This window comes from Pongo abelii, chromosome 2 (assembly GCF_028885655.2).
Source record: "Pongo abelii isolate AG06213 chromosome 2, NHGRI_mPonAbe1-v2.0_pri, whole genome shotgun sequence".
NCBI classification, from domain to species: domain Eukaryota; kingdom Metazoa; phylum Chordata; class Mammalia; order Primates; family Hominidae; genus Pongo; species Pongo abelii.
This window is the reverse complement of record NC_085928.1, coordinates 147,907,484-148,140,848: the sequence shown is the minus strand read 5'-3', so window position 1 is coordinate 148,140,848 and position 233,365 is coordinate 147,907,484. Positions and strand designations below refer to the sequence as shown.

The 233,365-nt window shown below is 42.4% G+C and overlaps 3 protein-coding genes across 28 annotated transcripts; 1 reads left to right on the top strand and 2 right to left on the bottom strand.

Annotated features, from left to right (window-relative positions):
- Positions 1 to 7,117: 7,117 nt before the first annotated feature.
- Positions 7,118 to 31,396, bottom strand: FAIM (Fas apoptotic inhibitory molecule). Of its 5 annotated transcripts, none has more exons than XM_054552694.2 (6): positions 31,263 to 31,354; positions 20,897 to 20,956; positions 19,124 to 19,256; positions 18,247 to 18,475; positions 11,381 to 11,430; positions 7,118 to 7,570 (listed from the first exon to the last, which is right to left on the bottom strand). In XM_054552694.2, the coding sequence occupies exons 2-6, from the start codon at positions 20,938 to 20,940 to the stop codon at positions 7,421 to 7,423; spliced, it is 606 nt and encodes a 201-aa protein (XP_054408669.1). In that variant the 5' UTR covers positions 20,941 to 20,956; positions 31,263 to 31,354; the 3' UTR covers positions 7,118 to 7,420. The 5 variants fall into 5 exon arrangements, with proteins under 5 accessions (XP_054408669.1, XP_054408670.1, XP_003776370.1 ...); XM_054552695.2 differs by lacking the exon at positions 31,263 to 31,354 and adding an exon at positions 31,042 to 31,130; XM_003776322.4 differs by lacking the exon at positions 20,897 to 20,956 and having other exon boundaries at positions 31,263 to 31,396.
- A 14,474-nt stretch (positions 31,397 to 45,870) lies between these two features.
- Positions 45,871 to 150,057, top strand: CEP70 (centrosomal protein 70). 17 transcript variants are annotated; one of them, XM_063721519.1, is made up of 19 exons: positions 45,871 to 46,007; positions 48,234 to 48,336; positions 67,316 to 67,371; positions 68,878 to 68,968; positions 69,077 to 69,200; positions 69,735 to 69,915; positions 78,996 to 79,154; positions 110,332 to 110,501; positions 115,104 to 115,160; positions 118,220 to 118,307; positions 118,390 to 118,478; positions 122,102 to 122,176; positions 135,835 to 135,940; positions 138,934 to 139,104; positions 143,514 to 143,660; positions 143,832 to 144,000; positions 144,175 to 144,289; positions 146,296 to 146,375; positions 149,327 to 150,057. In XM_063721519.1, the coding sequence occupies exons 3-19, from the start codon at positions 67,357 to 67,359 to the stop codon at positions 149,386 to 149,388; spliced, it is 1,899 nt and encodes a 632-aa protein (XP_063577589.1). In that variant the 5' UTR covers positions 45,871 to 46,007; positions 48,234 to 48,336; positions 67,316 to 67,356; the 3' UTR covers positions 149,389 to 150,057.
- A 14,549-nt stretch (positions 150,058 to 164,606) lies between these two features.
- On the bottom strand, positions 164,607 to 209,857 carry ESYT3 (extended synaptotagmin 3). Of its 6 annotated transcripts, NM_001133476.2 has the most exon segments (23): positions 164,607 to 167,717; positions 168,043 to 168,092; positions 168,207 to 168,312; positions 170,179 to 170,310; positions 170,894 to 170,992; positions 171,669 to 172,165; positions 173,510 to 173,659; positions 174,391 to 174,477; positions 175,038 to 175,106; positions 175,654 to 175,716; positions 175,819 to 175,881; positions 176,341 to 176,430; positions 176,936 to 176,984; positions 179,115 to 179,197; positions 180,040 to 180,210; positions 182,356 to 182,476; positions 183,882 to 183,937; positions 184,506 to 184,595; positions 185,287 to 185,353; positions 186,881 to 186,957; positions 189,207 to 189,341; positions 192,443 to 192,484; positions 209,334 to 209,834. In NM_001133476.2, coding segments are annotated over 23 exon segments (2,661 nt in total). In that variant the 5' UTR covers positions 209,661 to 209,834; the 3' UTR covers positions 164,607 to 167,680.
- Positions 209,858 to 233,365: the final 23,508 nt, after the last annotated feature.

Sequence of the window (233,365 nt, the reverse complement as noted above, 5' to 3'; positions counted from 1 at the left end):
TGCTCTGGATGAATTTCCTCAACTTTATTTTGCCTGGTAATAAACAGTAGTTTTGCTGGGTATAGATATTTAGTTAGTTGTTTTTCAGCACTTTAAAGGTATTTTTCCATTGTCTTCTTCCTTCTGTCATTTCTATGGAAAAGTTAGCCTTATGTTTTGGTGTGTGTTTTTTCCACTAGCCCCTTTTTTTTTTTTTTTTTTTTTTTTTTTTTTTTTTTTTTTTTTTGAGGCAGAATCTCCCTCTGTCGCCCAGGCTGGAGTGCAGTGGCGCCATCTTGGCTTACTGCAAGCTCTGCCTCCCGGGTTCATGCCATCTCCTGCCTCAGCCTCCCGAGTAGCTGGGACTACAGGCGCCCGCCACCACACCCGGCTAATTTTTTGTATTTTTAGTAGAGATGGGGTTTCACCATGTTAGCCAGGATGGTCTCGATCTCCTGACCTCGTGATCCACCCACCTCGGCCTCCCAAAGTGCTGGGATTACGGGCGTGAGCCACCATGCCCGGCCTCCCACTGGCCACTTTTAATGATTTTCTTGTTGTCTTTGGTTTTTAGCAGTTTTACTATGATAGGCCTAGAGATGGTTTTCTGTGTCTTCTTCCTGGTTGGTGTTTGCAGGGCTCAAATCTGTAGCTTGATGCTTTTCATCATTTGGGAAATTCCAAGGCATTATCTCTTTAAACCTTTTTCTGCATCATTCTTTCTTCTTTGGAACTATAATTACACATGCTTTTAACTATATAGTCTATATTTACTGCTGTCTTCTCTATAATCTCTTGTATTTTTCTTATATATATTTGTCTCACCTATATTCCAGTTTACTATTTCTCTGATTTTGAGTTCTTAGTTTCACTATTGTACTTTTTGACTCTATAGTTTCTGTTTCTTTTCAGTTCTGCTATGCGCTTTTTCAAATTTTCCTATTTCATGCTGATATTCTCAGACTTTTTTTTTTTTTGAATCATCTTGAACATTTTAAACATAGAAACAGGCCGGGCGCGGTGGCTCACGCCTGTAATCCCAGCACTTTGGGAGGCCGAGGCGGGCGGATCACGAGGTCAGGAGATCGAGACCATCCTGGCTAACATGGTGAAACCCCGTCTCTACTAAAAAATACAAAAAAAATTAGCCAGGCGTGGTGGTGGGCGCCGGTAGTCCCAGCTACTCGGAAGGCTGAGACAGGAGAATGGCGTGAACCCGGGAGGCGGAGCTTGCAGTGAGCCGAGATCGCGCGACTGCACTCCAGCCTGGGCGACAGAGCGAGACTCCGTCGCAAAAAAAAAAAAAAAAAAAAAAAAAAGAAAGAAAGAAAAAAAGAACCAAACAAACATAGTTACATTAAGCTGTACATCTAATTAACTATTAATTTACAACCTATGTGTCTGTTTCTATTATTTCTGCTGACCCTATTTGTGTTGTCCTGTCTCATTTGCTTGCACGTTTATTTATTTATGTTGGATAATTACATCCGTGATAACTCTAATTTCAAGGACAGATAAACTATTTATTCTTATTCCTTAAGTACTGTTCTTTGGGGGTTCCTGCCCAAAATGTGGAAGTTTTGCTAGAGTATCCCAACCTTGGCATTCCCTTACCCTAATTTTTGTCTCCCCATCCCTTCAAGGCTGTTATAAGTACTGCTTAGACTCTTGACCTCCTGTTCTGGAATAAATAAACATTTCCAGGGTTAAGTGGTTCCAAATGCTTGGCTCATCTCTCTGGTTTTCCATCCTCTGCTACATCTTGGCTTAGATTGTCTTTTTAGCTTTATGATACCTTCAAGACTTTTTATATTTTGGCTTTTTTTTTTTTTTAATGGAGTTTTGCTCTTGTCGCCCAGGCTGGAGTGCAATGGCGCCATCTCAGCTTATTGCAACCTCTGCTTCCTGGGTTCAAGAGATTCTCTTGCCTCAGCCTCCCAAGTAGCTGGATTACAGGTGCCCGCCACCACGCCCAGCTAATTTTTGTATTTTTAGTAGAGACGGGGTTTCGCCATGTTGACCAGGCTGGTCTCGAACTCCTGCTCTCAGGTGATCCGCCCGCCTCAGCCTCCCGAAGTGCTGAGATTACAGGCGTGAGCCACCACATCCAGCCTATTTTGGCCTTTTTTTTTTTTTTTTTTTTTTTTTTGCAGGAGTTGTCAGCATTACCTTTTCCATCTTTTCTCTTACTCCCACTAACTATTCACCCACTTTAATATGACTTCTGTCTCATTTCATTGAGCCTGATTTTGTTCATTTTCTCACCAACATCCTCCATGATGCCAAATCTAATAGATACATTTCGGTTCTCATGCTTGTCTCCTCTCAGCAGCAATTTGACACAGTTAACTATTCCTGTTTTATGCTTTCTTGCCTTGCCTTCTATTCTTAGGGTTTTCTACCATCTCAAAACACTTTTCTTTTTTCTTTCTCTTTTTTTTGAGACGGAGTTTCACTCTTGTTGCCCAGGCTGGAGTGCAATGGCGCGATCTCGGCTCACTGCAATCTCCACCTCCCGGTCAAAAACTCATTTCCTTTTCAATGTTTCACTAAGTCTTTCTCCTTTATCCAATTTTAATTTTTTTTTTTTTTTTGCTTCTTATAAACAATTTTATGTAAATGCATAAATGTGATAACTGCTTATTTTTTAAGTGAAACCTTTTTTTTCTTGAATTTTGGATACTCCCCACCTCTCTCAATCAATCCCACTCCCATTCCTACTAGGCGACTCACGTCATTATACTTGTTTGCAACCTCTATTTCTCTCCATGCTTGTATAATCATATACAGAAAGAAAATCTGTAAAGACACACATACATACACTAGATAGGATGCTCTGCCATTGTTTTATAAAATTGTACTATATTATTTCTTGACTCAAAAATACTTCCTGGAAACCTCTCCAATTCATTCTTCTGAATGGCTGAGTTGTAACTCATGATGTATAATAATTTATTCAATCATTTATCTGTAGATGGGCATTTACAATTTCCAGTTTCTTTTCTCTCCCACTATGAACAATGCTGCAATAAACGTCCTTGTATATATCCTTATATACCAACACTAACACCTTTATTCTCATGGAATAGATTCCCAAGAGAAGAAGATATGTGGGGCATATTTTTTAAAACTTTATTGTAAGTACATTTTAAAATCTTTATTGTAAGTACATTTTAAAATCTTTATGAAGTTTAACATTCTTTTAGAACATAACATAAAGATAAAAATCATATAGGAATATAGCTTATTTTTCACGAACTGAATTGTCTTTGTGACCAGCACCCACATCAAAAATAGAAAATTACCAGTCTCAGAAGTTCCTTTCACACCACCTTCTAGTTACTAACTCCCCTGTAAAGTGCGCATTTTGTGAACTTCAAAGACTATATATATATTAGGTTTTGCCTGTTTTTATAAAATGGAATTTTATAAAATTCCTACTTTATAAAATGGAATGTTTAATACTGTCAGATTGGTTTCCTAAGAACTTTTAATACCTATTTTCACCATCAAAGTGTGAGGTGGGTACTCTTTCTACCACATCTTAGACAAAAATATATCATTGCTTCTTTTTTTTCTTTTTCTGCTGGTTTCATTGTTAAAATAATTTCCCTAACTACTAATTAACTTATTTTAAAAATTTGTTGGCTCTTTGGATTTCCTCTTCTATTTCTATGATTTGTCCATTTTGTGATTAGCCTGGCTTATCAATTTGTAAGAGCCCTTTATATGTATGTTGGCTCTTTTTATCTACATTGCAAACATTTTCCCCAAATCTATTGTTTGTATACTGGCTTTTTTAATGGTATATTTTGCCATACAAAATTCCTAGTCAAATATGTTTGTCTTTTGTTTTATAACTTCCAAATTTCCTGACTTAATTAAGGCTTCTGTTGGCCTTAGCCAGTCAGAAATGTTGTAGCTCTTTGGGGTTTAATTTTAAGTTCCCTTTCTACTTTCTTTACAAGCTCTCTAGTTGATCTTACCCGTTTCCATAGCTTTAAATCTCCCGCATGTGCTCATGATGTCCACATGTATATCTCCAGCCCAGCCCTCTCCTTTGAGCTGCAGTAATATGAATCTCACTGCCTACCATCTATGAGGGGTATGCTAGGTCCTGGAGGAGACAGTGGTATGTGGTCCCTACCCTCATAACTCACTAAAGGAAGTAGGTACTATGTGTTAAATTGAAGGGATGCCTGGGAGACTTGATATATTGCATATTTCATATTGCTGTAAGGGAAAGGCAACAAAGGATTAGTTCTGTGATATATGTAGAACTACTAAAAATCTATTAGAAATTGTCAAACAACTCAACAGAAAAATAAGCAAAAGAAATAAAAAGACAATTCTCAGAAAAGGAAACCTGAATCGACAATAAACATGTAAGATACTAAAAAATAAAATGAGAGAACAAAATGAGAAAAAATAAGATTAAAATGCAATACTGTTTAAACCCTCAGATTGGCAAAACTTTAAAAGCCTGACCGTATATCAAGTGTGGTGAAAATATTAGGAAAAGAAAACTCTACTGCTGGCCAAAGTATACAACAGCACAACTGCCCTGGAGGGCAGTCTGGCAAATATATAATAGTATTGAAGATGCACCCTTTGATTTAGCAATTCTGCTCCTCAATAGACCTGGAACAGTGCTTCTAAATCTTTGATGTACAAATCACCACGGGGGTCTTGTTAAAACACAGATTCTCCTTCAATAGGCCTGGGGAAGAACCCGCGATTCTTAATTTCTATCAAGCTCCCAGGTGATGTCATTGCTGTTGGTACAGGGGCACACTTAAAATACCAAGGCCCAAGAGAAACTCTTGAACATAAACTCAAGGGACATACACCAAAGATGTTCATTAGAGCCACTGATGTATTGATGATCATCTGAAAACTAGGGATATGTGCAGCTAAATTTGTGTGGTTGAATGCAAAAGTTAAAGAAACTGGAGATACACATACCAACCTAGATCAAAAAACATTGTTGAGTGGGGGAAAACCATGATGTAGGAAGGATACACAGAATGTGATAACATTTAAATTTTAAAATAATACTGTACTTTTTTGATATATATCAAAAGTAAAATAATACAAACTTGCACATGGGAATGATAAATATCAAATACACATTAGTGATTAGTTGCACAAGGGAGGGGAAGGGAACAGGGAGGGTATATGGGTATTCAGTTGCATTGGTAATGCTTTAGTTATTAAACTGGGTAATAGGTACACCTAGTTTAATAATACAGCTGGTATATTTTCTATTTTTTGTACATCTGAAATATCTAATTAAATAACTAAGACAAGTAATAGCCTCAAGTTTTAAGGTGAGGAAACTGAGGCTGAAGAACTTAACTTGCTGTGCCAAACTTCAGCTCTAGGCTATACTCTTTCCACATTATTGTGCCACTTTGAATTAATAAAATGAAACAAACGTGGATTTGCCATGTCAAAGGCAAGACTATATTCCTGGGGTTGGTCTCCCTAAAGACGGAATCAAACTGTACTCGCAAGTGTTTGCTTAGGTACACGACAACCACTGCAAATCACGGATTTTGACCTCTAATAACTACAGTTCAAAGACCAATGCCTAAAAATAATTGCTTTGCTTTTGGACATGACACAAAATATTTTTCTAGCAGATAAAATATGGCCATTAAAAGAAGACTTTTACTCAAGAAAAATGAAAACAAACCACAACTCCCAAATCCATGAAAGCAAACCCAAATGTGAGTTTAACAAACCTCAGAGTCCCTGTTAGATTGTTTCCTGGTCTTCCAATGGCATTGAAGCAAAACTAGGGGGTGGAATGGGAAGACCAGGGAGGTTTTTTGGTAAAAATCTTTTATAAACTTAAATTTTTGTTTTGTTTTGTAGAGACAGGGTCTCACTATGTTGCTCAGGCTGGTCTTGAACTCTTGGACTCAAGCAATCCTACTGTCTCAGCCTTCCAAAATGTTGGGATTAGAGGCATAAGCCACCAGCCCAGCCTTGTAAACGTTTTTGTAAAGGTAGTACGCTGAGCTGCCAGTGGTAAAGACCTCAAAATAAAATAAAAGGTGTTAGAAGAAGGAAGGAGTCAAGGCTTTTCAATACACCCACCCTGCTGCCCTGCAACCCTGCATATTGTCTGCCAGGTCCTGGCCTCTCCAAAACGTCTTCTCTCACTGCTCTCTTGCCCCTCAATTTCTCCTTCCTGCTGTTAGAACCTGGTTCTGCCTCTGTTCTGCCCCTGTTCTGCCCAAAATCTCTTCGAAATATGTTAATGACAGGGAGATAGTAGTAAAGGGCCTAAGTCTTAGTATCAGAAAAACCTGAATTTAAAATCCTATGCCACAAATGAGCAACTCACTCAGCCTGAGACAGTCTATCTAGACCAGTGCTGTCCAACAGAACTTGGTGTGGTGACAGAAATGTTCTATATACTGTCTGGTATGATAGCCACTAGCCACACGTGACTGTTGAGCACTTGAAGTGTAGCTAGCGTGACTGAGAAACTGAATTTTTTATTGTACTTAATTTTAATTAACTTAAGTAGCCATGTGACTAATGGCAACCATATTGGACAGAGCAAGTGAAAAAAATGAAGACTACCCCTTCACACAGAAGATCAGCAGTGATAACAGATGTGAAATGCCCCAACGTGGTCTACTATTAAACTATATCCTGCCTTGAAAGACTTTCAGAGTATTGAAATGACCAACCCTCAGGCACTCAATGTACTGACTTTGCTGGTCTTTGTAAGTATGCCTGCACAGGCCGATTCAGTCACAGAAGCACTAACACTGGCGCCACATCCAGGCACAGATACGCAACTCTGACTTTTTAAATACTGCCTGAGGAAGCACTTGATACAATCTGGTATAAAGGAGTTTGCTTCTTTTCCTTTTGGTTTATGTCTTCACCATGTTAATTAAACAAAACAACTACATTTTCAGAAACCCACATTTTAAATTAAATTCTTGCGACACCATCTGAAGTTTCCTTATGTTTCCAAATAAAAAAATGTTTCTCATTTTCTTCAGTTAAACTAATTGTATCATTATGTACCAACTGCTTTAAACTAGAGAGAAAACCTATCTGCACAGGTTAAAAACACATAAAGACTTACCCATACATATAAACACAAATCAAGCAGATTTTTTTAAAAGTATTTATTATAGTAAAGGTTACTGTTGTAAAACATTAGTGACTTTGGTCCATATCTTATTTGCCATTTGTCTTTAAAACATTTTACATTATTTGCATCATAAATTGTAATTTTTATGACTATACATAATTGGTTTTTTTCCTGACCCTTGGAATGTTACAGTTTCATGTAACTTTTTAAAAAATTAAAACACTGCAGACTAAATGTACTGATAAGTACATACTGAACACATTTAATTACCACAGTAATTAAAAAGTCCTGATCTTTACTTCTTAAGATTAAAATTCATTAACTTGCAATCTCTGGGATTTCTCTATTATCCACAATGAGAGTATGAATAATCCCTTCTTTCCGCTTCCCACTACTGACAGCCTTTATGTAACAGTCATGGTTCCCGATACTGAAGTGAGTTTCAGTCCCATCATCTACAAACTCACCCTGGAGCAACAAAAGAAGAAGGGATTAGTGGTGCAGAAACATTTATCTCTGTCTAGAGCATTCACACCATCTAAAAGTACTAGTAGTACAATAAAATAATGTATTAGTTAAACAATAAGCTTTGAAAAACAAAGTCTAAAGCTTGTACTTAGATGCTTTTACATTTCTGTTATGAATTGAAAGTTTCCTTTTTATAACCCCTACAATCCTTAAGAATCTTAAATTCTTGGGGGAGGAATATAAACCTCACGGCTATGTGTCTATAACATGTTTTCAAAAATAAAAATGATAAATATGACATTTATTAGTTATTTATAATATACCTCAAGTGATCTACCCACCTCAGCCTCCCACAGTGCTGGGATTACAGGTGTGAGCCACTGCATCCAGCCAGGGATGGAGTGTTCTTAGCCACTCTGAAAATTTGATTCCTCCAGGTATAAGGTGGCTTACAATAAAATATACATGTAACAAAACCAAACACCACTAAATCTATACCTGTTCTGTTCAATACAGTAGCCACTGGCCACATGTGGCTATTGGGCACTTGAAATTGACTAGTCTGAAAATAGATATGCTGTTTAAACATAAAATAGACACTGGATTTAGAAGACCTAGTATGAAACAAAAAAAATGTATAAAATAACTTTTTATACTGATTACATGTTAAATAATATTTTTGGTATATTGATTTAAATCAAATATAATATTTAATTTCACCTAAATTTTTTTCAAATATGGATACTAGATAAATTAAAATTACACATGAAGGTCCTATCTGTGCCTCATATTATACTTTGATTGAGTAGCAGTGATCTAGAGTAAAAAGATTAGCACCAGGTAGCACAGAGAAGGAAGGAAGGAAGAAGAGGCTTAGAGGATAAAAAAAAGATTTATGCCAGAAAGCAAAGAAACTGAAAATCAGACTTAAATCCCCTGGCTATTAGCTTCCTGGCAGCCGAAGTAGATAGAACAAGGCCCCCCAGTTGACAATACCAAGCCAAAGGCGGCACAGGATGCCTCAGGGAGAGAAGCCTTTTCCTAGCTCTGGGAAGGATGTGGCCCGTGGCTCCTTATGGGAGGTGTGCTGAATACCACAAGCATGTCTTTGGGTGCAGTGTGTTCTTGTCCCCATTTTTAATATTGAGCCTTGAAAAAAGACTTCGGAACAAAGGGCAAGGGTTAGGTAATATAATCTATATAAGTAGCTTCTTGGCAATTGGACAAATATATAATTTTGGCACGATGCTTTGAGATAAAAAGGAGAAAATAAGCTGTAACTCACAGGCAACAAGATGAGTTTGTTGTGGGTACGTACAGTACTGGGGAAGGCTGCCTAGATATGGAGCTGCCCAAACTGCCCTGCAAACTAGGTTGTAGTTACAATGAGAAGGCAATTGTGTTATAAAGAGCTATTTTCCAAACATATGTAGTTTCCTGTTAATTACTACAAAACAAAGACATGTGGATGAATATTATTTTCACCTTTTTACAACCACAACAACATTCCTTGTGTATGTGTGTGACAGGGTCTTGCTCTTGCCACCCAGGCTGGAGTACAGGGGTACAACTGTAGTTCATTGCAGCCTTGAACTCCTGGGCTCAAGCAGTCCTCCTGCCTCAGCCTCCTGAGCAGCAGGGACCAGGCACACACCACCATACACAGCTAACTTAAAAAAAAATTTATAGAGATAGGGTCTCATCATGTTGCCCAGGGTGGTCATGAGCTCCTGGCCTCAAGTGATCCTCCCATCTCGGCCTCCCAAAGTTATAACTGCATTTTTTTTTTTTTTTTTTTTGAGACAGGGTCTCACATTCTGTTACCGAGGCTGGAGTGCTGTGGTGCAACCTTGGCTCACTGCAGCCTCAATCTCCCTGGGCTCAGGTAATTCTTCCACCTCAGCCTCCCGAGTAGCTGGGACTACAGGCATGTGCCACCATGCTCTACTAATTTTTGTATTTTTAGTAGAGAGGGGTTTCACCATGTCGCCCAGACTAGTCTCTAACTCCTAGGTTCAAGCAATCTGCCCGCCTCAGCCTCCCAAAGTGCTGGGATTACATGCATGAGTCACCTCGCCCAGTACAACCATATTCTTAATACCATAAAACAGCATTCTCTTTCCATGTGCACTGGAGAATTTCTTCAGTGTGGGAGGAAATGAGATTCAAAGGTGCTGATTCCCTTATCTAGAGAATTCCAGGGTAGGAAAAAAAGAACGGGAAGAACCACCAGGTATGGCACTGGGCACACAGTAGGTATCTGATCCATGTTAGTGGTAACTGGAGTTTTTCCAAACGGGGCCATAAAACACTGAAGCACTCTCCAAGTCTCTCTGCATAAAAGAAGTCTCTATCAGTAGATTTAACCCAGAGAGCAGCTCAAGCACTCAATTTTGAGTGACCCCAAATTAAATTCTTCAGGACTCAGAAACAGAAAAGCATTCATCTTTGTAACTTTTAAATTTCAATTTATTGATTAATTTTTTTAGAGATGGGTCTCACTATGTTGCTCAGGCTGGCCTAAAACTCCTAGGCTCAAGGGTTCCTCTCACGTCAGCCTCCCAAGTAGGAAGCCACTACAGACCTGTGCTACCACATGTGGCTTCATCTTTGTAATTTTTGATTTCTGGCTTTGTCACCTCCTCAGAAACAACTATCAGACCAAGTAGGTTCTAGGTGGTCTTCTGAATGAATTAATCCCAGACCTCCTTTCCTCCAACTACCAAAAGCACCTTTTCTCACTGTCTTAAACCTATACTATACAAATGAGATAAAAGCAACTACAACATGCAAAATGTGACCAGAGAAGAGGGCTTCCGATGATCTCTAGCCCTGATGTTCACATCTGGAGCCAGCAGGAAAGGTGGGTCCCAGGGATAGCACTCCCTGCTTGGCCCGCAGACCCCATAAGACATGGGGATTACCACCCAGTGATTTCGGCTCCTAGTCCCACACTTTCTGTTTCCCACTCTCTCCCCTGTGTACACTACTACTGTTTCATTTCTGCTTGAAATTCACTCCTACATTCATCCCATCCACAGCCATAGTAATCCAAGCACCTGACAGCAAAAGCCAAACACACTGGAGTCTATCTAGATGGGGATTTCAGTGTGCCTGGCCACAGTGACTGGGGTAGCCTCTTTCTCCTCGCATTGGCACTGCTGGTCTAAAATTCCACTTGTCCTCTGGGGTTCGTGAGAGTGCCCTTTCCTGTTCGTCTACCTTCACGTCATCTGATATTGTATCACTCATTTTACAAAAATCTCGCTTTCAGAAAAGAACCATCTGCTTTGAGTGTATGGTATAAAGCATTCCTAAAGTGTGATCTGTGGACCAGTAGCATTAGCAGCACCTAGGGAAATGTTAGAATTAGCATTTTAACAAGATCCCAGGCAATTTCTGTGCATGCAAGTTTGAGAAGCAGTGATAACGCACCACTTCAAATGGATCAACACAAGAGGACACCAACCTTTGGGGATATAATTTTTTAACTAGGGGCTCTTTTTAGGTATTTTACTTGCTAGGTATTTTACTGGTATTTTACTTGCTATGCTAGAGCCTGGTCCAGGACAGGAAAGGGAGAGTATGAAGCTGGTGCCAGCTAAGAACATAAGTTGTTTCCAAACTCATGGTACCAGGCACCATCTGGCAAAGGTTTTCAGAATCTGGAGTCAGGAGTACTTAATCCCTTTTTTGTTTTTATCAAGAGGGCTTTGGTTCATTATAAAATCTCTATAATTAGGAAATGCAGCAACAATTCAATGGTAACTTAGACACATGGCACTTAGAGTCATCAAATAGTCAACTTACCGCTGTCTCCAATTTTTTACCATTGCACCATACGTCCATAGTATCTTTTTCTGTAAAAGTAACATAAAAACTTTAAGTTATAATTCTGTGATTTAAAGATAAAGTTAACTTTTCCTATTTATTACTTTAGGAAAGGATTGATATACCAGATCTCTAAAACTCCATTAATATTCCAAAACCCAACACTTTTTCATGGCTTTCATGGCTTGGAGACTCTCCTAAAATTTGAAGAAGCTGTGTTTCTGTTTTGTTCATAAAACTATAATGAAACAAAACAATCTTTTAAGAGAAAGTTAAGGTCCTAATACAAATTGATGAAGCCTTATGAAACAAAATGAATCCAAAGGACAATCTTTAAAGAAGGATGCATACAGGCCGGGCGCGGTGGCTCACACCTGTAACCTCAGCACTTTGGGAGACTGAGGCAGACGGATCACGAGGTCAGGAGATCGAGACCATCCTGGCTAACACGGTGAAACCCCATCTCTACTAAAAATACAAAAATTAGCCGGGCATGGTGGTGGGTGCCTGTAGTCCCAGCTACTTGGGAGGCTGAGGCAGGAGAATGGTGTGAACCTGGGAGGTGGAGCTTGCAGTGAGCCGAGATCGCACCATTGCACTCCAGCCTCGGCAACAGAGCAAGACCCCATCTCAAAAAGATAAATAAAATAAATTAATAAATAAAAAAGAAGGATGCATACAGATGAATGTGAGGAGGGACCTTTCCATACAAAATGCCCTTCAATATTGACCAGATGACTCCCCTGCCTCCCACACTCACCCAACTGGATGATGGCACAGAGATCACTGAAAGCAGCTGCCATGGGGTTTATATAGAACAGACAGCATGTCCGCTTTAGAAATCTAGTCCAGCTTCTTACTAGGTAGTACAATAATGTCTATTCCTTTTCATAATGGTTTCAGTTTAGAGAAAAATTACTGGATTACAAGTAAAAAATAGGTATAGCTGGTGGACTGCACACTAAGGAACAATATGGAACAAAATGCTGCCCCGACACACTTAAATGGATCAATTAACTTGCCCTAGCTCATCTCAGGGTGGAGGAGTCCCCAGAGCCCCTTGCAAATGTTAGTGTCCTGAGGAGTAGCAGGAGAGAAGACTACACTAATCAAGAAGCCGGAAGTTGAGCTTCGGGTATTATAGTGAAGAAGAGAAGGAAGTATGGCCTGTATGTACACAAGGAGTCCGGGGGTCAGGTTTGAGGCGCCAGTCCAGGGTCTGACTGCCTGGCCATCTGCTCCAGGAGCACAGTCTAAAGGGGGTTCTTTCCCTCCCCATACCTTGAGATGGGAGCCTCACTTAGAGATGGGAGAAAAGCCTTTGAGGTGTGCTAGATGGAAAAAGAGAAAGCCAGAGGGGTCCAGGAGATATGCACAGGGGTCACCTCACTGGCAGCCTTCGTAGAAAGCTGCTACATCACAGGTGCAGGTAAACTCAACTTGTCCCAAGACATGATCAGTGCACACAGTGCTATGATAAACCACGATGATGGTGGAAACTGGTATTTTACTTGCTATGCTTACTGAACATGTACGTGTACTCAGAGTTTCTACAATAGCGTATTAGCATGCCTCTGAAGAACACTACTAATCCAGAAGCCCTAAAAGAAAATGTATTAAATTTGACTACATAAAAGTAAAAAAAAAGGCCGGGCACGGTGGCTCATGCCTGTAATCCCAGCACTTTGGGAGGCCGAGGCAGGCAAATCACAAGGTCAGGAGTTCAAGACCAGTCTGGCCAACATGGTGAAACCCCATCTCTACTAAAAATACAAAAAATTAGCTGGACGTAGTGGCGGGCACCTGTAATCCCAGCTACTTGTGAGGCTGAGGCAGGAGAATTGCTTGAACCTGGGAGGCAGAGGTTGCAGTGAGCCAAAATTGCACCACTGCACTCCAGCCTGGGCGACAGAGTGAGATCCTGTCTTGGAAAAAAAAAAAAAGTAAAAAAGCCACAGCACAATTGAAGAAAAATGTACACACATTAGCAAAGTCATGTAATAAATGACAAACTCGGAAAAAAATATGTCAAACTCACAGCATGAACAAAGGACTAAACTTACTAATGTGAAGACTATGAGAAATCAAGGAGAAAAAAACCAACAACCAAAAGAAAATGGGGCAAAGGGCATGAACAGGCATCATGAGAAAGGAAATACAAAAGAAACTTAAAACTAAGATGCTCAACCTCACTTTTGAAAAAGACAAAAACAATCCTGAAATACCATTGCTTCACCTAGCAGAATGCCAAAACATCCAAAAGTTTGGCTACATGTTCTGCTGGAGAACCTGGGGAAAACAGCTAACGGGGGTACAAAATGGTAAAAGTACCATGGAAGGCAAATAGGCAAAATCTATTAAGATGACAAATACAATTAGTCTTTGACCCAGAAGAAAAGAAGTCCTACTTTCCGACTTCCAGAAATGTATACTAATATAATATGTGTCCTGTTCCAAGAGGCATGCAAACAAAGCTATTCATGCAGCATTGCTTCTAACAGCAAAAGATTAGAAACAGCTCAAGTGTTCATCAGTTGGGAATGAGCTAAATACACCATTTACTATTGAAATTTACTCTGCAGCTATAAAAAATATGAAAAAGTTCTTTAGGTTCTGATATAAAAGGATCTTCGGAATATAATAAGTGAATAAAGCAAGATGCTTTTATGTGATAAGACAGAATATGTGTATTCGCTTGAATCTGAATAAAGAAACACTAGAGCAACACTAAATGGTTATCTTGATGGGGGAACATGGCAGATGGGAACAGGGATGGAAGCCAAGACTTTTCAATGTGTCTTTTAATAGCATTTTGGTTTCTGAATCTTGAGTATGTAACCTATTCAAAACGGTATGTTAATAAAAGGACATATCTAGCTGATAAAATTTCAAATCTATTATGACTCAGCAATGGATTTAGTGACTCATGGGAGGTGCTGCTGCATGTTCATCTTGGAGCATCTCCTCTTTACCTGCCTGCAGATTCCCTCAGCCACATGAACAATAGCTAGGGACTTCCCAGGTGAGTCCTGAGCAGGTTATGTTCTGTAAATGCTATCAGAGAAGAGAAACTTTTCAGAACAGAAAGAGAATTTCCTTCCAACGTGAAGTTTCATATGTACTTTCCTCCTGCCAGCTTTATTTTCCTCCCATGGTATTCAGTGGTGTGGAGACTACAAGAGCTAAGAATGCTAACCAACCCTGTTTTCATTGCCCTTATATGCCTCACATTTTTGCGGTGGTGAAAAAAAATGCACATGATCTTTGAGGTCAGGTCTCAGCATCACTCTTTACTAGCAGTACCCTTTGGCAAGTCACCACCACTCTGAGCTTCCATTTCCTCAGGAGCAAATGAAGATGATACCACTTTTCCCATAGGCTGTTATAAGGGTTAGGAATAATTATATAAAGTGCCTAGTATAGTATCTGGCACATAATATGACCTCAGTAAATCATAATGTTTTGTTATTCAAAGCTTTTTTGTGGCCTTGCTCTAATTTCTCAATATAAAATTTAGCAAGTCATATAATATTGTTATTTGAAACTTGCCACATAACATATAAAAGTGAATTTTACCAGGAGACTCTAGATAAGCCCATTCTTTGCCCATGAGTAGTAATAATCGCCACAAATAATATTTTTAAATTATTATCAATTTTTTTTTGAGACAGAGTCTTGCTTGGTTGCCCAGGCTGGAGTGCAGTGGCGCAATCTCAGCTCACTGCAACCTCCGCCTCCCAGGCTCAAGCAATTCTCCTGCCTCAGCCTCCCAAGTAGCTGGGATTACAGGTGCCCGCCACCACGCCCAGCTAATTTTTGTATTTTTAGTAGAGATGGGGTTTCACCATGTTGGTCAGGCTGGTCTCGAACTCCTGACCTCAAGTGATCCTTGGCCTCCCACAGTGCTGGGATTACAGGTGTGAGCTACCACGCCCAGCCAAATTATTATAATTTTGAGGCAGAGTCTCACTCTGTCATCCATGATGGAATGCAGTGGTGCAATTTAGCTCACTGCAACCTTGAACCCCTAGGCTCAAGTGATCCTCTCGCCTCAGCCTCCCAAGTAGTTGGGACTACAGGCATGTGCCACTACACTCAGCTAATTTTTAAATATTTTGAAGAGACGAGGTCTCCCTATGTTGCCCAGGCTGGTCTTGAACTCCTGGGCTTAAGCGATCCTCCCACTTTGGCCTCCCAAAGTGCTGGGATTACGGGTGTGAGCCACTGCATCTGGCTGACAAATAATATTTTGAAAGAATTCACAATGTGAGAAACAGTGTTAAGTACTTTACATGTACTAAATCAATTCAACTTCACTCATATCACAACTCTGTGAGGGAGTTACATTATCCCCATCTTACAGATGAGGAAACCAAGGTTCGGAGGTTAAGTCATTTGCCCATCACACAGCTCTGATCCTGGAGCCTGCACTCTTCATAACTAATCTGTAAAATGTAGGCTGTAGTCCGCATAGTCCAAAGTTTGATGGATCTTGGAAGCAGAAGTGCAAGCAATATCAATAACGTATGCAATTTTGCCTTTACCTCAGTAAACAACTCTGGTCCCTTGTCCCTTTCAAACAGCAAAAGGGACAAGTTTGGGCTGAACTCTGTCTCATTTCCAGGCTCATGAGGGATTGCAAATGGATAGAGAAGAGTATAAAAGCAGACAAGGAGTAAAAGGAGAAAAATAGATTTTTTAAAGACCCGAAATAATTCACAAGTAGATAAGCAGGCCCCTGGACATTTAAAAAAGAACTAACTGTATGCTAGGCATAGCTCAGGTAGTCTCTTCCATTTCTCCTAGGAAAAGTTAATATCAATTGTATTACAAGTTGGCAAAGCAGCTGACTGAGTACCTAAAATTAATTTAAAGGCCTGGTTTCATCATCTGTTAAAGTCTCATATGTTCAAGTGTGTTGACACTAATCATCATCCTTTTAAAAACTAAAATTTCCATTATTAATGAGATCCAGTGGTTCTAAAACTTTATCGCAGGTTGAGTAACTACGTTCCTAAACATATCACTATGAAATTTGGAAATATAAGGGATAAGATGAGCTCCCAAAACCTTCTGGAAAGAAAAAAATGAGATTCAGATTGGCACAAAACTTTTCATTTAAAACAATGGAGAACAGAAGCTACTGGAATAAGGGTTTCAAAAATTCTGAGAGAAAGTGAGTTTGAAATTAAAACTCTGTACTGAACAAAACGATCCACCTAGCATGAGGATCAAAGTAATGTTTATTTCTTAGACACTCTTTATCAGGAGATTACCTAAGGATATATTCCAGTAAACAAAGATGAAAGCAGGAGTTGTGGGGTTCAATAACTGGAAGAACAAAAGAGTTCCATGAAAGAAAGCCTAGGGTGGCCACAAAGCAGCAGACTTGGATACTTAGAACAGGAGGGCAACAGACTCCCAAGAATATTGTTGTTAAAAATGAAAAGAAGGGTGGGCACAGCTGCTCACACCTGTAATCCCAGCACTTTTGGAGGCTGAGGCAGGAGGATCACTTGAGCCCAGGAGCTCGAGATTAGCCTGGGCAACATGGCGAGACCCTGTCTCTACAAAAAATTTTTTTAAAGTTAGCCTGGCATGGTGACATGGACCTGTGGTTCCAGCTACTCGGGAGGCTGAGGCTGGAGGATCACTTGAGCCCAGGAGGACAAGGCTGCAGTGAGCCATGTTCATGCACACCACTGCATTCCAGCCTGGGCGACAAAGTGAGACTCTGTCTCAAAAACATTAAAAAATGAAAAGAATTCCAAGCAATAGAGAACATGAGTAAAACTGCTAACAGACGTAGGAATATGGGCAAAGAAAAGATATATACCTGCTTCCCATAAGAAAAGAGAAACCCAAACAGGAAAGCCTGGAAAAACAAACAAAAAAACTCTTCAAAAAGTCCTAGACTTTGATAATTTTGATCTGATGCAGTCCTAAGCCTATTGTTATCTAGGAAAATATTGTTATCTAGGAAAATATTGCTTTCTTACTGATAAATCCTAAATTTCCTGATAAATACCTAAATTGGTATTACTGATAATACCTAAATTTCCTGATAAATACCTAAATTGGAAATTTAGGTATATCTTAAATATACCTTTAAGATATATTTATAAAGAGAAATACCAAATAATACCAAAATCTACATCAATATTACTTTTTTTTTTTTTTGAGATGGAGTCTTGCTTTTTTTGAGACTGGAATGCAGTGGTGCGATCTCGGCTCATTGCAATCTCCGCCTCCTGGATTCGAGTGATTCCCCTGCCTCAGCCTCCCGAGTAGCTGGGATTACAGGCATGTGCCACTATGTCCTGCTAATTTTTGTATTTTTAGTAGAGACGGGGTTTCACCATGTTGGCCAGGCTGGTCTCAAACTCCTGACCTCAGGTGATCCACCCGCCTCAGCCTACCAAAGTGCTGGGATTACAAGCATGAGTCACTGTGCCTGGCAATATTACATTTTTTTAAAACCTAAATTTATAATCCTCAAATCCATCACTATAAAACCTGGCTTAAGATATCTTATATATAAAATGGTGGATTAAATGAATGCTTCATTTACTCAGGACACATTAGAAATACACCTGCTGGACAATATACACACCTGCTAGACAATCCCAAGCAGATGGGAAACAAAAAGTTTTTTTAATGTTTTTAAACAAATGAAAACACCTGCACTTACACTGCACTTACACTTACACTGCACTTACACTTACACCTGCACTTACACTCCCTCTTGTTTTCAAACCTTCATAGAAGGTCTGAATAGTTACAGGAATTAAACAGACATTATTAAAAAAAAAAAAAAAAGTTCTGCGGAAACAGGACTAACTTACCCAAAACAATTCTAAAGTTCTCACCATCCATGTGTAATACCCAAGTATTGGTGGTTTTTGATCTGTTCTCCATATACTTCTTGAGACTTTTCCCATTAATTTCCAGAGTATATTCATACGCAAAACCACTGATAGCGTCTATATTTATGGTCGCTTTTGTCTTTGCAGCTCCAACATAGAATGTTTCTTTGCCCACTAATTTGAACATCCACTCTTTTCTTATCTCTTCCTACATAATAAAATAGAAAAATATAAAACAAATGGAAGAAAAATTGATATCTAATTTTAGAAATAACATAAAGTGAACAAAGGCAATGCCATTTAGGTATAATTTTATTGCCGGGAGTGGTGGCTCATGCCTGAAATCTCAGCGCTTTGGGAGGCTGAGGCGGGTGGATCACGAGGTCAGGAGTTTGAGACCAGCCTGGCCAACAGTGAAACCCCGTCTCTACTAAAAATACAAAAAATTAGCAGGGCGTAATGGCAGGTGCCTGTAATCCCAGCTACTTGGGAGGCTGAGGCAGGAGAATCGCTTAAACACAGGAGGCGGAGGTTGTGGTGAGCTGAGACTGCGCCACTGCGCTCCAGCCTGGGTGACAGAGTGAGACTCCATCTCAAAAAAAAGAAAAAAAGAAGATGTAATTTTATTAATTTATGATGCCAAGGTTTTAGAAAATAAAAGCATTTTAAGTTTAAATATTACATGCTATATTCCATGAATTCTATAACTATGTTTGCTTTACACAGCAAAATGATACAGATCAAAAACATGACTACAAGAAAAAAAAGCCCTGAATTCACATATGAAGATGCTACTTTAACAAAATCAAGTTTCTCTATATATCATATTTTACAAAGTAACATATTTTCTTCCTACCTTTCCATCTACATATACTACTCGTTTGCCTGATGTAGTCCCATGTTCAAATTCAATCTTGTGGACTCCGTCACTTAAAGCAACATCCCAAACAGCTACGAGATCTGTCATTTTTTCTAGGCTGTAAGGAGGGCTAAAGGAATAAAATAAAGCAATTATAGTAGGCCAAAATACTAATTAAATAACCAATTAATCCTTCCAAGATGAAAATATTAGATTAAAACCTCTAAAATGTCAAAATATTAAAGTGACAGTACCTAAGAAATTCTACTTACAGTACATGTAACTATTTTCTCCCTCTTATTCACTCTTCCTTTAAGATACAACTACTATATATGGGTACATAGTCCGATTACTTCTAAAAAAAAGCCACCTTAATATTAATAGGATTAAGAATGCATCAGTTTATCCTGGTCAGTACTCTAGGTTAGGCTACAGTATAGTGCATGGAAAGGTCAGTAAAAAGTCTTTATTCTTCTCCCACCACCTCCCATGTAAAAACCATGGTATTTAATTTTATTTCTCTTTTTCAGGTCTAATCACTCTAAAACAAGAACTCTCCAAACCTCCCATACTTAAACTCATACTAGGGATTTGTTTTAACAAAAAGGTTCTAATTTATTATACTAAGACAGAAAAAAGTCATGGAAGAAATGCCCTATAATAAAGATAAAAATAATTTTTAAATGTTATGAAAAATATTCTTGGCATTATTACAGGAAATCTTATTTTAAAAAAATAAAGGACTTTGGGCTGGGTGCAGGGGCTCATGCCTGTAATCCCAGCACTTTGGGAGACCGAGGTGGACAGATTACTTGAGCCCAGGAGTTCCAGACCAGCCTGGACAACATGGTGAAACCCTGTCTCTATAAACATATTAGTCACACATGATGGCGCATGCCTGGAGTCCCAGCTACTTGGGATGCTGAGGTGAGAGAGCCACCTTAGCCCAGGAGGTTGAGGCTGCAGTGAGCCATGATTGCACCACCACGTTCCAGCCCAGGTGAAAGAGTGAGACTGTCTCAAAAATAAGAAATAAATAAAGGATTTTGGTTTGTCAGAGATTTCTGGCATATACTTCAACATATAGTTTTGATGTTAATATATCCTATGTGAATGACATAATACATATATAATATCTAATTAATATTTTGATATTGGTGTATCTTTTTAGCTTTGACAGAAGTATCATTTATTACAGTAATAATAATCATAGCTAACAGCTATTAAGTGATAACTATGTGCCAGTCATTGTTCTAAGAGCTTTAAATATATTAACTCACAGAATCACCATGAGATGGCTACTATTAGTATCCTTATTTTACAGATGAGGCTCAGAGAGGCTAAGGGTTTACCTAAGGTCACAATGACATTAAGTGGCAGAGGTAGGATTTAAACCTAGGATTCTGGCTCCAAAGCCTGTTCTCTTAACTACATCTTCCTCTTTGTTCACCCTAATCTCCTCTGTATGCTCTAAACTGAAGATGGTAAATGGATTTTATATCATTTTGAAGTGGTTGCCAAGAATTCTGTGCTGACAGAAATGAGGAGACCTCACATCGAGGCTCTACTGAAATGGATGCCATGTTACTGGTGGCTACCTCCACGCCAGGTATTTACTACTCCTGCTCTAAATCATACAAAAGCAAAACCATGTATTCTGCAATTTTACAAAATGTATTCTTAACAGAGTATCTTGGATAAATCACTCTTTTGAATGATAACAATCTTGAAAATGTCAAAGGCTAGTTTACTGAAATATAAGACATTTACCTTTCATCATCTTCAAAGATAGGACTGTCATCTCCAGATGCCATGGTTGGCAAAAACAGTCTTTAATCCAATTAGCAGCCAGGAAAGAAAAAAGCAGAATTGCAGCAAAGAAAGATTGAAAGCAACAATGATGACATCTACAAAGGGTTTTTCTAATTTTGCAATCCATTTATTAAATTACATGGAGTTTCGGATGAAACAGCTTCTACATAAAATAGAACTGCAATCTTTAATTTTCAGAGAAAGATGTTACATCATGCAAATCAGTCAGTCATATTTTTCCCTGTTATGGATTTATAATTTCTTAAAGGTATACTTTATCAAAACTAAAGAACAAACTCTCCTTTGTTGCAAGTGTTATAGCATATCAGAGCTGCAAGAGACCTAAGAGATCCTCTGGGTCCTATGCTTCTCAAATTGAAGCGCAAGAAGCCCCAAGGCTATGAGTCAGGCAATACATCAAACTCCAGGACAAACACAATGTATCTTCTGGGAGCATCAATGTTAAAGTGGCAACTAATTTAAAATGTAATCTTTACTTTAGAAGGCTACACGATGGTGGAACATAACTTTCAAAATCTTTGTTTAGATAACTTCAAAGAACTGATGAGTTTGCAAGAAGCAGACAGGGATATGCTGGTCTGCCCTCAAAGAGCGAACTTAATTCATCCCCTCACTTAAGCCCATTTAATTTACTAGTGCCAATGATGAATCCACAAAAGTTATGTGGCTTGCTCATGTAACTGGCAGGATTCAACCCAGAACTAGAGCCCAGTACTATGCAATGAACTAAACAGTAACTGGGCTGCAGTGTTAATTAAGCTGTACTAAAATCAGAAGTGCACACAAATTCACATGCATAGGAAACCCTCACATTTGAAGATTTGGGATTAACAGTTTCACTCCTGCCAAAGTATCCTAAATTCAACTATTTTTTGCTTCCAAGATCTATCCTAGTTTAGCCCTTTCCTTAATTAGTGCCTGTTTCCTACAGATGCTCAAGAATGCTCTCTCCTGGTTAAAAATGGGAGACTGCTAATCCTTTCTGTCTGGAAACAGCCAGAAGTCACAAATTATTAAAAAGTTTTTTGTTTGTTTTTGAGACAAAGCCTCACTCTGTCCCCCAAGCTGGAGTGCAGTGGCATGATCTCGGCTCACTGCAACTTCTGCCTCCTGGGTTCAGGCAGTTCATATGTCTCAGCCTCTTGAGTAGCTGGACTACAAGTGCATGCCACCACATCCGGCTAATTTTTTGTATTTTTAGTAGAGATGGGGTTTTGCCATGTTGGTCAGACTGGTCTCAAACTCCTGGTCTCAAGTGATCCACCTGCCTCGGCCTCCCAAAGTGCTGGGATTACAGGCATGAGCCACCACATACCCAGCCAAAAAGATATTAAAGAAGAAATTAGCACTCATAAAAGCAATCCAACGGGCCAGAAAAGCCAAGGATTTTAGAATAAAAACTAGATAAATATTTGTACCTTAAATAAATCTCTCTTTTATAAAATTAGCACCACACAAATTTGTGAACTTTTCTACTCTTAAGGATTATCCCCTATGAAACCAGAGGGTATCCTACAACAATAAAAACAAAAAGAATACATAGCAATATAATAAGCCAGCCAGGCATGGTGGCATGCACCTGTAGTCCCAGCTACTGGGGAGGCTGAGGTAGGAGGATCGCTTGAGCCTAGGAGTTAGAAGCTGCAGTGAGTGGCTGCAGTGATCACGCCACTGCACTCCAGCCTGGACGACAGAGTGAGACCCTGTCTCAAAACAGGTATCTATATATATATTATATATAATATATAGTTACTATATACACTATATATACTAAATATACTATATATAATATAGTATATATAGTATCTATATTTATTATCTAATTAGATATCTAATTAGATCTATATAGATATAGATAATATATAGATATATACTACATATAAATAGTATGTATGTCCAAAATAATAATATATATTATACATAGTATATATAATAGACAGATACTATATACATACATATATACACACACACACATACATGTATATACACAATGTAATTATATGTACTCCAGCCTGGGCGACAGAGTGAGACCCTGTCTCAAAACATATATATATATAATATAGATAGGTATGATATATAGATCTATTATAGATAGATAGATAGTATAAGATAGTATAATTATATGTACTCCAGCCTGGGTGACAGATATAGATAGACAGATAGGTAGATAGGTAGATAGATAGAGATATATATAGATATACATATCTGTTTTGAGACAGGGTCTCACTCTGTTGCCCAGTCTGGAGTATATATAAATACTATATATATATTTATATACATATTATATTTATTATATATACATATTATATATAATATATATATTATACATACATATAATATAAAAAATAAGCCAAACAGCATAATATAAACTTTGATAAGGCATCCTTTGTAAATCAGAATGTATTTAAGGGTGCTACTCAAGTTTTGCTCTTCAATTTTCAGAGACTCTAGAAGGTTCAGTAATGTAGGCATTCAAACCTAAAACAATTGCTCTGTTTTCTATTATAAGGCATTCCAAATACTACTAAATCACACTAAGATACAACATCTTAATTATAATACCTTTTCATGGAGAAGTATAAAAGGCAATACCACCAATTATAAGAAAGATTGGAAATCATGATCACATTAAAACATTTTTTCTTCTCTAAACTATGAACAATCATTCAGGCATTCAACAATTATTTAAGGACTACCTAAAAAATAGCAATTTTTAATTCTCCAATAATTAAAAGTATACATGACAGGAGAGAATTATAAACAAAGATAAGAGTAAGTACTGAAGCAATTATCTGGCAAATTTGAAGCACTCTAATTCTACTTATATAACTATATATCAAAATTGATGTTTCTTCTTAAACAAAGTTACAAATCAATATAAAATTTGTTACTCTGCCTGTTTGTCTCTGATTAAATAAAATGCTGTTTTAATACAAAGTTAGTAATATTTCAATTTTCTTGTTCATGCTATCTATTATTTTAAGCAAAACACTAAAAAAACTTTTTATAAATGGTTAATAATTAAAAAATATTTTTATAATTACTCCTTGGAGTGTGCATGGTGGCTCATCCCTGTAATCCCCGCACTTCAGGAGGCTGAGACAGGAGAATCATTTGAAGCCAGGAACTCGAGACCAGCCGGGTCAACATAGTGACACCAAAAAGAATTAGCTGGGTGTGGTGGCATGTGCCTATAGTCCCAGCTACTCGGGAGGCGGGAGGATCGCTCGATTCCAGGGGTTTGAGACTGCAGTGAGCCATGACCATGCCACTGCACTCTAACCTGGCCAACAGAGCAAGACCCTGTTCCAGAAGCAAAAAACAACAACAAAACAAACAAAAGAAATTATTCTTTGGAACATTAAAAGTATATTCAGCTTATAAAAGGCTGAAATACTTCAAATTTTGTACCATTTTAAAAGGTAGAGATTAACTTTAAAAACTGCTTTCTATGCAAGGATTAAAGTGACCACTATCTTATAACAACAGCCTTAACCAAAATATGAGAGAGTCCTACAATTTTCAGCACCGGAAAACAAAAAACAATAAAATCACCTGGTCTAGCCTCTCTCCTTCATTATGGGGAAATCGATAACACATATCCCTCCAAGTGCCATCTCCACTGCCAGTCCTGGGTTCTTATTACCTATCCAACTTTCTAACAAAGCTGTAGAGGGTGCCAATAATGCACACAGAGCAAAGAAGACTTTTCAAATGATCTTACCACAAACAATAATTCCCATCAACAAATCCTATCTAATGTTTAAGAAAAATGTCGAAAATCAACTCTGCCTCCTGCTTTTGGGCTTCTTTCCTATCTCCTATCCCAGCAGTTTCACTAGTCTTATGACCTCTGTCACTTTACACATTCCATTCCAATCTCACCACTTTAAAATTTAATTGAAATTGCTCTTCTAGCTCAAAAGCAGGAGAGCACACATAGAAAACACTCTTAATAGCCACAAATGCAACAGGTTAAAAGACTGACATCTGTTTTTTGGCCATTCATATCAGGGAAAATCATTAAAAACCACTAGTCAACTCATCAAATGCACGTAAAAATATGCCCACTAGTGAGTCTTTAGGGAAACATGAAATAAAATAGAGATTTAGGTTAGAGGTCTGAAAGGAAGTAAACATGAATAATTATTCTTAAAGGCACTAAAGCACAGAGATCAATGTTTACTTAAACAGACTTTAAGATACTTTGGACCATCAGCTGATTTTTCATTTTGAGAATATCCTCACACAAAAGTCAACTTACTTCCTCTGTAACTGGTGATTCTCTGGATGGTCTATACAAAGTAATATCAGAATGAGCAAATGGAATCCATTAACTAAACAAATAGTTAAATGCCCACCAAATGTTCTGAAAGCACTCCAAAGTCAAATACAGATGGTCCCCGGCTTACAATGGTTTGACTTAATGATTTTCCGACTTTAAGATGGTGCAAAAGAGATACGTGTTTGGTAGGAACCATACTTTGAGTACCCATACAACCATTCACTTTCACTACAGTACAAAAAATTACATGAGACAGCCAACACTTCATTGTAATGTAGGCTTTGTGTTAGATGATTTTGCCCAACTGTGGGCTAAGGTAAGTATTCTGAGGACACTTAAGGTAGGCATGATGTTTGATAGGTTAGGTGTACTAAACGCATTTTCGACTTATAATATTTTCAACTTGTAATGGGTTTATTGGGATATAACCCCATCACAAGTCAAGAAGCATCTGTACATGTTTTTGTTTTTGTTTTGAGACAGGGTCTTGTTCTGCTGCCCAGGCTGGAGTGCAGTGGTATACTCAATGCTCACTGCAGCCTCAACCTCCTGGGCCCAAAGGATCCTCCCACCTTAGCCTCCAAAGTAGCTGGGACCATAGGCATGTGCCACAACACCCAGCTAATTTTGTAATTTTTTGTGAAGATGAGGTTTCACCATGTTGCCCCAGCTGGTCTCAAACTCCTGAGCTCAAGTGATCCTCCCACCTCAGCCACCCAAAGTGCTGGGATTACAGGCATAAGCCACCATGCTCAGCCTGAAGAAAATGTTTCTGTCCTTGAAGAATTTGAGAGTTCAGAAATAAATCCACATATCTGTGGCCAAATGATTTTTGACAAGGGTGCCAACTCTAACTGGTGGGGAAAGAATAGTCTCTTCAACAGATGTTATGGGGAAAACTAGATTTTCATACACAAGAGAATTAAGTTGAACCTCACCTATCTCACACCATATACAAAAGTTATCTCAATGATCTAAATATAAGAGCTAAAGCCACAAAACTCTTAGAAGAAAACATAGAGGTAAATCCTCATGACCTTGGATTTGGCAATGGATTCTTAGACAAGACACCAAAAGGATAGCAGCAAAAGAAAAAGATAGATAAATTGAACTTCATCAAAAGTTAAAACTGACTGGGTGTGGTGGCTCACACCCACATTCCCAGCAATTTGGGAGGCCAGGGTGGGAGGATTGCTTGAGCCCAGGAGTTCAAGACCAGCCTGGGCAACATAGGGAGACCCCATCTCTACAAAAAAATTTAAAAACTAGCCAGGCATGGTGGTGCATGCCTGTAGTCCCAGCTACATGGGAGGCTGAAGTGGGAGGATCACTTAAGCCTGAGAGGTCAAGGCTGCAGGCGAGCTGTGATTGCACCACTGCACTCCACCCTTGGCAACAGAATAGACCCTGTCTCAAAAAAACAAAAACAAACTAAAATTTTTGTGCATCAAAGGACATTATCTAGAAAGTGAAACGACAAGGATGAGAGAAAATATTTGGAAATCATACATCTGATAGAGGTTTCATATTCTGAATATATAAAGAACTCTACTGCTCAAAAACACAAAAGACAACCCAATTTAAAAATGGGCAAAGGGGCCGGGTGCAGTGGCTCACACCTGTAATCCCAGCAATTTGGGAGGCCGAGGCGGGTGGATCACCTGAGGTCAGGAGTCCGAGACCAGCCTGGCCAACGTGGAGAAACCCCGTTTCTACTAAAAATACAAAAAATTAGCCGGGTGTGGTGGCAGGCACCTGTAATCCCAGCTAGCTACTCGGGAGGCTGAGGCAGGAGAATCGCTTGAACCCAGGAGGCGGAGGCTGCAGTAAACCAAGATCGCGCCAATGCACTCCAGCCTGGGCAACAAGAGCAAAAGTCTGTTTCCAGAAAAAAAAAAAAGGCAAAGGACTTCAACAGACATTATTCTAAAGAAGACATACAAATGGTCAATAAGCATATGAAAAGATGCTAAACAACATTAATCACGAGAGAAACGCAAATCAAAACAACAATGAAATACAACTTCACATCTACTAGGATGGCTATACTAAAAATAAACAGAAAATAATCAGTGTTGGCAAGGATGTGGAAAAACTGGAATCCTTCTATTCTACATTGCTAGTGGGACTGTAAAATGGTGAAGTTGTCATACAAAATGATATGACAGTTCCTCAAAACCTAAACAGAGAATTACTATATGACCTAGCAATTCTGCTGCTAGGAATACACTCAAAAAGTTTTGAAATCAGCCACTCAGACACCTGTATACTATTGTTCACTGTAGCATTTTCCAATAGCCAAAAGATGAAAACAACCCAAGTTGTCCATCAACATAAGAATAAACAAAATGCGGTAAATACACTCGATCTTAGCCAAAAGCCTGAGAAGTGATAAAATGCATATATATACAAAGGATATTCCTTTTTATTCTGCCGAAATAAGGAGTGATATTTTGACATATGCTATAACATGGATGAACTATGAAAACTTTACGCTAACTGAAATAGCCAGACAAGGCCGGGCACGGTGGCTCACGCCTGTAATCCCAGCACTTTGGGAGGCCGAGGCGGGCGGATCACAAGGTCAGGAGTTCGAGACCATCCTGGCTAACACGGTGAAACCCCGTCTCTATTAAAAATACAAAAAAATTAGCCGGGCGTGGTGGCGGGCGCCTGTAGTCTCAGCTACTCAAGAGGCTGAAGCAGGAGAATAGCATGAACCCGGGAGGCAGAGCTTGCAGTGAGCTGAGATCACACAACTGCACTCCAGCCTGGGTGACAGAGTGAGACTCCATCTCAGAAAAAAAAAAAAAAAAAAAAAAAGAAATAGCCAGACAAAAAATGACAAATATGATTCCACTTATATAAAATACCCAGAATAGGGACATTCATAGAGGCAGAAAGCAGATTAGATGTTCCCTGGGAATGGGGGAAGAGAACAAGGAGAAGTCTCAGTCTCTTTCGTGCTGCTACAAAGGAATACCCGAGGTTGCGTAATTTATAAAGAAAAAAGGTTTATTTAGCTCATGATTCTGATGTCTGGAGAAGCTCAAGATTGGGCATCTGCATTTGGTGAGGGCCTCAAGTTGCTTCTACTCATGGCAGAAGGCAAAGGAGAGCTGGCTGTGTAGAGAGCACGTGACCAGAGAGAAAGCAGGAGAGAGAGCGGGGAGGTACAGGCTCTTTTTATCAAACAGCTCTAGTGAGAACTGATAGAGCAAGAACCCGTTCACCTCCAAGGGAGGGCATTAATGTATTCACTGGAGATCAGCCCCCATGACCCAAACACCTCCCATTAGGCCCCACTTCCCAATACTGCCACACTGGGGATCAAATTTCAACATGAGATTTGGTAAGGACAAATATCCAAACCATAGCAGAGAGTTATTGCTTAATGGTTACTGTGTTTCTGTTTAAGGTATTGAAAAGTTTGGCAAATAGACAGTGACAATGATCGCACACTATTGTGAATGTACTTAATGCCCCTGAATTGTACACTAAAAAATTGTTAAAATGGCAAATCTATGTTGTATATATTTTACCACTTCAAAAAGTTAATTATATAAGAAAGAATTTGTATACTTTAAATGGGTGAATTATATGGTATGTGAGTTATATTTCAGTAACGTTGTTAAAAAAAAAAACAAAAAAAGAAAAAAAATGCAGGTGTCCTGGCTGTAGTGTTTCTTGGGATGCAACTGCACCTGTAACCAAAAGATGATAACATCTGTCCTTGTCCCCAATTTCCACTTCACTCAGAAATATCTGTCACATAGATCTCTAAGTTACAAATTCAATTTAATAAACACATGTCATATTCTAAGTTCATCCAGCATACCAATAGTTATTGGGTACTTATGTACCAGGCTCTGGGCAGGGCACTAACCTCAGAGTGGGAGAGTCTGGAGAGACCAAGAGATGATTATACCACAACAATGGGAGTGTCCTTATAAAGGGAAGTAGCATAGGATAGAATGGGCCATAGAGGAAGGGTCCTAGCTCTGCCAAAGAAGGCTTTGGTTTAAAACTTTGGAGAAAGTGGCCAGGCGCGATGGCTCACACCCCGTAATCCCAGCACTTTGGGAGGTCAAGGAGGTTGGATCACCTGAGGTCAATAGTTCAAGCCAGCCTGGACAAAACGGTGAAATCCTGTCTTTGCAAAAATAGAAAAATTTGCCGGACATGGTAGCGCACGTCTGTAAATCCCAGCTACTCTGGAGGCTGAGGCACAAGAATCGCTTGAACCCGGGAGGCAGAGGTTGCAGTGAGCTGAGATCATGCCACTGCACTCCAGCCTGGGCGACAGAGGGAGATTCTGTCTGAAAAATTCTGAAAAATAAAAAAATGAACCTTGGGAGCAAGAAATTAATCCACTGTTGTTTTTAAACTCTTATGCATGTACTTAATTTTCAAGATTCTATGACCAAACTGGAAAATGATAAATACAAAAAAACTCTCCATTTTTGGAAATATTTTATTAAAATGTAAATTTAAAAACATGAAAAACCATATTCCACTTACTTTCACTGATGGAGATGATGCCAAGCACTTGAAATTTTTTACATGTCTTCAAAGAAAGCTTTTTGAATATCTCATACTTACCCATCAATCTTTTAAAATCCCTTCCCTAGCAACCCAACACCTAAGTTTCAGAGCATGACTTAAACACCAACATGTTGCCACTGTTCATCTAATCCACCTGAATTTTGCCTTAACTTAGGTTTATTCTTATTGGGGACTGAAATAGTTCGTTCAAGATAAACCGAAGTCAGTTTAAAAATTACTAGATGATAGTAGTTACTAAGATGCTCATAGTTCCCTTTTCAGCAAAAGTTCCCAAGTAGGGCCAGCCAATAATGCAAGTCACACTCAAGTGTTGACATCTTCATCTCTGGGCCGGCCCCTTATGAAGTGAAGGGGGTCTCCAGTAAAATCACTGACGAAGCTCCTCGAGCCAAGTATTCCCAAATGCTACTTACTGGAGGTACAAAAATGAGAATAACTTTTTTGAGGGCCATTTCACAATGTATACCAGAAGCCTTGTGGTATAGACCGTGGATTCTATCTTGTTTTAGAACGAATCTTGTGGGATTCATTCTACACAAATGATCATACTCAAAAACCCAGATGCAACGGTGCTCAATGAATTACTTTTTGCAATAACTAAAAACTGAAAACCACTTGTATGGTCACCATGAGGGAGAAACCACATTTAGTAAATCACAGTCCAAAGCCATGCCAGGAGTCAGGGATGGATGAGGTAGTCAACCTGACACACAGGAATGTACAGTCGAGAGAGAGAGAGAGAGAGAGAGAGAGAGAGAGAGAGAGAGAGAGAGAGAGAGAGAGAGAGAGACGAGAGAGAGGAGAGAGAGAGGGAGAGAAAGAGAGAGAGAGAGCGCGTTTCAGCACTTCATGATGCAGGTTCTGTAAAAACAAGCCCCGCTCATATTACAAGGAAAAACCGTCTGGAAGAAAATACATCCTCATGTTAACCCAGCTTGTCTCTGGGGAGCAGCGGCACGGCTGTTTTGCTTGCTTCCTTGCTTTCTGTTCCACGTTTTCGACAGTGACAAGTATTATCTTTAGAGGTCGCGAACAGGCCAGAGGAGGGTGCGGCAGGTCGCGGGGCACGGCTTCGCTAGGCAGGGACGCCCCCGCACCGCCCCGGGCTGGCCCCGCGCCCCGCGCCCCGCGCCCCGCCGCACCTCCACTTTTGCCGGCGGTGAGCGGGAGCCGGGTCCCGCCCCGAGGTCTGGGATCACCGGCGGGCCGGCTGGAAGCGTCCGGAACTCACCCAGCGCCTCACCCGTCTGGGTCTCACCGACCTCGCAGACACCGCCCGCCGCCGCCGCCGCCGCCGCCGCCCAGAGATGGCCGCCGCCGGCGCAGCAGGGCCGAGAGCGTGGGGACGCCGGGGGGCTGCGTGCAGGGGTTTCCAGGGTGCGGAGCGGGCGGGCCCGAGGCGTCCAGGCGGGCGCAGGCGCGACCCGGACCCCACCCGGTCTGCTGCCTCACCTGTGCTCTGTGGGCCGCCGGAGGCTTTGGGGGAGGTTTCACCAAACAACGGGTTGGTTCCGACTCGGCTACGTAGGCCGCGTGGCCTTGCTCCCCTGGCCGAGAAACAGGCGCAGACGGCGCGGAGGTTGAAAGCTCTGCAGGCGCGAGTACCAAACGCGCCGACTGTTTGTCGCGCCTCTCAGGTCCCCTGGGGCGCCCAGCGCAGGAGGCCACCCCTCCCGCCGCCACGGACCCAACCCCGGTCCTCTGCCTTAGCCGAAGGCCGCACCCGCCGCGCACAGGCCTTCCTCTGCCCCAACCCAGGACATCACCAGGTTCCGCAGTGCGTCCAGTCTTCCCGCCAGCAAGCGTGGGTAGGAGCCGGCCGCTGGCTCCGCGCTGGGCTAGACGGTGGGGACAACCTGGCGGGCAAAAACAGCCCTGTGCCTGCTCTGCAGCTGTGGGGAAGGGAAACCTGTTCATGGCAGCAGTGGCATTCGCTCCTTAAAACCTCTTTATGGAGTCTCATTCCTTTTTTAAAGACCGAAACTACTTAAGGTGGGCATGAAGCCCCCACGTGTGATCTAGCCCCTGCCTGCTTGGCTTCATTTAGGTCCTTAAAGGATGCAGGTTTCTTCTCACCCAAGGCCTCTGCAAATGCTCTTCTCTCTGCCTGGACACTCCTCACCTCTTCCCTGTTGTGAGTGTTCTTTATATATCATTCTTAGATTACACTATCCTGGCCCGTAAGACTTGCAGCATTGCTGGGTGTGGTGGCTCATACCTGTTATCACGGCATTTTGGGAGGCAGAGTGGCGGATCTCTTGAGTCCAGGAGTTCAAAACCAGCTTGGGCAACATGGTAAAAAATAAAAATAAAAATAAATAAAAAATAAAGAGAGAGAGAGAGAATGAGAAAGAAGGAAACAAAATAATTAGCGGCTCAGGCCTGTAATCCCAGCTACTTGGGATGCTGAGGTGGGAGAATTGCTTGGGCCCTGAAGGGAGGTAGAAGCTGCAGTGAGCTGTGATTGCACCACTACACTCCAGCCTGGGCAACAGAGCGAGACCCTGTTTCATTAAAAAAAAACACACACAAAAAAAAACAGCCGGGCTCAGTGGCTCACGCCTGTAATCCCAACACTTTGAGAGGCTGAGGCAGTCATGGCAAAACCCCGTCTCTACTAAAAATACAAAACTTAGAGGGGCGTGGTGGTGCATGCCTGTAGTCCCAACTACTTGGGAGGCTGAAGCAGGAGAATCGCTTCAACCTGGGAGGTGGAGGTTGGAGTGAGCTGAGATTGAGCTACTGCACTCCAGCCTGGGCGAAGAGCAAGACTCTGTCTCAAAAAAAAAAAAAAAAAAAAAAACAGCCAGGCACGGTGGCTCATACCTGTAATCCCAGCACTCTGGGAGGCCAGGGTGTGCGGATTGCCTGCGGTCAGGAGTTTGAGACCAGCCTGGCCAACGTGGTGAAACCCTATCTCTACTAAAAATACAAAAATTAGCCGGGCGTGGTGGCATGCGTCTGTAATCCCAGCTACTCAGGAGGCTGAGGCAGGAGAATCACTTGACCTCGGGAGGTGGTGGTTGCAGTGAACTGAGATCGCCTCACTGTACTGCAGCCTGAGCCACAGAGTGATACTTCATCTCGAAAACAAAAACAAAAAAACACAAAGATTGGAGCACCAGGGATTCTTCTTCCTAGCCCCTTTCAGGGTGTGCAATAATTTGTATAATTTTTGCTTAATGTGTAACTGAACAGTAGACTGAGATCCATGAAGGCAGAGACCGTGGCCGCTTGGCTCTCATTCTTGTATGTCTCACATCTGCACCGTGCTGGCCCATGTTAGCTCTGGCAAATATTTATTAAATGAATGAATGAATGAAGAGCAGGCCTGGGTAGTGTCTTAGGTGGCCTTGATTTTCAATTTAAGGAGGAGACAGTGTTGCCTACAGAGAGCGAGAAAAGTTGTTGAGTGGGCCATGTGAGGAGCAGTGAGTGGTCCCTGTGGAGAGTAGGCCCAGTCATAGAATAGAGACAAGTGAAGGGATTTTGGAGGGTTTTGAGGGCCCAGCATATTTGGGGGCTGCTATGGTTTGAATGCTGATATCTCCCCAAAATTCGTATGTTGAAACCTAAGCCCCAACACATTCATATTAACAGGATGGGTCCTTTGTGGGGGAAATTAGTGCCCTTGTGAAAGAGGCTTGAGGGACCCTGTTTGATCCTTCTGCCATGTGTGGATGCTCTGAGAAGGCACCATGTTTGAAGCAGAGAACAAGCCCTCAGCAGACTGTGACTCTGCTGGAGCCTTGATCTTGGATGTCCCAGCCTCCAGAACTGTGAGCAATACAATTCTACTGTTTATAAATTACCCAGTCTAAGTTGTTGTATTTTTGTTGTTGTTTTTTTTTTGAGACAGGGTTTTACTCCAGGCTGGAGCGCAGCGCAGCGGCATGATCACAGCTCACTACAGCCATGGTCCATGTCCTGGGCTCAAGCGATCCTGCTACCTCAGCCTCTAAAGGAGCTGGGACTATAGCTACATGCCACCACACCCGGCTAATATTTTAAAATTTTTTTATAGAGACAGGTTCCCACTATGTTGCCCAGGCTGGTCTCAAATTCCTGGGCTCAAGCAGTTCTCCAACCTTGGCCTCCCAAAGTGCTGGGATTACAGGCATGAGCAACTGCACCTAGCCTTTCTGCTCCTCCTCCTCCTTCTTCCTTCTTCCTTCTTCTTCCTCTTCCTCTTTTTCTTCTTCTTCTTCTTTTTTGAGTATTTTTATCGTTGTTGTTGTTTGAGATGGAGTCTCACTCTGTCACCCAGGCTGGAGTGCACTGGCATGATCTTGGCTCACTGCAACCTCCACCTCCCGGGTTCAAGCAATTCTTCTGCCTCAGCCTCCTGAGTAGCTGGGACTACAGGCGCACGCCACCACACCCAGCTAATTTTTATATTTTTAGTAGAGATGGGGTTTTGCCATGTTGGCCAGGCTGGTCTCGAACTCCTGACCTCAGGTGATGCACCCACCTCGGCCTCTCAAAGTGCTGGAATTACAGGTGTGAGCCACCACACCTGGCCTTTTCAAGTATTTTGTTACAGCATTTTGTTACAACAGCCAAAATGGACTTAAGATAGGGACATCTAGGCCCTATTGTGTAATTTCTTTCTGCATCTTTATGTTAATGTAAAGAAGGACTGTTTCATCTTTGGGGTTTGTAGGATAGATGCAGTTTTTAGGTGCTAAGCAAATATGTGAGAGAAAGTAGTTAAGAGACAGTGGGGAACAACCTACTGATGAGGTTAACCAGTCTGCAAAGTGATAAACGCTGATTACTAAGCGAATTATGATACAAGGATTCTACTTAGTGAGCACTGCTTTCTTGTTTGCTACCCTTTACTGAAAGCTGCTGAAGACAAAGACTTCATATTTATATTTTCTTTTACAGCAGTGTTGTTTGTTTGTTTTTTGTCTTTTTTTTTTTTTTTTTTAAGACAAAAGTTTCATTCTGTCACCCAGGCTGGAGTGCAGTGGCATGATCATAACTCACTGCAGCCTCAAACTTCTGGTCTCAAGCAATCCTCCTGCTTCAGCCTCCTAAGTTGCTGGGATTATAGACATGAACCACCAACCTGAGCTGCTGCAGCAGTGTTTTGAACAGAGAGTTTGCAATAAATGATTGTTGAAATAATGAATTGGGGGGAAAGGTAAAAGGCTCCAGAGTGGAAATTCCCAGAGACGAGAAACAGCTAGCTGATTTCTCCTAGTCTTTATTTCTTCTGAGAAACAATCCTGAGTTGCTGGGCTAGAACCAGGAAACCCTGGTTGGGGAGCAGCTCAAAGACATTATTGAATGAAGGATATTTTCTTAAAAACTTGAAGAATCTGGATATCTTTTACAAGACCAATAAGGTGTAATTTATTAAATGCTTGTTATGTGACTTATATGCCATTGCCTCTAGTTCTCACAATAGCCCAATGATTCTATTTACCTCCTTTTACAAAAAGACCCAAAGCCCTTCAGAAGTTGCAGGGCCAAGATGGGGAGCCAGGCCTGTGGGATTGGAAAAGTTTATGTTAACAGAGCCTGTTATTAGAAAAGTATTGATTGTGCTTGAAGAAAAATCTGGACCTACTCTTAGAGGCCTTGGGAACCCCTCTGCCCAGGGGTTTCAGAGTACAGCAGAGTCTGGCCTGCCCATGAGGTACACCTGACTCTGCCCAGAATAGGGAAGGCAGTCCACGATTCCTCTATTGGCTTGTTCTGTGCCACTGTTTCCTCTCTAGGCATAGTTTCTGGGGTACCTGGAATTGAGGAACATACCAGTTTGGGCTGCACTTTCCACCTACCTATCCTACAAGCCCAGGACATCTGAGGTAGTATATCAGTTCATTTTCACGCTGCTGATAAAGACATACTCGAAACTGGGAACAAAAAGAGGTTTAATTACACTTACAGTTCCATATGGCTGGGGAGGCCTCAGAATGATGGCAAGAGGTGAAAGGGCACTTACATGGTGGTGGCAAGAGAAAATGAGGAAGAAGCAAAAGCAGAAACCCCTGATAAACCCATCAGATCTCATGAGACTTACTCACTATCATGAGAATAGCATGGGAAAGACCAGCCTCCATGATTCAATTACCTCCCCCTAGGTCCTTCCCACAACACATCAAAATTCTGGGAGACATGATTCAGTTGAGATGTGAACGGGGACACAGACAAACCATATCATTCCACCCCTGGCACCTCCAAATCTTATGTCCTCACATTTCAAAGTCAATTATGCCTTCCCAACAGTTCCCCAAAGTCTTAATTAATTTCAGCATTAACCCAAAAGTCCAGTCCAAAGTCTCATCTGAGACAAGGCAGTCCCGTCCGCCTATGAGCCTGTAAAATCAAAAGCAAGCAGCCAAGCATGGTGGCTTACGCCTGTAATCCCAGCAGTTTGGGAGGCCGAGGTGGGTGGATCACCTGAGGTCAGGAGTTCGAGACCAGCCTGGCCAACATGGTGAAACCCTGTCTCTACTAAAAATACAAAAATCAGCCAGGCAGGGTGGTGGGCACCTGTAGTCCCAGCTACTCTGGAAGCTGAGGCAGGAAAATCACTTGAACCTGGGAGGCGGAGGTTGCAGTGAGCCGAGATCACATCACTGCACTCCAGCCTGGGCAACAGAGCGAGACTCCATCTCAAAAAAAAAAAAAATTGACTGCCCTACTAGATTTCAGACTTGCACAGGCCCTGTAACGCCTTTGTTTTGGCCAATTTCTCTCATTTGGAACGGCTGTACTTACCCAATACCTGTACCGCCATCACTGTATCTAGGAAGTAACTAGCTTGCTTTTGATTTTTTTTTTTTTTTTTTTTTGAGATGGAGTCTCGCCCTGTCACCCAGGCTGGAGTGCAATGGCATGATCTTGGCTTACTGTAACTTCCACCTCCTGGGTTCAAGCAATTCTCCCGCTCCAGCCTCCTGAGTAGCTGGGACTACAGGCACCCACCACCATGCCCAGCTAATTTTTGTATTTTTAGTAGAGACAGGGTTTTGCCATGTTGGCCAGGCTGGTCTCGAACTCCTGAGCTCAGGTGATCTGCCCACCTCGGCCTCCCAAAGTGCTGGGATTACTGGTGTGAGCCACCGCGCCCAGCCTGGGCTGTCAAATTTTAAAGCTCCAAAATGATCTCCTTTGACTCCAGGTCTCATATCCAGGTCAGGCTGATGCAAAAGGTGGGTTCCCATGGTCTTGGGTAGCTCCACCCCTGTGGCTTTGCAGGTACAGTCTACCTCCCAGCTGCTTTCGTGGCTGGCATTGAGTGTGGCTTTCCAGGCTCACGGTGCAAGCTGTCAATGGATCTACCATTCTGGGGTCTGGAGGACAGTGGCCCTTTTCTCACAGCTCCACTAGGCAGTGCCCCAGTAGGGACCCTGTGTGGGGGCTTCCACCCCACATTTCCCTTCTGCACTGCCCTAGCAGAGGTTCTCCATGAGGGCCCCGTCCCTGCAGCAAACTTTTGCCTGGACATCCAGGTGTTTCCACACATCTTCTGAAATCTAGGTGGGGTTCCCAAACCTCACTTCTCGACTTCTGTGCACCCACAGGTGCAACACCACGTGGAAGCTGCTAAGGTTTGGGGCTTCCACCCTCTGAAGCCACACCCCGAGGTCTATGTTGGCCTCTTTCAGCCATGGCTGGAGCAGCTGGGACACAGTGTACCAAGTCCCTAGACTGCAAACAGCATAGGGACCTTGGGCCCAGCCCATGAAACCACTTTTTCCTCCTGGGCCTCTGGGCCTGTGATGGGAGGGACTGTTGTGAAGGTCTCTGACATGGCCTGGAGACATTTTCCCCATGGTCTTGGGGATTAACATTAGGCTCCTTGCTACTTACGCAAATTTCTGCAGCTGGCTTGAATTTCTCCTCAGCAAATGGGCTTTTCTTTTCTGCTGCATCAGCAGGCTGCAAATTTTCTGAACTTTTATGCTCTGTTTCCCTTTTGAAATGGAATGCTTTTAACAGCACCCAAGTGACATTTTGAATGCTTTGCTGCTTAGAAATTTCTCCCACCAGATACCCTAAATCATCTCTTTCAAGTTCAAAGTTCCACAAATTTCTAGGGCAGGGGCAAAATGCCACCAATCTCTTTGCTAAAACATAACAAGAGTCACCTTTGCTGCAGTTCCCAACAAGTTCCTCATCTCCATCTGAGACCACCTCAGCGTGGACCCTATTGTTCATATCACTATCAGCATTTTTGTTGAAGCCATTCAACAAATTTCCAGGAGGTTCCAAACTTTCCCACATCCAAAGTGTTCCAACCTCTGCCTGTTACCCAGTTCCAAAGTCGCTTCCACATTTTCGGGTATCTTTTCAGCAACATCCCACTCTACTGGTACCAGTTTACTGTATTAGTTCATTTTCATGCTGCTGATAAAGACATACCCGAAACTGGGAACAAAAAGAGGTTTAATTGGACTTACAGTTCCACATGGCAGGGGAGGCCTCAGAATCATGGGGGGAGGCAAAAGGTACTTCTTACATGGCAACAGCAAGAGAAAATGAGGAAGAAGCAAAAGCAGAAACCCCTGATAAACCCGTCAGATCTCGTGAGACTTATTCACTATCATGAGAATAGCACAGCAAAGACTGGTCTCCATGATTCAATTACCTCCCACTAGGTCCCTCCCACAACATGTGGAAATTCTGGAAGATATACTTCAGTTGAGATTTGAATGGAGACACAGCCAAACCATATCAGGTAGGAATAGTAACTTATTACCTGACAGGCAGGACTGTTAATGGAGAGAAACAAAGTCTGAACAGAACATTGTCGAAGGTATTGAACTTGAATATAAAATATACCTGTTCAGGCTGATCCTGTTTTTGAAGGTGATCTCACTCTCACATTGTTACCTTGTTTCCCAGGAAGTACCTAGATGCTGTTCTGACTTCATAAACTGCCTGTCAGCAACATCCCCATAGACACCACTGATTTATTTTAAGAGAGCAGCTAAGGCCGGGTGCGGTGGCTCATGCCTGTAATCCTAGCACTTTGGGAGGCCGAGGTGGGTAGATCACCTGAGGTCAGGAGTTCGAGAACAGCCTGGCCAACATGGAGAAACCCCATCTCTACTAAAAATACAAAATTAGCCAGGCGTGGTGGCACATGCCTGTAATCCCAGCTACTCAGGAGGCTGAGGCAGGAGAATCGCTTGAACCCAGGAGGCGGAGGTTGCGGTGAGCCGAGATCGCACCATTGCACTCTAGCCTGGGCAACAAGAGCAACTCCGTCTCAAAAAATAAAAATAAAAAAAGAGAGCAGCTAAAAGCACTTTCATTCACAATAGTCCATGTTTTCATTGGTCCTCCTTTTGAAAAGGGAATTGTTAATGGATTGACTGATTTTCTTTCTTTCTCTCTCTCTCCCTTTCTCCCAACCTCCTCCTTCTCTTCTTCTTTTTCTTTCTTCTTTCTACTTCCTTTCTTCTTCCCCTCTCCTTCTTTTTCTTTTCCTCCTCCCCCTCCTCCCTCCTTCTCCTCCTCCTCCTCCTTCTTTTTCCTTTCTTCTTCTTCTTTTCTTCCTCTTCTTCACAGGCTGTACTGCTTAGGCTAGTCTTGAATTCCTGGACTCAAGCAATCCTCCTGCCTCTGCCTCCCGAGTAGTGGGACTGTAGGCATGCACCACCTCCCTTAGCGTGGTTGATTTTCTGAGCTTACTTTTTAAACAGCATGGAGACCAAAATAAAAAGGAAAAGTTAATCTGATATCTACAAATTTAACATTTTCCATGTGCCCTTCTAGCATTGGTCTAGCATGACTGTTGGCTATGTGTTCAAGGAAGAGGCATTAGCACTTCAGAAACAAGCCCCAGGGCCCAGGATTCTGGCTGCTGCGCCCGCCTTAGAGGGTTGTGTGACAGAACCAGTGCCAGTAACCACAGTCTCCCAGTGCTGGCCAGGCTGCCGCTGCTTAGGCACTTCTCTCTCAGCACAAAGAGGCTGTGGCTCTCTCTACAAAAATACGGAAAGGGAACAAGCAGCCAAGTAAGGTGATTGTGTAGAACTTCAGACCAGAAAAGCTTGGACAATTTCAGGAGAAAATAGGTACTGGTCTGAGTTATCTGGAGACTGGAATTTATAGTACAGCCTTAATTAGAGCAAGAGGCAAAGGAAGGCAGTACAGACACGTGTTCCAACTGGTCAAGACCTTTTTTTTTTTTTTTTTGAGACAGTCTCATTCTATCACCCAGGCTGGAGTGCAGTGGTGTGATCTCGGCTCATTGCAACCTCAGCCTCCCAGGTTCAAGTGATTCTTCTATCTCAGCCTCCCGAGTAGCTGGGATTACAGGCACGCACCACCACGCCAGGCTAATTTTTTTTTTTTTTTTGAGACGGAGTCTCGCTGTCACCCAGGCTGGAGTGCTATGGCGCGATCTCGGCTCACTGCAGGCTCCACCCCCCGGGTTCACACCATTCTCCTGCCTCAGCCTCCCGAGTAGCTGGGGCTACAGGTGCCCGCCACCTCGCCTGGCTAATTTTTTGTATTTTTAGTAGAGACGGGGTTTCACCATGTTAGCCAGGATGATCTCGATCTCCTGACCTCGTGATCCGCCCGCCTCGGCCTCCCAAAGTGCTGGGATTACAGGCATGAGCCATTGTGCCCAGCCATAATCTTTGTATTTTTAGTAGAAACGAGGTTTCACCATGTTGGCCAGGCTAGTCTTGAACTCCTGACCTCAAGTGATCTGCCTGCCTTGGCCTCCCAAGTGCTGGGATTACAGGTGTGAGCCACTGCACTCGGTCTGGTCAAGACTTTTAACATTTTCTATCTTGTTTGAGAAATTTTAAAGCTATAGAAAAATACAGCAAATAATACACATATTCCTGCCTCCCAGAATTGACCATCATTAAATATTGACTTAGTATTAAAATTTTAATAGAAGAAAATCTCAATACTATTACTCTTTTCTCCTTCCAAAAGGCCAATATTCCCTTGAGTTTGGTGTGTAGACTGTGTTAGACTTCCTAGTATAAATTATAGCCTTCATTAGCTGTTAAAACAGATCTTTTAATCTGTGTGTTTCTTCCAAGTCCACAGTCTATAATTTTATATACATGAATAAATGTTCATGATATTCTCCTGCTTTTAAAAATTATTTAAGTGGGTTGGACACAGGGGCTCATGCCTGTAATCCCAGTGCTTTGGGAGGCTGAGGTGGGAGGACTACTTGAGGCCAGGAGTTTGAGACCAGTCTGGGCAACACAGTGAGACCATGTCTCTGAAAGAAATATATAGCTTTAAATGGTACCATTAATGGCAACTGGGAATTTGTTTGGCAGTAAGAGAGGATTATAGGGAGCTCATCCTTTGGAATTCATATCACTTTCATCATTATATTTACTCAGTACTTATTGGTCATCTGTTATATGGCAGGTGCTGTGGCAGGGAATACAACAGTGAACAACACTGATCATTTCTCCCACTCATGACACTTACATTCTAGTGGAGGAGGTAGTCACAAAAATATGTACAAATAAACTGTGGTAGCCATTCTTCAAGATGGGCCCCAGGGATCCCCACTTCATGGTATTCATCTCCTTGTGTAGTCCTCTCACATTTTACCAGGGTTGGTCTATGTGACCAGTAGCATATGGCAGAAGTAGTGATATGTAACTTCTGAGATTAGGTTATAAAAAAGACTGCAGTTTCTGTTTTAGTTGCTCACATGCTGTCTTGGGCTGTGTACTCTGTGGGAAGCTGCCATGTTATGAGGACACTAAGGCAGCCTGGGGAAAGGCCCACTTGAGGAGGAATGAACTGAGGCTTGCCAATAACCTCATGAGTGAGTTTGAATGTGAATCCTTTAGCCCCACCTGAACCTTGAGATGACAGTAGCCCAGACCAAAAGGTTGACTGAAACCCCATGAAAGATCTTGTCCAGACCATCCAGCTAAGCCCTACTGTATTCCTGACCCACAGAAACATTGTGATGATAAATGTTTATTTTAAGCTGCTATGTTTTAGGGTAATTTTTATGTACCAATAGATAACTAATACACAGACATTAGCAATAATGACATTAGCAATAACTAATACACAGTAAATAATTGCAAATTGCAATAAATGCATATACCAATCTGATGGTAAAGCAGATGTCTATCACAAGAAGTGATATGGTCAAGTGATTAATGACATAGGCTTTGGAGCCTGAATGCCTAGGTTCAGATCCTGGCTTTGCCATATACTAGTGTATGACCTTGGCAAATCATTTCAAAATTTTTTGGCTTCTATTTCCTAACTTGCTCGTTTGTAAAACAGATAATAACAGTACTTATATTAAGGTTGTTGTGAAGATTCAACAAGTTAGAAAATGAAAGTGATTAGCGCAGAGCCTAGCACATTTTAAGTGCCCAATTAACATAACTATTGTTATTCTGTATAGATTATTGAGCATTTGTCATTAATATATTTGCCTGAGCTGTTTGCCTATTGTCCTTCACATTGGAAAATGACTACTGAAGGTGAATGCTCTGAATAAATTTGACTCAAATTTAACAATGTAGTTCTGAAGGAAGAGAAAGACCCTCTCATATTATTTTATATTGTTTTATACTGAGTACCTGTTTTAAGAAAAAACAACAAGGAAGTAAAACCAAAGACAGGCAGCCCGGTGCCAGGCCCGAAACCAGGCCTGGGCCTGCCTGGCCTAAACCCAGTAGTTAAAAATCAACTCATAACTTAGAAACTGATGTTATTCATAGATTCCAGACATTGTATAGAAGAACATTGTGAAATTCCCTGCCCTGTTCTATTTCTCTCTGACCACCAGTGCATGCAGTCCCTGTCACGTACTCCCTGCTTGCTCAAATCAATCATGACCCTTTCATGTGAAATCTTTAGTGTTGTGAGCCCTTAAAAGGGACAGAAATTGTGCACTCAGGAGCTAGGATTTTAAGGCAGTAGCTTGCCGATGCTCCCAGCTGAATAAAGCCCTTCCTTATACAACTCGGTATCTGAGAGGTTTTGTCTGTGGTTCGTCCTGCTACAGTTTAAAGCTGTGTTTAGCACCTACTGTGCACCAAGGAAGTATGCTAGCTGCAGGATGAAGTTTAGTAAGACGTGGTTCATGTTCCCAGGAGTTCAAATTCTCGTGGAAAAGGCAGAAACAAATGTATTCATGTAATAAAGGAATCTAAGTCTAAAAAACTTATGAGTTGAAGAATCTTTGAGAATTCATCATGAATTACCATTTACATATGATATACTCATGTTTTTCTAGGGAGAAATATGACAGTTCTATACCCAGAAGAAAATTTGAGAATCAGTTTAGAAGTTGAGAAATTAGGCCGGGCGCGGTGGCTCACGCCTGTAATCCCAGCACTTTGGGAGGCCGAAGCAGGTGGATCACGAGGTCAGGAGATTGATACCATCCTGGCTAACACGGTGAAACCCCCAAAAATAACCCCCCCAAAAAAATTAGCCAGGCGTGGTGGCAGGCGCCTGTAGTCACAGCTACTCCGGAGGCTGAGGCAGGAGAATGGCGTGAACTGGGGGGCGGAGCTTGCAGTGAGCCATGATCACGCCACTGCACTCCAGCCTGGGCAAGAGCGAGACTCCTGTCTCAAAAAAAAAAAAAAAAAAAAAAAGAAGTTGAGAAATAAAACATGTGTTTTAACTGCTAATGAAGGTTATAATTTATACTAGGAAGTCAAAGTACAGGGGAAAGCAGAAAGCTGAAATGATGACATGCTTGGCTTTCAGCTTAAGTGTCACTTCGTCAGAGAGGCCTTCTCCATAGCCCCTCTTCTCTTCTTTAATATCACTTATTATATTAATAATATATACTTAATTGCATTTGTTTCATATTTTCTCCCCAGTCAGACTATAAGATCCACGAAGGCAGGAATCACAACTGGGCCTACTTACTATTGTAAACTCCCCCACTTATAAATCTGACTCAGCATCTAGTTGAATCCCTGGTACACAACAGGTGCTTAACAAAATTTTTTTTGTTTTGCTCTTGTTGCCCAGGCTAGAGTGCAATGGTGCGATCTCGGCTCACCGCAACCTCTGCCTCCCAGGTGCAAGTGATTCTCCTGCCTCAGCCTCCTAAGTAGCTGGGATTACAGGCATATGCCACCACGCCTGGCTAATTTTGTATTTTTAGTAGAGATGGCGTTTCTCCATGTTGGCCAGGCTGTTCTTGAACTCCTGACCTCAGGTGATCCACCCACCTCGGCCTCCCAAAGTGCTGGGATTACAGGCGTGAGCCACTGTGCCCGGCCAACACATTTTTATAAATGAATGAATGTTAAATGAATGTTTAGAATTATTAGAATTCTATTGGGTCGATGAGGCCCATAGAAAACTCTTGAGACCAATGTAGCAGGATTCTCAGTGAAAGACTAAATTTGTGTGCAGGGATGTTTTCCTTCTCTAGCAAAGAGAGGTGCTGGAAAGGCTTTCATGGTCCATAAGAAGGGAATTGTTTTGGAGGGCAGTGCTATAGCACCTCTTCCCCTCCATTCACCACATAAAAAATTCAGTTAGAAAATAGAGAGGAATCAGCCTTCTTGTGCTTCGAAGACTGTGAAAGATACTGGTGATCATCCATCTAGCATCCATTTTCCTCTTCTCCTTTACAGGTCTCCAGTTTTATTCAAATAGCCATGTCTCCACCTTGCAACTCATGTGACTCAAAGAGCACTGACACCATTGCCAATTCCAATTGTCGTAGCTCCTTTTCACTTCTGGAACCCAGGCTTAAGCTGTCTGTACATTTCCCAGGCAGTTACTGGTAAAGAGGAAGAGTGTGTGCCTGTGTGACCTTATTGGCTCAAAAAACCAGAAGGAAAGGTTTTAGATGAAAAAGAAAGTAAGTGGTCCTGATTTCTCCAAGTAGACATCTGGAAAATCACGTTAGTATGAATTTGAAGTCTACCCTTTTTTCACAACAAAGCAGAGACTAATAGCAACTGGGTCCTTGTTGACTTGCTTAGCCACTGAATTAATCAAAGTCTCCCTTGCCTCTCTGAGCTTTCTGTTATGCGAGATAAGCAACTTCCTTATTTTTTAGGAAGACAAGTTAGCTCGGATTTTATATCACGTGCATGCAAAATAATCATAACTGACTCAAAGATGTTTGGCCTCTACAATTAGGGCAGCCATGCTCAGAAGAGTATGCAAGCGCACCCTATTATCTTGGAAAAGGGAAGCACTGAGACTATTAGCATTTTGAGAACTGAAAACGCAATCTGCTAACCATCGTTAGAGTGAATATCCAGGTATGGAAAGCACAGTGGGTAGGCGTAGGTTGGGGTAGGGACATGTTTGCATGGGGCAAACACAGAGATCTAACTTAACTGTAGTCCCAGCTGCCTGGAAGAAGGCTAAGAAGGGTCTGAAAGTATTGAGCTCCAAGAGCCCTTGGATCTCCTGATGAGAGACCCTTGGCTGATGCCCTAGATGGGACATCCCTGTTGGCTACTGTGGGACCTGCATCATTTGACTGCAACACAGTCTGTTGCAACATTTGACTGTAACACAGACCTACATCATTTGACTGATTTGAAAAGACAAGTTGTCAACAGCGACACCATGTGGCTATAAGATACAATGACAATGGTGGACGGTTACAGCCTCAGGTAGGGCCTGACGCTTCGTCGAGATGTGGAAAAATGCTGAATGGGAAGATGAAATGTCATCAACAAATATTTATTGGGGTCCTCCAAATGTCAGCTGCTACAGTGGTCATTCAGGTCTGGAACATCGAGAACACGCTGACCCGTACCCCAGCAAGAGCTCGTAGTCGCGGCGGGGTAGGGGGCGAGAGAGAGAGAGGGCAGTCTCTGGTGGCCAGGTAACCCAGGCTTCACTTTCACCCACGGCCACAAGTATTTCTGACGTCTTCCGGGCAAATAAGGCTCCATGTAAGTGACAGGGCACCTAAAGAGTGCGTTGGAAGCGCCAGCGTGCCCGCGACCAGCACATCTCACCGACGCCTTCGTTTGCGGTAAGCCCCGCCCCCCGTAGTGAGCCAACCGGAGGAGGCGGGGCGGACCCAGCTTCCCGGTGAGGCTGGAGAGAATCGTTTGGGGACATTCGCAGGCCAAAGAGGGGCTGGCCCTCGATGCGCTCGGGCTCGATTGGCCGCCCTCCCCCGGCGGGGGTAACGGTCGCGGAGGCGGGGCCTGACGTAGCTGATCCCAGCCTAGCCTGGCCGGGCTGGCTGCTGGTGGGAGGCGGCGACTGAGTAAGGTGAGTGGCGCTCGGGGCTCTCAGAGGCGTCGGCGTGAGCCCCTTCCCGGCGTACCCCGGACTTGACCTCACCTGGGCCTAAAAGTGGTCAGACTGACCCTTGTCAGGGAGGAGCCGTCTGGGACAGGGTCGCGCCAATTAAAAATTCCTGCGTAAGGCTTTGGGGATCGGACAAACCTGCGTCTAGTCCCAGCTCCCCAGGCTTTGTGTTCTTTGGCTTCTCCTTTAATGTCTCAGCGCCTCCGATTCTTTATTTGTATACTAAAGCTGGTAATTCTTGCCTTACAAGGTGGTTGTGAGGGTTAAATGAGGCAGTAAGAATAAAGCTTAGAATCACATCGGGCACAGACTCGATTTAAGCTGTAGGTAATTACTCCATCCCCCAGAATCGACCCGGGCTGAAGCGCTAGTTTTGTGTCAAACAACCGCGAAGGTTGTTTGGGGAGTGAGGACTCGGAGCAGAAGGGGGCGATTAGGCGAATAGCACAGGTGAGTATCGCTTTCTCCGGTGTATTAACCTCATTCCGGATTCAGGGGACCTCTAACTTTATACAGGGCCTAATAGGAGTCTTTCAAGGTGAAAAATGCCAGAAGGCTAAGTCACCTGTAACAGAGAGACCAATCAGAGTTTCCTTTTTTACTGCCACTTTGTTTTTCAATCAATGATATTAAACAGGCCGGGCGCAGTGGCTCACGCCTGTAATCTCAGCACTTTGGGAGGCCGAGGTGGGCGGATCACCTGAGGTCAGGAGTTCGAGACCACCCTGGCCAACATGATGAAACCACGTCTCTACTAAAAATACAAAAAATAGCTGGGCATGGTGGTGTGCGCCTGTAATCCCAGCTACTCGGGCGGCTGAGGCAAGAGAATCGCTTGAACTCGGGAGGCGGAGGTTGCTGTGAGCCGAGATCGCGCCACTGCACTCCAGCCTGGGTGACGGAGCGAGACTCTGTCTCAAAAATATATGTATAATATATTAAACTCTGTGCAGGCATTACCCATATTGGTTTCAAGCCTCGGCATGAGTTTTGTACTTTAAATATTGCCAAGTAGACTCTGGCCTCCCCGGCCCCGCTTTTTGGGGAAGAGGTGGCTGACTTGGAGTTTTCCCTACAGCTTTTGCTTCAAAGCAGGGTTCTGCCCCTTCATGTCACCTCTCCTGAGACAGAATGATTTGGTTGAGATGACATTCCATTTTAACTCTTTTCTATTTGGGGTAGGTTCAGCTCTTTCTTAGGAACATTAAACAGCAAGTTGGGATATTTTTAGAATGGAGCTTTTGCGTTTAATAAGGAATAGAGACTTCGAAAGGGTTACATGTTCATTTATTGCAGTAATTTGAAGTATATACTTTTGAAGATGCTTACAGATTTTGGTGTGATTCAGTTGAGAAGGAACACTTATTGACCATGGTTTATTGTCAGCTCCCCTCCCCCATCCCAAATGGTGAAAAAATAATTAAATTTTAAGATATGGAGCATGTTACAAGGGGCTTCAGACCTATAAAGGGCAATTTGGCTGAAAGACTCGGGAAACCTAGAAAGTGCCAGAAGATACAATTATGTTTTTGCTTTTCTATGCTTGGCTTACTATGCCATGTACAAATCAACTTCTACCCTCCGACTCCTACCCCCACAATCTTATTTTAAGTGTGTTATGACACTAATTAAAGCTGTAGCTTCTGTTTTGGCCCTAGAAAGCATTTGGTCTCTTCCTGTGACTTTAAAAGTTCCAGACCTTTGTCCTGTCACAGCCTGTAGTGGGGAAAAGGCTGCTGCAAACTATTGGCCCGTTTATTTCACAGAATGGACCTCTGAAAAGGCGGGCTTGGTCACAGGTGCAAATGAGGAGTAGTTTTGTTCCTGTGTTTGCTTTTGTGATCAGTGGTAGTTTGTCTGAGGATGCTTCAGTTTAGTATCCTTGCAAATGAGAATATCCTACCTGTGGAGCCAGAAGTCAGAATTGATGATAGATGATGATAGATTTGGATACCCAGCTAAATGTTTTAACAAGGTAGGGAGAGGAAAGATAAGAAGGAGAGAGAAGAGAAGGGAAGAGGCATACGATGGTGAGCTGGGAAGGCCATTAGCAGTTACTTCAGTTGTGCCTGCTTTATCTATGATTACCAGTAGCTTGGATGCCTGCTCTGGGAGTAACACAAGACCATTCTTATCAGGAGGTTGAACATTTCAAGATTTTGTTCTTTTTATCTTTTTGAAACCTAGATGAAGATCCAGTTTCAGACATGAGACTCGTTGGGTGATCATTTCATTGAGATCAACCTGAATGACCAGGTGTAAAGTGCAAGAGTAATATGCTATGACTGAGGTATGTCTAATGTAACGGATGACTCCAGATGTTGGGAGGTCGTGGAAAAAAATCTGATATTTATTGAGTACTATACTAGGTTCATTACATATATTTCCTTTTGACTTCCTGATAATCCTATCAGGTAGATATTTTACAACTCAGCAAAGAAGCTGAAGCTCAGAGAGGTTAAGTACCTACTTAAGATAACACAGAAAGCTGATCACCAACTCTAATCACAGTCTCCATCCTCCTGTGTGCCAGGCAATGCTTTATGTTCTTTCTATATTAACTCTCCTAATCTTTAACTCGTGAGCTGAGTACTTTTATTATCCTCATTTTATGATGAGGAAATTGAAGCACACAGAGATTAGTACTGTACTCTCCTGGCTGTGTGGCAGAATCCATGATTTGAACCCAGACAGTCTGGCTACAGAGCTCTGCAGGTTGAGTATCCCTTATCTGCAATGCTTGAAACTATGTTTTGGACTTTTAGATTAAAAAAAAAATTGCAATATTTGTATATACATGAGGTATCTTGTTTAGAGTTGGGTAACTCTAAACACAAAATTCATTTATTGTTTCATATACAGCTTATACACACAGCCTAAAGCTAATTTTATACGTTTTTAATAGTTTTATGCATGAAATGAAGTTTTGACTGTGACCTGTCACATAAGGTCAGGTGTGGAATTTTCTACTTGTGGTGTCAAGTTGGTGCTCAAAAAGTTTTGGATTTTGGAGCATTTTGGATTTCAAATATTCATATTAGGAACGTTCAACCTGTACCAGCTTTCTTTTGGTTAGGTTAGCATTTCCTTTACTTTTCTATTTTTGTTATTTAACAAAATCTTTTTATCGTAAAATGAAATTTTTGTTATAAATCACATACCAAATGTATAGCTTAATAAATTATTGCAGGACCATACCATTCAGGTATGCCAGATCCCTTCCATTACCCTATCCCAGTCAAAACTCCTGTGTTCACATTTAGTCGCCATTCTTCTGGGTTTTATAGTTTTGTAGTAATCACTTCCCTGTTTTTTTTTTTTTATTTATTTATGAGATGGGAGTCTCACTTTGTTGTCCAGGCTGGAGTGCAGTGGTGCGATCTCAGCTCTCTGCAACCTCTGTCTCCTGGGTTCAAGTGATTCTCCTGCCTCAGCCTCCTAAGTAGCTGGGATTACAGGCACACACCACCAGGATCGGCTATTTTTTTTTTTAGTATTTTTAGTAGAAACGGGGTATCACCATGTTGGCCAAGCTGCACTGTGAGCCTGGCCTCCTAGTTTTTGATAGCTTCCTTGTTATATAATATATTGAACAATTCCTATCACAGATACGAAATCAGCCATTTCTTTAAAATGCCCTGGTTTCATTTAGAGGGAAATAATATTTCAGTTACAGTCGGAATGCTAAAGATCCTGAGTTAGTCACTGTTTCAGGCATTTCAGTAGACAGAGCTAGGATACCTATATCTATCTATAGACACACATGTTAAAAGATACCTAATGTATTCTACTTCCAGTCTTCAGATTGAGACTACAGAGCTTTTACTTAACAACTTCTCTATCACAAGTGTAATTCCTTTTTTCCATACTGAGAATCATGATTCTCAAGAATATAGGAGAAAATGGAATATTCCATATTTACTCATTATTCTGTATTATACATATGACAGTATCAGAACTATATTTCTAAAATCACCATCAGTATGATTACTGAAAAATATTAAACCTTTTTTTTGCTTATGTTCTTCCTATTTTTTCTTCTCTCTCTGTTTTAACAGTTGTGCTTTATCTGCATTGTCAGAGTATATAGCCATTTCATGTTCTACTTTTTCCCTCTTAGCCTATTAGTTTTATTAATATATTTAATGTTTACCACCAGTGTTTATGCTGAGGTCTCTCTAGGCATTTTGGCTACCTGAAGCTAATACATTGTTAGACTCCTCAGGAAGTAATATTGTCTGACTTCTTATATATTGATCAAAGTTTATTCTTTTTATACTTCAAAGTCAATTTTGCAGATATAAAGTCTTTGGCTCACAGTTCTTTTCCTTGAATTTCTTAAATACATTACTCCTTTTTCTTCTGGAATAAAGTATTGGTATCAAAGTCAGATTATTATCTAATTTTTCTTCTTATAAGTCATGTGGGTTTTTTTCTTGTGGATAACCAAATAATTTGTTTTCTTTTTTTCTTTTTGAGATACAGTCTTACTCTGTCACCCTGGCTGTAGTGCAGTGGTATGATCTTGGCTCACTGCAGCCTCCACCTCCTGGGTTCAAGCAGTCCTCCCACCTCAGCCTCCTGAGTAGCTAGGACTACAGGTGTATGCTGCCACACCCAGCTATTTTTTTTTTTTTTTTTTTTTGAGAGACAGGGTTTTGCCAAGTTGCCCAGGCTGGTCATGAACCCAGGCTCAAGTGATCCACCTGCCTCAGCCTCCCAAGGTGCTGGGATTACAGGCATGAGCCATTACGCCCAGCCAAATTTTTTCTTTTTCATTAAAGTCTGGTAATAATATTAGAATATATCACTGTGTTGGTTGTTTTGGGTCAGTATTCTCAGGTACTTCATGTTTTCTTTCCATTTGTAGTTTCAAATCTTTTTTTAAATTTCAGGAAAACTTTATTTTTAAAACAGCTTTATTGTGATATATTTAATATACAATAAGCTGCACGTATATAGTATAAAATATAAGTTTTGACTTACATATACACCTATGAAACCACCCCAATCAGGATTGTCAATATATCCATCATCCCCCCAAATTCCCTTGTTCTCGTTAATAGTCTTTGTGTCTAGCCTCCAATTCTCTCAGCAACCACTGATCTGCTTTCTATCACCACAGTTGGTTTTCATTTTCCAGAGTTTTATATAAATGGAATGTTATAGTATGTACTATTTTATGGCTGGCTTTCAGCGTAATTATTTTGACATTTATCCATGTTGCACATATTCTTTTTTATTGCTGAGGGGTATTCTATCCAATGGGTATACCACAGTTTGTGTGTCTGTTCACCTGCTACTGGACATTGGAGTTGTTTCCAGTTTCTGGCTATTATAGATAAAGCTCTTATGAACATTTGTGTACAGTCTTTGTGTGGGCATAATGCTTTCATTTCTCTTGGGTAAATTCTAGGAATGGCATGACTGGGTCTTATGGTAAGTGCTTATTAACCTTTTAAGAAATAGCCAAAGTGATTTACAAAGTGGTTGTACTAGTTTAAATTCCCATCAGCAGTATATGAGAGTTCTAGTTCCCTCACATCCTCGAAAACACTTGGTATAGTCATTCTTAGCCATTCTAATATGTGTAGTGGTGTCACATCGTGTGTTTGAATTTGCATTTCCCTCCTGACTAACAATGTTTAGCATCTTTTTATGTGCCTAGCTGCCATCTGTATGTCTTCTTTTGTGAAATGTCTGTTGAAATTTTTTGACCATTTTTAAGTTCGGTTGTTTACTTTTTGTTGATGTTAACTTCCTTACTGAGTTTTGAGAGTTCCCTATATATTCTGGATATGAAACTTTTCTGATGCCTGACTATTTTCTCTGAGTATGTGGTTTCTCTTTTCATTCTCAGAATGGTATATTTTAAAGAGCAGACATTATTTTTATGAAGCCCCATTTGTTCTTGAATTGTATCATGCTTTTGGTGTCATATCATAGACATGTTTGCCTAACTCAAGGCCATACAGTTTTTCTGTTTTTCTAGACATGTTGTGATTTTAAGTTTTAGATTTATGTCATTCGTTTTAATTTTTTTCTATATGGTGTGAGATATGGCTGAAAGTCCTTTTTCTTTCTTTCTTTCTTTTTTTTGTATATGGCCATCCCATTGTTCTAGCATCATTTATTGAAAAAAAACTATCATTTTTCCTGCTAAATTACCTTCATATCTTTGGTGAAAATTAGTTGTCCATATATGTATGAGTCTGTTTCTGGAATCTATTTTGTTTCATTAATCTGTTTGTCTATCTTGAGATCAATGCTATATTGTCTTGATTACTATAGCTTTATAAACCTTGAAATGATATAGTATTAGTCCTTCAACTTTGTTCTTCTTTTTCATTCATTCATTTATTAATTTAGAGATAGGGTCTTGCTTTGTCACCCAGCCTAGAGTGCAGTGGCACAATCATAGCTCACTGATTAAACTCCTGGGTTCAAGTTGTCTTCCCACCTCAGCCGCCTAAGTAGTGAGGACTACAGGTTCATGCCACAATGCCTGGCTAATCTTTTTTTTTTTTTTTTTTGTAGAGATGGGGTGTTGCTATGTTGCCCAGTCTGGTCTTGAACTCCTGGGCCTCAAACCATCCTCCTGCCTCAGCCTCCTAAAGTGCTGGGATTACAGGTGTGAGCCACCATGGCCAGCCTGTTCTTTTTCAAAGTTGTTTTGTCTATTATAGGTCTTTTGCAGCTCTGTATGAATTTTAAAATCAGGAAAGTTTCCTGAATTATAGTTTTTTAAATTGGTTCTGTTGTTTTAGTTTTCTTTTTCAATTACCACTACTATTATGTGTATGTTTGAGCTTCTTTGCCTGTCTTTGTCATTTTCATATTTCTTCTTCATTTCTTTTTAATTTTTAAAATTGTTTTCCTTTTAATCTCTATTTCTCTTAAGGCATTGTCTGTAGTCTTTACTTATTCATTTTCCTTCTTTAATCTTCATTTCAGAAATAATTAGTTTTTAAAAGTTACTAATTTCTAGATTCTGTCAGCTCATTTCCAAGTTTTTCTTATTTCTAATTATGTTGTTCATGTCTTACAGAGTTTTACATGTATTTTAGTTTGTTTTAATATAGAGGTTATAGTTCCTATCTGTTTTGTGAGCATGTCTTTCTAGTATATTTTTCTTGTCTGTAGAGATATTCTCTTTTTTAATATGAACTTTTACAATTTAAAAATTTTTAAATTTCATGGGTGCACAGATGTGTATGTTTATGGGTTACATGGGATATTTTGATACAGGCATATAATATATAATAATCATATCAGGGTAAATGAGGTATCCACCATCTTAAGCATTTATCCTTTGTGTTAGAAACAATCCAATTATTCTCTTTTAGTTACTTAAAAGTGTGCAATTATATTATTATTGAATATAGTCAACCCATTGTGCTGGCAAATACTAGATCTTATTCTTTTTTTCTATTTTTTTGTACCCATTGACCATCCCCTCTTCCTCTCAGCCCACCTGTTACTCTTCCCAGCCTTTGGTAACCATCCTTCTACTCTGTCTCCATGAGTTCAATTGTTTTGATTTTTGGATCCCACAAATAAATGAGAACATGTGATGTTTGTCTTTCTGTGCCTGGCTTATTTCACTTAAAATAATGACTTCCAGTTCCATCCGTGTTGTTGCAAATGACAGGATCTCATTCTTTTTTTATGGCTGAGTAGTACTCCATTTACGTATATGTACCAGATCTTCTTTATCCATTTGTCTGTCAATGGACACTTGGGTTGCTTCCAAATCTTGGCTTTTGTGAATAATGCTGCAGTAAACATGAGAGTGCAGATATCTCTTTAATATGCTGATTCCCTACCAAAAATATAAAAAATTGGCTGGTGTGGTGGCATGTGCCTATAATCCCAGCTACTCAGGAGGCTGAGGCAGGAGAATCGCTTGAACCTGGGAGGCGGAGGTTGCAGTGAGCTGAGACTGTGCCACTGCACTCCAGCCTGGGCAACAGAGTAAGACTCAAAAAAAAAAAAAAAGTTATTTGAGATCCTTATACATCCTGGCTACTAACCCTCGTCAGATTTGTAGTTTACAAATATTTTCTCCCATTCTGTAGGTCGTCTCTTCACTTTGTTGTTTCCTTTGCTGTGCAGAAGCTTTTTAACTCAATGTGATCCCACCTGTCAATTTTTGCTTTGGTTGCCTGTGCTTGTGGTATATTACTCAAGAAATCTTTGCCCAATCCAATGTCCTGGAGAGTTTCCCCAAGTTTTTTGTAGTACTTTCATAGTTTGAGGGCTTAGATTTAAGTCTTGATTTATTTTTATTTGATTTTTGTATATGGTGAGAGATAGGGGTCTAGTTCCATTCTTCTGCATATGGATATCCATTTTCCCAGCACCATTCATTGAAGAAACTTTTCTTTCCCCAATGTTTGTTCTTGGCACCTTTGTCAATAATGAGTTCACTGTCAGTATATGGATTTGTTTCTGGGTTTTCTGTTCTGTTCCATTGGTCTATGTGTCTGTTTTGGTGGCAGTAGTATGCTGTTTTAGTTAATATAGCCCTGTAATATAATTTGAAGTCAGTTAATGTGATTCCTCCAGTTTTATTCTTTTTGCTCAGGATAGCTTTGGCTATTCTGGGTCTTTTGTGGTTTAAATTTTAGGATTATTTTGTCTATTTCTGTGAAGAATGTCATTGGTATTTTGCTAGGCATTTGCATTGAATCTGTAGATTGCTTTGAGTAGTATAGATATTTTAACAATATTGATTGTTTCAATCTATGAACATGGAATATCTTCATTTTTTGTGGCCTCTTCAATTTCTGTCATCAGTATTTTATAATTTTCATTGTAGAGATGTTTTACTTCATTGGTTCAGTTAATTCCTAGGTGTTTAATTTTCTTTGTGGCTATTGTAAATGGGATTACTGTTTTGATTTCTTTTTCAGATTGTCATTGTTGGTTTATAGAAATGCTACTGATTTTTCTAAGCTGATTTTGTGTCTTGCAGCTTTACTGAATTTGTTTACCAGTTCAAATAGCTTTTTGGTGGAGTCTTCAGGTTTTTCCAAATATAAGATCATATCACCTGCAAACAAGGATAATTTGATTTCAAATTTTGATGCCCTTTTTTTCCTTTCTCTTGTCTAACTGCTAGCTAGAGCAATTCCAGTCCTTTTTCATCTCTAGCTAGAGCAATTCTAGTCCTAACTAGAGCAATTCCAGTCCTTTTTCATCTCTGATTTTATTTGAATCTTTTTTCCTTCATTAGTCTGGCTAAAGGTTTGTCAATTTTTTATCCTTGTTCCGTTCTAGATCTTAGAGGAAAGGCTTTCAGTTTTTCCTGATTCAGTGTGATACTGCCTGTGGGTCTGTCATACACGGCTTTTATTATGTGGAGGTATGTTCCTTTTATACCTAGTTTTTTTAGGGTTTTTTTTAAAATCATGAAGGAATGTTGAATTTTATCAAGTGCTTTTTCAGTATCAATTGAAATGATCATATGGTTTTTGTCTTTCAGTCTGTTAATAATGGTGTATCACATTGATTGATTTATATATGTTGAATCATCCTTGCATCCCTGGGATAAATCCCACTTGTTCATGATGAATGATCTTTTTAATGTGTTGTTGAATTTGGTTTGCTAGTATTTTGTTGAGGATTTTTGCATCAATATTAATCAGGGATATTGGCCTGTAGGTTTTTCTCTCTCTCTCTCTTTTTTTTTTTTGATATGTGTTTGTCTGGTTTTGGTATCAGGGTAATACTGGCCTCATAGAATGAGTTTGGAGGTATTCCCTCCTCTTCCATTCTTCAGAATAGTTTGGGTAGGGTTGGTGTTAGTTCTTTAAATGTTTGGTAGAATTCAGCAGTGAAGCCATGGAGTCCGAGGCTTTTCTTTGCTGGAGGACTTTTTATTATAGCTTCAATGTTGTTATTGGTCTGTTCAGGTTTTGGATTTCTTTATCGTTCAATCTTAGGTTGTATGTGTCTAGGAATTTATCCATTTCTTGTAGATTTTCTAGTTTATTGGTATATAGTTGCTCCTAGTAGGCTCTTATGATCCTTTGTATTTCTGCAGTATTGGTTGTAATGTCTCGTTTTTCATCTCTGATTTTGAGTCGTTTCTTTTTTCTTCATTAGTCTGGCTAAGGGTTTATACGTTTTCTACATCTTTTCAAAAAACCAACTTTTTGTTTCATTGTTCTTATGTCTTATTTGTTTCAATTTCATATTTCTGCTGTAATCTTTATTATTTCTTCTACTTTCAGTTTGGTTTGCACTTGCTTTTCTAGTTCTAGTTCATTAGGTTGTTTATTTGAAGTTTTTCTTTTTAATATAGGCACTTAAAGCTATAAATTTCTCTCAGTACTGTTTTCACTGTATCCCATAGGTTTTGGTATGTTCTGTTTCCATTATCGTTTGTTTCAAGACATTTTTCAGTTTCCTTCTTAATCTCTTCATTGACCCACTGATGATTCAGGAGCCTATTGATTGATTTCCATATGTTTGAATAGTTTCCAAAATTCCTCTTGTTATTGATTTCTAGTTTTATTCCATTGTGGTCAGAGAAGATACTTTATATTATTCCAGTTTGTTTTTAATGTTTTAACATTTGTTTTGTGGCCTAACCTATGGTCCATCCTTGGGAATGAGGAGAAGAATGTGTATTCTTCAGCCATTGGATGAAACGTCTGTAAATATCTGTTAGGTCCATTTGTTCTATAGTGCAGATTAAGTCAGATGATTCTTTGTTGATTTTATGTCTGGATGATCTGTCTGATGAAAGTGTGGTGTTGAAGTCTTCAACTATTATTGTATTGAGATTTATCTCTCTCTTGAGCTCTAATAATATTTGCTTTATATATCAGGGTACTCCAGTGTTGGGTGTATAATATTTACAATTGTTACGTACTCTTGCTGAATTGACCTGTTTATCATTATATAATGACCTTGTTTGTCTCTTCTTGCAGTTTTTGTCTTAAAATCTCTTTTGTCTGATATAAGTATAGCTACTCGTGCTATACTGGATTCATTGGCCTGTAATATCCTTTTCCATTTCGTAATTTTCAGTCTATATGTGTCTTTATAGGTGAAGTGTATTTCAGTTCGGTCACTCTAGTGTTTTGATTGTAGAGTTTAGTCCATTTATGTTCAATGTTATTGACAAATAGGGACTTACTACTGTCATTTTGTTGTTCTGGTTGTTTTGTGGTCTTCTCTTCTTTTTTCCTTCTTTCCTATCTTCTTTTAGTGAAGGTGATTTTTCTCAGGTGGTATGTTTTAATTTCTTGCTTCTTATTTTTTGTGTATCCATTGTATGTTTTTGGATGTAAGGTCACCTTGAGGCTTGAAAATACTATCTTATAATCCATTATCTTATTTATTTATTTATTTTTATTTTTATTTTTTTGAGATGGAGTCTAGTTCTGTCACCCAGGCTGGAGTGCAGTGGCGTGATTATGGCTCACTGAAACCTCCGGCTTCTGGGTTCAAGTGATTCTCCTGCCTCAGCCTCCCGAGTAGCTGGGACTACAGGCACACACCACCATGCCCAGAGAATTTTTATATTTTTAGTAGAGATGGGGTTTCACTATATTGGCCAGGCTGGTCTTGAACACGACCTTGTGATCTGCCTGCCTCAGCCTCCCAAAGTGCTGGGATTAAAGGCCACCATGCCCGGCTCATTGTTTTATTTTTTATTTTTAAATTTTTTGAGATGGAGTCTCGCTCTGTCACCTAGGCTGGAGTTCAGTGGCGCTATCCTGGCTCACTGCAACCTCCACCTCCCAGATTCAAGCGATTCTCCTGCCTCAGCCTCCCGAGTAGCTGGGACTATGGGCATGTGCCACCACGCCTGGCTAATTTTTGTATTTTTAGTAGATACAGGGTTTCACCATCTTGGCCAGGCTGGTCTTGAACTCCTGACCTCGTGATCCACCCACCTCGGCCTCCCGAAGTGCTGAGATTACAGGCATGAGCCACCGTGCCCGGCCTCTGTGTACTTTTTATTACCCGTGAGTTTTGTACCTTCAAATAATTTCTGCTCATTAACGTCCTTTTCTTTCAGATTAAAAAAACTCCCTTTAGCGTTTCTGGTAGGCCAGGTCTGGTGTTGATGAAATTCCTCAGCTTTTGTTTGTCTGGGAACAAACTTATTGCTCATTCATGTTTGAAGGATTCTAGGATAAAAGTTTTTTTTGCTTCAGCATTTTAAATATGTCATGCCACTCTTGGCCTATACAGTTTACACTGAGATGTCTTCTGCCAGATGTATTGGAGCTCCATTGTATATTATTTGTTTCTTTTCTCTTTCTGCTTACAGAATTTTTTTTTTCTTGACCTTGGGAGCTTATTAAATGCCTTGAGGTAGTCTCCTTGGGTTAAATTGGCTTGGTTTTCTACATCTGTCTTGTACTTGAATATTGATATCTTTCTCTGGGTTTAGGAAGTTCTCTGTTATCCCTTTGAATACACTTTCTTTCTTTCCCTTTTCTTTTTTTTTTTTTTTTTTGGGACAAGTTTCACTCTTGTCACCCTGACTCAGGTGCGATCTCGGGTCACTGCAACATTCACCTCCCGGGTTCAGGTGATTCTCGTGCCTCAGTCTCCCGCATACCTGGGATTACATGTGTGTGCCACTGCACCTGGCTAATTTTGTATTTTTAGTAGAGACAGGGTTTCACCACGTTGGCCAGGCTGGTCTTGAACTCCTGACTACAGGTGATCCACCCATCTTCGCCTCTCAAAGTGCTGGGATTACAGGCGTGAGCCACTGCGCCCTGCCTGAATAACCTTTCTACCCCTGTCTCTCTCTACTTCCTCTTTAAGGCCAATAACTCTTAGATTTGCCCTTTTGAAGCTTATTGTCTAGATCTTATAGGCATGATTCATTCTTTTTTCTTTTCTTTTGTTTTTTTTTTTTTTTTTTGAGATGGAGTCTCACTGTGTCGCCCAGTCTGGAGTGCAGTGGTGGGATCTTGGCTCACTGCAACCTCCACCTCCTGGGTTCAAGCGATTCTGCCTCAGCCTCCCGAGTAGCTGGGATTACTGGCACACGCCACCACGCCCAGCTAATTTTAATTTTTGTATTTTTAGTAGAGATGGGGTTTTACCATATTGGTCAGCCTGGTCTCGAACTCCTGACCTTAGGTGATCCACCTGCCTTGGCCTCCCAAAGTGTTGGGATTACAGGCATGAGCCACCGTGCCCGGCCTGTTTTTTATTCTTTTTTCTCTTGTCTCCTCTGACCATGTATTTTCAGATAGCCTGTGTTCAGGCTTACTGATTCTTCTGCTTAATCAATTATGCTATGAAGAGGTCTGATGCATTCTTCATTATGTCAGTTGCATTTCTCACACTCAGAATTTCTGCTTGACTTTAAAAATTATTTCAGTTTCTTTGTTAAATTTGTCTAATAGGATCATGAATTCCTTCTCTGTGTCATCTTGAATTTCTTTGAGTTTCCTCAAAACAGCTATTTTGAATTCTGTCTGAAAGGTTACATATCTCTGTCTGTCTGGGATTGGTCCCTGGTGTCTTATTTAGTTTGTTTGGTGAGGTCATGTTCTCCTGGATGGTCTTGATACTTGTAGATGTTTGTTGGTGTCTGGGCATTGAAGAATTAGGTATTTATTGTAGTCTTTGTAGTCTGGGCTTGTTTGTACCCATCCTCCTTGGGAAGACTTTCCAGAGACTTGAGTGTTGTGATCTGAGTTTTTGGTCACTGCAGCTATATATCTGAGTTACGGGATACCCCAAGCTCAGTAATGCTGTGGTTTTTGCAGACTTGTAGAGTTACCACCTTGCTGGTCTTGGACAAGATCTGGAATAATTCTGTGGATTACCAGGCAGAGACTCTTGTCTTCCATTGCTTTCTCTGAAACAAATGGAGTCTCTCTGTGCTGAGCTGCCTGGAACTGGGGGAGGGGTGACACAGGCATCCCTGTGGCCAGCCCCACTGGGACTGTACTCGGTCTGGCCAGGGCCTGGAATCAGAATCCTTGGAAACCTACCTGGTGCTCTATTCTACTGAGGCTGAGCTGGTGCCACAACCATGAGAAAAGGTTCTTCCCATTTTTCCCTCCCCTTTCCCCAGGCAGAGAAGTCTCCACTTGTCTACCGCCACCACAGACCCATAGGGAGTACTGCCAGGGTACCACCTAGGTTCACTTAAGGCCCAAGGCTCTTTAGTCAGCTGGTGAACGCTACCAGGCCTGGGACTCACCTTTCAGGGCAGTGGCTTCTCCTCTGGCCCAGAGTAGGTCCAGAGAAGCTAAGAGCCAAAGCCTGGAATTGGGAACCCCAAGAGCTTTCTTAGTGCTCTTCCCCAGTTTGGTCAAGTTGGTATCTAAGCTCAAGAAAGTCTTCTTTACTCTTCCATCTACTTTTCTCAAGCAGAAGGGGTCTGTCCTCATAGCCACCACAGCTGTGAATGTGCTGGATCACACCTGAAGCCAGCATGTCTGAGTCTCACCCAATGCCCATGGCATATACTACCTGGTTCCTGCTGCTGATTATTCAGTGCCCAAGGGCTCTTTAATCAGCAGATGATGAATCCTGCCAGGACTGGGTCCTTCCCTCCAAGGCAGTGGGCTCCTTTCTGGCCAAGGATGTGTCTAGAAATGTTGTTTGGGAGCTAGCGTCTGGAATGGGGGCCTCATAACTCTGCTCAATGCCCTATCCTACTGTGGCTGAGCTGGTATCCGAGTTGCAAGACAAAGTCCTCTTTACTCTTCCCTCTTGTCTTCTCAAGCAGAAGGAAAGGTTTACTTTTGGAACTGCAAGCTGCTCTGCCTGGGGTTGGGGGAGGGGTGATGCAAGCGCTCCTTTAGTTGCCCTGGCTGTTGTCTCACTAGGTCACATGCCCCTCAAGAGCACTGGCTCTGAGCCTAGCATAGCACTAGGATTTGCCTTGGAGTTGCAGTCCTTGTGGCCTATTCGAGTTTATTTAGGACCCCAGAGCACTTTAACTCACGTTGGCAAGGCTTGCTGAAACTCAAGTTCTGACTACTAGGATGGGTGATTCCCCTCTGGCTAAGACTGGTCTAAATGATCCCTCCAGTGGGTTGAGTTCTTCCTGGTGTTGTTGGTACTGCCTTTCAATGCAAAGTTCCACAATCATTGCACTTTACTTCCCCCAAGTGCACAGATTCTCTCTCTGCGCCACATGGCTGGCCGTTACCTGGGGATTGGGGGGGGATGGTATTGGCAATTTATACATGTCTTTCCTACCCTCTTTGGTGCCTCTTTCAGCCATATGAAGTTAAAACCAGTTACTGTGATTGCTCACCTGATTTTTGGCTCTTATGAAGGTGCTTTTTTGTAAAGATAGTTCTTAAATTTGGTGTTCCTGTTGGGAGGACAATCGGTGGAGGCTTCTGTTCAGTCATCTTGCTCCGCCTCCAATATTAACTTTTGATGGGGTTAGACCTCAGTGCTTTTCTTTGCTCACTTTTATATACAATTAGTTTTTCTGAACTTTTATAATGGTTGAGAGTTCAGGAAAGCTTTTCTAACATCTTGGACTTCTAATATTTTTGTGTAGTGTTTGAAAATATGGCAGTTTGTTTTCTGAGACTTCCTCCTTCTATTTTCTTCCCTATTTTGGTGTGGATCTTCCCTTCTCTCTTATCCCTATCTTGCTCAATTTTGATTCTATTCCCAAAAGTGTCTTCTCATCATGGGCTCTGTCATGGAACTGTAACACGTCCATTTTGAGTGTTCACAGGGTTCCAGCATCTTCTGTTTTTCTTCTAGGAAAGGGTAAAACCCCTTCTGGTTTCACTTCCTGTTTCATGTTAGTGCCATAGTGAATATTAGCAATACCAATGAATTAGGGAGTTCTCTCATTCTCATAACCATCAGATACTGCCTGTAGCTTTTTTTTTCTTCCGGCACAGATGCTGGTACTATGCAGCTTTTATGGCCGTTAGTGGTTTGCCCTTCCCCACTTATATTTTAGTGTTCATGAGAATAACTTTTCTTTCACCAGCTTTTGATATAAATAGTTAGCTCTCTATATCTGCGAGTTTTGTATCCACAGATTCAACCGACTGCAGATTGAAACCTGCAGATAAGGAGGGCCAATGGTACTACACCATTTTATTGAAGGAACTTGCGCATCCATGGATTTTGGTACTTGCAGGTGGTTCTGAAACCAATCCCCTACGTATAGAGAAGACCTGCTATTGCTTTTGGGTTTTTAGCTTTGCTCTCTAGTTGCTTCTGTTTTAATGTGGGATGCAGAGATGAAAAAACTAGGCTGTGGCCATGCCATCTTCCCAGAATTGTTTCTTTATTCTCTTACTTTTAACTGCTTTAATGTTTTTATTTTAAATGGCTTTTTAGTGTTTTAGAAGTCTTTTTTCGCTTCAACAGCATATAGCTTGATTTTTAAAAATCTAGTTTGACAGTCTTTCTCTTTTAACTGGAGCCATTCATGATTAATGTAATTACTGATATGGATTTAAATCTACCATATTGTCAAGTACCATGTGCTTTTCTCTTTGTTTTACCTCTTGTCTGCTTATGTTTCTGTTCTTTTGGGTTTTAAAAATTTTTTTTATTTTTTCTGAGGCAGAGTCTCACTCTGTCACCCAGGCTGGAGTGCAGTGGCACCATCTCGTCTCACTGCAACTTCCATCTCCTGGCTTCAAGTGATTCTCCTGTCTCAGCCTCCCAAGTAGCTGGGATTACAGGCGTGAGCCACCACACCTGGCTAATTTTTTATATTTTTAGTAAAGACAGGGTTTTGCCATGTTGGCCAGGCTAGTCTTGATCTCCTGACCTCGTGATCTGCCCACCTTGGCCTCCCAAAGTGCTGGGATTACAGGCATGAGCCACGGTGCCCGGCCCTTGGGTTTATTTATTTATGTATTTATTATACTTTAAGTTCTAGAGTATATGAGCACAGCGTGCAGGTTTGTTACATATGTATACATGTGCCATGTTGGTGGGCTGCACCCATTAACTTGTTGTTTACGTTAGGTATTTCTCCTAATGCTATCCCTCCGCCAGCCCCCCACCCCATGACAGGCCCTGGTGTGTGATGTTCCCCTTCCTGTGTCCAAGTGTTCTCATTGTTCAATTCCCACCTATGAGTGAGAACACGCAGTGTTTGGTTTTCTATCCTTGCGATAGTTTGCTCAGAATGATGGTTTCCAGCTTTATCCATGTCCCTACAAAGGACATGAACTCATTCTTTATGGCTGCATAGTATTCCATGGTGTATATGTGCCACATTTTCTTAATCCAGTCTATCATTGATAGACATTTGGGTTGGTTCCAAGATTCTGGTACGTTGTGTCTTTGTTCTCATTGGTTTCAAAGAACATCTTTATTTCTGCCTTCATTTTGTTATTTACACAGTAGTCATTCAGGAGCAGGTTGTTCAGTTTCCATGTAGTTGTGCGGTTTTGAGTGAGTTTCTTAATCCTGAGTTCTAATTTGATTGCACTGTGGTCTGAGAGACAGTTTGTTGTGATTTCTGTTCTTTTACATTTGCTGAGGAGTGCTTTACTTCCAACTATGTGGTCAATTTTTGAATAAGTGCGATGTGCTGCTCAGAAGAATGTATATTCTATTGATTTGGGGTGGAGAGTTCTATAGATGTCTATTAGGTCTGCTTGGTGCAGAGCTGAGTTCAAGTCCTGGATATCGTTGTTAACTTTCTGTCTTGTTGATCTGTCTAATACTGACAGTAGGGTGTTAAAGTCTCCTATTATTATTGTGTGAGAGTCTAAGTCTCTTTGTAGGTCTCTAAGGACTTGCTTTATGAATCTGGGTGCTCCTGTATTGGGTGCATATATATTTAGGATAGTTAGCTCTTGTTGAATTGATCCCTTTACCATTATGTAATGGCCTTCTTTGTCTCTTTTGATCTCTGTTGGTTTAAAATCTGTTTTATCAGAGACTAGGATTGCAACCCCTGCTTTTTTTTGCTTTCCATTTGCTTGGTAGATCTTCCTCCATCCCTTTATTTTGAGCCTATGTGTGTCTCTGCACGTGAGATGGGTCTCCCAAATACAGCACACTGATGGGTCTTGACTCTTTATCCAATTTGCCAGTCTGTGTCTTTTAATTGGAGCATTTAGCCCATTTACATTTAAGGTTAATATTGTTATGTGTGAATTTGATCCTGTCATTATGATGTTAGTTGGTTATTTTGACCATTAGTTGATGCAATTTCTTCCTAGCATTGATGGTCTTTACAATTTGGTATGTTTTTGCAGTGGCTGGTACTGGTTGTTCCTTTCCAGGTTTAGTGCTTCCTTCAGGAGCTCTTGTAAGGCAGGCCTGGTGGTGACACAATCTCTCAGCATTTGCTTGTCTGTAAAGGATTTTATTTCTCCTTCACTTATGAAGCTTAGTTTGGCTGGATATGAAATTCTGGACTGAAAATGATTTTCTTTAAGAATGTTGAATATTGGCCCCCACTCTCTTCTGGCTTGTAGGGTTTCAGCCAAGAGATCAGCTGTTAGTCTGATGGGCTTCCCTTTGTGGGTAACTCGACCTTTCTCTCTGGCTGCCCTTAACATTTTTTCCTTTGTTTCAACCTTGGTGAATCCGACAATTATGTGTCCTGGGGTTGCTCTTCTCGAGGAGTATCTTTGTGGTGTTCTCTGTATTTCCTGAATTTGAATGTTGGCCTGTCTTGCTAGGTTGGAGAAGTTCTCCTGGATAATATCCTGAGGAGTGTTTTCCAACTTGGTTCCATTCTCCCCCTCACTTTTGGGTACACCAATCAAACATAGATTTGGTCTTTTCACATAGTCCCATATTTCTTGGAGGCTTTGTTCGTTCCTTTTTACTCTTTTTTCTCTAAACTTCTCTTCTCGCTTCATTTCATTCATTTGATCTTCAATCACTGATACCCTTTCTGCCACTTGATCGAATCAGCTACTGAAGCTTGTGCATGTGTCATGTAGTTCTCGTGCCATGGTTTTCAGCTCCATCAGGTCATTTAAGGTCTTCTTTAAACTGTTTATTCTGGTAAGCTATTCATCTAATCTTTTTTCAAGGTTTTTAGCTTCCTTGTGATGGGTTTGAACATCCTCCTTTAGTTTGGAGAAGTTTGTTATTACCAACCTTCTGAAGCCTACTTTTGTCAACTAGTCAAAGTCATTCTCCATCCAGCTTTGTTCTGTTGCTGGTGAGGAGCTGCGATCCTTTGGAGGAGAAGAGGTGCTCTGATTTTTGGAATTTTCAGCTTTTCTGCTCTGGTTTCTCCCCATCTTTGTAGTTTTATCTTCCTTTGGTCTTTGATGATGGTGACCTACAGATGGGGTTTTGGTGTGGATGTCCTTTTTGTTAATGTTGATGCTATTCCTTTCTGTTTGTTAGTTTTCCTTCTAACAGTTAGGTCCCTCAGCTGCAGGTCTGTGGGAGTTTGCTGGAGGTCCACTCCAGACCCTGTTTGCCTGGGTATCGCCAGCAGAGGCTGCAGAACAGCAAATATTGCAGAACAGCAAATATTGCTGCCTGATCCTTCCTCTGAAATCTTCATCTCAGAGGGGCACCCGGCTGTATGAGGTGTCAGTCGGGCCCTACTGGGAGGCGTCTCCCAGTTAGGCTACACGGAGGTCAGGGACCCACTTGAGTAGGCAGTCTCAGAGCTCAAACACCATGCTGGGAGAACCACTGCTGTCTTCAGAGCTGTCAGACAGGGACGTTTAAGTCTGCAGAAGTTTCTGCTGCCTTTTGTTCAGCTATGCCCTGCCCCCAGAGGTGGAGTCTACAGAGGCAGGCAGGCCTCTTTGAGCTGCGGTGGGCTCCACCCAGTTCAAGCTTTCCTGCCGCTTTGTTTACCTACTCAAGCCTCAGCAATGGCAGATGCCCCTCCCTCAGCCAGGCTGCCAAGTTGCAGTTCAATCTTGGACTGCTGCGCTAGCAGTGAGCAAGGCTCCATGGGTGTGGGACCCACTGAGCCAGGCATGGGATATAATCTCCTGGTGTGCCATTTGCTGAGACCATTGGAAAAGCGCAGTATTTGGGTAGCAGTGTCTGGATTTTCCTGGTACAGTCTGTCACTGCTTCCTTTGGCTAGGAATGGGTAATCTCCCTACTCCTTGCACTTCCTGGGTGAGGCAATGCCCCACCCTGCTTCGGCTCGCCCTTTTTGGGCTGCACCCACTGTCCAACCAGTCCCAATGAGATGAACCAGGTGGAAATGCAGAAATCACCCGTCTTCTGCATCAATCACACTGGGAGCTGCAGACTGGAGCCTTTCATATTCGGCCATCTTGGACGCCCTTGAGTTTATTTTTAAAAATGCATCATTATAGTCTTGTTTTTCCCCTTTACTAGTTAGAAAATTATATACTTCTGTTCAATTCTTCAGTGGATGTCCTAGAAATTCTCAAGCATCCTTAACTTATACAAAAGCCCAGTGTTAACAGATACCTTTACCAGTGACCACCTCCATTGTAACAAACTTAGAACAGTGTTACTCCATTTACCCTACTCTCAGCTAACATATTTCTGTTACTGTGCATTTTAATTGTACATTTTATACTTCACAAGATCTCATTATGTAGTCTGTGTTTAGACTCGCCCATTTTTTTGCTCTATTTTTTCTACATCTCTGCTTTTCCATCAGGGAGTCTTCTGCATGAAGCAGCTTCTTTAGAATTTTTTTTACAGAGCAGATGCGATGAACTCTCTCAGATTTATTTTGTGTCATGTGTTTGAAAATATATTACTTTTGCCTTTGTTATTAATGTTTTCACTGGCTTTGGAATTTTAGATAAGCAATTATTTTCTTTCAGCACATTGAAGATATTAGTGTCTAGGTATGACTGACTTTTTTTTTCTTTTTTCTTTTTTTTTTTTTTACTCTATCCCAGTTGCAATATGTTGGGTTTCTAGAATGTGTGGATTTACGTCTTTCATTGATTCTCAAATTTTTCTTAGCCATTAGCTCTTCAAATGCTCCTTCTACTCCATTCTTTCCTCTGTTCTTGGGTACCAGTTATGCATTCTGTGGTGGGGGGTTGGACAGGACAGAGTGTATGTGTGTGTGTGCGGTATATGTGTAAAATCCCAGAATGCTTTATTTCCAGAGGAGAACATTATAAGATAGGGTTTATTCAAATGAGTCTTACAATCAGCTATCTAAGAAGTCACAAAGTTTTGATGCAGGAATGACCTCAATTGCCCTGCAAGAGTAGTGGATTCTTTTAAATATACTTTTCTTTAACTCCTTTTGCACTTTTTGTCTTTTTTCATTTAGGCAACTCAAATTTTTTAATTGCCAATTTCTGTTTCTTTTGATTCTACAAAAGTAACTATGTTTCCGGTAGCCCCTAAACCCCAGGATTCCAGTCAAGCATCAGACAGACTCATGACTGAAAAACAGGTAAACTTAAAATATTTTAAGACATTGCTTCTCAAAATATGTGCCAAAGAATGCTACATCTACAAACAGGAAAATTTGACTTTGAAAGGATTTTTTTCTCAAATAATTTTGGGAAATGCTGGGTTAAAGACTATGAAATGGTTTAATTACTCTAAGACTTCACAATCTTAGTCTCCAAAGGGAGGATTAGGATACAGCATTTCATACATACTTAACACTAGTTTGATGAACATTTCATTAGACTAGTGTTCTGTAGCATGTACTTTGGAAAATGCCATTCCCAGCTATTTTCAGAATTTACAATTACTTTATCTTAAAATGTAAGAGGTATCAGGGAACAATATATATAAGTTAATCATTCAAAATATGTGACTTTATTATGTATAGAGCATTTTGCTTTTATGAGTTACAGTAGAAGTTCTGAGACACTAACTCAGCTTTTGGCTCCTAAAACAACATCAATGATAATTTTAGTTGTGTCTACCACGTAGTTAAACTCTGTGATCAGAAAGACTAAAGCATAAATGAGGGAAAAGTTATGAGTGGGAGGAGATGTAAAAAAAAGGAGGAAAAAGTCAACAGTCAAAAAGAAAGACTTGTTTGACTTTGAGAGTGTCTTTCAGGGTGATTCTGTTAGAGTCAGTTATCCAGATGGATGGGCTCCTTTTTATAGTTAGACCTTGTCCATTTGACAAGGAGCTGTCTGAAATATTGGCTCCAACTAGTCAGGTATGTTTTGATTTTTCTGTGACCCTAGTCATTATGAAAGTGATACTTAGGGGCCGGGCGCGGAGGCTCACGCCTGTAATTTCAGCACTTTGGGAGGCCAAGGCGGGTGGATCACGAGGTCAGGAGATCCAGACCAACCTGGCTAATACAGTGAAACCCCATCTCTACTAAAAATACAAAAAATTAGCTGGGTGTGGTGGTGGGCGCCTGTAGTCCCAGCTATTTGGGAGGCTGAGGCAGGAGAATGGCGTGAACCTGGGAGGCGGAGCTTGCAGTGAGCCAAGATCGCACCACTGCACTCCAGCCTAGGTGACAGAGCAAGACTCTGTCTCAAAAAGAAAAAAAAAAAAAAAAAAAAGAAAGTGATACTTAGAAGTGACTCACCTTTTCTTTAGTATCCAGTTATTGTAGCCTAGTTTACAACTGTTTATTCTGAGCAGGGCTTGGTTTGGCTTAGTTAAATCTAAAACCTTAGATTTATTTGATTCACTGAAATTACAAGATGTTTTTGTTGTTGTTGTTGGTTTTGTCCATTGAGGCCTACATATGAGTATTCTGTATAATGCAACAATTTGTGCTTATTTACATACTTCTAGTCTATTACTAATTTTGCTAGAAACAATAAATGTGTTTTTTGGATATTATATATGCATAAACATTTATACTTAAAACTGTTGAAGAAAAAGTTCTATTCTGAAAATGCAGGAAATTATATATGAGAGAATTTCTTCACTTTATATCTAAAGTTAACCCTTTCTTCTCTTTCTGTAATTGTAGCAGGAAGAAGCAGAATGGGAAAGCATAAATGTGCTATTGATGATGCATGGCTTAAAACCTTTGTCTCTAGTCAAAAGAACAGATCTCAAAGGTAATTAGATCCTATTCTTGCTGCTTAAGGTAAAAAGTTTATTTTTCCTTAAAAAATTTTTTTTGCCTTTTATTTTTACTATCTGTATTATATACTTTTTAAATGTAGATCTCATCATTTTTGACAAACAGTCATCACAAAGGATGAGACAGAATTTGAAATTGTTGGTGGAAGAAACATCACGTCAACAGAACATGATACAGGAGCTTATAGAAACTAATCAACAGCTTAGGTAAGAAAACGGAAAGATTTCTTTTGAATTGTTTGTATGCATTCTAAAAATAACTGCCTTGAAAACAATCTCGAAATTTAATTTCCCATTTTGATTAAATATTAAACTAAAAAATATTTTTGTAGGTAAAATTTTAATAGGTAAATCTTTTGGTAATAGCTTAGCATAGATGTTTAATGGTACCCTATATTTCTTCTATTAGTTTCTGTTGCAGGATGAGCATCTCAAATCTGAAAATCTGAAAGGCTCCAAAATTTGAAACTTTTTGAGCACCAACATGATGCTTAAAGGAAATGCTTATTGGAGCATTTTGGATTTTGGATTTTCAGATTTGAGATGCTTAACTAGTAAGTATGATGCAAATATTCCAAAATCTGAAAAAATCTGAAATATGAATCACTTCTGGTTCCAAGAATTTTGGATAAAGAGAATGCAAAGAAACTTTAGAAAGTCAATACATTCTTATATGGATATGTTTGGTAATTCTATTTATTTTTAATACTAAGGGAAGAAATTGTATGTCTATTAACTTAGAAATGAACTGCAGCTAGAGCAAAGCCGAGCAGCCAATCAAGAACAACGAGCTAATGACTTGGAACAAATTATGGAGAGTGTGAAATCCAAAATTGGTGAATTGGAGGATGAATCACTAAATAGGGCTTGCCAGCAACAGAATAAAATAAAAGATCTTCAAAAGGAGCAGAAAACTTTACAGGTACTGAGTTATGAATTCTTAGATGATGGTTAGTTAGTATTAAAACAGCTCATTATGGTCCCAGGTGACTTCCGTGTTGTTTGATTCAGTGGTTTTTACCTTTTTTGGCTTATCACTGCTACCTTGAAATTCTCTTCACTTGGTTTCTAGAATGTCCTCTTTGTTTCCCTCTGACCTCACTGATCATTCTCTAATTTCTTTTGCTGTTTTTTTTTTCTCATCTCCCTAACCTCTTAGTGTTGGAATTCCCCAGTGCTCAGTCCTTAGATCTTTTCTCTTTCTTATATACTCTGATGACCTTGGTGATGTCAATCTAATATAGGATCCAAAATTTGTATCCGTAGCCCAGTCCTCTCCCCGAATTCCAGACTCATATCCAGCTGCTTACTTGATATCTCTACTGGATATCTAATAGGCATCTACAACTTTGTTTGTTTATTTATTTACTTTTTTGAGACAGCATCTGGCTCTGTCACCCAGGTTGGAGTGCAGTGGCGCAATCACGGCCCAGTGCAACCTCTGTGTCCTGTGCTCAAGTGATCCTTCCACCTCAGCCTCTGGAGTAGCTGGGACTACAGGTGCATGCCACCACGCCTGGCTAATTTTTATATTTTTTATAGAGACAGGCTTTTGCCATGTTACCTAGACTGGTCTCAAACTCCTGAGCTCAAGTGATCCGCCTGCCTCGGCCTCCCAAAGTGCTGGGATTACAGGTGTGGGGCACTGCACCTGGCTGGCATCTACAACTTTTTATGTCTAAAACTGAGTTCTTCTTATAGAAATGACAATTTTATAACATTAAATAATTAACTCCCTAATTTTAAAAAACTATTAAAATTTGGGTGTTTATTGTGATTAAAAGAAATGAATCTTATGCTGGTAACCGATGTTTAGTTGTGTGAGTTGTTTCTGATCTTTACTAACATTATATCATTATAAACACTGAGTCCTTATTTTAGTGGTTTTGCTGACACAACGCTATATATACCTTTGCATATGTGAGTTCAGGCTATCCAAAAGGGAGCGGTATTCATCAGGCAGGGTCTGGAAGTCCCCTCAGTGTATGCTGGCAGTATTGGAAGGATGAGATGAGTTAGTATAAATTCCATGGAGTCCGAGAGAATTAACCAGAGATACTAGGGGGCTCTAGTATGAGGATAGAGGCAGTTGGTTCTGACCTTGTTTATGTGCCAGCTTGGGGCAGGCAGTACTAGAGCTGCTGGTATTGACCATAGTTTCAGAGAAGACATTGTCTGACAAACTCCTCTACCATTAGAATGCCATATTTTTAGGTTGGCTTTGTTTTTTGTTTTTTGTTTGTTTGTTTGTTTGTTTTAAGACAGAGTCTCACTCTGTTGCCCAGGCTGGTGTGCAGTGGTGTGATCTAGGCTCACGGCAACCTCCGCCTCCCGGGTTGAAGCGATTCTCCTGCCTCAGCCTCCCAAGTAGCTGGGACTACAGGCATGCACCACCACACCTGGCTAATTTTCTGTATTTTAGTAGAGATGGGGTTTCACTATCTTGGCCAGGCTGGTCTCGAACTCCTGACTTCGTGATCCACCCGCCTCAGCCTTCCAAAGTGCTGAGATTATAGGTGTGAGCCACTGCGCCCAGCCTAGGTTGGCTTTGTTAACAAGGTTGCTTTCCTCATCAATAGTATATTTATAAAATCTCTCTAAATGAAGGGGTATTTTGGAGATACTTTCTATATGCATTGGTTTTGACCTTGCTTTTAGATATAGGGCATGTGGAAATCTGAAGCTCTTTAAATCATTGACTTATTGGTGTGAAAAAGCAGCCATTAGAAGCTGTAAAGGTGCTGTGCCGGGTCTTTGGCTGAGTGAACAAGTTGAGAGCAGGAAGACCAGTGGTCTTTGTTGGGGGAAGATATTTATTTATCTTTCAAAGAGGTTGAGATGTAATTAATAACAACATTAAATTATTAGAAATACAAGGCTTACAAATTTACCAGGGTTTTAAGCACTTCAAAGAACAGATACATGAGAGTTCATTGATAAGGGGTGACTTGAATGTAATGCCATGTATTTTCTATCAAATAGTTTCATCTGTCATAAATGATTTATCATGCCTTTAGCTCTTTGTTCCAGGTCCCAAAGATTTGTCGTGTAGCTTATAAGTTGATACAGAGAAGGTTTCATGCTTCAGTCACCCATAGAAGGGGAAAGGCAAATAGGATTGAGGAGTGGATACCTGGGGTTGGGGAAGGCTATCTGTGCTAATATGATCAACTGAAATTAGTTGTTTGTTTTTTTAAGTCTCTGATGGGTACTTTATAGAGTGTCAACAGAAATCAGCAAACCCAAGGAATTGCTGCCCCTGAATGTTGCTAAGTTGCCTCATTTCTATTACATACTAGTCACACATCTCATTCTATTATAGAGAAGGAAAAAACATTTTTACTTCTACACTTTCAGATTCTCAGTCAGGACTCTGTAACAAAAAACTAACAAGTGAAAAACAAGTTTATGAATATGTTTATATCATATATACATGGGAGAAACCTGTGGATGTTGGGCTTAAAGAGATTGCTAGAAGTTGGACTTCTATAGCATCTTAACAACAGCCACCACCAATAAATTTTCAGAGAAGTGGCAAGACAAAGGAAAAGGACTTTGAGTCTCTAGGGAAGCAGATTGTGGGAAGGTAAATATATCAGGGACTAATGGAAGATAAGGGCTAGTCAGTAAACTTGGTTATGTAGAGTCCTCTAGTGCCACCTCTGGGCTACTAAGGATCCAGGGTTGTCACTGGATTAATTTCTGTACAGATTTATGTCCTCCTTTAGGCTAATAAAGGAAGGGCAGAGAGCTTTTCTTGTGTTATCATCTTAGTTGCCTTCAACTCAGAATAATCCTTATGTGAAAGTGGCATGTTTTGAGGTGTCAACTTCTTCTATTCTTCACCATACTAATCAATCTTTGCTTTCTTGAGAAGATCAAAGTGCCTGTGGAGAATAATTATTTCATAGTTTAAGACACATTCTTCTATTTTTGGTATACAGTTGTTTCCAATTTTAGAATGGTTTAGTGCTGCATGTTTTGTAGTTGGGAGAAAGGAAACATTGGTTTTGTATGTATATGTAAAGAGCTCAAGGAAATTTGCAAATGTTTGAGGTATATTGAAAGACTTTTGGGAAAAGACAATTCAGTTGGCATGGGCTATTACTATAATTGATATTCAGTTTTTTTCATTCAGCATTATTTCAAGATTACCCATGTAGTTGCACATATCCATAGTTTATTCCTTTTTATTGCTGAGAAGTACTCCATTGTATGGATATATCACAGTTTGTTTATCCATTCATCTGTTGATGGACATTTTAGTTTCTAGTTTTTGGCTATTACAAAGAAAGCTCTTGTAAACTGTATGTTCAAATATTTGTGTGGACATATGCTTTCAGTTTTCTTGGGTAGATACCTAGAATTAGAATTCCTGAGTCATATGGTAAGTATACATTTAAGTTTTTTTTTTTTTATATATATACTTTAAGTTCTGGGGTACATGTGCAGAACATGCAGGTTTGTTGCATAGGTAAACATGTGCCATGGTGGTTTGCTGCACTCATCAACCCGTCATTTACATTAGGTATTTCTCCTAATGTTATCCCTCCCCTAGCCCCCAACCCCCCGACAGGCCCCAGTGTGTGATGTTCCCCTTGCTGTGTCCATGTGTTCTCATTGTTCAGCTCCCACATATAAGTGAGAACGTGCAGTGTTTGATTTTCCATTCTTGTGTTAGTTTGCTCAGAATGATGGTTTCCAGCTTCAAAGTACATGCACTCCTCCTTTTTCATGGCTGCATAGTATTCCATGATGTCTATGTGCTACATTTTCTTTATCCAGTCTATCATTGATGGGCATTTGAGTTAGTTGCAAGTTTTTGCTGTCATGAATAGTGCTGCAATAAATGTGTGCATGTGTCTTTATAGTAGAATTATTTATAATCCTTTGGGTATATACCAGTAATGGGATTACTGGGTCAAAGGGTATTTCTTCTGGTTCTAGATCCTTGAGGAATCGCCACACTGTCTTCCACAATGGTTGAACTACTTTACACCCCCACCAACAGTGTAAAAGTGTTCCTATTTCTCCACATCCTCTCCGGCATCTGTTATTTTCTGACTTTTTAATGGTCGCCATTCTAAATGGCGTGAGATGGTATCTCATTGTGATTTTGATTTGCATTTCTCTGATGACCAGTGATGATGAGCTTTCTTTCGTATGTGTGTTGGCCACATAAATGTCTTCTTTTGACAAGTGTCTGTTCATATCCTTCACCCACTTTTTGATGGGGTTGTTTGTTTTTTTCTTGTAAATTTGTTTAAATTCTTTGTAGATTCTGGATATTAGCCCTTTGTCAGATGAGTAGATTGCAAACATTTTCTCCCATTCTGTAGGTTGCCTGTTCACTCTGATGGTAGTTTCTTTTGCTGTGCAGAAGCTCTTTAGTTTAATTAGATCCCGCTTGTCCATTTGGCTTTTGTTGCCATTGCTTTTGGTGTTTTAGTCATGAAGTCTTAGCCCATTCCTGTGTCCTCAGTGGTATTGCCTAGGTTTTCTTCTAGGGATTTTATGGTTTTAGGTCCTACGTTTAAGTATTTATTCCATCTTGAGTTAATTTTTGTATAAGGTGTAAGAAAGGGGTCCAGTTTCAGTTTTCTGCATGTGGCTAGCCAGTTTTCCCAACACTATTTATTAAATAGGGAATCCTTTCCCCATTGCTTGTTTTTGTCAGGTTTATCAAAGATCAGATGGTTATAGATGTGTGGTGTTATTTCTGTGGCCTCTGTTCTGTCCCATTGATCTATATATCTGTTTTGGTACCCGTACCATGCTGTTTTGGTTACTATAGCCTTGTACTATAGTTTGAAGTCAGGTAGTGTGTTGCCTCCAGCTTTTTGCTTAGAATTATCTTGGCTATGCAGGCTCTTTTTTGGTTCCATGTGAACTTTAAAGTAGTTTTTTTCCAGTTCTCTGAAGAAAGTCAATGGTAGCTTGATGGGGATAGCATTGAATCTATAAATTACTTTGTGGAGTATGGCCATTTTCACGATATTGATTCTTCCTATCCATGAGCATGGAATGTTTTTCCATTTGTTTGTGTCCTCTCTTATTTCCTTGAGCAGTAGTTTGTAGTTCTCCTTGAAGAGGTCCTTCACATCTCTTGTAAATTGTATTCTTAGGTATTTAATTCTCCTTGTAGCAATTGTGAATGGGAGTTCACTCATGATTTGGCCCTGTTTGTCTATTATTGGTATATAGGAATGCTTGTGATTTTTGCACATTGATTTTGTATCCTGAGACTTTGCTGAAGTTGCTTATCAGCTTAAGGAGATTTTGGGCTGAGACAATGGGGTTTTCTAAATATACAATCATGTCATCTGCAAACAGAGACAATTTGACTTCCTCTTTTCCTATTTGAATACCCTTTATTTCTTTCTCTTGCCTGATTGCTCTGGCCAGAACTTCCAATACTATGTTGAATAGGAGTGGCTCTGGCCAGAACTTCCAATACTATGTTGAATAGGAGTGGTGAGAGAGGGCATCCTTGTTTTGTGCCGCTTTTCAAAGGGAGTGCTTCCAGTTTTTGCCCATTCAGTATGATATTGGGTGTGGGTTGTCATAAATAGCTCTTATTATTTTGAGATATGTTCGATCAATCCTCAGTTTATTGAGAGTTTTTAGCATGAAGGGCTGTTGAATTTTGTCAAAGGCCTTTTCTGCATCTATTGAGATAATCATGTGGTTTTTGTCTTTGGTTCTGTTTACATGATGGATTACGTTTATTGATTTGCATGTGTTGAACCAGCCTTGCATCCCAGGGATGAAGCCAACTTGCTCATGGTGGATAAGGTTTTTGATGTGCTGCTGGATTTGGTTTGCCAGTATTTTATTGAGGATTTTCACATCGATGTTCATCAGGGATATTGGCCTGCAATTTTCTTTTTTTATTGTGTCTCTGACAGGTTTTGGTATCAGGATGATGCTGGCCTCAGAAAATGAGTTAGGAAGGATTCCCTCATCTTCTATTGATTGGAATAGTTTCAGAAGGAAAGGTACCAGCTCCTCTTTGTACATCTAGTAGAATTCGCTGTGAATCCATTGGTCCTGGACTTTTTTTGGTTGGTAGGCTATTAATTACTGTCTCAATTTCAGAACTTGTTATTGGTCTATTTAGGGATTCGACTTCTTCCTGGTTTAGACTTGGGAGGGTGTATGTGTCCAGGAATTTATACATTTCTTCTAGATTTTCTAGTTTATTTGCATAGACATGTTTATAGTATTCTCTGATGGTAGTTTGTATTTCTGTGGGATCAGTGGGGATATCCCCTTTATCATTTTTTATTGCGTCTATTTGATTCCTCTCTCTTTTCTTCTTTATTAGTCTGGCTAGCGGTCTATCTATTTTGCTGATCTTTTCAAAAAACCAGCTCCTGGATTCATTGATTTTTTTGAAGAGTTTTTTGTGTCTCTAGCTCCTTCAGTTCTGCTGTAATCTTAGTTATTCCTTGACTTCTGCTAGTTTTTGAGTTTGTTTGCTCTTGCTTCTCTAGTTCTTTTAAATGTGATTTTAGGATGTCGATTTTAGATCTTTCCTGCTTTCTCTTGTGGGCACTTAGTGTTATAAATTTCCCTCTACACACTGCTTTAAATGTGTCCCAGAGATTCTGGTATGTTGTGTCTTTGTTCTTGTTGGTTTCAAAGAACATCTTTATTTCTGCGTTCATTTCGTTGTTTACCCAGTAGTCATTCAGGAGCAGGTTGTTCAGTTTCCATGTAGTTGAGCGGTTTTGAGTGAGTTTCTTAATCCTTAGTTCTAATTTGATTGCACCGTGGTCTGAGAGACTGTTATGATTTCTGTTCTTTTGCATTTGCTGAGGAGTGTTTTACTTCCAATTATGTAGTCAATTTTAGAATAAGTGTGATGTGGTGCTGAGAATGTATATTCTGTTGATTTGGGGTGGAGAGTTCTATAGATGTCTATTAGGTCTGCATGGTCCAGAGCTGAGTTCAAGTCCTAAATATCCTTGTTAATTTTCTGTCTCATTAATCTGTCTAATATTGACAGTGGGGTGTTAAAGTCTCCCACTATTATTTTGTGGGAGTCTGAGTCTCTTTGTAGGTCTCTGAGAACTTTACTTTATGAATCTGGGTGCTCCTGTATTGGGTGCATATATATTTAGGATAGTTAGCTCTTGTTGTTGCACTGATCCCTTTACCATTATGCAATGCCCTTGTCTCTTTTGATCTTTGTTGGTTTAAAGTCTTTTTTATCAGAGACTAGGATTGCAACCCCTGCTTTTTTTTTGCTTTCCATTTACTTGGTAAATATTCCTCCATCCCTTTATTTTGAGCCCATGTGAGTCTTTGCAAGTGAGATGGGTCTCCTGAATACAGCACACTGATGGATCTTGACTCTATCTAATTTGCCAGTCTGTGTCTTTTAAGTGGGGTATTTATCCGTTTACATTTAAGGTTAATATTGTTACGTGTGAATTTGATTGTGTCATTATGATGGTAGCTGGTTATTTTGCCTGTTAGTTGCTGCAGTTTCTTCATAGTGTCGATGGTCTTTACAGTTCGGTATGATTTTGCAGTGGCTGGTACTGGTTGTTCCTTTCCATGTTTAGTGCTTCCTTCAGGAGCTCGTGTAAGGCAGGCCTGGTGGTGACAAAATTGCTCAGCATTTGTTTGTCTGTAAAGGATTTTATTTCTCCTTCACTTATGAAGCTTAGTTTGGCTAGATACGAAATTCTGGGTTGAAAATTTTTTAAGAATGTTGAATATTGGCCCCCACTCTCCTCTGGCTTGTAGGGTTTTTGGAGAGAGATCTGGTGTTAGTCTGATGGGCTTCCCTTTGTGGGTAACCCCGACCTTTTTCTCTGGCTGCCCTTAACATTTTTTCCTTCATTTCAACCTTGGTGAATCTGACGATCACGTGTCTTGGTGTTGCTCTTCTCAAGGACTATCTTTGTGGTCTCTGTTTTTTCTGAACTTGAATGTTGGCCTGTATTGCTAGGTTAGGGAAGTTCTACTGGATAGTATCCTAAAGAGTGTTTTCCAACTTGGTTCCATTCTCCTCGTCACTTTCAGGTACAACAATCAAATGTAGATTTGGTCTTTTCACATAGCCGCATATTTCTTGGAGGCTTTGTTCATTCCTTTTCATTCTTTTTTTTTTCTTTTAAAATTGAATTTTCTCTAATCTTGTTTTCTTGCTTTATTTCATTAAGTTGATCTTCAATCTCTGATATCCTTTCTTCTGCTTGATCAGTTCGGCTATTGATACTTGTGTATGCTTCACGAAGTTCTTTTTTTTTTTGAGACGGCGTCTTGCATTGTCGCCCAGGCCGGAGTGCAGTGGCACAATCTCGGCTCACTGCAAGCTCCATCTCCCAGGTTCACGCCATTCTCCTGCCTCAGCCTCCCAATAGCTGGGACTACAGGTGCCCGCTACCATGCCTGGCTAATTTTTTGTATTTTTAGTACAGACGGGGTTTCACTGTGTTAGCCAGGATGTCTTGATCTCCTGACCTCGTGATCCACCTGCCTTGGCCTCCCAAAGTGCTGGGATTACAGGGGTGAGCCACCGCACCCGGCCAGCTTCACGAAGTTCTTATGCTGTGTTTTTCAGCTCCATCAGGTTTTTTATGTTCTTCTCTAAACTGGTTATTCTAGTTAGCAATTTGTCTAACCTTTTTTCAAGGTTCTTAGCTTCCTTGCATTGGGTTAGAACATGCTCCTTTAGCTCAGAGGAATTTGTTATTACCCACCTTCTGAAGCCTACTTCTGTCAGTTCGTCAAACTCATTCTCCATCCAGTTTTGTTTCCTTGGTGGTGAGGAGTTGTGATCCTTTGGAGAAGAGGCGTTCTGGTTTTTGGAATTTTCAACATTTTTGTGCTGGTTTCTCCCCATCTTTGTAGATTTATCTACCTTTTGTCTTTGATATTGATGACCTTATGATGGGGTCTCTGAGTGGACATCCTTTTTGCTGATGTTGATGCTACTCCTTTATGTTTGTTAGTTTTCCTTCTAACAGTCAGGCCCCTCTGCTGCAGGTCTGCTGGAGTTTGCTGGAGGCCCACTCCAGACCCTGTTTGCCTGGGTATCACCAGCAGAGGTTGCAGAACAGCAAAGATTGCTGTCTGTTCCTTCCTCTGGAAGATTCGTCCCAGAGGAGCACCTGCCAGATGCCAGCTGGAGCTCTCCTATATGAGGTATCTGTTGGCTCCTACTGGGAGGTGTCTCCCAATCAGGAGACACGGGGTTCAGTGATCCACTTGAGGAGGTAGTTTGACCTTTAGCAGAGCTTGAATGCTGTGGTGGGAGATCTGCTGCTCTCTTCAGAGCCGTCAGGCTAGGATGTTTAAGTATGCGATGCTGTGCCCACATCCGCCCCTTCCCCCAGGTGCTCTGTCCAGGGAGATGGGGGTTTTATCTCTAAGCCCCTGACTGGGGCTGCTGCCTTTTTTTCAGAGGTGCCCTGCCCAGAGAGGAGGAATCTAGAGAGGCAGTCTGGCCACAGCGGCCTTGCTGAGCTGTGGTAGGCTCCATCTAGTTCGAACTTCGGGCGGCTTTGTTTATACTGTGAGAGTAAAACTGCCTGCTCAAGCTTCAGCAGTGGTGGATGCCCCTCACCCCACCAAGCTCAAGTGTCCCAGGTTGACCTCAGACTGCTGTGCTGGCAGCGAGAATTTCAAGCCAGCATGTCTTAGCTTGCTGGGCTTCATGGGGGTGGGTCCCGCCTACCCAGACCTCTTGGCTCCCTGGCTTCAGTCCCCTTTCCAGGGGAGCTAACGGTTCTGTCTCACTGGTGTTCCAGGTGCCACTGGGGTATGAAAAAAAAAAAAAAAACTCCTGCAGCTAGCTCAGTGTCTGTCCAAATGGCCGCCCAGTTTTGTGATTGAAACCCAGGGCCCTGGTGGCATAGGCACTGGAGGGAATCTTCTGGTCTGCAGGTTGTGAAGACCGTGGGAAAAGCGCAGTATCTGGGCCAGAGTGCACTGTTCCTCACGGCACAGTCCCTCCCAGCTTCCCTTGGCTAGTAGAGCAAGTTCTCTGACCCCTTGTGTTTCCCGGGTGAGGCAACACTCCACCCTGCTTCGGTTCGCCCTCTGTGGGCTGCACCCACTGTCCAATCAATCCCAATTAGATGAACCTGGTACCTCAGTTGGAAAAGTAGAAATCACCTGCCTTCTGCGTCGATCTCACTGGGAGCTGCAGACTGGAGCTGTTCCTATTCAGCCATCTTGGCAGCAATCCTCACATTTAAGGTTTTAAGAAACTGTCAGACTTTTTCAAAGTAGCTCTATCATTTCACATTCTGACCAGTGTATGAGAATTCTAGTTTCTTTATGTCCTCATCAACACTTGGTATTTGTCACCTTAATTTTGATGAATATTTTCACTGGGTATAGAATTATAAGTTGGTAGTTACTTTCTTTCAGCATTTGAAAATATTCCATTGTCTCTTGGATTCATTGTTTCTGCTGAGAATTCAATTGTCAATCTATTTGCTGCTCCTTTGAAGGCAATTTATAATATCTCTGACTACCTTTAATATTTTTATCCTTTTTTTTTTGTTTGTTTTTTGTTTTTGGTATAGAGTCTTGCTCTGTTGCCCAGGCTAGAGTGCAGTGCAAGTGATCCTCCCACCTCAGTCACCTGAGTAGCTGGGATTACAGGTGTGCACCCAGCTAATTTTTGTATGTTTAGTAGAGATGGGGTTTCACCAGGTTGGCCAGGCTGGTCTTGAACTCCTGGCCTCAAGTGATCTGCCAGCTCTGGCTGCCCAAAGTGCAGGGATTACAGGCGTGAGCCACCACGGCCAGCTTGTTTTTGTTTTAAAGCATTTTTACTTTGTGCCTAGGCAAATTTTCTTTTGATTTATCTTCCTTTGATTTTGCAGCATTTCTTGAATGTGTAGCTTGATGTCTTTCATCAGTTTGGGTACATTCTTAGCTATTATGTCTTCAAATATTGTTTCTGCCTCATTTTCTCTTTTCAATTTGCCCAGGAGTCCAATTCCATTAGTATTTATCATTGACTACCCTATGTCTTTCATGTTTATTCTTTATGTTTCTTCCTTTTGTCTTTTTTTTTTTTCTTTTATTATTATTATTATTATTATTATTATTATTATTATACTTTAGGTTTTATGGTACATGTGCGCAATGTGCAGGTAAGTTACATATGTATACATGTGCCATGCTGGTGCGCTGCACCCACCAACTCGTCATCTAGCATTAGGTATATCTCCCAATGCTATCCCTCCCCCCTCCCCCCACCCCACAACAGTCCCCAGAGTGTGATGTTCCCCTTCCTGTGTCCATGTGTTCTCATTGTTCAATTCCCACCTATGAGTGAGAATATGCAGTGTTTGGTTTTTTGTTCTTGCAATAGTTTACTGAGAATGATGATTTCCAATTTCATCCATGTCCCTACAAAGGACGTGAACTCATCATTTTTTATGGCTGCATAGTATACCATGGTGTATATGTGCCACATTTTCTTAATCCAGTCTATCATTGTTGGACATTTGGGTTGGTTCCAAGTCTTTGCTATTGTGAATAATGCCGCAATAAACATACGTGTGCATGTGTCTTTATAGCAGCATGATTTATAGTCCTTTGGGTATATACCCAGTAATGGGATGGCTGGGTCGAATGGAATTTGTAGTTCTAGATCCCTGAGGAATCGCCACACTGACTTCCACAAGGGTTGAACTAGTTTACAGTCCCACCAACAGTGTAAAAGTGTTCCTATTTCTCCACATCCTCTCCAGCACCTGTTGTTTCCTGACTTTTTAATGATTGCCATTCTAACTGGTGTGAGATGGTATCTCATTGTGGTTTTGATTTGCATTTCTCTGATGGCCAGTGATGGTGAGCATTTTTTCATGTGTTTTTTGGCTGCATAAATGTCTTCTTTTGAGAAGTGTCTGTTCATGTCCTTCGCCCACTTTTTGATGGGGTTGTTTGTTTTTTTCTTGTAAATTTGTTGGAGTTCATTGTAGATTCTGGATATTAGCCCTTTGTCAGATGAATAGGTTGCGAAAATTTTCTCCCATTTTGTAGGTTGCCTGTTCACTCTGATGGTAGTTTCTTTTGCTGTGCAGAAGCTCTTGAGTTTAATTAGATCCCATTTGTCAATTTTGGCTTTTGTTGCCATTGCTTTTGGTGTTTTAGACATGAAGTCCTTGCCCATGCCTATGTCCTGAATGGTAATGCCTAGGTTTTCTTCTAGGGTTTTTATGGTTTTAGGTCTAACATTTAAGTCTTTAATCCATCTTGAATTGATTTTTGTATAAGGTGTAAGGAAGGGATCCAGTTTCAGCTTTCTACATATGGCTAGCCAGTTTTCCCAGCACCATTTATTAAATAGGGAATCCTTTCCCCATTTCTTGTTTTTGTCAGGTTTGTCAAAGATCAGATACTTGTAGATATGTGGCATTATTTCTGACGGCTCTGTTCTGTTCCATTGATCTATATCTCTGTTTTGGTACCAGTACCATGCTGTTTTGGTTACTGTAGCCTTGTAGTATAGTTTGAAGTCAGGTAGTGTGATGCCTCCAGCTTTGTTCTTTTGGCTTAGGATTGACTTGGCGATGCGGGCTCTTTTTTGGTTCCATATGAACTTTAAAGTAGTTTTTTCCAATTCTGTGAAGAAAGTCATTGGTAGCTTGATGGGGATGGCATTGAATCTGTAAATTACCTTGGGAAGGATGGCCATTTTCATGATATTGATTCTTCCTACCCATGAGCATGGAATGTTCTTCCATTTGTTTGTATCCTCTTTTATTTCCTTGAGCAGTGGTTTGTAGTTCTCCTTGAAGAGGTCTTTCACATCCCTTGTAAGTTGGATTCCTAGGTATTTTATTCTCTTTGAAGCAATTGTGAATGGGAGTTCACTCATGATTTGGCTCTCTGTTTGTCTGTTATTGATGTATAAGAATGCTTGTGATTTTTGTACATTGATTTTGTATCCTGAGACTTTGCTGAAGTTGCTTATCAGCTTAAGGAGATTTTGGGCTGAGACAATGGGGTTTTCTAGATATACTATCATGTCATCTGCAAACAGGGACAATTTGACTTCCTCTTTTCCTAATTGAATACCCTTTATTTCCTTCTCCTGCCTAATTGCCCTGGCCAGAACTTCCAACACTATGTTGAATAGAAGTGGTGAGAGAGGGCATCCCTGTCTTGTGCCAGTTTTCAAAGGGAATGCTTCCAGTTTTTGCCCATTCAGTATGATATTGGCTGTGGGTTTGTCATAAATAGCTCTTATTATTTTGAGATACGTCCCATCAATTCCTAATTTATTGAGAGTTTTTAGCATGAAGGGTTGTTGAATTTTGTCAAAGGCCTTTTCTGCATCTATTGAGATAATCATGTGGTTTTTGTCTTTGGTTCTGTTTATATGCTGGATTACATTTATTGATTTGCGTATATTGAACCAGCCTTGCATCCCAGGGATGAAGCCCACTTGATCATGGTGGATAAGCTTTTTGATGTGCTGCTGGATTCTGTTTGCCAGTATTTTATTGAGGATTTTTGCATCAATGTTCATCAAGGATATTGGTCTAAAAATTCTCTTTTTTTGTTGTGTCTCTGCCAGGCTTTGGTATCAGGATGATGCTGGCCTCATAAAATGAATTAGGGAGGATTCCCTCTTTTTCTATTGATTGGAATAGTTTCAGAAGGAATGGTACCAGCTCCTCCTTGTACCTCTGGTAGAATTCGGCTGTGAATCCATCTGGACCTGGACTTTTTTTGGTTGGTAAGCTATTGATTATTGCCACAATTTCAGCTCCTGTTATTGGTCTATTCAGAGATTCAACTTCTTCCTGGTTTAGTCTTGGGAGGGTGTATGTGTCGAGGAATTTATCCATTTCTTCTAGATTTTCTAGTTTATTTGCATAGAGGTGTTTGTAATATTCTCTGATGGTAGTTTGTATTTCTGTGGGATCGGTGGTGATATCCCCTTTATCATTTTTTATTGCATCTATTTGATTCTTCTCTCTTTTTTTCTTTATTAATCTTGCTAGCGGTCTATCAATTTTGTTGATCCTTTCAAAAAACCAGCTCCTGGATTCATTTATTTTTTGAAGGGTTTTTTGTGTCTCTATTTCCTTCAGTTCTGCTCTGATTTTAGTTATTTCTTGCCTTCTGCTAGCTTTTGAATGTGTTTGCTCTTGCTTTTCTAGTTCTTTTAATTGTGATGTTAGGGTGTCAATTTTGGATCTTTCCTGCTTTCTCTTGTGGGCATTTAGTGCTATAAATTTCCCTCTACACACTGCTTTGAATGCATCCCAGAGATTCTGGTATGTTGTGTCTTGGTTCTCGTTGGTTTCAAAGAACATCTTTATTTCTGCCTTCATTTCGTTATGTACCCAGTAGTCATTCAGGAGCAGGTTGTTCAGTTTCCACGTAGTTGAGCGGTTTTGAGTGAGATTCTTAATCCTGAGTTCTAGCTTGATTGCACTGTGATCTGAGAGACAGTTTGTTACAATTTCTGTTCTTTTACATTTATTGAGGAGAGCTTTACTTCCAAGTATATGGTCAATTTTGGAATAGGTGTGGTGTGGTGCTGAAAAAAATGTATATTCTGTTGATTTGGGGTGGAGAGTTCTGTAGATGTCTATTAGGTCTGCTTGGTGCAGAGCTGAGTTCAATTCCTGGGTATCCTTGTTGACTTTCTGTCTCGTTGATCTGTCTAATGTTGACAGTGGGGTGTTAAAGTCTCCCATTATTAATGTGTGGGAGTCTAAGTCTCTTTGTAGGTCACTCAGGACTTGCTTTATGAATCTGGGTGCTCCTGTATTGGGTGCATATATATTTAGGATAGTTAGCTCTTCTTGTTGAATTAATCCCTTTACCATTATGTAATGGCCTTCTTTGTCTCTTTTGATCTTTGTTGGTTTAAAGTCTGTTTTATCAGAGACTAGGATTGCAACCCCTGCCTTTTTTTGTTTTCCATTTGCTTGGTAGATCTTCCTCCATCCTTTGATTTTGAGCCTATGTGTGTCTCTGCACGTGAGATGGGTTTCCTGAATACAGCACACTGATGGGTCTTGAGTCTTTATCCAGTTTGCCAGTCTGTGTCTTTTAATTGGAGCATTTAGTCCATTTACATTTAAAGTTAATATTGTTATGTGTGAATTTGATCCTGTCATTATGATGTTAGCTGGATATTTTTCTCATTAGTTGATGCAGTCTCTTCCTAGTCTCGATGTTCTTTACATTTCGGTATGATTTTGCAGTGGCTGGTACCGGTTGTGCCTTTCCATGTTTAGCGCTTCCTTCAGGAGCTCTTTTAGGGCAGGCCTGGTGGTGACAAAATCTCTCAGCATTTGCTTGTCTGTAAAGTATTTTATTTCTTCTTCACTTATGAAGCTTAGTTTGGCAGGATATGAAATTCTGGGTTGAAAATTCTTTTCTTTAAGAATGTTTTTTTTTTTTTTTTTTTTTTTTTTTAAAATCTAGTTATAATTCTTTTACTCCAATAGCCATGATCATCAATTAAATACAAATTATCTATATTCCACTTTTCAGAGAGAAATACGTCAAAAGCAAATGTTGATATTGCAGATTCATTTATAAAATAACTATGAGAATGTGTCCTTTGATCAATCTAAATGCTGCCTACTTTAGTACAGTTCTGCACAGTGAGAGCTAATTATCACAAAAATGACTTAAGGACCCTGCAAGATCCAAGATCATCGAAAAAGAATGAATTTAGAAATTAAGAAAGTAGACTCACATTTTAGAAAGTTCTTTAACAGGATCTAATATGAAAAGGTTAACTTTAAATTACATTCACATTAGTTAAGGTTTTCTATAAATTTTAACCATATAGTCTATTATATATTTTCTTATAACTGTATAAATGGGACTTCCTTTAATTTGTTCCTGGTCTTTTTCATTTTATTCTTTTTTTTTTTTTTTATTTTTTTTTATTTTTATTTATTTATTTATTTTTTATTTTTATTTTTATTTTTTTTTCTTCTTTTATTATTATTTATTATTATTAAACTTTAGGTTTTATGGTACATGTGCGCAATGTGCAGGTAAGTTACATATGTATACATGTGCCATGCTGGTGCGCTGCACCCACCAACTCGTCATCTAGCATTAGGTATATCTCCCAGTGCTATCCCTCCCCCCTCCCCCCACCCCACAACAGTCCCCAGAGTGTGATGTTCCCCTTCCTGTGTCCATGTGTTCTCATTGTTCAATTCCCACCTATGAGTGAGAATATGCGGTGTTTGGTTTTTTGTTCTTGCGATAGTTTACTGAGAATGATGATTTCCAATTTCATCCATGTCCCTACAAAGGACGTGAACTCATCATTTTTTATGGCTGCATAGTATTCCATGGTGTATATGTGCCACATTTTCTTAATCCAGTCTATCATTGTTGGACATTTGGGTTGGTTCCAAGTCTTTGCTATTGTGAATAATGCCGCAATAAACATACGTGTGCATGTGTCTTTATAGCAGCATGATTCATAGTCCTTTGGGTATATACCCAGTAATGGGATGGCTGGGTCGAATGGAATTTCTAGTTCTAGATCCCTGAGGAATCGCCACACTGACTTCCACAAGGGTTGAATTAGTTTACAGTCCCACCAACAGTGTAAAAGTGTTCCTATTTCTCCACATCCTCTCCAGCACCTGTTGTTTCCTGACTCTTTAATGATTGCCATTCTAACTGGTGTGAGATGGTATCTCATTGTGGTTTTGATTTGCATTTCTCTGATGGCCAGTGATGGTGAGCATTTTTTCATGTGTTTTTTGGCTGCATAAATGTCTTCTTTTGAGAAGTGTCTGTTCATGTCCTTCGCCCACTTTTTGATGGGGTTGTTTGTTTTTTTCTTGTAAATTTGTTGGAGTTCATTGTAGATTCTGGATATTAGCCCTTTGTCAGATGAGTAGGTTGCGAAAATTTTCTCCCATTTTGTAGGTTGCCTGTTCACTCTGATGGTAGTTTCTTTTGCTGTGCAGAAGCTCTTTAGTTTAATTAGATCCCATTTGTCAATTTTGGCTTTTGTTGCCATTGCTTTTGGTGTTTTAGACATGAAGTCCTTGCCCATGCCTATGTCCTGAATGGTAATGCCTAGGTTTTCTTCTAGGGTTTTTATGGTTTTAGGTCTAACATTTAAGTCTTTAATCCATCTTGAATTGATTTTTGTATAAGGTGTAAGGAAGGGATCCAGTTTCAGCTTTCTACATATGGCTAGCCAGTTTTCCCAGCACCATTTATTAAATAGGGAATCCTTTCCCCATTTCTTGTTTTTGTCAGGTTTGTCAAAGATCAAATACTTGTAGATATGTGGCATTATTTCTGACGGCTCTGTTCTGTTCCATTGATCTATATCTCTGTTTTGGTACCAGTACCATGCTGTTTTGGTTACTGTAGCCTTGTAGTATAGTTTGAAGTCAGGTAGTGTGATGCCTCCAGCTTTGTTCTTTTGGCTTAGGATTGACTTGGCGATGCGGGCTCTTTTTTGGTTCCATATGAACTTTAAAGTAGTTTTTTCCAATTCTGTGAAGAAAGTCATTGGTAGCTTGATGGGGATGGCATTGAATCTGTAAATTACCTTGGGAAGGATGGCCATTTTCATGATATTGATTCTTCCTACCCATGAGCATGGAATGTTCTTCCATTTGTTTGTATCCTCTTTTATTTCCTTGAGCAGTGGTTTGTAGTTCTCCTTGAAGAGGTCTTTCACATCCCTTGTAAGTTGGATTCCTAGGTATTTTATTCTCTTTGAAGCAATTGTGAATGGGAGTTCACTGATGATTTGGCTCTCTGTTTGTCTGTTATTGGTGTATAAGAATGCTTGTGATTTTTGCACATTGATTTTGTATCCTGAGACTTTGCTGAAGTTGCTTATCAGCTTAAGGAGATTTTGGGCTGAGACAATGGGGTTTTCTAGATATACTATCATGTCATCTGCAAACAGGGACAATTTGACTTCCTCTTTTCCTAATTGAATACCCTTTATTTCCTTCTCCTGCCTAATTGCCCTGGCCAGAACTTCCAACACTATGTTGAATAGAAGTGGTGAGAGAGGGCATCCCTGTCTTGTGCCAGTTTTCAAAGGGAATGCTTCCAGTTTTTGCCCATTCAGTATGATATTGGCTGTGGGTTTGTCATAAATAGCTCTTATTATTTTGAGATACGTCCCATCAATTCCTAATTTATTGAGAGTTTTTAGCATGAAGGGTTGTTGAATTTTGTCAAAGGCCTTTTCTGCATCTATTGAGATAATCATGTGGTTTTTGTCTTTGGTTCTGTTTATATGCTGGATTACATTTATTGATTTGCGTATATTGAACCAGCCTTGCATCCCAGGGATGAAGCCCACTTGATCATGGTGGATAAGCTTTTTGATGTGCTGCTGGATTCTGTTTGCCAGTATTTTATTGAGGATTTTTGCATCAATGTTCATCAAGGATATTGGTCTAAAATTCTCTTTTTTTGTTGTGTCTCTGCCAGGCTTTGGTATCAGGATGATGCTGGCCTCATAAAATGAGTTAGGGAGGATTCCCTCTTTTTCTATTGATTGGAATAGTTTCAGAAGGAATGGTACCAGCTCCTCCTTGTACCTCTGGTAGAATTCGGCTGTGAATCCATCTGGACCTGGACTTTTTTTGGTTGGTAAGCTATTGATTATTGCCACAATTTCAGCTCCTGTTATTGGTCTATTCAGAGATTCAACTTCTTCCTGGTTTAGTCTTGGGAGGGTGTATGTGTTGAGGAATTTATCCATTTCTTCTAGATTTTCTAGTTTATTTGCATAGAGGTGTTTGTAATATTCTCTGATGGCAGTTTGTATTACTGTGGGATCGGTGGTGATATCCCGTTTATCATTTTTTATTGCATCTATTTGATTCTTCTCTCTTTTTTTCTTTATTAATCTTGCTAGCGGTCTATCAATTTTGTTGATCCTTTCAAAAAACCAGCTCCTGGATTCATTTATTTTTTGAAGGGTTTTTTGTGTCTCTATTTCCTTCAGTTCTGCTCTGATTTTAGTTATTTCTTCCCTTCTGCTAGCTTTTGAATGTGTTTGCTCTTGCTTTTCTAGTTCTTTTAATTGTGATGTTAGGGTGTCAATTTTGGATCTTTCCTGCTTTCTCTTGTGGGCATTTAGTGCTATAAATTTCCCTCTACACACTGCTTTGAATGCATCCCAGAGATTCTGGTATGTTGTGTCTTGGTTCTCGTTGGTTTCAAAGAACATCTTTATTTCTGCCTTCATTTCGTTATGTACCCAGTAGTCATTCAGGAGCAGGTTGTTCAGTTTCCACGTAGTTGAGTGGTTTTGAGTGAGATTCTTAATCCTGAGTTCTAGCTTGATTGCACTGTGATCTGAGAGATAGTTTGTTACAATTTCTGTTCTTTTACATTTATTGAGGAGAGCTTTACTTCCAAGTATATGGTCAATTTTGGAATAGGTGTGGTGTGGTGCTGAAAAAAATGTATATTCTGTTGATTTGGGGTGGAGAGTTCTGTAGATGTCTATTAGGTCCGCTTGGTGCAGAGCTGAGTTCAATTCCTGGGTATCCTTGTTGACTTTCCGTCTCGTTGATCTGTCTAATGTTGATAGTGGGGTGTTAAAGTCTCCCATTATTAATGTGTGGGAGTCTAAGTCTCTTTGTAGGTCACTCAGGACTTGCTTTATGAATCTGGGTGCTCCTGTATTGGGTGCATATATATTTAGGATAGTTAGCTCTTCTTGTTGAATTAATCCCTTTACCATTATGTAATGGCCTTCTTTGTCTCTTTTGATCTTTGTTGGTTTAAAGTCTGTTTTATCAGAGACTAGGATTGCAACCCCTGCCTTTTTTTGTTTTCCATTTGCTTGGTAGATCTTCCTCCATCCTTTGATTTTGAGCCTATGTGTGTCTCTGCACGTGAGATGGGTTTCCTGAATACAGCACACTGATGGGTCTTGAGTCTTTATCCAGTTTGCCAGTCTGTGTCTTTTAATTGGAGCATTTAGTCCATTTACATTTAAAGTTAATATTGTTATGTGTGAATTTGATCCTGTCATTATGATGTTAGCTGGATATTTTGCTCGTTAGTTGATGCAGTCTCTTCCTAGTCTCGATGTTCTTTACATTTCGGTATGATTTTGCAGTGGCTGGTACCGGTTGTGCCTTTCCATGTTTAGCGCTTCCTTCAGGAGCTCTTTTAGGGCAGGCCTGGTGGTGACAAAATCTCTCAGCATTTGCTTGTCTGTAAAGTATTTTATTTCTCCTTCACTTATGAAGCTTAGTTTGGCAGGATATGAAATTCTGGGTTGAAAATTCTTTTCTTTAAGAATGTTGAATATTGGCCCCCACTCTCTTCTGGCTTGTAGGGTTTCTGCCGAGAGATCCGCTGTTAGTCTGATGGGCTTCCCTTTGATGGTAACCCGACCTTTCTCTCTGGCTGCCCTTAACATTTTTTCCTTCATTTCAACTTTGGTGAATCTGACAATTATGTGTCTTGGAGTTGCTCTTCTCGAGGAGTATCTTTGTGGCGTTCTCTGTATTTCCTGAATCTGAATATTGGCCTGCCTTGCTAGATTGGGGAAGTTCTCCTGGATGATATCCTGCAGAGTGTTTTCCAACTTGTTTCCATTCTCCCCGTCACTTTCAGGTACACCAATCAGACGTAGATTTGGTCTTTTCACATAGTCCCACATTTCTTGGAGGCTTTGCTCGTTTCTTTTTATTCTTTTTTCTCTAAACTTCCCTTCTCGCTTCATTTCATTCATTTCATCTTCCAGGGCTGATACCCTTTCTTCCATTTGATCGCATCGGCTCCTGAGGCTTCTGCATTCTTCACGTAGTTCTCGAGCCTTGGTTTTCAGCTCCATCAGCTCCTTTAAGCACTTCTCTGTATTGGTTATTCTAGTTATACATTCTTCTAAATTTTTTTCAAAGTTTTCAACTTCTTTGCCTTTGGTTTGAATATCCTCCCGTAGCTCGGAGTAGTTTGATCGTCTGAAGCCTTCTTCTCTCAGCTCGTCAAAGTCATTCTCTGTCCAGCTTTGTTCCGTTGCTGGTGAGGAACTGCGTTCCTTTGGAGGAGGAGAGGTACTCTGGTTTTTAGAGTTTCCAGTTTTTCTGCTCTGTTTTTTCCCCATCTTTGTGGTTTTAACTACTTTTGGTCTTTGATGATGGTGATGTACAGATGGGTTTTTGGTGTGGATGTCCTTTCTGTTAGTTTTCCTTCTAACAGACAGGACCCTCAGCTGCAGGTCTGTTGGAGTACCTGGCCGGCCGTGTGAGGTGTCAGTCTGCCCCTGCTGGGGGGTGCCTCCCAGTTAGGCTGCTCGGGGGTCAGGGGTCAGGGACCCACTTGAGGAGGCAGTCAGCCCGTTCTCAGATCTCCAGCTGCGTGCTGGGAGAACCACTGCTCTCCTCACAGCTGTCAGACAGGGACATTGAAGTCTGCAGAGGTTACTGCTGTCTTTTTGTTTGTCTGTGTCCTGCCCCCAGAGGTGGAGCCTACAGAGGCAGGCAGGCCTCCTTGAGCTGTGGTGGGCTCCACCCAGTTCAAGCTTCCAGGCTGCTTTGTTTACCTAAGCGAGCCTGGGCAATGGCGGGCGCCCCTCCCCCAGCCTGGCTGCTGACTTGCTGTTTGATCTCAGACTGCTGTGCTAGCAATCAGCGAGACTCCGTGGGCGTAGGACCCTCTGAGCCAGGTGCGGGCTATACTCTCCTGGGGCACCGTTTCCTAAGCCCGTCGGAAAAGCACAGTATTCGGGTGGGAGTGGCCCGATTTTCCAGGTGCCGTCTGTCACCCCTGGAAGGGGAACTCCCTGACCCCTTGCGCTTCCCGAGTGAGGCAATGCCTCGCCCCTGCTTCGGCTGGCGCACAGTGCGCTCACCGACTGACCTGCGCCCGCTGTCTGGCACTCCCTAGTGAGATGAACACGGTACCTCAGATGGAAATGCAGAAATCACCCGTCTTCTGCGTCGCTCGCGCTGGGAGCTATAGACCGGAGCTGTTCCTATTCGGCCATCTTGGCTCCTCGACACGCCTTTTGTCTTTTGATACTTTATTCTGGATATTTTCTTTTGGTTATTGTATTTTTCAGTTTTAGAATTTCTAGTGTCTTTGCTTTGGTTTCCAGCTTTCTACTGAAATTATCTGTTTTGTGTCTCTGAATATACTAAATTCACTTATTTTAAAATCTGTGTCTGATTTTGGGAACAAGATAGAGGTGGTAGTTGCATAATATTGTGAATGTCCTAAATGCTGCTGAATTGTTCACTTTAAAATGGTTAATTTTATGTTATGTGAACTTCACCTCAATTTTTAGAAGTCAGCATGTCTGATAATTTGACTCTCTGGTTCTCAGTGGATTACTTTTTATAGCCTGCTGTTTTTGTAGGTCTCCTTTTGTGCTGTTATTACTCCTGGTGTGCCTGGTTGTTTTTTACTGAGTGCTGAGCTTTGTATAGGAACAGTTGTAGAAATAAGTTGAGATCTACTGTGGTGTTATTTTACCCTAGAGGTAATCATGATTGCTTCTGGTAGACATCTAGGTGTACTAGTAATCTGGGATCATCTTAATCCAGCTTTAGAGATTGTGATGATTTGAAATATACCTCAGTCCCAAAGAAAACTAGTGTATTTCTAGTTCATCATTACTCCTAGGGTGTAGTGTGAGAAGTTTCCTAGGACCTTCCCTTCTTTGTTAGGCCTTTGTGTCTAATTTTTGTTTCATATCCCTGCCAGGCATAAGTGAAAATATCTTTGGTCACCTTCTTAGCTTCTGACACCTTTTGAGGTGTCTGAAAACACACTTGTGGGAAATGTAGCTCCAAAAGCTAGACTTGCTACTTTGAGTTTCCTTTTTCTTTTCTTTTTTGAGACAGAGTCTTGCTCTGTCTCTCAGCCTGGAGTGCAGTGGTGTGATCTCAGCTCACTGCAACCTCCACCTCCCAGGTTCACGTGATTCACCCACTTCAGCCTCCTGAGTAGCTGGAATTACAGGCGTGCACTAGCACGCCCAGTTAATTTTTGTATTTTTAGTGGAAACAGGGTTTCACCATGTTGGCCAGGCTAGTCTCGAACTCCTGACCTCAGGCGATCCACCTGCCTCGGCCTCCCAAAGTGCTGGGATTACAGGCATGAGCCACTGTGCCTGGCCGGTTTTCTTTTTTCTCCAGAATCATGGTCCTGTAATTTTCATTTCCTTGTTAGCACTTTCAAACAGATTTAAAAATTTTTTGATCATCTTTTTAAAGTTTTTCTCAGTAAGAGAATTAGTCTGAATTACCTAGTCTATTATTTACGGAACAGGAATTCTCTTTTATTTCCTTAAGCATAGAAGCATAGTTTTAAAATTGTCTGTGTCTGATAATTCTAATATTGGATGTTCTTTGTGGGCTTGATCTGTTATGTCTTGTTTCTTTTTTAAAAAATTTTTATTTCCATAGGCTTTGGGGTAACAGGTGGTATTTGGTTACATTTATAATTTCTTTAGTGGTGATTTGTGAGATTTGGTGCACCAAGCAGTATACACTGAACCCAATTTGTAGTCTTTTGTTCCTCACTCCTTTTTCACCCTTTCCCTCTGAGCTCCCAAAGTCCACTATATCATTCTTTGTTGTGGGAAGTCAGGGACCCCAAATGGAGGGATCGGCTGAAGCCATGGCAGAAGAATGTGGATTGTGAAGATTTCATGGACATTTATTAGTTCCCCAAATTAATACTTTTATAATTTCTTATGCCTGTCTTTACTGCGGTCTCTGAACATACATTGTGAAGATTTCATGGACACTTATCACTTCCCCAGTCAATACCCTTGTGATTTCCTATGCCTGTCTTTACTTTAATCTCTTAATCCTGTCCACTGAGGAGGATGTATGTCACCTCAGGACCCTGTGATGATTGCATTAACTGCACAAATTGTTTGTAGAGCATGTGTGTTTGAACAATATGAAATCTGGGCACCTTGAAAAAAGAACAGGATAACAGCAATGTTCAGGGAATAAGAGAGAGAACCTTAAACTCTGACCCCGGTGAGCCGGGCGGAACAGAGCCATATTTCTCTTCTTTCAAAAGCAAATGGGAGAAATATCGCTGAATTCTTTTTCTCAGCAAGGAACATCCCTGAGAAAGAGAATGTGCCCCTGAGGGTGGGCCTCTAAAATGGCCCCCTTGGGTGTGGCCGTCTTCTATGGTCGAGACTGTAGGGATGAAATAAGCCCCAGTCTCCCATAGCGCTCCCAGGCTTATTAATGAGGAAATTCCTGCCTAATAAATTTTGGTCAGACCGGTTGCTCTCAAACCCTGTCTCCTGAAAAGATGTTATCAATGACAATGGTGCCCGAAACTTCATTAGCAATTTTAATTTTGCCCTGGTCCTGTGGTCCTGTGATCTCGCCCTGCCTCCATTTGCCTTGTGATATTCTATTACCTTGTGAAGTACGTGATCTCTGTGACCCACAACCTATTCGTACACTCCCTCCCCTTTGAAAATCACTAATAAAAACTTCCTGGTTTTACAGTTCAGGAGGCATCACGGAACCTACCGACATGTGATGTCTCCCCCGGACCCCCAGCTTTAAAATTTCTCTCTTTTGTACTCTGTCCCTTTATTTCTCAACCCGGACGATGCTTAGGGAAAATAGAAAAGAACCTACGTGACTGTCGGGGGCAGGTTCCTTGATAATTCTTTTTTTTTGAGACAGAGTCACTCTGTCACCCAGGCTGGAGTACACTGGCGCAATCTCAGCTCACCACAACCTCTGCCTCCCGGGTTCAAGCAATTCTCCTGCCTCAGCCTCCTGAGTAGCTGGGACTACAGGCTCCCACCACCATGCCCAGCTAATTTTTGTATTTTTAGTAGAGATGGGGTTTCACCATATTGGCCAGGATGGTCTCGATCTCCTGACCTCGTGATCCACCCACCTTAGCCTCCCAAAGTGTTGGGATTACAGGCGTGAGCCACCGTGCCTGGCCCGTTGTATCTTTCTCATGCCTTTGCATTGTCATAGCTTAGCTCCCACTTATAAGTGAGAACATATGTTCAGTTTTCCATTCCTGAGTTACTTCACTTAGAATAACAGTCTACAATCCTGTCCAGATTGTTGAGAATGCCATTGATTCATTCATTTTTATGGCTGAGTAGTACTCCATCGTGTATGTATACCACAGTTTCTTTATCCACTTGTTGATTGATGGACATTTGCAATTGTGAATTGTGCCTTTGTATAATGTTATACATTATATGAATTGTACATTTGTGTAATGACTTCTTTTCCTCTGGGTAGATATCCAGTAGTGGGATTGCTGGATCAAATGGTAGTTCTACTTTTAGTTCTTTAATGAATCTCCACACTGTTTTCCATAGTGGTTGTACTAGTTTACATTCCCACCAGCAGGGTAGAAGTTTTCCCTTTTCACCACATCCACACCAACATCTACTGTTTTTTGATTTTTTGATAATGGGCATTCTTGTGGGAGTGAGGTGGTATCACATTGTGGTTTTGATTTGCATTTCCCTGACCATTGGTGATGTTGAGCATGTTTTCATGTGTTTGTTGGCCATTTGTATATCTTCTTTTCAGAATTCTCTATTCATATCCTTAGCTCACTTTTTGATGGGATTATTTGTTTTTCCTGCTAATTTGTTTGAGTTTCTTGCAGATTCTGGGTATTAGTCCTTTGTTGGATGTATAGGTTGTGACGATTTTCTCCCACTCTGCCGGTTGTCTGTTTGCTGACTGTTCCTTTTGCTGTGCAAAAGCTCTTTAGTTTAATTAAGTCCCACCTATTTATCTTTGTGTTTCATTTGCTTTTGAGTTCTTGGTCATGAAATCTTTGCCTAATCCAATGTCTAGAAGGGTTTTTCTGATACTATATTCTAGAATTTTTATGGTTTAGGTCTTAGATTTAAGTCATTTAAGTCCTTGATCCATCTTGAGTTGATTTTTTTTTTTTTTTTTTTTTTTTTTTGAGATGGAGTCTCAATCTGTCACCCAGACTGGAGTGCGATGGCGTAGTCTTGGCTCACTGCAACCTCCACCTACTGGGTAGAAGTGATTCTTCTGCCTCAGCCTCCTGAGTAGGTGGGATTACAGGTGCCTGCCACCATGACCAGCTAATTTATGTATTTTTAGTAGAGACAGAGTTTCACAATGTTCGCCAGGCTGGTCTTGAACTCCTGACCTCAGATGATCTGCCCGCCTCCCAAAGTGCTGGGATTACAGGCATGAACCACTGCGCCCAGCCAGATTTTTGTAATTGTATTTTTGTTTTATAGGTCCTGTGAGATTTATGCTTTGAAAAGCTTCTGTATTGATGTGTTTTCAGGATTTGTTTAAAGATTTAGAGCTTTTTTAGTAGTTCTCATATTGCTGGCTTGTTAGTGGTGAATTCTCTCAGCATTTTTTTGTCTGAAAAAGACTGTCTTTCCTTTGTGAAGCTTAGTTTCGCTGGATACAAAATTCTTGGCTGATAATTGTTTTGTTTAAGGAGGCTAAATATACGGCTCCAATCCCTTCTAGCTTATAGTTTTCTGCTGAGAAATCTGCTGTTAATCTGATAGGTTTTCCTTTATAGGTTACCTGGTGCTTTTGCCTCACAGCTCTTAAGATTCTTTCCTTTGTCTTGACTTTAAATAACCTGATGACAGTGTGCCTACACAATCTTTTTGCGATGAATTTCTCAGGTGTTCTTTGAGCCTCTTGTATTTGTATGTCTAGGTCTTTAGCAAGGCTAGGGAAGTTTTCCTCAATTATTTACCCAGATATGTTTTCCAAACTTTTAGATTTCTCTTCTTCCTCAGGCATGACAACTATTCTTAGATTTGGTCGTTTAACATAATCCAAACTTCTTGGAGACTTTGTTCATTTTCTTTTATTCTTTTTCTTTGTCATTGTTGGATTGGGTTAATTTGTAAACCTTGTCTTATTCTTCTTATGTTCTTTTTTTCTTTGTCATTGTTGGATTGGGTTAATTTGTAAAGCTTGTCTTCAGCTCTGAAGTTCTTTCTTCTGCTTGTTTGATTCTATTGCTGAGACTTTCCAGAACATTTTGCCTTTCTCTTTGTCCTTTATTTCTTGAAGTTGTGATTGTTTTTTAATTTATGCAATCAGCCAGGCACGGTGGCTCACGCCTGTAATCCCAGCACTTTGGGAGGCTGAGGCGGGCAGATTACCTGAGGTCAGGAGTTCGAGACCAGCCTGGCCAACATGGAGAACTCTCATCTCTACTAAAACAAAATTAGCCAAGCGTGGTGGCACATGCCTGTAATCCCAGCTACTCAGGAGGCTGAGGCAGGAGAATCACTTGAACCTGGGAGGCGGATGTTGTGGTGAGCCAAGATCACTCCATTGCATTCCAGCCTGGGCGACAAGAGCGAAACTCTGTCTCAAAAACAACAACAATAACAAAAAAAAATGTATGTAGTCTTTTCACTGAAGATTTCTCTCCTCATTTCTTGTATCATTTTTTGAATTTTTTAAAAGTTGAACTTCACCCTTCTCTGGTGCCTCCTTGATTAGCTTCATAATCACCCTTCTGAATTATTTTCAGATAAATCAGGGATTTCTTCTTGGTTTGGATCCATTGCTGGTGAGCTAGTGTAATTTTGGGGGAGTGTTAAAGAGCCTTGTTTTGTCATATCAGAATTGTTTTTCTGGTTCCTTCTCATTTGGGTAGGCTATGTCAGTGGGAAGGTCTGGGGCTCAAGGCTGCTGTTCAGATTCTTTTGTCCCACGGGATGTCCCTTTGGTGTAATACTATCTCCCTTTTTCCAGGGATGTGGCTTCCTGAGAGCTGAGCTGTAATGATTATTTCTCTTCTGGATCTAACCACCCACCAGGGCTACCAGGCTCCAGGCTGGTACTGGGGGTTATCTGCACAGAGTCCTTTGATGTGAACCGTCTTCATGTCTCTCAGCAGTGGATACCAGCACCTGCTCTGGTGGAAGTGGCATGGGAGTGAAATGGACTCTGTGAGGATTTTGTTTTGGTTGTTTAATGCGCTATTTTTACACTGGTTGACCTCCTGCCAGGAGGTGGCACATTCAAGAGAGCATCAGCTGTGGTAGTAAAACGGGGATTAGGCAGTAGGCAGGGCCCTAGAACTCCCAAGAAAATATGCCCTTTGCCTTCAGCTACCAGAGCGGATAGAGAAGGACCATCATGTTGGGCCAGGGTTAGGTGTGTCTGAGCTCAGATTCTCCTTGGGCGGGGCTTGCTGCAGCTGCTGTGGGGCATGGGGGTATGGTTCCCAGGTCAGTGGAGTTCTGTTCCCAGCAGGATTATGGCTGCCTCTGCTGTGTCATGCAGATTGTCAAGGAAGTTGGGGAAAGCAGGCAGTTATAGGCCTCACCCAGCTCCCATGCAATCCAAAAGGCCGTTCTCACTCCCATCATGCCCACCACCCTGCCCCACCCAACAGCACCAAGTTTGTTTCCAGGCAGTGAGTGAGCAGAGCTGAGAATTTGCCTTAGGCTACCAGCCTCCCAGCTGAGAAAGCCAGCAGGGCTTCTGTGCCTCCCCGCTTCTCAAATCTGCACACTAGATTCATGCCCTTCCCTGAGTTCGGCCAGGAAGCTTCACGTCCGGTTGGAGTTGTTAGAAAGTTCAGCTGGAGGTTTCCTTCCTGTATGGTCTTTTACCAGTTCCTCTGTCAGCCCTCCCAAAGGACCCCTGTGAGACAAGTCAGAAATGGCTTCCCAGGGGACCCAGAGAGCCCACAGGGCTTTTCCCATTCCTCCCTCTACCCCTTTATTTTGCTCAGCTCTCTAATTTGACTCAGCTCCAGGTAAAGTCAAATCCTGTCCCGTGAGCTAGACCTTCAGGTTCCCCAGTGAGGGTGTGTATTCAGGGGTGGACAATCTCTCCTTTCCTACTTTCATAACTTGGGCATTCACAATATTTGGGGTGTCTCCTAGGTCCTGCAGGAGCAGTCTGCTTCTTTCAGAGGGTCTGTGGATTTTCTCAGCTTTCCTGATGTATTCCTGTAGTAGTTTTGGAACAAAAGTTCATGATGTGAGTCTCCATCCACTGCTCTGTTCATCTGAGTGGGAACTGCAATCTAGTCCTGCCTCCTATCTGCCATTTTCCCCTAGAATTTCCATGTCTTGTTTCTTTACACTGTAGTTCATGGTGTCTTGTTTCCTTATGTGCCTGCTTATCTGCATATGCAGGGAATAGTATTTTAAAAAGTATTAATGGGAATTATTTGAAGCCTGAGTTAAGGCATCTTATTCCAAAGAGTAAGCAGGGTCACAATCTGGTTTCTAATCTCCTGGATATAACCAGGGAACCTCAAGCCAATATCTTAGTTTAAGGAGTTGGAGAAATGATAGTTTATATATTGCATTTTACGTAAAATCAAAATCCTCTTTGGAGGAAGATGCTGTGCACATACCATGATCTTAGAAAGGAAACCCAAAGAAGTGAGTTTAGCTTTGGGGGCTAAAGATTCCCCAAGAGTGTTTTGGGATTTTTGAAAATTGAGATGATTATATGGCTTTTTTCCTTTATTGTGCTAATGCGGTGTATTACATTGATTGATTTTTTTGTATGTTGAGCCATCTTTGCATTCCAGGGATAAATTCCACTTGGTTGTGGTATATAATCCTTTTAATATGCTATTGAATTTGGCCTGCTAATACTTTGTCGAGGATTTTTGCATTCATATTCATAATAGATATTGGTCTGTAGTTCTCTTCTTTTTGTAGTATCTCTGGCTTTGGTATCAGGATAATGTTGGCCTGATACAATGAATTAGGAGATATCCAGCTGATTTTTGTATACAGTAGTTCCCCCTCATCCATGGTTTTGCTTTTTGTGATTTCAGTTCTCTGTGGTCAGTCAATTGCAGTCCAAAAATATTAAATGGAAAATTCCAGAAATAAATAGTTCATAAGTTTAAAATTGTACACTATTCTGAGTAGCGTAATGAAATCTCACACAATCTTGTTCAGTCCCATTCAGGACATGAATCATCCCTTTTCCACCTTATCCACACTGTATGTGCTACCTGCCCATTAGTCACTTGGTAGCTGTCTTGGTTATCAGATCTACTGTCATAGTATCACAGTACTTGTATTCAGGTAACCCTTATTTTACTTAATAATAGGCCCAAGGTGCAAGAGGAATGATGCTGGCAATTTGGATATGCCAAAGAGAAGCTGTGAAGTACTTCCTTTAAGTGAAAAGGTGAAAGTTCTTGGCTTAATAAGGAAAGAAAAAAATTGCTAAGGTTGCTAAGATCTATGGTGAGAACGAATCTTCTATGTTATCCTGACAAAAAGAAATTAATGCTAGTTTTGTTATCACGCCTCAAACTGCAACTGTTATGGCCACAGTGAGTGATAGTGCACAGTTAAGATGGGAAAAGGCCATTAATTTGTTGGTGGAAGTCATAAGTAGAAACTCGTATGTTCCAATGGATGGCAAGTGGGTTCAGTACTATTTGAAGTTTTGCACATCCACTGAGGATCCTGGAATGTATCCTCCATGGATAAGGGGGACTACTGTATTGCTTTTCTATCCTACAGTTTTGTAAAACTCAATTTCTAATTCTAGTTCATGGCTTAACTTGTAGAAACAGGTGAGACTGACACCCTCATAGCTTGGCTGCAGAGGCCCTGCCTGGCTTCTAGGGAGGGCTGAGGCAGAGGATTCCTTCTGGATGTAACCCATGGTACTAGAGTAGCCACGGGTCACATCCATTTTTTATTTCATTTCAATTTAATTATTTCATTTCAATTTCATTTCATTTCATTTTTCATCTTATAAGATGAAATAGTTCCAGAAGCTGAGAACTTTTTTTCCTCTGAGGGTTGCTAAGTCTCAGCAAACATTACACCATGGGCACATGAACATGTGCTTAGACATGAGTGTCCTGTTCTGTAAGAGATTTGTGTCAGTATTGTACAGGCCAGGTAGGGAAAAGGGTTTTCATTGAGTCTTTTTCATTTACGAAAAGTATATTAATAAGGGTGATAGTGTTTTTTGTTTTTTTTAATTTGTTTATTTGTTTTGAGATGGAGACTCGCTTTGTCGCACAGGCTGGAATGCAGTGGCATGATCTTGGCTCACTGCAACCTCCACCTGCCGGGTTCAAGCAATTCTTGTGCCTCAGCCTCCTGAGTAGCTGGGACTACAGGCACCCACCACCACGCCCAGCTAAGTTTTGTGTTTTCAGTAGAGACGGGGTTTCACCATGTTGGCCAGGCTGATCGCGAACTCCTGACCTCAAGGGATCTGCCCACCTCGGCCTCCCAAAGTGCTGGGATTACAGGCATGAGCCACCACATCTGGCTATGATAGTGCTTTTTGATAATGAGCTTTAAAAGGATACTGAGGGATAGAAGCTAGAGAATAAGGGGAAACCAGGCAAGTGATATCTTGCTGATGACAAGAGAATAAATTGTTGAAGATACATATTCCTTTGTATAAATCTTAGGGTACATACTGACTCTTTTTTATTGATACATACTAGCTATACATATTTTCTATCGGGGGAACCCGCCCCCAGTATTTCAACATAGGTTCTTTCTGTTTTCCCTAAGTGTTGGCTGGTCTGAGAAAAAAGAGAAAGAGTACAAAGAGGGGAATTTTACAGCTGGGCCTCCGGGGGTGACATCACATATCGGTAGGTCCATGATGTCCTGAGCCGCAAAACTAGCAGGTTTTTATTAAGGACTTTAAAAGGGGAGGGGGTGTATGAACAGGGAGTAGGTCACAAAGATCACATGCTTTAAAGGGCAATAAAGATCACAAGGCAAAGGGCAAAGCAAAGATCACAAGGCAAAGGGCAAAATTAGTATTACTAATGACGGTCTGTGTTCAGCTGTGCACATATTGTCTTGATAAACATCTTAAACAATAGAAAACAGGGTTGGAGAGCAGAGAACTGGTCTGACCTCAAATTTACCAGGCTGGAATTTCCCAATCCTAGTAAGCCTGAGGGTACTGCAGGAGACCAGGGTGTATTTCAGTCCTTATCTCAACCGCATAAGACAGACACTCTCAGAGAGGCCATTTATAGACCTCCCCTCAGGAATACATTCCTTCCCCAGGGTATTAATTATTAATATTCCTTGCTGGGAAAAGAATTCAGCGATATCTCTCCTACTTGTACATCCATTTATAGGCTCTCTGAAAGAAGAAAAATATGGCTGTATTCTGCCTGACCCTGCAGGCAGTCAGACCTTATGGTTGTCTTTCCTTGTTCCCTGAAAATCACTGTTAAATTCTGTTCTTTTTCAAGGTGCACTGATTTCATATCATTCAAACACACATGTTTTACAATCAATTTGTACAACAGTGGTCCTGAGGTGACATACATTCTCAGCTTACAAAGATAACAGGATTCAGAGATTAAAGTAAAGACAGGCATAAGAAATTATAAGAGTATTATTTGGGAACTGATAAATGTCCATGAAATCTTCACAGTTTATGTTCAGAGATTGCAGTAAAGACAGGTGTAAGAAATTATAAAAGTATTAATTTTGGGAACTGATAAATGTCCATGAAATCTTCACAATTTATGTTCCTCTGCCCTGGCTCCAGCTGGTCCCACCATTTGGGGTCCCTGATTTCCCACAACAATTTTCATGCTACATGAGATATTTTGACATATTCATATAATGTGTAATTATCAAATCAGGGTAAATGAGATATCCATCACCTCAAATATTTATTTTTTTTTTATGTTGGAAACATTAGAATTCTTCTCTTCCAGCTATTTTGAAATATATAATAGATTATTGTTAATATAGTCAACCTACTGTGCTATCATATACTACATCTTATTCCTTCTATGTATCTGTATTGTTGTACCCATTAATCAACCTCTCTTCGTTTCCCCCTTCCCTCCTACTTTTTGTAGCCTCTGGTAACCGCTGTTTTGCTCTGTCTTTCTGAGATCTGCTTTTTTGGTTTCCACATTTAAGTGAGAATGTGCAATAGTTGTCTTTCAGGGCCTGGCTTATTTCATTTAATGTAATGACCTCCATTTTCATCCATGTAGCTGCATGTGACAGGATTTCATTCCTTTTTATGGCTGAATAATATTCCATTTGTGTACATATACCACATTTTCTTTTTCCAGTCATCCATTGATGGACACCTAGGTTGAATTCATATTTTGGCTGTTGTGAATAGTGCTGCAATAAGCAAGAGAGTACAGATACCTCTTCAATATGTTTATATATATAATATGTGTGTATATATACACACACACACACATACATACATACATACATACACATTCAGTAGTGGGTTTGCTGGATCATATGGTTTAGTTTTTTGAGGAACCTCCATACTGTTCCATAGTAGTTGTACTAGTTTTCATTCCCACCTATAGTGTACCAGGATTCCTCTTTCTCCATATCCTCACCAGTATTTTTTTTTTTTTTTTTTTTTGTCTTTTGAGTAATAGCCATTCTAACTGGAGTGAGATAATATCTCATTGTGTTTTCTTCCTTTTTTACTGTCTTCCTTTGTGGTCAAGTGATTTTCTTCTTTTTTGGTTGTTTTAATTTTTTGCTTTTTTTTAGTGTACCTGTTTTATTTTTGCTTTGTAGTTACCATGAGATTTACAAAAAAACATTTTATAGATGTAACAAGTTATTTTTTAAGTTAAGGAGTTTTTAAAAGAGATGGGGATCTCACTATGTTGGCCAGGTTGGTCTTGAACTCCTGGCCTCAAGCAGTTCTCCTGCTTTAGCCTTTCAAAGTGTGGAGATTACAGGCGTGAGCCTGTGCCTGGACAACAAGTTACTTTAAACAGATATCTTGCCTTGATCACAAATAATAGAAACAAACAAAGGAAAAACTAAAACATTCTACACTTTTACTCCATCACATTATGACTTTTTGTTGTCTCAGTTTACATCTTTTTATATTACCTATACCTTAACAAGTTGCTGTAGTTATTTTTTGGGGGGAGCTTTTTGTTTTTGTTTTTGTTTTGAGATGGGGTCTCACTCTGTCACCCAGGTTGGAGTGCAGTGGTGCATTCTCAGTTCACTGCAACCTCCACTTCCCAGGCTCAAGCTATCCTCCTGATAGAGGTGGCAGCAAATCTGAAGCTGCTGCTGCAAGGAAGCCAGCAGTGGAGGAGGTGCAGCCGGGGTTGCGTGCTCCATGGAGCTGTCAGGACCTAGGAACAGGTGATCCCAGTGGGGACCCTGTTCTCCCAGGCACAGCTGCATCTGCCCAGCCACAGCTTGGGACTTGGGCATCCCTGTGCTCTTATGGGCCTGGAAAGCCCCCTGCCCCCTCAGGCTTGGAAGTACTTGCTCCCACTGCCTGGCCTCTCTTCACTCCCAGTACCCACTCTGGTGTAGAGTGAAGTTGTGGCTAAGCACGGGTGCTGTCATGACCCAGTCAGGTGTGTACACACTCAGGGCAATGCTGACATGCCAGTCCCCTACTGCCTTGGCTCCCCCAAGACTTTGGATGCCGACGAGTGCAGAAAGGAGGTCAGGAGGTTGAGGGCAGCTTGGCGTGGGCCTGTGAGTGCCCCTCAGTGCAGACAGCCTGGGCACTGCAGATGGCATGTTGATGGCGGTGAGAGGCAGACAGGTTCCTAGGCAGAAGGGGCAGGTCCTCAGTGAAACCTCACCTTCAAGCCAAGGACAGCCTGAAGCCTGGAGGCCAGGCTGCCAGTGCCAGGTGGAGTCCGCAACCTGGAGTGAGAACTTCCTTTATGCCTTTTGGCCAATTGGATGATGGGACAGCCTTCCCATGGCTGTCCATGGACCAGTCAGCACATACTTCCTCCCTTCTGAGCCGGTAAAAACCCAAGGCTCAGCTAGACTCAGGGACTCATCAACTCATTGGGACTACCTGACTGTGGATAGGAGCTGCCTACTTAGGGTCTCCTCTTTACTGAGAGCTGTTCTGTCACTCAATAAGGCTTCTCTCCACCTTGTTCACCTTCCAGTTGTCTGTGTAACCTCATTCTTCCTGGACACAGGACAAGAACTTGGGACTCACTGAATGGCGGGAGTGAAAAGAGCTGTAACATGTTCATGGCTGACTCGCCGGGCTGTGGGTGGTGACACACACATACTGCGTGAGTGAAGAGTGGTGACCTTTCTAGGGGCCCAGACCTCAGGATTCCTGAGCCAGAGCTGCTGTCACACCATAGGCCTCCCACCCTCCACTGGCACCTGGTGGCTGCCCCATGCAATGGGAAGCAGCTGTGGGGCCAGGCCAGCCCAGGAGCCACTGGCCAGAGCAGGGTGGTGGGACTGAAACAGCTGTAACACAAATGGGCTGAAACATGTGCCACCTGAAACACATCCACTGACTTGCTGCGCTGCGGGCGACAAGGAGAGAAGAGTTGTGACTCTTCTGGGATCCCAAACCTCAGGGCTCCCAGAGCCAGGGCTCTGACACACTATAACACCCTCTTTGGGCCTCTGTGGTTCCTGGCATCTCTGAGCTTTCAGGCGCCACTGCATTCCCCTTGTCCAGACATTGGTGCCCACAGCGGAAGTTGCTTGCAGTACATCTGGTCCGGCCCCAACCTCACATGGAGCCAGTGTCTGTGCTGGTGGCTGGAGCTGCCTGCCTCACTGCAACAGCCAGTGTGTGCCTGGCTGTGCACGTAGTCGGACCCCACATTTGCTAACTCACACACCCCTCACTGCTCTGCACCTGGCTTGCCATTGGCAGGCATGGGGTCTGGGCTGGTAGCACAAGCTGAGTGCAGCCTGCCAGGCTGAGTGGGCGGAATAAGCCCAGCAGGTGTGAGCAAAACTCAAGCAGAGGTGCCACTGGCCACAGAGGTTTCTGGCTGGTGAAGCAACACACTAAGGATCCTGTGATGCTCCCACCTCAGCCTCTCAAGTAGCTGGGATCATAGGTGCGTGCTACGACACCCAGCTAACTTTTTGTATTTTTGGTAGAGATGGGGCTTTCCATATTGCCCTGGCTGATCTCAAATTCCTGAGCTCAAGCAATCTGCCTGCCTCTGCCTCCCAAAGTGCTGGGATTATAGGCATGAGCCACTGTGCCTAGCCTATTGTTTTAAGTAGATTTGTCTTTTAGTATTCATACTAGAGATATGACTGGATTACACACCACAATTATATTATTAGAGTATTCTGCGTTTGTCTGTATACTCACTTTTACCAATGGATTTTATACCTTCAAATGTTTTTTTGTTTTTGCATGTGGTGTCCTTCTCTTTCATAGTGAAGAACTCCCTTTAGCATTTCTTATGAGCCCCTTTCAAGTGTTTGCTTGTCCTGGTAAAGGCTTTATCTCCTTTGTATTTCAAAGATAGCTTTGCTGAGAATAATATTCTTGGTTGACAGGTTTTTTTTTTTTCTTTTTCTTTTTCTTTCAGCACCACTTTGAATATGTCGTTTCACTCCCTCCTGGCCAATATGCTTTCTGCTGAGGATTCTATTGCCAGATAAATCAGAGCTCCTTTATATTTTGTTTTCTTCTTTTCTCTTGATGCTTTTAGGATCTTCTCTTTGTGCTTGACTTTGACAATGTACTTATTTATTAAACTTTTAGATTTGGGTAAATGTGAAGGTTTGTTACATAGGTAAGCTTGTTTCACTGGGGTTTGTTATACAGATTATTTCATCACCCAGGCATTAAGCCCAGTACCCAATTGTTATCTTTTCTCCTTCTCTTCCTTCTCCCACCCTCCATCCCAGTGTCTGTTGTTACCTTCTTTGTGTTCATAAGTTCTCATCATTTAGCTCCCACTTATAAGTGAGAACAAGTAGTATTTGGTTTTCTGTTCTGCATGAGTTTGCTAAGGATAATGCCCTTCAGCTCCATCCATGTTCTCGCAAAAGACATGATCTTGTTCTTTTTTATGGCTGTGTAGTATTCTATGGTGTATATGTACCACATTTTCTTTATCCAGTCTACCATTGATGAGTATTTCAGTTGATTCCATGTTTTTGCTGTTGTGAATAGTGCTGCAGTGAACATTCATGCATGTGTCTTTATGGTAGAATGATTTGTATTCCTCTAGGTATATACCCAATAATGAGATTGCTGGGTCAAATTGTAGTTCTGCTTTTAGCTCTTTGAGGAATTGCCATACTGCTTTCCACAATGGTTAAAATAATTTACACTCCCATCAACAGTGTATAAGTGTTCCCTTTCCTCTGCAACCTTGCCAGCATCTGTTATTTTTTGACTTTTTAATAATAGCTTTCTGACTGGTGTGAGATGGTATCTCATTGTGGTTTTGATTTGCATTTCTCTAATGATCAGTGATATTGAGCTTTTTTTTTTTTTTTTTTTTTTTTTTTTGACATAGTCTTGCTCTGTTGCCCAGGCTAGAGTGCAGTGGTGTGGTCTTGGCTCACTGCAACCTCCCGGGTTCAAGCGATTCCCCTCCTTCAGCCTGAGTAGCTGGGACTACAAGCGTGCGCCACCACATCTGAATAATTTATTTTTAGTAGAGAGTGGGTTTCACCATGTTGGCCGGGCTGGTCTTGAACTCCTGGCCTCAGGTGATCCACTTGCCTCAAACTCCCAAAGTGTTGGGATTACAGGCATGAGCCACCGCGCCTGGCCTAAGCTTTTTTTTTATATGCTTGTTGGCTGCATGTATGTCTTCTTTTGAAAAGTGTCTATTCATGTCCTTTGCCGACTTCTTAATGAATTTGTTTTTCTCTTGTAAATTTAGTTACTTATAGATGCTTGCCGTTAGACCTTTGTCGGATGCATAGTTTCAGATGTTTCCTCCCATTCTGTAGGTTGTCTATTTACTTTGTTACTTTTGCTATGCAGAAGCTCTTAAGTTTAATTAGATCCCATTTGTCAATTTTTGCTTCTGTTGTGATTGCTTTTGGTGTCTTTGTCATGAAATCTTTACTCATTCCTATGTCCAGTATGGTATTGCCCAGGTAGGAATTTATTATATGCCTTGGGGTAGGCTTATTTGAATTGAATCTGTTTGGTGATCTCTGACCTTCCTGTTCATGGATATTTATATCTTTGTGTAAATTTGGATACTTTTCTGTTACTATTTCTTTGAATAAGTTTTCTACCCCTTACTCTTTCTCCACTCCTTCTTGAAGGCCAATGATTCTTAGATTTGCTCTTTTGAAGTAATTTTCTATATTTTGTAGGTATTCTTTTTTCTTTTTTCTTCTCTGTTTACTTTTAAGTAGCCTGTCTTCAAGCTCACTGATTCTTTCCTCTGCTTGATCCATTCTGCTATTAAAAGCCTCTAATGCATTTTTCAGTTCAGGGAATGTATTTCTCAGTCCCAGGATTTCTGTTTGATTTTTTTAAAGTTATTATTTCAATACCTTTTTAAAATTTCACTGAGAGATTTCTGAATTGATTCCCTGTGTTATATTGGAGTTCACTGAGTTTTTGAATCCTGGGCAGACAGGGATTAGGAAGAAGCAATGATTAAGGAATATAGAGATATAACTTGAAAATTCTTTAACAATGATAAAAAGGGCTGGGCATGGTGGCTCACACCTGTAATCCCAGCACTTTCGGAGGCCAAGGCAGGAGGATCACTTGAGGTCAGACCAGCCTGCCCAACATGGTGAAACCCTGTCTCTACTAAAAATACAAAAATTATCCAGGTATGATGGTACGCACCTGTAATCCTAGCAACTCGGGTGAGGCAGGAGAATCACTTGAACCCAGGAGGTGGAAGTTGCAGTAAGCTGAGATCATGCCACTGCACTCCAGCCTGGGCGACAGTGAGACTCTGTCTCAAACAAACAAACAAAAACAATGATAAAAGAGATTTAACATCACTGAAAGTTGTAAGGAAGTAAACCCTAAACCTCCACCCCTCCATTAAAACAATGATTATAAGACTATACTTTGAACAATTATATGACAACAAATTAGCTAACCTAGATGAAATGGACATATTTCTAGCAACACAGAAATTGCCAAAACTGGCTTAAGAAGAAGTAAAAAACTTTAGTAGATGTGTAACAATGGATTATGTCAATAATCAAAACCTCTGAACAAATAAAGGCCCAGAACCAGATGACTTTAAAAAAAAAAGAGAAAAAGAATAAGGATTCTTGATCTGAAGAATCTCACATCACTGTCTCATTAGGGTCAGTCACTGGCTCCTTTTTCCATCTGTGGGGGTCATGGTTCTTTGTTTGCTGTTGTTTCTTGTGGACATATATCTATGTCTTCTCATTGAAGGATTAGTTATTTCAGTTTTCACTGTCTGGCTTGTTTGGGTTTTTCTTGGATATGTTTACATAGAGGTTCTTTACAATTCACCTGTTGAATTTCCTTTGTGCTAGGTCACTGCCTCCTTCTTGGTACTAGATGGCGGCTCATGTCCAGGTTTGCCACTGCTCTGGCAAGTGTTCAGAGTGCTGATGGTCCTAGGTTGGGGAGATCCCAAATGGGATACCCCAGCTGTGTGGAAAAGCTGGCTAGGGTTTCATACCCAGCGAACCTGTAGAGTGTATCTCCTACAGTGTGGTGCTGCTGAACAGCCACTCTGATTTAGCATCTTCTTTGGCTGAGATGCCAAGCAGATTTTGCAGGCTGGAGTTGCTGCTATTCCCACCTTCCATCTTTGTCTTTGGTTGCTCTCAGTTTTTCTTCCTATAGGCACTTGTGATGCTTTCTGTGGGTTGAGGCAGGAACAGTTCTCCTGCAAGGAACCCAAGATAGTGGGGAAGTTGGTCTTGATCTCACTTTTTCCAGTGTAGAAACTGAGTCTGGGGAAAATTTTCCACAGGCAGTTGCTTGCAGATTAGGGGAGAGGCATCACAGTTACAGAAGTCCGATTCTCTTACCATCTGCGTGAAATTTTTTCACTTCTTTGTGGTCCCGGGGATTGTCCCATCCTCAGATTTGAGTTCTGGGATATTGCTGATAATAATCTTGGCATTGGATATTGGTTTTTGGTTTTCTGTTGGGGGAAGTGAAGCCAGATTGCTTCAACTCTGCCATTTTGGTGATGTCATTCTCCCTGATTATTTCTTGATGATAATTTCCTGGTTATGGACTTACTGTGAGTTCGCAGTCGCCCACATTGCATGAATGCCTAAGTTGACTACACCATTTGCAGTCCCCAATTAATATTGATTCTTTCCTGATTATTGTTTTAATGTAAACTTAAACATAAAATTATACCAGTTTTATGGAAATTCTTGAGTTCCTTTACTTGGTAAGAAATGTCTTGAATGCATGCAATTATGAACTGTAGTTTCCCCATTTTATAGCTATTTGACTTATATTTTTTCAGGTTTATGATATATTAATGTTCCTGGAGTTTATACTCATTTAAAAACAGCCTCAATACTGAAGTTCTTGAATGAAACAGCTCAATAGAAACTATGAAGATGCCTTTGTGTACAATATTGTTAGGATAGCATGTCCTAGATGTACATATCATAATCATGTTTTTAAAAAATATCTTATAGGTGAAGTGCCAGCATTATAAGAAAAAACGAACGGAGCAACAAGAAACTATTGCTTCTTTGCAAATGGAAGTCTGTAGATTAAGAAAGGAGGAAGAAGATCGCATTGTCACTCAAAACAGAGTGTTTGCCTATCTGTGCAAAAGAGTTCCTCATACCGTCTTGGATAGACAGTAATTTTGCTACGTAAATTGATATGTAGCTAGATTCATTGTTTTGTTTGTTTGTTTGTTTTACCTGATATTATCTTGGGGGTGGTTACAACTCTTATAAACTAGAAAAGCCTCTCCCTCCTCCTCTTCTGCATTGTTTTTCCCTACTCATCCTGTTCTTTTTTTTTTTTTTTTTTGTTCTTGAGGTCCTTTGAAGAATGGAATTGAACATTTACTAAAAATAACACTAAACTTTTAAATAATTTCATAATTAATCAGACATTTCTCAAAACAACTGATTCTTTTAGTGAAGAATAATATTGAGAGATCACTGTATGGGTTTTGGGGTTGCTTAGTTTTATTATGTTATTGATTTTAGGAGTTTTTAATGGAAAGAACCAGGGACTATATATTTTGGAGGGAAAAAAAAAAATCATCATTGATTTTTTTTTTTAACCCAGCTGAAGTTAAGATAGTATTTTTATTTAAATTCTGATTTTACATTTGTAACTGTTGTCTCTTCTACTGAAAATCATTCTTAAGAACAATATTATAATTATTTGCTATATCCTATAATACATAAAAATAGTTTCAAAATAATAAAACTAGAATTACTAACAATAAGCCTACTGAATGAAATTTAAATTTCTAGGCAGCTCTCTTTGATATTAATATATTCCAGTATGTATGCAGTCAAGATGTATATTTCTAAAATATCTTGAAATACTTGTTTCTCTGTGTGTTTGTGTCACCAAATTATAATGCAGTTAGGTTTGTTTCTATTTGTTTTCAATTTTCAGGGATTGCTTTTTAAATTTTTACTTTTGAATATGTAAACATTTATATAATTGCAAAATCAGAACTATTCATTATTTATATTCAGAGAAGTTGTGTTGTCATTCCCGTCCCCTTTATTCTTACCTCCCCTATAGGTAATTGATTTTAAATGTTTAGTGTTATTTTTAGCAATATAAGTGATATGGATATTATGTACATATTCTCTCTTGTTTACGTACTAGCACCTTTTTTTCTCTTAACAGTTTAAACTGATTGCATTTTAAGCAGTATTATATGTTTACCTAGTAGGACTGGAAATCTTGAATAATTAGATGTTTCTATTTTACTATAAAAATAAATGAGGTCAGATATAAAGTAAAAACAAGTTAAAACTATAGATTTTTTGATAATTATTTGAGAGATAATACACAGATATACACATATATAATTTTCATCCTCTTGAAGGAAAAGTAAGGACAAACACATAAAAAAACAACATAAAAATGTTAGTGAGAGGCGTGAATAAATAGAAGAGGGAGGCGAGGTAAGAAAAATAGGAGAGGTAAGGAAGAACAAAAAGGAGAGAGGTGAGGGAGAGAGAACTACAGTGGGAAGAAGAAGAGAGAAATTGGAAGGGAAGAATGAAAAACAAAAAACAGTTAAGATGACTGGGTAAGAGGGTGAGAGAAGCACTGAGAGAACTTGCAATGTACCAGATGAAGTCAGGCTAATTCAGGTATGAATTTGTCCAGTGGGCCAGAGATTTTCCACTCTGTTTGATTTTTATCAATGCAAACTTGCAGTTTGAGACACTGAAATGAAAAATTGTGAATTAAACCTATTGGAAATACATGAGTTGTAGCCACTACAGATACTATTAAAAGTCAAATGGGTACTGGGCTAAGTAATAGGGCACACACAGATGAGGAAAGCCATGATTCCTGCATTCAGTGACCTGATAGTCTAGTTGGGTAGATAGACACATATGCACGTAAATAAAATATAAAGCAGATAGTGGTATGTACTATAAGGTGAGGCAGATAGGATACTAAGTGGGTGTGACATAGGGAGAAATTAGTGAAAGGTAAGAATGACTACATAGGCTTCATGAATGAGTTATCTTTTTAGCTGGACTACTAGGAACTATAGAATATTAATAGGCAGAGGTGAGAGAAAGGATGTTTCAATTAGAGAAATATGATAACAGGAAAAGTGAATGTGTTTGGGATGTCAAGAGTCCAAGAGGTCTGGAGCATAGGATACATGAGATTCTGGGAAGAGTCTTAAGAGACAACATGACAATATGGAAAGTGTGCTGTAACTCTGAGAGACTTAAATTGGCCAAAGAGTTTGAGTTCTACTTTCTGTGTGGCAGGGAACATACCCAAAGATTCCTGAGCAAGGAGATTAAACCTAGAGACAGAAAGACAAGTTAGTAATCAGTTGTAGTAGTAGAGGGCTAATGAAGGTCTTAACTAGGACCAAAAAAAAAGGGAGAGACACTGCAAAGATGAACAGGAGTTGTCCAGACGAATTGGCTATAGATGTTGAAAGGAGTGGAGGAGTCAAAGATGGCCAGTTTTTAAACTACATTTGAAGGAACAGGGAAGAAACCGATGAATTCATTTATGGGTATATACTTAGGCATCTTCAGTCATCCATGTAGACATATCAGGCCTGTTGTTAAAAGGGCCAAACTCCAGAGAACTTCCAAATTCCATATAGAGAAAGAAGAGGCAGAAGAGGAATTGTGTTTGGGTATCATGATAACCAAGGAACAAAAGTGTTTCAAGGAGAGGGTGATTGGCAGTGTTGCATGCTTCCTCATTGGTTAACTTGTTTACTTTCCCACTATTTTATTTGCTCAGAATTCCCAGTACTTAACATGTAATAAGTCTTCCCTAAAACTTTATTGAAGATAATTGGTTACAATCACTCAGAATGAATGAAGTTTTTTTATGAAGGAAAATATTAGAAATAGAATCATAGCATAAGGGGGAAGTAGGTCAAGAGGATTTGTGCAGGATATAAAGATTAAAGCATATTTTCAGGATAGTGTGAAAGCTGGTATATGTTAAGATGCAGAAAGCTTGAAGAGAAAAAGAGTAATTGGGGAAGGGTTGAAGAGAAAAAGAGTAATCTAGAAAGTTGTGACATTAAGAGCACAATTGGCTGAATTATTTCTGAAAAGGGAGATGGGTTGGTAATGTTTTCCCAAGATAGGAGGGAAACAGTATATTGTTCCTTTAAAAAGAATAACACATGAAAGCATAGTATTATTTTGTTTTTCTCTCATTTTTTAAATCATAAAAGCAATAAATGTTTATAAAAATTCAGGCCGGGTGCGGTGGCTTACGCCTGTAATCGCAGCACTTTGGGAGGCCAAGGCGGGCGGATCACGAGGTCAGGAGATCGAGACCATCCTGGCTAACACGGTGAAAACCCGTCTCTACTAAAAATACAAAAAATTAGCCGGGCGTGGTGGCAGGCGCCTGTAGTCCCAACTACTTGGGAGGCTGAGACAAGAGAATGGAGTGAACCTGGAAGGTGGAGCTTGCAGTGAGCCAAGATCACGCCACTGCACTCCAGCCTGGGGGACAGAGCGCGACTCCATCTCAAAAAACAACAACAACAAAAAACCAAAAAATAAAAATTCAAACAATATGAAAGTGTATATGGTAAAATGTAACAAATCTGCTTGCTTTCCTAATCCCCACATCCCAGAGATAACCTCCTCTCCTAACAATTTGGTGTGTGTCCTTCCTACTGTTTCTCAAAAGGAGTGCTGTTGGCATTTTGAGTGAGACAGTTCTTCTTTGTGTATTGTTGTGTTGTTCACTGATGAATTTTTAGCATTCTGCCCCCTCTCCAACTAGTCAATATGGCAACATTGCCCCTTCATACACCTGCTAGCTTACAATATTATTCCCTGGTTAAGAACCCACAGAGTTCTTTTTCAATATATATACATATTCATATCTAACTTTTTTCTTTTCTTTTTAGACAAAAGTAAAAAATATACATTTGATTATGCAACATTAATTTTTTCCATCATCATTCCTTGTTAAGGACATACAAAGTTACATTATTTTTTCTACTTCTCCATTATTTTCTTTTTCTTTCTTTTTTTTTTTCTTTTTGAGACGGAGTCTTGCTCTGTTGCCAGGCTGTAGTGCAGTGGTGCACTCTTGGCTCACTGCAAGCTCCGCCTCCCGGGTTCCAGTGATTCTCCTGCCTCAGCCTCCCAAGTAGCTGGGACTACAGACACTCGCCACGACGCCCAGCTAATTTTTTGTATTTTTAGTAGAGATGGGGTTTCACCATGTCGGCCAGGATGGTCTCGAACTGCTGACCTTGTGATCCGCCTGCCTCGGCCTCCCAAAGTGCTGGGATTACAGGCTTGAGCCACTGCGCCCAGCCCATTATTTTCTATAGTATGGATGTGCCATTATTTATTTAACCTTTCTCCTGATGGAGAGTTAAATTATTTCTGGCTTTTCACTGTTATAAATAATGGTGCAATGAACGACTTTGTTCATATTGAGTTGCATCCTTTGACATACTTCTGTGGGAGATATTGCTAGAGGTAGAATTGTTGGGACAAGGAGGATATGCATTTAATATGTTGAGATATAATGTTTATAGTTATTTTTAAATCTATACTTTGAAATTAATATAACATATGACTTAGTATAGTATTTGCTTTCTGGTAAGAATCACTTAAATTTTTTAAAGCCTGCCAGATAATCTGTACTTACTTTTACACTGTAATTTGAAATTATGTGGCGAAATTAGTAGATGCTGTAATACCGCATTTTGAAAATAATTCAATATTCTGTTTTCTAGGTTGCTTTGTCTAATTGATTACTATGAATCTAAAATTAGAAAAATTCATACACAAAGGTACGACTAATCCTGTATTACAGTTTTTAAAGTTTTTAATCCAGTAGTCACACCAGAAGTTTCTGTAGCTTTTGAAACTTTAAATGTGCTATGGAAATCCACCTAATATGTCACTGTGAAGTTCTTTTTTATAAAGAACTTGAAGACTGTATTTTACAACTTAAGTCACGATGTATTGTTGTATTTATGTTAAATTATGTATACTTAATTATCACCAAAGTATTGGTCACAGCAGAAATGGTATTTCCCTTTATTTTCTTGAAGTATTATAATTTTTTCTACTGATGTGATCTAGCCCCTGGGTAGTTACCAAGTATATCTACAAAGTGCATAGAATTAGATTGGCTGCCTACCAAAGTGTAACCTAATTAATATGCAGATTTATGTGACATAAAGATAAAATGTCAGTGAAAAATCAAGCTTATAGATTAAAACACACTTATCACCTGATTAAATAAGCATAGAGATAAATGGTCTTTGGCTAAACTAAAATAGCTGAAAGATATCTAAGATATAATCTAAAATGCTTTAATGTAAGGTCACTAAAACAGTAGCTAATCTTTTTATTATTTATAGATGGAACAGTTCTTTTAACAAATATTTATTTGGGCACCTATTTTGTACCATGTTCTAAGTAATTAGGATCCCATAATAAAGCAGATAAATTCTTCACTTTTATGAAGCGTATGCTCTAGTATTCTTGCCCCAAGAATAGTGACTTTCCAAAATCTTGGACAGAATAATGGCAGAGCTCTGTGGGTTGCTGGTTGCTGATTATCTGTAGTACTGTGGGGACTCCAAAAAAAAAAAAAAAAAAAAAAGGAAAAGGAAAAGAAGAAGGAAGGAAGGGAAGAAGAGAGCAACTAATTAAAAAGCAACTTCTTGCTTTATATTCTTTTCAGAAAGCAGCATTTTATCAAGTAGCTTCAGGGACCTTCTGACTTCCAAATGAAACTGTCGTTTAGATGGTGGAGATTCTACAAAGATAGGACAACTACTCAACTCGGCTGTTGTAGCACGAAATCAGCCACAGATAATATGTAAATGAATTGGCACAGGTGTGTTCCAATAAAAATAGTTACAAAACCAACAGCCTGCTGAATATAGCCTGCAGACAGCAGTTTGCTGACCCCTGATCTAGATGATGAAGAGAGAGGATTTGGGGTTTTTAGTAAGAGTAGAAAAGATTTAACATAACATATCCATCAGGAAATCTTTTGTGTAGAATATGATGTGAGAGGTACTTGTAGAGTTCTGCAAACGGGGTTCTCTGACTAAATATGATAAAAAGGATTGAGGCCATTGGAGTGGTGGTGTTGAATTCAGTTGTCATGAATTTGTAATGAAAATCTGGAGCTGAGGAATGAGTGACTTGGAAAAGAAACACTTTTTAACTTAAAAAGCGTTTTCATCAGTTGTCTAGCTGAAGTAAAGTATTTTGGCCTATACAAATTATCCTTGGGTCAGATATTTGGATTGGATGTCTTATTGAGGGAAGTGGAGGATAGGAAGAAAATAGGAGATACATTAATAAATAATATTCTACAAATGAGAAAATTTGCAGCAATAAAGAGTCTCCTAAGGAGGGGGTTTTTCAGGATTCATTGACTGAGTGGAGTTTATATTATAAACTCAGTCTCCTTTCTAAGAGTAAGTACTAACTTGAAAGTGAGATTCTGGCAATTTCAGGATAGATTTTGAGATCTACAAATAGGATATAGGTATCACCTAAAGAAGTAAGAGTACTGTAACAGGAGGATGTAACAATTCATTGACAAGTATTACATTAGTAAAGAAGAAAGAGAAGAGGGGGGAAGACAGGCCAAGATTTGGAGGCCTAAGTAGGATAAACAGGAAGCAGAGGAGAAGAGCTATGACCCTGTAGAACTGAAGCAGCAAGACCAAAGGAAGAAGACAGGTGGGACATAGGCCTCTCGCAGTGGCAAAAGCTTCTCTGCTTGTCCATTTTTTGAAGGCCAGTGTTGTCCAAAGTTTTTTGTTGTTGTTGTTTTTATCATCAGACTATATGCACATGTGTAAAATAAACACATTGGGAATAAATAAATCATTTGAACGGAATCAATCCATTGATACTTACTAGACTGGTGATATGTTTATGTGTAATACTAGAAATCATGCATGTACCCAGTGCACACTAGGCTACAATAGTAATACTTTATGTGATACAACAGTTAAAGTGAAATGTAGTCCTAAACAGTAAAGTTGTGTTTAACAGAAAAGTATTTTATACTACTTCAATTTTTAAATTTAAGATATAATGAAATTAAAAGTTTAGTTCCTTGGTGGCATTACCCGTATTTCAAGTGTTAAGCGGTAACCACTAGCTCATGTAGCTATTGGTTACCATATAGGACATCACAGTGATAGTTAATCAAGATTGCTAAAAATAATCATACTTATTTGCTAGCACTTTGCATTTCACAGAGTCCTTCAGTATCTTTCATTTGCTTTTTACACCAGTCCTGTAAAATAGATGTGACAGATACTATTTTACAGACGAGAAAATAAATTCTGAGAGATTGACTTATTCAAATAATACAACTAGTTAGTGGTGTTATCAAGGCTTGAACCAAGACTATTAAATCTGTTGCTTTTTCCACTTATGATCTACATTTTCTTCATATAGGTTTTTTGGTGACCTAAATATACTAGAAGGAAAAATAGTATGTGGAGAATGCATTTTTTAAAAGAACATGGATGTTCCACCTATGTTTCGTTTGTTTATTCGGCAGTGCTTTTTCACCTCCTCTTATATTCCATACTTTTTCTAGGCAGTGAGATACAGTGGTGAATAAGACAAAGTTCTGGTCCTCATGGATCATATATTCTAAGTAAAAAGAGAGTAAATGGATACTGTATGTACTATAATATTAGATAGTAGTAGTGTTCTAATACCATTCTCTATGAGAACAATTAGGAAATTTGGATTAATTTTAATTCATGTTTAGATTATTAAACCCTCATTACATTGGTTTAATTAGTTTTTTTTTCTTTGAAGATAGATTTTTCATAAGTATACTGCATACATATTTTCATAGGCAATATAAAGAAGATGAAAGTCAGTCAGAAGAAGAAAACGACTACAGAAATCTGGATGCCTCACCAACTTATAAAGGCCTTTTAATGGTATGGGGACTGCATAAGTAATAAATACTTTTTAATAAAGTAAGTAAGAAAGTTAATTATTTTTCTGTGAAATGTGTTGCAGTCATTACAGAATCAACTCAAGGAATCAAAATCTAAGATTGATGCACTTTTAAGTGAAAAGCTGAACCTCCAAAAAGATTTGGAAACCAGGTGAGAGAAACTTAAGTAATTTTTTTTTTTTTTTTTCTGAGACAGGGTCTCACTCTGTCATTCAGGCCAAGTGCAGTGGTGTGATCACGTCTCACTGCAGCCTTGACCTCCAGGGCTCAAGCAGTCTTTCCACTTCAGCCTCTTAAGTAGCTGGGGCTATAGGTGCGAGCCACCACACCCAGCTAATTTTTAAGATTATTTATTTTTAATTGAGACAGAGTCTCACTCTGTCACCCAGGCTGGAGTGCAGTGGCGCGATCTCAGCTCGCTGCAACCTCTGTCTCCCAGGTTCAAGTGATTCTTCTGCCTCAGCCTCCCGAGTAGCTGGGATTACAGGTGCACACCACGAGGGCTGGCTATTTTGTGTATTTTTAGTAGAGATGAGGTTTCGCCATGTTTGTCAGGCTGGTCTTGGACTTCTGACCTCAAGTGATCCTTTCTCCTTGGCCTCCCAAAGTGCTGGGATTACAGGCATGAGCCACCATGCTCAGCTTCTAATTTTTTAATTTTTTGTTTGGTAGAGATGGGGTCTCCCTGTGTTGCCTGGGCTGGTCTTGAACTCCTAGGCTCAGTGCCAGAATTCCCAAAGTACTGGAATTACAGGCATGAGCCACTGCATCCGGCCAATTTTTCTTCATCCTATGAAAAGTAAACATACTGGAATTTGGAATATTAAATGCACCACTCTAGCTCCTTTGCTCTAAAGCTAATCATGAGTACATAATATTCTTATACTCACTTCAGTCAGTTCTTTCCCATGATAATTTATGAAAGGAACAAGAGCACATGGGTAGGCAAGGGAAATGAGAAAATAGGAGTCCACAGTGAAGAAGACAAAACTAGCTAAGAACTTCAAATAAGCTGGGCATAGTGGCTTTCGCCTGTAATCTCAGCACTTTGGGAGGCTGAGGCAGGTGGATTGCTTGAGGCAGGAATTCGAGACCAGCATGGGCAACATGGCAAAACCCCTTCTCTACAAAAAATATAAAAATTAGCTGGGTGTGGTGGTCTGTGGCTGTAGTCCCAGCTACTCCGAAGACTGAGGTGGAAGGATCACTTGACCCCAGGAGGTCAAGGCTGCAGTGAGCCATGATAGTGTCACTGTACTCCAGCCTGTGTGACAGAGCGAGACCCTGTGTCAAAAAAAAAAAAAAAAAAAAAAACTTCAAATAGATTGAGTCTTTTTTTTTTTTTGCTTTTAAAAAATAGCTTTAATGAGTTACAATTGATGTACAGTACACTGCATATATGTAAGGTACACAATTTATTGAATTTTGATATGTGTATACACCTGTGAAACAGTTATAATCCAGATAATCACCCTAACAATCACAGTCAAGATAATCACCTTGGAGGCTAGGTGCAGTGGCTCATGCCCATAATACCAGCACTTTGGGAAGCCCAGGTAGGAGGATTGTTTGAGGCCAGGAGTTCGAGACCAGCCTGAGCAACATGTGAGACCTCATCTCTACAAATAATTTTAGCCCATTGAGATTTTTTTTTTTTTTTGAGGCGGAGTCTTGCTCTGTCGCCCAGGCTGGAGTGCTGTGGCACGATCTCGGGTCACTGCAGCCTCTGCCTCCCGGGCTCAAGTGATTTCTCCTGCCTCAGCCTCCCAAGTAGCTGGGACTACAGGCGTTCACCACCATGCCTGGCTAATTTTTTGTATTTTTAGTAGAGACGGGGTTTCACCATGTTAGCCAGGATGGTCTCTATCTCCTGACCTCGTGATCCGCCCGCCTTGGCCTCCCAAAGTGTTGGGATTACAAGTGTGAGCCACCGTGCCCGGCCTACAAATAATTTTAAAAATTAGCCAGGCCTGCGCAAGGATGACACGCAAATTCATGAAGCGTTCCATATTAAAAAAAAAAAAAAAAAATTAGCCGGGCATGGTAGCGTACTCCCGCAGTCCCAGCTACTAAGGAGGCTGAGGTGAGAAGATCGCTTGAGCCCAGGAGGTCAAGGCTGCAGTGAGCTGTGATCACACCACTACACTCCAACCTGGGCAACAAAGACCCTGTCTCTTAAAACAAAAAACCCTAAAAGTTGTCTCTTGCCCCTTTTGTAATCCCTCCTGCCCCTCTTTGCCTTTGCCTGAGGCAACCACTGATTTGCTTTCAGTCATTATACATTAGTTTATATTTCCTAGACTTCTTATGAGTGGAGCTATACAATATTTACTCTTTTTTGTCTATCGTCTTTCTCTCAGCATGATTATTATCTTAAATTTTTATTTTAATTGCTAATTGACAAATTATAGCTGTATATATTTATGAAGCACAAAGTGATGTTACGATTCATGATTATAATGCAGAATAATTAAATCAAGCTAATTAACATATCCATCATCTAATAACCTTTTGTGGTTGAAAACATTTGAAATTTACTCTTAGTGATTTTGAAATGTATAATACATTAATATTTACTGTATTAGATTCAGTCTTATGCCAGCGGAGTTCTCATTCTCAAATTATACTAGAATGCCTTGTTATTCTTATTCCTGTGCTATGGGATGAGAAGAAAAGTAAAATTTATAATGGCACACAACAGAAAGGTATATCCAGCATAGCTACAAAAGGATGACAGTCTCTATGTTGACAGTAATAAAGAATAAACATTGTTGAGCCTTTTTTCATTCAACAAATATTTGAATACCTATAGTAAGTTAGACACTGTCCCAAACTCTGGGGTGAAGAAGGGACCAAAACAAATTTCCTGTTCTCAATAAGCTTATATTTAATGGCTGGGTGCGGTGGCTCACGCCTATAATCCCAGCACTTTAGGAGGCCAAGGCAGGCCTCCTGAGGTCAAGAGTTTGAGACCAGCCTGGCCAGCTTGGTGAAACCCTGTCTTTACCAAAAAAATACAAAAATCAGCCAGGTGTGGTGGTATGCATCTGTAGTCCCAGCTATTCAAGAGGCCAAGGTGAGAGAATAGCTTGAACCTGGGAGGTGGAGGTTGCAGTGAGCTGAGCTTGTGCCACTGCACTCCAGCCTAGGTGACAGTGTGAGACCCTGTCTCAAAAAAAACAAGAAAAAACTTATACCTTAATGGAGAGAAGGACCTGATACCTAGCATAAGCCATTTATATAAAATGTGAAAACCTTGAACACAATAATATGTAAATTTATGATTATGTAAATATGTAGTAAAAATTTAAAAACATACATGGGAATAATGAACAATGAATTGAGGATAGTGGTTCTCTATGGTATGGGAAGGAGAAGAATGACATTAATAAGGGAATTTTAAGTGTATGTGTAAAGTTTGAGTTAAGATTTGAATCAAATCTGTTAATATTCAAATTTGATAAAGCTAGGTGGTGGATACACCAGGATTTGTTATAATGTTCTCTGTTTTTGTCTATATACTTGAAATATTTCACTATAAAAACAAGTAACAGATTAGCAGCAAAAAACGACTAAAAGGCTTTGAATAAGGGATTACAGAGAAGAAGAAATCTAAATGGCCAGTAAACTCCAAATTAGCAGTCATGAAATATTTTCAGAAGTTTAATAAGTATATTTGTGACAAGTAACAAAGTATTGTATGTCGTTTATTTAAGTACCTTTATGGTTTTATTCAGTAAATTGAATTAATTTATCATTATTTATTTTCCACAGGCCCACACAGCATGAATTAAGACTTTATAAACAGCAGGTGAAGAAGCTGGAAAAAGCCCTTAAGAAAAACATCAAGTAATTATATTTTTACCAAAATTGCTTCTTTTATTAGGATTTTTTATTTTATTTATTTTTATTATTTTTTTTTATTATACTTTAAGGGTACATGTGCACAACATGCAGGTTTGTTACATATGTATACATGTGCCATGTTGGTGTGCTGCACCCAGTAACTCATCATTTAACATTAGGTATATCTCCAAATGCTATCCCTCCCCCCTCCCCCCTCCCCCCACCCCACAACAGGCCCCAGTGTGTGGTGTTCCCCTTCCTGTGTTCATGTGTTCTCATTGTTTAATTCCCACCTATGAGTGAGAACATGCAGTGTTTGGTTTTTTGTCCTTGTGATAGTTTGCTGAGAATGATGGTTTCCAGCTTCATCCATGTCCCTACAAAGGACATGAACTCATCATTTTTTATGGCCGCATAGTGTTCCATGGTGTATATGTGCCACATTTTCTTAATCCAGTCTATCATTGTTGGACATTTGGGTTGGTTCTAAGTCTTTGCTATTGTGAATAGTGCCACAATAAACATATGTGTGCATGTGTCTTTATAGCAGCATGATTTATTATTCTTTGGGTATATACCCAGTAATGGGATTGCTGGGTCAAAAGGTATTTCTAGTTCTAGAACCTTGAGGACTCGCCACACTGTCTTCCACAATGGTTGAACTAGTTTACAGTCCCACCAACAGTGTAAAAGTGTTCCTATATCTCCACATCCTCTCCAGCATCTGTTGTCTCCTAACTTTTTAATGATCGCCATTCTAAGTGGTGTGAAATGGTATCTCATTGTGGTTTTGATTTGCATTTCTCTGATGGCCAGTGATGATGAGCATTTTTTCATGTGTCTTTTGGCTGCATAAATGTCTTCTTTTGAGAAGTGTCTGTTCATATCCTTCGCCCACTTGTTGATGGGGTTGTTTGTTTTTTTCTTGTAAATTTGTTTGAGTTCATTGTAGATTCTGGATATTAGCCCTTTGTCAGATGAGTAGATTGCAAACATTTTCTCCCATTCTGTAGGTTGCCTGTTCACTCTGATGGTAGTTTCTTTTGCTGTGCAGAAGCTCTTTAGTTTAATTAGATCCCATTTGTCAATTTTAGCTTTTGTTGCCATTGCTTTTGGTGTTTTAGACATGAAGTCCTTGCCCATGCCTATGTTGTGAATGGTATTGCCTAGGTTTTCTTCTAGGGTTTTTATGGTTTTAGGTCTAACATTTAAGTCTTTAATCCATCTTGAATTAATTTTTGTATAAGGTGTAAGGAAGGGATCCAGTTTCAGCTTTCTACATATGGCTAGCCAGTTTTCCCAGCACCATTTATTAAATAGGGAATCATTTCCCCATTTGTTTTTGTCAGGTTTGTCAAAGATCAGATGGTTGTAGATATGTGGCATTATTTCTGAGGGCTCTGTTCTGTTCCATTGGTCTATATCTCTGTTTTGGTACCAGTACCATGCTGTTTTGGTTACTGTAGCGTTGTAGTATAGTTTGAAGTCAGGTAGCATGATGCTTCCAGCTTTGTTCTTTTGGCTTAGGATTGACTTGGCAATGCGGGCTCTTTTTTGGTTCCATATGAACTTTAAAGTAGTTTTTTTTCCAATTCTGTGAAGAAAGTCGGTGGTAGCTTGATGGGGATGGCATTGAATCTATAAATTACCTTGGGCAGTACAGCCATTTTCACGATATTGATTCTTCCTACCCATGAGCATGGAATGTTCTTCCATTTGTTTGTAGCCTCTTTTATTTCATTGAGCAGTGGTTTGTAATTCTTCTTGAAGAGGTCCTTCATATCCCTTGTAAGTTGGATTCCTAAATATTTTATTCTCTTTGAAGCAATTGTGAATGGGAGTTCACTCATGATTTGGCTGTCTTTTTGTCTGTTATTGGTGTATAAGAATGCTTGTGATTTTTGCACATTGATTTTGTATCCTGAGACTTTGCGGAAGTTACCTATCAGCTTAAGGACATTTTGGGCTGAGACGATGGGGTTTTCTAGATATACAATCATGTCATCTGCAAACAGGGACAATTTGACTTCCTCTTTTCCTAATTGAATACCCTTTATTTCCTTCTCCTGCCTGATTGCCCTGGCCAGAACTTCCAATACTATGTTGAATAGGAGTGGTGAGAGAGGGCATTCCTGTCTTGTACCAGTTTTCAAAGGGAATGCTTCCAGTTTTTGCCCATTCAGTATGATATTGGCTGTGGGTTTGTCATAGATAGCTCTTATTATTTTGAGATATGTCCCATCAATACCTAATTTATTGAGAGTTTTTAGCATGAAGCGTTGTTGAATTTTGTCAAAGGCCTTTTCTGCATCTATTGAGATAATCATATGGTTTTTGTCATTGGTTCTGTTTATATGCTGGATTACATTTATTGATTTGCGTATGTTGAACCAGCCTTGCATCCCAGGGATGAAGCCCACTTGACTATGGTGGATAAGCTTTTTGATGTGCTGCTGGATTTGGTTTGCCAGTATTTTATTGAGGATTTTTGCATCAATGTTCATCAGGGATATTGGTCTAAAATTCTCTTTTTTTGTCGTGTCTCAGCCAGGCTTTGGTATCAGGATGGTGCTGGCCTCATAAAATGAGTTAGGGAGGGTTCCCTCGTTTTCTATTGATTGGAATAATTTCAGAAGGAATGGTACCAGCTCTTGTACCTCTGGTAGAATTTGGCTGTGAATCCAGCTGGTCCTGGACTTTTTTTGGTTGGTAAGCTATTAATTATTGCCTCAATTTCAGAGCCTGTTATTGGTCTATTCAGAGATTCAACTTCTTCCTGGTTTAGTCTTGGGAGGGTGTATGTGTCAAGGAATGTATGCATTTCTTCTAGATTTTCTAATTTATTTGCGTAGAGGTGTTTATAGTATTCTCTGATGGTAGTTTGTATTTCTGTGGGATCTGTGGTGATATCCCCTTTATCATTTTTTATTGCGTCTATTTGATTCTTCTCTCTTTTTTTCTTTATTAGTCTTGCTAGCGGTCTATCAATTTTGTTGATCTTTTCAAAAAACCAGGTCCTGGATTCATTGATTTTTTTGAAGGGTTTTTTGTGTCTCTATTTCCTTCAATTCTGCTCTGATCTTAGTTATTTCTTGCCTTCTGTAGCTTTTGAATGTGTTTGCTCTTGCTTCTCTAGTTCTTTTAATTGTGATGTTAGGGTGTCAATTTTAGATCTTTCCTGCTTTCTCTTGTGGGCATTTAGTGCTATAAATTTCCCTCTACACACTGCTTTAAATGTGTCCCAGAGATTCTGATATGTTGTGTCTTTGTTCTTGTTGGTTTCAAAGAACATCTTTATTTCTGCCTTCATTTTGTTATGTACCCAGTAGTCATTCAGGAGCAGGTTGTTCAGTATCCATGTAGTTGAGCGGTTTTGAGTGAGTTTCTTAATCCTGAGTTCTAGTTTGATTGCACTGTGGTCTGAGAGACAGTTTGTTATAATTTCTGTTCTTTTACATTTGCTGAGGAGTGCTTTACTTCCAACTGTGTGGTCAATTTTGGAATAGGTGTGGTGTGGTGCTGAGAAGAATGTATTTCTATTGCTTTGCGGTGGGGAGTTCTGTAGATGTCTATTAGGTCTGCTTGGTGCAGAGCTGAGTTCAATTCCTGGATATCCTTGTTAATTTTCTGTCTCATTGATCTGTCTAATGTAGACAGTGGGGTGTTAAAGTCTCCCATTATTATTGTGTGGGAGTCTAAGTCTCTTTGTAGGTCTCTAAGGACTTGCTTTATGAATCTGGGTGCTCCTGTATTGGATGCATATACATTTAGGATAGTTAGCTCTTCTTGTTGATTTGATCCCTTTACCATTATGTAATGGCCTTTGTTGTCTCTTTTGATCTTTGTTGGTTTAAAGTCTGTTTTATCAGAGACTAGGATTGCAACCCCTGCCTTTTTTTGTTTTCCATTTGCTTGGTAGATCTTCATCCCTTTATTTTGAGCCTATGTGTGTCTCTGCACGTGAGATGGGTTTCCTGAATACAGCACACTGATGGGTCTTGACTCTTTATCCAATTTACCAGTCTGTGTCTTTTAATTGGAGCATTTAGTCCATTTACATTTAAGGTTAGTATTGTTATGTGTGAATTTGATCCTGTCATTATGATGTTAGCTTGTTATTTTGCTCATTAGTTGATGCAGTTTCTTCCTAGCCTCAATGGTCTTTACAATTTGGCATGTTTTTGCAGTGGCTGGTATCGGTTGTTCCTTTCCATGTTTATTGCTTCCTTCAGGAGCTCTTTTAGGGCAGGCCTGGTGGTGACACAATCTCTCAGCGTTTGCTTGTCTGTAAAGGATTTTATTTCTCCTTCACTTATGAAGCTTAGTTTGGCTGGATATGAAATTCTGGGTTGAAAATTATTTTCTTTAAGAATGTTGAATATTGGCCCCCACTCTCTTCTGGCTTGTAGAGTTTCTGCCAAGAGATCAGCTGTTAGTCTGATGGGCTTCCCTTTGTGGGTAACTCGACCTTTCTCTCTGGCTGCCCTTAACATTTTTTCCTTCATTTCAACTTTGGTGAATCTGACAATTATGTGTCTTGGAGTTGCTCTTCTCGAGGAGTATCTTTGTGGCGTTCTCTGTATTTCCTGAATTTGAATGTTGGCCTGCCTTGCTAGATTGGGGAAGTTCTCCTGGATAATATCCTGCAGAGTGTTTTCCAACTTGGTTCCATTCTCCCCATCACTTTCAGGTACACCAATCAGACGTAGATTTGGTCTTTTCACATAGTCCCGTATTTCTTGGAGGCTTTGTTCATTTCTTTTTATTCTTTTTTCTCTAAACTTCTCTTCTTGCTTCATTTCATTCATTTGATCTTCCATCACTGATACCCTTTCTTCCAGTTGATTGCATCAGCTACTGAGGCTTGTGCATTCATCACGTAGTTGTCGTGCCTTGGTTTTCAGCTCCATCAGGTCCCTTAAGGACTTCTCTGCATTGGTTATTCTAGTTAGCCATTCGTCTAATTTTTTTTTCAAGGTTTTTAACTTCTTTGCCATGGGTTTGAACTTCCTCCTTTAGCTGGGAGTAGTTTGATCTTCTGAAGCCTTCTTCTCTCAACTTGTCAAAGTCATTTTCCATCCAGCTTTGGTCCATTGCTGGTGAGGAGCTTCGTTGCTTTGGAGGAGGAGAGGTGCTCTGATTTTTAGAGTTTCCAGTTTTTCTGCTCTGTTTCTTCCCCATCTTTGTGGTTTTATCTACCTTTGGTCTTTGATGATGATGATGTACAGATGGGGTTTTGGTGTGGATGTCCTTTCTGTTTGTTAGTTTTCCTTCTAACAGTCAGGACCCTCAGCTGCAGGTCTGTTGGAGTTTGCTGGAGGTCCACTCCAGACCCTGTTTGCCTGGGTATCAGCAGCGGAGGCTGCAGAACAGCAGATATTGGTGCGCAGCAAATGTTGCTGCCTGATCATTCTTCTGGAAGTTTTGTCTCAGAGGAGTACCTGGCTGTGTGAGATGTCAGTCTGCCCCTACTGGGAGGTGCCTACCAGTTAGGCTACTCGGGGGTCAGGGACCCCCTTGAGGAGGCAGTCTGCCCGTTCTCAGATCTCCAGCTGTGCTGGGAGAACCACTACTCTCTTCAAAGCTGTCAGACAGGGACATTTAAGTCTGCAGGGGATTCTGCTGCCTTTTGTTTGGCTATGCCCTGCCCCTAGAGGTGGAGTCTACAGAGGCAGGCGGGCCTCCTTGAGCTGTGGTGGGCTCCACCCAGTTCGAGCTTCCTGGCCGCTTTGTTTACCTACTCAAGCCTCGGCAATGGCGGGCGCCCCTCTCCCAGCCTCGCTGCCGCCTTGCAGTTTGATCTCAGACTGCTGTGCTAGCAATGAGCGAGGCTCCGTGGGCATAGGACCCTCTGAGCCAGGTGCGGGATATAATCTCCTGGTGTGCCGTTTGCTAAGACCGTTTGAAAAGTGCAGTATTAGGGTGGGAGTGACCCGATTTTCCAGGTGCCGTCTGTCACCCCTTTCTTTGACTAGGAAAGGGAATTCCCTGACCCTTTGTGCTTCCTGGGTGAGGCAATGCCTCGCCCTGCTGTGGCTCACACTCGGTGCGCTGCACCCGCTGTCCTGCACCCACTTTCCGACACTCCCCAGTGAGATGAACCTGGTACCTCAGTTGGAAATGCAGAAATCACCCGTCTTCTGCATCGCTTACGCTGGGAGCTGTAGACTGGAGCTGTTCATATTTGGCCATCTTGGCTCCACCCCTATTTATTTTTATTTTTTATTTATTTTTCGAGATGGAGTCTTGCTCTGTTGCCCATGCTGGAGTGCAGTGGCACAATCTCAGCTCACTGCAAGCTCTGCCTCCTGGGTTCACGCCATTCTCCTGCCTCAGCCTCCTGAGTAGCTATGACTACAGTCACCTGCCACCACCCCTGCCTAATTTTTTTTTTGTATTTTTAGTAGAGACAGGGTTTCACTGTGTTAGCCACTGTGTTGATCTCCTGACCTCATGATCCACCCGCCTCGACCTCCCAAAGTGCTGGGATTACAGGCATGAGCCACTGCGCCTGGTCTTATTTTATTTATTTTTATTACATGTCAGCTTATGCTACCAAGCTTTGACTTGGACCAACCAGGCTGATGTGGAAAATGACATTAAAAGGGGTCGTTTCCGGTTTCACAGTTTAAGAGCAATTTCTACTATGCTGGATTTGGCTATATATTAATCTTAAGTGAGAACAAAAAAGGTAGTTGCCTGAAGTAACAAAGGACAAAGATTTTAAATAGAAAATTATCTTGGGAAGTAATGGAAGAATTGCAAGAGAATCAACGAAATTAGAAGTGACAAGCCTCCAATTTTTGCTGTTGGTAATTATGATCTGACTGTTTTAAAGTGAGCCTTATCACACTTTAAAAGTACCAGAAGGAATGCAGTGAGCCATTTATATCTACTGCTTGTACCCTTCCTGACTTTGAAAAGCAAGTGCTCAGTGTTTCAAACAGTTGATCTCAGTGATTGTGTTTTCTGAAGATTATCTATGTGTACTCTTTGATTCAAGGGAATGGGATTTGAGAAAGTGGGGAGTGTTGGGATGAAATATTTTGAAAGCTATGAGTTAATATGTGCATTAAATGTATTAAGTCAGTTGTATTAGCATATATGATTCAGTTTTCAGTGACAGCTGTGTTTCCTCCTTCCTATGGCAACACATAACACAGTGACAGGCAAGTATCATGAGTATCCAGGAATTACATACTGGGTTAAAATAATAGGGGCCAGGTGCAGTGGCTCACACCTGTAATCCCAGCACTTTGGGAGACTGACGCAGGAGGATTGCTTGAGTCCAGGAGTTTGAGACCAGACTGGGCAATGTAGTGAGTCCTTGTGTCTACAAAGAATTTAAAAATTAGCCAGGTGTGGTGGTACTTACCTGTAGCCCCAGTTACTTAGGAGGCTGAGGTGGGAGGATTGCTTGAGCCCAGGAGGTCAAGGCTGCAGTGAGCTGTGATCACACCACTGCACTCCAGCCTGGGCAACAGAGCAAGACCCTGTCCCTCCACCCCCCCGCCCCCCAAAAAAAAGATAATAGAGGAGGAAAACTAAACAAGAAAAGAGAAGTGGAAGGTTCAGAAAGGATGCATGCATATTCAGTGAATAATTATTCCCTTCCTACTATTCCTTGATATTTTGTGTACTTACAATTCTTCTTACATCTGTTTGGCATTCTAGGCACTGGTTGCAGTGGTAAAGAAAATAGAAAAGGTCCCTGACCTCATAGAGATTACATGAAGGGAGAAAGATAATGAAAAAATAAATAAGACAATTTCAATATGCTATAAGTACTAAACGTACAATCGTGGGAGTATAGCCATTGTATGAGTTTGGAGAGGAGATGGTAGTAACATGGTCAAAGGTGGAAGTAGTGGAGGTGATGAGAAGTATTTGGAATTGGAGAATGGAGGTAGAACTAATAGGACTTCATGATGGGTTGAATATAGGGAGTTGTGGGGAAAAAGGAAGAATCAGATGTCTCCCGAGTTTTAACCTTGAATAACAAGGTGGTTGTCAGTGCCATTAATGAGATAGGAGACTGAGAGAGAAGCAACTAGGAGAAGGAGGATGTAGGGAAGTAAAAAGAGAAGGCAATAATGAGAATTGACTGTTGACTCTAAAGCAAGTGTATAACATACACACACACACACACGTACACATGTGTATGCACTTACGCATACATAGAGATAGATAGTCTTCATTATTAATAGATTCCATGTTTATGAATTTGCCTACCTGCTAAAATTTATTTGTAATCACAAAATCCGTACAGCACCTGCAGTCATTCATGGACATGTACAGAGCGGCAAATAATTTGGGTCACCCAACACACACATGTTTAGTTTTCTTTTTTTTTTTTTTTTTTTTTTTTTAACGGCAACAGATTTGAAAGATTTTATTCTTGGTATCAATGAGTCACATAGTAAATTTCATTTCAATTATTCATGATGATGACATTTCTTTATATTGAAAATTCCATGTCTGCATAGATGATGTTTTCTGACCTATAGTAGAATTAAACACTATTAAATCTGTTGTCAATCTATAATTCAGCACAGTTAATTCCACTCTGAAGTTACTGTTGATGATCTTAAGGTTAGAGAGAGAATTAGCTATGTTTCTGGAGCTAATTTTGTGTCTGGTAAAAATAATAGGAGTTGAGGATACAAATTCTAGTAAGGTCATAAATTTTCTTGCCTTTGATGAAAAATTGTTTTATTTATTATCTCATGAATTTATACTACCATTTTTCTGCCTATTATAGCTGGTGTTATATTCAGTAATGATTCTTTACAACAACCGCTTTCCAAAAGATCTTTCTGCTTTTAGCTATCTAATTGAGAAGTTATTCTAGGATTTCATGAATCTTAAAGGAAGCTCAACTCATGTTATCTGTTTTTCCTAGTCTTTAGCATCCAGAAATTGTACCTAGAATACCAATCAGAACTGAAATCTCAGCATTCCAGTAGAGCTTAGATTGATAATGAATCCATAATTATAGCTCTAAGATAATGACCAGAATAAGTTGAAGCACTGTTTTGTCCATAACTCCCAAATTGTAAATTGTGATATAAACTTTTATTAATATATAAGGATATTTTAAATTTCCAAAGGAAATAAAAATGTTGGCATTATTCATTATTGCGGCATTATTCACAATAGCAAAGACTTGGAACCAACCCAAATGTCCAACAATGATAGACTGGATTAAGAAAATGTGGCACATATACACCATGGAATACTATGCAGCCATAAAAAATGATGAGTTCACATCCTTTGTAGGGACATGGATGAAATTGGAAATCATCATTCTCAGTAAACTATCGCAAGAACAAAAAACCAAACACCGCATATTCTCACTCATAGGTGGGAATTGAACAATGAGAACACATGGAGACAGGAAGGGGAACATCACACTCTGGGGACTGTTGTGGGGTGGGGGGAGGGGGGAGGGATAGCATTGGGAGATATACCTAATGCTAGATGACGAGTTGGTGGGTGCAGCGCACCAGCATGGCACATGTATACATATGTAACTTACCTGCACATTGCGCACATGTACCATAAAACCTAAAGTATAATAATAATAATAATAATAATAATAAAAGAAAAAAAAAAAAAGAAAAGTGAGAGCCCTAAAGGCGATAACTTTAGATAACTTTCCCACTGTTCAGTAGATTATGCATATTTAAAATATGATATGATTTTTAAAGCTGCCAAATAATTTAGTTGTATAAGAATCTAATGACCATTTGAGAGATATGAAGCTATTTCTAGAAATTAATTTAAGGAGAAGATTAACATACATAATTCTTAGACCAAAGCAAGTTCCTTAAGTATGCTATAGCAAATAGGATTTCACTCTACAATAGTGAAACATTTAAACTATGTGTAGCAATTAATAAAAATTATTGGAAAATGTATTGAAAATATCAATAGCCTAAAGTGCAAGCAGGATATAACATGTTTAGTTTTCTTTTTTTTTTTATTTTTATTTTTATTTTTATTTTTATTTTATTTTATTTTATTATTATTATTATTATTTTTTTAATTTTCTTTTTTTTTTTCTTTTATTATTATTATTATTATTATTATACTTTAGGTTTTATGGTACATGTGCCCAATGTGCAGGTAAGTTACATATGTATACATGTGTCATGCTGGTGCGCTGCACCCACCAACTCGTCATCTCGCATTAGGTATATCTCCCAATGCTATCCCTCCCCCCTCTCCCCACCCCACAACAGTCCCCAGAGTGTGATGTTCCCCTTCCTGTGTCCATGTGTTCTCATTGTTCAATTCCCACCTATGAGTGAGAATATGCGGTGTTTGGTTTTTTGTTCTTGTGATAGTTTACTGAGAATGATGATTTCCAATTTCATCCATGTCCCTACAAAGGACGTGAACTCATCATTTTTTATGGCTGCATAGTATTCCATGGTGTATATGTGCCACATTTTCTTAATCCAGTCTATCATTGTTGGACATTTGGGTTGGTTCCAAGTCTTTGCTATTGTGAATAATGCCGCAATAAACATACGTGTGCATGTGTCTTTATAGCAGCATGATTTATAGTCCTTTGGGTATATACCCAGTAATGGGATGGCTGGGTCGAATGGAATTTGTAGTTCTAGATCCCTGAGGAATCGCCACACTGACTTCCACAAGGGTTGAACTAGTTTACAGTCCCACCAACAGTGTAAAAGTGTTCCTATTTCTCCACATCCTCTCCAGCACCTGTTGTTTCCTGACTTTTTAATGATTGCCATTCTAACTGGTGTGAGATGGTATCTCATTGTGGTTTTGATTTGCATTTCTCTGATGGCCAGTGATGGTGAGCATTTTTTCATGTGTTTTTTGGCTGCATAAATGTCTTCTTTTGAGAAGTGTCTGTTCATGTCCTTTGCCCACTTTTTGATGGGGTTGTTTGTTTTTTTCTTGTAAATTTGTTGGAGTTCATTGTAGATTCTGGATATTAGCCCTTTGTCAGATGAGTAGGTTGCAAAAATTTTCTCCCATTTTGTAGGTTGCCATTTTTGGGAGGCCAAGGCGGGTGGATCACCTGAGGTCAGGAGATTGAGACCAGCCTGGGCAACATGGTGAAACTCCCTGTCTACTAAAAAAAAAAAGAAAAAAAAATACAAAACTTAGCTGGATATGGTGGCGCATGCCTGTAGTCCCAGCTACTCGGGAGGCTGAGGCAAAAGAATCACCTGAACCTGGGAGGCAGGGGTTGCAGTGAGGTGAGATTGTGCCACTGCACTCTAGCCTGGGTGACAGAGTGAGACTCCATCTCCAAAAAAAAAAAGAAATACTGTGTTAGGACTAATGACATGGAGAGTTTTGAATGCTAGCCCAAGGAAATTAGATTTAGCACATAAAGCAATGAGAAATCATTGATTGTTTTTCAACAGGAAAATGACGTGATGGAGTTTTACTATTCTATTTTACAAACAGCAGGCAGAGCGCATTGTTAATAAGTCATAGAATCAGTTCAGTGGGTTGAAGTCTCAGCAGGAAACTGATGGCATACTCAAATTGAAGAGGGGTAATTTGAAGGATTATTAAGAGACTACAGTAGTCCCCCCTTATCAGTGGGGGATACATTGTTCCAGGATCCCCAGTAGATACCTGAGATCTCAGAACCAAACCCAATTGCCATCAATTGGAACACATTTCTGTCCATGTCTTCCACCCACAAATTTAATGCTTTTTCCATCTTTTTTTTTTTTGAGACGGAGTCTCGCCCTGTTGCCCAGGCTGGAGTGCAATGGCATGATCTCAGCTCACTGCAACCTCTGCCTCCTGGGTTCAAACAATTCTCCTGCCTCAGCCTCCCGAGTAGCTGGGATTTTAGGCACACGCCACCATGCCCAGTTTTTGTTGTTGTTTTTTTTCTTATTTTTAGTAGAAACGGTGTTTTACCATGTTAGCCAGGCTGGTCTCGAACTCCTGACCTCGTGATCCGCCTGCCTTGGCCTCCCAAAGTGCTGGGAATACAGGCATGAGCCACCATGCCCAGCTGCTTTTTCCAGCTTAACTAAGCATGTATCACACACTGTGGCTGTAACTTTTGCAGTTTGAGGTCCAACAGCAAAACTAGCCCAGATTTCTTATTCCTTCTTCACAATTTCACAGATAGAATATTCGTTCTTACTGTATATCTTAGCAACCTCAGCATACACTTTTTCTTAAGTGGAGAACTTTCACCTTTTCACTTAAAGGACGCACTTTATGACTTCTCTTCGGCATATCCAAATTGCTAACATCACTACTCTTGCATTTTGGGTCCATTATTAAGTTAAATAAGGGTTGTTACTTGAACATAAGCACTGTGGTACCCAACAGTTGATCTGATAACCAAGATGGCTACTAAGTGACTAATTGGTACGTAGTGTATGTATACAGTTACAGCATGAATAAGCTGGACAAAGGGATAAATCACATCCTAGGTGGGATGGAGTGGGACAGCATGAGATTTCATCACACTACTCAGAGTAGTGAGCATTAAAAAAATAATAAAATAAAACTTATTTATTTCTGGAATTTTCCATTTAATATTTTTGGACCCTGGTTTACTTTGCGTAACTAAAGCCATGGAAAGTGAAACTATGAATCAGCGCGTACTACTGTACTGTTTTCAAAGGCATGAGGAGGAAGAAGAAAGATTATTACAGCCTGCCTTCTAGATATTTGGAGAAGGACAAGTGTTTGCTACTAGGTGGATACACTTATACATAGTTGTATTTCTGGGTGAAGAGACTCTCCTTTCCCCTAGCATTCTAGCAGCCACCTGGAATGATGGTCTCTTGGATCTCCATGCCCTCTTGACTGGTCCAGGCATTGCCATTGTCTGTTCCTTGCCGCTGGTAGAATACAAAGAGAGAGGGACCAAACGTCTAGCCGTTCCTGCTACAGTACCCAAACCAATGGCCCTTCCCATGCTTCCTGCTCCCTTTATCTATAGTCTGTAAGCTTGGAGCACCTTGGATGGAAGTCGCTTCCATCCTTTGTTGTATTTCTCTCTTGTGCTGTCTTTTGTGGGTGTTGTGGGGGTGGTTAGAACTTTCTTCTTCAATCTGATCTCTTCTGTCTTCAGAGATTCCTTCTAATTTGCGATTTATTGAGAGGGCCTTCTTGTTTTCCAGTGACAATATGATTTAAAAATGTTTAAACTCTGGCCGGGCATGGTGGCTCACGCCTGTAATCCCAACACTTTGGGAGGCTGAGGTGCGCGGATCACGAGGTCAGGAGATCGAGACCATCCTGGCTAACGCGGTGAAACCCCGTCTCTACTAAAAATACAAAAAATTAGCCAGGCATGGTGGCGGGCACCTGTAATCCCAGCTACTCGGGAGGCTGAGGCAGGAGAATGGCGTGAACCCGGGAGACAGAGCTTGCAGTGAGCTGAGATTGCGCCACTGCACTCCAGCCTGGGTGACAGAGCGACATTCTGTCTCAAAAAAAAAAAAAAAAAATTAAACTCTGTATATGTATGTGTTTATACATATACATATACACAAATACATACATGTGTGCACACACATATAAGTAAAGTGATATAAGGCTGTTGGGAGGGTGGCTGGATCATTGACTTAGTTTATCATCTTGGTCCAGTGTCTAGGCAATAATTTTGTATTATCTTGATTTTTTCCCCCTTTTAGATTACAGGAGCTTATTAGTCATAAGAAGGCTGAGGACACAGAGAAGAAAGATGAGCCCAGCAAATATAATCAGCAACAGGCCCTAATTGACCAGAGATACTTTCAGGTATTTAATTGATTTTTCATGACAAAAAGACTGATGTTTGTCATGAATCTTGGTTATCAGTTGTGGTGTAATAAATTATCAGTTGGTAAGGAATACTTGCACCTCATATTTATGTGTACTTATTCTGTCTTGTCTTTCCGTTACACAACTATTTGACTAAAAACATTGTAGAATTCGTCTTACTACTTAAAGGAGACTCTGGCCTAGTTCAAAGGAGGTTAGTAAGGAGCTTTATGATTTTTAAAAGATTTCATAATCCTTTTCCCTACTTTCCCCATGTAAGCCATTTTCCCTCGTATTGTTTCTGTTGCCATTATTATTAAGTAAATCTATTTTCTTAGGGTCCTTGTATGGCTTTTGTTTTTGTTTAGAGACCTTAGTTCATCTGAAATTTAATTTTCTATATGGTGTGATATAGGGAATCTCACCTTCCTAGTTTTATAGATCATTTATTGAATAGCTGAGCAGTTAAACCTGGTAGTTTAGTGACTGAACTGGACTTTCACTCACATTTTATTGGGTACACATAAGATTTTTAAGTTTTAGATTATTCATTGTTTAAAAAATTAAGATATTTTATTTTTTCTAGGCTGCTATTTCTAACTTCTCCTAAAAAGTCAGAAGATCTGGCAACAAATTCCTGCATGGTTATTATCACAGCAGAATTAGGCCTTTCCTTTGTCAGATATGAGCATGTGTTCTATAGTTAGCAGTCCCTATTCATCCTTACGTCACTCATTTATACTCGTACCTGAATTCTCTGGACGTTTGTGTTTGCAGTCTCTAAGACGCTACTTTTTTCTCTACTTTATTGAAATAACATTTTATCATAGATCATATTCCTTTATATGCACAAATTTGTTTTTAGATTCTCTAGTCTGTTGCATTTCTCAACTATTTCCATATTTTAATTTCTATAGTTAAAAGTTTTAATAGCCTTTGAGGCAAGTATCCTATCATTTAAAAAAATTTTTTTATTGGCTACATTTTTAGCATATTTAATCTTCTGGATGAACAGTTTTTCAAATTAAAAAATAAATCCCATTGAGATGAACTAAAATTGAATTGACTTTATAGATTAATATTTGGAGAAATGACACCTTAACCTTTTTGAATCATCACATTCAGAAATATGTACTTTCATCAGGGTCATCTTTTATAGTCTTCAATAAAGTGTTGTGTATTTTTAAATTTAGCTTTTGCATATTTCTTGTTAGGAAATACCTTGTTATTTCCTAGGTATTTTATAACTTTTATTGCTATTGTAAATGGGAACCAAGCACCTTTCTGAAAACTGTTTTGTTTTAGATAACAAATACCAGTATATAACTGGATTTCTTGTACCAGTATATAACTGGATTTCATTTTGTTTCTGAGACTCAATTTGAAAGGCTTTGTCCTTTAAAAGGGGAATTCAAGCCGGGTATGGTGGCTCATGCCTGTAATCTTAACACTTTGGATGACCGAGGCAGGAGGATTGCTAGAGGCCAGGAGTTTGAGACCAGCCTAGGCAATATAGTGAGACCACATCTCTAGAAAAAAAAAAATTAATTAGCTGGGCATGGTGGCTTGTGCCTATAGTCCTAGCACTTGAGAGGTTGACATGGGAAGATCACTTGAGGCCAGGAATTCAACGCTGCAGTGAGCTCCGTTCACACCACTGCACTCCATCTTAGGCCACGGAGTGAGACTCTGTCAAATAAATATATAAAACAAATATACATACATCAATTTGAAGTGAAATATTGAAATATACTAATTTGGACTTAAAAAGCTTCTAAATAAACATCTGAAGTAATAAACATCTTAAGTCATATTACCAGGAGGCCTATTAGTTATATCTTGAAGTATCACCAGGGACAAAGATTCAAGAGTAAAATGCTATCTTTATATTGTGAAACTTTTTATTAAGTAGGCTGAACTTGATGGTGATAATAGGAAATGGCTTTATTTTTCTCTCTTTAAACATGCTTTTTGAGGCCTCCCTTTTTTTCCTTGGATGATATGTAAGGTAGAACTCATCACTTATGGGGAGAGGGTTATAGTCAAATAGTATACTATCTTAATATATTAAGATATTTAAAATTCAATCCAGGCATCAATGATATTATTTTTGGAGACATGGTCTTGCTGTGTTGCCCAGGCTGGAGTGCATTATCATAGCTCACTGCAGCCTTGAATTCCTGGGCTCAAGTGATCCTCCTGCCTCAACCTCCCAAAGTGCTGGGATTACAGGCATGAGCCACCACACTCAGCCTGGGGATTACTGTTAATTTCCTTAAATAGTCTGATAATGGTCTTGTGAGTTTGTAGGAGAATATGCCTACTTTTAAAAGATGCATGCTTTATTATTTGAGGGTGAAGAGTTTCTTCAAATGGTTCACCTAAAAATATAGATAGTGAGCAAATATGGCAAAATACTAACAATTTTTGAACCTAGGTAGTGTTTGTAATAGTTAATTTTGTTTCAACTTTACTGCGGCATAGGATGCCCGATATTTGGTTAAACATTATTCTGGATGTGTCTGGGAAGGTGCTTCTGGATGAGATTGACATCCGAATCAGCAGACTTTAGTAAAGCAGACTGCCTTTCCTAATGGGGTGGGCCTTATCCAATCATTCAAAGGCCTGAGTAGAACAAAAGGCTGAATAAGAGGGAGCTCCTCCTCCCTGATTGCTTTCAAGATGGGGCACTGGTTTTTTTCTTGCCTTCAGACTCAAACTGAAACATTAGCACTTGCAGGGGTCTCAGTATGCCTGCGTTCGGACTGCAAATATCCATTACCTTTTCTGGGTCTTCGCTTACTCACTGCAGATCTTGGGACTTGTCAGTCTTCATAATTGCATGAGCCAATTCCTTATGATAATTCTCTTTGTATATTTAATGAAATATATGTATATAATATATATAGACATAAAGCACTCCTTTAAAATATATAACTTTGTAGGCGTAGGATAAATATTTTGACTATATACACTATGTTTTTTTAAAGGTGCTGTGTAGCATCAATTCAATTATCCACAATCCAAGAGCTCCAGTAATAATTTATAAACAGAGCAAAGGGGGAGCCCAAAATTTTAATAAAGATCTTGTTCAAGATTGTGGATTTGAGCATCTTGTTCCTGTAATAGAAATGTGGGCAGATCAACTGACATCCTTAAAGGTAAGGGGTTGACTATGATTATATGCTTTGAACATCTATTGGACTCTATGTGCTTTATTAATAGGACTTAATTTAGGGCTAAAAATTAAATAGGGTTTAATTTTTTTGTTTGTGTGTTAACCCTAAAGCTAAAAAAGCTTATTATCTAAAACTGAAATCTTCCTACTTACATATCTATTTTAGGTACTGTCTATTTGATGTTGTCATTACTGTAAGCTTTACCTCCTCTAAGGTTCTACCAAACAAGAAATTTTGGGGTTAGTTTCCTTATTGAAAATCTATAGTGGGTCCACTTTGTACTTCTAGGCCCTTCCCTGTTCTACCTTCATCTGCCTCCTTTTGGTGTCTCCATGCTGTGATTTTCCTGGCCCTTATCCCTCTTCGGATATAATGTCTTATCCTTCATTTTATTATAATTGGAGATATTTTCTCTCTCTTCACACTTTATTTTCTGTCTCTCAGAACTGAACTTGTCTCCATTTCTGCTTATTCTCTAGAACAGATAGTAAGCTAGCAACCAACCCTACCCTTCCTATCCTATGTATTCATGGAAGACTACATTTTATTTACTTTATCGAGTTATTGTGTATTTATGGCATAGCTTCAGGTTTTTTCAGTTTTTGTTAACTAGTGCTGAAAGGTAAATAGTTGAAATCAGGAGTATTTAACTTCTTTGCCCTTTAAACTTTAGATTTCTTAGTAACTAATATAATACATAGCATATGCCTGTTAATGAAAATGTGATTCAATAACAGTGTTTGCAACGTAAGTCTTATTACATGAAGTACAAATGATGCAGAAGATATCTGTTAAGAATGTATAAGCTCCATGAAGACGGTGTTTTTATTTGTTCTGATATGTCCCCAAGATCTTCCTGATGAATGAGTGCTCAATTAATATTTGTTAAAAGGAATGAAGCAGAATATTATATTCCAAGATAACAAAATTGGGGGTGGTGATGTTAATTTTTTTTAAATTTCGACTTCCCTTTTTATATAGGGCTCAGACAGAGCTATACAATACATAAACATTTTGATTGAGTGACAGTGCTGGATTAATATACTTACTTTATAGACCAGAGTTCCTCCAGTCTGTATCTCAGAAGAGTGTAAAATAATTAGTAATAGTGTAAATCGTGGTATTTCCTCAATCATTGCCTGTCAGAGGGTTCTCCCAGTAGGAGGAAACAGTGCTGACTCCACCTTTCTCCTTCTCAGAAGGGATGGACTAGAAAAAGCCCTAGCCTTCCTAGAAGAAAAGACTAGAAGAGGAAGAAGACAAAGGGAAGAATCACACTAATGGATAGTTATTGATCGTTTATCATGCTAAGCCATTATGGGATGAACACAAGATTCAGACTAATTAGACAAAATATACTAAAAATTATGAAACAAAATGTAATCATTTATATCATTAAAAGAAATGAGTGACATAAAAATAGATTACCTGTTGAAGTTCTGAGTGAATGATGCAGATAACTTGTGCTCTAGAGTGTGGAGGAGAAAGAGAACACTCTGATTATAGCCCCCAAGAAGGGCTTTGCCGTGGTGGTGAGTTCTTGCTATTGTATAGTTTTCTGAGGAGGAGGAGGAGGCAAGGAATTCGCTTTATAATTAGAATATTCTGAGGACACCCAAGAGGAAATTATTAAGAATTAGTTACTTCTGCCATTGGAGTAACTCATGGATTTTGAGCAGTGCTTCAGATATTAATACTACAGTTTCAGGGTCCAAATTAAGAAACTACATGAGATTCTCTGAGGCCTCATAGCAGAGGTTATTTGACATGTAGCAACCTCTAAGTTTGGGACAACCATCTTCCCAGATTAGTTTTTTCCCTCAGGTTAAATTTGGCTTTAAAGAGTAAGATAGGTTTGAGGGATGAATGGATAAGCAAAATGTGGTATATACATATATTACAATATTTTTCAGCCATTAAAAAGAAAGAAATTCTGACCCATGCAACATGGGTGAACATTATGAGGACATTATGCTAAGTGAAATAAGTCAGTCACAAAAAGATTCCACTTATATAATTCCACTTGTATGAGATACTTAGTGAAAATCATAGAGACAAAGTAGAGTGGTGATGGCTAGAGGGAGGAGGGAAATGGGAAGTTATTGTTTAATGGGTATAAAGTTTCAGTGTTACAAGATGAAAAGAATTATGGAGATGGATGGTGATGTTGGTTGCACAACATTATGAACATATTAACACTGAACTTACATTTAAAAATGGTTAAGATGGTGAATTTTATGTATATTTTACTAGTTTTAAAAATTGGAAGAAAAGAAGGCTGAGAAAGACATGGAGCCAACTGCCTCCAACCTTGTGTCTTTTTTCTCCTGCCTTTCCAAGAAAGGTGAACTACAGATGTTGTAGCTTTCCCCAACCCAGTACACTCTTGAATACTTTCGCTTTGCTATTCTCCAGTGCTTCAGAGGCCAGACATACACAGTAGGCTGGTCCATGGTGGTACTTCTACATCTCCACAACTGGGCAATGTGAAGAACCTAGGAGACCCTCTTATATTTTTCAGAGCTTACTTGATGGACTGTGCTACAACCATCCTGTCACTGCTTAGGAGACCAGAACATCTTTTCTTCTTAGCTTTGTAATACTCTTTTATTCTGAAGCAAAAGTGTATTAGATTGGGTATGCTTTTTACCATAGATTACTTTATAAATGTGCCTTGTTCCTGGAGCATTGGTTAATAAAGGTATCATTATGCTGTTACTTGCTTTTTTTTTTTTCAAATTCTAGTGGCATTGATTGTAAAACATTCATTTGACATGGAATTTATTGCTATGAATTACTAAAATAGTAACTGCCTTCCTACTAATTGAAAGGTTAAAGATACCAATATGTGAAGTCTGAGCCTTAAGTGGAGAGTGTCAAGTGAAGTACTAAAATAAGTTAGAAAAAGGAGGAGCTTCTTGTACTTCTTTCTTTTCTCTAGAGCTGTGCTGTCTAGTATAGTAGCCTCTAGCTGCATGTGGTTATTGATACTTGAAAGGTGGCTAGTCCTAATTCAGATGTGTTATAAGTGTAAAATATGCATACACTGGATTTAGAAGACTTTGTATGGGAAAAATTAAAATATTGATTTTATATTGAAATGATAATATTTTGGATATATTGGGTTAAATAAAATATACTATTACAGTTAATATCACATGTTTCTTTTCACTTTCCATACTCTATGGCCCTAGACAACTTAAAATTACTGTGGCTCACATTACATTTCTTTTGGACAGCGTTGTTCTAAAGGACCAAGCGCTGTGCCATACACATATGGATTGAGTATCCCTTATCCACAGTGCTTGGGCCTAGAAGTATTTTGATTAAGAATTTTTTCAGATTTTGGAGTATTTGCAGAATATATGCCATTTGAGCATCGCTGATCCAAAAATCCGAAATTCAGAATGCTCCAATGAGCATTTCTTTTGAGTGTCATGTTGTTGCTCAGAGTTTCAGATTTTGGAGCATTTCAGATTTTTGGATTAGGGATTCTGAATATTTGTCGATTGATCAGTCTAGAGCTCTAAACTTTCAGTAGCCTTGCCCATTATGCACAGTTTAAAATCAATTAGGGCACCACAACTAGGCCAAGAAAACTAAGTGGAGTATTATAATGTAGAATAAATTTAGGGAACCTTTCACATTAAAAAATTGCCTGGAGATACATGTTATAACATGGATAAATCTCAAAAACATTATGCTAAGTGAGAGAAGTCATTCATAAAAGACTACTTATTGTATAATTCCATTTATGCAAAATGCCTAGAATAGGCAAATCCATAGAAACAGAAAATAGTTTAGAGATTAACCCTAGGAGCTGCAGGGAAGGGAAAATGGGGAAGGAAGGACTCTGAGTGGGTCTGAGATTTCTTTTTGGAGTAATGGATATGTTCTGAAATTGGATAGTGCTGATGTTTGTACATGTGTGAAAATATTAAAACTACTGAATTGTATACTTAATGAGGGTAAATTTTATGGTATATGAATTACATCTCAATAAAACTGTTATATAACATATTCAAAACCAAAATTCAAGGGCAAGTTTATTCTTTGTGTATCAACAATTCAAAATAATGAAATATTTTGGAACAATAATAAATAACATAAAATTACTTAGAGCACTCAGATTCAGAATAATCAATATATAATGTTTTCTGTAAAGCCTGTGTTTACCTGGAGAAACCTAATTTTAACTGACTTGTTCTAAATTGGTAATAGTATTTTTATTAAAAAATAATGATGGTTACATATATATTTTTAACCTGTGTAGTTATGTTTTATTAATTTTATAAAACATTATAAAACATAATTTTACTAATTATGTTCTATTATGTTACTATAGAAATTATTTAAATCAATAACACCATATAGTTTCTTTTGTTATAAAGGATTTGTATAAGTCCTTGAAAACACTATCTGCAGAACTGGTACCTTGGCATAATTTGAAGAAGCAGGATGAAAATGAAGGTATCAAAGTTGAAGATTTGTTGTTTATAGTAGATACTATGTTGGAAGAAGTTGAAAATAAGGAAAAGGTAATACTTACATAAATGGTCACCTTCTAACGTTCTCTTATCTCAAAAACTGATAAATTGATGTGGATGTTAATATTTGTTCTACTAGAGTTCTATTTGTCTTTTAAAAGTTTTTATTTGGGATTATTTTAAGATAATGGACTCTTTCTTTTTTACCTCTTTTTTGGACAGGACAGCAATATGCCAAACTTTCAAACTTTGCAAGCTATTGTTTCTCACTTCCAAAAGTTATTTGATGTGCCTTCTTTAAATGGAGTCTATCCCCGAATGAATGAAGTTTATACTAGGCTTGGAGAAATGAACAATGCTGTGAGAAACCTCCAAGAACTCTTAGAATTAGGTGATGACCTAATTTGTCATTTTGGGCCCCCATTTAAAAATTTTTAATAAGTTAACAAAAAGTAGATTAAAAAATGTTTAAGTGAAAAATTGAGGATAACTGAAGCATGAAATGTTTGATGTATGTAATTTTGAAAATTCTCTGTTAAAATATCCTTTTATTTCTCTTTTGCAGATAGTTCATCCTCATTGTGCGTGCTAGTAAGCACTGTTGGAAAACTCTGTAGGCTGATTAATGAAGATGTGAATGAGCAGGTTATGCAGGTATTAGGACCTGAAGACCTCCAGAGGTATTTGTTTTAAAAGTTTACAAAGTATCATCCAGAATGGCCGGGTGTGGTGGCACACGCCTGTAGTCCCAGCTACTTGAGAGGCTGATGTGGGAGGATCACTTGAACTCAGGAGTTTAAATCCAGTCTGAGCAACGCAGTGAGACCCTGTCTCTAAACAATAAAAATTAAAATAAGTATCCAGAATTCCTGGAGGGGTGAAATTAAAGACTTTCAAAACTTATTTACCTTCCCTGTTTGGAATAGCATCTTTTCTGTGTATGTGTGACTGTAAGCACATGCCACCACGCCCAGCTAATTTGTGTGTGTGTGTGTATGTGTGTGTGTGTGTGTGTATAGAGAGATAGAGACAAGGTTGCACCATGTTGCCCAGACCAGTCTCAAATTCCTGGGCTCAAGTGATCCGCCTGCCTTGGCCTCCCAAAGTGCTGGGATTACAGGTGTGAGCTACCATGCCCAGCCTTGGAATAGCATCTTTTAAGTAACTTGAAAATGTAAGATAATCTCAAACCCTTAGGGATGGAGGAAATGCCAAATATTTTCAAGATAAAAATAGATTGTAAGGCCTATAAAGAAGGTCAGGTACTCTTCAGCATAAGCCTGTTTTCAGGAAATATTATATATGGAGAAATTCAAACCTTGTTAGCAACATCATGTAAGTTCTGATCGTATCAATAAGTTCTATTTTTAGGACACTACCATAGACCACTGAATAATCATTAATAGTATATTTATTTGATTAGAAGATAAACGTTGAGGATTTTTTAAAAGACTAGGCATCTATAACATAAAACCTGGTATTTTTAGAAAATATCAAGACATTGTAGCTATAGTTAAAGCAACTTTCGCCACACCTGACCCCCAATTTTATATTACAGCATATGTGAAGGGAAACACACAATATATACCACATAAACCATATGTTTTGCAAGTTTTCCTAGAAAAACCCTTACATAATCTGATACTTGGTGCTTTTAAAAGGAACATATATCTTGCTATTGGCCTATTTCTTCCTTCCCACAGTTTTACTGACTACTGATTTTTTTTCTTTTTTTTTTTTTTTTTTTTTTTTTTTGAAACAGAGTCTCACTCTGTTGCCCAGGCTGGAGTGCAGTGGCTCAATCTCAGCTCACTGCAACCTCCGCCTCCCAAGTTCAAGCAATTTTCATGCCTCAGCCTCCTGAGTGGGTGGGGTTACAGGCATGCGCCACCACGCCCAGCTAATTTTTGTATTTTAGTAGACGTGGGGTTTCACCATGTCGGCCAGGCAGGTCTTGAACTCCTGACCTTAAGTGATCCTCCTGCCTTGGCCTCCAAAGTGCTGGGATTACAGGCATGAGCCGCTGTGTCCAGCCTGATATTTTTTCTTAATGTTTAATAGGATACTGGGTGTAAAAGCCAATTATTTTTAGAAAATGCTGTAAAAGCATGGTCTAAGAAGCCTTGAGCTTAATGGAAAGTTTGCCATGTTAAGAATGTTATATATTGGCCGGGCGCGGTAGCTCACGCCTGTAATCCCAGCACTTTGGGAGGCTGAGGTGAGCAGATCACGAGGTCAGGAGATCGAGACCATCCTAGCTAACACGGTGAAACCCCGTCTCTACTAAAAATACAAAAAATTAGCCGGGCGTAGTGGCAGGCACCTGTAGTCCCAGCTACTTGGGAGGCTAAGGCAGGAGAATGGCGTGAACCCGGGAGGCGGAGCTTACAGTGAGCCGAGACAGCGCCACTGCACTCCAGCCTGGGCGACAGAGCAAGACTCTGTCTCAAAAAAAAAAGAATGTTATATATGAATTTAATAAATTTTACATTGATATTGAAATGCTTTTTTAAGAAAAGTGATATTAGGTTAACAAAAAGCTCAGAAAGAAAGGACTGTAGTAAATGATCATTAAGTTTATATTTAAATTAGCAATATAGTTTCTATTTTGAAAATGTTCTGTTTGCAATCAGATGCAAGAACCCTAAATTAGAAATCAGGTTTAAATTGTGCATTTTTTAAACAGCATTATCTACAAATTGGAAGAACACGAGGAATTTTTCCCAGCATTTCAGGCATTTACTAATGATCTACTTGAAATCTTAGGTAAGATCTCTGGTGGTGATGGTTAAATTTTGAGTCTTAAAATGTCAGTGCATTTAAGAAAAGGTTGTTCCTTAGTCACTGGATTAGTATTTTTACCTAGTGGTTGGAAACCACTAACAGTTCTGGAAACACATTCCTTACAAGCAGTTAGAGTTTGTTGGAATTAGTCCATAGAACAGAAACATAGACCCTTAACAGCAATAGGAACTACCTTTGTTGGAGGACCTTATCATGAGAGATGGCATCATTCCGGCCATGCCTAGTTTAACCCTGGCTCTGTCATTGTCTAATGAGAAATATTCTTAGGATTTATGATTTTAGAGGGTCTTCCTTCCTCTTTTTTTTTCTTAAGATACCACCTATCTACAAAATTTTTTAAATATACAAATAATATTTCCTTTCTGGTGATATGAAGTAACATAAAGTCATAAATATCTGTGGAAAGGAAAAGATGAAATATTACACTTGTACTGAGGGTCAGATTGAGGGCTTCATTAGTAGTAGTGTTTCCTAAAAGGAAAAAATTTGCTTAGGAGTCATAAGGCAAAATAGAGACCTTATCTAGTTTAAATATAATTACATATGGCTATAAAATTATTTATCTTACTATTAAGAATGATTTTTAAAGTTTTAAAGTGATTTATTTGCTAGTGAATTCTTTTTTCTGTATAGCTCATTTGAAAGATTTTTTTTTTTTTAAAGAATGGTTCTTTGCTTTTAGAAGAGGAGATGAAGCTTGGTATGAAAATAAGGGAATGAGTCAATGAAAACTTGATAAGAAGAATAAGTGAAAGAAGTATCTAATTAGAATATATAGCCTAGTGAACATAAAGGAAGTTTTGTGACCAGTCTTATGTGCACTGGGGAAGCAAGGGAGACAATGAGTGAGCATGCTTTAGGCTTGTCCTCATATTTAAAAAGATCACAGCAAGTGAAAATGTAATTTGAAAGTTAAACTTGAGATGAGGTATGAAACTGTATAAGTGTGTTGTCCGATATCCTGAAGAGCCTGGTTTCATAGAATAATATGATTCTACTTGCTTTGGGATTGCTATTAACTTAAGCAGTGATGTTCTCATCATTCATAAATATTTGGCACATTAATAAACATATTTTAATAGGGTGTGCTGGTAACACTTGTTTCAGAATGCTTCTATAGAAACTTCCTTTCAGATATTATGACACTCAGCATGGTTCATAAAGATCATTTGCTTCAGAAAGCCAGGTTTCTCTGGAGATGAATTCTGTATTTTGGTCAAAGTTGAAATTCTGGGGTTAAACATTAACATTGGGAAAGTTAAATCTGGCAAACATGATGGTTTTTTTAATTAATAGGTGTCACTAAGCATGTAGGTGCAGGGTGGCATACTGAGTAACAGACATAGAGAGTACCTTTAGCGAGTAAAAAAACAATCCATTCTTTTTCTCATGTAAGTGGTGTGATTGACTGAGGAAATTCCCATATCAGCCAAGGTCCTTTGCTGTGAGGTTCATTTGTAAGGCAGGTTTCTCACTTAATGAGAAAACAGGTGTAATTTCAGAATGGGCAGGGGACAGAGTCAGGGAATACCTTGATCTTGTACCTTACCACAGTGTAAGGGAATTGTAAACAAATTCTCTGTTGTAGGTTTGCTTATATTGTTTCTGTTCCCATATCTTGATGCTTTGTTAGTGGGTTCAGACAAGTATTCTGACTGAAGTCGGGAGCTTAAAGAACTAAATGAATAGTAGGAGAGCATGGGCTATGTGTGTAGGCTAAATGAAGAGCAACCAAGATCCAGCTACACAATGGAGAGAGTTGGAATCCAAGAAAGCACGTTTTATGTAAAGGAACGCGTTTATTAACGATGGCTTAACAGAATAAGCTAGAAAAAAGTGTGGGTATCTAGAGAACCTGCCATTGTGGCTTACCTTAAGTAGGGCTGGGATCTAGATAATGAGAAAAGATTTTGCTCCCTTGGTGGCCAGGAGCTTCAGAGAGTGAATTCTAACTTAGGCTGGTTGGAATAAGATAGTCTTAGGAAGAAAAATCAAATTCAGAAAGAGCCTGTCAAAAAAGAGCCTGGATTGGTTTATCTGGTAAGCTGGACCAGGCTAAGCTCTATAATACATTGCACTTGAGGTTTGTACACTCGATGAGGCTCTCTTTTTGATTAGGCAGATAATTGTTTTTTTGAGACATAGTCTTGCTCTCTGTCACCCAGGCCAGAGTGCAGTGACGCAATCTCAGCTCACTGCAACCTCTGCCTCCAGGGTTCAAGCAATTCTCCTGCCTCAACCTCCCAAGTAGCTGGGATTACAGGTGCCCACTACCACACCCAGCTAATTTTTGTATTTTTAGTAGAGGTGGGTTTTCACTGTGTTGGCCAGGCTGGTCTTAAACTCCTGACCTCAAATGATCTTCCCGTCTCGGCCTCCCAAAGTGATGGGATTATAGGCATGAGCCACTGCATCAGCTGGCAGATACCTTTCATCTTAGAATGATCCACTACTAAGAAATCTTCCCAAGAAAATTAAAGAGGACAAGACTGTTCTATGAGAAGAAATTCCTAAGTCCTCACATGGAGACCCAGGGAGGAGACGCCACTACCTGGGATTTCATCATGTAGATGCACCCGTGTAGTGATACAGATCTAATGAGACACTAACATATCACACATGTGGGCAGTTGGATCTGTTAATAAGGGCATGCTGCTAATGAAGTTAATACTAGAATCAGAGGGTACTTGTGGGTATGTGGTAACTTATGTAAACAGAGCCCCTGTGAAGCATCTGTATCCGAATCAGTGATAATCTATCATCACTGTTGGAGAAAAACTTCATGTACACAAAAGCACCAGTATTATTGCCTTTATGTTTGGGGTTTGCCTTTGCATATAGGTTCTTGTTTCATGTGAGTTTACCACTAGAAAAAGTTACTCTTTTTTATTATTACTGTTTTTGTATTACAGAAATTGATGACTTGGATGCCATTGTACCTGCAGTAAAGAAATTAAAAGTACTTTCATACTGAAAACAAATCAAATCATTTTTACTGTGTAAATTGTATTCTTAACATTTTGTATTTTGTAGGATTGATCTTATTTTGAGACAAGGGTTGTAAAATGTATTTGCTCTCAGAATTCATCCCCTTCTTAGTATTAGGTCATTCTTCATCTCTATAATTTTTATTAACTTTGAGATTCTTATACAGAAAATAGTTGCAAGGGTAAGGTAATTAACTTTAGATCCCTTCATTTCTTAAGCAATTATTGAGTGCTTAAAATTTAAGGTTGTTTTAGAGTGGAGTTTGTGAGTAAAAGAGGAGCCCAGGGAGACAGATTGCAAGTAGTAGGTTGCAATCTTTTAGATTCAGGTTGTAGTAATCTTTGAGCCACACCAAAGAATGCCAAGGGCTCTCTAAATTTAGCCAGTAGGAAGCTACTGCTCTCCTGGCAAGGATTAATTGGCACATTCTGTTAAGGTACCCCTCATGGCAGTTGCCCTTTCAAAGCAGGAGGAAGAAAAGGAAGAAAGAAAAACTGTTTCATCATTTCTGTTAGGGTAGGAAATGCATCATAGGGTAAAATGGATGAGTAGATAGAAGTCTCTCATTTAAAAAGTGTCTTTTGCAATCTTGATGTAACGCACTTTTTATAAGGACTTGAGATCTCAAATAAAATTTTTGTAAAGAATTTCCAAACATAAGTGTCCTCAGTGATATGCTTGTATATTACTGACAAATAATGAGTCATATTCTCTTCCTAGGCTGAACCTTCCTTGGGCAACTTGTACATCCTTGCTGCATTTTCTGCAAGAGTACTTTACTTGCTGCCTTCTGTTTGTTCTGTATTCTCAATATTTAGTCACGTTTTCTTAAGGGTCAGTGTTCTGCCTCATACCCATGAGTACAAGCCACTTTGGACTATTCTTCTCCACTTTTATAAGCAGCAGGTCTAGGAAGATTTCTCTGTCATTCTGGTTGGTGGGCATATAGACGATTATAACACATTTCCAGGAAGCAGCATGGTGGAATGGTGAGTAAATGTCAGCAAACAAGCATCCACATCCTTGGTGTTATGACCTTAGGGATCAGACATAAGATAATAGCCTCCTTCTAGATTTAAAATTCTTTGTCATGATAGCCTGCAGTTACATTTCTAAACACTAACTTACAATTTGTGGAAGAACTTGTGTCTTGAGGGTTGGATACAAAAAGTATTTGGATATTCAATAATGTAAATACTATGAATTGATTAAATTAGTCCAAGAAATTGATGGCAGGGCAAGATGGCAGAATAGAAGCCTACACTATTGATCCCCACTGCAGGAACACCAAATTTTAGCAACTATCTACACACAGAAAAGCACCATCACAAGAACCAAAAATCAGGTGAGCAATCACAGTATGGGTTTTAACTTCATATTGCTGAAAGAGGCATTGAAGAGGGTTAGAGAGATAGCTTTGAATCACTGATGCCACCCCTCCCTGACTCCCTGGCAGTGGCTGCACTGTGGGGTCTGAGTCTGTGCACTTGCGGGAGGGAGAGCACAGCAACTGGGGCACTTCACATTGAACTCAGTGCTGCCTTGCCATAGTGGAGAGTAAAGCCATGCTGGGCTAAGCCAGCGCAAATGCATGGAGGGAGCATTTGGACCAGACCTAGCCAGAGTAGAATTGTCCATTCCAGCTATCAGAACTTGAGTTTCTTGGCAAGCCTTGCCACCGTGGGCCAAAGTGCTCTGGGGTCCTAGGTAAACTTGAAAGGCAGTCTAGGACACAAAGATTGCAGTTAATTCCTAGGCAACTCCTAGGCTGGATGGGCTCAGAGCCAGGGGACTAGGGTGATACATGACCTAGGGAGACACCAGCCAGTGCAGCTAAGGGAGTTCTTGCACCACTCCTCCCCCAACCCCAGGCAGGCAGCAATGAAAGTGACTCCTTGCTTCTGCTTAAAGAAAGGAAAGCAAAGAGTAAAGAGGACTTTGCCTTGCATCTTGGATACCAGCTTAGCCACAGTAGGTTAGGGCACTGGGTAGAGTCACAAGGCCCCCATTCCAGCCCCTAGCTCATGAACATTTCTAGGCACACCTTGGGTCAATAGGGAAGCCACTGCCTTAAAGGGCAGGACCTTGTTCTGGCAGGATTCATCACCTACTGACTAAAGAGTCCTTGGGCTGTGAATTACTAGCAGCAATTCCCAGATGGTATGCTGTGGGCCTTGGGCTCTGAGACATGCTGACTTCAGGTGTGACCTAGCACATTCCCAACTGTGGTGGCTATGATGAAAAACTCCTCTTGTTTGAGAAAAGCAGAGGGAAAAGTAAAGGGGACTTTGTCTTGTCATCTTAGGTACCAGCTCAGCCACAATAGAGCTTTTGGGGTCCCTGAGGCTTTTGGGGTCCCTGAATCCAAGCCTAGGCTCTTGGACAGCATTTCTGGACCCTGCCCTGGTTGCCCACTGCCCTTCAGGGTGAGTCCCAGGCCTGGCAGCATTCACCACAAGCTGGCTGAGGAGCCCTTGGGCTTTAAGTGAACATTGGTGGTGGTCTAGCAGAACCCCCTGTGTGCCAGTGGTGGTGGTGGCCACAGAGAGAAGCCCCTCTGCCAGAGGAAAGGGGAAGGAAGAGCAGGAAGGACTTCATATTGTGATTTGAGTGCCAATTTGGCCACAGTAGAACAGAACATCAGGCAAAATTGTATGGTTTTTGACTCTAATCCCTGGCTCCCAGACAGCATCTCTGTACTTGCCCAGGGCCTGGGGAAACTTGACACCCTGAAGGGAAATACACAAACCTAGTTGGCTTTGCCACCTGCTGATTGTAGAACTCTAGGGCCTTGAGTGACTGTAGGTGGTGGTCAAGTAGTGGTTACAGCGGGCCTTGGGCAAGACCAGGTGCTATGCTGGCTTCAGGTCTGATCCAATGCAGTCCCAGTGGTGGTGGCCATCGTGGGACAGAGAGAGAGGTAGGTGGTGGTCGAGTAGTGGTTACAGTGGGCCTTGGGCAAGACCCAGTGCTGTGCTGGCTTCAGATCTAATCCAATGCAGTCCCAGTGGTGGTGGCCATGGTGGGGCGGGGTGGTGGGGGGTGCGTGGCTGGAAGAGATCAACCGTAGAGTTTTTATTTTATTTTTGCTTGTTTATGCAATCAGTGTTGTCATCAGTTTAAAATATTGAATTATAACTTGCAGTAAGCCTTTCAGTAACCTCAAATCTAAAAATAAATGGATTCAAAAAATGTAAAAAACAAGAAATTAAATCATACCACCAGAGAAAACCACCTTCACTAAAAGAAAGACAGGGAGGAAGGAAAGAGGGAAAAGAAGACTACAAAACAACCAGAAAACAACAAAATGGCAGGAGTAAGTCCCTACTTATCAATAATAACATTGAAGGTAAATGGACTAAACTCTACAATCAAAACACAAAGAGTGGCTGAGTGGATGAAGAAACAAGACCCAATGATCTATTGCTTGCAAGAAACACATTTAGCCTATAAAGATGCACATAGATGGAAAACAAAGGGATAGAAAAAGGTATTCCATGCTATTAGAAGCTAATAAAGCAGGAGTGGCTATAATTATATTAGACAAAATAGATTTCAAGGCAAACACTAAGACAAAAATGTCATTATATAATGGTAAAGGGGTCAATCTAGCAACAGGATATGCTTGTAAATACTTATGCTAATACTGGAGCATGCAGATATGTAAACTAAATGTTATTAGAGCTAAAGAGAGAGAGATCCCAATACAATAACAGCTGGCATCTTCACCACATCACTTTCAGCATCAGACAGATCTTCCAGGCAGAAACTCAACAAAGAAACATCAGATTTAATCTGCACTGTGGGACAAATGAATCGAATAGATATTTACCAAACATTTCATCCAAAGGCTGAGGAATACTGAAAATTATTCTCCTCAGCACATGAATCATTATCAAGGATAGAGCATATGTTATGTCACAAAACAAGTCTTAAAACATTCAAAACATTGAAATAACAAGCATCTTCTCTGACCACAATGGATTAAAAGTAGAAATCAATAGGAATCTTGGAAACTATACAAACACATAGAAATTAAACAGTATGTCCCTGAATGACCAGTGGGTGAATGAAGAAACTAAGAAGGAAATTGAAAATTTTCTTGAAACACATCTCAAAACCTATGCGATACAGCAAAAACAGTAGTATGTATGACAGGAATTTATAGCTATACGTGCCTACATCAAAAAATAAGAAAAACTTCAAATAACCTAATGATGCATCTTCACTCTTTTCCCATTTGCCCTGAGAATACTTGCCAGGGGTCCTTACAGCTGCAGTGTTTACCTTAAGATAACTTTGCCATGAAATAGCTCATTTTTATTATTTTCACATTGCTGTAATATATTTACTTTGGAAACAAAATATATCATTATAACATTCTGTTTTTAGTAGTGGTATTTCCATTTACAAAATGCAATAATTATCAGCTGCTGAAATTGTCAAATCCTAGAAAATGTAGCATTCCTACAGGTGATGTTAAGATCATTCTCAAACAGGTGTTGGCTGAAGATTTGTTTGACGAATCTGATTTTTCTGAAATAGATGATTCTCATGATTCCAATGATTCTGACGTTAGTTTTGTTTAGAAACAACTACAAGAACAGTTTTTATATTTTATTTTCACATTGAAAATCAGTCAGATTTGCCTCAGCCTCAAAGAGCATGTTTATGTAAAATGGAATGAGCACTGGCAGCGAACTGCACTTTTTTTTTTTTTTCTAAACAGGAAAAGGTTAAAGAACTAGAAGAGCAAGAGCAAACTGAACCCAAAATTTGTAGAAAAATAATAAACACAGGAATATATGAATTAGAAATGAAGAAAACAATACAAAAAATCAATGAAACAAAAGTTGGTTTTTTGAAAACATAAAATTGACAAAACCTTTAGTCAGATTAACAAAGGAAGACTCAAATAAAATCAGAGATGATGAAAGACATTACAACTGATACTGCAGAAATTTAAAGGATTATTAGTGGCTACTGTGAGCAACTATGTGCCAATAAATTGGAAAATCTAGAGGAAATGGATAAATTCCTAGACCCATACAACCTCCGAAGATTGACCCATGAACATGAAATCCAAAACCTGAACAAACCAGTACAAGTAATGAGATCTGAGCTGTAATAAGTCTCCCAGTAAAGCCTGAGAACCACTGGCTTCACCGCTGAATTCTACCAAACATTTAAAGAAGAACTAACACTAATTCTACTCAAATTATTCTGAAGAATGGAGGAGAAGGGAATACTTCCAACCTCATTCTGTGAGGCCAGTATTAACCTGATAGCAAAACCAAAGACACATCAAAAGAAAACTAGGCCAGGTGTGGTGGCTTCACACCTGTAATTCCAGCACTTTGGGAGGCTGAGGCAGGTGGATCACTTGAAGTCAGGAGTTTGAGACTAGTCTGGCCATCATGGGGAAACCCTGTCTGTACAAAAAATGCAAAAATTAGCCAGGCATGGTGGTGTGCACCTGTAGGCCCAGCTACTCGGGAGGCTTAGGTGGCAAAAAAACAAACAAAAAAAAACTACAGGTCAGTATCTCTGACGAATATTGATGGAAAAATCCTCAACAATATCTAGCAAACTAACAACACATTAAAAAGATCATTCATTGTGTTGAAGTAGGATTTATCCCAGGGATGCAAGGAAGATTCAACATAAGCAAATCAATCAATGTGATACATCATAGCAACAGAATGAAGGGCAAAAACCATATGATCATTTCAATTGATACTGAAAAAGCATTTGATAAAGTTCAAAATCCCTGCATGATTAAAAAGAAAACCCTCAAAACATTGCGTGTAGAAGGAACATACCTCAACATAATAAAAGCCATATATGACAGACTCACAGCTAGTATCATACTGAAAGGGGAAAAACTGAAAGCCATTTCTCTAAGATCTAGAACACAACAAGGTTGCCCACTGTTTTTCAAAATAGTAGTAGAAGTCCCAGCTAGAGCAATTAGACAAGAAAGAAAGAGCATTCAAATTGGAAAGGAAGAAGTCAAATTATCCTTATTTGCAGATGAATATGATATTTGGAAAAACCTAAAGACTCCACCAAAAAACTAGAACCAACACATTCAGTAAAATTGCAGGATACAAAATCAACATACAAAAATAAGTAGATAGCCGGGCATGGTGGCTCATGCCTGTAATCCCAGCATTTGGGAGGCCAAGGTGGGTGGATCACGAGATCAGGAGATTGTAGCCATCCTAGCTAACACGGTGAAACCCTGTCTCTACTAAAAATACAAAAAGAAATTAGCCAGGCGTGGTGGTGGGTGCCTGTAGTCCCAGCTACTCGGGAGGCTGAGGCAGGAGAATGGCATGAACCCAGGAGGCGGAGCTTGCAGTGATCCCAGATCGCGCCACTGCAGTCCAGCCTGGGTGACAGAGCAAGACTCCATCTCAAAAAAAAAATAAATAAGTAGACTCTGCCTCTCCCTCCCCCTCCCCCTCATCTCGACGGAGTTTTGCTCTTATCGCCCAGACTGGAGTGTAATGGCACAGTCTCGGCTCACTGCAACCTCCGCCTCCCAGGTTCAAGTGATTCTCCTGCCTCAGCCTCCTGAGTAGCTGGGATTACAGGCACCCACCACCATGCCCAGCTAATTTTTGTATTTTTACTAGAGACTGGGTTTCACCATGTTGGCCAGGCTGGTCTTGAATGCCTGACCTCAGGTGATCCACTCACCTCGGCCTTCCAGAATGCTGGCATTACAGGCATGAGCCACTGTGCCAGGCCAAAAAATAAGTAGACTTTCTATATGCCAACACTAAACAATCTGAAAAAGAAATTGGAAATTTACTCTTGTAAATCCCATTTACAAGAGTCACAAATACAATTAAATAGGGATTAACTGAACCAAAGATGTGAAACATCTCTATGATGAAAACTATAAAACACTGATGACAGAAATTGAAAAGGACACCAGAAAATGGAAAGATATTCCATGTTCATGGATTGGAACAATTAATATTGTTAAAATATCCATACTACCCAAAGCAATCTACAGATTCAATGCAATCCCTATCAAAATACCAGTGACATTCTTCACAGAAATAGAAAAAACAATGCTAAAATGTATTATGGAACCATAGAAGACCCAGAATAGCCAAAGCTATCCTGAGCAGAAAGAACAAAACTGGAGGAATCACATTTCCTGACTTCAAATTATGCTTCAGAGCTATAGTAACCAAAACAGCATGGTACTGGCATAAAAGCAGACACATAGACCAATGGCACAGAATAGAGATCACAAAAACAAATCCACACACCTACAGTGAACTCATTTTTGATAAAGGTGCCAAGAAGATACAGTGGGGAAAAAACAGTCTCTTCAATAAATGGTGCTCAGAAAACTGGATATCCGTATGCAAAAGAAGGAAAATAAGCCCCAAACTCTCACCTTATACAGAAATGAAATAAAAACGAATTAAAGACAAATCTAAGACATCAAAACTATGAAACTACTACAAGAAAACATTGGGGAAAATCTCTAATGCATTGGCCTGGACAAAGATTTCTTGAGTAATATCCAAGAAGCAGAAGCAACCAAAGCAAACATGGACAAGTGAGATCACATCAAGTTAAAAAGCTGCTCCACAGCAAAGGATACAGTCAACAAAGTGAAAAAACAAACCACAAAATGGGAGAAAATATTTGCAGACTACCCTGTTGTGGGAAGTCAGGGACCCTGAACGGAGGGAACGGCTGGAGCCGTGGCAGAGGAATATAAATTGTGAAGATTTCATGGATATTTACCAGTTCTCAAATAATACTTTCATAATTTCTGACACCTGTCTTACTTTAATCTCTTAATCCTTTTATCTTTGTAAGCTGAGGATGTACGTCACCTCAGGGCCACGATGATAATTGTGTTAACTGTACAAATTGATTGTAAAACGTGTGATTGAACAATATGAAATCAGTGCACCTTGAAAAAGAACAATAACAGCGATTATCAGGGAACAAGGGAAGACAACCATAAGGTCTGACTGCCTGCAGGGTCGGGCAAAATAGAGCCATATTTTTCTTCTTGTAGAGAGCCTATAAACGGATGTGCAAGTAGGGAGGATATTGCTAAATTCTTTTCCTAGCAAGGAATATTAATAATTAATACCCTGGGGAAGGAATGCATTCCTGGGGGAAGGTCTATAAATGGCCGCTCTGGGAGTGTCTGTCTTATGCAGTTGAGATAAGAACTGAAATACACCCTGGTCTCCTACAGTACCCTCAGGCTTACTAGGGTGGGGAAAACCCCTGCCCTGGTTAATTTGAGGTCAGACTGGTTCTCTGCTCTCGAACCCTGTTTTCTGTTGTTTAAGATGTTTATCAAGACAATATGTGCAACGCTGAACATAGACTTTTATCAGTAATTCTGCTTATGCCCTTTGCCTTGTGATCTTTGTTTTTGCCCTTTGTCTTATGATCTTTGTTTTTGCCCTTTGCCTTGTGATCTTTGCTTTTGCCCTTTGTCTTGTGATCTTTGTTGGACCCTTATCAGGAGTTTTTGATTTTGTCCTTAGAAGCATGTGATCTTTGTTTTCCTTTTTGCCCTCTGAAGCATGTGATCTTTGTGACCTACTCCCTGTTCTTCCACCCCCTCCCCTTTTGAAATCCTTAATAAAACTTGCTGGCTTTAAGGCTTAGGTGGGCATCACAGACCTACCGATATGTGATGTCACCCCCGGAGGCCCAGCTGTAAAGTTCCTCTCTTTGTACTCTTTCTCTTTCTCAGCTGGCCGACACTTAGGGAAAATAGAACCTACATTGAAATATTGGGGGTGGATTCCCCCGATACTACCCATCTGACAAGGTGTGTCCAGAATTGGTGGGTTCTTGGTCTCGCTGACTTCAAGAATGAAGCCACGGTCCCTCACGGTGAGTGTTACAGCTCTTAAGGTGGCGCGTCTGGAGTTTGTTCCTTCTGATGTTCGGATATGTTTGGAGTTTCTTCCTTCTGGTGGGTTTGTGGTCTCGCTGGCTCAGGAGTGAAGCTGCAGACCTTTGCGGTGAGTGTTACAGCTCTTAAGGCGGCGCGTCTGGAGTTGTTCATTCCTCCCGGTGGGCTCATGGGCTCGCTGGCTTCAGGAGTGAAGCTGCAGACCTTCACAGTGAATGTTACAGCTCATAAAAACAGTGAGCAGTAGCAAGATTTATCGCAAAGAGCAAAAGAACAAAGCTTCCACAGTGTGGAAGGGGACCCGAGCGGGTTGCCACTGCTGGCTGGGGCAGCCTGCTTTTATTCTCTTATCTGGCCCCACCCACATCCTGCTGATTGGTAGAGCCGAGTGGTTTGTTTTGACAGGGCGCTGATTGGTGCGTTTACAATCCCTGCGCTAGACACAAAGGTTCTCCACATCCCCACCAGATTAGCTAGATACAGAGAGTCAACACAAAGGTTCTCCAAGGCCCCACCAGAGTAGCTAGATACAGAGTGTCGATTGGTGCATTCACAAACCCTGAGCTAGACACAGGGTGCTGATTGGTGTGTTTACAAACCTTGAGCTAGATACAGAGTGCTGATGGGTGTATTTACAATCCCTGAGCTAGACATAAAGGTTCTCCAAGGCCCCACCAGAGTAGCTAGATACAGAGTGTCAGTTGGTGCATTCACAAACCCTGAGCTAGACACAGTGTGCTGATTGGTGCATTTACAATCCCTGAGCTAGACACAGGGTGCTGATTGGTGTGTTTACAAACCTTGAGCTAGATACAGAGTGCTGATGGGTGTATTTACAATCCCTGAGCTAGACATAAAGGTTCTCCAAGGCCCCACCAGAGTAGCTAGATACAGAGTGTCAGTTGGTGCATTCACAAACCCTGAGCTAGACACAGTGTGCTGATTGGTGCATTTACAATCCCTGAGCTAGACACAGGGTGCTGATTGGTGTGTTTACAAACCTTGAGCTAGATACAGAGTGCTGATTGGTGTATTTACAATCCTTGAGCTAAACATAAAGGTTCTCCAAGGCCCCACCAGACTCAGGAGCCCAGCTGGCTTCACCCAGTGGATCCCGCACCAGGGCTGCAAGTGGAGCTGCCTGCCAGTCCCACGCCGTGCGCCCAAAGTCCTCAGCCTTTGGGCGGTCGATGGGACTGGGTGCCGTGGATCAGGGGGCGGCGCTCATCCGGGAGGATCCGTCACACAGGAGCCGATGGAGGGGGTGGGAGGCTCAGGCATGGCGGGCTGCAGGTCCTGAGCCCTGCCCTGCGGGAAGGCAGCTAAGGCCTGGTGAGAAATTGAGTGCAGCGCCGGTGGGCTGGCACTGCTGGGGGACCCAGTACACTGTCTGCAGCCGCTGGCCCAGGTGCTAAGCCCCTCATTGCCTGGGACCGGCAGGGCCGGCTGGCTGCTCCGAGTGCAGGGCCCACCAAGCCCACTCCCACCCGGAGCTCCAGCTGGCCCGCAAGCGCCACGCGCAGCCCCAGTTCCCACTTGCGCCCCTCCCTCCACAGCTCCCTGCAAGCTGAGGGAGCTGGCTCCGGCCTTGGCCAGCCCAGAAAGGGGCTCCCACAGGGCAGTGGTGGGCTGAAGGGCTCCTCAAGTGCCGCCAAAGTGGGAGCCCAGGCAGAGGTGGCGCTGAGAGCGAGCGAGGGCTGTGAGGACTGCCAGCATGCTGTCACCTCTCAAAGGGATTAATAACCAGAATATATAAGCTGTATGTCCAAACACCTCTATAGGAAAAAAATCTAATCCAATTAATGGGCAAAGATTTGAAGAGACATTTGTCAAAAAAGAAGTGATAAATGGCAAACAGGCATATGAAAATGTGCTCAACATCATTGATCATCAGAGAAATGCAGATCAAAACTACAATGAGATATCATCTACCCTAGTTAGAATGGCTTTTATCCAAAAGACAGGCAATAATAAATGCTGGTGAGGATATGGAGAAAAGAGAACCCTTGTACACTGCTGGTGGAAATCTAAATTAGTACAACCACTATGGAGAACAGTTTAGAGGTTCCTCAAGAAACTGAAAATAGAGCTGCTGTAAGATCCAGCAACCCCACTGCTACATATCTACCCAAAAGAAAGAAAATCAGTATATCAAAGAGATAACCTGCACTCCCATGTTTGTCCACAATAGCCAGTATTTGGAAGCAACTTAAGTATCCATCAACAGAGGAGTAGATAAAGAAAATGTGGTACTCATACACAATGGAATACTATTCAGCCTTAAAGAGAATGAGATCTTGTCATTTGCAACAGGGATGGAACTGGAAGATCATTATGTTAAGTGAAACAAGTCAGGCACAGAAAGACAAACATCACATGTTCTCATTTATTTGTAGGATCCAAAATCAAAATGATTAAATTCATGGATGGTTACCAGAGGCTGGAAAGGGTAGTGGGGGTGAGGATGGAGGGGAGGTGGGGATGGTTAATGGGTATTAAAAAAATAGAATGAATAAGACCTACTGTTTGATAGCCCAACAGGGTGACTATAGTCAAAATAATTCAGTCGTACATTTTAATATAACTAAAAGTATAATTCGATTGTTTGTAAAACAAAGGATAAATGCTTGAGGAGATGGCTACTCCCATTTTCCATGATGTGACTGTTACACATTGCAGACCTGTATAAAAATATCTCATGTACTCCATAAATATATATACCTATGTACCCACAAAAATTGAAAATTAAAAATTATTGGCAGTATCAAAGTTTGCATGTATCTCCAAAAAAATTATTAGAGGAAATTGCTATGAGACTATTTGGAAAGAAATGTAATTTAAAAGTTAATGTAAATTTTGTCAGCCGGCTTAAGAGCCTGTGGTGTGGTTAAGACTTAGTTTAAAACAGAAGTTTTCAAACTCTTCTTCAGAGGGCTAGGGCTTTATTGAAGGTGCCTCAAGGGCCACTGAGAAGGATAGTGCCACTAATAGAAATAGCTTTAGGCTTTCCCTATCAGATCCACTTTTATCCAATTTTTATTATTAAAAATATAAATAAGAATAGTGCAGTTATTAACAATATTTAAAATGTAAAATGTTGATTTTAAAAGTTTTATTGATGTATCCTTGACATATAATAAACTGTACATATTCAAAGTATACATACAATTTGATAAGTTCTGATATATACTATACACCTGTGAAATCATCACCACAATCTAACAGACATACTCATCATTCCAAAAGTTTTCTTTGCCCCTGGTAATCCTTCCCCACCTTCTCCCCTCCCTCCTATTATCCTGACTTTTATCACTTCCTTGGTTTTTTTTCCAAATAGCTCTGCCACTTTTGTGTGTCTGTATATGCCTAAACCAATGTAGTTTTGACTGTTTTTATAAAACTGGCATCATATTGTGTATATTAAAAATATTTATTTCGTTCAGTATTACGTTTGTACTGTGCATCCATGTTGTTTTTGTTAGGTTCAGGTCATTTGTTTTCATTGCTCTACAGTATTCCATCTATGAATATTCCACAATTCATTTGTTCTACTAGAAGTTGGCATTTGGGTCATTTTCAGTTCTTGGCTACTGTGAATAGTACTGCTATCAACGTGCATCGTCATACACTTGTATACAGGTTTTCTAGAGTATATATCCAGAACTGAGATATATACAACTGGGTCATAGGGGAAACAAAGGGGAAATGTGTATAGTCATACAGGCCATGTACTACTGTACAACTTGAGGCAGTAGCATTTCTATAGATAACAACGTGAATGAAGCTTCTGGAGGTGTACAAAGTGGTGACTTTGGTAGGGAATGTTATCTTCAACTTCAGGAGAAAATGCAAAACTATTTTCCAAAGTGGTTGTACCCATTTATACTCCTCCCACAGCAGTGTATGAAACCTCCCACTTTTCCACATCCTTTTTGCCAATGTATAAAGCTATTATTGTCATTTTAGTATTTATTTCCCTGATCACTAATGAAGTTAAGCAATTTTTCCTTTGTTTATTGGACTTTTGTATGTCATTTTTGAAGTGCTTCTGTGTCTTTTGCCCATTTTTCTATTGGATTGACTTAGTAATTTGTAAAAATTACTTATATATTCTGGACATGAGCCCTTTGACAGCTATATGTGTTACAAATGTCTTCTTCCATTCTGTGACCTATCTTTCCATTTTCCCATAGTGTTTGTTTTTTTTTTTTTGTTTGGTTGGTTTTTTTTTGAGACATGCAGTGGCAGGATCTCGGCTCACTGCAACCTCCGCCTCCCAGGTTCAAGTGATTCTCCTGCCTCAGCCTCCTGAGTAGCTGGGACTACAGGCACATGCCACCATGCCCGGCTAATTTGTTGTATTTTTAGCAGAGGCAGGGTTTCACTGTGTTAGCCAGGATGGTCTCCATCTCCTGACCTCGTGATCCACCTGCCTCGACCTCCCAAAGTGCTGGGATTACAGGTGTGAGCCACCGTGTCCGGCCCTCCCATAGTGTTTTTGTTTTGTTTTTTAAAGAGATGGGATCTCGGCCGGGCGTGGTGGCTCATGCCTGTAATCCCAGCACTTTGGGAGGCTGAGGCAGGCAGATCATGAGGTCAGGAGATCGAGACCATCTTGGCTAACACAGTGAAACCCCGTCTCTGCTAAAAATACAAAAAATTAGCCTGGCGTGGTGGCACGTGCCTGTAGTCCCAGCTACTCAGGAGGCTGAGGCAGGAGAATCACTTGAACCCAGGAAGCGGAGGTTGCAGTGAGCTGAGATCATGCCACTGCACTCCAGCCTGGGTGACAGAGCGAGACTCCATCTCAAAAAAAAAAAAAAAAAAAAAAAGATGGGATCTCACTGTGTTGCCCAGGCTGGCCTTGAACACCTGGGCTCAAGTGGTCCCTCCCACCTCGGCCTTCCAAGTAGTTGGGACTACAAGTGTGTGCCACCACACCAGCCTATAGTTTATTTTTATGAACAGAAGTACCTAATTTTCACGGAGAGATGTGTGGTCTTTTAGTTAGTGCTCTTTGTGTGTTATGAAATCTTGCCTTAGTCACAAGTTGTGAAATTATTCTCCTATATTATCTTACAGCTGTATAGTTTTGCTTTACACAGTCTAATATACCTGGAGTTGATTGATTTTTGAATGTGATATGAGTAAAGGACCATTTCGTATTTTCTCACATGAATATCCAATTGTCCCAGCACCTTTTATTGAAAGGTCTATCTTTTCCCTTTGTTCACAGTGCTACCTCTGTCATAAATTGAGTATCTATTTGTGAATGGGTCTGTTTCTGGGCTCTTTTCTGTTCTTTTGGCCCAGTTGGCTCCCTGCACTAGTACCATTCTGTCTTAGTTATTACAGCTTGAAAATGAACTTTGGCGTTGAGTAGGCGGCTTTCTACCCTTTGTAGTTCCATGTACATTGAATCTGCTTATCAAGTTACACACACAACCTGTTGATTTGTTGGGCTTTCATTAAACATATAATTTGGAGAGAAATGGCATTTGTTGGGTTTTCCAACCTCAAACGTGGCATAGCTCTCCATTTTAGGTTTACTTTAACATTTATTTAAAAAATTTTAGTTTTCTTATAGGGGTTGTTGAATGTATTCATATAGATTGATATTTTTATGCACTTATTTTCTCTTAGGGAACAGAACTACACAGTGTTTTTTTTAACATTGTATCAAGCAAGCTTGCTGAAGACTTTCTGGTTAATTCTAGCAATTTAGATTATCTTGGATTTCATGCTCATGATCATATCATCTGCACATAGAAGTTTTGGTTAGATGTACCTCTTTTTGCCCTATTACTCAGGCTGCAATACATTGTTGAATAGAAGTGGCAATAGGGAGCATCTGTTTCTTAATATGTTTGCTGCCATTAATATAAACAGAAATCTAAACGATTCTTGGATGAATCTTTTAATCTTTTTACTTTCAACATTTGTTTGATGTGAACCTCTTATAAACAGCATATAACTGCTTTTTACTTTTATTTGACATTCTAGATTTTAATAGTGTTTATTGTAATTACAAATATATTTAGAAGTCTCTTGACCATCTTTTGTATTGTCTAATTATGTCTTTCTTTGCTTTCCCCTCCTACTTTTTGCAGGGTTGATTTTTCTTTATAACCTTTTCTTCTTCACTGCTAATCTGGAAGTTGTATATATCAACTTTATTGGCTTTCTGCTATTACTCTATTTTCATAGTTATCTTGCAATTTTGAATACATACTTAGGAGACAGAAACCACATTGCACAGGTAACCAAACATGAAAAACTTAACCACCTTTTACTAGTTAGCAATTCTTATATTTACTACTAAATGGGGTAGAAGTGGACTCTAGGGGATACAGAATATCAACTTCGGGATGCAGACCCTTCCCCCCAGGGGTAAGGGAGAGTGAACAAGAAAGGAAGTTAGAAATTAAGTGCCTCCCTACCAGGCTGAGATTTAGACTTCCTCTGGCAGCCATAGGACCATGCAACCCACTTGTGGCTAAGGAACTTGCCAAAAGGTGTTGCCTGCTGATAAAACATGAAGGCCATAGTTCTTAGGGCATGAGCCAAGGGTAAACTGTGGGGTACTTAGGTGATTGAGAACAGCTCTGTATGCCAATTAGCTAGCAGCCATGGAAAACATCAGAAGAAAAGCCCCTTCTTCCTGATATAGAGTGTCCTTCCATATTGGCAAAGCCAAACATCAAGCCCGCCGGGAAAGGAGCAAAGGAGACAGACGTCAATTTGAAGCTGAGAGGTAATGAATTAGTGACTCACACAGAGTTATATTTTTAAGATAAGTATCTTTAGCTTCCTAAATAAGATATGGTCTTGAATACTTTCTTCTGAATCAGGCTAGCTGCCCTTTCTTAGTTGTTAGTACTAACATTTTAGTTCTACTATGTTTCTGAACCCTTGCAAAAATCTTTGGTTATTTGTTTATATCTTGTGAACAATCATCAAAACTTGCTTAGGTTTGCCAACGTATTTTGTGGATTTCTTTGCTCTCCACTGCCTCTCACATGCTATTTCTGCCTTACTGGTACACTTTCCTTCTTGCTGAAATATTATCTATGGCTATTTTTCAGTTTGATATTCCTGTGTACTTTATATTTTTTTAAAAGTCTGTTTTTGTTTTGTTTCATAATTTTTGCCCGTGAGTTTCCGTTTAGTGACAGCCGTCTGCTGCAGTTGTCGCACATGTGCCCTGGATGGGAGTGGCAACCCTGTGGGGCCAATTTTATGGTTGCCTCCATCAAGGCTTCACAGGATTCCAAGTTCTAAACTAATATTCACATTCCGTCTTAGGTTTGGGGGTTTCTGTACCAAGATGATGTTAACTAACTTCAGACCCTATGCTCCTGCATATTAGCTTACTGTTTCCACCCATTGCTGAAAACCAATTCTTGTCCTCAGTGGCAGCCAAGGTATTAACAACTTTTCAGGCTCCCTGCCCCTCACACAGTGCCTATATAACCTTGCCTCCTGTCTGGTGTGTACTAAAATTCTGGTTCCCTTCAACATTTTAACTCCTCTTCAGACCATCACCAGGTATTTACCTGTGTTGCCTGACACAGGTAAAAACGGTTCAATTGACCATGTTTAAAATAAATGTATGTGGTTTAAGTTTGGAAGAAGAGGGGTAGGTTTTCACTTAACTGCCATTTTGATTAGCTGTTTTAGGGTTGCTAATGTTTCGATGTACATATGATACATTCCCTTTTTTCTCTGGTGCTTCTCCATTTTCAAGGCACTTGTCTATTTAGGGAGCAATTAGAATGCCATCATAAGGTAGACAGGGTAGGCATCAATGCTCCATTTTATTATGAGAATTTGCCATTTAAAATAGAAACCTCAGCAGAAACATTTCACCATGCATCTTCTATGTACTTAACACGGTCTTGGATGGTGAGGGTGAAAAACAATTCGAGTAGCTTGAATTGTTCCCTACTGTTCAGTTGGAGAGTAAACAAATATTAAATACCAAATACAATATAAGTAGCTGCTTAGCATGTAACCTTAGCAGGTGCCTAATCAACATATTTCTTAAAACTTAGTGTTGTAAAGGCTGGGAACTATTAAAATGGAAAATACTCAGTATCAACAGTAAATGCTACAGGCAGTGGGAAGAGTCCATTTCACTATGGATTGACTGACTTAATAGAGGAAATAGGTTTGAGACAGGACTTGAGTCAGCAGAGCACAGTATTTGGACTATTCTGGAATAGAACATCTGCATGTGAATAAGGTGGCAGTAAACTGGAATAAGAGTAACATGACAAAAACTTTGTTCTCGAATGTTGCCCTGCTTCAGAAAAGTGGCAGTGAAGGCAGAGGCAGAGACAGAAAACTGACGGCAGGTAGTGTCGTCTGAGTTGGTAAGAGAGAAGAGGAGGTCCAGGAATGTTAGAGGGGATGAGAAGTATGTTTGGTCTTGTAAAGTCTGAAATGTAAAAGAGGTGCTTGTTTAAGTATATAATTTCCATATTTTGCTTTTAACATGTTATTTAGGTGAACCAACCATCTCTTTAGAAAAGGTGAATAGCCTAAACTTATCTGAAAGCTTCCTTTTCTCTGATGGTGACACTCTTCAGCAGTATCCAGTGCTTTGCTATGAGAGTCAGACATAGACCTGGGTTTGGAACTTGGTTTGCATTTTCCTATGGAAGTAATGCTACATGCTGGAGTTTGGCCCTTAGACTACACAAGAGTATTTAACTCAAGGTATTTAAGTATATCAGTATAACATTTTTGTCAGTAGGGAAACACATTTTTAGCTCCAGGTCAAATAAAAGAACAAATCTCCAGGCATACAAGTACCACAGGTGGCAGCCAGAAGGGCTTTGGCAGTGTTAGCTCTTGGCAGTTTTGAGTTGGGTCACTTTGTATTTCCATAAAAAAAGTAACTTCCCTTTGGCCAGTCACTGCCCAGGAATGCTGGTAGTGGCTCCAGAAACAGACCTCCCCCAGCCCCTATGCCAGAGGCAGGACACTTTCTGGTACATACATTCAGGTAAGTCCTAAATCAGATGGTATATAATTACCTACTAAAAAGTGGCACTTGTTTTAAGTATATAAACACTGAGGTTTGGATAATTTAGTAGGCACAAATATAACATTTCTTTCTGGACTTGAACAAAAAAATCCAACCAAAAAAAAGTAGTTCTTGCTTTTAAATAACCTCTTCCTTATGCTATTCAGTCATGGAGTTAAATTCCACACAAGAATTATATGTATATAATTTCAAGTGGTGGTTCTGATTTAAATGACAAAATATATATTTGATGTAAGTGATCCAAAGGAAAAAATATATACATATATATATACATTTTAATATAAAGGTGAGTGATAAGGATTCTCATCATCAGCTTCTGGGCTGTCCATTTGGAGTCAGCTCATACCTGTAAGACAGTTAGGTTTGGACTTAACGTTAGTAATGGCAGTGTGTTGTGGTAACAGGACAAACTGCCTAGTCCTGCCTGCCTGGGCCTCTGTAAGACCAGCAGAACCTGTCGCTCTGTAAGTTGGCCAGCCAGGGTTCAGGGTTAAGGCTAGAGTTTACAGGTGTCTTTTAGGGTATCAGTGAGATCTGCAGGCAGTAAAGCCTTAAATAAAGGTGTTCATCTCCCACCCTTCTGGATAACCAAAGGAGCTGAAACAGTACTGAAAAGCGAAAACTGTCTTGAATAGCAGGATAACAGTGATAAAATGGAAGGGCACACTTACCATTGTGAAAAGCCCTTAATCAGATCTTCTTTTGATAAGTCAATCAGTACCTAAATAATCACAAATAATTAGTTCCCCTCCAAAACACTGCATTAAGGAAAGAAATTGGGATAAGGCGAATTGATCATAATCTCCTTGGTATATCAAATATCTCTTGTACTTACTTTTCCTAACTCCTTTCTTCTGTGTGAGCCAAGTGGCCTACTATTTTTCACTGCAACGTCTAGTGACCTCTTCTTTACTTCTTCCATGGGAACAAAAAATTCAAATCTTTAGGAAGCAAAAAGGAAGTGAGAATTATGCATTTCATTCAGTTTTCTTGAAAATCTAAAGTGCTTCATCCATTTCCCTACTAAAACAGAAGGTACAGACTATTAGGAGCACCTAGAGCAGGACTGGCTCATAACTACTCACAATGTATCATTATTACAGATAATCACTGTCCAGTGTTGTTCACAAAACCCAGAAGTATTAAGAGGCTGTTTGCCTAGAAGTGCCTCAGACTGCTGTGGCTTAGTTTGCATCTATCTTTCTCCAATTCTACCCCTTGCTACCACTCTTCTTTTTGAGACGGAGTTTCGCTCTGTCGCCCAGGCTGGAGTGCAATGGCGCCATCTTGGCTCACCGCAACCTCCGCCTCCTGGGTTCAATCAATTCTTCTGCCTCAGCCTCCCGAGTAGCTGGGATTACAGGCATGCACCACCACACCTGGCTAATTTTTTGTGTTTTTAGTAGAGACGGGGTTTCACCATGTTGGTCAGGCTGGTCTCAAACTCCCGACCTCAGATAATCTGCCTGCCGCTGCCTCCCAAAGTGCTGGGATTACAGGCGTGAGCCACCATACCCACCCCTGGCTACCACTCTCTTAGCTGGCCCTCCTCACCCTGAACAGTACCTATTCATAGGACCACCTCAACCCCCTTCTCAGTTTTTTTCTTACCAGCTAAGGGCTAGAACACTGAACAGTTAGGTTTGCTGCAGTTGCATGGAAAATAGTGGCCACCTCCTATGGAGTAAGGCAGAGGAAACCTCTTACTTTTAGGTTTATTTTTAGGGTGGAGGTTGCCAACTCTGCCTTCCAGATAGTCCAGGCTTATCTTGCTGTCCTACTTTTGAGAATTAGTAACAGATTTAGGTTTGTCACAAAAGTCAAATGTTAAACCTCTTCCCTCATATATTCCCACATAATTTTTTTAATCCCTTAGCCATGTAGTAGCTACCACACCACAATTTTGACATCTTTTTATAATTATGTCAGAGCTCCCTTTGAGGGCAAAATCTCTTACTTGTGTGGCTCTAGAGTATAGGATGCTGCCTGGCATAAAGCATTCAGTAAATGTTGAATGAATAGTCTGTCTTCCTCATACCCTTTTCTTGATACTGATGAACTCAAAGTGTAGCTCTTGAAGGAACATAATAGTTCTTAGACATGGCCCAAAGAGGACTCAGTGTAACCCTTTTTAAAAAAGTTATTGGCCAGGAAAATTATGAAATGTAATATTTTCCTAAGCTGGCTAGAAATGTCTTTTTAGAACCCTGAAGCAGAAGGTACACGCTGATGAGATTCAGACTTCTAAGAATAAAAATATTTGGGGTAAGACTTGCCACCACTGGCCTATCAAAAGCAATGAATGTGATTAGAGTCACCCTTGTCCCCAAGGACATAGGTGGACAAGCCTTTGTGGAGAAGGGGAGGGCATCTCCTCTACCCATCACCTATGTTTTGTTGCAGGAGGGAAGACAGGCCAAAGAGCTTCAAGCTTTAGAGGAAACTTTAGGTCCTCAGGCTCAAGGAATGTTTAACTGCTGGAATTAAAACAGATCAAAAAAATACTTGAACATTCAAATCTTTTTACTACCAGAGAGACTTCATTTAAACAGAAAGAGTAGGGAACACTCCATATTCAGGAACACTTTAGCCTCTATGAGCAGTAAATGTAGGTGGCCATTCTGATAAACTTCTCTGGCACTCCACTTTTCCCACTAAAGTACAGAAGCTTCATGAAGTCATAGACTATGTTGTCTTGTTCAGCCATAGCCCCTTCCAGCATCTGGCAGGCTGCCAGGCAACATAACAGGTACTTGGCAAATACTTGAATGGGTGAGGCACTCTAGGCAGGCCACCAGCCCACTTACGTCTCATCAAACAGGGGTTCCAAGGTCTTCCGCTTCACTGAAGTCTTCTTACGACATGCCCACTTCCTTTCTGGCAACAAGTAGACACGGACGTAGGGATCAGCTCCACTGCTGGTACATGGTGTTAGGTTTCTGATTTGGTGTCAAATACATTAGGAAAAAAAAAAGGGCCCTGGTTTTCAAACACTGAAACATTTGAAAGTTTCAGTGTTTGAGAGTTTCAAACACTTCAGACATTTGAGAGGCTATATTAGCCATTCAGCATTAGATACACTTGAGGATAAAAATGCTCAGTGGTCCTGATGATCAAAAGTAATAGTGTGTAGAATTTAGAGGACAAAATATCAGACGCATGGTTTTGATAACACGCATCTTTATAATGCTTGGAGTAAAGCAAGTACTTTCCTTCTAAGGGAAGTTTGAGATTCTCACTTGGAAAATGTACTGGCTACCAGCCACTCCAGACAGTCTTGCAGTGGTTGCGTCTGAGCAAAGCCCTTGGCTCTTGAGCCCATCAGCACCACTGAAGAATGATGGCCAAAGTGCCCCTTTGAGGACTTGATTACAGCGTTCAGGCCTTCAAACCTCATTTTTCCCCCAAAGTGTTAATTTATCTTGGGACTATGTGCCCTTTTCATTGCTCTGAGTGTCCCTACTCTGATTTATGGTCACCTGATGCTCCCAAAGGACCTCCCTGGCCCTAGAATCCCTTTACCTGCAGCCATTGATTAGCACACTGAGGCAGCGCCGCAGACACACATAGCGCACTGTGAGCTGAATCTCGCCCAGCTGCCGTCGCCTGAGGTCCCCACCTCTGTAAAGAAAGAGCCCATCACTTCTCTCGCCATAACAAGCATTGGTCCTCTTCCGCCACCCCCAAAGACAAAGAAGCATTCCTGCTTGAGGAGCATAGAGCCATGTAGGATAATAATTCGCAGTGAGTTTACTTTCAGTTGGAATTCAGTTCTATCCAGCATTCATGTATAATTATCCTACTTCATAGTAGGAAGAACGGGAACCCTGAAGTGGGATCTGCCTTTGTATCATGATTCCTTTTGGGACCTTGAATGAATTTATTAAACTTTTATGATAGTTCCATCTTGTAGGGTTATTGTGAAGGTTGAATTAAATCAGGTAACATGCTAAGCCCATAGTAAACCCTTCATAAATGACAGCCATTTATTACATAATTCTACATATTAAGCTTTCCATGTCATCCCAGTATAACTCAATGGTTCTGCTGGAAGGGACCTTACCAACCAGAGTCCAGCATCTATTTTATAGTCAGTACGCAGCTAGAGCCATAAACAGCCTGTTTGGCTCTCTCTCCCTTGTCCTGTGTTCTTTCTACCACACCATGCTGCCTCTTAGGAAGATATTTTGTGAAAAAACAACTTGCACAGAAATGTAAGTTCATATCTACTTTTCCATCCAGCGAGGTATTTTTCATACAGGCGATTTTAGAAAAGATTAAGCAGAGAGGTGCATACTCAATGTTGAGGCTGATATCTGCCAGGTCAAAGCAAGAAGAGGCCAAGGAGTTGAGCGAGGACATGCTGGGAGCCAGCCTCTTGGGCGGCCATGCGAATGGGGAGGCAGGGCATTTCATGGGTCTGGGTGACTTGATGGGCCCTGGAGAGTGGGGACCTGGGACAGTCAGGAAGATGGTGGCTGGACTCTTCTTCTCCCCCATGGGCTCACAGAACCTTTTGGCACTGTCCTTGCCTTTAGGCTCTGGGCCTGTCTCTTGGGGTGTGGGTTCAGTGGCAACGGTGGTAGCACTGGTGGTGGCTGTGGTACTCCTGGATGCGTCCTTAGTATCAAAAGCAGGGTCTGGGGGACATGGCAAATCTGTAGGGCCTTCTTCCTGAGGTTGGGCTTTGGGACCCTGGTTGGTAGCCACTTTCTTGATGAGCAGAGGGCCTTTCTTTAGGGCTTCAGGTCCAGTGTATGGGCTCCCCAGCTCTCGTTCCTCCACTTGCAAGAACTGCAAGCAGATAACAGGGTGGCTTATGAGCTGAGTCACCACTTCCACAACCTCAGCCATTGTTTCCCATTCCCCCTTCCCCCTCAGTTGTGAATTATAAAGACCCTTCCTAGGGAACTTCCATTTCCAGTAATACATATGATGTTCCAAATATTCTGAAAAACTTGTTAGAAATGCCAAATAAAATGAAGCAAACATCCTTTGAAATGCATAGCCAAATTCACAAGAAAATAAGGATAATTCTGTTAAAAAAAAAAAAAAGAAAAAATCTGAAAAATAAAAGTTAAGCTTTCCTAGGGTTGTATATCAACCTTGGAATTCAGGGAGTTAGAAGAGGCTGTGAGGCTAGGAGCTGAAAGGAAGACCCATGAAGGCGGGATCTCTTTAGTTAAAAAAGTAGTTTGGGATAAAAATTATTCTGCCTACCGGCAAAGACTTGATGACAAGAACATGTGTTTGTCACAGCCTGTACTCTGGTTGAGGGGACAAAGTCTTTCCTAAAACATGGCACCTCGTAGGCCTGTCCTCATATGAATTTTGAGTATAAATACGAGCTACCTATGGGATCTTGAAACCCAAAGTTAAGAAATATACATAAAAATGGATTCAGGTTTGTAATGCACCTGAGGTGCTGAGCTGCAGCAAAAGCAGAAGCTCCTTGGAAGAGAACAACCTCAATCCAGGTCATAAAGGAACACTGAACATATGTTTGCAATCCAAGTTATAAAACAGAAATGAGTCACCGTCAAAAAACATCAACAGACAAAACAAACATCAAAATTTAACTCCCAAGATCTTCAAATAATAGAACACACATATTAATACATTGTAACATATTTTCAAATGACCAAAGATGGAATATAAACATGAGAAGATAACAAAATTCTATGAGAAAATACCAGATAGATTTGGAAAAGATAAAAATAGAAATGAAAACTCACCATTGAAAAAACCATGAACAGGTTAAACAGCAAACTAGCCATAGCCAAAGAATTAGTGGCCTGGAAGATAGCTCTGAGAGAATTAGAATGTACCACCATGAATACAGAGATGGGAAATATTTAGTTGAGATCAAGAGACATGGAAGATAGATGAGAAGGTACATTATAGAAAATTCTAGAGAGAGGAATTTAAGAAGAATGGAGGAGAGGCAATATTTGAAGAGCCTGTATCTCTTCAAATATTGACTCGCTCCCATTCAGTATTTCAAAATTGATGAAAAACATGAATCCATCTCCTGGCTTCTTCCAGGCACACAGCAGGTGCTTAGTGCTGGGGCAGTTCACCCTGCTCCATTGCCAGAGCTCTATTCCTCCCCTCCCGCAGGGGACCGGAGAGATTTACCCGAAGCACCAGCCTCATGGAGATGAGGCTGTCCAGGCCTGAGTGGTCCAGCTGAAAGCGCTGCTCAAGAGTGAGGTCAGCATAGGGGAGGATCTGGCACAGGGGGACCTCCAGCATTCCCAGAGCACACTCCTGGTCATCATCAAGCACCTGGGCAGTGGTCCAGTCACAAAACAAGAGGATAACCAAGCCCCACCACTCCACTACTAGTATCTGAGCCCCAGCCGAGTTTGGGTTTACTTCAGTCTGTACTGTGCTTCTATGGACATCTGGTCCTATTCTGTAAACTAGAATGGGATCAGGCCAGACCTGGTCCTTGTCTTCTGTCAGGGAAGACAGTGACTCAGAGTAGAGGCAATTATGATCTGTATGAGCTAGTCTGTTAAATGCCCAGAGCCAGGGGGCTTTGGGGATTGATGAGCTGTGCTGCTCTCCAGGCAGGGCTCAGGGCCCCAAAAGATCCCAGCTCCACCACTTGTTGGTCATGAGATCTTGGACAAAACATTGTTTTTGCCTCTCTTTGCTTACTCTACAGATCTTCTGTGAAGATTAAATGAAATATATATTTTTTAAAGTGTACCATTATTAATGTCCTGTGTAGATAGGCTACTCTGGGTACTGTGTAGCAAATATAAAGACCCCTTTGCAGGGAAAGTCAAGGGACTTGAGGATTTATCCTCCCACATCCCCCTATACAATGACCTCAGGCACTAGCCTTAAGGAGATGAGGCCTTGTGGGGCCTCAGTGTTCTCTCTCACATACAAGGGGCTGACTTTAAACACTGCCAGGAGAACCTGCTCAAGGTGCACTTCAAGCTTCCCAGCCCGCCTGGCTTAGAAACCTCTTAACTCTGGTTTCAAGAGCCCTTCTTCCAGCAAACCTTCAGATGGAGCTGCTCAGTGGCCACATTGTGCACAAAGAAGGAGAACACCTGGCTCCACACAGGGTCCTTGTTGTGGGGACAGGTCTGGGAACAGAAGAGGGAGAGATCACTGAAGGGTTAGGTTGGGCAGAGCTGGATACCGGCACCCTCTGCTATCACTCTGGCCACCAGGTACCATTGGGAACCTGACCTATATGCCCTGGGATCAGACCCAAACACGCTACAGCTAGTGGGAGGCACTAGGACGGGACAACCACACTCAAAGGCAGGGAGTGGTTTGCCAGGAAGTTTTACGGGGGAGCTGAAAATCATATTGGCCTTAGAGCTCACTTCAGGAGAGGAGAGGCCAGCAGGATTTCTGCTGCTGGACTGAGAAAATTCATGATTGGTGGAAAGGACACGGGCTTCAGAACCATGCCCAAGCTTGAACCCTAGTTCTGTGTCCTTGGTCAAGTCATTTATCTCTGATCCTCAGATTCTTGAATTATAAAACTATTTTGTGAGGTTATTTTGAAGACTAAATATAACATCAAGTGCCTACTAGGCATTCACCATAAGTTAATTCCCCTCCCTTTTGCCTCTCTCCCTGAGAAGGGCTGGGTCCTTGTTTCCTTACCCCAGGGCTACACACCAAGCTATCTTACCTTACTTGTATGTGTCTTCTTGCCTACAGATAGTTTGACATAGGAAGAAGGGTCTTTGCTGACCTTGTTCTGTGAGGAATCAAATCCATAACAGTGAAGGTGGCATAGTCAGTATCAGCTTGAGACAGTCCTACCCCCAACCCCCAGGAGCATCTGGGGGAACTGGGGCCACCCAGTTACTTCTCTTTGAGAGAAAGCTACTCTAATGCCCCAGTCCCCCTGGGCTGTCATTACTGTGCAAGCCCCAGGACAGGACCGACCCCAGAAAGCAGTTCCAAAAGACCAGAAGCCAGAGCTGGGCCTGGCCAGGCACAGGCTCTTGTTCCCTGGGGCTATGAAAACAGAGTGGAATCTGGCTCCTCCTCTTAGCTGTGTGACCCAAAAAATGATAATAAAAATGAATGACAGTCATCATGAGACTCAGGGATAACAAATGTGGGGGATGAGTTGCCAAGCCTAGTGCCTGGCACACAGTAGACTCCACAATCAGCACCTCTTGTTATCCCCAGGCTGTGTGTGCACAGACTGTGGCCCAGAAGACATGGGGTTGTGGTTACTCTGGGGAGAGAAGCTGTGATTTGCCCTCCCTGGAGTTTTTAGCCACATACTCACTCACTCTGGCAAACCTGGAGAGTTTTTTGGCTCGATATTCACCATTCAGGTAGTCAAAAGGGTTTCTCTGCAGCACAGGAATAACGGGGTTAAAGCAACACAGGACAATTTGAAAGTGATGGGCACTTTGTTGCGTTTGTGTGACACTCTGGACATGTCACCAACTCACCGGCAAGTTGCAGGCACTCTCCAAGAAGACCACGAGAATGGCAGTGGAAAGGCCACCATGGTCCTGCAAACAGACACAGACCCTCACTGGGTACTCCCAGCAGCAGGACAGAAAGACTGATTTTGGAGAAGCCTATCATGGCAGAAGAAAGCCAGCTAGCCTTCACACTCCAGACTAGCTGCCGGAGGACCTCTCACAACCTAGCATTTTGTTGAGGTTAAGAATATAACTGGTGCATGACAGATTCAAGTTAGACACTGAGTGGATTTCCCTATGAACTGGGAGGACAGGCATTGACACAGAGTTCTAAGGACCCCATCATCTAAAGATGATGGAGATGCTCAGAGGACATTTGCTGAGAGCCATCAGGAGCTGCCCTGTGTGGAGATGGGCTGAGTGACATGTTCTTCAGGAGGTGAGCAAGAAGGGGGCATCATCTCCCTCCCTTCCTCCACCTGCACACATCTGGCACGTGTGCTCCTCCACCTTTCTGCAAGGGAGCCCTTGACACCCCACACTCACCTCAGTCAGAGCTTCTTGGTCAGTAAGCAATGAAAGCCACTCCAGCCGCAGGTGCAGCCGCCCGCTGGTTGTGTCATTCAGGACAAACCACTGTGGGGTAGGGGCAGAAGGCTCAGGGAAAAGGGCCAGGGAGATGCTACTGATGCTCTCTGGGCAGCCCAGTCCTGAGACCTGGTGTCCTAGTAGGGACGGGGAAACCCGTCCTGGTATGGGAAAAGGTGGACCAGCCCAGAGAGGGTATGCTCTGGGCTCAGAGGGACTGGGAGATGTGGTTATAAGAAGACAGAAGTGCTACACTGTGGGATTAAAAAAAAACCAGGCCCAGCCTGCCCTCCCCTATAATGTGACTGTCCCCTGCTGGGGTCCTTAATCTGTGGGTATTTCCCAGGGAAACTTCTTCCAGCCAGGGCCCTGGAGAATACCCTGGAGCCATCTGTGCCTCACCCAGCTCTTGCCCTGAGGATGGACATGTGTGCAGCCTAGCACAGAGGGGGACCACAGCGTAGGAATAGCTGGGCTGAAGCAAGCTGTTGGAGCTGTCCACAGGAAAGGGCTACCTTGAAACTCCCCCGAGGGTTGCAAGCACCAACTGTACCTCATCTACCACTCTGTTGGTCATGACATCTCCAAGGCAGATCTGCAGGCTGGAATATATAGGGAGAGGGGATTGGGTCAGCTCAGAGGAAGAAAGCAGCAGAGGGCATGGAGGCCCACACTGGACTCTGTTTTCAGATATCTGAGCGCGGCCATTAAGACAGAGGCTCTTACCCCAAAGAACCAATGGGAGACCAGCATCAGCTCGAGTGAAGGAAAGACTAACTACCATCAGGGCTGCTCCCATTGGGTGTGCTACCTGGGGAGGAAGGGGGCTCCCATCCCCAGAGGGGACAAGCAGAGGCTGCTGGACACATAACCTCTGGATTTCTCAGTGACAGTGCAACTAGCATTTTGAGTGGGATGATTTTTCCTTGTGCAAAACTACCCATGCATTGCAGGAATTTGGCCTCCTGGTCCTGTGCCCTTTAAATGCCAGAGGCATCACCTCTCACAGTCATGTTAATAACTCCAAATGCCCCTTCATTTCCAAATCTACCCCAGGTGCCCTACAAGGGAAAGTATAGTTGGCATGTGATGTAGTTTGGATGTCTGTCCCCTCCAAATCTCATGTTGAAATGTGATCCCCAATGTTAAAGGTGGGCGGGGCCTAGTGAGAGGTGTTTGGGTCATGGGAGCAGATCCCTCATGAATGGCTTGGTGCCCTCCCCACAGTAATGAGCTCATGCAAGATCTGGTTGTTAAAAAGAAGCTGGGACATCCTCACTCCTCTTGCTCCCTTCTCTCTTGCCATGTGACATACCTGATTCCCCTTCACCTTCTGCCCTGAGTAAATGCTGGCACTATGCTTCATGTACAGCCTGCAGAACCATGAGCCAGAAAACCCTCTTTTCTTTATAAATTACCTGGCCTCTGGTATCCTTTATAGCAATAAAATATGGACTAACACAGCATGTGTGTGTGAGAGGAGGTAACACCCACACCTCAGCTTGCCCCTAACTCACCCTGAGCCAAGCCCAACCAGAAGGTCCTGACAGCCAGAGGGGAAAATGTAATTCTATATAACTGTAAGAAACATGCTTAAGCTCAAAACACACCTGAAATCAGTTACTAATACATAAAGCATGACCCACAAGCCACACTTCTAATCTGCAACATCACAAAAATTGCAACTGTTTTTATTAAGATAAAAATAAAAAATGATAAGCAACATCTGGTGGTGAATCTATGTGTATTAACATCTAGGCTAATACACACAGATTCTGCTTGTTTCTGAAACTGTCAGATTGTGCCCCTCTCTGTTTGTTTTGTTTCTTCTTTTCAAACTTACATGATCTTGGAAACAACCTAAACAACACAGGAATCTGAAAATTTGGGTAAACCTGCCTCTTCTGCTTCCTCATCTGAGATAAGCGGTGTTAACAGCCTGCCTTTCTCTGCTAACATGAACACGTGCAAAAATACGCATTCAAGGTTCCTCTCCCAGATGATGACTCAAATGACATGTTATACCCAGCTGCTCTCCCCCACTTCATAATGGGTGTCCTCCAGGTTAATACACAGAGATTCCACTTGTTTTTCAGAGCTGCAGAATATTCTGTAGTTTGGCAATGGAAAATTTATTCAAACATTCAGCCAGTGTTCTCTGAGGTTAGATATTCATTTAGGGGATGGGGGTGTTGTTTTTCTTCTATGGATAGTTCTGCAATAAACATTTCAGATACTAGGGCTTTTATTTTATAGGAGATCCTGGAAGTGGGACTGCTGGACCAAAATACATGTAAGTTTTAAATTTTGATAGCCAGCCCCACCCTGATCATTTTAGTCCTCTCATACCCCTGAAGGGCTGGGTTCTACCCCCTAGAGCATGGCCCAGGGTTCCTTGGGACTGAGCATCTGGCCATCCATGCCAGCCTTGTCTACTACTCCAAATGGGGACTTGGTACATTATCAGGAAGACAAAAAGCAGAGCCATAATATACAAATCTTGGGGTCCTCTCTGTACCCCCAGGGCCTAGGTCAAGGCTGGGCACTTGGGAGACATCTGGGAAGGTTTGTGGTAGGAATGTAGAATGGTGAGGCAGGTTGCCTGGCACAGTCACCATGTCAGGGTGACCAGAGAGGGTTGCTAGTCATTAAGTGGTAGGAGCAGGGTATCTAGCCCAGCACCCCGCAGGGAGGGAAGGCTGCCTCCAGGCCCAGCTGTGCGCCCTCCTCACCTGCCCAGGAAGTCATCCCTGTCGGTATCCTCATCATACAGGTCTACCTCCAGGTCCTGTCCAGGGACTTCGTACACCATGAACTGGAAGGAAAAAGAGGTGTCTTGACCTGCAGGCAACAGTTGACCTTATGTATGACCCAAGGGGAGCCAAATCATGGCTCAGAACGCTAGCAGGTTCCTGACCTCCTCAGTGCCTCAAGAACCCCACCCATAAGAAGGGAGTGAAGCCCCTCCCCTGCAGGGGGAAGAGATGATTAGAGAAAACATGTGCAAGCCATGGCAGAGCAGATGCCCAGGGGACAGTGGCTGTTTGTTCTGCATAGGCCATGCGGTGTCCTGAGCACCTGTTCATTACATTCTCCTGGCCCCCCGTGGGTCTGCAATATCAGGAAGCCCCAAGCTGCCTTTTAGCACCCCTGCTTTCACTGCCTCGCCCCAAACGTAACAGAGCATCCAGATGGTATATTGGGAGGGGAAGTTGAGAGGGGTCACCTAGGATGTGGCTCCTGGAGCGTGTAATCTGGGGGCCTTAACAGGCTGTGGGTTCCACCCTTCAAATAGTAGGGATTGTGGTTGAACTTAAGGAAGAACTTCAGGCTCTTGGTGTTTGGCTCTGACAGGGGAAGCTGAGAGGAGTGGAGCAGAAATGCCTCTAAGGCTCTTTCTCTTTGATTTGGAAACTTCTAACAAAGTTGGAAGGGGAAAGGAGGTAGGAATTTGCCTTCAGGCTGGCCCTTTAGTCGGGCCAGAGTAACCCAGTCTGGAAGCCTGGTAGATACGGGAGCGGGAATTCCACAGACCTGCCTGTCTCCAAGGCCCACTCCCTGCCTAGTGTTGCCCCTGGATTGCCTCTGCCCGGCATGACTCAGAGTGAAGGCTAGAGGGCATCAAAGGATTCCAGGAGCAGCCAAGGAGACCCTTACCTCAAACACTTCGTTCCAGGTGGGGTTCAGGTTCCTGTAGATGGTCCTACTCCGGAAATGCTGTAGGCCGATGCTCACCTTGGCGTAGGGATCTGACTTGCCTCGGAGCCCCAGAAAATTGTCCTTCTGGGCCAGCTTCTCTGCCTCCAGCAAGTGCACTCTGATCACCCCCTGGAAAATGTCCAAGCCCAGGGCTCACAGCTGCTTCCTGGGGCCTCCAAGTCCTGGAGTATCAGAGCTAAAGCCATCAGAGATCACTGGTGCCCCCAAACTGCCCCCTCCACGGTCTGGACCGGGAGATAGAAGCCAGATACGGCAGTGACCTGGCCAAGGCCACACAGCAAGTGATGGCAGGGCTCTCTCTATCAGTATGCCCTGCCCACAGCCCTGGCCTCCCCACTTCCTGCCTCCAAACTGCCACATGAATGGCTTATTCAACTGCAGCTATTTGTCTCCCTCCTGTGCCAACAATCATGACACCTATGGAAGCTTCCCTCTTTTACTCCAGCCCCCTCTGTTGTGTGTCCTACATGTAGCCTCCTACAAGGGAGTCCTAGCATCCCTTCTCCTGGCCCCTGTGGGCACTGCCGGCTGCTGACAGTAGGTACCTGCACTCCTAAAGGCCCCAACACTGAGCCTCATCCCCACCACATTCTGGACTGTACTATAGGGCAGACCCCCTCCCCACACTTGCATGAATAGATGTTTAAAAGGAAATGAAAGAGATATAACTGTTAATAAAGACTGGAGCACAGGAATTAGGAAAGGCATAGTTCATGGGCTTTGAGGTATATCGCCTTCCTAGAATTTTTTTTTTAATATTAGTAAATACACATGCATTTACTCTTTGACCCAGAAATCCCACTTCTAGGAATCTATCCCAAGGGCATACTAGCAAAAATATAAAAAGACATGTATGCAAGGCTCTTCATTACACTACTATTTGTAATAGTGAAAGACCCAACAAAACATAATGTCCATCAATAGGAACTGTGTTGAATAAATTCAGTACATTCCCATAGTGAAGTACTTTGGAGCTCTTAAAAAGAATGTGGAAGAGCTCTAATCTACACTGTCATAGCATGATCCTCATGACATACTCAGTGTTAAAAGCACACTGGGGGCCGGGTGCAGTGCTCACGCCTGTAATTCCAGCACTTTGGGAGGCCAAAGTGGGCGGATCACCTGAGGTCAGAAGTTCGAGACCAGCCTTGCCAACATGGTGAAACCCGGTCTCTACTGAAAATACAAAAATTAGCCAGGCTTGGCGGCGTGCCCCTGTAGTCCCAGCTACTCAGAAGGCTGAGGCTGGAGAATCACTTGAACCTAGGAGGCAGAGGTTGCAGTGAGCCAAGATCATGCCACTGCATTTCAGCCTGGGCCACAGAGCAAGACTCCTCACCACCACCTCCCCTCGCACCCACTGCCCAAAAAAAAAGCATGCTGGGGAAAACTGTACTATGCTGCCAGCTATCGAAGAAAGGGGGAATTTGAATATAAGCAAATATGTGTCATACGACCATATATATGTATTTCTTCATATTAAGTAACAAAGGACAGGTGTGGTGGCTCATGCCTGTAATCCCAGCACTTTGGGAGGCTGAGGCGGGCAGATCACTTGAGCCCAGGAGTTTGAGACCAGCCTGGCCGACGTGGCAAAACCCTGTCTCTACAAAAAATACAAAAATTAGCCAGGCGTGGTAGTGCACGCCTGTAGTCCCAGCTACTCGGAAAGCTGAGGTAGGAGGACTGCTTGAGCCCAAGAGGTGGAGGCTGCAGTGAGCTGTGATTGTGCCACGGCACTCCAGCCTGGCTAGGCAACAGAGCAAGACCCAATCAATCAATAAAATGGAAGGATAAACCATTACTTATAAGTGAAGGGTGGGGAGTAGGTGGAGAGAACAAGGGATAGAAGCCAGACTCCTTAAAATGTAATTTGTTTTTTAATTGGACTTTGGAAACACACAACTACTTTACATAATTGTAAAAGGAAGTTAAGGTAAAAAACCCTAAAAATGGAGAATAGAATGAAACAAGTCAATGTAAATATTCATGGCCAGTTGTCACAAACAGAGGAAATATTCCAAGTAAGTTTAGAATGCAGTAAATTTGACACTACCTCCCAAGTGGGATATACCCCAAGGACAAAATGTCTTTAGTAATTATGACGTGGGCGATGGTGTTTATACCATTACCATTATTCTGGGACTGTCAAGCATTAGTGTGAAATAAAGCCAATGCACCACATGTGAAGGCTGAGAGGATATTTGCGCTGCCTCCCAGCAGGCTGGTCTGTGGCTAGTACTGGGCACTCACACAGGGCAGAGGGAAGCGCAGGTTGGTCAGATCCAGCCCCTTCTTCACAGGCACAGTCACACGGTTGGGCAGCACCAGGTGGGCGGCAATGAGGTCCTCCAGCAGGCTGTCTGACACGTCACTGGACACAAGGCAGGACCAGCTGTGGAGGGGTGGCACTGCCTCCCCCATGCCACCTGCCACTCCATCCCTAGCAGGAACCAGGAGTCCAGCTTGGTAGGGTGGGCCCCACCTAGAGAACAGCCCTGACCCCACTTGCCTGGGTAGGGGTGGGTGTGCTTATACATCGTGACAGCCCCTGACATTCTATCTCAACAGCAGTCCTCCCACCTACACGTCCCCGATTCCCTCTGCCTCCAGGCTACTTTGTTCTTGGAGGTCACACAGCACAGTGGCTAAGAGCAAGGCTGAAGCCTGTGTTAGAATCTCAGCTCCACCATCAACTAGCTGTGTAGCCTTGGCAAGTCGCTAACCTCTCTGGACCTCAGCATCCTCACCTCTAACCTGGGGCTAATAATGCGTATTCCTGGGGTTGTTTGTTCGTTGCCTGACTCCACCTCCTGGTACTGGGGGACAGGGATGGTGCCTGGAACAGGGCTGGCACGGTGTAAATACTTTTTGAATAAAAGAACGCACGCCTGGATTCCCTTTGTCCAGTGTGGGTGAGATCCATGCAGATGTCAGTGAATAAGCAAGTCAGCGGCCAGCTGGTGCCAGCCCTGACCAGTCCAAATGTCCCTTCCTCCTGGGGAGGTGTGTCCAATGGGGCTGGTGCCTTTCTCTGCTCCTCTCATGGGGCCTGGGGCTCTGAGAGCAGCCTTCACTTGCCCCCAGATGGTGAGATCTCCAGGACCAGCTACTCCTCACTGGCCTCTGCTGTGACAGTGCCCCTTCCATGCCTATGTTTGTGACCATGGTCAGGGGAAGTCACATAGGCTTCTCACCACACACTTGGTTTGGAAGGGGTGCAGTGAGGAAGAAAGGACACTCGTGTGTCCACAGCCAATGTGCCGCCACCACACAGCTGAGTGTCCTCCGAGGGACCCAAGGCAGAGGAACCAGGCTCCCCTTTTACTGAGGTAGAGCCCAGAGAAGTGAAGCAACTTCTCCACATTCACTCAGTTGCTCAGTGACAGAGCCAGGAGCTGGCTGCCTCTGGTTTCAGAGCCACACAGCCTCCCCTCAGACCACATCTCAGCAGACAGAGCCACTCTCCCCCTGCACCAGGACGGGGACCTGAACGTCAGCCCAACATTCAGCAAAGCACTTCTTGCCCACTACATGGGTGTGGGGTGTGGTGTGTGGTGTGTGTGTGTGGTGTGGGTAGGGGGTGTGCTGGGCACAGTGCCCACCCACAGAGGCCACACAACACCGTTAGCCTCCCACTCCAAACAGACCAATGCTTCTCCCTCTGCAGAGAGCACCAGGAGGGAAAGCACCACCATCGTACAGCTCCCGTCACTGGCTGCAGAGCCCTGGAGGCCCCCAAACTTACGATCTCCCTCAAGGCTCTCCCAGGCACCTACTTGATTCCCGGCGCATCTAGCAGGTTGGTCAGGCCAGTCCAGTTGATCTGTAGGTGCTTCAGGGGCAGAGGGAAGCTATTAGGTTGGAAAGGGTTGGGAGCCCAGGGCTGAGAACCCCCTGCCAAGAGCCTCACACCCATGTGAATGGAGAACCCAGCCTGCCAGGGTGGGGGTTCAGAGGAAAGCAGGCAGAGAACCCTCTGCCAGGGTGTTAGGCAGGCGAGGCCACCTCCCAGCCCAGCTCAGGCATCTAGCGGTATCGAGGGCCCAGGCCTCAGCTCAGGATGGGAGTGGAACCTGCTGCTTCCCAGGCTGAACCCCTACAGGAGTGGGATCGTCCACATGGCCACAGGCTGGCCTGAACTTTGAAAGCTCAGAGTTTGAGCCTCGGCTCCAATTCAGACCATCTGTGTGACCTTCTCTGAGCTTAGCTGCCTCATCTTAGGGAGGGCAGAGTCTAGCTCAAGCTGCCTTAAGGATTAAATGAGATAAGGGGTATGACTCCCCAGGTCTCAGTGGGCTTGGACAATGTCCATTCTTGGACTCAAACCCAATGTCTAGGGCCCGGCAGACCAGTGCCTACTCCCAGGGAGCAGCAGGCTTACCGCAGTCCTTGGGACTCACCGGCTTCTGAAGGAAGAACACAGTCACGGCTCCCACAAAGGGCTTGTCCACTAGGAGGGGCTCCAGGATGACCCGCAGGGTGCCCTGCAACTGGATAGGCACAGAGGGCCCGTGAGGGGCCCAGGCCTCCTTTCTGCCCGTGCCTGCTGGGCTCAGCTGAGGCCATCTGCTGCCTCATTTCATGCCCATGCCACCCCACATGTCAGGGCCACCTGCCCCAAGCTGCCTGCTCTCACAGCAGGAACCGTATGTAAGGTGCTGAGGCCTGGACACAGCTGCCACCTCTTGCCAGCTACCAAGGGGCCTTGAGCTGGCCCCACTGCCTTCCACAGGTGTGCTGGCCTGAGAGACCTATAGCCTTTGCCAAGTTTTGGGCTGGCCCAGCCAGCAGGGACCCAGGAATGATTTCCAGGCCCAAATCAGCTCTTCTACTCCAGCCGAGAGTTATTTTCACCTCCTGGGTCCACCTCAGTCTCTAAGCAATGGCTTTCCATCGCTCCATGAACACCACCTCTCTCCTCGCCAGGCAGCCAAAGCCTCTCCCAGGGCCTTTGCAGTCAGATGAGGCTGGGGTCTCTAGAGCACAGTAGTGGGTTGGTGAAGCCCAGCCACCACTTCCTGGCCATGTGACCTCAGGCCTACAGCTCCTCTGTAGTCACCATCCTCTGTGTTTAGTGTTGCCACCACCTTCTGCGGCCTACTCTGGCATGACCTGGCTTCCCCTTCCCTGATCCCCACCCTGGGGGCTGGAACAGAGGCAGCCCCACCGGGCTCCACGCACCTGGATCCCGTTCACACCAGCCTGAATCTTCTGCAGCTCCACACTGATCTCACAGTCCCCGATGTAGCTGAAATGGGGGGTGGAAAAGGAAGATGGGGAGGAGGGGTAGGTCCACTTGCTCAGAGAGGTTGGGAAACTTGCCCAGTGTCACACAGCCAGAGCCCAGGCAGCCAGTTGCTGACCCTGAGCTCTAAGCACTGGGCACATGGCCTAGTAGCCTCAGCCTTTCTCAGCTCTGCTCAGACCTGACCCAGACGCTGATCCAAGCCCAGACCCCAGGAGGCAGCCCCTGTGGGTCCCTGCATTCAGGTATCCCAGGCATATCCTCATCTCTGACCATGAGAGCAGTGATTCCAGGCACTCATCTCACCCAACGATACCCTGAAGATGAAAAGGAGGGGCTCTTGGTAAACACACTGCCCACCTTTCCACCCCTGCTGTCCCCCTGTCCCATCTCTGCCCAGGTGTCTTTCATGGGGACACAGAAGCAGTCCCCACTGCTTACATCCCAGGTGCTGCTGGGGCTGGTGGAGGTGGGCAAAGGTAATGAGGTGTCAGGCTTCAGCATAGAAGCCCAAGTCCACCCAGTGATGGACACAGGGAGCCCAGAATGGGTGCCCTTGAGGGTAAAGATCAGCAGACCCTGTGAAAGCACTGAAGGAGACTCAGGGGAGGGAGAGGGGCAGCCAGCACACATGTGCAGGGCACAGGCAGAGGAGCCCAATGTCACAAATCGCAAAAACCAAGTGCCTCTTGAAAGGGCAGGAGTGAGCCGGACGGGGAAGATGGGGACCCCGGGGGCTGCCTGGGCAGCTGAGTGGGCCACACAACCTCGATGTGCCCTAACTGTTCCTACAAGGATCTTGTGGCAGAGCCCCAGGGGCTGGGAGCACCTGATAGCCTGTCACCATCCCAACCCACTTGGGACCAGCCCCTAAATGGTGATGGGTGGTCCGAAGAACTAGCTCCTATCTTCCCAACATGCTGTCAGTGCCAGCCTCTAGGCTAAGGGCAGAATGAGACATGGGAAAGGAATGGCAACTCTCTGGATCCTCAGGAGTTGGTCCTTTGTCTTTTAAAGTGCAATTCAAATCTTGCCACTTCCAGGAAGGCTTCCTGGACTGAGCCTCCCTTCTTCCTGACTCACACCCATTATGAAACTCATTTCAAAGAGATATCCTTGCCCAACCCCCTGAACTAGTCACTTATGTGTCTTTGCATTCTCTATTTTCCTGAGGTGCCGCAGAGCCCAGGTCTCCAGCTGACCTCTCACAGCCTGTGCTTGGAACTCCCTGGGCCTCACCAATGGACCTCACATCTTCTTATCACACTTGCTCCCACTAGACACATCCTCTCTGAGGCAGCTGGTCTGACCCTCCAAGTGACCCAGGCCTGGCTTCCAAGAAAGCTCTGCTGCCTGGGTCTGGGAACCCAGAGTATGCCAGGGGATGGGAGAAGCTGGGAGGAGGGGAGGGTCCTGTGAGGGGTTCCACATCCCAAGTCAGAGTGTATATATACTACTCCATCTTCAAACTGGCTGTTCCCACAGTGTCCCCTGCACACTGAAGCCCATACCCGGCCCGACAGAGCTCACCAGATCTGCAGGTCCACAGTCACACGTCTTCGGTTGCACGTGTTAGTGTGTGCCTTGACACCGTTGACCCTGGGACACTGGAAGAAATGCCAGAAGGGCTAGGTCAGAGGCTTCTGGTAGCAGGGGACAGCTGCCAGCTCTCCCCCCGGCACTGGGCTTTGTCAGCAACAAGCATGACCACCATACTTCCAGGATGAGGCACAGACATGTAAATCTAACCTGCAGCCCAGAGACTTCCCTCCCTAGAATGTGCCCCCTCCTTCCTCTCCCCTCCTGCCCCCACTCACACAGCCACACAGAGCGGCCCTGACGCCAGGCCTGTTGTTCATGCCCCATAGCAAACTCTGGAAGTGGGTCCTTTCCCTTTCCACGTGAGGAAACTGGAGCTTAGAGAAGTCAAGTCACTGGCCCCACAGCACAGGGTGGAGCTGGGCATAGGCACGGGAACTACAGGAAGCTGGCAATACTCACAGGTGTGAATGAATGCTTATGGCAGCTGAAAAACATTTTTTAAATGTTCATGGGTGTGCGAAGAAAGTGGGTGTGGTGAGTGCACTGGGTCCTGGCCAAGCCCAGGAGGGTCGTGTGAGGAGCCCTCTGTGACCCCATGATGGAGAGGAGGGGACATGTGGGGAATGGGAGAGCAGAGGGAAGGGGGGTGGCCAGGACATGAAGAGCGCTGAATACCAGGATCAGGAGGCAGGTGTTTCTCCTGCAGGGCTGGGACATCTGTTCAGCCTGCAGCTTCCCCCTCCAGGTTCTTCTGATACGGTAAATATCATTTCTTAGGATCGCTTGCCAGCAGTGCTACATCCCACAGACCAACGGTCCCCAATCTTTTTGGCACCAGGGACCAGTTTCTTGGAAGACAATTTTTCCACAGAGCGGGGGTGGGGTGGGAAATGGTTTTGGGATGAAACTTTTCCACCTCAGATCATCAGGCATTAGCTTCTCATAAGGAACATGCAACCTAGATCCCTCACATGTGCAGTTCACACAGGGTTTGTGTTCCTATGAGAATTTAATGCCGCCGCCAATCTGACAGGAGGCGGAGCTCAGGCAGCAATACTCACCCCGGCTGCTGACCTCCTGGTGTGTAGCCTGGTACTGAGAGTTGGGGACCCCTGGCATAGATACAACCACCAGAGGAGCAGCCTGACTGAGCAGGCTCTGCTGTGAACACAGCACCCTGCAAGCTTCTTGGCTCCTAGCCTGCTGAATTCTTCAAAAGCCAACTTAGCCATCACCTTTTCCTGGAAGTCTTCCCTGACTCCCACAGCCCCTCCACCCCTCCATTTCTGAACTCGCATTCCTCTGCCATCATGCACGCAGACACTGCCATGTTGTCATCCACCAGTTGATGTGTTCCTCCCACAGGAAGGGGTGCAGCCACACCGAACTCTATGATGCCCAGCACACAGCACGTGCTCAGTAAGTTACAGGTGAATGAAACAAGAAATGAATGCATGAACCAACAGATGCTGGCACAAGCCAGTTTGAATGGCAGAAATCCCAATCTCCAGGGCTCAGGCCTGCCTAATCCACCCCTGCCCAGGGGCTAGCCAGGAAGGGGTGGCAGACAGCTCTCAGCAGGCTGGCCTGTACTTGGACACCTGCTCGTTGCTGGGAAGACCGGATGCCAGTGCCTCTCATTTACTGGGTCACAGTGGTCTCTGGCTGGGGGATACATTTCGGATGATCAAAAGATTCAAGTCACTAGGGGCACTTCGAGGCAGGAGGAGTAGGGCACCAAGGCGGAAACAGGAAGCCCAGTCTAGAACAGGGACCATGACATTAGGTGTGCTGACACAAACTTCGTTGGCCACAGACCATTTCATCCTGGGACACCTGCTGATCTTCACAGAACTAGCATGGACTCATAACACTGAGTGCCGTAACAGCCAATTAGTGGAGAATATAAAGCGCTAGGTGGCACCGACTATCCAAAACTGTGAGCGTGTGTTCAACGGCACTGAGGTTAGCAACTGATTTCCATCTTTGTATCTGTCTGGCTACCACCATGGCGTGTCTTCAAAGTTTTCCTTAAGAAAAGTGGAAATATCTCCCACCTGTCCTTTCTGTTCCCTCTGAGCCAGGCTTCCTTGGAACCTGGGGAGATGATGGTACAGGGATGTGGGGGAAGGGTGTCTACGGAGGCTGACAGGCTAGGAAATGCAGGTGGTGGTGGTGGGGGGCGTTCCCCTGTAAGGTCCAGTGGGATCTTTGCAGTCATATGACTGACCTGGGTGGGAGAAAGGTGGGAGGAGAGGGAACAGAGAAAAGACTGCACAGCCAGTCCAGGCTGACCCTCCCAAGACACACCCACCTTCTGTCCAAAGTAGAGCTTGGTAAAGGTAAAGGTCCTCAGGTGGATGCTCTTCTCTCGGATCTTGGGCTCAAGTTTCTCCCGGAACTTGCTTTCCATGATCATGCTTAGGTAGGGCCAGGTCTGAGAGATGATCTGTGAAGACGGGAAGAGGCTCTTGGTAGTCAGGTCTGTACCCCCACTGCAGACCCACAGCTGCATGGGACAAGGTCCTGATTCTCTGCAGCCTGGTCTTGGGGTGGGGGTTCCTATGCTGCAGCACTCACCTGCCTGCCTGCCCACCCATCTGCTCACCTGTTCATCTGTCTGTCCGTCAAACATCTGATAACTACAGCCGTGGTTCCCACTGTCATGCAGGCAGCAGGACACCAAGATTTGGTGCAGAGCACCATGAAATACTCATTCACTACATTTAATATTAGGAAACCCTTTAGTTCTGTGCTAAAACATAACCTCATTCTACACTGTGGTTTAAACGAAAAGTAGCAGATGCCAGAAGTTTAAGAAAAAAATTACAGAAGAGAAAGTTAAATTGTTTCCTGTGGATTTAATTTTCTAGCAATCAGAAAAGGCAGCCTTTGCCCGATTTCTGCAGCAGAACGACTCACTGTGCTGGTTTGGGAATGAAGTGCAGGGCCTGGGGAGAAGGAAGATGGCAGAGACAGGGGAGGATGGTGGAAATCAGAGGGGAATGGAGGGAAGGCCAGCCAGCAGGTACGTTCTGTTTGCGGCAACGCAAGATGGAGAACCATCTTCTTTTTCTTTTTTTCAAACGGAGTTTCGCTCTTGTTGCCCAGGCTGGAGTGCAATGGCACGACCTCGGCTCACTGCAACCTCCACCTCCTGGTTCAAGTGATTCTCCTGCCTCAGCCTCCCAAGGAGCTGAGATTACAGGTACCTGCCACCACACCTGGTGAATTTTTTAAATTTTTTAATTTTTTTTTTATTTTTAGTAGAGACAGGGTTTCACCATGTTGCCCAGACTGGTCTCAAACTCCTGGCCTCAAGTGATCTGTCCGCCTTGGCCTCTCAAAGTGCTGGGATTACAGGCGTGAGCCACAGCACCTGGCCTTCTTTTTTAAGACAAGGTCTCACTCTGTCGCCCAGGCTGGAGTGCAGTGGCATGATTACAGCTCACTGCAGCCTCGACCTCCCAGGCTTAGGTGATTTCCCACCACAGCCTCCTGGGTGGCTGGGACTACATGCATGCACCACCACGCATTTTAATGTTTTTGTAGAGACAGGGTCCCCCTATGTTACCTGAGCTGATGGATGTTGATCCAAGATTGCTATTTTCACATTACCAGAAGTGTCATTGCTAAATGCGTCAAAAAGCATTCCCTAGCCGGGCATGGTAGCACACACCGGGGTCACAGCTCCTTGGGAGGCTGAGGCAGGAGGATCGTTTCAGCCCAGGAGTTCAAGGCCAGCTTGGGCAACACAGCAAGACTCCATCTCAAAAACAACAGTAGCAACAAAAGAACAGAGAACATTCTCAGCCTCTGGGTAAATTTGGAAGAAGCAGGTTGCTGCTTTAAGAGGAGTGACTGGGTTTCTGGGGATTCATGCAGGACCCAGTGCCTCTGGGGCAAACCTTGTAGAGTTCCTCCTGCATTATGTTAGCTGGTTCACGCACCTCTGCCTGTGTTACGTCTTTCTTTCAGTAATACACAGAGGCCTACACAAGGCACTGGAGATATAAGACTGTATCTTTCCTGTGGGCTTGGGCTTCAGTTTAAATATGCATTTCCTTCCTCCATGTGCCCCTTCCAAAGCCATCATTGGAGGAGCCTAAAGGCTGTGAGATTTTAGGGCTCATTGTTCCCATCTCTCTCAAAGGCCTCTCCAAACCCCAGGTTCTACTTTCTTGGGTCTGGTCTCATCTTCCTGTCTCGCTGGTTTGTCACTGGCCAAGTGCCTCCTGAGTTTAAAGCTCGTTAGGACACACTCGGTGCCCTAGTATGTGGTTTACCTACACAACTGTCTCTGTCTCCCCATCCAAGATGAAGGTGGGATCCTCATATCCCAACAGTCTTATATCTCCAACGCCTTGTGTAGGCCTCTGTGTATTACTGAAAGAAAGACGTAACACAGGCAGAGATCCACGAACCAGCTAACACAGTACAGGAGGAACTCTACAAGGTTTGCCCCAGAGGCACTGGGTCCTGCATGAATCCCCAGAAACCCAGTCACTCCTCTTAAAGCAGCAACCTGCTTCTTCCAAATTTACCCAGAGGCTGAGAATGTTCTCTGTACTTTTGTTGCTACTGTTGTTTTTGAGATGGAGTCTTGCTATGTTGCTCAAGTTGGCCTTGAACTCCTGGGCTGAAGCGATCCTCCTGCCTCAGCCTCCCAAGGAGCTGTGACCCCGGTGTGTGCTACCATGCCCGGCTAGGGAATGCTTTTTGATGCACTCAGCAATGACACCTCTGGTAATGTGAAAATAGCAATCTTGGATCAACATCCATCAGGAAGTCCTTTCTTATACCTAACCTAAGTCATTCCTGCTACGGGCTAAGCCTCCTCCCAGAGGCAAGGTTTGTATTAGAAACATTCCTCCATCAGGAGATTTGAGCTGGGGACTGCCATGGAGCCCTCACAGTTAGGGACAGGTCTGGGCAGATCAGGGAGGGGCAGGCCTCCGGTTCGTCCTCTGTGAAGTTGGGATTCCTGCTGGGGAGGGCTCGGCCAGGGGTCATCATCCAGCAGGAGCCTCCTTGGGACATCTGGCAGCAGAGTCCAAGGGGAGTTCCCAGGGGTGACCTAACAGCAATTACAGTAGTGATGTCAGTGAATCGAGCTAGGGTAAGGACTCTATTCCCATTTTATGGATGAGGAAGCCAGCTCAGAGGTGTTAGGCAGTCTGCCCAAGACTGCGCAGCAATGGTGTTGGATCTAGGCAGGAAACCAGGCAGTGTCCAGAAGCTGTTGTCTAATTAATGTCTTCCTCTCCCTAGGAAAGTACAGCTCCTGGCCTGGTGGGCCAGTGGGGATTGTACTTTTCTCTATACTTCTCTGTATTTTCTAATTTTTCTGCTGTGACCACGTATTAATTTCAATTTTTGTTGTTAACAAAAGCAAGCCATTCTGGTGAAAGAAGAGGGAAAGGGAGCATCCCTGCCCGCGTCAGGCAAGGAAACTGCCGCGAGGCCCCCATCAGGCTGTGGGGGTGACAGCCGCGGAGAGGACGAAGCTGGCATGCATCCGGCCCTGCTAGGCCCTGCCAGCGGCCTTACCTTGTTGGCCCACTCGACCCGCTCCACGTCCGGGAAGTGGATCTAGGAAAGAAGCCCCGAGGGGAAGTTAGACTTGAAGCTGCACACCCCCTGGGAACCAAGCAAGCCAGCCTGACGGGCTCCCCACTCGCCCACGCACTGCTCCTCAACCCTTCCTCCCCGCTGCCTCCACGTCGGTTACAAGTGTGCTCTCCACACCCACTCGGCGCCCAGCCCTGGTAACTCGGAACCGGTCCTGCCCTCAGCGCACCATCCGGTGAAGCAGGCAGCAAATAAACAGACAACGAGCTGGCACTGATTCCGCAGTGCAGCCCAGCTCCAAGGCTCGCGTGGGCGTTTCTGGGCACGCGGTGGCGGGCAGGACAGAACTCCACGCGGTTTCACCCTTCCCCTCCACCCCAGCCCCACACGGAGGCCGAGGTAGGAGAGGACGTGGAAGGCGAGGAGGAAAGGGAGGGCTGGAAACTGTTTGCACACGCAAGTAAATCCCCACTCCTGGGAAGGCACAGGACCCCCAACCTGGACGCCCCAAGGATAACACTCGGGTTGCTCCTTGCAAATTCCATCCCCCTTATTCGTTTCAATGACACAAACAATATGCAGTCTCCGTAGAAATATTAGAAAATGCAAACATCAGCTAAACAAAAAGAAAAAATATTAGGGAATTCTACCACCCAGTGATAAGTACTTAACAGCTTGATGCTTTCATGGACAATTAAGGAATGGGGTGCTGTGGGGCGCCCCTCCCACCTCGGCTCCCAGAAGCCCCTCCCAAGCCTCCTCCCTTCCCTTTAGGCCCTTCCTATAGTCACATAGCTTCCAACTACGGGGTCACAACCCCTAGCCACTCCAGCTTCACCTGCTGGGTGAACCCCAGTGTGGGAAGGGGGAACAGTGGAAGGTGGGTGGAGTAGTGGAGGGACAGTCCTGTTGGCTGACCTGTGCATGACATAATTCTGAGGGTGCTTAATACCCCTCCAGGAGTCTCAGTCTCTGCATCCGTCTGCTGAGCTTCTCATTCCCCCAGGAGTTTTCTTACAGAGGAGTAGGTGTGGACATGTACAGGGTACCTGCACGAAACACTGTTCACCAAAACGGCAGCCACAGCCATCACTGTGCCCATGCCCCAAGTCCCCTGAGCATGAGGCTGGCTTGGGGTCAGATTCAGAGTGGGCCTGGGACCACCCACAGTGGGGAAAGAGCCTGCCCCCTCTATGTGGGAGCTCAGAAAGGCCACTGTCCTGGGACTAAGTAGATGTGTCCCTGCAGTTCGCACACCTACCAAGTGCCAGGTCCTGAGCCAGCTTTGGGGTTGCCCTAAAGACTCAAACACATGCCCTGGCCTGCAGCACTCATTCAGGATCACAGCCATTCCCAAAGTGGGGGACAGAGAAATTCAATTCTCCTGGAACAGTTTTTAACAGCCTTGATTGGTCAGAGGAGTTTAGTGCTTCTGAGACTCTTGGGACACCATTCTCTCTTGGGATATTATTCTCCCAGCCTCAGTTTCCCTTGCTCTGGGCAGTGGCCTATACTAACTCAGAAAAGTTTATATTTCCAGGTACGGAAGAGAAAATACGGCCTGGTTCCCAGAGGTGCAGCTGGCCCAGCCCACAGAAACAGAAGAGATCGACGCGGGAAGGAATTGTGGGGAAAGTGAGCAGGAGCTCAATTCAGTGGGGGTGATGCCACCTGCTCAGCACACATTCCCTGCAGCTACCCTGGGTCTGGTCTCAGCTGGGAACCAGGCAAATGGAAGGCAAGACCTTTCTGTTTCTTCCTATTACACTGCCCAGTACTAAAGTAGAAATTCCTACACATGGGCCTAGAGAGGAGACCCAGCTCATGCCATGGCCTCATCACCCACTCCCACCGGTCCCTTTCAATCCAACCACCTTTACCTTTTCTGTTCCTACCAAAGGCCTGCATGCGTCATTTTGTGTGTCTGAAACAGTCCTCCCTACTCCCCTTTGATTGACTCGTTCGTCACTATCTTAGACTTCACTTGCAGGAAGCCTCTCTGGGTGTCCCAAGTTGGGGATAAGTGAGGCGGCCTGCTGGTTCTCCATTGCAGCATTTGATAAACTTTACTAGAGCTGCCTGGTCTTGCTGCCTACCTCCCTACACACTGGAAGCTCTAGGAGGGCTGACTGGGCCTCACCCCTATTAAAGCCTGTTTTTAACATATGAAGGTCTTAATAAATATTTGTGGAATGAATGAATGAAGCATGGTCCTTGCCCTCAAGGAACTCACAGGCAGGCAACTAACAGATCACTCTGATACAGAATCAGTACTAAGGTGGGAAGAGGAAGCATTCTCAGAGGAACTTGCTGACCTCACCAGTAGCTGTCCTCCTTCCAGCCCAAGCATCACACTTCCCATCCCACACCTTTGGCCCAGGTTGTTTGTGACTTCAGGAGCTGAGTAGTTCTGATCTCTGGACCCCGAAAGGTGATCCTGCTTGGTGGGTCCAACCCTGGCCACTCTTGGGAGTTAGTCAAATGAAGATTCCTGAGCTGCCTCATGCCACTGAATCAGAGTATATCAAGGGTGGGGCTCACAAACTTATTTTTCACAAGCTCCTGGTATGATGCTGGAGTTCAGTCAGGGTTGGGATCAATGACCAGCCCACCCCTTGCCTCAGGGTGACCCACATGCATCCTGAAAATGTAGGAAGCAAGGCCAGGAACTGTGTCTCATGCCTATAATCCCAGCGCTTTGGGAGGCCGAGGCAGGTGGATCACTTGAGCCCAGGAGTTTGAGACCAGCCTGGCCAACATGGCAAAACTCCATCTCTACTAAAAAATATAAAAATTAGGTGGGCATGGTGGCACACACCTGTAATCCCAGCTACTCAGGAGGCTGAGGCAGAAGAATTGCTTGAACCCTGGAGGCACAGGTTGCAGTGAGTCGAGGTCACACCACTGCACTCCAGCCTGGGCCACAGAGTGAGACTCCATCTCAAAAAAAAAAAAAAAAAAATTGTAGGCAGCAACAGAATGACCAAGGCCCACACTGATTAAGCTGTCATGGTTTCTCTCGATTACCCACACCTGTATTTGAGGCTCCTCACCAAGAGGATCCATCATGGATGAGTCTGAACCCCTGAAGAGAGCAACAATTCAGTCCAAGAAAATAAGAGACCTCAAGTCTCCTATCCTGCCTAGGGACCTGAAGGCCCTCCCTCAGCCTGAATCTCAGCACCTGCCTTCATTCCCAGTGAGCCGAGGTGCAAGAGCCAGACCACATTCCTTGCGACTGCCCCTGAGTAAGTCTGGAGCAGGGGATGAAATCATAGAGACTGATTCTTAGGGAGCAATGACTCATCCTCAGTGCTTTCCCATTTTGACATCAACAGATCAATCTATTTTTCCATTATAATTGGTCTTTTTTTGGAACTTGAAGAAATCTTTTCCCACCTCACATTCTCAAAGTTACTCTGGATTTTTGTCTGTTGGCTTTCATGTTTAGGTCTTTAATCTCTCTGGATTTTTTTACCTAAGGTGAGACAAAGATACAATTTTTTTTCTCCCGCCATACTTTCACTAAGGCAATTTTCAACCAACACATAAAAAAAAAAAATCCATCTTTTTCCTTGACTTGTGAATCTACTTCACTCAAAAACTAGCTCCTCATATGTACTTTGGTGTGTTTCTGGACTTGCCATTCAACTCCATCAGTCGGCCTATTCCAGTACCACGTGGTTTTAATCACTGTGTTTTTGCCAAATGACCTAGGGTAGGGTGAATCACCTCCCCTGCATTTTTTTTTTTTTTTTTTTTTTTTTTTTTTAAGATGGAGTTTCATTTTTGTTGCCCGGGCTGGAGTGCAATGGTGCAATCTCGGCTCACTGCAACCTCCACCTCCTGGGTTCAAGCGATTCTCCAGGTTCAGCCTCCCGAGTAGCTGGGATTACAGGCACCTGCCACCACGCCTGGCTAATTTTTTCTATTTTTAGCAGAGACAGGGTTTCACCATGTTGGCCAGGCTGGTCTCGAACTCCTGAACTCCTGATCCACCAGCTTTGGCCTCCCAACGTGCTGGGATTACAGGCATGAGCCACCACACCTGGCCGGCGATTCCCCATTTTGCTTTTCTTTTTCACACTGATTTAGATAATAGTAGATATTTATTGTTCTGTATGAATTTTAGAATCAGCTTGTCCATCCACAAAAAAAAAAATCCTCCTGAGATTTCAATTGTTATATTTTTTAAATTATAAGTTAACTTGTGAGCTAACTGACACGGTTAAATATTGCATCATGAACACCCTTTATTTATTCACATTTTCTACTCACATTGAGGATCAAACTTTCCGACTCTTTTTCTATAAAAGTCCTGTATATTTTTTGTCAGATTACTGTGTGGCATTTCATTTTCTGGGCAACTTTGCTGAAATTTGTTAATAGTTCTAATTGTTCATTGATTCTCCCAGAACTCTTTTTTCTTTGATTTAAATCTGTTGCTCTTTTATGTTTTTAGAGTCGAACTTCATGAGTTTGGGGAATATCATTTATTTTCCATTTTTGTTTTGTAATAAATGAATTCAAAGGTATAAATTCCTCTAGTTTTTGACACAATAAATTGCTATTCTGGTCTCATTTTTCTATTCCCATTATGACTTCCTCTTAATGAGTTTTCAAAATAGTAATGTTTTAAAATATCTAGACATGTGAGATTTCAAGATATATATTTTTGCTGTTTTCTAATAATAATTTTATTTCTTTGTGGCCTGAACAGTCTGTAGGACTGTCAATTCATGGGAATATGTTGATAATTCCTTGTGGCCTAGTACATGATTAATTTCCATGACTATTCCATGTGTGATCAGGTTATTAATCACGTCCTTCTAATATGCTTTATCCTTGCTTAGTCTTTGCCTGCTTCATTTATCATTTTCAGAAAGGGATGTATTAAAAGTTTCCAAGCCCAACTGTTGATTTATCTACTTCCTCATGTCAGTTGTTGATTTATATTTCAAGTTTATATTATGTAATACATATATGTCTGTGATTATCATAATTATTGAGACAAGGTCTGTGTCACCCAGGCTGGAGTGCAGTGGTGTGATTTTGGCCTACTGTAGCCTTGACCTCCCAGGCTCAAGCAATCCTCCCACCTCAGCCTCCCGAGTAGCTAGGACTACAGGTATGCACCACCACGCCTGACTAATGTTTGTTTGTTTTGGTAGAGACGGCGTTAGGTCATGTTACGCAGGCTAGTCTCAAACTCCTGAGCTCAAGCTATCCGCCTGCCTCAGCCTCCCTAGTAGCTGAGACTACAGGTACATGCCACCATGTGTAGCTAATTTTCTAATTTTTTTGTAGAGATGGGGCTTTGCCATGTTGCCCATGGGGTCGTGAACTCCTGGGCTCAAACCCATCCACCTGCCTCAGCCTCCCAAACTGTTAGGATTACAGGTGTGAGCCACCAAGCCCAGGTATATCATTATTGCCCTTTACAAGCATATAACAACCTTCTTTGTCTTTGAGTTCTATTTTGTCTAATATGACAATTGCTACCTCAGCTTTCTTTTGTTTCAGACTTGGCCAGTTGCGTATTTTCCATCCTATTTTCAACCTTTTTGAGTTCATGTCATCTCATGTCATTTAATACTCACCTAATCCCTTGTTTGCCCCATTTTACAGATAAGGAAACTAAAGTTCAGAGAGGTTACATGACTTATAATCTCCAGTACTGGAGTGCTAGAACAGAGACCCAAGCCTGGGTCTGTCTGACCACAGAGTCTGTGCTTTTCCACTCCGTCCACTACTCCTCCTAAGAAAACCTCACACAGCATCACGTAAGGTTTTATAGAAACCTCTTTTATAAAGTCTGGGATTTAGGAGGCAACTGCCCTTATGGGGCTTTAGCCCTGATTGGTAGAGGCCACGCCTTATGACTTACAAAGGGCATTCCATAAACACTTTAATTTGATGCTCCCAACACTCTATAAATCATTATTCCCATTTTACAAATGAGGAGACTCAGAGACTAGTTAGTACTTAACAAGATTACCCATGTGATAAGAACCCCGATCTCACCTGCATATGATTTGAGCCCAAGGCTCAAATCTTCTCATCCATTTCCTCTCCTCCCCATCCTCCACCTGAAATGTCAGCATTTGAAGTCCATTCCTTAGTGTTTTTCTAATCTATTCCTTGTGTATTTAAAATTCCACCTCTGTAAGCCTCAGTTTTCTCATCTGCGAGATGGGTACAATACTGCCAACTTCACAGTTCCTGAAAAGACTAAATGCATGGATGATGCTCGGTATCCTTCCTGGATCAGAATAAGCGTTCTGGAAGTGGTAACTCTTGCTGGAAGTTGTACAGACCTGGGAGGTGCAGGCACTCTGACCCCTCTGACCTCAAGTACGTGCAAGAACAAGGTCACTTGAGCTATGTGTCCAGTTCTGCCTCACCCAGAGCGCAGCAAATTCTCTGCTGAGTTTCCTAGTGCCTCTGGCCACCACTGCAAGGGGAGAACAGAGAATGGGGAGGGTTTACAACACAGTGCAAGTGGTTGAGATGGAAGAAGGAACACGGTTGGTGTTTCCCTGGCCTCACTGACTGGCCCAGGGATCTGTGGCTCAGATAAAGACAGCCACAGAGAGCTGGGCCCAATGCCTGTCAGGCGCCCATGTGAAACTCTGCCCAATGGGGCGCTGCATAGTGAAGCTTGGCAAACGGACCCAATCCGAGCCTCTGCCTTGTGTCTTTCCTCACCAGGGAAACAAAGAGAGGGCTGAAAAATAAGATGGGTGGCTCACACTGAACTGAGCCCTAAAATCACTGAGCTTTTGTTGCAGTTTCCCACAAGGATGGGAGTCTCTGGGACCAGCTAGTGGGGAGTCACCCACACCACCTGGCAGTGCAAAGAGCTCTGCAGCGACTCTCAGACTTCTGTGTTCAACAGTCCCACCTGGAGAGCTCGCTACAGTACAGCTGCTCAGTCAGGGCCCACAGAGATTTTGATTCCAGAGGACTGGGGCAGGGGCCTGGAAACCTGCGTCTTTAACAAGCTCCTGGTGGTTCTGATCTTAGCAGAGGGTGTGGAAGAATGAGTGGACAGGGCTCCCCAGGCTGGAGGGCTTGCTCAGGCCCTGGAAGAAGGTGGCTCCTCTGCCTCCGGGGGGTTCCTGACTAAGTTTGAAAGTCACAGCCTGGGTTTCCAGCTGTCACTCCTAGGAGAACACTGCTGTGTCACCAAATTCTTATAGCAGCCTACAAACCTCAACTCCTTTATAAAGGGAATTCTTCCACAAAGAGCAAGGGGAGGCCAGAGCCAAAAGGCAAAAAAACAGAATATTATGATTTCCCTGGCTCCAGGCCTGCTCTGCCCTCTAAAAGGTGAGCCAGCCCCACCTCATACCTGCTTTCTGTAGCCAGGCAGGAGGAAGAGAAGGAAGTGTGCCCAGGGACTTGGAATGCAGGGTTTTGGTCTTAACTCCCTTCAGCCTCAGGTTTCTTGCTGATTAATAAGTGGGGCTGTTAATTCCTGTTCTTCCCAGATCCACGGAAACAGTGGACTACTAAATGGTTTGGTGTTAGGAGACAAATCCAGCTCTCTAGCAAGCTTCATCCCCATAAAACATGTACACTATCCTCACTGATGTATTATAGGTGAGAACATTTCCCCAAAGCAGGCCTGGAAAATGCCAAAGATGCCCAGACACATGGTCAAGTCACCAGGATCTCCAACGTCTGCTGTTCTCCCTGCAGTACCCATCAGTGAAGTGTAAATAGTTCACAACCCTCCACCCTCCCCACGTGAGGCCTCCCTAAACTAACATACCTCTTGATGCTGTTAGTGTACTTGAGCCGACATGTTCCAGGCAAAGTGAGCTAATATTTTAATGACAGTGTTTTAGGCATTGTCAACGGAGTAGTGGTGATGAGAGTTTAGAGAGAAGAGGTAAAGCAAATTCAAGTCTAAGTAGAATTCCACGCTAGACAGGCCACCAAAGAGGCCCATATCAATAATCCATATTTAGGTGGTGATGTCTGTGCATTATTTCTTAAACCCTTTAGGAAAAATCATTCCACAGCAGTGAGAAAATGGAGCCAGAATGACAGCTGCCTCCCATCGGAGCCAAGGTTTTGGTGGGGTCCACACAGATGGGTCTGGGGTTGGGGTGGGAGGCCTTGACAAGAGCTTGGGCCTCCAGACCCTCTTGGGAGGCGGAGGGACTAAGGAGCCTCACTTAAAGGGCCTCCCTATCATTCGGTGAATTCTGCCAACTCCCTCACACAGGGTGGCAGCTCTCCCACGGAGCAGCCATGTAGTCACACACACACACAGAGATGCACAAACACAGATATGTGGACATACACGCAGACACACACACACAACTACACAGACACATCCGCAGACTCACACACATGTGCAAAGACACACACTGTTTCCTAAAAATAGCCTCATGGCTCTTCCCTACTCCAAAGGACATTCTTACAGACAATACACCCCTGCTAACTAACTGCTGAGAGGAGACCCACTCATTCTGAGTGTCCTACAGAGATGTCCTACAAAAAGAGGCCATTGGACTTCAGGCTGGCTCCTGTCTTCCCAAGATCGGCTGCTGCTCTGTGGCTGCCTGTTCAGTGGTTCCTGCTTTACAAGCCAAGTGGTCCTTTGATTTCACTTTTCTCTTGATGCACAGCCTTTGTCCTTTTTTTCCCTCTGTTCTTGGAAGGCAAACATTTAACCATTAAAACTACTTTTAAATCTTCCAACCCTTCTGCTTTAAATTACCCAGCTCAAGTACTTTGAGGGAAACAATTGCTTTGCCAATTTGAAAATCTGTCTGGCACTGTTCTGTAATCCACAGCTCCTTAACACACACAGCCAGCAAACTGGCCTAAATCAGCTGAACCCAGCAGAACTGAGCAGATGAAATTCCACTGGTCACAGTGATGAGAACACTGACACTGAACACTGTCACTCTTTGCTAAGGAATAAGGGCTCAAAGCAGAGGGGGGTGGCCCTGAGCTGTCCACAGAGTAGTTTTTTAAAGGGGACCTAAGCGATGATAGTAAGTTCAGAGAGTTCAATGATCCAGTTAGGGTTGGTAATTCCTAGAAGTTAAAAAAACTTATCCTCTTGCTTATCAAACTAGCAAAGGCCCCAAAAGATAATATTCAATGCTGATAAGACCACAGTGAATGGGCAAAAGTGTCTTTAAAAATCTTCATAAGCTTCTAGGAATCCATACTAATTAAATTGAGAAATGTGGACTAAGATTTACACGGCAGGCATTCACTGTAGCATTCATTCAGCAGATTTCTATTGAGTCCTTACTATGAACTGGGCACTGAGCTAGCAGCTGAAGCTACAGATATGTACAAGACATATACCTTATCTTAAAAGAACTTTCAGCCTAGAGGAAAAGTTAGCCATAAAAATAGGTAGGTTACAAATCAGTCTGGGAGGCAGAGTGACAGACACATGCTCAGCGCTCTGTAGGAGCCCATGGAGAAGAGTCCTGGGGGTGGGGCCTGAGCTTGGACTTGAAGGATGAGTCACAGAATCTAGATGCACAGATCAGAGGGAGAAACTGCGGACAGAGGAACCACCACCCACCTCCGCTAGCCATGTTACCAGGAAAGCCTTGAAGTAACCGATATAATCAAGGTTAGAGAAACAATTACAGAACTTGTGGTATACTCATATGAAGGATATGATCGTCCTTAGAAGTTTGTTTGGAGAATGTAATATAAGAACATAAAAAATAAGAAAAGAAAAAAGTACAAGTTTTTAAGAAACTGTTTTCATATATTTTCTATATAAAGGAAGCACACCCAAACATACTGTATCTCTGGGTGGAGGGATTATAAAATGCTTATCCTAATTTTAACTTTTAAGCCATTTCCAAATATTCTCCAATGAGAATGTTTACTTTCATGGCCAGAAAAAAAAACACATTTTTAGACAGTGTATAACCAGTTATGTTAAAAAGTAAACACAACATGGGCAAAGGAATAGAGTGGATGATTCTGGGGTCTTGAAACTTCCTCTAGCCTAGACAATTTCCTTGGCTTTTTGTTCTGAGATTTCCAAGGCTCATGACTCATGACACACTGCCACAGGGCTTCTCGGCCTGCCCTCCCACAGAGATAGGGCTTATGGGACCTGGGTTCTGCATCCCTCTGTGGCCTGAGGAAATCAAGTCTCATATCCTTAGCTTGAAATACACAGCACCTTAAAAAAAAAAAAAAAAAGTGCTTTGTCTCTTTAATAATTCTCAATGAGGCAGAAAAACATCTTAAATCCCTCTTCAATATTTGCAGTCGAGGAGGAGGAGGAGGAAAAGGAAATCACTTGCCTCGAGCACATGTGAGCACTTTTGTGCTACAAGCTCCAGGTTCCCAGAGAATTAGAAATCCCTGAACTCTGCTGGGAGGAGTGGGAGGGGAGGCGAAGGAGCAAGGCAGGCCAGGTCTCAGCCCCTGCTCCCTGAGGTAGCTGGGTTGTGGCCCTCTCCGGTCTTCAGGGGGCAGCTCACACCTCCCAGAGCCCCCTCCCCAAAGTCACCAGAGACATTCCCACAGAAGTGCCATCTCTGCCTGCCACCAAGACTCTGGGCCAGGATCCAGTGGGAGCCGGTGACCATCTCTCCCCACCTTCCTGCCCACTGGAGAGGGGGCTGCAACACAGGACAAAAGGGCCTGTCCCTACTCATGGCCCTGATCCTCATCCACCATGTAACCTCTCAGTTACTCAGGGCCTCAGGCCCCTGGCTGAGAAAAGGTTGCCTGGACACTCCTGTCCCAGAAAGATTCAGCCCCTTGTAAATGAAGCAGTGAGCAGTCTCATGTGAGCTCAGGTATCATACGTTGCTGTCCCAGAATCTGCTCACCCCAAGATGCAATAATGAGCTCAACTGACCTAACCTGTAAAAGACTGTGGGCTGAGTCCCCAACTCCCTACCACAGCCAGCAATACCATAGTGCCTCTTCCTCCAAGAAGGCTTCCTGGGCCACTTCCAGCCGAGGATAGAGCCCCTCACCCATGCTTTCTCGGAGCCACCTCAGAGAACTGATCATGCTCTATCAGACCCTCGCAGGTCTGAATCTCCATCTAGCTCATGGGTTTCTCAAGGGCAGGGGCCGTGTGTACTCATGCTGCCCCGCCTGCAGCTCTGTGCCTGACACACTGCAAGTTCTCGATAAATGCTTGCTGAGTGAGTATAGGAATGAACATACGGATGCCTAAGATCCCTCTGTCGGGCTTGGAGGAAAGAAGGCCCATACTCTGTCACTCATATTGCCCAATCCTGGCCCAGGGCATGATAAGTCCATGAACCATCATTAAGACATGGGGCAGAAACCCCAAAGGCATGACTAAAAATTTATCTGCCTCTTCCTTCCCGAGGACAGGCCCAACTCCAAGCCATTTGAATAACTTCACAGGGCTGCAGGGACCTCAAGGGTAAGAAGTCTCCCTAATTCCAAGCAGCGCTCAACCAGTCCTGATGTTTAAAATCAGGTTCCATGGCCCTGGCTCCAAGCATCAGGCTTTGTGATCTAATCTGAGAGTGCCCAGGCTAGCTCAGAACTGTCACTGCATTTACTTCCTCTAATTAACTGAAGTATCTCAGGACAGACCCTGACAGCCTGGGTCCTGGAAAGACTGCTCCAGCCACAGAAAGAGTGTCAAGCTCTCAGCACTAGGTAAGCAAAGCACTCAGCCCTTGGCTGTCTGCCTAAGTGGCTGGCAGGGAGGCTTGGAGGGGGCAATCCCAGGGACCACTGCTCTGCGCCTCAGAATGCCCATCGCTTTGTGTGAACTGCTCACCTTTTTCCCCTGGTGTTTGCTTCTGCCGGCAGCCCCAGGGCACACCCAGTTAGATGGGGACAGGCATGAAAGGCAGCGAGTGGGGTCCTGTGGGGTATGTGTCGCCAGAGAAAAGCTGGCTCGGAACTGGTTAATGATGGCAGACCCTACAGCTATGAAGACTCTATAGAACACCTCCTAAAATGTCATGATTTTCAGAGAAATCAGAGGCCTGAGAGGACAAGGGGCTTCTCAAGATCCCTCCATGAATGACTCCAATGACTTCCACCACTTCACATCACGACCACCTCACCAGCAGACACACATGAGTTAACTGCCCCTCACAAAGCTGCCAACTGATGTAACCGATTGCTACCAGCTGAAAGGAGAGCCAGCCTGGCTAGAAACCACAGATAGACAAAATGCCACGTTTTCTCACAGCTCTTTCTCTTCTCTACACTGCCTCAGGCTATTTTCCTACTACCAGCTCTCATTCCCCCAACCTGGCGCGATGTGAGGATTTCGAACTTCCCTCCTCACAGGGGCCCATTCATGGCAGGGGCAAGTCAATATCTGATAAGCAACCCAATCATCCAGTTGAAGCACTGATCAATGGCTGAATGAGTAAATGGAAATTCACGGGTCAGTGAAGGGCTGATCCGTGCACAAATCCAGGAGTGAAAGCTGCAGAGCTCCACGCAGGGGCCCCTACCAAGGGAGGTGGGCAGCGAAGCAAAGCAGCAAAGGTTACCCCGCAAAGGGTCTTAGGAGCCCGGAGCACGAAGGACGGGCTCTGAAGATCAGAAGGCAGCTCTAGCATGGGCAGCACAGCTGGGACTCCGAGAACCCACAGGAGCAGGCTCCGGGAAGAGCCAGGGTACAGGGGGTTCCACAGAAGTGCTCTGGGCCTCCCTTCCACTCGCTCCACCCCTTGACAGTCATCCAGATGCTGGAAAGATGAGCTTGCCACTGGGACACTTGGGCATTCATTTCATACTAGGAAAAGGTAGTTAGGAAGCCCGGGAAACAGAGGAACATAAAGGGACAGCCCCACTGGGCATTCGCTTGTGTCTGGCTCTGTGCAAGCAGCTTTTCAAACAGTCGACTCACCACAACCATGTGTGGCAACAAAGCTTTTGTGGCTTGCCGAGGCCTACAATCAAATGAGTAACATCAAGGGCTCCGTGCTTGTCACTGTGCTATACACAGTCCCCACCCGACAAGGACAGCTGACTGCGGCGGCTCTTAATTCCTTCAAAAGTACACATAAACACTGTGTGAGAGGAGCATCCACATGTAAACATGCAGCCTCTTGAACCCTCTGTTCATGGGTGAGCTGTGGGGGCCACCCTGCCTTCTTCCCCATGTGGTCAGGCCACATTCACAAGACAAAGGGGATCCACAGGTTCTTCCTTCAAAGCTTCTAGTAAGGAGAATTCTTCCTTCCAGCTATATCTCCCATGGCTGGGGACCTGGAGGAGAAGCAGGATTGTCTGAAGTTTGACTAGAAATCAGACATCAGGGCCAAAATGACTCTGAAAGACCATCCAATACAACCTCCTTTTACAGGTGGGGAAACAGGTTCAGCCAGGGAAAGCAATTTCTATGATCACCTGGAGGCAGCATCTTGGAGCAAAATGTTGAGACGGAGTCTAAGACCAGGCAGGAAAGCCGTGCATGACTGAGGACTGGCTGACGATGGCTGCCTTGGATGGCAGTGGGGAAGGATGGCATCCCCGCCTCAGCTCAGCCAGGCCTTGGCCTCCACCCCTTCACAGGGAGTTGGTGGAAATTAGAAAAAGTTGCCCCTTCTAAGCAGCATACAGCTTGACAAGCAGCAGGTGGCCGGATATCCATCCCTCCCCACTGGGGGCTAGAGTACAGGGCCAACTCACACAACATGCAACGCGGGTCTGAGTGTGATGCCCTTGAGCTGTTCAACTTTTCTTCAGTCCCCCAACTACTGATTTGCCATCTGTTAACTTATAGAAATATTTCTTGATACCAAAGGAGGTCATAAGCCTCCTTTCTCTTTCACACAGATAAATCAGTTCTCAAGAGGGAAGGCATGCTAAAAGGTCAGCATGTGATGATGAAGAGATCCATTCATCCGTGACCAAAATCTTGTGCAAGGGGCCGTGCTGTCCCCACCACGCCCAGAGCCCTGTCTCTCTTTGCCTTCAGTTTGTGTTCCTAAAGAGGCAGAGAGAAGAATATTCAACCAGGTAGACTCCAGGTTTTCCATATCATCACTGGGCGTGGAAACCTTCACGAGGCGGTTGAAAAGCCCACACCTGCATCTATTTGTATGCACTTCACACATGTTCATACAGGCAACCAACCTCCCCAGACCTGTTTCTCATCCTGGAAGCCAATCACAGTAATGGTCAACCAGCTCCCTAAACCAGAAAGCACCCTGGAAGACCCCTGGATCCCCCTGCAACCCTACTCTAGAGGCCACCACGCATCTAAAGTCCCACTCCCACGCATCTCCCACTCTCCTCCCTCATTACTACCGTCCTGGCTGAAATCACCTTCCCAACTGGCCTGTCTCCTCCAGCCTTCCTTGTCCCACCATGCTGCTTTCTGAAGGGCCTTCCAGAAGCATCCAAGGCTCCTTCTAGCCTTTAGAACAGGGCCAGCCTCCATCAAGTCTGCCTCAACCTGACCCTGTCACACATCAACCCCTACCACACACTTCAGCCAGGCCCAGCACACAGCGCTCCCTCATGCAGTGGCCATGTCACACCTCCATGCTGGGCTCACCACCTCCCTCAGCCAGAATGCCCTGTGCTGCACCAATGGCTCAATCCAACAGGTTATCCAGGCCCTGGTCCTCCAACCTGGCCAGCCAAGCCAGCCAGGCGAGTCTGCAGAATGTAGGCTGAGGCCAGCCTTTCCCAGGTCCTTGTCAAGGAGAAAGGGGGCTGTGATTCGGGCACAATATGATATGGAAACCTGGTAGGGTGTCCTTCATACCAGGCCTTCTACCTGACTAGACCGTGTTCCGACTCCTGGCTCCAATTCTCCTCGACGGCAATGACCTGTTATGCATCTGTCCCCCACCCAAGACTGCCCTCTTGGTAGGAGAGAGAGCATCACCTTCCTCTGAGTGTCCCTCTACCCAGCTGGGTCAAGCCTGGGATATGGGTTGTGGGGTGAAAACCCAGGAGGTGCCTGCTTGAGTTCAGGCTGAGCTCCCTGTTGGCTAGGTCCATGTTGCTCCTGGGGTCTGTATCCCCAACAGAGGCCAGAACTCTCTCTGTGGTGTATGTGGGAGAGAGGCAGGGAGGGTGTTCATGCCCCTACATGATCTGATTTTTGACCCAATTTCAGAAATACTGCCTTTACATATAGCTAAGTGTCTAGAGGCTTCCCTGATACAGAAGGTGAGAAAAGAAGGAGTGCTACTTGGTGAAGACTCACAGGCCCACCCTCACGGGCTAAGGCCACCAAGGGGGACAAAACAGAGATCTGACAGGTGGCCTAGACTCCCTCAACTGTGTGCAAGGGGTGTGGACAGGTCGAGCCTGCTTGCTGGGTCCACACCTTTCAGAATCACAAGCCCCACAGAACCATCAGGATGACCAAAGTCTGTGGGAGTCAGGCCCCATGCGCTACCCCTATGGCTACTACCGTAGAAAAGTGTGCACCCTTATCAGGAAGAGTCTTTGGCCCCTCATCCCCCATATATGTAAGCTATTTACAAAGCTTTACCATCAAATTGTACATTAAATATTAAGTGTTATGAAGTGTATGCCCACTTTGAAGTGCTAATTCTCAGTTCCTCTGAATGTGATTCTATTTGCAGGTAGGGTTTTTAAAGTGGTAATTAAGTTAAAATGAGTTCATTAGGGTGAGCCTTAATCCAATATGACTGATGTCCTTCTAAGAAGAGATTAGGACACAGAAGGAAGACGGTGTGAAGACAGCCAGCTGCAAGCCAGCAGAGGCCGCAGGAGAAACCAACCCTGCTAACACCTTGATCTTGGACTTCGGGGCTCTAGAAAGGAAAGGAAAAAAGTGTCTGCTGCTTAAGCCACGCAGCCTGTCGTACTCAGTTATGGCAGACTAATACAATAAGACTTCATTTCTCTTATAAGATAAACTAAATGGGCCTTATATTTTTTTTCTCACACCCCACTTTGGAGACTAATGTCAGGAGGAACCTATGGCCCTGCTGGACTTTACAGGCCACAGGCTAGAGACAATGAGGGGTCTGGCGGCCTCCCCCGTGGGCATGAGAGTATCTGGAAGAAATCTGAGAACGCAGAGCCCCAGCACCGGAGAGACAGCAAGGGTTTGCCGCAGACCAACCCTTGGACGGAACACCCCTCTTGCCGATGTTTCCCAAGCTCACCTAATCATAAGAATCACCCAGGGTAACTCTGTGCCACCCTGGGAGTTATGCGATGGGGCCCAGAACTTGGGTTTTGTTAGGTAAGCCAGGACCAGAAGCGTTTGAGGAATCGTAATGCCGCCCATGCCACCCCAGGAGATGGGTTTGTCGGGGCAGTGTGCGTGTGCCCGCATCCCTATCCGGCGGAGGGAGGGAGGGAAGGAGACCCGGGGCCCGGCGCCGTCGGTCTCCCAGCCGTACCCGCCACTCCACCTCCAGCCCCGCGGAGCCTTCCCCCTCCCGCAGTCCAGGCCTCGGCCGAAAGCAACTGGACCCGCCGTTTCTGTCACTGCGGTATTTGCCCATCTACGTTTTGCGTCCGGCGTTCGTTCTCTGAATCAACAGGCGGGTGGAAGAAAAGCCTTCTGATTCCAACCCGAGTAAGTCTGCGAAGTCCCAGACGCCCTTGTTTTTCTCCTGCGGGTGTGGCCTGCCCGTGACTCTCCTCTCGGGCTCTGGGGCCTTAAATGAAACCCAGGTTCCCCGCTCCCACCGCAGTCGGACCAGAGGTGGACGTGAGGGTGCTGCGCGCCGCGGGAGGGGACGGTCACCGCCCCCAGGGTCTGCGCGCCGGGAGCGGTGGGGAACGGGGTGTGCGGGTCGCCGGGCTCCCGCCCTCCCTCAGGTTTGCGCGCACCAGCTCCCCGCTGACCGCAAGTTCCTCCGAACCTCGAAAGGCATCTCCCCACCTCCGACCCCCGCCCGGCTCGGCTCACCCAGGCTGGCAGGTGCTGGCCCCGCAGCTCGCGGCTGATGAACTCGCGTTCATTGTCAAGGAATTCGAAGGCGGCGGCCAGGCGCCCGAGCTTCCCGCGGCGGTTCCTGCGCCACCACATCCACAGCAGGGCGCCGAGCAGCAACCAGGTTATGCTGAGCCCCAGGTAGCCAGCTAGGTAGACAGGCCCCAGGTAGAACAGCACGCGCACCACGAAGGTACAGAGCTCCGGCAGTAGCTGGCTGGACAGGCGCAGCTCAGGGCCCTGCGCGCGCTGGGCTCCCGGGGCGCTGGGGGCCCCGGGGGCGCAGGGCTCCTCTGCTCGCATCTCGTCGCCGCAGTCTTGCCCTTCCCGAGAGCTTCACCCGAGCTTAGGTCCTCATGCCCCCATGCCCATAAGCATCTGTCTCCCAAGCTCGAGGACCAGGACGCCGCGCCCCCTTGCCCCGCTGGGACTCTCGGCGCGCCGAGCTCAGGGTTTTCTGCGGCGGAGAGCGGCGCCGCCCCAGCTCTCCGCTCCAGTGAGTCCGCAGCTCCGGAAGTCTCCGCCCCAGGGGGGCGGGCCGCCCGCCTGGCTCCTGCCCGCTCTAAAGAGCAACCAGCTGGTGAGCTCGGCCTCCGACCCCAGCACGTGGCGCAGGCGTCAGCCGGAGGTGTGCACTCGCCAGTCTGGGTGGACCAAGTGCTGCCCTAGGTGGTTAATGACTCACAACACCTGTGTACAACTGGCTTATCATGGATAAACATCACCTAAAACCTGTTTCCTACACGCGGTCTATAATACACAGTAAAGTCTGGACTCAGCTGGCATTCGAGGACCTCCCTGGACAGGCTCAGCCAGGCCTCCCCAGCCTCAGGTCCTGCGTCCCGGCCCTCCAACTGGCCCCTAAAGCCTGCAACGCTGCCAGCTCCTCTGGCATCTGTAAAGCTTGGACCTAGCCCCCAGCCTCATCGAGCCAAGCTCAGGGCCCCTCCTGCGGCGCCACAAAACCCTCTGCCCCACTCTCCCCACCCTCTCTTCTAGGTGTCAGTTTGGATCGTCATTTCCTGCATCATCAGACGGGGAACTTCCGGGGGCCGGCCCGTCTTGGCCATCTGTGGGGCGCCCAACAAGGGCAAGCGACCGGTGAATAAAAGGAAAGATGAAGAGGAAGCCCCGAGGTGCCTAAGAGTTAATGGTGAAGCCTATGGTTTCTAACCCTTTAATGATCAGAGCAGGTGGAGCTCCGAATCTCTTAAGTTCGGATAGTAAATCGTCTTGTGGATAGCATATATTTCAGGCGGCCACATGAAAGGGCTCATATCAATTACTGGAATGTGATTTTGGAGTTGACAAATGTACCGGAGTGATTTGGAATGACTCTATACTCTTTCAACAGCTTGATCGAAAGGCTGGAGCTGATGGATAGCAATCAAAATATTCTCTTCTCTTTCCTTTTCTCTCTCTCTCTCTCTCCCTCTCCCCCCCACCCTCTCTCTCGTTCTCGTTCTGACCCTTGCTCTCTCACTCTCTTTTTCTCTCTCTGGCTTTATCCTCTCTCTTGGATAAAATTAGTTACTGCAATGAGTTTTTTCAACAATAGGTGAGTTCCTGGTGGTCACAATACCTGGACCCTTCTCTATTGTTCTTGGCTTTCCAGGACTCAGCCAAAACAGAGGCTGAAAGTCCCCCAACTTAACATTCTCCCAGTGTAGCCTGGGAAATCAACGGAAGAAATGCTGCTCGCTGGAGTTCCTTCTTGAGAGTTGCATGTACACAGTCCTAGTAAAGGCTCTGAGAAGTCTTTCAGACAAAAAGTTATTAAATTCTACTTAACACAGTGTTTCCAAGATTATTTGACCACAGAATTCTTTCCTCAAAATATTTCTCTATTGGTTAACCCAGGTCTGCTGAAGCAAAGGAGAGTGTACAATAGGGATACTGGGAATTCTCCTGGAAGCTGAGACAGAATGTGTCTGGCTCTCAGGATGGACGGACCAGGAAGCTAACTGCCAGAACTGTGCTCCTCATCCTTGTGGCCCTCACTGCTGACCTGCCTGTCTGGTTGAAGTGCAGAACACAGCACTTTCCCCCCAACATCCAGAGATGGAGGACACAGGTCTCACCAATCCAGAGAGACTGCCTTGACCCTTACCCTGTCCCAATTCCAAATCCCTTGGAGACAGGATCCAACTGAATCTATCATCCCCTTCATCCTTCACACACAGCAGGTCCACACCTCAACCTGGGTTAGTTTGGGAGGGGGTGTGGAAGGTAGTGAGTTTGTGGGGGGATTACTAGAAAAAGGAAGGTTGTTGGTTTGTGAACTGGATGGACACCCACTGAGACAGATACCCAGCCTCAGACCTGTGGGACATTGCCATCCCCAGCTGCATCGCCTTTCTTTCCTTGAACACATCAAGCTCATTTATGCTGCAAGGCTTTTGTACTTGCTGTTCTCTCTACCTGGAATGTTCCTCTTCTAAAACTTCTCCAAAGTATGTTAGGATGATGGGATTATGATTTCACCCCTCCCTTTTTAAATTTATTTTATTTTATTTATTTTTTGAGATGGAGTCTCACTCTGTTGCCCCGTCTAGAGTGCAGTGAGGCAATCTCAGCTCACCGCAACCTTGGCCTCCCGGATTCAAGTGATTCTCCTGCCTTAGCCTCCTGAGTAGCTAGGATTACAGACACCTGCCACCATGCCCAGATAATTTTTGTATTTTTAGTAAAGATGGGGTTTCGCCATGTTGGCCAGGCTGGTCTCAAACTCCTGACCTCAATCCACCCACCTCAGCCGCCCAAAGTGCTGAGATTACAGGTGTGAGCCATGGTGCCTGCCTCCCCCCTTTTAAAACCTTATTTATATCATTAAATTACTCTCACAAATTAAATATATGAGAACATTGAGAATATGGCATTGAAAACGCTATACCCTACCTGGGATGGAATCTGTGCCTAGAACACTGAGACTTTATTTCCCTTGACCTGGACATCTAGTTACTACTATCAGCAAAAAAATATTTTATAGATGGTTTGATCACAGCAAAACCTGGGGAGAATAATGCCTTCCAGAGCCTTTGCCTGAACACATTTGAGAGTGTATCCTATTACATACCAACTATTCAAAGAACAGTAGCTCAAATAAATATTCGTTGGTCACTAGTGTGGACTGAATTGTGTCTATGTTGAAGTCCTAACCCTTGGTATCTATGAATGTAATCTTATTTCAAATAGAGTCTCTGCAGATGTAACCAAGTTAAGATGAGATCATACTCAATTAGGGTGGGCCGTAAGTCCAATGACTGGTGTCCTTATAAGAAAAGAGAGATTCGGAGATAGGGACACAGAGGAGACACAGGAAGGGAAGGCCATGTGAAGACACACATAGAAACCGGAGTGGTACAGCTACAGGGGAGGAATGTCAAGGATTCCTGGCACCCACCAGGAGCTAGAAAGAAGCAAGGAAGGATTTTTCCCTAGCGCCTTGGGAGAGAGCTCAGCCCTGCTGGCCTCCAGAACTGTGAGAGAATACATTCCTGTTGTTTTAAGCCATCCAGTTCGTGGCACGTCCTTACTGCAGCCCTAGGAAATGAATACAGCCTTCTACTGAGTGCCAGGCACTGTTCCAGGCATAAGAGATTCAGGGTGAACAGAACCGACAGGCTCACTGCTCTCATGCAGCTGACATTCTAGTGCAGAAAGACAGACATCAAAATTTAAACAAAGTACAAGAAAACAGCAGGTAAGGAAAGGTGCTCTGCAGATAGTGCAGTGAGTGGGCTGAGAGAGAGTGACTGGCATGGTGGGCAGGGCTGTTTTAGCCAGATTGATTTAGAAAGTTAGGTTGAGACCTAAATTAAAAAGAAGACTGAAAATGTACATACAATTTTATTATTATTATTATTATTATATTATATATTATTATTATTATTATTTGAGATGGAGTCTCACTCTGTCCCCCAGAGCTGGAGTGCAGTGGCATGATCTCGGCTCACTGCAAGCTCCACCTCCCAGGTTCACGCCATTCTCCTGCCTCAGCCTCCCAAGTAGCTGGGACTACAGGCGCCTGCCACCATGCCCGGCTCATTTTTAGCATTTTTATTAGACACGGGGTTTCACCGTGTTAGCCAGGATGGTCTCAATCTCCTGACCTTGTGATCCACCCGTCTTGGCCTCCCAAAGTGCTGGGATTACAGGCGTGAGCCACCGCGCCCGGCCTTATTTATTTATTTTTGTTTTGAGATGGAGTTTCCCTCTTGTCACCCAGGCTGGAGTGCAGTGGGACAATCTTGGCTCACTGCAACCTCTGCCTCCTGGGTTCAAGCAATTCTCCTCCCTCAGCCTCCCGAGTAGCTGAGATTACAGGTGTGTGCCACCAGCCCCGGTTAATTTTTTTTGTATTTTTAGTAGAGATGGGGTTTCACCATTTTGGCCAGGCTAGTCTCGAACTCCTGACCTCAGGTGATCCACCCTCCTCAGCCACCCAAAGTGCTGGGATTACAGGTGTGAGCCACAGCACCCAGCCTAATTTTATTATTTTTAAAAACTTAGTATCTCACAAAATCATCTCTCCTTTGGAACAGAAGGATAAATGTCCTCTGCTATGTAGGTGTCATTAGTTTTTTGTTTTTGTTTTTGTTTTTAGATGGGGTCTTATTCTGTCGCCCAGGCTGGAATGCAGTGGTGCAATCTCGGCTCACTGCAACCTCCACTTCCCAGGTTCAAGTGATTCTCCTGCCTCAGCCTCCTAAGTAGCAGGGATTACAGGCATGCACCACCACGCCCAGCTAATCTTTTTGTATTTTTAGTAGAATGGGGCTTCACCATGTTGGCCAGGCTGGTCTCGAACTCCTGACCTCAAATGATCCGCCTACCTCAGCCCCCCAAAGTGCTGGGATTTTAGGCATGAGCCTCCATGCCTGGTGGTGTCATTAGTTTTACTTTTGTATTTCCATACAGAGCTAGAGTAATTTTCTGTGTTTGTTCCCTCTGTCTGACGGGATTCTTTGAGGGCAGCAGCTGTATCTGATACATCTTTCTGCCTCAGTGCCTGGGTTTGAGCCTGACCTACAGGAGGAGGCTAGGGAGCATGGGGTAAAATCAGAATCTCCAGCATTTGTTTGGGTTTAAATCGAGACTCAAGCACTTACTGACTCTGGAACTAGAGAATCTGCAGTTCCGTTTCCTTATCTGTAAAATGCAGATCATAATATTTATATCACAGAGTGGTCATAAGGACTGGGTCAGACACAATGTGTGTAAGGCTGTATATCCAGATGGGGAAGTTTTCAAGGAAGAACTAGGGTTTTGTTTGTATTGTTTGACTCTTTTTTTTTTTTTTTTTTTTTGAGACAGAGTCTTGCTCTGTTGCCAGGTTGGAGGGCAGTGGCACGATCTTGGCTTACTGCAACCTTCGATTCCGTGGTTCAAGCGATTCTCCTGCCTCAGCCTCCCGACTAGCTGGGATTACAGGCATGCACCACCACGCCCGGCTAATTTTCATATTTTTAGTAGAGACAAAGTTTCACCATGCTGGCCAGGATGGTCTTGATCTCCTGACCTCGTGATCCGCCCGCCCCAGCCTCCCAAAGTGCTGGGATTACAGGTGTGAGTCACCACGCCCAGCCTTGTTTGACTTTTTACAACAAGAATGTGTTTGTGTTTTATCTGTATAATTTTAAAAGCTTTTTATTGTTGCAAAATAACATACAATATTTACTATTCTAACCATTCTTAAGGGTACAGCTCAGTGGTATTAAGTACACTCATATTGTTGTGTAACCATCATCACCATCTCCAGAACTCTTCTTCTTGCAAAACCAAAACTTTATACCCATTAAACAATAACTCCCCATTCCCCTCCACACCCTCCAACTACCCGCAACCACCATTCTATTTTCTGTCACTATGATTTTGACTTAATTGATATTTGAAGGACTCTGTACAACCAAATGTCCAACCACCTTCTTTTCAAGGGTATATGATACACCTTATAATAGTCCAGATAATTAAGGGGTCTGAAACTATGGAGAGTATATTCTCTGATCACAGTGGAATTACATTAGAGCTTAAGAAAAATCAGATAATTAGAAAAAACCAAAATATTTGAAAATTAAACAACACATTCTGTATAATCCATAGGTCAAAAGAGAAATCACAAAGGAAATTGGAAAATATTTTAATCTAATGATAACAACATATTAAATTTTATCAGATGCAGCTAAAGCAGTGCTAAGAAAAAATTTATAGCTTTAAATGTTTGTTTATATTAGAATGAAGAAAAGTCTAAAATCAGTGATCTGCATTCCTACCTCAATAAATTGGAAAAAGAAATGTCAATTAAACCTAAAGTAGAGGAAAGAAAATCGTAAAGACAAGTACAGTAATTAATTAAATAAAACATAGATCAACAATAGAGAAAACCAATGAAATAAAAAACTGGGTCTTTGAAAATATCAACAAAATTGATAAGCTTTTAGCTAAACTAAGCAAGGAAAAAAGAGAAAAGACAAAGTATTAATATCAGGAATGAAAGACGGGACATAACTATGGCCTCTACAGATATTAAAAGGATGATAAGGGAATAGAATATTATGAACAACTTCATGCAAAATAATTGAACCACCTAGATGAAACAGAAAAATTTCTTCAGGGACACAAACTACCAAAGAAGAAACAGAAAATTTGAATATCTTTATATTAATTCCAAATATTGAACTTGTGATTTAAAATGTCCCACAGAAGAAACTCCAGGCCCAGAAGGCTTTACTCATGAATTCAATGAAACATTTTTTTTAACAATAATAATACTATACAAACTTTTTTTAAATATGGAAGTATAGAACACTTCCCAAATTCATTTTATGAGGCCAGTATTACCTTAATATGAAAACCAGATGAAGACACTATAGGAAGAGAGAACTATAGACCAGTATTCTTCACAAACACAGATGCAAATTTAAGTAAAATTAAATGTACGTACCCATGTATCTCTGTCCATCTGTAAATATGTATGGAAAGATACCTGAAATGATGTTTACCTGATATTAATGATGACTGTTTCTTTCTTTCTTTTTTTATGAGATGGAGTCTGGCTCTGTCACCCAGGCTGGAGTGCAGTGGCGGGATCTCGGCTCACTGCAACTTCAGCCTCCCAGCTTCAAGTAATCCTCCCACCTTAGCCTTCCTAGCAGCTGGGACCACAGACCTGCACCACCATGACCGGCTAATTTTTTTTTTTTTTTTTTGAGACGGAGTCTTGCCCTGTTGCCCAGGCTGGAGTGCAGTGGTACCATCTCTGCTCACTGCAACCTCCACCTCCCTGGTTCAAGCGATTCTCCTGCCTCAGCCTCCTGAGTAGCTGGGATTACAGGCGCCCACCACAATGCTCAGCTAGTTTTTATATTTTTAGTAGAAGACTGGGTTTCACCATGTTGGCCAGGCTGGTCTCGAGCTCCTGACCTCAAGTGATCTGCCCACCTCGGCCTCCCAAAGTGCTGGGATTACAAATGTGAACCACGGTGCCTGGCCAATTATGACTGTTTCTGGTTGGTGATTTTTTTTAACTTTATTGTTGTACTTTTTTATAGTTTAATTATTTTTAATAAACGTGTATTATGCAGCATAATAATTTTTATTTAAAAAGCCATAAGCAAATAGCCAAATTATTAGTTCTAGGTGATGAAAATATGAGTGATTTTTGTTTTTCTTTGTACTTTTCTGCATTAAAAAAAATAGGCATGGCCGGGCGCGGTGGCTCACGCCTGTAATCCCAGCACTTTGGGAGGCCGAGGTGGGCAGATCACAAGGTCAAGAGATCAAGACCATCCTGGCCAACACAGTGAAACCCCGTCTCTACTAAAAAGACAAAAAATTAGCTGGGCGTGGTGGCGCATGCCTGTGGTCCCAGCTACTCAGGAGGCTGAGGCAGGAGAATTGCTGGAAACCGGAAGGCGGAGGTTGCAGTGAGCCTAGATCGTGCCACTGCACTCCAGCCTGGGCAACAAGAGTGAAACTCTGTCTCAAAAATAAATAAATAAAATAAAAATAAATAAAAATTAAAAATTTTAAAAAAAGACATGAGTTGCTGGTTTCGGGTACACAGTCTTTAAAATGTTAGGTTGTTTCTTTTTATTTATTTTATTTTACTTTATTTTATTTATTTTATTTTATTTTATTTTTGAGATAGTGTCTCACTCTGACCCCAGGCTTGAGTGCAGTGGCGCGATCTCTCACCACAGCCTCGACCTCCCGGGTTCAAGCAATCCCTGCACCTCAGCCTCCTAAGTAGCTGGAACTACAGGTGTGCCCCACCACATCCGGCTAATTTTTGTATTTTTTTGCAGAGACAGGGTTTTGCCACATTGCCCAGGCTGGTCTCGAACTCCTGAGCTCCAGCAATCCACCTGCCTTGGCCTGCCAAAATGCTAGGATTACAGGCATGAGCCATTGTGCCCGGCCTGATTCCTATTTTATACAGTGTTTTCTATTAGGAACGTATACTGAATTTTATCAAACGTCTTCCCAACATCTACAGGTATGATCACATGGTTTAAAAAGTATCCTAATACTGAACCACACTTGCATTCCTGGTGGAACCAGTTTGTTGCACAAATGTCTACTCAGTAAGGTGCAAGCAGAAAGTGAACTTTTCCCATTGCTTTCCAAGCCCACTGGGGTGTGGTCTTCCTCCACGGGATGAAAACATGGGCCGCTTTCAGAGTTTTTCCAATCATTTGTTGTCTAAGAACAGTTTCATTTTAGTAATAAAAAGCCCAGTTCAATCCAATATTAAACAATATTAAAACTCCAGTCTTTTATCTAACTTAAATTTCTCCTCTCCCTTAGTGCTGCCTTCAGCTGGGAAATCTGTGATGGGGACAGCAGCTTCACCTCTTTCTTTTTTGAGACGGAGTCTCACTCTGTCACCCAGCCTAGAGTGCAGTAGTGCAGTGGCACAATCTCAGCTCACTGCAACCTCCGCCTCCCGGGTTCAAGGGATTCTCCCACCTCAGCCTCCCAAGTAGCTGGGATTACAGGTGCACGGCCACCATGCCCGTCTAATTGTGTGTGTGTGTGTATTTTTAGTAGAAACAGGGTTTCACCATGTTGACCAGGCTGGTCTCGAACTCCTGACCTCAAGTCATCCGCCTGCCTCAGCCTCCCAAAGTGCTGGGATTACAGGTATGATCCACCGCGCCTGGCCACACCTCTTTCCTAAGTGCTATTTTGGGGGCTGGATTAGTCAGGGTTCTCCAGAAAAACAGAATCATTGAATGCACAGAGAGACAGAGACAGAAATTTTAATAAGGAATTGGCTCATGTGATTGTATCAGAGGTGTCTGAACCACAGCAACTCCATCTTGAAATAGGGGCTGGGTAAAATGAGGCTGAGACCTACTGGGCTGCATTCCCAGATGGTTAAGGCATTCTAAGTCACAGGATGAGATAGGAGGTCAGCACAAGATACAGGTCATAAAGACCTTGCTGAGAAAACAGCTTGCAGTAAAGAAGCCAGGCAAATCCTACCCAAACCAAGATGGCCGTGAAAGTGACCTCTGGTTGTCGTCACTGCTACACTCACACCAGCGCCATGACAGTTTACAAATGCCATAGCAACATCAGGAGGTTACCCTATATGGTCTAAAAGGGGAGGCATGAATAATTCACCCCTTGTTTAGCATATAATAAATAAATAACCATAAAATGGGCATCTAGCAGCCATCAGGCTGCTCTATGGAATAGCCATTCTTTTATACCTCTACTTTTTAAATAAACTTATTTTCACTTTACCCTATGGACTCACCCTGAATTCTTTCTTACACAAGATCCAAGAACCCTCTCTTGGGGTCTGGGTTGGGGCTTCTTTCCTGTAACAATTATGGAGGCTGAGAAGTGCCACGGCGTGCCATCTGTAATCTAGAGACCCGACAGAGCTGGTGGTGTAGTTCAGTCTGAGTTTGAAAGCCCAAGAACCAGGGGAGCCAATGGTGTAAATCCCAGGCCCAAGGCAGGAAACTGATGGCCAAGCAGTCAGGCAGAGAGAGTGAATTCTCCCTTCCTCTGCTCTTTGTCCTATTCAGACCTGAATAGATTGGATGATGCACCACTACAGTAGGGAGGGTCATTTGCTTTACTCAGTTTACCAATGCAAATGCTAATCTCTTCCTGAAACCCCCTCACAGATACACTAAAAAAAAGTGCAACAAACTATCTGGGCACCCTGTGACCTAGTCAAGTTGGTGCATGGAATTAACCATCACAGGGGCCCTCTAGGAGAGAGGAGAGATGAGGAGCAGGAAGTCCCTACTAGTTTGGTGCCACTGTTAGTTGGTGCTGGCACCCTCAGTGGGTGTTGCACTTATAGTTACTGAGGGGGACCCAGTCCCCAACACTGAGGCTCCCTCTCTTACAGAACCTTTGATCCAGGCAACACCTCCTCAAGTTGGCAATGTAGACTTCTCCCTCAGCCTCCTGGCTGTTCTTTTGCCAAGTGTGGGGATCCCTACTAAATACCACTCCCTTCCACGGTGCCCACAGGAAATATGCACATGCTGTTACCCAGTGAAGGCTGGAAATGCAGGCCTTCCTTCAGACAGTCCTCACCCACGATCTGCCACCACAGACGGGCAGCTCCAGCCACAGCCTCTTACCTTGAGTTTGTATTAGTTCTTCTGTCCCTCAGGTCTCAGGAGACCCTCTTTTGACTTGAGGTGGGAGGGGAGGCAGAAGGCCAGATGGAGTATGCTCATTGACAACGCTATCCAAAGAAGTCCTCACTCCCACTCCAGCCTCTGAAGGAAACCTCAGGGTCTGGAGGGCCCTCTTGGGCTGGCACAGAGGCCAGCTGTCTCCCTCAAGAATGGGAGGACTTGACAAGCTCGCTCTTGTTCTTGGCCTGGGGTGTTGACCTAAAAAAAAAAAACAAACTGAGACAAACTTTATATAAGTAGAGAGTTATTTGGGCCAAGTTTGGGGACTGCAACTGGGGAACATAGATTCAAGTTGCCCTAAATATACGCTCTGATTAGCAGCAGTGACTAGTGGGTATTTATTTTTTATTTTATTTTATTTATTTATTTTGAGACAGAGTCTCACTTTGTCACCCAGGCTGGAGTGCAGTGGTGCTATCTCGGCTCACTGCAAGCTCCGCCTCCCGGGTTCACGCCATCCTCCTGCCTCAGCCTCCCGAGTAGCTAGGACTACAGGCGCCCACCACCATGCCTGGCTAATTTTTTGTATTTTTAGTAGAGACGGGGTTTCACTGTGCTAGCCAGGATGGTCTCCATCTCCTGGCCTCGTGATCCGCCCGCCTCGGCCTCCCAAAGTGCTGGGATTACAGGCGTGAACCACCTCGTCCAGCCAATTAGTAGGTTTTGAAAGGAAAAGAAGAGGCAGTTCCTAAGTTGTTTACCAAGAATTTACATTAAAATAACATAAGCTACTGATTGGCTGCTATACACTGTTCTTTGTTATCACAGATTCCAAGAACATGAAGATTAATGGATGAGGCAGCTAGTTAGGAACAAAATGCCTTTAAATAATCACTCCAGGTGGGCATGGAGGCATGCACCCACCCCCTTTAAAGTGTGACTGAAGCCCCATACTTATGTCTCTCTGGGCCTGGTGAATTTTGCAAACCTCACATAGCTCTCACTGCTCAGAGTTATTTTTCTTTCCTCAGGGGCTTCTGCCAAAACTCAGATATGAGGAAGAACTGCTTTCGATATGGCAGATTATTCCTTTTATATGCTGTCAGATTTATTAGTGTTATATTTTAATGTTTACATCTATTTTTATAAGTGAAATTTCTCATTTATTTTCTCTGCTTGCTTTACCAGACTTTGATGCTAAGGTATTTCTAGTCTTACTAAATGACTTTGGGACTTTTCTTGCTAGTCTTTTATAGTTTGAATAGTAAGAGAATTGTTTCTTTGGGGAAGTTAAGTAAAATTTAGCTGTAAAATAATCTCAGCTTGGTGCTTTGTGAAGTGATAAATCTTTAACACATTTTCCACATTTTTCTATTATTGCTGAACTGTTCAAGTTTTCTACCTCTTTCTGAGTCATGTTTGGCAATATAAAATGTTATCAGAGAATCATCTGTCTTCTTTCTAGACTTTCAAATTTTGAAACCACCTTTGCAAAAATTATAAGAGTGAGAAAAATTATAACAGTGAGCTGAGTTAACCCCTCCCCTGCCCTCTGGCACCCATCTTGCCTTTCCCTAATTGTTCCTGGGCTTTTGGGCCCAGCTAACTTTGAGAGATGTTTAGGTTATAGTTTAAATGATGATAGCCTTTCCCCAAAACCCCCTTTGTAAAGCTAATGAAAGACCATCAGCCTAGGGGGCAGAGAGGAGGCTGATTCTGCTAAGGTGTAGACATAGATCGTCAGCCATTCCTGCACATCACACCACTATTGTAGATTTGCCTTTTGCGACACCTTTTCAGGTTTTTTGCATGTCTGACACCCATGGCTCCACCTGGAACCACCAATTCTGCTCCTGTGGCCCCACCCAGAAGTGATTCAGTGCCTAGGAGGAGAGCTTTGACCCCTATAATTTCATCTCTACTCCAACCAATCAGCAGCAAGCCTAGCCACCCCCACCCCTTCCCCCAGACTGCCTTTGAGAAAAGAGCTTTGGATGAGATTGATTTGAGTACTAACTCCATCTCCCACGTGGTATGGCCAGCCTCATGTCTACTAAACTGTTTTCTTTACTGCAATGCTGTGGTCTTTCTTTGTGCAGCAGGCTGGAAGAACCCCTCAGGTTACAATTTGTTGCCACAAAATACCACATCATGTTCTTGAGTTAGTTTCCTGGGATTGTTGTAACAAATTACTGCAAACTGGATGGTTTAAAACCACAGAAATTTATTCTGTTTTGGAGGCCAGATGTCCAAAATCAAGGTGTTGGCAGCATGGATCCTTCTGGAGGCTCTGAGGGAGAACCCACTCCATGCCTCTTTCCTGGCTTCTGTGGCTTGGCAATCCTTGGCATTTCTTGGCTTGTAGATGCATCACTGACACACCTGCCTTTGTCTTCACAAGGTATTCTGCTCTATATGTTTCCAATTTCTCTCTTCTTTCTCTTGTAAGAACACCAGTCATTGGATTTGGGGCCCACCATAAATCCAGGATGATCTCATCTTGAGATCCTTAATTCTATCTGCAAAGACTCTTTTTCCACGTAAGGTCACATTCCTAGGTACTGGAGGTTAGGACCTGGGCATATTTTTGAGGAAAGAAAAGGACTCTCAGCGGAGGAATGTGAGCTCTTTGAAATTATTAGGCCCAGAGAAGCATTCAAATAAGACAGCAATCACTCCCTACTCCCCACTTTGAGCTGTGTATGTGTAAACCAAAAATAAAATTCTAAGCTCCCAAACCAACTGAATGGATCCCTCCTCTCAGCAAAAGGCATTCCAAAGTCAGTCTGAAAAAGTAGTTCAGGCCATGATGGGAAGGGTGGGTCGGGCATGCCTCACTATACCCTCCCCTCTTTGGAATTCAGGCACAGCCAATCAGCATTAACTTTAAAACAGAGATATTAAGAGTGACAAAACAGACTCTTTGTAGCAATAAGATACCAAATTCCAAACTGACTCTAGTATAGCATCACATGACAGATAAAGGCCCTGAAAGAAATCGAAGTATTTTACCCCAAAAATATATTTCTTTGACATTTTTTTGGGGGGGACAGTTTCACTCTCGTTGCCCAGGCTGGAGTGCAACAGCATGATCTCTGCTCACTGCAACCACCACCTCCTGAATCAAGTGATTCTCCTGCCTCAGCCTCCCAGTTAACTGGGATTACAGGTGTCCGCCACCACACCCGGCTAATTTTTGTATTTTTGGTAGAGACAGGGTTTTGCGATGTTGGTCAGGCTGGTCTTGAACACCTGACCTCAGGTAATCCACCTGCCTCGGCCTCCCAAAGTACTGGGATTACAGGCGCAAGCCACCGCGCCTGGATTCTTTCACATATTTTGAAATAACCCTGCAAAGCTGTCTCTTGTGGGGAAAATCTACATTCTATAGAATCCTCTTTCCTTTCCAGGTCTTTTCCTGATCCAGGAGAGATTAACTAAGAGTCTGGCACCTTTTTAGTTCTGATTAGAGACATTTACCAGCTATTCTCTCTGAAACCTGCTACTTGGAGGCTTTGTCTGCATAATAAGAACCTTGGTCTCCACAATCCCTTCTCTTAACCCACTTACTCCCTTCTATTAATTGCAGGTTTTTAGATAATAACTCTTTCAACCAATTGCCAATCAGAAAATCTTTGAATCCACCTGTGACCCGTAAGCCTTCTCCCTTCAAGTTGTCCCACCTTTCCAGACCAAACCAATGCATATCTTACATGTATTGATTGATGTCTTATGTCTCCCTAAAACATATAAAACCAGGCTGCAGCCTGACCACATTGGGCACATGTTCTCAGGATCACCTGGGGCTGTATCATGGGCCTTGGTCACTGACATCTGGCTCGGAATAAATCTCTTTAAATATTTTACAGAGTTTGGCTCTTTTCATTGACATTCATCTCTTGAAACTACTTGCTAGGGCCACAAGTAGCTATAAATTAACTATAACCTACACTCCATAGCTTAACAATGTATAGCCAATCATTAATCAATGTTATTTCTGTAAGCCAGTGAGAATTCCTGTCATCACCCAATGGGTTCTTTCTGCCCATTACACAGACAAAACCAATTCACTGAGACTATGGAATTGCAATAAAGAAAGAATTTAATTGACATGAGTCCAGCCACACAATATGGGAGATGGAGTTATTACTCAAATCAATTCTCTGAACGTTTGGAGGCTAGGATTTTCCAAAGATAGTTTGGTAGGCCAGGGAATGGGTGCTGCTGATTGGTTGGGGATGCAATCATCAGGGTGTGGAAAATGGTCTTTGTGCATGCTCAGTCAACTTCCGGGTGGGGGCACAGGACCAGTTGGAGGGTCTAGGTGGAGCTATCATTTGTCAGAAATGCAAAAACCTGAAAAGACATCTCAAAAGGCCAATCTTAGGTTCTATAAGAGTGATGTTATCTGCAGGAGTAACTGGGGAAGTTGCAAATCTTGTCACCTCTAGAATAATGGCTAGTAATTGTTTACGTTTATACCTTAGCAGAAGTCAGGTTCCCCTCATCCTCCTAACCTGGTGGTCTTGCATTAGCTTTACCAAGGTGGTTTAGTTTTGGGAAAAGGTTGTTATAATTTAAACTATAAACTAAATGCCTTCCAAAGTTAGTTTAGTCCAAGGCCAGGAATGATTAAGGGCAGTTGGGAGGTAAAAGGGAAAAATGGAGGTTGGTTAGGTCAGATCTCTTTCACTGTCATAATTTTCTTACTGTTATAATTTTTGCAAAGGTGGTTTCATTCCTGACAAACAACTTTGTACAGTCCACTCCCTGTCCCCTATTTTGCCTTCAAAACTCCACTTGCAATTACTGCTAATTGGAGTGTGTATTCAGGGCAACTTGAATCCATGCTTCCATGTTGCAATCCTCAAGCTTGGCCCAAATACACTCTCTACTTATATTAATTTTGCCTCAGCTTCTTCCTTTTAGGTCAACATCTTCTTGGGGCCACTGTTCAATCCACTACACTTCTATTTATAGAATCATGACAATTTGGTTGACAGTTTCTGAGAAACATACAAGTTTACTTGTAATTACAAAAAATTAATTTTCCAGCAGCTTCCAGCATCAAGAGAGACTTGTTTACATGATGCCACCAGATGCATTTTCACAGGAAATAAGTCTGTCTTTTCTCCCTTACTCTGCGTATGGAGGATCTGGATAGCAATTCTGAGTTCCATGAAACTCTTTTCTTGGAGGGGAGTGGCAGGGAAGGGAATTAACTGTTCACACTTTCTGCCAAAAGCATATCTGTCCATTCGAGATTATGAGCTTCCTAAAGTATGGGGCTGTACCTCTCAATCCTCCAGGTACCACAGCTGCTCCCATCCCAGGCCTGGTCCTTCTTCAGAGCAAGGGCTCTCAGTGACATTGCATGTGTGTGCATGCATGCATGCGTGTGTGTGTGTGTGTGTGTGTACATCTGCATCTCTTTCTCTCCCCTCTATAACAGGATCACCTCAATGTCTCCTCCTGCCTTGGAGGAGAAAAATATTACAGCTGTTGGAAACAAGATAGCTCATGTAACTTGATATTTTGTGGAGACAGCTGCCACAAGTCAGGGTTCTATTTGCTAAGCAACTGTAATGAAAACATTACATATTTTCATCGAGATTAAAAACTAAGACCACAATAGCTTTGAGCACCATCATATTGGAAAAATATGGACCACAACGGTGTCAGGTGGTGCACTACATCACCCACCAACCACACCACTCTTGGAGATGATGAGTTAGACCCACCGGAGTGCTGGAGGGAGAGATTTGGCACCTTCTGCAGAGACGAATCCTGCAGCCACAGAAGGGAAGAGGGCAGGCCAGTGGGTCTCGTACTTCCCTGCGCAGCAGCTTCACCTAGAGGGTGTATTAATGCGCAGCTTGCTCGACCCCAACCCAGGGTTTCCGATTCAGTGGGAGTGTGGGGAGAATTTGCATTTCCTCTAAGTTCCCATGAGATGTGTTACCCTTGTCCTGGAACAGCACTTTGAGGACCACTGGCCCTAGGTGAGGCTTTGGAAGCCACCCTTTTAATAAGCTCCATCTGTGATCTAAGGCAGCAGGCCCTCACACGACATGGCCAATGCCGGGTGCAAGTGAGCAGGCCAGAGGCCAGAGGTCAGGGTTTGGGGTCTCCCAAGGTAGAGGCCGTGGTAGGACTGTGTGTGTGTGTGTGTGTGTGTGTGTGTGTGTGTGTGTGTGTATGAAGCCTGTGAAAATGGAGCCAAGAGAGCCTTTCTGAAAGCCCTTCCTGGGGACCCCACAGTCCTTGTGTCTACGTGGAAGGCCGGAAGCAGATGGAGCAGCCAACCCCTAGAAGGCACTGGAGGTCAGCCGGGAGGGGTTTGGGGTGGCTTTCAGCAGGAAGCACCCAGAAAGAGCTGGACCTTCGCTGGGGTAGTTTAGACTCAGCGGGTTCATCAGACAGTTCCTGAGAAGTTTCCTCGGCCTGGTGCTGTGCGAAGCATTTGGCAAATACAAATGGTGAACTTGCGGAGATCCAGACCCTGGGCCCCCAGGGTGCACATTTATCTGCATATGGGCAGTCCTAGGGCAGGAAATCCTAGAGAGCTGGGCCGAGAACAGCGGCCGGTGGGTGAAGGAGCCTGACTTCTGATATCCTGCTTTGGAGGAGCTGCTGGTTCTCTACCGGGCCTCTGGGGAAGCTGGAGGGCTTCCCTACAAATCCTGCGCACAGAGGCAGCTAGAAAGGGCCTGTCCGTTCTGCGATGCTGCCATCTGGTGGACGAGAAAGGCACTGGTCCTGCTTCCCAGGTGTTGGGTTGGCAGGGAAACCTCAACCGGGATATTATCTACTGCTGCTGCTACTAGAGTAATAATGCTGAAAATGCTTAAACATTTTTTTTTAAAGCAACTGTGAAGGAGCGAGCACAGCTACTATTCTAAGCTCTTTGAATGTGTTAACTCATTTAATGTTCACAACATCTCAAAAGTAAGTAGGATGTCCATTTTTCAGAAGAGGGAACCCAGGCCAATAGAATTGGAATAACTTGCCCAAGGCCACATGGTGAGGAAATGTCCTCTGATCCTTGTCTAGGGTTGGCATGGAATGGATCAGACACATTTGGGTCTGAGTCCTCGCCTTGAAGCTCAGTTTCTTCCTCTGAGAGAATTTTACTGTCCCCAACAGGATGTAGTGAGGATTCTCAGCATGTACCTTGGCTGCTGTGAGGACCAGCAGGTGCCCCTCACACAAATGTCACGTCAACAGATCCCCCCCGGGCTGTGCAGCCACGTGGCCCTGCCCAGCACATAGTGAGCCCTCACTCAAAAAGTTGCATTTCAGCTCTTTGCCTAAGAAAAAGAGGCATCACCTATCTCTTTTCCTAATCTTTGATACTATGCCCCTCGCAAAAATGTGTGTTACGTCTGAAGAACTTCCTTGCAGAAGTGGGTGTTACGAAGGGAGAGGCATTAACACTGCTTGAGCTTCAGATGGAGGTTTGGCCTTTACTTGGGAAGACAAGTAAGTTTGGTAGACAATGGTGAGAAAGCCTGGCTGGATATTTCCCAAAGGGAGGGGAGCACCCTACCCCCGTCACCACCACCCAGTGCAGGATGGAGGCACTGTTTTCCTCTTGGCTCCTACCTGGGCATGCTGGCCTCGGCTGGGGGTGGCAGGGGGCTTCGTTGTTGACCTTGACCCAGCAGATTCCGTGGGCTGTGGCACCAGGGTGGTTAGAGAAAATGGGATCTCAGTAGCCCCAGGGGAGAAAGTGAAAGAAAAAGAAGGAGGGTTTGTGGAAGGACTGAGGATACAAAACTCTTGTGAAAATTGGCCGTACAAATTGTATCGTTCTTGTCATACCCAACTAAATCAGAGTAGAGAGTCTGGGGGAAAACACACCCAGGGAATACAATGTTGCTCCAAAAATGTAATTCTCTGCAAGCCTGGCTGCTGAAACTGCCTGTTCTCATAAACTGAAACCAGTTTTGTCTAATGGCTACTGAAACAGCTTGCTGTTATTCTAAGACTAGTTTTAACCACTGCCATCACTCACCAATCAGAACTTCCCCCTGAGACAGGGTCTCACTCTGTCTCCCAGGCTGGAGTGCAGTGGCATGATCATGGCTCACTGTAGCCTCAACCTCCTGGGGCTCAGGTGATCCTCCTACCTCAGCCTCTCAAGTAGCTGGGACTATAGGTGTGCACCACCACATCCAGCTAATTTTTAAATTTTTTGTAGAGATGGAGTTTCATCATGTTGCCCAGGCTGGTCTGGAACTCCTGGGCTCAAGCAATCTGCCGGCCTTGGCCTCCCAAAGTGCTGGGATTACAAGTGTGAGCCAACACATCCAGCCATTTCTCCTTTTTATAAAACCTCTAACCTTCTCTTTGTTCTTCGGAAGTTCTGAAGATCACTGGCCCTGAATTGCAATTCTTGCTTCCCAAATAAAATGTTAAATTTAGAGATTTATCTCTATACTTTTATTTTGACTTTGACAGCCTGAACTTGGGCTGGGAAAGGAGAGAATAGTCAGGCTGAGTGTGTTTGGCTCCACACCCTATCCTTAGGAAATCCATGGTGAACTTAGTATAGGGAAGAGTACTAGTGAGAGGATGAGCAGGGAATTTGGGAATAGCCTCCTCCCCAGCTCATAGCTCTGTGAAGGGAATTCCCCATGTGGCTCAGAATCAGCAAAAAGATTGCATTCCAGCCACAGGCTTTTTGATGAGGTCAGGGTATATTATTGAAAAAGTGGTGTTGGGACAACTGGCTTAACACAAAGCTAAAACATCCTTCACACCTCACTCCAGAATAAATTTCCAATGAATTAAAGTTAAATTAACAATAGGCTAACCATGACAGAAACAACTATGTGCCAGTTATTGTTTCTAAAGCTTTCCATACATTAGTTTACTTAATCTTCAATACAATGGCATGAGGTATAGACAATTCCATTCCCTTGTTTTATGAATAGAAAGTCATCTGGGTCAGGCATGGTGGCTCATGCCTGTAATCCCAGCACTGTGACTAGCTGAGGTGGGAGGATCCCTTGAGGCCAGGAGTTGGAGACCACCCTGGGCAACATAGTGAGACCCGTCTCTAAGAAAAAAAAAAAAAAATAGCTTGGTGTGGTGGCACATGTCTATAGCACCAGCTACTAGGGAGGCTGAGGCAGGAGGATTGCTTGAGCCCAGGGGTTCAAGGCCACAGTGAGCTATGATCACCACTACACTCCAGCCTGAGTAACAGAGCGAGACCTTGTCTCTAAAAGAAACATTAAAAAAAAAAAAAAATTTAAGGTGTAACCCTGAAGGTATTCGAAGGAAATAATAATAATACTTGGATGAGAAAGGATCATATTAGCATTGTACCAAAGACAAAAACGATAAAGGAGTAAATAATAGCTTTGGACATTTAAAATTTTAAACATCTATAGTATAAAAATAAATCAGTAATACAATGAAAAAGGAAACTACATTCTAAGGGAAATTTTTGCAATAAATATGACATATACGTGGTCAATAAACTGAATACATAAAACCAATAAATAAGAAAAATGAAATTAACAGAAAATTGAAGAGGGCATAAATAGGCAGTTTATAAGGAATAAAAATGGACAAGTCTTCAAAAGTCCATCTTTACTGGGGTCAAAGAAATAAAAATAAAGTAGAAACTAGATGCCCTTCTTTTGTGTTTCCATTAAGCAAAGATTTTTAAAAAGACGCTACCATCCAAGGATGATGAAAATGCACGAAACAAACATTTCTTCTGCTGTTCACGTTCGTGGTATAATACTTCAATACATGGGTACAGCATCATTTATCTAATCATTCTCCAATTATTGCTCACTTAGATCCTTTAACATTTTGTATCTTATGAATGTGAAGATCACCTTTGTTCATCATTCTTCGCATCTTTGATTACTTCTTTAGGAGAGGGTCCTAGGAGTGGCATTTTTAGGAAAGAGGATTTTAAACCTCTTGATACCAGATGCCAAATTGCTTCCTGTGAAGGCTGAATCTGTTTTGATTGACAAGGGGAGCTGGGCAAGAGCAGAGCTCAGAGTAGCCCTGGGACCCAGGAGAGGAGAAGGCAACAGGAGGCTGTTTTTTGGGTAAGGAGCATCTGAGGGAAGGAGAAATGAGGCAGGCAGGGGAGAGGTGGCAGGGCAGGGGCTATGGTCAGAGGATGGGGGAGGCTAAGCCTCCCTGCTGAATGCCCAGCTCAGGGCCTGCCCCACAAGGGAGGCAGAGGGGGTACCGCTGGACAGGCCAGCTTGGCCTAGGAGACGAGCACCCCACTAACTAAAGGGGATGTGCTTGGGCAAGTCACCTAGCTCCTCCAAGCCTTAAATGACATGACCCGTGCAAAGCACAATGACTGGTACATGCTGTTTGAGTAAATGGTGGCTGGAGTTACTAGTAGACACTTCAGAAGCATTTACGGATTTGATTTTGGAATCCTGGCTAACATTTAAATAGAGTTTTGATGTGCCAGCCACTATTTTGAAAGTATATGCAGTCATGTGTTGTTTGATGATGGATATATGTTCTGAGAAATGCATCCTTAGGTGATTTCATCATTGTGTGAACATCATAGAGAGCACATACACAACCCTGGATAGTAAAGCCTACTACACACCACGGCTCTATGGGATAGCCTACTCCTTCTAGGCTACAAACCTGGACAGCATGTTACTGGACTGAATACTGTAGGCAACTGTAAGACAATGGCAAGTATTTGTGTATCTAAACATAGAAAAAGGACAGTAAAAATAGGGTATTTTAATCTATGGAACTACCTTTGTATATGTGGTCTTCCCTTGACCAAAACATCCTTATGTGGCACGTGACTGTATCTAATTCAACAATAGCTCAATATCCCTAAAATAAGTATGTTATCATCAATCCAATTTGACAAATGAGGCAATCAAAGCATAGAGAGCTTGGACAAGTTACCAAAGGTCATCAGCTGGCAGCATTGCTGGGCCAGACCTAGGCAGCCTGTGTTCTTACCACACTCCACACATCCTCTGTGCACCAATAATACCAGAAATCTCAGCAATGCCAGCCACAAAGAAGGAACTAGAAGTTTGGATGGTTTGGAGGAGTAGGGGTGGTGGGGAAGAACTGTTATATTAACAAGAAAGTCAGTTGTAGTGCCTTGCATCACAGGGTCCATTTCCAGCAGCCTCAGCCACCAGGCTGACTCTAAGGAAGCAGGGCCAAGGTCAGGGCCGAGGTGGCTCCCAGCTGTGGGTGCTCCCCTGGGCTGCAGTCCAGAAGCCCCCAGACTACACATGAGGCCTCCTGGGTCTTACTCACTGGGCTAACTGCTGGGTTGTCCTGGCCTCGACTTCTCAGATGGAGCTGGGAAAGGCAGCTGGAGGAACAGAACTGGAGGTGGTGTCCAAGGCCACAGCTCAGGCTGCCCCTGGAGGGGGCCCAGTGCAGACACGCTGGAAAATGACTGTCACTGAAGTTCAAAATGCTGCTGTTGAGTCATGCAGAGGAAGTTGATCTGCATTCAGCTCACTTGGAAGAAGGCAGGGACGTGTGAGACGCATTGAAAGATTTTCCTCAAAGTTAAAATTAAAAAGGGGCGGGGCAGCTAGCTGGGCCTAGCTCAGTCCTCAGTGTGGCCGGGGTGCTGGTGAATGGCGCATGGGCTTCCAAGTCAGAATTGGGTGCACGTGCAGGCTCAGTCACTTCTGGTTGTCCCTGGACCTCAGTTTCCCTTTCTGTAAAACAAGCATCACATCACCTACCTCCCAGGGAAGCCATGAGGTTTAAATAAGGTAGTATGTAGAAATAGCAGGGTGCCTGGCTTACAGTAAGTGCTCAACAAAACGTTAGCTGATAACTAGTTATTATTGTGCATTTATTTACTGTATGCCAAATCCTCTGTTGAATGTGTAATGTGGATTACCTAATTCAGGGTTCTTGAAGTGTGGTCCCAGACTAGCACTATCCCATCAACTGGAAACTTGTAAGAAATGCAATTTCTCAGGCCCCAGACCTGCTAAATCATAAAAGCCTGTGTTTTAACTCCCAGGTAATTATGATGATGATGATTGCTAGGTTGAGAACCGCCAGCTAATTTATAGTTCTTAGTACCATTATTATAGAACAAGGTGAGAATTTTATTCTTACCAGCAAGGTGACCAATGGTCCCGGTTTGCCCGGGACTGTCCTGGATTTAGCAATGAATGACCAGTGTTTCAGGAAACTCCTCAGTCCTCAGCAAACTGGTTTTGGCCATCCTATTAAGAGCTGAAACCATATTTCATTCTAGGAAGAGATTATGGGATTATGGCTAAAGAAAGCAAATGAAGTTTAGAGAATCTAAAGGGATGGGTGTTTAGCTCACTGGGTGGCTGGTGCTGGAGGAAAAGACAGGTTGGTGGAGGGTCTGGCATGGGGTGAAGGCCAACTGAGAGGGCCTGACAGCAGAGGGACCGTCCCTGTGACCCCCAAGTCCCCAGCAAAACTCAAGAATGGTTATTTATTTTTTCAAGGGACAGGGTACTGCTAGGTTGCCCAAGCTGGTCTCAAACTCCTGGGCTCAAGCAGTCCTCCTGCCTCAACCTCCCTAGTAGCCGGGATTACAGGTGCAAGCCACTGCACCTGGCTAGGAATGTTTATTGAGAGTGAGTTTTCTTTGTAGAAACTGAGGCAGGGGCTGAACGTCAGAGTGAAATGGACAGAAGTGGAGGTTGCTGTGAGAGCCTGACTTTGGAGAACTGTGTGAAGTCTTCAGTGGGCCTCGGGACTGCCACAAACCATAGGCTTGGGAATGGAGAAGGATAGTTTGAGCCAATCTGATTTAGGTTTTAAGGCATGGAGGCCCCTGCTGAGATCTGTAATAATTATTAATTCATTTGATAAACATTCAGTATTAACTTTGTATCACCAGGCCCTTCCCTGAGTTATGGATATAAAAATGGAAGAGATGTGGACAAATGAGATATCACAGTGGACTGTGACCAGAAAACCAACAAATCAAGCCAGACTCTGAGGGGACCCACTTTAATGAAAATATAAGAATCCCCTATGGTCAAGTGTCCATTTACACATCAAGGGCTGGGAAACTGATCCATTATAGGAGTGGCTTTATAGACAGTGGCTACTCCAGGCAGCTGTTTTTTTATTAACCCATGATCACCGAAGGGCATGGTATTCAGGAGATGAGATTAAAATGCAGCCCAGCTAGTGGTCTCAGCTCTGGCTGCATAGTAGAATCACCTGGGAAGCTTTAAAGTCCTGATGTCCGGGCCCCAACCTAGACCAATGGCACCAGACTCTTTGAAGGAGTGGTCTGGGAAGCAGAATTATTTTCCAGGCTCCCTGAGTGATTCTATTATACAGCCTGAGTTGCGAACCACTAGTCTAGGTGGTTACAAATTCAAATTCGAGTCGATGGCATTTGCC

Coding starts and splice junctions, on each gene's coding strand:
- FAIM (XM_003776323.5), bottom strand. CDS start 29,210: ATGCTACTTCCCTTTATAAGGACACTCCCATTGTTGTGGTATAATCAT. Junction 11,431..18,246: donor GAACTTTAGAATTGTTTTGG/GTAAGTTAGTCC, acceptor TTACTTTTACAG/AAAAAGATACTATGGACGTA. Junction 7,571..11,380: donor GTAAAAAATTGGAGACAGCG/GTAAGTTGACTA, acceptor TTGTTGCTCCAG/GGTGAGTTTGTAGATGATGG.
- CEP70 (XM_063721516.1), top strand. CDS start 67,303: ATGTTTCCGGTAGCCCCTAAACCCCAGGATTCCAGTCAAGCATCAGAC. Junction 67,372..68,877: donor GACTCATGACTGAAAAACAG/GTAAACTTAAAA, acceptor CTGTAATTGTAG/CAGGAAGAAGCAGAATGGGA. Junction 69,916..78,995: donor AGGAGCAGAAAACTTTACAG/GTACTGAGTTAT, acceptor CCTCTGCTGCAG/GTCTGCTGGAGTTTGCTGGA.
- ESYT3 (XM_063721625.1), bottom strand. CDS start 209,660: ATGCGAGCAGAGGAGCCCTGCGCCCCCGGGGCCCCCAGCGCCCCGGGA. Junction 185,354..186,880: donor ACTGTGGACCTGCAGATCTG/GTGAGCTCTGTC, acceptor CCCCCATTTCAG/CTACATCGGGGACTGTGAGA. Junction 175,882..176,340: donor ACCAAGAAGCTCTGACTGAG/GTGAGTGTGGGG, acceptor GTCTGTTTGCAG/GACCATGGTGGCCTTTCCAC.